The following is a 288,358-nucleotide window of genomic DNA, read 5'->3' as shown; positions in this document are numbered from 1 at the left end:
TTTGTCAAAAAATAAATGATGATAGCAAGGCCTTTTCTGGCCACATGGGTGGGTGCTGAGCCTAAACCCCACCCCCACAATACCTTTTCCAGCCATGTGGGTCTTGAGCCAAAGCCTCCCCCTCCCTTGACAAAGACCTGTTCTTGCTTTTTTTTTTTTTGCTCTCGTGGTTCTGTTTTGCTTTGTTGTTGTTGTTTTATTTTTTCTAATATATTTTTTAATTTTATTTTTTAAAATTCTTTGTTATTGTTCTACTCATTTTTGTTTGTTGCCTTTTTTTTTTCTTTTGCTGTGCCATGTGATTTGCAGGGTCATGATTCCCAGGCCAGGGGTCAGGCCTGAGCTCCTGTGGTGGAAGCACCTAGTCCAAAGTGCTAGACTAACAGAGAACCTCAGACTTCAGGGAATATTAATCAGTGTGAGCCCTCCTGGAGGTCCTCGTTGTGGCACCGGGACCTGGCTCCACCCAACTGCCTGCAAACTCCAGTGCTGGATGCCTCAGGCCAAACAACCAGCAAGACAGGAACACAGGCCCACACACTGAAAAAAATGAGATAACAAAATAATACGGTACAGACAAAGGAGCAAGATAAAAACCTACAAGACCAAATAAATGAACAGGAAACAGGCAACTTACCTGAAAAAGAATTCAGAGTAATGATAGTAAAGATGATCTAAAAATCTCAGAAATAGAATTGAGGCATGGATAGAGAAAGACACAAGAAATGTTTAACAAGGACATAGAAGAACTAAAGAACAAACAAAGAGTGATGAACAACAAAATGACTGAAAGGAAAAATACACTAGAAGGAATCAATAGCAGAATAACTGAAGCAGAAGAACGAATAAGTGAGCTGCAAGATAGAATGGTGGAAATAACTGCTAAGGAGTAGAATAAAGAAAAAAGAATGAAAAGAAATGAGGACAGTCTCAGAGAATTCTGGAACAAAGTTAAACACGCCAACATTTGAATTATAGGGGTCCCAGAAGAAGAAGAGAAAGATAAAGGCTCTGACAAAATATTTGAAGAGATGATAGTCAAAAACTTCCCTAACATGGGAAAGGAAATAGCCACCAAAGTCCAGGAAGAACAGAGAGTTCCATATAGGATGAACCCAAGGAGAAACATGCTGAGACACATATTAATCAAACTAACAAAAATTAAATTCAAAGAAAAAGTATTAAAGGAAAAAGGGAAAAACAACAAATAACATACAAGGGAATCCCCATAAGGATATCAGGTGCTTTTTCAGCAGAAACTCTGCAGGCCAGAAGGGAGTGGCAGGATATATTTAAAGTGATGAAAGGGAAAAACCTAGAACCAAGGGTAACCAGCAAGGATCTCATTCAGATTTGATGCAGAAATCGAAAGCTTAACAGAGAGCAAAAGCTAAGAGAATTCAACACCACCAAACCAGCTTTACAACAAATGCTAAAGGAACTTATTTAGGTGGGAAACACAAGAGAAGAAAAAAACCCACAAAAACAAACCCAAAACACTTACGAGAGTGGCAATGGGAGCATACTATTATATCGATAATTACCTTGAATGTAAAGGGATTAAATGCTCCAACCAAAAGACAAGACTGGCTGAATGGATATGAGCACAAGACCCATATATATGCTGTGTACAAGAGACCCACTTCAGACCTAGGGACACATACAAACTGAAAGTGAGGGGATGGAAAAAGATTCCATGCAAATAGAAATCAAAATAAAGCCTGAGTAGCAATACTCATATCAGAAAAAAATAGATTTTAAAATAAAGACTGCTACAAGAGATAAGGAAGGACTGTACATTATGATCCAGGGATCAATCCAAGAAGATATGACAATTGTAAATATTTATGCACCAAACATACAAGCACCTTAATACATAAGGCAAATGCTAACAGCCAAAAGAGGGGAAATTGACAGTGACACAATAAAACTAGGGGACTTTAACAACCCACTTATACCAATGGAGAGATCACCCACACAGAAAATAAATAAGGAAACACAAGCTTTAAATGACACAATAGACCAGATTGATTTAATTGATATTTATACAACATTCCACCTGAAAGTGGCAGAATACACTTTCTTCTCAAGTGCACTTGAAACATTCTGCAAGATAGATCACATCTTGAGCCACAAATCAAGCCTTGGAAAATTTAAGAAAATTGAAATCATATCAAGAATCTTTTCTGACCACAATGTCAAGAGATTAGAAATCAATTACAGGAAAAAACTGTAAAAGCAGAAACACATGGAGGCTAAACAGTATGCTACTAAATAACCAAGAGATCACTGAAGAAATCAAAGAGGAAATCAAAAAAATACATAGAAACAAATGACAATGAAAACACGATGATTCAAAACTTATGGGACACAGCAAAAGGAGTTCTAAGAGGGAAGTTTATAGCCATACATTATTACTCAAAAAACAAGAAAAATCTCAAATAAAAAATCTAACCTTACACTTAAAGCAACTAGAGGAAAAAGAACAAAGAAGACCCACAATTAGTAGAGGAAAGAAATCATAAAGATCAGGGAAGAAATAAATGAAATGGAAGTGAAGAATACAAGAGCAAAGAACAATAAAACTAAAACCTGGTTCTTTGAGAAGACAAACAAATTGATAAACCTTTAGGCAGACTCACAAAGAAAAAAAAGGGAGGACTCAAATCAATAAAATTAGGAATGAAAAAGAAGTTACAATGTAACCACTGAAATACACAGGATCATAAAAGACAACTACAAGCAACTATATGCCAATAAAATGGACAACCTGGAAGAAATGGACAAATTCTTAGAAAGGTACGATCTTCCAAGACTGAACCATGAAGAAATAGAAAATATAAAAAGACCAATAGAAAGTACTGAAATTGAAACTGTGATTAAAAATCTTCTAACAAACAAAAGTCCAAGATCAGACAGCTTCACAGATAAATTCTATCAAATATTTAGAGAAGAGCTAACACTTACCCTTTTCAAAGTCTTCCAAAAAATTGCAGGGATGGAACAATCCCAAACTCATTGTATGAGGCCACCATCACCCTGATACAAAAACCAGACGAAGATATCACAAAAAAAGAAACTTACAGGCCAATATCACTGATGAACATAGATGCAAAAATCCTCAACAAAATGCTACCAAACAGAATCCAACAACACCTTAAAAAGATCATACAGCATGATCATGTGGGATTTATCCCAGTGATACAAGGATTTTTCAATATATGCAAATCAACCAATGTGATACACCATATTAACAAAGAATAAAAGCCATATGATCATCTCAATGGATGCAGAAAAGGCTTTGGATAAAATTCAACACTGGTTTATAATAAAAACTCTCTGGAAAATGGGACTAGAGGGAACCTACCTCAACATAATGATGGCCATATACGACAAACCCACAGCAAACATCACACTCAATGGTGAAAAACTGAAAGCATTTCCTCTAAAACCAGGGACAAGACAAGGGTATCCACTCTCACCAATATTATTCAACATAGTTTTGGTAGTCCTAGCCACAGCAATCAGAGAAATAAGAAAAACAAAAGAAAGGAATCCAAATTGTTAATGAAGAAGTAAAATTGTCACTATTTGCAGATGACATGACACTATACATAGAAAATCCTAAAGATACCACCAGAAAACTACTAGAGCTAATCAATGAATTTGGTAAAGTTGCAGGATACAAAATTAATGCATAGAAATCTCTTGCATTCCTATACACTAACAACAAAAGATCAGAAAGAGAAATTAAGAAAACAATCCCATTTACCACTACAACAAAAAGAATAAAATACGTAGGGATTAACCTACCTAAAGAGACAAAAGATCTGTATGCAGAAAACTATAAAACACTGATGAAAGAAATTAAAGATGACACAAAATAGATGGAGAGATATACCATGTTCTTGGATTGGAAGAATCAACATTGTGAAAATGACTATACTACCCAAAGCAACCTACAGATTCTATGCAATCCCTATCAAATTACCAATGACACTTTTCACTGAATTAGAACCAAAAATTTTACATTATGTGGGGAAACACAAAAGACCCCGAATAGCCAAAGCAATCTTGAGAAAGAAAACGGAGCTGGAGGATTCAAGCTCCCTGACTTCAGACTACACTACAAAGCTACAGTAATCAAGATAATATGGTACAGGCACCAAGATAGAAATATAGATCAATGGAACAGGATAGAAAGCCCAGAGATAAATCCACACACATATGGTCACCTTATCTTTGATAAAGGAGGCAAGAATATACAATGGAGAAAAGACAGCCTCTTCAATAAGTGGTGCTGGGAAAACTGGACAGCTACATGTAAAAGAATGAAATTAGAACACTCCCTAACACCATGCACAAAAATAAGCTCAAAATGGATTAAAGACCTAAGTGTAAGGCCAGACGCTACAAAATCTTTAGAGGAAAACATAGGCAGAGCACTCTTTGACATAAATCACAGCAAGATCCTTTTTGACCCACCTCCTAGAGAAATGGAAATAGAAACAAAAATAAACAAATGGGACTTAATGAAACTTAAAAGCTTTTGCACAGCAAAGGAAACCATAAACAAGATGAAAAGACAACCCTCAGAATGGGAGAAAATATTTCCAAATGAAGCAACTGACAAAGGACTAATCTCCAAGATTTATAAGCAGTGCATGCAGCTCAATATCAAGAAAACAAACAACCCAAATGAAAAATGGGCAGAAGACCTAAATAGACATTTCTCCAAAGAAGATGTACAGATTGCCAACAAACACATGAAAGAATGCTCAACATCACTAATCATTAAAGAAATGTAAATCAAAACTACAATGAGGTATCACCTCACACTAGTCAGAATGGCCATCACCAAAAAATCTAGAAACAATAAATGCTAGAGAGGGTGTGGAGAAAAGGGAACCCTCTTGCACTGTTGGTGGGAATGTAAATTGATACAGCCACTATGGAGAACAGTATGGATGTTCCTTAAAACACTAAAAATAGAAGTACCGTATGACCCAGCAATCCCACTACTTGGCATATACCCAGAGAAAACCATAATTCAAAAAGAGAGAAGTACCACAATATTTATTGGAGCACTATTTACAATAGCTGGGACATGGAAGCAACCTAAATGTCCATTGACAGATGAATGGATAAAGAAGATGTGACACATATATACAATGAAATACTAGCCATAAAAACAAACAAAACTGAGTTAATTGTAGTGAGGTGGATAGACCTAGAGTCTGTCATACAGAGTGAAGTAAGTCAGAAAGAGAAAAACAAATACCGTATAGTAACACATATATATGGAATCTAAAAAAAAAAAAAAAGGTTCTGATGAACATAGGGCAACAACAGGAATAAAAACGCAGACGTAGAGAATAGGCTTGAGCATACAGGGAGGGGGAAGTATAAGATGGGACGAAGAGAGAGAGTTGCATTGACATATGTACACTACCAGATGTAAAATAGATAGCTAGTGGTTAGCAGCTGCATAGTATGGGGAGATCAGCTTGGTGTTTTGTGACCACTTAGAGAGGTGCGATAGGGAGGGTGGAAGGGAGATGCAAGAGGGAGGGGATATGGGAGTATACCTATACGTATATTTGATTCACCTTGTTATACAGCAGAAACTAACACAACATTTTAAAGCAATTATACTCCAATAAAGATGTTAAAAAAAAAAAAAAGACAGTATGGTCCTGGCAGAAAAACAGAAATATAGATCAATGGTACAGGATAGAAAGCTCAGAAATAAACCCACACATCTATGATCACCTAATCTATGACAAAGGAGGCCAGAATATACAATGGAGAAAAAACTGTCTCTTCAATAAATGGTGCCTGGAAAACTGGACAGCTACGTGTAAAAGAATGAAATTAGAACGCTCCCTAACACCATATGCAAAAATAAACTCAGAATGGATTAAAGACATAAATGTAAGGCTGGATACTATGAATCTCTTAGAGGAAAACATAAGAAAAACAGTCTTTGACATAAATCACAGCAAGATCTTTCATGACACACCTCCTAAAGTAATGAGAATAAAAATAAACCAATGCAACGTAATTAAACTTAAAATCTTTTGTACAGCAAAGGAAACCATAAACAAGACAAAAAGACAACACCCAGAATGGGAGAAAATATTTGTAAATGGAGCAACTGACAAAGGATTAATCTCCAAAATATACGAACAGCTCATGCAGCTCAATATCAAAACAACAAAAAACCCAATCAAAAAATGGGCAGTGGCTTCCCTGGTGTCTCAGTGGTTAAGAATCCACCTGCCATTGCAGGGGACATGGGTTGTCCCATGCACTGGTCTGGGAAGATCCCACATGCCACGGACCAACTAAGCCTGTTTACCAGAACTACTGAGCCTGCGCTCCAGAGACAGTGAGCCACAAATACTGAAGCCCACATGCCTAGAGCCTGTGCTCTGCAACAAGAGAAGCCACTGCAATGAGAAGCCTGCACACTGCAACAAAGAATAGTCCCAGCTCCCTGCAACTAGTGGAAGCCTGCACACAGCAGCGAAAACCCAATGCAGCCCAAAGTAAATAAATAAAGTATATAAACTTATTTTTAAAAATGGGTGGAAGATCTAAATAGACATTTCTCCAAAGAAGACATACAGATGGCCAAGAGACACATGAAAAGATGCTCAAAATTACTAATTATTAGAGAAATGCAAATCAAAACTACAATGAGGTATCACCTCACACAGGTCAGAATGGCCATCATCACAAAATCTACAAACAATAAATGTTAGAGAGGGTGTGGAGAAAAGGGAACCCTCTTGCACTGTTGGTGGGGATGTAAATTGATACAGCCACTATGGAGAACAGTATGGAGGTTCCTTAAATAACTGAAAATAGAACTACCATGTGATGCAGCAATCCCACTACTGGGCATATACCCAGAGGAAACCATAAGTCAAAAAGAAACATATACCACAATGTTCATTGCAGCAGCACTATTTGCAGTAGCCAGGACATAGAAACAACCTAAATGTCCACTGACAGATGAATGGATAAAGAAGACGTGTTACATATATACAATGGAATATTACTCAGCCATAAAAAGGAATGAAATGGGTCATTTGTAGAGACGTGGATGGACCTAGAGACTCATACAGAGTGAAGTAAATCAGAAAGAGAAAAATAAATCCTATATTAATTCATATATGTGGAATCTGAAAAAATCGGTATAGACGATATTATTTACAAAGCAGAAATAGAGACATAGACATAGAGAATAAATGTATGGATACCAAGGGAGAAAGAGGGAGTGGGATGAATTGGGAAATTGGGATTGACATATAAACACCATTGATACTATGTATAAAATAGACAACAAAAGAGAACACACAGTCATGAAGAACCTAGGGGTAAGACAGGAATAAAGACGCAGACCTACTGGAGAACGGACTTGAGGATATGGGGAGGGGGAAGGGTGAGCTTTGACAGGGCGAGAGAGAGTCATGGACATATACACACTAACAAACGTAGTAAGGTAGATAGCTAGGGGGAAGCAGCCGCAAGGCACAGGGATATTAGCTCGGTGCTTTGTGACAGCCTGGAGGGGTGGGATAGGGAGAGTGGGAGGGAGGGAGATGCAAGAGGGAAGACATATGGGAACATATGTATATGTATAACTGATTCACTTTGTTATAAAGCAGAAACTAACACACCATTGTAAAACAATTATACCCCAATAAAGATGTTTAAAAAAAAAAAAAAAAAAAGAGAACACACTGTATAGCACAGGGAACTCTACTCAGTGCTCTGTGGTGACCTAAATATGAAGGAAATCCAAATAAGAGAGGATACATTTATCTGTATAGCTGATTCACTTTGCTGTACACTAGAAACTAACACAACATTGTAAAGTAACTATACTCCAATAAAAATTTAAAGAAACTTAGTGACTCAAAAAAAAAAAAAAAAAAAAAAAAAAGAAGGAAAGAAAGCCTGAAACCTTTCCAAACCAGGGGAAGGAAGCAGACATCCAGACCCAGGAAGCCCCAAAACAACCAAAAATGATGCTCCAAAGAGACCCATGTCAAGACACGTTACAATTAAATTGTCTAAAGTTAAAGGTAAAGAGAGAATCTTAAAAGCAGTAGAGAAAAGCAAATTGTTACATGCAAGCCAACTCCCATAAAACTATCAGTGGATTTTCCAGCTAATATCTTGAAGGCCAGAGTGAGTGAGCTAATATACTCAGAGTGCAAAAAGAAATACACACACACACACACACACACAAAACAGACAAAAGGTATAAAAGTTTCCCAGACAAACAAAAGCTGAAACAGTTCATCACCACTAGAAATCCCTTATAAAAAGTGTTAAAGGGAGTTCTTCAAGTTGAAATGGAAGAATACTAATTAGTAACATGACAACATATGAAAGTATAAAACTCACTGGTAAAGGTAAATATAGAGTTAAATTCATATCTCTAATATTATGATGTTGATATGTAAATCATTTCTAACTCTAGTATAAAAGTTAAAAGACAAAAGTATTAAAAATAACCATAGCTATAACAATGTTATAATAATGTTTGTTAATGAACATACAATATTAAAAATGTAAATTATGACATCCAAACATAAAATGAGGGAGGATAAAAATGTAAAGCTTTTGTATGCATTCAACTTTTAGTTTTTAACAAATTAGACTATAGGAACTTTTATGTAAGCCTCAAGGTAACCACAAATCAAAAACCTATAGAAAATACAGAAATGATAAATGGAAAGGAATCTAAGCATAACACTACAGAAAATTATCAAACCAAAAAGGAGTAGCACACGAGAAGAAAGGAACAAAGGAATTACAAAACACCATGAAAACAATTAAGAAAATGGAAACAGTATATCCATACCTATAAATAATTACATAAATGTAAATGGACAAAATTCTCCAAGCAAAAAACATAGAATATCTAAATAGATTTAAAAGCAAGCAAACAAAAAATAAGACCCAAACTTACGCTGCTTAAAGGGATTCACTTCAGCTTTAAGGACATGTGTAAACTGACAGCAAAGGGAGGTAAAAAAATATTTCATGTAAATAGAAACAAAAAGAGAGCAGGTGTAGTTATATTTGTATCAGATAAAATAAACTTTAAGCCAACAACTGTAACAAGAGACCAAATGGTCACTATATGATGAGAAAGATGTCAATTCATCAAGAGGATGTAACAATTAAAAATATTTATTCACCCAATATCAGAACACCTAAATATATAAAGCAAAGCAAATATTATCAGATCTGGAGGGAGAAATAGACAACAATAGAAACTAGAGAAATAAACAAAAATGCAGTAATACTAAGGGACTTCAATACCCCCACTTTCAACTATGGATATATCATTCAGGCAGAAAATCATTAAAGAACTGGACTTGAACTATACCTTAAACTAAAAGAACTTAACAGACATATACAGAACATTTCATCCAACAGAAGCTGAATACACATTCTTCCCAAGTGCATTCAGAACATTTTCAAGGATAGAGCAAATGATAAGCTATAAGACAAGTATCAACATATTTAAGAAGATTGAGATGACAACAATAATCTTTTCTAACCACAATGGTATGGAACTAGAAATCAGTAACAAGGGGAAAATGGGAAAATTCTCAAATATGTGAAGATTAAGCAACATGCTCCAGAACAAGCAATGGGTCAAAAAAGGAATCAAAAAATATCTTGAAACAAATGAAAATGAAAACACAACATATCAAAGCTTATGAGATGCATCAAAAACAGCTCTAAGAGGGAAATTAGAAAACAATATGGAAACAGTGTGGAAAACAGTATGGGGTTTCCTCAATAAACTAAAAATAGAACTACAGGATAACCCAGGAATCTCACTCCTGGGCATATACCCAGAGAAAATAATAATTTAAGAAGACACATGCACCCCAATGTTCATTGCAGCACTATTTACGATAGCCAGGACATGGAAGCAAACTAAATGTCCATCAACAGAGGAATGGATAAAGAAGATGTGATACATATATACAATGGAATATTACTTAGCCATAAAAAGGAACAAAACTGTGCCATTTGCAGAGACGTGGATGGACCTAGAGACTGTCATACAGAGTGAAGTAAGTCAGAAAGGGAAAAACAAATATCGTATATTAATACATATATGTGGAATCTAGGAAAATGGTATAGATGAACTTATTTGCAAAGTAGAAATAGGGACACAGAAGTAGAGAACAAATGTATGGATACTAAGGGGGGAAGTGCGAGGTGAGATGGATTGGGAGAGTGGGATTGACATATATACACTACTATGTATAAAATAGATAGCTAATGAGAACCGACTGTATAGCACATGTGGTGACCTAAATGGGAAGGAAATCCAAAAAAGAGGGGATATATGTATACATATAGCTGATTCACTATGCTGTACAGTGGAAACTAACACAACATTGTAAAGCAACTATACTCCAATAAAAAAAGAGATAAAAACAAACAAACAAACAAAATAGGCACAACACTCTTTGACAAAAATCATAACAATATCTTTTTGGATCTATCTCCTACAGCAAAGGAAGTAAAAACAAAAATAAACAAATGGAACCTAATTAAACTTAAAAGCTTTTGCATAACAAAGGAAACCATTGAAAAAACAAAAAGACAACCTATTGAAGGGGAAAAATATTTGAAGGGGAAAAATAAAGATGTGGTATTGGCCTGAAATGACACATTAGACCGAATGGACTTAATTAATACATATAGAGTGTTCCATCTGAAAGCAGCAGAATTCACATTATTTTCCAGTGCACATGGAACATTCTCCAGGATAGATCACATTCTAGGCCACAAATAAAAGCCTCAGTAAATTTTAAAAATTAAATTCATATCAAGCATCTTTTCTGACCACAACACTATGAGACTAGAAATCAGCTATAAGAAAAAAACTGCAAAAAACACAAACATGTGGAGTCTAAACAATATGCTACTAAACAACAAGTGGATCACTGAAAAACTCTAGTAGGAAACAAAAATACCTAGAGACAAATGAAAACAAAACCACAATGATCCAAAACCTATGGGATTCAGCTACAGCAGTTCTAAGAGTGAAGTTTATAGCAATACAACCTTATCTCAGGAAACAAGAAAAATCTCAAATACACAACCTAACCTTACACCTAAAGGAACTAGAGAAAGAAGAACAGATAAAACCCAAAGTTATTAGAAGGAAAGAAATCATAAAGATCAGAGTAGAAATACATGAAATAGAGACAAAAGCCCAAACCAAACCAAACAAACAAACAAACAAATAGAAAATATCAATGAAACTAAAATCTGCTTCTTTGAAAAGATAAACAAACTTGACAACTTTTACCCAGACTCATCAAGAAAAAAAGGGAGGGCTTCCCTGGTGGTATAGTTGTTGAGAGTCCACCTGCCGATGCAGGTGCCCCTGTCTGGGAAGATCCCACATGCCACGGAGTGGCTAGGCCCGTGAGCCATGGCTGCTGAGCCTGAGGGTCCGGAGCCTGTGCTCCGCGACGGGAGAGGCCACAACAGTGAGAGGCCCACCTACCACAAAAAAAAAAAAAAAAAGGGAGTCAGCTGAAATAAATAAAATCAGAAATGTAAAAGGAGAATTTACAACCAACACCACAGAAATACAAAAGATCATAAGAGACTACTATGAGCAACTATAAGCCAATAAAATGGACAACCTAGAAAAAATGGACAAATGACTGAAAATATACAATCTCCCAAGGCTGAACCAGGAAGAAATAGAGAATATGAACAGAAAAATTACCAGTAATAAGTTTGAATCAGTAATTTAAAACTCCCAACAAACAAAAGCCTAAGACCAGATGGCTTCACAGGTGAATTCTACCAAACATTTAGAGAAGAATTAACACCTATACTTCTGAAACTATTCCAAGAAATAGTAGAGGAAGGAACACTTCCAAACTCATTCTATGAGGTTATTATCACCCTGATATCAAAACCAGACAACAATATCACACAAAAAATTACAGGCCAATATCACTGATGAACATACATGCAAAATCCTCAACAAAATACTAACAAACTAACTCCAACAGTACGTTAAAAGGATCATACACCATGATCAAGTGGGATTTATCCCAGGGATGCAAGGATTTTTCAATATATTCAAATCAATCAATGTGATACACCACATTAAAAAATTGAAGACTGAAAACCATGTGATCATCTCAATAGATGTAGAAAAAGCTTTTGATGAAATTCAACATCTATTTATGATAAAACACAGTGGGCATAGAGGGAACATACCTCAACATAATAAAGGTTATATATGACAAACCCACAGCTAACATCATACTCAATGGTGAAAAGCTGAAAGCATTTCTTCTAAGATCAGGAACAAGACAAGGATGTCCACTCATCATTTTTATTCAAAAGAATTTTGGAAGTCCTAGCCACAGCAATCAGAGGAGCAAAAGAAATAAAAGGAACTCACGTTGGAAAGGAAGAGATAAAACTGTCACTGTTTGCAGAGGACATGATACTATACATAGAAAGTCTTAAAGACACCACCAGAAAACTGCTAGAACTCATCAACAAATTCAGTAAAGTTTCAGGATACAAAATTAATACACAAAAATCTGTGCATTATTTCTATTCCTCAAAAAATCTGTGTGAATTTCTATTCACTAACAACGAAATATCAGAAAGATAAGTTAAAGAAACGATCCTGTTTATCATCACCTCAAAAAAGAATAAATACCTAGGAATAAACCTACCTATGGATGCTAAAGACCTCTACTTGGAAAACTTGAGGCAGTGATGAAAGAAAATGAATTGACACAAACAGATGGAAAGATATACCATGTTCTTGGATTGGATGAATCAATATAGTTAAAATGACATACTATCCAAGGTAATCTACAGATTCAATGCAATCCTTATCAAAATACCAATAGCATTTTTCACACACTAAAACAAATAGTTTTAAAATTTATATGGAAACAGAAAGGACCCCGAATAGCCAAAAAAATCTTGAGAAAGAAGAACAGAACTGGAGGAATCATGCTCCCTGACTTCAGACTACACTACAAAGCTACAGTCATCAAAGTTGTATGGTACTGGCACAAGAACAAACACATAGATCAATGGAACAGGAGACAGAGACCAGAAATTAACACATGCACTTATGGTCAATTAATCTATGACAAAAGAGGCAAGAATATACAGTGGAGAAAAGACAGTCTCTTCAATAAGTGGTGCTAGGAAAACTGGACAGCTACATATAAAAGAATGAAATTAGAACATTCTCTAACACTATATGCAAAAATAAACTCAAAATGGTTTAAAGACCTAATACTATATAACTCCTAGAGGAAAACTTAGGCAGAACATTTTGACATAAATAGCAGCAATATTTTTTTATCCATCTCCTGAAGCAAAGGAAATAAAAATAAAAATAAACAAATGGGACCTAATTAAATTTATAAGGTTTTGCACAGCAAAGGAAACCATCAAGAAATGAAAGGACAACCTTCTGAATGAGAAGATTTTGCATGATATGACTGATAAGAGGTTAATATCTGACATATATAAACAGCTCACACAACTCAACATCAAAAAAACAAAGTTCCCAATCTAAAAATAGGCAGAAGAACTGAATAGATATTTTCTCAAAGAAAAAATGCATATGGCTAATAGGTACATGAAAAGATGCTCAATGTCTCTAATTATCATGGAAATGCAAACCAAAACCACAATGAGATATCATCTCACACCTGTCAGAATGGCTATCATCAAAAAGACCACAAATAACAAATGCTGGCAAGCATGTGGAGAACGGGGAAACTTAACACAGTTGGTGGGAATGTAAATTGTAACCATCATGGAAAACAGTATGGAGGTTCCTCAAAAAAATAATAATAGAAATACCATATGACCCAGCAATTCCACCCCTGGGTATAGATCTAAAAAAAAATGAAAATACTAATTTGAAAAGATGTGCCCCAATGTTCATAGCAGCATTATTTACAACAGCCAAGATATGGAAGCAACCTAAGTGTCCATCAACAGATGAATGGATAGGATAAAGAAGATGTGGTATTTATATGCAATGGTATACTACTCAGCCATAAAAAAGAATGAAATTTTGCCATTTGCAGCAACATGGATGAACTTGGAGGGCATTATACTAGTGAAATAAGTCAGAGAAAGGTAAATACTGTATGCTCTCACTTATATGTGGAATCTAAAAAATACATCAAACTAGTGAATAAAACAAGAAAGAAGCAGACTCACAGATATAGAGAACAAACTAGTGGTTACAAATAGAGAGAGAGAAGGGGGGGAGATAGGAGTAGGGAATAAGAGGTACAAACTATTATGTATAAAATAAGCTACAAGAATATATCGTACAACATGAGGAATATAGCCATCATTTTATAACTATAAATGGAGTATAACTTTTAAAAATTGTGAATCACTATATTGTGCACCTATAACATATAATATTGCACAGCAACTACAATTTCAAATTTTTGTAAAAAAGGCATGGTATATACACATATAATGGAATACAACATAGCCATAAAAATAATGAAATTTTGCCATTTGCAATAACATGGGTGGACTTGGAGGGTATTATGCTAAATGAAATAAGTCTAACAGAGAATGACAAATACTATATGATATCACTTATACATGGAATCTAAATACAAGAAACTAGTGGATATAACAAAAAAGAAACAGACTCATAGATACAGAGAACAAACTAGTGGTTATCAGTGGGCAGAGGGAAGGGGAAGTGACAAGAGAGGGGTAGAGTATTAAGAGGTACAAAATACTATGTATAAAATAAGCTACAAGTTTATATTGTACAACACAGGGAATATAGCCAATATTTTATAATAACTATAAACTTTAAAAGTTGTGAATCATTATGTTGTACACCAAAAACCTATATAATATTGTACACCCAACTATACTTCAATAAGAAAAAAAGGAATAAGCTGGCAGGGACACGGCTGCTTGCCTTGCAGAACTCCTGAGTATTATCAAAACCGAGACATCAAATTATTTAGAGCACTGGTGCTAAAACAAGGTGACTTGTTGGAAGTCTATATGCTGAGAGTTTGTTGCTCTGATCTGTTCCCCTCTCATAAGCAGTCATGTGATTACCACTTCTCTTGCCCCAGAGGCTTTCCAGTGAACAGTATCTATGTGATACAAATAATAATTTAAATATAAAAACTGTGGTATAATTATACTGAGGGCATAAAGAAGGGAAAGCAAAAGTGCACATGAGCCACCTCTACATCTATCAAAACAGGAACACAGAAGATAATGTCTAAAATAAGTAAATTAGGAAATAACTGCACATGAGCATTATTTAGGAACATGAAGGTAAATGGTAGAAGAAATAGCTTAAAGTTGAATGTAGCTTCTTCTGATGACTTCTTATGTCTACATAAGAGCAGGGAACAATAGGGAGGGAGGGGCAGGGAATATTATTTTTGTTTCTATTACTATTTCATTTTTTAACACTAAAATGATAAATATTAAAACTGGTTTTTAAACAAAGAACAAAAACAAAAGGAAATGCAAAACAACAAGCAAAAGGCCCTATTGGACACCCACTATGTTGACAGTACTATGTGAAGCCCTCTGGGGGATAAAAAAAATTAAGTGAATAGCCAACAAGCTTATAAATAATGTAGTGAGTTTGAAAGGTATCACCTAGAGTATAATAATAATGTATATAGCTCCAGTAAAGTGTGCTTTTGTTCTTAGTACTTCAGTTGCCTTACAATAAGCCACCAAGCTTTCAAGAAGGAAGTAGAGGGTCTATCGGATTCTAAAATTAGCAGTTTACCACATGCATTTCTTGTAAAACTGCATTTGTTAAGCCATTGAGTACCATATGTGCCCACAAAGACATTTTTGAGAGGGGTGTCCTCTGACGGGTTCTGGGCTGGGATGTTTACTGATTGGCCATGTGATTCAGGACTGGCTCACCCCTGATGCTTTAGATTCATCATCTGTCAAATGCGGGGGTCCAAAGGGTATCTAAGACCTTTTTTTGTCATTTTCTCCCAAGTCAACATTTCTCTAGTATCATTCATCTTTCTGATTATTTAATTGTCTAGAGTCAGATATTTCCTTACTTTTCTGATTTTAAGGCAATGTATTGTCACTGCCAAATTTCTGTAAAATGAAGAAAGATATAGTAAAGGAAATTTGCATGCATAGCCCTACTCTCTGATGGTAACATTGTTAATACTTTGAGGTACAGATTTCACACTATGAGTATTTGGCAAATACTAGGTAGAATATGCAGTAGATATTAAAATCATGTTTTCAACAAATATTTCCAGTGTGGATATCATTCATGCTTTCATGTTGAATATTGTACATATTTTGTTATCTGTGTGTTATGGCTGCAGAGTGTTCTGCTCAATGAATGTGCTATACTGTATCCTATGAATGGACCAAACTGGCTTTTTTTTTTGTATATTTTTGTTTGTTTCCTGTCTGTTGTTATTTTAAATAACATTGTAACAAACATTACCAAACATAGATATATTTATTTCTACTCATTTTCTAATGATAAATTACAGAAATAGAATTACAAGAGCAAGTAGTATAACCATTAGTCTTTTGATGACCAATGACCAACGACCCTCCACAAAGATTGTATCACGTACCACTCTACTGCCGTAGAAAAATGTGTGTTTTCCTGCCCCCAACCTACTCCAAAAATTATCATTTTCAAAGATTTGCAATTTTCTGATAGGTACAAAAGTGTACTTCTTGTTTTTACTGAGATTGACCTTTTAAAATATTTTTTGGCCACTTACTTGTATTTTAAAATAACTTTCCCATTCATGTCTATTGATACTTTTTATATTGAGATGTTATTGTCTTGTCTTTCATGCTAAATGTAATAACACTTTGCCAGGTATATTGTAATTATTTTTCCCAGTTTGTTTTCGAAGATTAGCTTCTTCGAACTTTTTTCAATGTAGAGACTTCCTTAATTTTTACATAGATCAATCGATCTTTTCCTTTACTGTTCTTTCTTTGCTTTTATGCTTAAAAAGTATGTTCCATACCAAACTTGAGATCAGACATTAACTATATTTTCCTTTGTTTCTTCCCCAGTTTCATTCATATTTAATTCTTTAATAAATTTGGAATTTTCTTCAGTTTCTTGTGTGAGGTATCATCTAATAAATTTTCCATCTAGTCAATGTACTAATCCCCTTTACTTATTTATTTTTAATTTTTTTTAATTAATTTTTAATGGATTATAGTTGATTTACAAAGCTGTGTTAGTTTCTGCTATACAGCGAAATGAATCAGTTAAATTCTTTTCCCATAGAGGTCATTACAGAGAATTGAGTAGATTTCCCTGTGCTATACAGTAGGTTCTTATTAGTTATCTATTTTATATAGAGTAGTGTGTGTATGTCAATCCCAATCTCCCAATTTATCCCTCCTCTCCCTTTCCCCCTTGGTAAGCATAAGTTTGTTTTCCACATCTGTGACTATATTTCTTTTTGGTAAATAGGTTCATTTGTACCCGTTTTTTAGATTTCACATATAAGCAATATCATATGACATTTGTCTTTCTCTGTCTGACTTACTTCTCTCAGTATAACAATCTCTAGGTCCATCCATGTTGCTGCAAATGGCATTATTTCATTCCTTTTTAATGGCTGAGTAATATTCCATTGTTATATATATATCACATCTTCTTTATCTATTCATCCGTTGATGGATATTTAGGTTGCTTCTATGTCGTGGCTATTGTAAATAGTGATGCAATGAACATTGAGGTGCATGTATCTTTTCAAATTATGGTTTACTCCAGATATATGCCCAGGAGTGGGATTGCAGGATCATATGGCAGCTCTATTTTTAGTTTTTTAAGGAACCTCCATACTGTTCTTCATAGTGGCTGTACCAATTTTCTTTCCCACTAAGAGTGTAGGAGGTTTTGCTTTTCTCCGCACCCTCTCCAGCATTTATTGTTTGTAGATTTTCTGATGATAGCCATTCTGAATGGTGTGAAGTGATACCTCATTGTAGTTTTGATTTGCATTTCTCTAATAATTAGTGATGTTGAGCATCTTTCCATGTGCTTTTTAGCCATCTGTATGTCTTCTCTGGAGAAATGTCTATTTAGATCTTCTGCTCATTTGTTGATTGAGTTGTTTGTTTTTTGATATTGAGCTGCATGAGCTGCTTGTATATTTTGGAGATTAATCCTTGTCAGTTACTTTGGCTGCAAAGATTTCTCCAATTCTGTGTGTTGTCTTTTCATTTTGTTTATGGTTTTCTTTCCTTAAAAGCTGTGCAGGGGCTTCCCTGGTGGTGCAGTGCTTGAGAGTCCGCCTGCCGATGCAGGGGACACGGGTTCGTGCCCCGGTCCGGGAAGATCCCACATGCCGTGGAGCGGCTAGGCCCATGAGCCATGGCCGTTGAGCCTGCGCATCCGGAGCCTGTGCTCCACAACGGGAGAGGCCACAACAGTGAGAGGCTCGCGTACCACAAAAAAAAAAAAAAAAAAAAATGCTGTGCAGAAGCTTTTAAGTTTAATTAGGTCCCATTTATTTATTTTTATTTTCACACTAGGAGGTGGATCCAAAAAGATATTGCATTGATTGATGCCTAAGAGTGTTCTGCCTATGTTTGCCTCTAAGTTTTGTAGTATCCAGCCTTACATGTAACTGTTTAATGCATTTTGAGTTTATTTTTGTGTATGGTATTAGGGAGTGCTCAAATTTCATTCATTTATATGTAGCTGTCCAGTTGTCCCAGCACCACTTATTGAAGAGACAGTCTTTTCTCCATTGTATATTCTTGCCGCCTTTGTCATAGATTAGGTGACCATACTTGTGTGGGTTTATTTCTGGGCTTTCTATCCTGTACCATTGATCGATATTTCTATCTTGGTGCCAGTACTATAATGTTTTGATGACTGTAGCTTTGTAATATAGTCTGAAGTCAGGGAGCCTGATTCCCCCAGCTCCGTATTTTTTTCTCAATATTACTTTGGCTATTCATGGTCTTTTGTGTTTCCATACAAATTGTAAAATTTTTTTCTTCTAGTTCTGTGAAAAATGCCATTGGTAATTTGAAAGGGATTGCTTTGAATCTATAGATTGCTTTGGGTAGTATACAATTTTCACAATATTGATTCTCGCAATCCAAGAACATGGTATATCTCTCCATCTGTTTGTGTCATCTTTGATTTCTTTCATCAGTATCTTATAGTTTTCTGGTACAGGTCTTTTGCCTCCTCAGGGAGGTTTTTTCCTAGGTATTTTATTCTTTTTGATGCGATAGTAAATGGCATTGTTTCCTTGATTTCTCTTTCTGATCTTTCATTGTTAGTGTACAGGTATACAAGAAATATCTGTGTATTAATTATGTATCCTGCAACTTTACCAAATTCATTAATGAGCTCTAGCTGTTTTCCGGTACCCTCTTTAGGATTTTCTATATATAGTAACATGTCATCTGCAAACAGTGACAGTTTTACTTCTTTTCTAATTTGGATTCCTTTTATTTTTTTTATTTTCTGATTGCTGTGGCTAGGACTTCCAAAACTATGTTGAATAATAATGTCAAGAGTGAAAATTCTTGTCTTGTTCCTGATTTTAGAGGAAATGCTTTCAGTTTTTCACCACTGAGAATGATATTTGCTGTGGGTTTGTTATATATGGCCTTTATTATGTGGAGGTATGTTCCCTCTATGCCCACTTTCTGGAGAGTTTTTATTATAAATTGGTGCTGAATTTTGTCCAAAGTTTTTTTCTGCACCTATTGAGAGGATCATATCATTTGTATTTTTCAATTCGTTAATATGGTATTTCAACTGATTGATTTTTTTGGATCAATACTTACATGTTTATTGCTATTATTTTTATTTTCATCATTCTTTTTTTAACATCTCTATTGGAGTATAATTGCTTTACAATGGTGTGTTAGTTATGCTTTATAACAAAGTGAATCAATTATACATATACATATGTCCCCACAACTCTTCCGTCTTGCGTCTCTCTCCCTCCCACCCTCCCTATACCACCCCTCTAGGTGGTCACAAAACACCAAGCTGATCTCCCTGTGCTATGCGGCTGCTTCCCACTAGCTCTCTACTTTACGTTTGGTAGTGTATATATGTCCATGACACTCTCTCAGTTTGTCCCAGCTTACCCTTCCCCCTCCTCATTTCCTCAAGTCTCTTCTCTAGTAGGTCTGTGTCTTTATTGCTGTCTTGCCCCTAGGTTCTTCAGAACTGTTTTTTTTTAATATTCCATATATGTGTGTTAGCATATGGTATTTGTTTCCCTCTTTCTGACTTACTTCACTCTGAATGACAGGCTCTAGATCCATCCACCTGACTAGAAATAACTCAATTTCGTTTCTTTTTATGGGTGAGTAATATTCCTTTGTATATATGCGCCACATCTTCTTTATCCATTCATCTGTCGATGGACACTTACGTTGCTTCCATGCTCTCACTATTGTAAATAGGGCTGCAATGAACATTTTGGTACATGACTTTTTTTTTTTTAACATCTTTACTGGGGTATAATTGCTTTACAATGGTGTGTTAGTTTCTGCTTTATAACAAAGTGAATCAGTTATACATACACATATGTTCCCATATCTCCTCCCTCTTGTGTCTCCCTCCCTCCCACCCTCCCCATCCCACCCCTCCAGGCGGTCACAAAGCACCGAGCCGATATTCCTGTGCCATGCGGCTGCTTCCCACTAGATCTCTAACTTACGTTTGTTAGTGTATATATGTCCATGACTCCCTCTCTCCCTGTCACAGCTCACCCCTCCCCATCCCCATATCCTCAAGTCCGTTCTCCAGTAGGTCTGTGTCTTTATTCCTGTCTTACCCCTAGGTTCTTCATGACATTTTTTTTTCTTAAATTCCATATATATGTGTTAGCATACGGTATTTGTCTTTTTTTTTTCTGACTTACTTCACTCTGTATGACAGACTCTAGGTCTATCCACCTCATTACAAATAGCTCAATTTCATTTCTTTCTATGGCTGAGTAATATTCCATTGTATATATGTGCCACATCTTCTTTATCCATTCATCCGATGATGGGCACTTAGGTTGTTTCCATCTCCTGGTTATTGCAAATAGAGCTGCAATGAACATTTTGGTACATGACTATTTTTGAAATTTTGGATTTCTCAGGGTATATGCCCAGGAGTGGGATTGCTGGGTCATATGGTACTTCTATTTATAGTTTTTTAAGGAACCTCCAAACTGTTCTCCATAGTGGCTGTATCAATTTACATTCCCACCAACAGTGCAAGAGGGTTCCCTTTTCTCCACACCCTCTCCAGCATTTATTGTTTGTAAATTTTTTGATGATGGCCATTCTGACTGGTTTGAGACAATATTACATTGTAGTTTTCATTTGCATTTCTCTAATGATTAATGATGTTGAGCATTCGTTCATGTGTTTGTTGGCAATCTGTATATCTTCTTTGGAGAATTGTGTATTTAGGTCTTCTGTCCATTTTTGGATTGGGTTTTTTGTTTTTTTGATTTTGAGCTGCATGTGCTGCTTGTAAATTTTGGAGATTAATGCTTTGTCAGTTGCTTCATTTGGAAATATTTTCTCCCATTCTGAGGGTTGTCTTTTCGTCTTGTTTATGGCTGCTTTGCTGTGCAAAAGCTTTTAAGTTCCATTAGGTCCCATTTGTTTATTTTTGTTTTTATTTCCATTTCTCTAAGAGGTGGGTCAAAAAGGATCTTGCTGTGATTTATGTCACAGAGTGTTCTGCCTATGTTTTCCTCTAAGAGTTTGATAGTGTCTGGCCTTACATTTAGGTCTCTAATCCATTTTGAGTTTATTTTTGTGTATGGTGTTAGGGAGTGTTCTCATCTCATGCTTTTACATGTAGCTGTCCAGTTTTCCCAGCACCACTTATTGAAGAGGCTGTCTTTTCTCCACTGTATATTCTTGTCTCCTTTATCAAAGATAAGGTGACCATATGTGTATGGGTTTATCTCTGAGATTTCTATCCTGTTCCATTGATCTATATTTCTGTTTTTGGGCCAATACCATCCTGTCTTGATTGCTGTAGCTTTGTAGTATAGTCTGAAGTCAGGGCGCTTGATTCCTCCAGCTCAGTTTTTCTCTCAAGATTGCTTTGGCTCTACGGGGTCTTTTCTGTTTCCATACAGATTGTGAATTTTTTGGTTCTAGTTCTGTGTAAAATGCCAGTGGTAGTTTGATAGGGATTTCATGAAATCTGTAGATTGGTTTGGGGAGTATAGTCATTTTCACAATGTTGATTCTTCCAATCCAAGAACATGGTATATCTCTCCATCTATTTGTGTCATCTTTAATTTCTTTCATCAGTGTCTTATAGTTTTCTGCATACAGATCTTTTGTCACCTTAGGTAGGTTTATTCCTAGATATTTTATTCTTTTTGTTGCAATGGTAAATGAGAGTGTTTTATTAAATTCATTTTCAGATGTTTCATCATTTGTGTATAGGAATGCAACAGATTTCTGTGCATTAATTTTGTATCCTGCTAATTTACCAAATTCATTGATTAGCTCTAATAGTTTTCTGGTAACATCTTTAGGATTCTCTGTGTATAGTATCATGTCATCTGCAAACAGTGACAGCTTTACTTCTTCTTGTCTGATTTGGATTCCTTTTCTTTTCTTTTCTTCTCTGATTGCTGTGGCTAAAACTCCCAGATCTATGTTGAATAATAGTGGTGTGAGTGGGCAACCTTGTCTTATTCCTCATCTTAGTGGAAATGGTTTATGCTTTTCACCATTGAGGACGATGTTGGCTGTGGGTTTGTCATATATGGCCTTTATGACAAAAGTTCCCTCCATGCTGATTTTCTGCAGGGTTTTTATCATGAATGGTTGTTGAATTTTGTCAAAAGCTTTTTCTGCATCTATTGAGATGATTCATAAAGTTTTTCTCCTTCTATTTGTTAATATGGTATATCATATTGATTGATTTGCGTATATTGAAGAATCCTTGCATTCCTGGGATAAACCCCAGTCGATCATGGTGTATGATCATTTTGATGTGCTGTTGGATTCTGTTTGTTAGTATTTTGTTGAGGATTTTTGCATCTATGTTCATCAGTGATATTGGCCTGTAGTTTTCTTTCCTTGTGACATCCTTGTCTGGTTTTGGTATCAGGGTGATGGTGGCCTCGTAGAATGAGTTTGGGAGTGTTCTTATCTCTGCTACATTTGGAAGAGTTTGAGAAGGATAAGTGTTAGCTCTTCTCTAAATGTTTGATAGAATTCACCTGTGAATCCATCTGGTCCTGGGCTTTTGTTTGTTGGAAGATTTTAAATCACATTTTCAACTTCAGTGCTTGTGATTGGTCTGTTCATATTTTCTATTTCTTCCTGATTCAGTCTTGGCAGGATGTACATTTCTATGAATTTGTCCATTTCTTCCAGGTTGTCCATTTTATTGGCTTACAGTTGCTTGTAGTAATCTCTCATGATCTTTTGCATTTCTGCAGTGTCAGTTGTTAATTCTCCTTTTTCATTTCTAATTCTATTGATTTGAGTCTTCTCCCTTTTTTTCTTGATGAGTCTGGCTAATGGTTTATCAATTTTGTTTATCTTCTCAAAGAGCCAGCTTTTAGTTTTATTGATCTTTGCTATCGTTTCCTTCATTTCTTTTTCATTTATTTCTGATCTGATCTTTATGATTTCTTTCCTTCTGCTAAATTTGGGTACTTTTTTGTTCTTCTTTCTCTAATTGCTTTAGGTGCAAAGTTAGGTTGTTTATTCGAGATGTTTCCTGTTTCTTAAGGTAGGATTGTATTGCTATAAACTTCCGTCTTCGAAGTACTTTTGCTGCATCCCATAGGTTTTGGTTCGTCTTGTCTCCACTGTCATTTGTTTCTAGGTATTTTTTTGATTTCCTCTTTGATTTCTTCAGTGATCACTTGGTTATTAAGTAGTATATTGTTTAGCCTCCATGTGTTTGTATTTTTTACAGATATTTTCCTGTAATTGATATCTAGTCTCATAGCGTTGTGATTGGAAAAGATACTTGATACAATTTCAATTTTCTTAAATTTACCAAGGGCTCATTTGTGACCCAAGATATGATCTATCCTGGAGAATGTTCCATGAACACTTGAGAAAGATGTGTATTCTGTTGTTTTTGGATGGAATGTCCTATAAATATCAATTAAGTCCATCTTGTTTAATGTATCATTTAAAGCTTGTGTTTCTTTATTTATTTTCATTTTGGATGATCTGTCCATTGGTGAAAGCTGGGTGTTAAAGTCCCCTACTATGAATGTGTTACTGTCGAATTCCCCTCTTATTACTGTTAGTATTTGCCTTATGTATTGAGGTGCTCCTATGTCGGGTGCATAAATAATTACAACTGTTATATCTTCTTTTTGGATCGATCCCTTGATCATTATGTAGTGTCCTTCTTTGTCTCTTGTAATAGTCTTTATTTTAAAGTCTATATTGTCTGATATGAGAATTGCTACTCCAGCTTTCTTTTGGTTTCCATTTGCATGGAATATCTTTTTCCATCCCCTTACTTTCAGTCTGTATGTGTCTCTAGGTCTGAAGTGGGTCTCTTGTAGACAGCATATATAGGGGTCTTGTTTTTGTGTCCATTCAGCCAGTCTGTGTCTTTTGGTGGGAGCATTTAATCCATTTACATTTAAGGTAATTATCGATATGTATGTTCCTATTCCCATTTTCTTAATTGTTTTGGGTTCGTTATTGTAGGTGTTTTCCTTCTCTTGTGTTTCTTGCCTAGAGAAGTTCCCTTAGCATTTGTTGTAAAGCTGGTTTGGTGGTGCTGAACTCTCTCAGCTTTTGCTTGTCTGTAAATGTTTCAATTTCTCCATCAAATCTGAATGAGATCCTTGCTGGGTAGAGTAATCTTGGTTGTAGGTTTTTCTCTTTCATCACTTTAAATATGTCCTGCCACTCCCTTCTGGCTTGCAGAGTTTCTGCTGAAAGATCAGCTGTTAACCTTATGGGGATTCCCTTGCGTGTTATTTGTTGTTTTTCCCTTGCTGCTTTTAATATGTTTTCTTTGTATTTAAGTTTTGACAGTTTGATTAATATGTGTCTTGGCGTGTTTCTCCTTGGACTTATCCTGTATGGGACTCTCTGTGATTTCTGGACTTGATTAACTATTTCCTTTCCCATATTAGGGACGTTTTCAACTATAATCTCTTCCAATATTTTCTCAGTCCCTTTCTTTTTCTCTTCTTCTTCTGGAACCCCTATAATTCGAATGTTGGTGTGTTTAATGTTGTCCCAAAGGTCTCTGAGACTGTCCTCAGTTCTTTTCATTCTTTTTTCTTTATTCTGCTCTGCAGTAGTTATTTCCACTATTTTATCTTCCAGGTCACTTATCCGTTCTTCTGCCTCAGTTATTCTGCTATTGAACCCATCTAGAGTATTTTTAATTTCATTTATTGTGTTGTTCATCATTGCTTGTTTCATCTTTAGTTCTTCTGGGTCCTTGTTAAATGTTTCTTGCATTTTCTCTATTCTATTTCCAAGATTTTGGATCATCTTTACTATCATTATTCTGAATTCTTTTTCAGGTAGACTGCCTATTTCCTCTTCATTTGTTAGGTCTGGTGGGTTTTTATCTTGCTCCTTCATCTGCTGTGTGTTTTTCTTTCTTCTCATTTTGCTTATCTTACTGTGTTTTAGGTCTCCTTTTTGCAGGCTGCAGGTTCGTAGTTCCCGTTGTTTTTGGTGTCTGTCCCCAGTGGCTAAAGTTGGTTCAGTGGGTTGTGTAAGCTTCCTGGTGGAGGGGACTAGTGCCTGTGTTCTGGTGGATAAGGCTGGATCTTGTCTCTCTAGTGGGCAGGTCCATGTCTGGTGGTGTGTTTTGGGGTGTCTGTGACCTTATGATTTTAGGCAGCCTCTCTTAATGGGTGGGGTTGTGTTCCTGTCTTGCTAGTTGTTTGGCATAGGGTGTCCAGCACTGTAGCTTGCTGGTCGTTGAGTGAAGCTGGGTGCTGGTGTTGAGATGGAGATCTCTGGGAGATTTTCGCCGTTTGATATTATGTGGAGCTGTGAGGTCTCTTGTGGACCAGTGTCCTGAAGTTGGCTCTCCCACCTCAGAGGCACAGCACGGACTCCTGTCTGCAGCACCAAGAGCTTTTCATCCGCACGGTTCAGATTAAAAGGAGAAAGAGTGAGTGAAAGAAAGAAAGAGAGAGAGAGAGAGAGAGAGAAAGGAAGGAAGGAAGGAAGGAAGGAAGGAAGGAAGGAGATAAAATAAAATAAAGATAAAATAAAATAAAGTTATTAAAATAAAAAACGGAACGATAGAACCCTAGGACAAATGGTGAAAGTAAAGCTATACAGACAAAATCTCACCCAGAAGCATACACATACACACTCACAAAAAGAGGAAAAGGGGAAAAAATAATAAATCTTGCTGTCAAAGTCCACCTCCTCAATTTGGGATAATTCGTTGTCTGTTCATGTATTCCACAGATGCAGGGTACATTAAGTTGATTGTGGAGCTTTAATTCGCTGCTTCTGAGGCTGCTGGGAGAGATTTCCCTTTCTCTTCTTTGTTCTCACAGCTCCTGGGGCTCAGCTTTGGATTTGGCCCTGCCTCTGCGTGTAGACAGGACGGGGTTTAAGGAGCAGCTGCTTCGGGGACTCTGACTCACTCAGGCCGGGGGAAAAGGAGGGGTATGGATGCGGGGCGAGCCTGCTGCGGCAGAGGCCGGCGGGACGTTGCACCAGCCTGAGGCGTGCCGTGCATTCTCCCGGGGAAGTTGTCCCTGGATCCCGGGACCCTGGCAGTGGCGGGCGCACAGGCTCCCCTGAAGGGAGGTGTGGATAGTGACCTGTGCTCGCACACAGGCTTCTTGGTGGCTGCCAGCAGCAGCCTTAGCGTCTCAGGCCAGTCTTTAGGGTCCGCGCTGATAGCCGCAGCTCGCGCCCATCTCTGGAGCTCCTTTAAGCAGCGCTCTTAATCCCCTCTCCTCGCGCACCAGGAAACAAAGAGGGGAAAAAAAGGCTCTTGCCTCTTCCGCAGGTCCTGACTTTTCCTGGACTCCCTCCCGGCTAGCTGTGGCCCACTAACCCCTTCAGGCTGTGTTCACTCCGCCAACCCCAGTCCTCTCCCTGCACTCCGACGGAAGCCCGAGCCTCATCTCCCAGCCCCGCCCACCCCGGCGAGTGAGCAGAGAAGCCTCTCGGCCTGGTGAGTGCCGGCCGGCACCGATCCTGTGTGCGGGAATCTCTCCACACTCCTGTTGCTGTGCTCTTCTCTGCGGCTCCGAAGATTCCCCCCTCCGCCACCCGCAGTCTCTGCCCGCGAAGGGGCTTCCTAGTGTGTAGAAACTTTCCTCCTTCACAGCTCCCTCCCACTGGTGCAGGTCCCATCCCTATTCTTTTGTCTCTGTTTATTCTTTTTTCTTTTGCCCTACCCAGGTACGTGGGGAGTTTCTTGCCTTTTGGGAGGTCTGAGGTCTTCTGCCAGCATTCAGTAAGTGTTCTGTAGGAGTTGTTCCACGTGTAGATGTATTTCTGGTGTATCTGTGGGGAGGAAGGTGATCTCCGCGTCTTACTCTTCTGCCATCTTCCCGATTCCCCCCTTTCCTTATTTTTGATCTTAGAGAAAGAGCTTTCAATCATTCACCATTGAATATTATGCTTGCTATGAGTTTTTCATATGTGGGTTTTATTATGTGGATATAGTTTCCTTCTATTCTTATATTTTGAATGTTTTTATGATGAAAGAGTGTTGAATTTTGTCAAATGCTTTTTCTACATCAATTGAGATGATCGTGTGGTTTTTTCCCCTTAATTTTGCTAATATTTCATTTTACATTGATCAGTTTTCATATGCTGAATCATCCTTGCATTCCAGGAATAAATCCCACATGGTCATGTTGTATAATCCTTTTAATATGCTGCTGAATTTTTTGTTAGTATTTTGTTGAGGAATTTTTATCAGTGTTCATAGGGATATTGGTATATAGTTTTCTTGGAGTGTCTGGTTTTAGTATAAGGATATACTGGCCTCAAAGAATGAGTTAGGAAGTGTTCTTTCCTCTTCGGTTTTTGGAAAGGTTTGAGAAGGTTTGGTATTAGTTTTTAAATGTTCAGTAGAATTCACCAGTGAAGCCATCAGTACCAGTGGTTTTCTTTGTTTGTATATTTTTATTACTGATTAAATCTCCTTACTAAATTATAGGTCTATTCAGATTTTTCTATTCATGATTTAGTCTTGGTAGGTTTTAGGTTTGTAGGAATTTGTCCATTTCATTAGGTTATCCAATTTTTTGGCATACAATTGTTCATAGTATTCTCTAATCCTTTCTATCTCTGCAGAATAAGTAGTAATCTCCCCACTTTCTTTATGATTTTACTAATTTTGCTTTACTTTCTTTTCTTTCTCAGTTGCTAAAGTTTTGTCAGTTTTGTTGATTCTTTCAATGAACCAACTTCTGTTTTCCATTTTGTGAATTTTCCAGTTTTCTTTAAATTATTTATTTATAACTTCATCCTTTTGTGGTCAGAGGAAATACTTTGTTACCTATTTCTTAAATCTATTGAGACTTAATTTGTGGCCCAACATATGGTCTATTCTAGAAAATGTCCCATGTGTGCTTGAGAAGAATGTGTATGCTGTTGTTTTTGGATGGAGTATTCTGTATATGTGTGTAGATCTAGTTGGTTTATTTTGTTAAGTCATCAATTTCCTTACTTATCTTCTCTCCAGTTGTTCTATGCATTATGTGAGTGGGGTATTGAATTCACCATCTGTTACTGTAGAACTGTCTATTTCTCCCTTCAATTCTGTCAGTTTTTGCTTCATATATTTTAATGATCTGTCGTTAAGTACATGAATGTTTATAGTTGTTATATCCTTTTGCAGAATTGACCCCTTTATCATAATATAATAACTTTCTTTGTCTCTTCTAAACTTTTTTGATTTAAAGTCTACTGACTCTGATATTAGTATAGCCAGTCTTGCTCTCTTTTGTTTACTATTTGCATGAAATATGTTTTTCCATCCTTTCTCTTTCAATCTATTTATTCATTTGGATCTGAAGTGAGTCTCTTGCAGACAGCATGTAATCTATTACAGACAGCATACATCATGTGTTTTTGTCTATTCTGCCAATCTCCGTATTTTATTGGAGAGATTAATCCATTTTTATTTAAAGTAATTACTGATAAGGAGGGACCTACTTCTGTCATGCTGTTTTTCTATATACCCTACAGCTTTTCTTTGTCCTTTCTTCCCTGTATTCCTGTCTTCTTTTGTGTTCAGTTGATTTTTTATAGTAAAATGTTTCTATTCCTTCCTAATTTTCTTTTGTGTATATTCTATAGTTTTCTTTGTAATTACCATGGAGATTACATTTAACATCCTAAAGTTATAACATTCTAATTTGAATTTACAGCAGCTTAACTTCAAAAACATATAAACCTCTGCTCTTCCCAGCTCCATTCCCACTCCTTTCAGTTGCTGATGTCACAAAATTATATCTTTACACATTGTGTGCCTTAAAACATAAGCTAGTAATTCTTTTAAATGCATTAGGCTTATAAATTATGTGGAAAATAATATTTGGTGTTACAAACCCAAATTAAAATAATACCAGCTTTTACATTAATAATTTTTTACAACTAATTTTTGTATGTTGATTCTGCATCCTGCAACTTTACCAAATTTGTTTATTAGTCCAAATAGATATTTTGCAGTCTTTAAGGTTTTCTACATACAAGATCACACAAACTCATGAAACATTTCTTTGTATTATATTCCTTCTTAATTTCCCTTTTTGTAAATTCTATAGCTATTTTCTTTGTGGTTACCATGGAGATTAAATTTAACATCATAGTGTTATAACATTCCACTTTGAATATATAGCAGCTTAACTTCAAAAACATACAAAAACTCTCCTCATTTACACCTGCATCACCACCCCTTTCTGTTGTTGATGTCACAAAATTAGATCTTTATACATTGTGTACCTAAAAACAAACAATTAATTATTTTAAATACATTAGGCTTCTATATTATGTAGAACACAAGACTTGGAGTTACAAACCCAGGTTATAGTAATAGTAGTTTTAAACTAATAATTGTGCTTTGCAGCTAATTCTTGTGCATTGATTTTGTATCATGAAACTTTACTTAATTTTTTTATTAGTTCAAGTAGGGGGGTTTGTGGAGTTGAGGGTTTTCTATGTAAAAGATCATACTATATATGAACAGAGACCATTTTACATCTCAATTAGAATATTTTTATATCTTTTTTGTGCCTAACTGAGCTGTCTTGGATGCCAGTATTACTAAGTAGACGTGATGAGAGTGAGCATCCTTGAATTTCCTGATCACAGAAGAAAATCTTTCAGTTTTCACCAATGATTATTATGTTAACTGTGGGCTTTTCATATATAGCCTTTATTATATTGAGGTAATTTCCTCTGTTCTGAGCTTGTTCAGAGGTTTTATCTTGAAATGTGTTGAATTTTGTCCAGTGCTTGTTCTGCCTCTATCAGAATAATCATGTGATTTTTATCCTTCATTCTGTTAAAGAGGTGTATCACATTAATTGATTTTTATATATTGAACCATCCTTGCATCACAGGGATAAATCCCCCTTGGCCATGGTGTATGATAATTTAATGTGCTATTGAATTCCATTTGCTAGTATTTTGTTGAGAATTTTCCATCTATGTTCATTTGGAATATTGGCCCATAGTTTTTTTCTGTTTGTTTTTTTCATATACTGCCTTTGTCTAGTTTTGGTGTCTAGGTATTGCTGGCCTCATAAAATACTTTAGAAGTGTGCTTTCCTCTTCAGTTTTTTGGAAGACTTAAGAAGGATTGGTATTAATTCTTTCTTTTCTTTTTTTCTTCAAATATTTATTAGAGTATAATTGCTTTACAATGGTGTGTTAGTTTCTGCTGTATAACAAAGTGAATCAGCTATTTGTATACATGTATCCCCATGTCCCCATCCTCTTACATCTCCCTCCCAACCTCCCTATCGCACTCTCTAGGTGGTCACAGAGAACGGAGCTGATCTCCCTGTGCTATGTGGCTGCTTCCCACTAGCTTTCTATTTTACATTTGGTAGTATATATAAGTCCATGCCACTCTCTCAAGTCATCCCAGCTTACCCTCCCCCTCCCCGTGTCCACAAGTCCATTCTCTACGTCTGCGTCTTTATTACTGTCCTGCCCCTAGGTTCTTCAGAACCTTTTGTTGTTGTTGTTGTTCCACATATATGTGTTAGCATACGGTATTTGTTTTCCTCTTTCAGACTTACTTCACTCTGTATGACAGACTCTAGGTCCATCCACCTCAGAAAAAATAACTCAATTTCATTTCTTTTTATGGATGAGGAATATTCCATTGTATATATGTGCCACATCTTCTTTATCCATTCAACTGTCGATGTACACTTAGGTTGCTTCCATGTCCCGGCTATTGTAAATAGAGCTGCAATGAACATTGTGGTATATGACTCTTTTATTATGGTTTTCTCAGGGTATATGAGCAGTAGTGAGATTGCTGCGTCATATGGTAGTTCTATTTTTAGTTTTTGAAGGAAGATCCATTCTGTTCTCCCTAGTGGCTGTACCAATTTACATTACCACCAACAGTGCAAGAGTGTTCCCTTTTCTCCACACTCTCTCCAGCATTTATTGTTTCTAGATTTTTTGATGATGGCCATTCTGACTGGTGTGAGGAGATACCTCATTGTAGTTTTGATGTGCATTTCTCTAATGATTAGTGATGTTGAGCATTCATTCATGTGTTTGTTAGCAATCTGTATATCTTCTTTGGAGAAAGGTCTATTTAGGTCTTCTGCCCATTTTTGGATTGGGTTGTTTAGTTTTTTAATATTGAGCTGCATGAGCTGCTTGCAAATTTTGGAGATTAATCCTTTGTCTGTTGCTTCAGTTGCAAATATTTTCTCCCATTCTGAGGGTTGTCTTTTCGTCTTGTTTATGGTTTCCTTTGCTGTGCAAAAGCTTTTAAGTTTCATTAGGTCCCATTTGTTTATTTTTGTTTTTATTTCCATTTCTCTAGGAGGTGGGTCAAAAAGGATCATGCTGTGATTTATGTCATAGAGTGTTCTGCCTATGTTTTCCTCTAAGAGTTTGATAGTGTCTGGCCTTACATTTAGGTCTTTAATCTATTTTGAGTTTGTTTTTGTGTATGGTGTTAGGGAGTGTTCTAATTTCATTCTTTTACATGTAGCTGTCCAGTTTTCCCAGCACCACTTATAGAAGAGGCTCTCTTTTCTCCATTGTATATTCTTGCCTCCTTTATAAAAAATAAGGTGACCATATGTGTGTGCACTTATCTCTGGGCTTTCTATCTTGTTCCATTGATATATATTTCTGTTTTTGTGCCAGTACCATACTGTCTTGATTACTGTAGCTTTGTAATATAGTCTGAAGTCAGGGAGCCTGATTCTCCAGCTCCATTTTTCTTTCTCAAGATTGCTTTGGCTATTCGGGGTCTTTTGTGTTTCCATACAAATAGTGAAATATGTTGTTCTGCTGCTGTGAAAAATGTCATTGGTAGTTTGATAGGGATTACATTGAATCTCTAGATTGCATTGGGTAGTATAGTCATTTACACAATGTTGATTCTTCCAATCCAAGAACATGGCATATCTCTCCATCTGTTTGTATCATCTTTAATATCTTTCATCAGTGTCTTAATGTTTTCTGCATACAGGTCTTTGTCTACTTAGGTAGGTTTATTCCTAGCTATTTTACTCTTTGTTGCAATGGTAAATGGGAGTGTTTCCTTAATTTCTCTTTCAGATGTTTCTTCATTAGTGTATAGGAATGCAAGAGATTTCTGTGCATTAATTTTGTATCCTGCTACTTTACCAATTTCATTGATTAGTTCTAGTAGTTTTCTGGTAGCATCTTGGGGATTCTCTATGTATAGTATCATGTCATCTGCAAACAGTGACAGCTTTACTTCTTTTCTGATTTGGATTCCTTTTATTTCTTTTTCTTCTATGATTGTTGTGGCTAAAACTTCCAAAACTATGTTGAATAATAGGGGTGAGAGTAGGCAACCTTGTCTTGTTCCTGATTTTAGGGGAAGGTTTCAGTTTTTCACCACGGAGAACGATGTTGGCTGTGGGTTTGTCATATATGGCCTTTATTATGTTGAGGGAAGTTCCCTCTATCCCTACATTATGGAGAGTGTTTATCATAAATGGGCATTGAATTTTGTTGAAAGTTTTTTCTGCATGTATTAAGATGATCATATGGTTTTTCTCCTTCAATTTTTTAATATGGTGTATCATATTGATTGATTTGCATATACTGAAAATTCCTTGCATTGCTGGGATAAACCCCAGTTGATCATGGTGTATGATCCTTTTAATGTGCTGTTGGGTTCTGTTTGCTAGTATTTTGTTGAGGATTTTTGTATCTATGTTCATCAGTGATACTGCCCTGTAGTTTTCTTTCTTTGTGACATCTTTGTCTGGTTTTGGTATCAGGGTGATCATGGCCTCATAGAATGAGTTAGGGAGTGTTCTTTCCTCTGCTATACTTTGGAAGAGTTTGAGAAGGATAAGTGTTAGCTCTTCTCTAAATGTTTGATCGAATTCGCCTGTGAAGCCATCTGGTATTGGGCTTCTGTTTGTTGGAAGATTTTAAATCACAGTTTCAATTTCACTGCTTGTGATTGGTCCTTTAATTTTTCTATTTCTTCCTGGTTCAGTCTCAGAAGGTTGTGCTTTTGTAAGAATTTGTGCATTGCTTCCAGTTTGTCCATTTTATTGGCATGTAGTTTCTTGTAGTAATTTCTCATGATCCTTTGTATTTCTGCAGTGTCAGTTGTTACTTCTCTTTTTTCTTTCTAATTTTATTGATTTGAGTCTCCTCCCTTTTTTCTTGATGAGTCTGGCTAATGGTTTGTCAATTTTGTTTATCTTCTCAAAGAACCAGCTTTTAGTTTTATTGATCTTTGCTATTGTTTTCTTTTCTTTTTCATTTATTTCTGAATTGATCTCTATGCTTTCTTTCCTTCTGCTAACTTTGGGTTTTTTCTGTTCTTCTTTCTCTTATTGCTTTAGGTATAATATTAGGTTGTTTATGTGAGATGTTTCTTGTTTCTTAAGGTAGCATTGTATTGCTATAAACTTCCCTCTTAGAACTGCTTTTGCTGCATTCCATGGGTTTTGGGTCGTCGTGTTTCCACTGTCTTTTTTTTCTAGATTTTTTTTTGATTTACTCTTTGATTTCCTCAGTGATCGCTTGGTTATTAAGTAGTGTATTGTTTAGCCTCCATGTGTTTGTATCTTTTACAGATTTTTTATGTAATTGGTATTGAATATCATAGTATTTTGGCCAGAAAAGATACTTGAAATATTTCAATTTTCTTAAATTTATCAAACTTTGATTTGTGACCCAAGATGTGATCTATCATGGAGAATGTTCCATGAGCACTTGAGAAGAAAGTGTATTCTGTTGTTTTTGGATGGAATGTCCTATAAATATCAGTAAATCCATCTTGTTTAATGTATCATTTAAAGCTTGTGTTTCCTTATTTATTTTCATTTTGGTTGATCTGTGTATTGGTGATACTGGAGTGTTAAAGTCCCCTACTCTGATTGTGTTACTGTTGATTTCCCCTGTTATGGCTGTTAATATTTGCCTTATATATTGAGGTGCTCCTGTGTTGGGTGCATAAATATTTACCATTGTTATATATTCTTCTTAGATTAATCCCTTGAGCATTATGTAGCGTCCTTCTTTGTCACTTGTAATAGTCTTTATTTTAAAGTCTATTTTGTCTGATATGAGAATTGCTACTCCAGCTATCTTTTGATTTGCATTTCCATGGAATATCTTTTTCTACCCCCTCACTTTCAGTCTGTATGTGTCCCTAGATCTGAAATGGGTCTCTTGTAGAGAGCACATATACGGGTCTTGTTTTTGTATCCATTCAGGCAGTCTATGTCTTTTGGTGGGAGCATTTAATCCATTTACATTTAAGGTAATTCTCGATATGTATGTTCCTATTACCATTTTCTTAATTGTTTTGGGTTTGTTATTATAGGTCTTTTCCTTCTCTTGTGTTTCCTTCCTAGAGAAGTTCCTTTAGCATTTGTTGTAAAGCTGGTTTGGTGGTGCTGAATTCTCTTAGCTTTTGTTTGTCTGTAAGGTTTTAATTTCTCCGTTGAATCTGAATTAGGTCCCTGCTGGGTAATCTTGGTTGTGTGTTTTTCCCTTTCATGACTTTAAATATGTCCTGCCACTCCCTTCTGGCTTGCAGAGTTTCTGCTGAAAGATCAGCTGTTATCCTTATGGGGATTCCCTTGTGTGTTATTTGTTGTTTTTCCCTTGCTGCTTTTAATATTTTTTCTTTGTGTTTAATTTTTGACAGTTTGGTTAATAAGTGTCTTGGTCTGTTTCTCCTTAGATTTATCCTGTACGAGACTCTCTGAGCTTCCTGGACTTGATTGACTCTTTCCTTTCCCATATTAGGGAAGTTTTCAACTATAATCTCTTCAAGTATTTTCTCAGTCCCTTTCTTTTTCTCTTCTTCTTCTAGGACCCCTATAATTCGAATGTTGGTGCATTTAATGTTGTCCCAGAATTCTCTGAGACTGTCCTCAATTTTTTTCATTCTTTTTTCTTTATTCTGCTCTGTGGTAGTTATTTCCACTATTTTATCTTCCAGGTCACTTACCCATTCTTCTGCCTCAGTTATTCTGCTATTGATTCCTTCTAGAGAATTTTTAATTTCATTTATTGTGTTGTTCGTCATTGTTTGTTTGTTCTTCAGTTCTTTTAGGTCCTTGTTAAATATTTCTTTCATTTTCTCCATTCTATTTCCAAGATTTGGGATCATCTTTACTATCATTACTCTGAATTCTTTTTCAGGTAGACTGCCTGTTTCCTCTTCATTTATTTGGTCTGGTGGATTTTTACCTTGTTCCTTCATCTGCTGTGTGTTTTTCTGTCTTCTCATTTTGCTTAACTTACTGTGTTTGGGGTCTCCTTTTTGCAGGCTGCAAGTTCGTAGTTCCCATTGTTTTTGGTGTCTGCCACTGTTGCTAAGGTTGGTTCAGTGGGTTGTGTAGGCTTCCTGGTGGAGGGGACTAGTGCCTGTTTTCTGGTGGTTGAGGCTGTATATTGTCTTTCTGGTGGGTAGGACTACGTCTGTTCATGTGCTTTTTGGTGTCTGTGACCTTATTATGATTTTAGGCAGCCTCTCTGCTAATGGCTGGGGTTGTGTTCCTGTCTTGCTAGTTGTTTGGCATAGGTTGTCCAGCACTGTATCTTGCTGGACGTTGAGTGGAGCTGGGTCTTAGCATTGAGATGGAGATCTCTGGGAGAGCTTTCGCCATTTGTTTTTATGTGGGGCTGGGAGGTTTCTGTTGGAGCAATGTCCTGAACTCACCTCTCCCACCTCAGAGGCATAGGCCTGAAACCCGGCCAGAGCACCAAGATGCTGTCAGCCTCATGGCTCAGAAGAAAAAGTGGAAAAAGTAGGAAAAAAAGAAAGAAAGGTAAAGAAGAGAAAGTTATTAAAATAAAATAATTGTTAAATATAAGAAAATAAAAAGTAATAAGATAAAGAAAGAAAGAAAGAAGAGAGCAACCAAACCAAAACCCAAACCCACCAATGATAACAAGTCCTAAAAACTATACTAAAAAACAAAACAGGGGCTTCCCTGGTGGCGCAGTGGTTGAGAGTCTGCCTGCCGATGCAGGGGACACGGGTTCGTGCCCCGGTCTGGGAAGATCCCACAAGCCGTGGAGCGGCTGGGCCCGTGAGCCATGGCTGCTGAGCTTGTGCGTCCACAGCCTGTGCTCTGCAACGGGAGAGGCTGTAACAGTGAGAGGCCCGTGTACCACAAAAAAAAAAAAAAAAACCCTAAGAACCCTAAGACAAATGGTAAAAGCAAAGTTATTGAGACAAAATCACACAAAGAAACAGACACATACACACTCACAAAAAGAGATAAAGGAAAAAATAATATATATATCTATATATTTTTTTAAAAAGGAGGAAGAGAGCAACCAAATCCATAAACAAATCTACCAATGATAATAAATACTAAACTAAGATAAACATAAAACCAGAAACAAATTAGATGCAGAAAGCAAACCCCAAGTCTACAGTTGCTCCCAAAGTCCACCGCCTCAATTTTGGGATGATTCGTTGTCTATTCAGGTATTCCACAGTTGCAGCATACATCAAGTTGATTGTGGAGATTTAATCTGCTGCTCCTGAGGCTGCTGGGAGAGATTTCCCTTTCTCTTCTTTGTTCGCACAGCTCCTGGGGCTCAGCTTTGGTTCTGGCCCCACCTCTGTGTGTAGGTCACCTGAGGGCGTCTGTTCTTTGCTCAGACAAGATAGGGTTAAAGGTGCAGCTGATTTGGGGGCTCTGGCTCTCTCAGGCCGGGGGGAGAGAGGGGTAAGGAGTGCGGGGCGAGCCTGTGGCGGCAGAGGTCAGTGTGACATTGCAACAGCCTGAGGCGTGCCATGTGTTCTCCTGAGGAAGTTTTCCCTGGATCAAGGACACCCTGGCAGTGGCGGGCTGCACAGGCTCCTGGGAGGGAAGGTGTGGATAGTGACCTGTGCTTGCACGCAGGCTTCTTGTTGGCTGAAGCAGCTGCCTTAGCATTTCATGCCTGTCCCTGGTGTCTGCACTGATAGCAGTGGCTCACGCCCTTCTCTGGAGCTCATTTAGGTGGTGCTTTGAATCTCCTCTCCTCGCACACCCTGAAACAGTGGTCTCTTGCCTCTTAAGCAGTTCCAGACTTTCCCAGACTCCCTCCCAGCTAGCTGTGGCACACTAGCCCCCTTCAGGCTGTGTTCACGCAGCCAACCCCACTCCTCTCCCTGGGATCTGACCTCCAAAGCCGGAGCCTCAGTTCCCAGCCCCCATCCGTCCCGGCGGGTGAGCAGACAAGCCTCTCGGCCTGGTAAGTGCTGGTCAGCACCGAACTTCTGTGCAGGAATCTCTCCACTTTGCCATTTGCATCCCTGTTGCTGCGCTCTCCTCCATGACTCTGAAGCTTCCCCCCTGCCACCTCCCATCTCCGCCAGTGAAAGGGCTTCCTAGTGTTTGGAAACTTTTCCTCCTTCACAGCTTCCTCCCAGAGAGGCAGGTCCCATCCTTATTCTTTTGTCTCTGGTTTTTGTTTTCTCTTTTGCCCTATCCAGGTACGTGGGGAGTTTCTAGCCTTTTGGGAAATCTGAGGTCTTCTGCCAGCGTTCAGTAGGTGTTCTGTAGGGGCTCTTTCACATGTATATGTATTTTTGATGTATTTGTGGGGAGGAAGGTAGTCTCCACGTCTTACTCCTCTGCCATCTTGAAGTTCTCCACCCTGGTATTAATTCTTCTTTAAATATTTGGTGGAATTTACCAAAAAAGCCATCTGGACATAGGCTTTTCTTTGTTCAGAGGTTATTGATAACTGATTCAATTTTGTTACTCATTATAGATGTGTTCTAATTTTCTATTTTCATGCTTCCTTTTTCTTAAGTTGTATGTTTCTAGGAATTTATCCATTTTTCTAGGTTATTCAATTTGTCAGTGTTTAGTTGTTCGCAGTAGTCTCCTACGATTCTTTTTATTTCTGTGTCATCATTTGTAGTCTCTGTCTTCCATTTCTGATTTTATTTATTTGGGTCTTTTCTTTTTTCTTAGTCTAGCTAGATGGCTGTCATTTTTATTGATCTTTCAAAAAACCAAGTCTTCATTTCATTTATTTTTTCTTTTCTCTATTTTGTGTATTTCTGCTCTAGTTATCATCATTTTCTTCCTTTCCTAAATTTGAGCTTACTTTGTTCTTCTATTTGTATTTCCTTGAGGTATAAATTTACATTGTTTATTTGAGATCTTTATTCTTTTTAAATGTATGTATTTATCACTATAAAATTCCTTCCTAAAACTGATTTTTGTATATCAGAAGTTTTGGTATATTGTGTTTTCATTTGTCTTAAGATATTTTCCATTTTCTCATTTAATTTCCCATTTAATTTCTTCTTTGACCCACTATATTTTCAAGGTAATTTGTTTAATTTCCTCCTATTTTTGAACTCTCCAGCTTTTCTTCTGCTATTGATTTCTATTATTCCACTGTGGTCAGAAAATATACATGGTTAGATTTTAATCTTCTTAATTTTCTTTTATGACCTAACATCTGATCTATCCTGGAGAATGTTTTGTGTGCACTTGAGAAAAATATGTATCCTGCTGGTGTTTAGTGCATGTCATGCATGTGTCCATTAGGTTCATGTGATATGTATTGTTCAGTTCCTCTGTTTCCTCATTGATCTGTCTAGGTGTTCTTTTCATTATTGAAAGTGGGTTATTGAAATCCTCTATTTTATTGTTTTGGTCAATATTTCTCCCTCCACCCTGTCAATGTTTGTTTCATATATTTGGATGCTCTGGTATTGGTACAAATGTAAGTACAAATTGGTAGAAATAAGTACAAATATATTTGTTACTGTTACATATATATATAGGCAAATTAATTCTTTTATTGTTGTATAGTGTCCTTCTTTTTCTCTTTGGATACTTTTTAAATTTAGAGACTATTTTGTCTGATATAAGTATAACCATTTTTGCTCTTTTGGGTTACCATTTGCCTAGAATATCTGTTTTCCATTCTATGACTTTCATTTTTGTGTGTGTCATTAAATCTAAGTGAGTCTCTTATAGACAGTACAAACTTGAGTCTTGATTTTATTTAGTTCTGTATTTTGTTATTGTTGTTTACACAATTGACCACTATGTCTTTTGATTAGGGAGTTTAGTCTATTTAAATTTAAATAATTAAGATAGGAATGGAGTGCGGGGATGCTCTAGACCGAGTACTGCCCCCAGTGTCTTTCCAAATTTTCCTCCTGCAGTGGCGGCAGCAGTGCTTGGCAGTGGCAATGTGAGACTGCGCCGGGGGCAAGCCCCCCCCCGGGGTGGTGCTCAACTGAGAGGGGGCTCAGTGCCCAAAAGGGTGTGTGTACGGTGGGGGTGGCCAGCTGGGACCAGCTGGTGGCCCTGGAAAACATCCCACACACCCACACCCACACACCCCTTTTGTGTTGCAGGCTGCCCCTCCAAGAGCAGAGGCAGTGAGAGGATGTGTGTGCACAGGTCTGCATGGGGAAGCAGTAGGGATGGAGCCTGGCACCAACTCCTGGTTCTCCCTCCAGGGAAACCAGGAAAACGAGAACTAGCAAGAGCTTGACAAATGCCTGGCTTTGAATTGGAGACCATTCACCTGCTTACTGCTTCATTCCTAGAAATTTCACTTCAACTAAGTAAGGGAAAAAAAATACCTGAAAGAAAGAAAACAAAGAACAATATACCCCAGAATTCCTAAAGAACACCGTGTGGATGAAAGGCTCTTGGGGCTCTAGCCAGGAGTCAGTGCTGTGCTTCTGAGGTGGGAGAGCCCACTTCAAACACTGGTCCAAAAGAGACCTCCCAACTCCACGTAATATCAAATGGCAAAAATCTCCCAGAGATCTCCATCTAAATGCCAAGACCCAGCTGCACTCAACGACCAGCAAGATACAGTGCTGGACACCCTATGCCAAACAACTAGCAAGACAGGAACACAGACCCATCCATGAGCAGAGAGGCTGTGTAAAATCATAATAAGGCTACAGATACACCAAAACACACCACCAGATGCGGAACTGCCCACGAAAAAGATAAGATCCAGACACATCCACCAGAACACAGGCACTAGTCCCCTCCACCGGGAAACCTACACAACCCACTGAACCAACATTAGCCACTGGGGACAGACACCAAAAACAACAGGAACTATGAACCTGCAACCTGCGAAAAGGAGACCCCAAACACAGTAAGTTAAGCAAAATGAGAAGACAGAAAAACACAGCAGATGAAGGAGCAAGGTAAAAACCCACCAGACCTAACAAATGAAGAGGAAATAGGCAGTCTACCTGAAAAAGAATTCAGAATAATGATAGAAAAGATGATCCAAAATCTTGGAAATAGAATAGAGAAAATGCAAGAAATATTTACCAAGGACCTAGAAGAAATAAAGAGGAAACAAGCAATGATGAACAACAATAAATGAAATAAAAAATACTCTAGGGCTTCCCTGGTGGTGCAGTGGTTGAGAGTCCACCAGCCGATGCAGGGTACACAAGCCCCGGTCTGGGAGGACCCCACATGCTGCAGAGCAGCTGGGCCCGTGAGCCATGGCCACTGGGCCTGCGTGACCACAGCCTGTGTTCTGCAACGAGAGAAGCCACAAAAGTGAGAGGACTGCGTATTGCAAAACAAAACAAAACAAAAAAAACCTCTAGAACAGATCAATAGGAGAATAACTGAGGCAGAAGAACGGATAAGTGACCTGGAAGATAAAATAGTGGAAATAACTACTGCAGAGCAGAATAAAGAAAAAAGAATGAAAACACCTGAGGACAGTCTCAGAGACCTCTGGGACAACATTAAATGCACCAACATTCAAATTACAGAGGTCGCAGAAGAAGAAGAGAAAAAGAAAGGGACTGAGAAAATATTTGAAGAGATTATAGTTGAAAACGTCCCTAATATGAGAAAGGAAATAGTTAATCAAGTCCAGGAAGCACAGAGAGTCCTATACAGGATAAATCCCAGGAGAAACACACCAAGACACATATTAATCAAACTATCAAAAATTAAATACAAAGAAAGCACATTAAAAGCAGCAAGGGAAAAACAACAAATAACACGCAAGGGAATCCCCATAAGGTTAACAGCTGATCTTTCAGCAGAAACTCTGCAAGCCAGAAGGGACTGGCAGGACATATTTAAAGTGATGAAGGAGAAAAACCTGCAACCAAGATTACTCTACCCAGCAAGGATCTCATTCAGATTTGATGGAGAAATTAAAACCTTTACAGATAAGCAAAAGCTGAGAGAGTTCAGCACCACCAAACCAGCTTTACAACACATGGTAAAGGAACTTCTCTAGGCAAGAAACACAAGAGAAGGAAAACACCTACAGTAACGAACCCAAAACAATTAAGTAAATGGGAATAGGAACATACATATCGATAATTACCTTAAATGTAAATGGATTAAATGCTCCCACCAAAAGACACAGGCTGGCTGAATGGATACAAAAACAAGACCCTTATATGTGCTTTCTACAGGAGACCCACTTCAGACCTAGGGACACATACAGACTAAAAGTAAGGGGATGGAAAAAGATATTCCACACAAATGGAAATCAGAAGAAAGCTGGAGTAGCAATTCTCATATCAGACAAAATAGACTTTAAAATAAAGACTATTGCAAGAGACAAAGAAGGACACTACATAATGATCAAGGGATCGATCAAAGAAGAAGATAAAACAATTGTAAATATTTATGCACCCAACATAGGAGCACCTCAATACGTAAGGCAAATATTAACAGCCATAAAAGGGGAAATTGACAGTAGCACAATCATACTAGGGGACTTTAACACCCCACTTTAACCAATGGACAGATCATCCAAAATGAAAATAAATAAGGAAACACAAGCTTTAAATGATACATTAAACAAGATGGACTTAATTGATATTTATAGGACATTCCATGCAAAAACAACAGAATACACATTTTTCTCAAGTGCTCATGGAACATTCTCCAGGATAGATCATATCTTGGGTCACAAATCAAGCCTTGGTAAATTTAAGAAAACTGAAATCATATCAAGTATCTTCTCCAACCACAACACTATGAGATTAGATATCAATTACAGGAAAAGATCTGTAAAAAATACAAACACATGGAGGCTAAACAATACACTATTAGATAACCAGGAGACAAAATTCAATACCCATTTATGATAAAAACCCTGCAGAAAGTAGGCATAGAGGGAAATTTCCTCAACATAATAAAGGCCATATATGACAAACCCACAGCCAACATTGTCCTCAATGGTGAAAAACTGAAACCATTTCTACTAAGATCAGGAACAAGACAAGGTTGCCTACTCTCAACACTCTTATTCAACATAGTTTTGGAAGTTCTAGCCACAGCAATCAGAGAAGAAAAAGAAATAAAAGGAATCCAAATCAGAAAAGAAGAAGTAAAGCTGTCATTGTTTGCAGATGACATGATACTGTACATAGAGAACCCTAAAGATACTACCAGAAAACTACTAGAGCTAATCAATGAATTTGGTAAAGTAGCAGGATACAAAATTAATGCACAGAAATCTCTGGCATTCTTATACACTAATGATGAAAAATCTGAAAGTGAAATTAAGAAAACATGCCCATTTACCATTATAACAAAAAGAATAAAATATCTAGGAATAAACCTACCTAAGGAGACAAAAGACCTGTATGAAGAAAATTATGAGACACTTATGAAAGAAATGAAAGATGATACAAATACATGGAGAGATATACTATGTTCTTGGATTAGAAGAATAAACATTGTGAAAATGACTCTACTACCCAAAGCAATCTACAGATTCAATGCAATTTCTATCAAACTACCACTGGCATTTTTTACAGAACTAGAACAAAAAATTTCACAGTTTGTATGGAAACACAAAAGACCCTGAATAGCCAAAGCAATCTTGAGAACGAAAAATGGAGCTGGAGGAATCAGGCTCCCTGACTTCAGACTATACTACAAAGCTACAGTAATCAAGACAGTATGGTACTGGCACAAAAACAGAAATATAGATCAATGGAACAGGATAGAAAGCCCAGAGATAAACCCACGTACATATGGTCACCTTATCTTTGATAAAGGAGGCAAGAATATAAGTGGAGAAAAGACAGCCTCTTCAATAAGTGGTGCTGAGAAAACTGGAGAGGTACATGTAAAAGTATGAAATTAGAACACTTCCTAGAACCACACACAAAAATAAACTCAAAATGGATTAAAGACCTAAATGTAAGGCCAGACACTATCAAACTCTTAGAGGAAAACATAGGCAGAACACTCTATGACATATATCACAGCAAGATCCTTTTTGACCCACCTCTTAGAGAAATGGAAATAAAAACAAAAATAAACAAATGGGACCTAATGAAACTTAAAAGCTTTTGCACAGCAAAGGAAACCATAAAAAAGACCAAAAGACAACCCTCAGAATGAGAGAAAATATTTGCAAATGAAGCTACTGACAAAGGATTAATTTCCATATTTTATAAGCAGCTCATGCAGCTCAATAACAAAAAAACAAAGAACCCAATCCTTAATTGTGCAGAAGACCTAAATAGACATTTCTCCAAAGAAGATATACATATATACATGCCAACAAACACATGATATATACAGATATACATGCCAACAAACACATGAAAGAATGCTCAACATCATTAATCATTAGAGAAATGCAAATCAAAAGTAAAATGAGATATCATCTCACACCACTCAGAATGGCCATCATCAAAAAAATCTAGTAACAATAAATGCTGGATAGGGTGGGGTGAAAAGGGAACACTCTTGCACTGTTGGTGGGAATGTAAATTGATACAGCCTCTATGGAGAACTGTATGGAGGTTCTTTAAAACACCAAAAATAGGGCTTCCCTTGTGGCGCAGCGGTTGAGAGTCTGTCTGCCGAGGCAGGGGACACGGGTTCATGCCCTGGTCGGGGAAGATCCCACATACCGCGGCGCATCTGGGCCCGTGAGCCATGGCCGCTGAGCCAGCGCGTCCGGAGCTTGTGCTCCGCAACGCGAGAAGCCACAACAGTGAGAGGCCTGTGTACCGCAAAAAAAAAAAAAAAAACTAAACTAAAAACTAAAAATAGAACTACCATACGACCCAGCAATCCCACTACTGGGCATATACCCTGAGAAAACCATATTTCAAAAAGAGTCATGTACCACAATGTTCATTGCAGCTCTGTTTACAATAGCCAGGACATGGAAGCAACCTAAGTGTCCATCAACAGATGAATGGATAAAGAAGACGTGGCACATATATACAATGGAATATTATTCAGCCATAAAAAGAAATGAAATTGGGTTATTTGTAGTGAAGTGGATGGACCTTGAGTCTGTCATACAGGGTGAAGTAAGTCAGAAGGAGAAAAACAAATACCGTATGCTAACACATATATATGGAATCTAAGGGGAAAAAATGTCATGAAGAGCCTAGGGGTAGGATGGGAATAAAGACACAGACCTACTAGAGCATGGACTTAAGGATATAGGGAGGAGGAAGGGTAAGCTGTGACAAAGTGAGAGAGTGGCATGGACATATATACACTACCAAAGTAGGGTGGATAGCTAGTGGGAAGCAGCCGCATGGCACAGGGAGATCAGCTAGGTGCTTTGTGACCACCTAGAAAGGTGGGATATGGGGGGTAGGAGGGAGGGAGATGTAAGAGGGAAGAGATATGGGAACATATGTATATGTATAACTGTTTCACTTTGTTGTAAAGCAGAAATTAACACACCATTGTAAAGCAATTATACTCCAATAAAGATGTTTTTAAAAAGTTAGGAAATGATTTAATATTGCCATTTTGTTCATGGTTTCTCTCTGTCCTGTACCTTTTTTAAATTGACTTCATGTTGTCAGAGCAATTTGGGGTTCACAGCAAAATTTATGAGAAGAGAAAGAGATTTCCATATACCTATTGCCACTGCACATGCAGAGCTTCCCCCAATATCAATGTCCTCCACAGAGTGGTACTTTTGTTAAAATTGATTAACCTACATCAACATTCATTATTGACCAAAGTCAGTAGTTTACCTTAGCGTTCTCTCTTGATGTACATTTCACAGATTTAGACAAATGCATAATGACATGTATCCATCATTAAGGTATCACACAGTTGTTTTCAATGCTATAAAAATTCTGTGTGCTCCACCTATTCATCCTTCTCCTTCACCCATTCCTGCATACTGTATGTCATATAATTGGAATTATACATTATGTAGCCTCTTCAAATTAGTTTCTTTCATTGAGCAATATGAACTTAGCTTTCCTCCATCTCTTTTCATAGCATGATATCTCATTTCTTTTAGTGTTAAATTATATTACATTGCCTGGATGTACCACAGTTTATTTAACCATTCACCTCCTGAAGGCCACCTTATTTGCTTCCAAGTTTTACAAGTTATGAATAAAACTACTGTAAACATCCTTGTGCTGGTTTCTGTGTGGATGTAAGTTTTCTACGCATTTGGGGAAATACCAAGGAGTTCCATTGCTGAATGGTATAATAAGAGTATGTTTAGTATTGTAACAAATCACCATGTTGTCTTCAAAAGTGGCTGAATCATTTTGCTTTCCCACCAGGCATGAATGAGGATTTATGTTGCTCCACATCCTCACCAACATTTGGTGCTCTCTCAATTCTAATTGGTGCATAGTTGTTTCTCACTATTGTTTTAATTTATGTTTCCTTGAGGACAGGTGATGTGGATCATCTTTTAATATGTTTATTTGCCGCTGAATAGGTGCTTTTGTGAGATGCATGTTAAGGTCTTTGGACCATTTTTTAATAGGGTTATGTTTTTACCTCGAGTTTTAAGAGGTCGTTTTATATTTTGGATATCAATCCTATAACAAATGTGTCTTTTGCAAATAATTTCCCCCAGGCTATGGCTTGTCTTCTCATTCTCTTGCCTTTGTCTTTCACGAGGCAGAATTTTTTCATTATAATGAAGTTTGTCATATCAGTTATTTCTTTCATAGATTGTACCTTTGGTGTTCTATCTAAAAATTTATCACCAAATCCATGTTCGCCTAGGTTTTTTACTGTATTATCTTTTAGGAGTAATATAGCTTTGAGTTTTACACTTTGCACTTTGTGAATCATTTTGAGTGAAAGGTGTAAATTCTGTCTAGATTCATATTTTTGCATGTGGATGTCCAGTTTTACCAGCAACACTTGTTGAAAGAGTACCTTTCCTCCATTGTATTGCTATTTCTCTTTTGTCAATGGTCACTTGACTATATTTATGTGGGTCTTATAGCTTTTCTGGACTCATTATCCTCTTTTGAAGTCTTCTTTTGTGTTTTGTTAACTTTTTGTAATAAATAACATGTTTTGATTCCTTTCTCATTTTCTGTGTGTTTATCATGATGCTTACATAAAATACCTAGTAGTTATAGCAAAATATTTTAAGCTAATAACTTAAATCCAATCACATGTAAAAACTTTACTTTTATTTCTTTCTCCCTACACTTTGTTATTGATGTCACAAATTATCATTTTATATTGTTGTCTATTTAACTGTTTTAGTTATAGATATTATTTATACTTTTGTCTAACTTTTATACAGAATCAACACTTATTTGTGCACTAAAATTACAGAATTACCATATTCTGTATGTCTCTACATATCTAACTTTACCACTGAGCTTTATATTATCATATGTTTTGTGCTGTGGTTTAGCATTTTTTTAAAATAAACATTTTATTTTGGGATAATTTTAGAAAAGTTGTAAAGCTAGTACAGAGTTCCCATATGCCCTTCATCCAGTTTCCCTTAATATTGACATCTTAAATTACCATGATGCATTTATCAAAACTAAGAAATTAACATTGGTACATTAGCATCTTTTCATATCAACTTGAATAACTCCCTCTAGTTTTTCTTGTAAGGCGAGTCTACTCATATTGACCTCCCTCAGCTTTATCTTATTTTTTTTCTCCTTCATTTTTGAAGGATACATTTTCTAGATACAATATTCTTTTTTGGCAGTTTTCCTTTCAGCACTCTGATATATCATCTCACTCTCTTCTGGCCTGTAAAGTTTCTCCTGAGAAATATGCTGATAGTCTTAAGAGAATTCCCTAATATATGACAATCACTTTTCTCTTTTTGTTTCCAAACTCTCTTTTTCTTTGCCTTTTGACACACTGATTATGAGGTGTCTAATTGTGACTTCTTTGGCTCATTCACATTAGAGACATTTGGGCTTCTAGAATCTGAATGTCCATTTCTTTCCTCAGACTGGGAGGGTTTGAAGCCATTATTTCTTTAAATGAGTTTTCTGCCCCATTCTTTCTCTTTTCTCCTTCTGGAACTCCCATCATGCATATAATGTAGGCTTGATGGTGTTTCATAAATGCCTCGATTTTTTTCACTTTTAAATTCCCTTTTCTCTTCTCTGATTGGATAATTTCAAATGACCTCTCTTTGAGCTCACTTATTCTTCCTTCTGCTTAATCAAGTATCTTGTTGGACCCCTCTAGTGAATTTTTTTAGTTTATGATATTTTTTCAGCTAAAATTATTTTCAATGTCTTCTTTTTTTTTTTTTTTGGTAGTACGTGGGCCTCTCACTGCTGTGGCCTCTCCCGCCACGGAGCACGGGCTCCAGACGCGCAGGCTCAGCGGCCATGGCTCACGGGCCCAGCCGCTCCGCGGCATGTGGGATCCTCCCGGACTGGGGCACGAACCCGCGTCGCCTGCACCGGCAGGCGGACTCTCAACCACTGCGCCACCAGGGAAGCCCTCTTCTTTTTTTTAATACTTGATTTTTTTTCATGCACAGTTTCCCTGAACTTGTTGAGCATTTTTATGATGGTTATTGTGATTTTTTTTTTGTCAAGAAATACATGTACCTCATTTCTTTAGTATCAGTTATTGGAGATTAATTCTGTAATTTTGTTTGGACCATGTTGCCCCATTTCTTTATGTTTCTTGACACTCTGTGTTATTGTCAGTGTATTAAACAATCACCTGTCCCAGTCCCTATACTGGCTTCATATTGGAAAGACCTTCACCAGTCAGCCAGGGTAGAGATTTGTCAGTTTCTTTTTTCAGAAGATCATACTCTTTTGTTTCCTCTGGTGTTTTCTCCCTGAACTGCAGGTGGTCTGGAGCATTAGTAAACTGTCCAAATCTGTTGTTGTTTTCTCGTCAGTCCTCAGACATCTAGGTTACACCTGGTCCCTTTAGCACTCTGAGATATATAAGATAGAAACCAAGCCTTAAACAACCCTTAAAAATTCTAAACATAGGACAAGTGTCTTCTCTTTTTCTCCCCAGGGAAAAGTCAGTGGCTGTGAGTTTTCCCAGTCATGTTGTGCTGAGCCAGAGGAGGGACAATGGCCATTGAGTGAATAAAAGTCCAAACCACTGCCTTTGGTCTCAGAGGATCCTAACCTTGATTTTCTATAGTTTGAATATATCATATCCAGGAGAAATTTTCTTTTTAAATTTGTTTATTTATTTAGGCATTTATTTTTCTTAGTATTCTCTGAACTCCCTGGTCTGAGCTTGGGTGTCTGACACTAATTTGGGGATAATCTCAGTTATTATTTCTTCAAATAATTCTTCTGTTCCTTTTTTCTGTTTTTTCTCCTTCTGGTACTAAAATCACACATATATTACAATTTTTATAATAGTCCAACAGTACTCACCTATGCTTTTCCATTTTTTTCAGTCTTTTTTCTGTTTGATATTTAGTTCTAAAAGTTTCTATTGACATATCTTGCAGCACAGAGAAAACTTCCCCAGCTATTTCCAGTTTACAATGAGCCCATCAAAAGGAAGAATTCTTCATTTCTGTTAAAGTCTTTTTAATCTCTAGCATTTCTTATTTCTTAGAATTTTCATCTTTTGTTTACATTGCCAATCTGGTTTTGCATGTTGCTTCTTTTTTCCATCAAATCCCTTAATGTGTTAATCATAGTTATCTTGCATTACATCAACACCTTCACAGAATAATTGAAAAGTATGTTACTTTGTGCAGATATGACATTCTTGCTTTTATCTTATCAGACAGTTTCATTTCTGGAAAAGACCATGGTACCCATTCGTATTTTGGATATTTCCATAGGGTACCTCTAATTATCAGTACACTACTATAATGAGTTTATTTCCTTGGGAAGATGATTGTTAAATATTAAGTAAGTTTACCTTCTCAATCCACTATTGAAATAAATGTCAAGTATGACACAAATGGTCAAGGAACAAGATGATGCTAGAAATAGGTTACTTTGAGGTAGCATATAACCCTAGGGATGCTTACAAACATGTGGGTAGAAGGGAATTGCAATGCATAAGGCTGTGTGTGGTAAAGAGAATAATGCACCCCCAAATATGTCCACATTATGATCCTCAGAATCTCTGAATATTTCATTTTACATGGCAAAAGAGATTTGCAGACATGATTAAGTTAAAGAAAGAACTTTGCAATGAGGATATTATCCTGGGTTATCTGTGTGAGCTCAAAGTGATCACAAATATATTTATGAGGTAGGCAGGAAGATCAGGGAAGGAGATGTGATGAAAGAAGCAGAGAGAAGAGAAGTTGCTGTGTTTCTGGCCTTGATGATGGATGAAGGGGCTCCAGACAGGGAATACAGGCAGCCTCTAGGAGCTGGAAAAGCTGGAAGGAACCCCAGAAGGGAACAGCTTTGCTGACACCTAAACTTTACCCAGTGAGACTGAGTTTAGATTTCTGTCCTCCAGAACTGTAAATAATCAACTTGTGTTGTTTTACGCTAACAGGTTTTGTTGGTTTATTTTATAGCATAAATAAGAACTAACACAAGAATTAACCTGGGGCTAGGAGCATTTTAGCCTTTTACACCACCATGCCTGAAGGAACAGGGGAACCCCAGTGACACACAATATAGACTTAGCCTTGAAAAGGAGCATGTGCTTAATCCCACAGAGTCAGCTCAAAGTGACATTGTCAGGAAGGAGCCAGGAGATTGTATGCCTTGGGTCACCCTTCTTTTCTCCAGTCTCCTCTGGCTTGCCCAGGGGTCAACCTAAGGAAAGCTGGAAGGACAGGAACTTCTTGGTAGTCAAAGCCCCATAGATGCTACTCTTCTGCCCTCCCACCTTAGTCCCGGGCTTTAGATGATAATTACACAAATTAACCACTGCCCACCCCTGACCACGTTGTTTGTGATCTTGTGTCTTTGGCTATGCTGTGACTTCTGCCAGAAATATCCCTGCCTTCTTTATTTTCACCCCACTCCTACACCATAATCATCTAAAAATCCTGGGTAGTCTAGATCTGGTCTCAGAATAGGAATTCCCTGGGGCAATGCAAGGTCTCAGACCCATGCTAGACCTGATAAATCTGCATCTGATTGTAACAAGGTTTCCAAGTCATTGTCATGTCCCCAAGGTTGGAAGAGCATTGTAGATGACTCACTCTCATCCTTAAGTTCAAATCAGGGCCATCTCCTCCAGGGAGACTTCCCTGAACCTCCCCCCACCTCACATCCAGCAGGGACAGTTAGAGAGACAGACACAGTCCCAGATATGAGTGTAGCTCCCATATTCATGAGCATTTCTAGTTCACAAGACTTTTTCCTTCACTGGCTGTGAGCTCTGTGGGCTAAACTTCTAATTCACTTTGGTATGCCTAAGAGTACAATCATAGAGATTCAACACAGGCTGTAAATGCCTCACACTGGGAATTCTCACTGCACTTGGGCTTTCCCATCTTGCACATGGAACCTCTGTTGTAGGAGCCCCTCAGAGGAGAACTGAGTGGTCATGAAGCCACATGGCCATGAGGGCTTCAGCTATAGTGGAAACCAGTGCATACCCACATGGACATTCCTTACACCACCAGCTAGTCCATATCCACAGGAGGTGGCATGTCTTGGTGACTTTCCAAGGTTCCTGTGGAGAATTTACTAAGGCTTATTTAAAGGAGTGCCTAACAATAAATATACAAGGTTCCTAGAATCTGCTGAGCCCTACTTCATTCCTCTTCTCTGCACCCACAACCACCCAAACTCTCCTGAATCTGTCTCTTCTCCATCTTCATGACAACTACACCAGGTGTAACCCCCAGGGCTCCCATACATACCCCTGTAAGGCCCCTCACCCAATCCTGCCCCTCATATTCCATTCCTTCCACAGACAAAGGGATTATATGAACATATATCATCTGTCCCCCTCCCACCTCCTCACCTCTCCGGGCAGCTGCCCAGTGCTCCAGCAGTAGATGGGAGGGTAGGAGGAGAGAGGGTAAGGTAGGGTTTCTGGGACCCTGGACAGCTTCTCAATGGTATCAGATGACATCTCCTCCTCCCCCTCCCTCCAGTCAAGGTGGGAACAACTTCCCCATTGCTAGTGTCTGGGCGCCTCAGTATCCCTTGTCCATTTCCTTATCCCTGTCGACAGTGGGGAACCTGTGTCTCCATCACTGTCTCTTTTTCTGCATCATTTGAATGAAGTGCTTTTGTTGGAATCCTGTTTAATACATCTGACAATTCTCCTTTGGTGTGTATATATTTAGGGATCTTTTTGGTATATATGAATAGCATGTATGCAATTATTTCTTTCTCTATTATATACTTATCTAAAATTTTTTCAAAGTTTAGCTGTCTTTAATTTTACATTTTCCTCATATACAGACATAAACAACTAAAGTGCTTGCATCTGCATTGTGCATGTGTGTGTGTGTGTGTGTGCGTGTGCGTGCGTGTGCGTGTGTGTCTGAAATTGTCATCTATGGAAAACTGTTTTTCTGACTGGGTAATATTTACAAATACACAAATAATACCTTAAATAAATAACAAAAATAAAACAAATATAAGGTAAGAAACAAATGATTGTAAAATACCAAATCTTACAAATTAATCTATGAATAAGTGTTAATATAATAACAACATTGTGCAGATTTATGGGGTGTTTTGTTACATTTCTCTTTTGTTTTGTTTTGTTTTGGCCGTGCCATTTGGTTTTTGGAATCTTCTCAGTTCCCCCACTGGGGATAAACCTGTGGCCCAGCTGTGAAAGGGCAGAGTCCTAACCACTGGACCGCCAGGGAATTCCCCATTTCTCTTTTGACTTTCTTTTTAAAATAAATATTTTATAAGGTAAATGTATATAGAGAGAATTCTAAAGATAGCTTATAACATAATAAAATAAAATGTATTGTTTTAAATTTCTCTATCCATGTCAAACGTTGCTGAAGATTGCAATATTAGGGAATCTGTACTAAAATTTAAAAGCAATGCATATACTATGTAATTCTACAGTATCTCATGACCTGGAATAATAAGAATTATATTAAACAAATCTTTATGTAAAAAATACTATCTTACAATGCTCTATCAAAGTTCAATAAGAATTATGTAGCATCAATTATGTAATAAGTACTAAACTCAAAATAGAGAAATGGAAATGACCTTAGGGGAGAAAACACAGGCAGACGCTCTGCTGTGGCTGTAGGTGTCCTCCTAGCTGCTGTGAAGCTGAGTCAAACCTGCAGGTGACCCCAGGCCGCAGAGCCCTCCCAGCATGAGCCCCCTGTCTCCTGGGAAACTTCAGGACGCAGTGGAGCCCCTGGTATAATATTTCTGGGCCTCTGAAGGCTGCAGTTTGAGCACAAGGCCCACTTGGGACAGGATGGAACTTAGACTTGACTTTAGCCAGTGTTTGCCTGTGGTGAACATTTTCTTCCCCCAGCCACTGGACCTTTCTCTCCATTGACAGAGCTGCCATCCAGCTTTCCTGAACTTCCTTCTCTTACAAGAGGATCTCCTTTTGACAGAAGGACGTGGTTCTCTCCAATTTTCTGTCCATGTCTTCAGCCATCTTCTTGTACAGGTTGCAGGTCTGACAGGTGGAGTTCAGGCTCCTGGACACTTTGAGAAGTTTCTTCCCAATTTCTAAATAGTGTGTTTCCTTTCAGATGCTTCTTTTCTCCATTTGTATGTCATGTTCTTCATGTAATTCAGGCCTTATTTGAAGTTTCAGCTGGAGCTTCTGAATCTCACTTTCAAGTCGTGAATTTTCAAAATGCAATTATGCTTCCTCGGTTTGGGGGCTTGTTATTTCTCCTGTCAGATCTTTAATCCTCTGAATTTCTTCCAACAATTCTCAGGAGAGTTTGTTTTCCCCATGTGGACATTCAAAGGGGGCATTTAGATTACCATCTTCATGGATGGACTTCAAGTTCTGATGGACTTCTGACAGACAGACGGGATGATCATCATTTTCTGCTTCCCTCCTCTCTCTTTTCCAAGTTACCATCATCCATGTGATCTCTAACCAGGTCAAGCAAAGTGACCATCTTTAGCATATTCTGGCCCAGGGACTTTGGCTCAAATCATCTCTCATGGCCTGTTGCATTTGGGCATTTGAGAGCTCCAGCCTTTCTTTCTACTCTCTTCTCCAGCACTCTCTGATTCCATCTTGAAATTTCTTGGGTGAGTAGTTCTGGGCCTTTCTGAAGATCAGCATTGTCATTCAAACTGTCTGTTATTTTCTTCCCAGGTTGCTCTCCATTGTCCTGTGGTGCTTCTAATCAGGATTTTCTTCAGTCACCTGGGAAAGTTTAGGAGTCTGGCCTTTCCGCCCTTCTTTAAGAAATTCTACAGTGTGCAAAAGTGAAGACCAGCTCAGATTTTCATTCAGTGCAGCCAGAGAGAGGGTTTATAATGTGGAAGTACTGCCCCCCACCACAAGGGACATGAGAGCATCAGTGGCTTATGTCACTGGTCCAATCTTCTCCATGCCTTTCCCATAGGCTTCACCCTGGACAGATCCCCTTCTGGGAAGCTCTTTTCCTTTTTTTTAAAACCATTTCAAAGCTTTATTATAAAAACCACCACAGCAGTACATTCCAGGAACTCCCAGGGAAACCCACAGACACCTGGCCCATGTCTCAAGCTTTCAAACATCACAAGCAGGGCAGCCCACATCTGCTTCAGGACCAGCTAGGGAGACACGTCGGTGGCCATGACCAGCCCACCTTGTCTCTGAAGGGCTTGGCAGCTCTTCCTCCAATTGCCAGTGTCCTGTGGGCAATAAATAACCAAATGGAAGACACTTTTGGAGAGCTCTTTTCCTCTCCTTATCTGTGTCTACTTTTCACTGTAAAAACCCACCACAGCAGTACATACCAGGGTCTCTCAGGAAAACACAAAATCTCCTGACATATATCTCAGGTTTTTAAACATTACCAGCAGAGCAGCTTACCATTGTTCCAGAAACTACTGAGGAGGCATTTTCATTCCAATAAACCAGTCTCCTTATCTCCAAAGAGCCTCGCTTCTCAGCTTCTGATTGTCAGTCCTCTGGACCACAACTGACCACATGGAACCCCGTAGAGTAGAATTCTGTCCCCAATGCAAACAAGTGCCCAGTAACCAAGGCTGACCACTGTTGGCTGGGTGAGGGGAGACCAGCCAGGTTCCCGGAAACCATGCCACTTACCTTTGCTCTGCTCACTGCACAGGTAGAAAGTGATATTATTATACAGTGCATGGGGGAAGTGGGACAGTCTGACTACAGACTGCAGCTTGGGCATTTCTCAGCCTACTTGGTCCCACAGCACCCCTAGAGGGTCATGGCAGTGCCAGGTCACTTCCCTTCTCGGCACCAGTGTATCATGGCACAGGAGGACCCCTAGCTGAGGGGCTCAAGTTGTCCCAGAGTTGATGTTGGCCTGCTGGTGAGCAGGGCCAGGTCCCAGGTGTTCCCAGCTGGTGCTAACCTGCTGGTGGGTGGGCTGGATCTTGATACAGCAGGCTGTGAGGCTGGGCTGGGTTGTCCTGGAGCTGGTGCCCATTTGCTGATTGGCAGGTCTGGGACCCAGGGGATTCCAAACTAGTGACAGCCCAGTGGTGTGTACGTCTGGTCATAGGGCTACTGCCCATTGATTGGTGGGCAGAGCCATGTCCCATGGTGTCTGGCTATAAGGCTCTGGTTGTCCAGGGCTAGTGTGGTGACACTGGTGTTGGGGTCAAGTATTGGACCCTCTGGTGGACAAGGTCCTGGGGTGGTGACGAGCCCAGTGTGTTTAAAGCAGCAGGCTTACTGGTGGGTGGGGCTGTGTTTCCTCCTGGCTAGTTGCTTGGCCTGAGGCATCCCATTACTGGTGTCAATAGGCACTAATAAGCTAGAGGTAGAATTCCAAAATGGTGCTTTCCAGCACCAGTGTTCTCATGGTAGAAGGAGCTCCCAACATTGGCTGCTGCTGGTGTCTATGTCCCCAGGGTGAGCTCTAGTTACCTCCTGCCTCTCAGGGAGGCTCTCCAAGATAAGCAGGTTGATCTGACCCAGGCTCCTTTCAAATTGCTGCCTCTGCTCTGGGTCCCAGAGCATGTGAGATTGTGTACGCTTTATTTAAGAGTGGAGTCTCAAGACTGGTTCAAGACGGTAGAGTAGAAGGACATGAGCACTGGAATCACAACTAACTGCTGAACAACCATCAACAGGAAGATGCTGGAACCCACCAAAAAAATACCCCACATCCAAAGACAAAGGAGAAGCCTCAATGAGACCATAGGAGGGGCACAAAGGTAATAAAATCAAATCCCATAATATAATTGTTCTCCATTTTGCAACCAAAAACTGGAGAACAATTATACCACAGAAGTTCTCCCACTGGAGTGGAGATCCTGAGCCCCACGTCAGGCTTCCCAGCCTGGAGGTCCGGCAGCAGGAGGAGAAATCCCCAGAGAATCTGACTTTGAAGGCCAGCGGGATTTGATTGCAGGACTTCCATAGGACTGGGGAAAACAGAGGCTTCACTCTTGGAGGGCACACACAAAGTCTTATGCACACCAGGACTCAAGGGAAAGGAGTAGTGACCCCATAGGGGACTGAACCAGACCAACTTGCTAGTGTTGGTGTGTCTCCTGTAGAGGCAGGGGATGGCTGTGGCTCACTGTGGGGACAAAGACACTGGCAACAGCAGTTGTGGGAAATACTCACTGGCGTGAGCCCTCCCGAAAGCTGCCATTAGCCCCACCAATCAGCCTGTAGGCTCCACTGCTGGGTCACCTCAGGCCAAACAACCAGCAAGAAGGGAACACAGATCCACCCATCAGCAGACAAGCAGATTTACTGAGCCCAGCCCTGCCCACCAGAGCAAAAAGACCCAGCTCTACCTACCACCAGTCCCTCCCATCAGGAAGCATGCACAAGCCTCTTAGATAGCCTTATCTGCCAGACAGCAGAAGCAAGAAGAGCTACAATCCTGCAGCCTATGGAATGAAAACAACAATCACAGAAAGATAACCAAAATGAAAAGGCAGAGGATTTTGTTCCAGATGAAGGAACAAGATAAAACGCCAGAAAAACAACTAAATGGAGATAGGCAACCTTTCAGAAAAAGAATTCAGAATAATGATAGTGAAGATGATCCAAGATCTCAGAAAAAGAATGTAGGCAAGGGTCAAGAAGATGCAAGAAATGTTTAACAAAGACCTATAAGAACTAAAGAACAAACAAACAGAGATGAAAAATACAATAAGTGAAATGAAAAATACACTAAAAGAAATCAATAACAGAATAACCAAGGTAGAAGAACAGGCAAGTGACCTAGAAGACAGAATGGTGGAAATCACTGCCATGGAAAAGAATAAAGAAAAAAGAATGAAAAGAAATGAAGACAGCCTAACAGACCTCTGGGACAACGTTAAACACACCAACATTCACATTATTGGGGTCCCAGAAGCAGAAGACAGAGAAAGGACATGAGAAAATATTTGAAGAGATAATAGCTGAAAACTTCCCTAACATGGGAAAGAAAACAGTCACCCAAGTCCAGGAAGTGCAGAGAGTCCAGTACAGGATAAGCCCAAGGAGGGACATGCTGAGACACATAGCAATCAAACTGACAAAAATTAAAGACAAAGAAAAAATATTAAAAGCAACAAGGGAAAAATGACAAATAACATACAAGGGAACTCCCATAAAGTTATTAGCTGATTTCTTAGCTGAAACTCTGCAAGCCAGTAGTGAGTGGCATGATATATTTAAAGTGATGAAAGGGAAGAACCTACAACCGAGAATACTCTACCCAGCAAGGCTCTCATTCAGATTTGATGGAGAAATCAAAAACTTTACAGACAAGCAAAAGCTAAGAGAATTCAACACCACCAGACCAGCTTTGCAACAAATGCTAAAGGAACTCCTCTAGGTGGGAAGAGACTAACAACTTAAAACCACCTTGTACATATATAGACTGCTATATCAAAACTTCATGGGACGTATGGTAGTTCTATTATTAATTTTGTAAGGAACCTTCATTCTGTTCTCCATAGTGGCTGTATCAATTTACATTCCCACCAACAGTGCAAGAGTGTTCCCTTTTCACCACACCCTCTCCAGCATTTATTGTTTCTAGATATTTTGATGATGGCCATTCTGACTGGTGTGAGATGATATCTCATTGTAGTTTTGATTTGCATTTCTCTAATGATTAATGATGTTGAGTATTCTTTCATGTGTTTGTTGGCAGTCTGTATATCTTCTTTGGAGAAATGTCTATTTAGGTCTTATGCCCATTTTTGGATTGGGTTGTTTGTTTTTTGTTATCAAGATGCATGAGCTGCTTATAAATCTTGTAGATTAATCCTTTGTCAGCTGCTTCATTAGCAAATATTCTCTCCCATTCTGAGGGTTGTCGTTTGGTCTTGTTTATGGTTTCCTTTGCTGTGCAAAAGCTTTGAAGTTTCATTAGGTCCCATTTGTTTATTTTTGTTTTTATTTCCATTTCTCTAGGAGGTGGGTCAAAAAGGATCTTGCTGTGATTCTGCCTGTGTTTTCCTCTAAGAGTTTGATAGTTTCTGGCCTTACATTTAGGTCTTTAATCCATTTTGAGCTTATTTTTGTGTATGGTGTTAGGGAGTGATCTAATCTCATACTTTTACATGTACCTGTCCAGTTTTCCCAGCACCACTTATTGAAGAGGCTGTCTTTTCTCCACTTATAATCTTGCCTCCTTTATCAAAGATAAGGTGACCATATGTACGTGGGTTTATCTCTGGGCTTTCTATCCTGTTCCATTGATCTATATTTCTGTATTTGTGCCACTACCATACTGTCTTGCTTACTGTAGCTTTGTAGTATAGTCTGAAGTCAGGGAGCCTGATTCCTCCAGCTCCATTTTTCATTCTCAAGATTGCTTTGGCTATTCGGGGTCTTTTGTGTTTCCATACAAACTGTGAAATTTTTTGTTCTAGTTCTGGGAAAAATGCCATTGGTAGTTTGATAGAGATTGCATTGAATCTGTAGATTGCTTTGGGTAGTAGAGTCATTTTCACAATGTTGATTCTTCTAATCCAAAAACATGGTATATCTCTCCATCTATTTGTATCATCTTTCATTTCTTTCATAAGTGTCTTATAATTTTCTGCATACAGGTCTTTTGTCTCCTTAGGTAGGTTTATTCCTAGATATTTTATTCTTTTTGTTGCAATGGTAAATGGGAGTGTTTTCTTGATTTCACTTTCAGATTTTTCATCATTAGTGTATAGGAATGTCAGAGATTTCTGTGCATTAATTTTGTATCCTGCAACTTTACCAAATTCATTGATTAGCTCTAGTAGTTGTCTGGTAGCATCTTTAGGATTCTCTATGTATTTTATCATGTCATTTGCAAACAGTGACAGCTTTACTTCTTCCTTTCTGATTTGTATTCATTTTATTTCCTTTTCTTCTCTGACTGCTGTGGCTAAAACATCCAAAACTATATTGAATAAGAGTGGTGAGAGTGAGCAACCTTGTCTTGTTCCTGATCTTAGTGGAAATGGTTTCAGTTTTTCACCATTGAGGATGATGTTGGCTGTGGGTTTGTCATATATGGCCTTTATTATGTTGAGGAAATGTCCCTCTATGCCTACTTTCTGCAGGGTTTTTATCATAAATGGGTGTTGAATTTTGTCGAAAGCTTTCTCTGCATCTGTTGAGATGATCATATGTTTTTTCTCCTTCAATTTGTTAATATGGTTTATCACATTGATTGATTTGTGTATATTGAAGAATCCTTGCATTCCTGGAATAAACCCCACTTGATCATGGTGTATGATCCTGTAAAACAATTTTACTCCAATGAAGATGCTAAAAAATATTTTAAAATGAAAATAAATAAAAACTCAAAAAAAAAAAACCTCAAGGGAACTGAAGACCCAAAAACTAAAATAGATACACACAAAAAAGGAAAAGCAACCCAAGCACAAGACTAAAAATAGTCATCAAACCACAAGAGAAGAGAATAAAAGAGGAAGGGGGAAGAAAAGACCTACCAAAACAAACCCAGAACAATTAAGAAAATGATAATAGGAACATACATATCAATAATTACCTTAAATGTAAATGGATTAAATACACCCACCAAAAGACATAGACTGGCCAAATGGATACAAAAACAAGACCCACATATATGCTGTCTACAAGAGACCCACTTCAGACCTAGGGACACATACAGACTGAAAGTGAGGGGATGGATAAAGATATTCCATGCAAATGGAAATCAAAAGAAAGCTGGAGTAACAATACTTATATGAGAAAAAGTAAACTTTAACAGAAAGAGTGTTACAAGAGACAAGGAAGGACACTACATAATGATCAAGGGATCAATCCAAGAAGAAGATATAACAAGTGTAAGTACATATGCACCCAACATAGGAGCAGCTCAATATATAAGGCAAATGCTAACATCTATAAAATGGGAAATTGACAGTGACACAATAATAGTGGGGGACTTTAACACCCCACTTACACCAATGGACAGATTTTCCAGCTAGAAAATTAATAAGGAAACACAAGCCTTAAATGACACATTAGACCAGATAGACTTAATTAATATTTATAAGACATTCCATCTGAAAGCAGCAGAATACTCTTTCTTCTCAAGTGCACACAGAACATTCTCCAGGATTGATCATATCCTGGGTATGATCAAACCTCAGTAAACTTAAGAAAACTGAAATCACATCAAGCATCTTTTCTGACCACAACACTATGAGATTAGAAATCAATGACAGGAAAAATAATCTGTAAAAAACACAAACACATGGAGGCTAAACAATGTGTTACTAAATGACCAATGGATCACTGAAGAAGCAAAGAGGAAATAAAAAAATACCTAGAGTTAAATGAAAACAAAAACATGATGATCCAAAACCTATGGGATGTGGCAAAAGCAGTTTTAAGAGGGAAGCTTATAGCAATACAATCCTACCTCAAGAAACAAGAAAAACCTCAAATAAAATACCTAACCTTATACCTAAAGGAACTAGAGAAAGAAGAAAAAACAAAACCCAAAGTTAGTAGAAGGAAAGAAATCATAACGATCAAAACAGAAATAAATAGAGACAAAGAAAACAATAGAAAAGATCAATGAAACTAAAAGCATGTTCTTTGATAAGATAAACAAAATTGATAAACCCTTAGCCAGACTCATCAAGAAAATAGGGAGAGGACTCAAATTAACAAAATTAGAAATAAAAAGGAGAAGTTACAATGGACACCACAGAAATACAATGGATCATAAGAGATCTACATCAAGAGATTTTTGTAGGCAACGATACACCAATAAAATGGACAACCTAGAAGAAATGGACAAATTCTTAGAAAGGTACAACCTTCCAAGACTCAACCAGGGAGAAATAGAAAATATGAACAGACCAATCAAAAATATTGAAATTGAAACTGTGATTAAAAATCTTCCAACAGGTATTTCCCTGGTGGTGCAGTAGTTAAGAATCCACCTGCCAATGCAGGGGACACGGGTTCAAGCCCTGGTCCAGGAAGATCCCCGGTGCCACAGAGCAACTAAGCCTCTGTGCCACAACTACTGAGCCTGCACTCTAGAGCTTGCGAGCCACAGCTACTGAGCCCACGTGCTGCAACTACTGAAGCCCATGTGCCTAGAGCTCATGCTCCACAACAAGAGAAGCCACCACAATGAAGAGTAGCCCCCTCTCACCACAACTAGAGAAAGCCTGCACACAGCAAAGAAGACCCAATGCAGCCAAAAATAAATAAATAAAAATAATTTTAAAAAAATCTTCCAACAAACAAAAGTCCAGGACCAGATGGCTTCACAGGCAAATTCCATCATACATTTAGAGAAGAGTTGATACCTATACTTCTGAAATTATTCCCAAAAATTGCAGAGGAAGGAACACTCGCAAGCTCATTCTACAAGGCCACCATCACCCTGATATCAAAACCAGACAAAGATACCACAAAAAAAGAAAATTACAGGCCAATATCACTGACCAACATAGATGCAAAAATCCTCAACAAAATACTAGCAAGCCAAATCCAGCAACACATTAAAAGGATCATACACCATGATCAAGTGGGATTTATCCCAAGGATGCAAGGATTTTTCAATATCCACAAATCAATCAGTGTGATACACCACATCAACAAATTGAAGAAAACCATATGATCATTTTAACAGATGCAGAAAATGCTGCATCAAAATTCAACACTGATTTATGATGAAAACACTGGAGAAAGTGGGCATAGAGGGAACCTACCTCAACATAATAAGAGCCATATGTGACAAACCCACAGCCAACATCAGTGTCAATGGTAAAAAGTGGAAAGCATTTCCCCTAAGATCAGGAACAAGATAAGGATGTCCACTCTTGCCGCTTATAAAAAAACATAGTTTTGGGAGCCCTAGCCTTGGTAATCAGAGATGAAAAGAAATAAAAGGAATCCAAACTGGCAAAGAAGTAAAACTGTCACTGTTTGCATATGACGTGATACTATACATAGAAAACCCTAAAGTTGCTACCAGAAAACTATTAGAGCTCATCAATGAATTTGGTAAAGTTGCAGGATACAAAATTAATGCACAGAAATCTCTTGCATTCCTATACATTAACAATGAAAGATCAGAAAGAGAAATTAAGGAAACAATCCCATTTACCATTGCATCAAAAAGAATAAAATACCTAGGAATAAACCTAACCATGGAGGCAAAAGACCTATACTCATAAATCTATAAGATACTGATGAAAGAAATAAAAGATGGCACAAATGGAGAGATATACCATATTCTTAGATTGGAAGAATCAATACTGTGAAAATGACTATGCTGTCCATAGCAGTCTACAGATTCAATGCAATCCCTATCAAATTACCAATGGCATTTTTCACAGATAAGAACAAAAAATTTTGCAATTTGAATGGAAACACAAACGACCATGAATAGCCAAAGCAATCTTGAGAAATAAAATGGAGCTGGAATCAGGCTCTCTGACTTTAGACTATACTACAAAGCCACAGTCATTAAACCAGTATGGCACTGGCACAAAAAAAGAAATATAGATCAATGGAACAGGATAGAAAATCCAGAGATAAATCCATGCAACTATGGTCAATTACTCTACAACAAAGGAGGCAAGACTATATTATGGTGGAAAGACAGCCTCTTCAACAAATGGTGCTGGGAAAACTGGACAGCTACATGTAAAAAAAATGAAATTAGATCATTCTTTAACACCATACATAAAAATAAGCTCAAAATAGATTAAAGACCTAACCCATTTTGAGGAGGATGAATTAGGAGGTTGGGATTAACATATACACACTATTATGAATAAAATAATCAACAAGCACCTACTGTATAGCACAGCAAACTCTATTCAATATTCTCTAATAACCTATATGGGAAAAGAATCTGAAAAAAAGTGGATATATGTATATGTATAACTGAACCACTTTCCTGTACACCTGAAAATAACACAATATTGTTAATCAATCCCAATTGTTATACCCCAATATAAAATAATAATTAAATTTAAAATTAAATTAAATTTAAAAATAGAAATAGCAACATACTACTACAAATTGGTTTCATTGACCATTTCTTTATACCAGTATTCTTCAACAGTATCATTTCAATGACTACATCTCATCGGATTGTATGGATGTGCCATTATTTATATAGATTGCCTTTTTAAAATAGTTTTTATTTTGAAACAGCCAGAAACTTACAGAAAAATTAGAAGCAGAATATAAATGTTTTTCCTGAACCATTTAAGAATAAGTTGCCAACCTGATACCTCATTAACACTGAATACTTTAATGCATGTTTCCTACAAATAAAGATATTTTCTTACATTATGCAAAACAACAATCTGAGTCAGTAAATTCACATTGTTATACCACGACCATCTAATCATCTGACTCCATTCAAGTTTTTCCAATTGTTCCATAATGCCCCTTACAGCAAAAGGATCAGTGTCAGAATCACATTTTGTATTTTGTTGCCACATCGTTTTGGTCTCCTTCCATCTGGAACAGGTCTCTGTCTGTGCCTTTCATGCCCTTGACACCTCTGAAGAATACAGTCAGTTATTTGTCAGCTGTTTCTTGATTTGGTTTGTCCACTGTTTCTCCATGATTCAATTCAGGTTGTGGACCTTTACAGAAATTCACAGAAGTGAAGCACATTTGGAGTATGTGTTCTCTTCACTGCTTCCTCTTAGGTGGCACATTATTTTTGCTTGTCCAATTACTGAGGATGATTGCTTGATTAAGGAAATGTCTTCCAGGCCTCTCCTTTTCACCTTTGTAATAATAAGTACTTTGTGGAGGAGGTAACTTGAAACTGTATAAATATCTAATTCCTCATTCCACTTTATTCATCTTGGTCAAATTTGTTTTAGCAATTCTAGGGCTTATGCTTTTATATATGTTTTTTAAAAAGATTATACTCCATTTATAGTTACTATAAAATATTGGCCATGTTCCCTGTGCTATATAATATATCCTTGTAGCCTATTTATTTTATACACATTAGTTTTTACCTCTTAATCCACTATCCCTGTCTTGCTCCTCCTCTATTCTCTCTCCCCACTGGTAACCATTAGTTTGTTCTCTATATCTATGAATCTGTTTCTGTTTTGTTATATTCATTCATTTGTTTTCTTTTTTAGATTCCACATTTAAAGTGATAACATACAGTATTTGTCTTTCCCTCTCTGACTAAATTCACTAAGCATAATACCCTCTAGGTCAGTCCATGTTGTTGCAAATGGCAAAATTTCATTCTCTTTATGGCTGAGTAATATTCCATTGTATATATATACCACATCTTCTTTATCCATTAATCTATTGATGGACACTTATGTTGCTTCTATGTCTTGGCTATTGTAAATAATGCTGCTATGTACATTGAGGTGCATGTATATTTTCAAATCAGTGTTTTTATTTTGTTTGGATATGTATCCAGAAGTGGAATTGCTGGATCATATGATAGTTCCATTTTTAGGTTTTTTTGAAGAAAGTTTATATAAGTGTTAGAATAAGCTTATCTTTGTCTCCAAAAACTTAGCAGAGCTCTTGATAGGAAGTTGCATGACACGTGTCAATCAATTTGTGGAGAATGAACATGTATCTTCAGACTCACAGTCCATAAACACAGTATGTCTCTGTATTTATTTATTTAGTAAACTTGTTGTGTTTACAAAATAAACAAATACACTTGTATTCTTAGTTTAAGCCTAAGTGCTTAATTTTCTTTGGAGTGATTTTAAAGGGTATTGTGCTTACTATTTCAGTTTCTACATATTCATTGTTAGTATATAGAAATTTTTATTATTTTTTTGTATTGCTCTGTGTCCATGACCTTGCTGAACTCAATTATTAGTTCTCAAAGTTTCTTTTGTAGATTCCTTGAAATTTTCTACATAGTCAATCATGCCATCTTCAAACAGGAAGAGTTTTATTCCTTCCTTTCCAATCCATAAGCCTTTTATTTATTTTTCTTGCCTTACTGTAGTCAGTACAACTTCCAGTGCTATGTGGAATGAGTGATGAGAGTGGACAGACTTGCCTTGTCCCCATTCTTAAGGGGAAGACATTTTTTCTTTTATCCGTAAGAGTAATGTTAGCTGTAGGCTTTTTATAGATACTTATCAGATTGAGGGAGTTCCCCTCTACTCCCAACTAGCTGAGGGTTTTTATCATGAATGGGTGATGGGTTTTGTCAAATGCTTTTTCTGCATCTATTGATATGATCATATACATTTTCTTCTTTAACCTGTTGATGTGCTGGATTCCAACAACTGATTTTCAACTGTTGAACTAGCCTTGCATAACTGGAATAAACCCTACTTTGTCATGGTATATAATGCTTTCTTTACATTGTCAGATTTAGGATTTATATCTAAGTTCATTACAGATATTGGTCTGTAGTTTTTTGAGTTTTTGTACTGTCTTCAGTTTCATTATCAAGATGATATTGGCCTCATAAAATGAGTTGAGAAGTGTTTCCTCCTTTCTTTTATTTTCTAAAAGAAATGTGTGAAATTGGTGTTAATCCTTCTTTAAGTGCTTGCTAAATTCTCCATGAAGCCATATAAGCCTGTGGATTTCCTTTTAGGAAACAATTTTTTTTAATGGTTATAAGATCATTCTGGTTAACTTTTTCATCTTGGTTGAGTTTTGGTAGTTTGTGGTTAAATTGGTCCATTTCTTTAAAGTTGTCCAGTTCATTAGCACAAAGTTGTTTGTAGTATTTCTTTATTATCTTTTCACTTGTTGCAAGATCTATAGTGATATCCCTTTTTTCATTTCTGATATTGCTAATTAGTGCCTTCTCTCTCTTTTATTTATTTATTTTTTAAACATCTTTATTGGAGTATAATTGCTTTACAATGGTGTGTTAGTTTCTGCTTAACAACAAAGTGAATCAGCTATACATACACATATATCCCATATCTCCTCCCTCTTGCGTCTCCCTCCCACCCTCCCTATCCCACCCCTCTAGGTGGTCACAAAGACCGAGCTGACCTCCCTGTGCTATGTGGCTGCTCCCCACTAGCTATCTATTTTATATTTGGTAGTGTATATATGTCCATGCCATTCTCTCACTTTGTCCCAGATTACCCATCCCCCTGCCTGTGTCTTCAAGTCCATTCTCTATGTCTGCATCTTTATTCCTGTCCTGCCCCTAGGTTTTTCAGAACCTTTTTTTTTTTTAGATTCCATATATATATGTGTTAGCATATGGTATTTGTTTTTCTCTTTCTGACTTACTTCACTCTGTATGACAGACTCTAGGTCCATCCATCTCACTACAAATAACTCAATTTCGTTTCTTTTTAAGGCTGAGTAATATTCCATTGTATATATATGTGCCACATCTTCTTTATCCATTCATCTGTCATTGGACACTTAGGTTGCTTCCATGTCCCGGCTATTGTAAATAGTGCTGTAATGAACATTGTGGCACATGACTCTTTTTCACTTATGGTTTTCTCAGGGTATATGCCCAGTAGTGGGATTGTTGGGTCGTATGGTAGTTCTATTTTTAGTTTTTTAAGGAACCTCCATATTGTTCTCCATAGTGGCTGTATCAATTTACATTCCCAAAAACAGTGCAAGAGGGTTCCCTTTTCTCCACACCCTCTCCAGCATTTTTTTTTGTAGATTTTTTGATGATGGGCATTCTGACCGGTGTGAGGTGATACCTCATTGCAGTTTTTTTTTAACATCTTTATTGGAGTATAATTGCTTTACAAGGGTGTGTTAGTTTCTGCTTTATAACAAAGTGAATCAGTTCATATGTTCCCATATCTCTTCCCTCTTGCGTCTCCCTCCCTCCCACCCTCCCTATCCCACCCCTCTAATTGGTCACAAACCACCTAGCTGATCTCCCTGTGCTATGTGGCTGCTTCCCACTAGCTATTTATTTTACGTTTGGTAGAGAAAAGGGAACACTCTTGCACTGTTGGTGGGCATATATACCTCATTGTAGTTTTGATTTGCATTTCTCTAATGATTAGTGATGTTGAGCATCCTTTCATTTGTTTGTTGGTAATCTGTATATCTTCTTTGGAAAAATGTCTATTTAGGTCTTCTGCCCATTTTTGGATTGGGTTGTTTGTTTTTTTGATATTGAGCTGCATGAGCTGCTTGTAAATTTTGGAGATTAATCCCTTGTCAGTTGCTTCATTTGCAAATATTTTCTCCCATTCTGAGAATTGTCTTTCTGTCTTGTTTATGGTTTCCTTTGTTGTGCAAAAGCTTTTAAGTTTCATTAGGTCCCATTTATTTATTTTTGTTTTTATTTCCATTTCTCTAGGAGGTGGGTCATAAAGGATCTTGCTATGATTTATGTCATAGAGTGTTCTGCCTGTGTTTTCCTCTAAGAGTTTGATAGTGTCTGGCCTTACATTTAGGTCTTTAATCCATTTTTTAGTTTATTTTTGTGTATGGTGTTAGGGAGTGTTCTAATTTTATTCTTTTACATGTAGCTGTCCAATTTTCCCAGCAACACTTATTGAAGAGGCTGCCTTTTCTCCATTGTATATTCTTGTATCAAAGATAAGGTGACCATATGTGCATGGGTTTATCTCTGAGCTTTCTATCCTGTTCCATTCATCTATATTTCTGTTTTTGTGCCAGTACCATATTATCTTGATTACTGTAACTTTGTAGTAGAGTCTGAAGTCCGGGAGCCTGATTCCTCCAGTTCAGTTTTTCTTTCTCAATATTGCTTTGGCTATTCAGGGTCTTTTGTGTTTCCATACAAATTGTGAAGCTTTTTGTTCTAGTTCTGTGAAAAATACCATTGGTAGTTTGATAGGGATTGCATTGAATATGTAGGTTGCTTTGGGTAGTATAGTCATTTTCACAATGTTGATTCTTCCAATCCAAGAACATGATTTATCTCTCCATCTGTTTGTATCATCTTTAATTTCTTTCATCGGTGTCTTATAGTTTTCTGCATACAAGTCTTTTGTCTCCTTAGGTAGGTTTATTCCTAGGTATTTTATTCTTTTTGTTACAGTGGTAAATGAGAATGTTTCCTTAATTTTTCTTACAGATTTTTCATCATTAGTGTATAGGAATGCAAGAGATTTCTGTGCATTAATTTTGTATCCTGCTACTTTACCAAATTCATTGATTAGCTCTAGTAGTGCTCTGGTAGCATCTTTAGGATTCTTTATGTATAGTATCATGTCATCTGCAAACAGTGGCAGTTTCACTTCTTCTTTTCCAATTTGGATTCCTTTTATTTCTTTTTCTTCTCTGATTGCTGTGGCTAAAATTTCCAAAACTATGTTGAATAATGTTGGTGAGAGTGTACAACCTTGTCTTGTTCCTGATCTTAGAGGAAATGGTTTCAGTTTTTCACCATTGAGAACAATGCTGGCTGTGGGTTTGTCATATATAGTGCCTTCTCTCTTTTATCTTTGTCAGTCTTGCTAGAAGTTTGGCAATTTTTATGATTTTTTTCAAAGAATCAGCTTTTAAACCAAAAATTTATTTTCTCTATTGTTTTCCTGTTTTCAACTTCATTGATTTCTGCTTAATCTTATTATTTCCTTCCTTCTACTTGCTTTGGGTTCATTTTGTTCTTCCCTTTTTAGTCTAGTTTTCTGGAATATTAATCTGAGACTTTTCCTCTTTTCTAGTATCAAACTTTAGTGCTATAAATTTCCCTCTCAGAAATGCTGCCACTGCATCCCACATATTTTGATATGTTTTATGTTCATTTTTATTTAGTTCTATGTTTTGTTCTGCGTTTTTTTTTTTTTGGAGTTTTTGAAACTTCTTTGAAGACTTCCTTTTTAACACATGGATTATTTTGGAGTATAGTTTTGTAAACTTCCAGGAATTGAAGATATTCCTATTGTGTTTTGTTTTGTTTTTGTTTTTATTGATTTATAGTTTTATCCCATTATGGCTGGAAAACATATGCTGTATGATTTCAGTTCTTTTAAATTTGTTGAGGTATTTTTAATGGCCTTGGATATGGTCTATTTTGGCGAGTGTTCCATGGGCACTTGACAGTGTGCATTCTGCTGTTGTTAGGTGGAGTATTCCATAGTTGTCCTGTAGGCCTTGTTGAGCACATTATTCACGTCTTCGGTATCTTTGCTAATTTTCTGTCTAGTACTCCTTTAGCCGGGTGTTGAAATTACCAGTATTTTTGTGGATTTGTGTTCTTCTCCTTTCAGTTCTATCAGTTTTTGCATCATGTATTTGAAGCTCTATTGTTTGGTTCATACACATTAAGAATCTCAGTGTCTTATTAGTGATTGATACTTTTATCATTATGTACTATCGTTCTTTTTTTCCTAGAAATTTTCTTTCTCCTCAAGCCTACTTTAGCTGATATAGTAATAGAGCAGGACTGTATGGGGCTTGTGCAGGACAGATCCCACCCCGCATGTCCTCCATCTGCCTTTTGTCTATAGAAAAACTTTAGCCAAAGAACAAACTTAATCAGATAAATGAAAAAATACAGAAGCATAGAAAAGCAGTCAAACAGGACAAAATGATAATAGTTCAGCCATTAAACAACGTCAAGGACATTTAGTCCCCCCTCAATAGCTATAGCTAATATTCTGAGCCATATCCTTTGAGCTGTTTTGCAGATACTGAAATCCCCATCGGGTGGAAGAAGTTAACTACATGGTGACCAGGCTGTAGCCATGACATAAGCTGCTCCATCTTACACAATTCCAAGAACTGACCTCAAAGAAATGGAAACAAAGCAAACCTGGAGTTGAAGATTAACTGTACTTAAGACAATCAAGATGACGCTGATCAGACCACTGCATGACCAATTTCAAGACGACTGTCAGAGCTGACTGCTGTTCTGCACAAAGTCCCCTCCCTCCACCTATACACCCCTGAAACCCGTTTAAAATCTCTTGCCCCCTGATTGGCAGTGGGAAATTGGTCCTTTGGAACATGAGCCCACCTTTTCCCCAGGATTGCTGGCCTCCTCAATAAAGCTATCTTTCCTTTTACCCAACATTTCTCTCTCAGTATCGGATTCTTGAGTGACGAGCAGCTAAACCTGAGTTCAGTAACAATATTAATATTGTCACTCCTGCTTTTTGAAAATTAATGTTAGCATGATATATCTTTTTCTATTTGTTCATTTTTTACCTTCCCATGTCATTGTGTTTGAAGTGACAGTATAGATCTTGTAGACAGTATAGATCTGGGTCTTGTTTCAAAATTCACTCTGCCAGTCTCTGTCATTTAATTGATTTATTTAAACCATTTACATTCAAAGTAATTACTGATATGTTAGGACTTTAGTATACCGCTCTATTATTTGTTTTCTATTTGTTTCTTCTTTTTCTCATTCTTCCATTTGTTTTTTCTTGGCTTCCTGTGGGTTTCCTAAACATATTATTAGAATTCCATATTGTTTTATTTATACTCTTCTTAGTATAGAGCTTTGTGTAGTTTTCTAGATACTATAATATATCGTGTTAGCAAAAAGTTTCATTTGGTTTTTTCCATAAGATGACTCTAGTAGTGCTTAGTTGTCTTTAACTTCATTTGAAACAATTTTGTTAGATTGTATTGTGACAGCTGTCATATCAGTGTGCATTAAAAAAAAAAGAAACATCAGGGCTCCCCTGGCGGCGCAGTGGTTGACAGTCCGCCTGCCGATGCAGGGGACACAGGTTCGCGCCCCGGCACGGGAGGATCCTGCGTGCCACGGAGCAGCTGGGCCCGTGAGCCATGGTCGCTGAGCCTGCGCGTCTGGAGCCTGTGCTCCGCAACAGGAGGGGCCACAACAGTGAGAGGCCCACGTACCGGAAAAAAAAAAAAAAAAAAAGAAACATCAAAATTGGTGAATTTTTGTGTAGCTATTTTAATATTCAAGATGGAAGAAAAAAAGCAACATTTTTAGCATATTATGCTGTATTATTTCAAGAAAGGTAAAAACACAACTGAAACGCAAAAAAAGATTTATGCAGTGTATGGAGAAAGTGCTGTGACTGATTGAATGTGTCAAAAGTGGTTTGCGAAGTTTCATGCTGGAGATTTCTCACTGGATGATGCTCCATGGTCAGGTAGACCAGTTGAAGTTGATAGCCATCAAATCGAGAACAATCAAGGTTATACCACACGGGAGATAGCTGACATACTCAAAATATCCAAATCAAGCATTGAAAATCATTTGCACGAGATTGGTTGTGTGAATTGCTTTGATGTTTGGGTTCCACATAAATTCAGAAAAAAAAAAACCCTTCTTGACCATATTTCCTCATGTGATTCTCTACTTAAGCATAATGAAAACGTTATGTTTGTAAAACAAATTGTGACGGGCCATGAAAAGTGGATACTGTACCATAATGTGGAATGGAAGGCATCGTGGGGCAAGTGAAATGAACCACAACCAACCACAACAAAGGCTGGTCTTCATCCAAAAAAGGTGATGTGTATATGGTGGGATTGAAAGGAAGTCTTCTATTATTAGCTCCTTCTGGAAAATCAAACGATTAATTCCAACAAGTACTGCTCCCAACTAGACCAACTGAAAGCAGCACTCCACAAAAAGTGTCCGGAATTACTCAAAAGAAAATGCATCATCTTCCATCAGGATAACGCAAGATCTCATGTTTCTTTGATGACCAGGCAAAAAGTGTTACAGCTTGGCTGGGAAGTTCTGATTGCTCCAGACATTGCACCTTCAGATTTCTATTTATTTCGGTCTTTACAAAATTCTCTTAATGGAAAAAATTTCAATTCCCTGGAAGACTGTAAAAGGCACCTGGAAAAGTTCTTTGCTCAAGAAGATAAAAAGTTTTGGGAAGATAGAGTTATGAAGTTGCCTGAAAAATGGCAGAAAGTAGTGGAACAAAATGGTGAATACGTTGTTCAATAAAATTGTTGGTGAAAAAGAAAAATGTGTCGTTTATTTTTACTTAAAAATCGAAGGAACTTTTTGGCCAACCCAATACATAAGCAATTTATCATAGCCTACAGATATCAGACTCTTACCATTTCACATATTGAAATTTTACTTTCACTTAGGTTTTTTCACCTTCTCTACTTTTTGAATATAATTGCTTCCAGTTCCACAATTGCTGTTGTTATTATCTTTGCATCAACCATCAGATATGATCTTAAAATTCATAGGGACAAGTATATTAATATTTTATAAATATATTTATAAATATGGATAAAATATATTTATCCATATTTTTACCCTCTCCATTGTTCTTTCCTTTCTAAATCCTTCATTTGTTATCATTTACTTTATGTTTGGAGATCTTCCGTTATCATTCTTTTGGGGTGGATCTGCTAGCAACAAATTCTCTAAACTTTTCTACAACTGAGGATGTATTTACCCTTCATTCCTGTAAAATTACAGGAAGTCACATTTTCACCAAGTGTAGGGTCCCCATCACCCAGATCTGCATGTATATGAGATTAAAAATAAGATCTAGGGATCATGTTGTTCTTCAAGTGCTAAAGTTCCTAACCAGTGTACCCTCCTCTTTCTACTATTCTGAGTCCTTTTATGATTGTCTGTTGAGTTATTTTCAGGTTATTTAGTTGTAGTTAGAGGGTAGGGACAGGGAAAAGTGGGTCTATGGTATCTCTTCCTGGAATGGCAGGTCTAGAGTGCTTTCTGAGGACAAGCTTCACCATAAGCATGTCAGAGCAATCTCTGTGTACAATTGGGCTGTTGAAATTTCTTCCATCCTCCCATGCCTGGAAGCTCCCCATCCTTCTATCTTTTTTACATTCCAATCCAGGGCATTCTCTGACTCCTCCATTCATACCCAACTAAGAGATACAGCAAAACACTAGTGGTATAAAATTTAGAAAACTTGGGCTCCAACCAATGCAGCTGCTGTGTGAACTTTGTTAAGTCAGACACCTAATTCCTCTGTGTCTGTTTTGTTATCTTTAGAATAAAAGGTTTGGATTGAATCAGTACCTTCCAAACGCATACCGGGTTCATGCAGGTCATAGAAATAAATGAAGCCTAACCAGGTCTAAGACAATACAGAGTGGTGGGGTCTGTGGCAAACGGGAGAGTCCTGTCTGGTGTAAAGACATTCAGGTCAAATCTTTAAAATGCCCAGTGAGGGCCAAATCAGTACACAACTACTCCTCCCCATTTCAGAATCTAGAGAGATGAGAATAGTCCTGGTGCTGACCACATTGTTCAGTCCAGTCCCCAGCAACTCTCAGGAAGCTCTTGATTTCTTTATTGTTTTAACACAGCAGTATAACCCCGGGTATATTCAGTCACCAGGAGTGGTGTGTACCTTTCAGAAGATGTGTCTGTGTACCTTTCAGAAGTTGTGTGTACCTTTCAGAAGAAGAAGGAGTAGCTGTATGCATTTGGCGTACATTTCTACCCCATGCTCCACATTGGTCTCTGTCTCAGGGACTCAGTGGCAACTCACTGAGTCCTGGCCCCTAAATGGAACAGAGAAGGTATATGGCATATTAACTGGTGCAGCACATCGTGGGAGAAGCAGGAATAGACTGAGCCTGGGGAATACCTGCCTGCTGCACGTCTTGCCATCCTTGAATACAGCAGCTGTTAGAGAAGGGCCTGCACGAGGGGCCCAAGAGCTGGTGAAGGGCCCTGCTCTCTGAGGGTTGATTTATGAACTCCAGGCTCTGTAGCTTTACTTGCAAACAGGCAAGATCTAGAAAGAGCCCATCAACAGGTAAATGCATAAACAAATTGTAGTCCACCTATATGATGGAACTCAACTCAAAAATAAAAAGAGACGAAGTACTTATACACAAAACAGTATGGATGACTCTCAAAATAATTGTGTTGAGTGAGAGAAGCTAGACAAAAAAGAGTTATATTGTATCATTGGTTCCCTGTATAGAAAACTCTGGAAAGTGCAAATGTAACAAATCTTTGATGACGAAAAGCAGATCAGTGGCTGCTAGGGAGAGGAATGAAAGATTAAAAAGAAGCACAAGGGAACTTTTGGAAATGACTAATAAGTTCACTCTCTTGATTGTGGTGATGTTTTCACAGGTGTATACATACTTCAAACTTATTAAATTGTACACTTTAAATATGTGTATAATTGCGTGTCAATTATATGCCAGTAAAACTTATACTTTTTTAAATTAAAAAAAAAAAGACGTAAGAAGGACACTCTTTGTTCTTGTCAGTTTTGTTGTTTTTGTTGTTTTTTTTAAATCATGAAAACGAGGTGGTATCTTTGCTCCTGTGGCTCAGTGCATACCCATCACAAGGCAAAACAGCTGATTTTCTCTTCCTCCAGATTGTGTGTCTGATTAGTTGGTCAGATAACATCTCTTCCTTCAATCAACATTTGGTTTGCAGGGAGCTCCAGGACAATCCAAAAGTCTGTTAATAACCCTGAGAAGAAGAGCCCCACATGATCTTGGGAGCCATGGCTGCCTTCTTGAGGGAGAGGCAACTGCTGGCTGCCCAGGGCTCTGAGGGCCCTGGAGAGAAGCTTGTCTGAGGAGCCCAGAGGAGACAGAGCCCAGACCCCACAGTGACCTGGCCAGCATGCCGGGCAGTGCACTCAGGTAAACTGGTCTTCCTTTCCCTTGCTCTGTGTTTCAGGTCTCCTGGGGGAATGTGACGGTCTCTTGGCCCAGCAAGTAAAATGTGTCCCCCACCCTCAGGAGGACTGTCACCCCTCCTGTGGCTCAGATCTTGGGCTAAATTTCAAGTTATATCATCTGGGTCTGGGGCCCCATGTGGCGTATTCCTTGAGGTCACTGCAAGCTGCAGTTGGCTACAAGTGTCTGAGCCTGCCTCCACCAGGCCTGAGAGCAAGGACTCCACCTCAGCACACAGGACTAGACCCTGCCTGGATATAGTAGAGGGCATTTTGTGGCTGAGAATTGGAAATGCAGGGAGCCAAGTCATGGGTCAGTCTCACAGCGTGAGTGGGAGGAAGGGCCTGGAACATAATGCTCTTGCCTTCCTGGTCAGTCTCTCTCACTGGTCAGGCTTTCTCACTAGTCACTGCTCCCTCATTGGTCAATCTCTCTAATCAGAGCCTTGCTCTTTTCATTTATCCCAGAAATGGTTTTTGAGTGCTTACCATGTGCTGGGAGCTGGGGATTTGATGGAGATATAATGGCGACCCACGTGGCCTTCCCATCCAGTGCACATCTTTGTAACATGCTTGAACACAGATAACATGGGTCTTGCACCGGGAAGGTCTAAAGCTGAGAACGTCCTGCCATGCCGTGAGGGTTTGTCAGTAGAGCTCCTTGAGACATTTGTTGTGAACAGACCCAGAACTGATCCCTGACAACTATCTTTTTCCTCACAAACCCACCAAAATATCCAGGCTTATATTCTCCTTTCGATTCTGACATTTTGAATGTGTGGATGCGTGTGTGGAGCAGGAGGTATGGGAAGACAGGAAGTCAACTTTGCACTGAAACAAAATAAATCCAACATTCAGCTTCTCAGATAAAGTAAGAAGCTAAATCATTCCACATAGTCAGCCCCATGCAAAGTTGGGACATTTCCAAACTGAGCACGTGATTAACATTGAGGCAACCAGAGACGTGTAACATCGCAGCCCAACACCATCAGTCTGCCAACAGCCAGGGTCTAGTGAGGGCTGGACACTCAGGCAAGCATGTCTACGTGCTTCTAGGCCAGGGACACCCAAGTCCCACCCGCTGTTTATGACCTGGGATGGGTTCCTAAACCTCCAAGCTTCTGTGTTTTCATATGGGAATGAGAATCAGGCATTCCAGGATTAGGAAAGTTTCTACACATGAGAGTTTTACAGCCTGGCCAGGAGCACTTGCTAGATGTGAGCATCCTGATAAAGTAGGGCCCACACATTCAGCCCCGGAGTACATAATACTCAGAGCACAAGTTATCCATCAGAAGTCATTCTAACCAAGGCAAACTTTTCACTTATGTTTCTCTGAAAACATAATCCAGGGCATACCAGAGTGTGTTACAGGGACCCCCGGTAGTCCAAATATGCTAATAAAACCACATTTCACTACCAAAAAAGTGGACATATCTATTTTAATAGCTGTGTTTATTTTAATACAAATTAGACAAACAACAATTAAAACAAAAAATTATGTTCTATACTGTATCCTACTAATACCACTCAGAACAAGGTTATGTTGAGAAAAATGAGCTGGTTTAGAGAAAATAGGAATTCATATCTCTTAGACACAACAAAACATTGTGAGAGAAGTACTGAACAACTAATGTTTGGGAAATTCGACTTAATCCATGCATGATTTAAAACATTTCCCTTTATTCCCCTGTTCCCTCCTCCAACTGGTGCCCCTTCAAACCTGCACACAACCCCACACAGGAGGGCTGGAGCCAGAATTCTCCTCAAACTGTCAGGGAGGGCTGATTAGACAAAGTCTGAATTCCGTTCAAGGGGTGGGGGAAAGGAGGTGAACACACTTAAGATGAAACCTAATAAGTTGTGTTCTCAGATAAATAACAATAATTTGTTTTAAGACTCCTATAGAACCGCAAGTTCCAATAGAATGTCCAGTGATGATATAAATGCCCTGGGTTGTCCCAGATGGTGGCCACCAGTCACATGTGGCTTTTGAGCCCTTAAGTGTGGCTAGTGTGATGAGGATCTGAATTTTTAATATTATTGCATTTCAATTAATTTAAATGCAAATAGCCACGTGTGGCTCCTGACTTCCATTTTAGAGAGGGAGCTCTCGGTGGCCTGCTGGTTGCTCTGGGATACTGAAAGCAAATACTCCTCAGTGGCAGGGGCCTTATAGTGTTAGTTAGGCAGTGGTAGGGAAGCAATGGGTTTAAACCAAAGTGTGCTTTGTTTTGTAGAAACTAACTATTAAATGGCAGAATGTTCCAAACACCTGATGATCCGAAAAGGTTACAGTACATTCCAAGTCAACAAGATACCATAGTGTGAGCAAACAACCAACCACCTGCTTGCTTGCAGTTTTTGGCAACCTAGAGTAACCTTTGCCTCATTACAATACTTAGGGATGATCAGTCTGCCCTTTCATGAATATGCATACCCCCAGGCTTAACCCTGCCCCACCCTCCGCCCCGTCCAACCACACGGGGAGACAGTGCTTTGAGAGCTATCTCCCTGCCTCCCTACTTGTCACAATTAATAAATGCTTCTGCTTTAATCAAAAGCACTTGTGTGTTCATTGGCCATGCACCCCAAGCAATGGACACATTGCGTCTGCTAACAACAGCTAGGTCAGATCTAACTATTTGTGTGTTTTATAGCAACAAAATGATCCGTCATTGATTAATAGATACACACTACTATACATAAAATAAACAACAAGGATTTACTGTATAGCACAGGGAACTATATTAAATATCTTGTAATAATCTATAATGGAAAAGAATCTGAAAAAAATATATACATATATAACTGACTCACTTTGCTGTGCACCTGAAACTAACACAATATTGTAAATCAACTGTACTTAATACAAAAAATAATAAAAAATTTAAAAAATGACCCATCGTTTATTGGGGGTAAAACACTGGTCTTGGAGCCAGGAGTCCCTGAGTTTTTTGTTCTCCATCATCCAATAACTTTATATCTATTCCAGGAAGTAACACTCTCTCTCTCCTTCCTCTGCCTCTGTCTCCCTCTCTCTCCCCTTCTCTCATAAAAGAAAATTCCCCTCCTCAACATCAGCTCAGCCCCGTTTCCTGACTATACTCTGCTTTGTGCCTCTCTTAGGACTATTTTTATTCTCATTTATTTCTTTGTGGTTACGTTGGTTTATTATTCACTAAAATAATTAATGATTAAAGGGTCAGAGTTTATTTTTGAAAGACTTACTCTCTCAAGGCAGAAATTTAGATCTGTGCCCTTTCTGTGAAATTTTTGGAATTAGTTTTTCTAAGTCTAGAGAATATTTGATGACACCCAGTGTTCTCTTTCTTGGTCACATAAATACACACATATCCTCTGGCAGTTTTCGTTACTTATAATTAACCAGCAATTTTTTTCTTGTTAGGTCAGAATTAGGTCTAAGGTCATAGAAAGATATATTATGCTGTTAACTATAAAAGCTTACAAAATAATAGATGTATTTATACATAGAATCCTAATATTTTGGTTAGTGTGTGTGTATGTCTGGAAGAAAATTCACCAATATGATGAAGTGTGTGTCTTTTGGAATAGAATCGTGAATAATTTTTTCTTCACTTTCTTCTTTTATTTAAATTTATGAAGTTATTTTAATATTCCAAGTTATATATTTCGATTTTTATTTCTAAAAGCTTCTAACTTTAGAAATGATTTGTTCTCAAATCTACAGTTTTTATTTTTCATCTCTTTGTATTTCACAAATGAACACACTTCTCTATCTCTTAGCTATACATATCTTTTTAAAATCTTCATCTTCCTCTAGTAACTCAATTTCCTCTGATGTAAGTTCTTGTGATGTTTCTCCCTCTCTCTCTTTCTCTCTCTCCCTGCCTCTCTCTCTCTTTCCCCAATGCTGACTAAGGTAGGCATTCCTTGCTTCACCCTTAGGAAACAGGAGGTGGGAAGGGGGTCATCCTGCTGGGTGGCTCCTCTTGTCCCTCTATGCTACCTGAGCCCCAGGCCCCTCTGCTTCAAAGCACTGGTGACTTTGGTATTGATCCCACCTTTTGCAGTGTCCTTCAGAGGCTCCGAGTCTCCTCCCCATCTTTCAGTGGCTCCTCACAACCTACTGTCTCCATGCTTGCTTCTCTTCTGAATTTGACCTTCATTATTACACTGTATACTTTTGCATGAATTTGGCGGTGGGTGGGGGAACTGCAGCATGTGCTCAGCCTGCTATCTTGAAACAATTTTGTAATGAACAAAGTTAATACTTTTTACAGAAAAAGTTTCTTGACTACGTTCCTTTTGTTGGCCTTCTGAGGGATGGAAGCCAGGTAGGTCAGAATTATTCAGGTGTTGGCATTTGGCCCAAGGGGATTCCACAGAAGCCCTTGGTCACTGCATGCTGTCTGTATAGGACTTAGAAAGGCACACCCATGCCTGGCCATCCTCCACGGCACTGTCCCTGCTGGCCCGGACCTGTTGGTGAGTAGCTGACCTTGCTGTGCTCCACAGCCAAGTCTGTGAGAACCCAAAGGGAACGCCTTTCCCTTTGAAAGCTAGGTTCTAAAAGGGAGTGTCATGGGGTCGGGAGGCCACAGTGCTTGCCAAGCAGTCTTTGCAAGCTCGGTCGGTGGCTGCCATGCTGCTGTCCCTGCCATCTCTCTGGACTCAACAACAGAAGCAGAACCCATCAGCTAGCCACCTGGATTCCCAGTTCCACTCTCTGGGATTCTGGTTACCTTCTGGACCTCAGGGCTCGTCAGTGTCTTAATTGATGTTTATGGATCACTTGGGAAATCTTTAATGAAAAGCTTTGAGAAGTAAACAGCGTTCTCAGTTTAACGTAATACAGCAGACTATTGTGGAGAAAGCTTATTTAAATTCGTCACCCAGGATTTAATATCTCAAATGCAGTCATTTGGAGATGCAAAGAACTGGCCCCAGAAGCCCAGTTAGCCCAGCACCTAAGGGGCCAAGCAGGGCTGAGGAGCCGGGAGCCCATCTGCCCACCCACCTAGAGGGTTGGCTTGCCTGCACACCTGAGCACTCTTGCCCAGTCATGCTGACCAGCTGGGGTGGGGGCAGCTCACTTCACCCCTGACCAGGCCATTGGACAACTCCATCCCAGCCCTTCAGCCCTGTCTGCAAGGCTTGAACCTGGCAAAAACAAAAAACAAAAAAACCCAGCAAGTGAACGGGGTGTTGTTATTCAAGCTGTTGCAGTAGCAAGGGGAGGAGATAGGTTACGGGTGGTTGACTACAGGTGATTGGTTTACATGTAGGTGATGGGCACGTGGCTAACTTACAGGGGGTGATTTACAGGTGAGTGATTTAATGATTGACTCACGGGTGATTTATGTACAGGTGGGTGATTTACAAGTGAATGGTTTGCACTCTGCAGAAGTCTCAGTCAGCCCAAATCACAGGAAATGGTTTTCTCGGCATCTAGCTGGTTTCACGGGACAAAGCACTCAAATCTCTGCTAATCAACCATGAGAGGAGGAAGGTGTTGCAGGAGGGGTGGGGGGGTGGGGAGGCGGGGCTGTGTCTGTTCTGAGAAGAGAAAGGAACCTCCTTGTCAGCAGCTTCAGCCAGAAAGGGAATGGCTTTGTCCCAGGGGCACAGGTGTCACCATGAGTCTCATGGTCACAGACAGCAAGCCTCACCTGTCACGTGGAGGAGTGTGGGACATAGTAAGGGACAGGATTTATAAAGATCACTGTTTTCTGGTAGCACAGGGCTCAGATAAGTTTCCACACAGTCAAACCTAAAAATTGTAGACTGGAGGCTCCGGGGCCTCATCTTTTGCTCTGCTTTTTGGCCTTGTTGGTTTGGATGAGTCCGCATATTTACAAATCAGATTTTGTATCAAAATCCATGGCCTGTTTAATTTTGGCCCTGGGCCCACCCATGGGTACTCAGTGCCAGGCCTCCCTTGGCCCAGCTGCCCCAGCCACCTGGTGCTGGTCCTGGAGGCAGGGCAGCCACTTCCTGCCTCAGTCTCCTTCAAGATAAAGCTCCAGCTTCGCGCCCATGTACAAAGTGCAGCTAGGTGCTGAGACCCAACAGGTGCCCCCGTCCACATGCAACACGAGGGCCCCCAGGCCTGAGGTCAGAAGCCTCATTGCAGAATCACATGAGCCCATCTTGGGTGGTTCCAGGTGCACCTCCCGGGGCCAGCGCTGAGAATGCTGGGGGGCAGGCAGAGCTCCGCACCCACAGTCCTCTCCTGACCATGGCAGCAACCCCACTCAGCCCAGGTGGCTCCCACTTCCAGTAAAGACAAAACGCAAAAGAACCTCTCCAAAGCTGTGTTTTATAGCACATGACACAATAGAACAGGGGCATGGGAGGGAGGGTGCTCCTGACTCATTTTCCCCTCCTATAAAACAAGCAGGTTGGCCAAGAATCCAACCCTTACAAGGTTGGAGGTGCCATCAGCACTGACATTCTGGGTGTTTAAAAGCCAGTCCCAACTCTCAGGTTTTACTAAGACTTCACATTGAGGGTCGGGGCCCGCTTTGAATAAGAGCTCTGTTGCACTGAGCACAAACACATAATTTTCTTCTGATGTCTACTGACCACATAACTGCACAGGAAGAGCAAGGGCCTGTGAGAACAAGACAATTACAGGCCCATTCCTCTTTTTTTTTCTGAGCTCAGCCACTGAGAAGTTTTAAAATACTCTGTTTTAAAAACTCTGCAGTTATTTTCAGAGTCCTCCAAACACTGCTGGAAAGAAATGATGTCAGAAACAGAGAGTATTTTATTTACAGCTCTAGTGAGACCCTAAAAACAGACCCCACTCTCCCTGCACAGGCTCCCCACCCCTCAGGAGAGTTGGGAGCATGGCCTTCCATCTGCCCTCACTCCTAGCCCCACCAAGCTGGGGGACAGGAGAAGTGTGCACACCAGTTATGATATGATAGGTTACGCATCACGTAAAGGGAACGAAGACTTCTTGATTTTCCCATGTGGGGTAAGAGCTGTTTCTCTCAAAGGCCAAGGAAGGCAAGCAAGAGGACTCCATGAATTTCTCTTCTGAAGGTTCATTAGGGGGCAGGCCAGGCTGGCTTCTGCAGTGAGCACAGCACCTTCTCTGTTGAGGCCATACAGTCGGGCCTGTGGTCCAAGGCAGCCTGCAAAACAGGTGTGGTGTGACTTGAACAAAGTCTTGTAATTGTTTGGGGGGAAACATTCAAGTATCAGCTAACTGGAGAGTGTAATATAATGATGAGCCCCTTGGACCCATGGCCAACTCTACAATGACCAGCTAATATCTCATTTTACCATGTGTTATAGGCTGAACTGTGTCCCCCACAAAATTCATATGCTGACACTCTAGGCCCCTCAGAATGTGACGATTTTTAGAGATGGAGTCTTTAATGAGGTGATTAAGGTAAAATGGTGTCTTTTTATGGATGGGCCTTAATCCAATGTGACTGACGTCATTATAAGAAGAGATTAGGTCACAACACACAGAGACAGATGACCATGTGAGGACACAGGGAGAAGATGGCCATCTACAAGCCAAGGAGAGAGGCCTCAGGAGAAACCAGCCTTGCCTACACCTTGATCTCAGACTTCCAGACTCCAGAACCGTGAGGAAATAAGTTTTTGTTCTTCGAGCAAAGAACTGCAGTATTTGTAAGGGCAGCCCAAGCTGACTAGTACAGACTCTACACTCACCCACTGCCCTTGCCCTGGGTGATTTTGAAGCAAATCCCACATATGGTGATCTGTTCTGGCATACAGTTTTGGGTTTTTTTTAAGGAATACAATTTATTTCCAATTATATCAATATAAAAACTGAGGTTTTTGGCTCCACTTAGAAAAGCAGTCCTGGCCACACAAAGGATTCTGGTGGAGTGCTGGTTGCAGCTGGAGCCCTGCATGTTCATGGACTCAAGAGGAGGTGCCTGCGGAGGACAGGATGGCTGCCTCCCTTCTCCCCTCTGGGTGATTGTGGCATCCCAGGATTTGTCACTTCCCTTCACCAAGCTGACCAGATGAGTAGGAAAAGAACGTTGGATACAGAGGCTCCAGGCCAGCCCTTACTTCACATTTGCCCCATTCAAACCACGTGCCCTGCATGGCCAGCACAGTTTCTCTTGCCAATAGCACTGACCTGCTGGGGAATGGTGTGCCCCTACTAGAACCTGGGGAGATACCAGAGTACTGAAACCAGAGGCAATGCAGTCTTACTCTGACCTGCTATGACCCAGGCCAGTGGTCCAGATGGTGGGCAAAATGGTGCAATTTGCTGGAAGATGTATGTGAGATAGAAGCTTCAAAAACTTGACTCTGACATAGCCCAAGAAATGGGGAAGGCCACGCAGCAGGGTGTCAGTGTTTAAATCTCTATCCCATCATTTACCAGTCGGGTGTTGAGGCGTCTGAGGTGCCATGCCTGAGTCTGCCCCGTGTAATGGAGACTGAGAGAGGTAATCCGAGCACAGGCCGGGAAAAGCCATCTCCCAGCACGTGGCAGTCTCTATCACCCCCACCCCTCTGCCTACCACAACCAGGCCACAATACCCTTCCTGGCCTCTGACCTCTGAACAGCACAGGAGCAGCCCCTGCCCAGGACTAGAGCTATGCAAGCTGCATTCCCGAGGCCCCAGCAGCCTCCCCAACCTCAACCCTGCTGGCCAGCTCCAGGTTGGCTTCTCCTTGCGGCAGCCCGTGGGGCCTGTCCTTGCTCCAGCTCCACGTGGACCATGCTCGTTCCCCAACCACCAACACGTTCATTCACCAGCTAAGAGCCACTGAGAACTCCTGAGGGCCCAAGAAGTAAACAGAGCAGGCCCGTTGTGGTGGAACATGCATTCTACTCTGGAAAGACAGGAAATCAGGAAAGAAACAAAACAATGCAGAGTAACTGATGATCAGAATAACTAATGCTCAAGGTGACAACAGAGGCACAAGCCAGTTGGGACTCAAGCCAGAGTAAGGATCTGGGCTGCATGGGAAGGTGTAGGTGGGCACTGAAGGGTAGCAGCTTGCTGAGGTATAAATGACTACAACACACCATACACATTGAAAACGTAGAGTGTGATAAATTTTGACATGCATATACATTGGTGATATCTCCGCTAATAGAGCAGAGTCATCGTTCACCTCCAGAAGTTTCCCTCTGCCTCTCTGCCATCTCCCAGCCCCTCCCTAGGCAGCTACTGGTGGTCTTCCCATCACTATAAGTCAGCTTGCATTTTCTACGATTGTATATGAATAGAATCACATGGCAGTCTCCTCTTTTGTTGAGCTTCTTCACTCAGCATAACTTGTGATTTATCTGTGTTGCTGGCCATCTTGGTGATTGATTCCTCCCTGTTGCTGAGCATCAAATGTAAAGATGGAGCACACACGTACTCCAGGCTGCAGAGGGACAGTCGGGTGTTCCAGTTCTTGGCTAGGCTAGAGAAAGCCGCTGTGAACATTTGTCGGTAAGTCTCTGTGAGGACTGCTTTCATTTCTCTTAGGTGAACACCCAGAAGCGGAATGGCTGGGTCATAGGGTAAATATACATTTAACTCTGTAAGAAGCTGCCAAAATGTTTCCCAAAGTACTCACACCATTTTGTATTCCCACCAGCAGTGTGAGAGTTCCAGTTCCTCCACATCCTCACCCGCACTTGGTGTGGTTGGTGTTTTAGCCATTTCACTGTGTGTAGTGGCATCTCACTGAGGTTTTAATCTATATTTTTGTAATGACTAATGATATTGAGAGTTTTTCATGTGCTTGTTTGCCATCCATATCTTTTCTTTGGTGACGTATCTCTTTAGATCCCTTGCTCGTTTAAAAAAATTGGCTCATGTTGTTACTATCGCATTTTTAGAATTCTTTATGTCTGGATACAAGTTCTTTATCAGGTATCAGTTATGGCTTGTCTTCTCATTCTCTTAAGAGTGGCTTTTGAAGTTTTTAATTTTAGTGAATTCCAATTCATCAGTTTTTAAAATTGTATTGTGCTTTTGGTGTTATATTTAATAAATCTTTGCATAGCTCAAGGTCACAAAGATCTTTTTTAATTTTTTCCAAAAAGTTTTACACTTATAGGTTTTATATTCAGGACTATAATCCATTTTAATTTGATTTTTGTATATGGTGAATATGGATGAAAGTTTTATTTTATTTTTATTTATTTCTTTATTTATTTATTGCGGTACGTGGGCCTCTCACTGTTGTGGCCTCTCCCGTTGCGGAGTACAGGCTCCGGACGCGCAGGCTCAGCGGCCATGGCTCACGGGCCCAGCCGCTCCGTGGCATGTGGGATCTTCCCGGACCGGGGCACGAACCCATTTACCCTGCATTGGCAGGCGGACTCTCAACCACTGCACCACCAGGGAAGCCCCCGAAAGTTTTATTTTTTTACACATGAATATCCAACTGTTCCAGCACCACTTGTTGAAAAGATTATCCTTTCTTCACTGATTTGCCCTTGTGATTTTGTTGAAAATCAGGTGCTCATATATGTGTAGGTCTGTTTCTGAGCTCCTTATTTTTGTTCCATTTATTTATTATTCTATCTTGATGCCATTAGCACACAATCTTGGTCACTGTTGCTTCATATGTTTTAAAATCAGGTAGTGTTAACCTTCCAACTTTGTTCTTTTTCACAGTTGCTTTGGCTGTTCTAGGTCCTTTGTGTGTGTTCCCACATGAATTTTAGAACCAGTTTTTCATATCTACCCCCAAAAAACCTCCTGGGAGTTTGGTTGGAATTGCATTGAATCTGTAGATCAATTTGGAGAACTGACATTTTAACAACATTGGGTCTTTCAACCCATGTCTCTCCATTTATTAGTCTTCTTTGATTTCTCTCAGCTTAATACAGGTTATATAGGTCTTTCACACCTTTTATCAGATTTATTCCTAAGTATTTCATAGTTTTTGGTAGTATCATAACTGTTAATGTTGTATTCATTGTTGAAAGTTGAACCATCCAAGAATTCTTGAGACAAATCCTACTTACTTAGTCAAAAAAGATTATCCTTTTCATATCTTGTTGCATTCCATTTGCTAATATTTTGTTTAGAATTTTTGTATTTTTGTTCATGAGGGATATTTGTCTCTAGGTTTTGTGGGGTTTTTTAATATCTTTGGCATAGGATAAGGGCATCAGAATTATCTGGAACAGTTTGTATAGAACTGGCATTATTTCTCTCTTATCTAGAGGAATTCACCAGTGAAGCCATCTGCACCTGGAGTTTTGTTTCTGTGGGAAGGTTTTTAACTACAAAATAAATTTTTTCATATATACAGGGCTATTCAGCTTATCTATTTCTTCTTAAGTAAGCTTTGGTGAGAAGCTTTGGTGGTTTGTGTCTTTCAAGTAATTTGTCCATTTCATCTAAGTTATCAAATTTATTGGTGTAAAGATGTTTGTAATAGCCCTTTAAATCCTTTTAATATCTATGGAAACAGAATTGATGTCATCTCTCTCATTTGTGATACTGGTAATTGCGTCTTCTTTTTTCAATCTAGCTAGTGCTTTTTCAGGGTTTTAAAAAAATTTTTATTGGGGTATAATTGATTTACAATATTATGTTAGTTTCAGGTGTACAGAAAAGCTAGTCTGTTATACAGATACATATATCCACTATTTTTTAGATTCTTTCCCCATATAGGCCATTACAGAGTATTGAGTAGAGTTCCCTGTGCTATGCAGTAGGTCCTTATTAGTTATCTATTTTATATATAGTAGTGTGTATGTGTCAATCCCAATCTTCCAATTTATCCCTATCCCCCTTACCCCCTGGTAAACATAAGTTTATTTTCTACATCTGTAACTCTATTTTGGTTTTGTAGATAAGTTCGTTTGTACCCTTTTTTAGATTCCATGTATAAGCAATATCATATGACATTTGTCTTTCTATGTCTGACTTACTTTACTCAATATGACAATCTGTAGGTGTATCCATGTTGCTGCAAATGGCATTATTTTGTTCTTTTTTATGGCTGGGTAATATTCCATTGTATATGTGTACCACATCTTCTATTTTCGGTTTCTAAGGAAACTCCATTCTATTCTCCACAGTGGCTGTACCAGTTTGCGTTCCCACCAACAGTGTAGGATGGTTCCCTTTTCCCCACACTCTCTACAGCATTTATTGTTTGTAGACTTTTTAATGATGGCCATTCTGACCAGTGTGAGGTGATACCTCATTGTAATTTTAATTTGCATTTCTCTAATAAGTAGTGATGTTGAGCATCTTTTCATGTTTTTTTAACCACCTGTATGTCTTCTCTGGAGAAATGTCTATTTAGATCTTCCACCCTTTTTTGTTTTGTTTTGTTTTGTTTTTGTGGTACGCAGGCCTCTCACTGTCGTGGCCTCTCCTGCTGCAGAGCACAGGCTCTGGATGCGCAGGCTCAGCGGCCATGGCTCATGGGCCTAGCCGCTCCACGGCATGTGGGATCTTCCCGGACCGGGGCACGAACCCGTGTCCCCTGCATCAGCAGGCGGACTCTCAACCACTGCGCCACCAGGGAAGCCCTCTCGTTTTATTTATGGTTTCCTTTGCTGTGCAAAAGCTTTTAAGTCCCATTTGTTTATTTTTCTTATTCTAGGAGGTGGATCAAAGTAGATCTTGCTGTGATTTATGTCAGTGTTCTCCCTATGTTTTCCTCTAAAAGTTTTATATTATCCGGCCTTATATTTAGGTCTTTAATCCATTTTGAGTTTATTTTTGTGTATGGTGTTAGGGTGTGTTCTAATTTCATTTCTTTACATGTGCCTGTCCAGTTTTCCCAGCACTACTTATTGAAGAAACTGTCTTTTCTCTTGTATATTCTTGCCTCCTTTGTTGTAGATTAGCTGACCATAAGTACATGGGTTTATCTCTGGACTTTCTATCCTGTTCCATTGATCTATATTTCTGTTTTTGTGCCAGTACCATACTGTTTTGATGACTGTAGCTTTGTAGTATAGTCTGAAGTCAGGGAGCCTGATTCCTCCAGCTCCGTTTTTCTTTCTCAGGATTGCTTTGGCTATTCGGGGTCTTTTGTGTTTCCGTACAAATTGTAAATTTTTTTGTTCCAATTCTGTGAAAAATGCCATTGGTAGTTTGACGGGGATTGCATTGAACCTGTAGATTGCTTTGGGTAGTAGAGTCATTTTCACAATGTTGATTCTTCCAATCCAAGAACATGGTATATCTCTCCATCTGTTTGTGTCATCTTTTCTTTCTTTCATCAGTATCTTTTAGCTTTCCAAGTACAGGTCTTTTGCCTCCTTAGGTAGGTTTATTCCTAGGTATTTCATTATTTTTGATGCAATGGTGAATGGGATTGTTTCCTTAATCTCTTTCTGATCTTTTGTTGTTGGTGTATAGAAATGCAAGAGATTTCTGTGTAGGTTTTTCAGCTTTATTGAGTTTCTCATGTATTGGCTTCTGGTTACATTGATATTCTCTATTGTTTTCCTGTTTTACTGATTTTTATTATTCATTTTCTTATGCTTACTTTGGATTTAATTTCTTTCTTTGCTAGTTTCTTAAGGTGGAAGATGAAGTTATTAATTTGGTCTTCTTTTCTAATGTAGGCTTAGTGCTATCAATTTCCTCCTAAGTATTGTTTTAGCAATATCCCACCAATTTTGACATGTTGTATTTTCATTTTTATTCAGTTTGTTTTCTAATTTCTCATTTGATTTCCTTTTTAATCCATAGGTTATTTAAAAGTGTGTTACCTCATTTGCAAATATTTGGGTGTTTTCCAGAGATCTGTGTTTGACTTCTAATTTAATTCCATTGTGGTTGGAGAATGTCATCTGTATGACTTGAATCCTTTAGAATTTATTATCACTCATCTTAAGGGCCCAGAATCTGCCTTATTATGGACCACGTACACATAAAAAGAACGTGTGCTCTGCTGTGGGTGGAGTCTTAGAAATGTTAAGCCAAGCTGGTTGAGAGTGGTGCTCAAGTCTTATGTGTTCTTAGTGATTGTTGTGGTCATGTCATGGAAACAAGAGGGACCTTAACCCCAAATTTGGTTTGGATATTGAGGCTGATGATGTGTGCGCGCACACACATACGTGCACGCACACACACACGTTGCGAGAGGATAAAAGGGTTTGTTTCTCACATAGGAGGCTTTAAGATCCAAAACAGATTGAGTGAGTGGGGAAAGGAGACTGGCTGGGAAGGGAGACTGGCTTAGGGTTTTTATGGTGGTTAGGGAGTAGGGTCAGGATTCCACTTATAGCATGAATTTCCCATGATGCCAAGGGATGGAGCACTAGGGCTTCTTATCAGCATGACGAGATATGCAGAGAAGAAGAAGAGGGAGGGTGAGACTTAAAAGCTGTCGGCACTCAGACATCAAAAATGGAGTCAGGGGCTTCCCTGGTGGCGCAGCGGTTGAGAGTCCGCCTGCCGATGCAGGGGACATGGGTTTGTGCCCCGGTCCGGGAAGATCCCACATGCCTCGGAGTGGCTAGGCCCGTGAGCCATGGCCGCTGAGCCTGTGCGTCTGGAGCCTGTGCTCCACAATGGGAGAGGCCACAACAGTGAGAGGCTCGCGTAACGCAAAAAAAGAAAAAAAAAAAAATGGAGTCAGGCTCTATTACAATGGCTTTCTGTCTACGTGCTCTGCCATTTATTCAAATAGCTGACTGTGATTGTGAATTTGTCTATTTCTCTTCTGTTTTCCTCCGCATTTCCAAGTTGTTATTAGGGGTAGAAACATTTAGAATTGTATCTTTTCTTGGTGAGTTGACCTGTTTTCATTATGAAATTATATCTTTGCCCTCATAATAAGCTTTGCTCTGAAACCTGCAGTGTTTGATATTAATAGTCACCGTAGCTTCCTTTTGATTGATGTTAGGATGGTATATTTTGGTCCATCCTTTTACCCAGACCTATTTGTCTTTATATGTAAGGCATGTTTATTGTACACAACATAAAATTGGATTTTTTAATCAAATGTGACAATTTCTTTTACTCAAAGTGACCAGACCATTTACATACCATTACAAAACGTGGCTACTGATATAGTTAGGGTTAAGTCTATCATCTTGTAATTTGATTTTTATTTATATTATCAGTCCTTTGTTCCCCTTTTTCTCTTTTCTGCAGTTCTGTCCATTTGAGTTCTAAACCAAGAGCTCTGTGGCCCTCAGCATTGGTGTGCTGACCAGCATCGTGCAGCTGGCCTGGTGTGTTCACCACTGGACATTGTCCCTCCAGTCCACGATGCTGATGTTTTAGGGTTGGGGAGGGGTTCCCTATCTCCCCCATGAGCTCATGTGGGGCTCAGCAAAAGGAGCAGTGGGTGTTTCCTTTCAGTTTTCTGCCACAAATATGTCTTGACCTCCTCTCCCTCCTTCTTTCTCTCCCTGTATATATACATTTGGTATTCACTTAATTTTAGTTTTAAAATGTGTGTGTGTGCAAGAGACAAGTATAGTTTCCATCTTACAAACAGATTGTGTACTAAAATTATTTAGTAAGCCATGTGTTATGGACTGAATGTTTGTGTCCCCCTCAAAGTTCATGTTGAAGCTCTAACCTCCAACGTGACTATATCTGGAGACAGGGCCTTTATGGAAGTAATTAAGATTAAATAGGTCATAAGGGTGGGGCCCTGGTATGATAGAATTTGTGTCCTTATAAGAAGAGGGAGAGAAAATAGAGCTCATTTGCTCTCTCTCCACATGCACACAAAGAAAAGATCATGTGGGCACACACCGAGATGACGGTGCCTACACACCAAGAAAAGAGGCCTCAGAATGAAACCTACTTGCCAGCACCTTGATCTTGGACTTCTGGCCTCCAGAACTGTGATAAATAAATATCTGTTGTTTAAGTCACCCAGCCTGTGGTATTCTGTTATTGCAGCCCAAGACACCATGTGTTTTATTTCCCAAAGAAAGGACATAACATCAAGGCTGAGCTCCCTGGCTAGAGTATGAAATTGTTTATGACTTGGAAATATAGTGCTAGAATAGCATAATCTGTTACTCAGAACCCTTGGGGATGCTTACTTTTGTTTCTCCAAGTTCTCCCAGGTCATGGAGAATCAACCAGCCCTTTAATAAAAGGCACATTTCAGATTTGAAGCTGTTCAACCTGAGTGGAGGCTCACATACCACAGCAGACACCAGAGAGTGGGCTGCGGGGAGCCCTCCAGGACAGAATGAGAATGAAAAGCAGAGCCTGCAGCTCACCACCATGGCCCTGCAGGGGGAACTCAGGGCAAACCTGGATGATGCTGCTGTCCCTGTCCTGGGAAGCCTGTGCTGGGCCTGGAAGCTGCTGTGCGGGAGGCACTAGGCACAAGGTGGGTCTTTTCCATTCCAGTAATCCTATAAGTAGCAACAAGCTACTGCAGACTTCTACTCACAGGGAGACTTTTACTTTTGGCAACAATTCATTGTGCAGCAGCTGTGTTCATCGACAGCTGTTCTGGAAGGTGTGGGATACAGAAGACGCCCTTAAGGTCTGTCCTCAGGAGGCTTAAACCGAAGTATGACACATGAGACAGACACCCAAGATCTCCTATGGGGGTCTGGTGAGATGTTCCCGCCAGCCGCATGACAGAGCTCAGTGGAGGAGAGACTCCAAGTGTGTTGCAGGACTGTGAGCAGCTGGGGGCAGAGTTAGGGTGGGCGAATCATGTCCTAGCAGCCAAGTCTGAAGCTGAGGGACATGTCTGGCAGGTGTGGCCAACCACCGAAAGCCTCAGACTTCAACACAGGGGATTAAGGTTTACCTGGGGGCTCCAGAGAGCCACTGGGCATTTCTGAGCAGTGGATGAGGCTGGGCGTACAGGGCCCCAGAAGACCAATGTGCAGGATCCCCCCTGGGGTTGTAGCTTGACCATCAACATCACTGGCCTGTCCCTCTGCCTCAATACAGCAACAGAGCTGCTTCCAGAGGGCCATCCCCACTTGTAGGGAGGACCTGGCTGCTCCTGGAATCGGGGTGAGGCAGACTCTGCTACTTGGGGTCCCAGGCGGTAAGGTACCCACCAGCTCCTCCTCCAAAGATGTGCTGGGGGAAGTGGGTAAGTGCTCAGTGATGCTGTGGTGTGAACAGGTATTCAATCTGTCCAGGTGTTCCAACCCAATCTCTCTCTCCCCCTTGCCCCACCAGAAACACACCCCCTAGTAAAGGAATCTGACTGTTGCCTACTCAGAAATTCTGGAGGAAGCTTGGGCCCTCACAGGTGTTTGCATCCAGGGGCTGTTACGACTACCTGTGAGCCCCTGCTGGGTTTCCAAACTTCAGCCATCTGCCTTCGCAATTTTTACCATTTGCTCGTGTGCTTTTACCTTTAGTTACTACCATCTTACCACCAATTTTTACCATTAGCACCTGTACTCTTACTTGCTTAAAATGATTTAAACAAATTTGCTGTCTGAAAAGGTAAGCTGTGCATTACTTCCATCAATAGAAAACCAGTAACAGGAGCCACAAAGACAATGACAAAATGAACACAATGAAAATACACGATGTCATTACATCTGTAATGACAGACGTAACAATGGCCTGCTCTACTTTATCACAGAGGAGAGCACACACCAGGGCATGTCCACTTGGCCCGGGCAGCAGCACCAAGAGCTGGCAAGGGATGAGGTGGGCAGCCCCCATATGCATCCCCAAACCTCACCCGCACACCCTCTGGGAAGCTGTGGGGAGGCAGGGAGGCTGCTCTGCTTTTATCAGCCAACTGGACAGGAGTTGAGTCTCAGGGGTTGGCATTTTGTGTGATGACCATAAATGACGTTTGGGGACGCCTGCGGCAACTGCAATGTTATACACAGCATCTGTGGGCTCCAGTGGTGACATAACCCCTACACCACATTCTTCTCTGAAGGAAACACTAAACTGAAGTCAGAGATTAATTAACACAAAGATACAATTTCCTCATCTCAAGGAGTGGGACCCCCTCAATTCTACCCAAACCCCAGGCCCCAGTGTGAGCCCCCATTCCTGCTGGCCAAGCTGCAACTTTACTACTGCATGTTACCCTGTGAGGCCACTAGCAGGTTTCCTGTCTTTCACACTGTGCTTCAGACACCCTACCACGGTGGTGGTGCAGCCCTGCAAGGGCCAGTGGGCCTATCCTGCCATCCACCGAAGCCAGGGGTCTGAGACCCGAGGCGGGCCCCTCCCAATGGTGCATGTGGATTCTGGAGGAAGGGCCATTTCAAGCCACTGTGGATGCCTGTCCTGTGCCTGGTGGATTGATGTGACAGAGTAAGGAAGCCCAAAGGGCAGCATAATGAATGGAGCTGTGTGCGCAAGGGTCCAAGTCTGTGCGAGCCAGGGAGCCGTCACCAGTGATGGGCATCACTGTTCAGCCTCCAAGGGTCTGATGCCTCCAGGGCTCTGCAATAGAATGGGGGCTGCCCTGGGTATGAAGGAGGAGAATGCCTGAAAACTGGGGCCAGGCCGCCTGAGATCCACAGCCTCAGCTGCTTCTCTAAGAGGTGGGACCTTATCACACGTCTGACCCATCCCAGCTGCTGTCTGGACACAAGGACCATGAGCTACCCAGTGTACTGTAAAGCACCATCTAAAGTGTTCATCACCACACTCAGGAACCCCTCAGCCAAGGACAGTTACCCCCAGACCTGTCCCGCTGTGTGGCCCCAGGAGTTTCTCCAACACTCTCATTCACTTACCAACCATCTCAGGCCACCTGCCGGTCTGGGGACCACAAGAAAGGAGTTTGAAAAACCAACGTCCTGTTTCCCCCAAAATATTTTTTATTCTTGCTTACATTTGTGTTTCCAATTGTGAATAAAAAATGCTTAGAAAGTGGTTACAAAACATCGTGAACCGGACACGAGGTGTGGGCTCGCCTTCTCTGCATGAGATGACACGGGGCCTGGCGTCTGGGTCTGGGTCGGCCTGCCTGGGCTCAGTCGGGCTTCTCACTTTCAGAATCTAGAAAACAAAACCGCCACAGCTCATTACAGGCCTGACGCGGTCACACGAGGCCCTGGAAGTTGGAATGGCGACACCAGAGTGGTCACGCTCCTTGGAGGGCTGGGCTGCCGGACCATGACCCAGGCACTATGCATACATACCCCGGGCTGCCTCTGCCATCTGGCCACCTTCCACACTGAGCAACCGCCCAAACCAGGCAGGGTCTTGCAGGGCCCACTGCCCTGGAGAGCAAGGTACCTCTGGCTCCACAGGCACAGCAAGCAGAGTCGGCTTGCCGACCTGCCCGGCCTCTGCTCAGAGCTAGCGCTGAGGCGGAGCACTGCAGGTGGCCAGGGGCACAAAGCCTGACTGCATCTCGGTGGAAATGCAGGACGAACAGACCAGGGCTGCCACCCCAGCCGCGGGGAGCCGGAGGCACCACGACCCCCAGCTTGAGTACACGCAGAACACACGCAGGGGCACCAGCTGCTGACCATAAGGCCATCAGGGCCGGCGAGCCAGGAAAACATGCTGAATTCCACGGGGCCCTCCCCAAATCCGCACCAAGGCCCTGCACCTACAGGACAGCAGAGCCCCTCAGGTGACCCCAGGGCAGGTGGCCCAGCCCCCCACCCAGCTCTGTCCAAAGTGAGTCACACAAACCTGGCTTTCTGTGAGACAGCCAACATGGACAGGGGGCAGAGACACCATTTAGTTGGCCGTGAGACTCATGCCCTCCATGGGGCAGAGTCCACTGTACATCTAAATGCGGTTCAAACTCAGAGTTTGAAAGCCGAGTGAACAAGCCAACCTAGGCCCGAAGCCACAGAGCTGGCATGGGGTTCCCGCCCAACAGCCCACTCTCGTCCTCTGAGCCATGTCGGCTCAGCGTCAATCACACCCGGCTCCTGCCAGGAAGAAAGTACCTGCCACTCAGCCCCCAGGCCCCTCACGGCCACCCCGGCCTCCTGGGCAAGGTGTTGACAGCAGGCATGGGGCTGAGAGTGAAGCTGTCAGGACAGGGCAGTGCTGCCTGCCAGGGCTGCCCACCCCATGCTCCCTTTGAGACTGGCTGTTCAGCTTTTACGTGGACAGAAGATAAGAAAAAGATGTTGTTCCACACTGTTTTCAAGCAAAAATGTTTATTTTTCTCCTTCAAATATACAATCTCTTGGGGAGTCTGTGCCGCTGACCGTTCACATACAAGGCCAGGACTCCAAACCACATGTCTGGTACAGCAAGGGGAGCGGGAAGAGGGCGGCTTCCACCACCCTCAGGAACCAGGCGCACATAATTCTCAACCCAAGGACCAAGGGGCACATTACAGAGAACAGAAATCTCTTACTATAGTGTCATGGCCTGGCAGAAGAGTCTGTATAATCACCTAGAAAATTCAATTCTAACTGAATTGATGGAATAATATATTTAAATCAAAATAATTCAGCCAGTCCTAGTAAAGTCCCAAAGTACAGCAGAACTATACAATTCACAGCTGGGCAGCCCAACCAGTGGCCTCCCAGTGGGAAATGGGAAATATCTTGGTCAGTGAGAAGCAGGGCCTTCAGCTCCCACCCTGGGCTGTTTGGTGCCTGTCTGGGATGAGCCCCACTGAAATTTCCAGGAGAGGAACACTCCCACCCCTAGCAGGGCAACCTCAGTGCCTGGAGAAGTGTGGAGGCCAGAGGTGGGGTGGAACAGCCTGTGAACACATGGCAAAGCTAGGCCCAAGTGGCCACAGGCCTCAGTGCAAATGACAGAAAAGGAAGGCAGGTCAGTAGGAGAGTTGGCAGGCCCCCAGAGCAGAAGGGGTCCACTGTCTCTGCAAAGCAGGCGGCCTGCCTGTGCTCCTGCACCAGACACACACTTGTACCTCCCCCACACTCACAGCAGCCCTGCAGGCTTTGGGTCATGAGGGCGTGTCTGCTTACCTAGCGCTTTACAGCAGGTTCCACAGAGCCAAACACAGATGCTAACATTCCTGACTAAGAGACCAACTACCAGTAGCAATGCACTGCCCCAATAACCATGCATCCCTGGGCAGTTTGCTGGCAGTGCCCGTGGCACTGCAGTTGAGGGAGTGTGTCCATCTGTTTGCTATCTATGACCATACAGCTGGAGAGACCTCGTTTTATGAGTACAAAGCAGAACTCTTCTAGCATTTGCAACTCTTCAATATTCAAGGTCACTAGTTCAATTTCTTTTAAAGCACGTACAACAGAAAAGTCAAGATCGGACTTTAGCTTCAGATTTTCAAATCATTCATGTCTCTGCAACTTAACAAGGGAAATAGAGATATCAATACACAAGCCAACTGTTAATGAAATACATCTTTTCTGATACATGATCTTTTAAAACATCTCTTCCCATCAGGGAATGGAAAAGCTGGAATTCAAGGCACTGTACTTCTGCAGGGTGATTACAATGTTCTAACCATCAACTCAAGTACAGGAAGTGAGTGCAAAGACAGCAAGTGTGGACCACGGGAAACTAAGAGGGAACAAGGTCTGCAGCAATAAAGAAAGCAAGGACTGCCGCCCTGGCTGGGCACCCATGGGCAGGCGGGGCAGGACTTGGAGGCCAAACCACAACCTGACTCCTCTGGGCTATTCAGTTCAGTATGTTCCACCTGGCAAGTGGTGAGACAGAGGAGCTATGTGATCCGCAGCCTGGGGCCAGGCATGCTGACCATAGGTGGCCACAAGAACATGGGGAGTGCTGGCGTGCCTGTTGCACCCAAGCCTGGCCCCTCATCGAGGCTCCAGCTGCCTGCTTGGGCTGCCCAGGGCCCCCAGGACACTGGAGCTGGGATCAGGCTTCCATACTGGCCCAAAGGCAGTGCGTAGGGCGGGGCTGGAAGGCAGGAGAGAGCAGTACCTGGCATGGGCACAGGCTGGGCTGAAGCAGCTCCAGGAATGACCGCGGTGGGTAGAGGGCTGGGTGCCGGGGCCAGACATGGCATCCCCACTGCTGTTCGAGACGTGTTCATCTACAAGACAAGAAACGTGGCTTCAATCAGCTAGCCTCCCTCAGTGGCCTTGGGGGTCCCCACAGTTTCTCCATCCTCAGGAGAGGGTGGTCTCAGGACCTGACATGGGGCACCTTTAATGGCTGATGCCAGAGTGGAAGTACGCAGCTGGGAGGCAGCCGCCGTCCCTCCCTCCTTCCACAGAGCTGCAGCCTACCCACCTCTGGGCCACATGCCCCGACTGTCCACAGGCCAGAGTGGGCTTCAAAGCAGACCCCTCAGGACATGAACCCTGAAGTCGCACTAAGGGGACCACACACTCCAACCCAAGGCCTCCTGCTTGATTGGTCAGTGCCATTATGGCAGGACCAGAACAGCTGGGAGCTGTGCAGGGTTGTGTGCCCAGAGATCCGGAGTCAGTGGCAGGGCAGCCCTTCTGCTCTCTGCGCCTCAGGTATAACCCCACAGGAGAAGCAGCACAAGGACTGGGAAATGAGCTGTGATGGCTGGTGAGGCCAGCATGGCCGTGATGCAGAAACCTGATGAGGCTACTGCAAGAAAACAGAGTAGGGCCCAACAGCCTTCAAACTGTCTAGACAAAATGTTGGCAGATCTAACCAAGCAACTATAAAAAAAGATAAAACATCAGAGCCAAGTGAGGTTTGCCCCAGGAATGCAATGATGTCCCAGTAGAAATCACTGCATCTCACCACAGTTACATCCCAAGGGAGAATTCCATGTGATGCTCCCCACAGATGCAGGGAGAGTGTCTGAGGAGTTCCACCCTGCTTCATGGAAAGCACAGCTGCTGAAGCTGGAGGGCGCCTCCTCCATCTGGAAGGGCCTCTGCAGAACCCACAGCCAACCCTGTGCCGATGGTGCAACGCCAAATGTACTTCACCCAAGGATCCCCCTGTCCCTGGCCAACACTGTGTGGAAAGTTCCAGCCAATAAAAGAAAAGGAATAAGGGGCACAGGCTAGAAAAGAAAAAGGAAAACCATCCTTATTTGCAGATGACAAGATCGTGTATGGAGAAAACCCAAAAGAGCAGACAAACCAATTTCTAGAACTAAAAAGCACATTTAGCAAGATTGCAGGCTACAAGGAACAGAAAACAACCATATTTCTATATACTACCAACATATAACTGTAAAGGGAAATTTTAAAGCAATAAAATTTACAACCACGTTCCAAAATGTCAACTATCTCAGGGTAAATTTAATGAAAGCTGTGTAACACCTTTACACTGAAAACTATAAAACTTTGCTGAGAGAAAATTAAAAAGACATAAACAAAGCAATGCCATGTTTATAGAAAGACTCACTACTGTTAATGTGTCAAATCTTACCCAGATGCTTAACAGATGCGATACAGTTGGAATCAAAGTCCCATAAGGCTATTTTGTAGGAATATACAAGCTGTTTCTAAAATGTAGGTGGAACTATTAAAGACCTAGAAAAATCAAGAAATTCTTGGGAAGGGACAAATTAGAAGTATTAACAAACTATACATAAAACAGATAAGCAACAAGGATTTACTGTATAACACAGGGAATTACACCCAATATTTTGTAATAACCTATAATGGAATATAATTTGAAAAAAGAAAGTAACCACTAGCTAAGGCTTCAGCAAACAAAACCAGCAAATGCTGGGGAAGGAGAGAATCTGTTTTCCAGAGTTATCACTTATAATATTCAGATGTCCAGTTTTCAACAAGAAATCACAAAATCTTTACAAAGAAAATGAAAAGTATGATCCATACAGAGGGAAAATTCATTAATAGAAAATGTCCCTGAAGAAGTCTAAACATTGCACTTACAAAATAAAGACTTTAAATCAACTGCTTTAAATATGTTCAAAGAGTTAAAGGAAACCATGGACAAAAAGAAAACCAGGAAAATGATTCATCAACAACATGAGAATATCAATAAAGTGAAAGAAGTTATAAAAGGAACCAAATATTAGAGCTGAAATATTAGAGCTAAAAGGTATAATAACTGAAATTTAAATTCCACTAGAGAAGCTCAAAAGCAGATTTGAGCAGGAAGAATAAAGAATCAGCAAACTTGAGACCACAGAATTGAAATTATCAAGTCTGAGAAACAGAAAGAATAAAAAAAAAAGAATGAAGAAAAGAAAAGTATACAGAGCCTATCAGGGAGAAGAGAAAGTGAAGGACAGGAAAAAATACTTGAAGTAGAGACAGAAAAGACTGTCAACCAAGATTCTACAACCAGCAAAACGAACCTTCACGATGAAGGAGAAGTTAAGACTTCTGGATAAACAAAAACTAAGGCAGGTTGTTACTAAAAGATATGCCCCACAAGAAATGCTAAAAGAAGAACTTTCATTTCAGGCTGAAATGAAAGGATAATAGACAGTAACTCAAAGCCATGAGACGAAATAAAGAAAGCAACTACACAGCTAAATACGTAAGCCAACACTATTGTACTTTTGGTTTTAATTCCTTTTTTCCCCTATATGATTTAAAAGAATGCATTAGATAATAATTATAAATCTATGTGAATGGGCACACAATGTATAAAGATGCAATCTGTGCAAAAACAACACAAAGGAGGAGGGATGGAGACATATATGAGGAGAGAGTTGAAACAAAGTTGGTATTACTCAAACTAGGTTGTTATAAGGTTAAGATTTCAATTGTAATCCCTAAGGTAACCAATAAGAAAATAACAAAAACGTATGCAGAAAAGTAAAAAAAAGCGGGGGGGAGGGGATAAAAACCTGTAGGACATACAGAAAAAAAAATAGTTAAACCAGCAGAAGTCCTTTATTAACCATAATTACTTTAAATGTAAATGGATTGAACTCTCCAATTAATAGGCAACGATTGGCAGAGTGGATAAAAAAGCATAATTAATCTATATGCTATCTACAAAACACACACTTTAGATACAAACACACAAAGAGGTTGAAAGTAAAAGGATGGAGGAGGGGAGATCAAGATGGCAGAGTAGGGGCTTCCCTGGTGGCGCAGTGGTTGAGAGTCCGCCTGCCGATGCAGGGGACGCGGGTTCGTGCCCCAGTCCGGGAAGATCCCACATGCCGCAGAGCGGCTGGGCCTGTGAGCCATGGCCGCTGAGCCTGCGCGTCCGGAGCCTGTGCTCTGCAATGGGAGAGGCCACAACAGTGAGAGGCCTGTGTACCGTAAAAAAAAAAAAAAAAGATGGCAGAGCAGGAAGGTGCTGAGCTCACTTCCCCCCAAGAACACGTCAAAAATACATCCATAAAGTGGAGCAATTCTCTCTGAAAACAAACTGGAAATGGACAGAAATATTCTTCTAAAACAAACGCTGTAAAAGAAAGATCCACACGAGTCAGATAAGAAGGGAAAAGAGCTATCAGGTTGGGACCCAGGCCCACAGAAGAGGAGGGGGATATCACCACTAGGAGATCCTCCCTGGGGACTGAGTGGTTTGAACCACATATTGGGTACCCCAGCCCTGGCGTCCAACATGCTGACATTCACATTACAGGGGTTCCAGAAGGAGACAAGTCTTCTTACTGGTTTGAAAACTAATAGGACTTCGAGGAGGGCTGTGAGAAACCTAGACCTGGCTCGTGACACAAGCTTGCTTACTCCCAGGAATGAGGTGTAGAATGGAGATTAAAACTGCCCCAGAATTCCGGATGGTTTCATGAAACCACCTAGCATGCATCCAGCTCATCTACCTCTGAAGAGCTTCCCACTAGGTTGAAGGCTGCCATTGCTGAGGAAAGTGTGCAGTTGGGGATGGAACTGACTCAGACCCAACGCTGCATATAAACGGGGCAAGGGCAGCCTTTGCTGGCACTCACAGAGGCAGCAGATCAGGAGCCGTATGGAGCTGACTAGCATTCTGGGACTGTCCCAGTGTACACCCTGGCCCACACCAGGTGCCCACTGCAGCCCTTTTGCTCCAGCACTGTGCCCCCTGGAGCAAAAGTGTCATTGCTGGGAGAAGGGAGAGAGCACACTTAGAGGGAAAGGAGCCAGCTCGGACCCCACCCCTGCTTCAGCACCTTGGGATGAGACCCCACCCCTGATAGGGCAGTGATGACGACTCAGCATAGAAGAAGCTTCAGCTCACACATGGCTCTGGCTCTAGCCCCTCCATCCCCAGCCCCACCACCCACCAAGTTGATACCAGACAGCATATCCTGGAGGAAGACATGACCCATGCTCGCTTCAGATCCAGCTCTTGCACCGAAACTACTGAACACATGCAGACTGCATAGAGATGCTCCCACACAAGTACAACCCTTCAAGACCGAGATAGGTAACTGTTTCACCTAATTTTATAGAGATAAAAAACATTAAGCGAAATGAGAAAACAAAGGAATGTCTTTAAAACGAAAAAACAAAGAAAAAACTCTGAAAAAACAACTAATGAAAGAGAGAAAATTTACCAGATAAAGAGTTCAAAGCATTAGTAATAAGAATACTAACTGAACTAGGGAAAAGAATAGATGAGGACAGAGAGAATTTTAACACGGAACTAGAAAATATAAAAACCAGTCAGAACTGAAGAGTGAAATAACTAAAATGAAAAACACACTAGAAGGAATTAACAGACGGTAATATGTAACAGAGAAGGATGCATAAGTGATCTGGAAGATAGAATAATGGAAATCACCCAATCAAAACAGTAAAAAGAGAAACAAATTTTTAAAATATGAGAACAGTTTAAGGGACCTCTGAGACAACATCAACCATGCTAACCTTCACATTATAAGGGTTCCAGAAGGAGAAGAGAGTTGAAAATGTATTTGATGAAATTATGGCTGAAAACTTCCTGAACCTGGAGAAGGAAACAGATACCCAGGTACACAGAGTATCCCAAACAAGATGAACTGAAAGAGACACAGACCAAGATGTATCATAACTAAAATGGTAAAAATTAGAGATAAGGAGAGAATTTAAAGGTAGCAAGAGAAAAGCAAAGAGTCACGTACAAAGGAACACCCATAAGTCTATCAGCTGATTTTTCTGCACAAACTTTGAAGGCCAGAAGGGAATGGCATGACATATTTATAGTGCTCAAAGGGAAGAATCTACAACCTAGGACAATCTACCCAGCAAGATTATCATTCAGAATTAGAAGTGAGATAAAGAACTTCTCAAATAAGAAATAACTAAAAAAGTCATCAGTACTTAAACTAACCCTAAAAGAAGTCTTAAATGGTCTTCTCCAAGTGGGAAAAAAAAGGCTACAACAAGATGTAAGGATTTATAGGAAAGGAAAAACCCCACAAGTAAAGGCAAATATATAGCAAAGGCTGTGGATCAATCACTTAACATAAGCTAGTACAAAGATTAAAAGACAAAAATTGGAAAATAAACTATAACTACACTCAACAGTTAAGGGATAAACATGAAGATGTAAAATATGACATCAAATACACAAAATGTATGGGAGGGGAGTAAAAAAATGTAGATCCTTTAGAATGTGTTTGAACTTAAATAACTACCAGTTTAAAACAAGCAGATACATAGGTCAACATATATGAACCCCAAGGTAACCACAAATCAAAATCCTACAATAGATACACAAAAATAGGGAGAAAGTAACACAAGCATGCCATGATTTGATAAAGAAAATAATCAAACCACAAGGGAAGAAACTAAAAGAAGAAGAAAATAATATAGAATGACAAAAACAACCAGAAAACAAGTAACAAATGGCAGTTAAGTACATACCTATATAGAATTACTTTAAATGTCAATGGACTAAATGTTCCAATCAAATGACACAGAGTGGATGACTGGATAAAAAACAAGACCCATCTATGTGCAAGAGACTCTCTTTAGAATTAAAGACACACAGACTAAAAGTGAAGGGATGGAAGGAGCTATTTCATGGAAATGAAAACGACAAGAGAGCTGGTAGCAATACTAATATCTTGCAAATTAGACTTTAAAAAAAAGTCTACAAAAAAGGATATTATATAATGATATAGTGATCAATACAAGAAGAGAATATACATTTATTAATATGTATGCACTTCATATAGGTGCAACTAAATATGGAAAGCAAATATTAACAGACATAAAAAGGAGACACTGACAATAATAGAATAATAGTTGGAGACTATAATGAAATATTGGTCTTAAATGACACATTAGACAAATTGGACTTAATAAATATATATAGGACATTCCATCCAAAAACAGCAGAATACACATTCTTTTCAAGTGCACGTGGAATGTTCTCTAGGATAGATCACATGCCAGGCCAAAAAACAAGTCTCAATAAATAGAAGAGAATTGAAATTACATCAAGCTTTTTTTTTCAACCACAACAGTATGAAACTAGAAACCAAGTACTGGAAGAAAAATGGGAAAAACACAAACACATGGAGACTAAACGACATGTTAATAAAAGAAACAATGGATGAATGAAAAAATCAAAGAGGAAATCAGAAAAAAACGAGACAAATGAAAAAAACCGCAACTTTGCACAATCTACAGGATGCAGCAGAAGCAAATATAAGAGGGAAGATTATAATAATACATGCATACCTGAGCATACAAGAAAAATCTCAGATAAACAACCTATCCTCCATCTAAATGAATTAGAAAAAGAACAAAGCCCAAGTTAGCACAAGTAATACCTAGTGAAGAGCTAATACCTAGTGTAACAACCTATTGTTACAGAAGAGCTAATACCTAGTGTAACAAACTATTCCAACAAAATGAAGAGGAGGGAACACCCCCAAATTCATTCTATGAGCCCACCATTACACTGATACCAAATCTAGAAAAAGACATTACAGAGAAAAGAAAATTACTAGTCAATATCTGTGATGAATATAGATGCAAAAATCCTCAAAAAATATTGGCAAACCAAATTCAATAATATATAAAAAGGATAATACACCATGATCAAGTGGCATTTATTCCACAGATTCAAGGACAGTTCAATATCCACAAGTCAATCAGTGTGATACACCACATTAACAAAAGGAAGGATAAAAATCACATTATCATTTCAATAGACACAGAAAAAGCATTTGACAAAATTCAACTTCCATTCATGATAAAGACTTGCATCAAAGTTGGTATAGAGGAAACATATTTCAACATAATAAAGGCCGTTTATGACAAACCCACAGCTAACATCACACTCAACAGTGAAAAGCCAAAACTTTTCCTCTAAAATCAGGAACAAAACAAGGATGCCCACTCTCGCCACTGAGAAGTAGTACTGGAAGTCCTAGCCACAGCAGTCAGACAAGAAAAAGAAATAAAAGGCATCCAAATTGGAAAGGAAGAAGTAAAAATGTCACTATTTGCAGATGACATGATGTTATACTCAGAAAATTCTGAAGTTCCATCAAAAAACTATGAGAACTAATAAATGAATTCAGTAAAGTTGCAGGATACAAGATTGACATACAGAAATCTATTGGTTTTCTAAACACTAATAATCGACTATCAGAAAGAGAAAACAATAAAACAGTCGCATTTAAAATTGCATCAAAGAGAATAAAATACCTAGGAATAAACTTAACCAAGGAGGTGAAAGATCTACAACCTGAAGACTCTAAAACATTGATGAAGGATATTTAAGATGATACAAACAAATAGAAAAGATATCCCATGTTCCTGAATTGGAAGAATTAATACTGTTAAAATGGCCATACTACCCAAAGCAATCTACAGATTTAATTCAATCCCTATCAAATTACCCATGACATTTTCCACAAAACTAGAACAAATAATCCTAAAATTTATATGGAACCAAAAAGGCTCCCAATTACCAAACCAATCTTGAGAAAAAAGAACAAAGCTGGAGGTATCACACTCCCCAACTTCACATTATACTACATAGGTACAGTAATCAAAAGAGCATGGTACTGACACAAAAACAGAAACATACATAATGGAACAGAATGAACAGCCCCTCCCAAAACCCATAAACTTACGGTCAATTAATCTACAACAAAGGAGGCAAGAATATACAATGGGGAAAAGGCAGTCTCTTCAGTAAGTGGTGCTGGGAAAACTGGACAACTACATGTAAAAGAATAAAATTAGAACATTCTCTAACACCATACAAAAAAATCAACTCGAAATGAATTAATATCTTAAATAAGACTGAAACCCATAAAACTACTTGAGGAAAATTTAGGCAGAACACTCTTTGACATAAATCAAAGGAATATTTTTTTGGCTCTGTCTCCTAAGGCAAATGAAACAAAAGCAAAAACAAACATGGGACCTAATTAAACTTAAAAGCTTTTGCACAGCTAAAGAAACCTTTGACAAAAAGAAAAGACAACCTATTATCGAAAGTGAGAAAATATTTGCAAGTGTTATGACTGATAAGGGGTTAATATCCAAAATACATAAACAGCTCCTATAATTCAATATCAAAAAAACAAACAACCTGATTAAAAAATGGGCAGAAGACTTGAATAGATATTTCTCAAAGAAGACATACACATGGCCAAAGGGCACATGAAAAGATTCTCAACATTGGTAATCAGAGAAATGTAAATCAAAACCACAATGAAGTATCACCTCACACCTGTCAGAATAGCTATCATCAAAAAGACCACCAATAACAAACGTTGGCAAGGATATGGAGAAAAGGTTACCCTAGTACACTGTGGATGGGAATGCAAATTGGTGCAGCCACTATGGAAAACATTATGGAGGTTCTTCAAAAAACTGAAAATAGAACCACCACATGATCCAGCAATTACTTTCCTGGGTATATATCCATAGAAAATGAAAACACTAATTTGAAAAGATACAGTGATCACAGTGATCACAGGAGCTTCATGTACAATAGCCAAGATATGGAAACAACCTAAGCAACAGATGAATGGATAAAGAAAATGTGGGTTACATATATAATGGAATATTACTCAGCCATAAAAAATGAAATTTTGCCATTTGCATCAACATTGATGGACCTGGAGAGTATTATGCTAGGTGAAATAAATCAGAGAAAGAAAAATATTGTATATGATCAGTTATATGTGGAATCTAAAAAATAAAATAAACTAATATAACAAAACATATAGATTCACAGATATATAGAAAACAAACTAGTGGTTACCAGTGGGAAGCTGGAGGGAGGGAGGGGCAAGATAGTGGTAGGGGATTAAGAGGTAGAAACTAATAGGTATAAAATAAATAAGCTACGAGGATATATTATACAGCACAGGGAATACAGCCAACATTTTATAATAACTTTAATGATGTACATCTATAAAAATACTGAATAACTATGTTGTACACGTGAAACTAATAAAATAGTTTAAATCAACTGTATTTCAAGTAAAAATTCTTTAAAAAAAGAAAAAGAAAGTGAAATGATGGGAAAATAAACTCCTGAGAGCTGATCCAAGATGGTACAGTGGAAGGAGCTTGGGCTTACCTCACAACAAAACCGCAACTAACTGCTGAACAGCCATCGATAAAAAAGACTGGAAGCTGCCAAAAGAGATATTCTACATCCAAAGATATAAAGAAGGAACCACAACAAGATGGTAGGAGGGGCACACTCACAATATAATCAAATCCCATTACCCTGGGTGGGCGATCCACAAACTGGAGAACTATTATATTGCAGAAGTTCTCCCACAGGAGTTAGAGTTCTGAGCTCCATGTTAGGTTCCCCAGCTGGGGGTCTGACATCAGAGGGAGGAGCCCCAGAGACATTTGGCTTTGAAGGCCAGGAAGGCTTGATTGCAGGAGCTCCACAGGACTAGGGGAAGCAGAGACTCCACTCTTGGAGGGTGCACACAAGGTCTCGCATGTACTGGGACCCAGGGCAAAGGCAGTGACTTCACAGGAGCCTAGGCTAGACCTACCTGCTGGTCTTGGAGGATCTCCTGGGGAGGGGGTTGTGGCTGTGGCTCTCCCTTGGGATGTGGACATGGGTGGTGGAGATTTCAGGGAGTGTGCAGCTACGTGAACTCTCAAGGAGGCAGACATCTTGCTTGGGTCATCAGCACCAAGACTTGGCCCCACCCAAAAGCCTGTAGTCTCCAGTACTGGGATGCCTCAGGCCAAACAACAGCCCTACCCATCAGCAGACAGGCTGCCTAAAGACTTCTTGAGCCCACAGCCACCTCTAGACACATCCCTTGACACGGTTCTGCCCATCGGCCCACCAAAGGGCCAAGATCCAGCTCCACCCACCAGTAGGCAGGCACCAGACCCTCCCACTAGGAGACCTGCACAAGCGTCTATACCAGCCTCACCCACCGGGGCAGACACCAGAAACAAGACTACTACAATCAGGCAGCCTGCAGAACTGAGTCTGCAAATACAGGAATTTGTTCCAGACAAACAAACAAGATAAAACCCCAAAGAACAACTAAGCAAAGTAGAGACAGGCAATCTACCAGAGAAAGAATTCAGCATAATGATAGTAAAGATGATCCAAGATCTCAGAAAAAGAATGGATGCACAGTGTAAGAAAATACAAGAAATTTTTAATGAAGAATTAGAAAATATAGAGAACAACCAGAGTTGAAGAATACAATAATTGAAATGAAAAATATACCAGAAGGAATCAATAGCAGAATAAATGATGCAGAAGAACGAATAAGTGAGCTGGAAGACAGAAAGGGGGAAATCAGTGCTGCATAACAGAATAAAGAAAGAAGAATGAAAAGAAATGAAGACAGTTTAAGAGACCTCTGGGACAAAATTAAATTCACTAACATTCACATTATAGGGGTCCCAAAAGGAGAGGAGAGAGAGAAAGGGCCTGAGAAAATATTTGAAGAGATAATAGCTGAAAACTTCCCTAACATGAGAAAGAAAACGCTCACTTAAGTCCAGGAAATGCAGAGAGTCCCAGGCAGGATTAACCAAAGCAGGAACACGCCAAGACACAGTAATCAAATTGACAAACATTAAAGACAAAGAGAAAATATTAAAAGCAACAAGGAATAAGCAACAAATAATGTACAAGGGAATCCCCTTATGGTTATCAGTTGATTTTTTTTTTTTTTTTATCAGTTGATTTTTTCAGCAGAAACTCTGCAGGCCAAAAGGGAGTGGCACGATACATTTAAATGAAGAAAGGGAAAGAATATTCGACCCAGCAAGGTGCTCATTCAGATTCAACGGAGAAATAAAAAGCTTTACAGACAAGCAACAGGTAAAAGAATTCAGCACCACCAAACCAGTTTCACAACAAATACTAAAGGAACTTCTCTAGGTGGAAAAGAAAAGGCCACAACTGGAAACAAGAAAATTACAAAATGGGAAAGCTCACCAGGAAAGGCAAACATACAGTAAAGGTAAGAAATCATCCACACACAAATAGGATATCTAAACCCATAATTGTGAGAGGAAGAGAGTACAAATGCAGGATATTTGAAATACATTTGAAATTAAGAGCTCAGCAACTGAAAACAATTGTGTGTGTGTACATATATGTGTGTGTGTGTGTGTATACTGCTGTATCAAAACCTCATGGTAACCACAAACCAAAAATGTATAATAGATATACACACACATAAGAAAAAGGAATCCAAATACAACAGTACACAGAGTCATCAAATCACAAGAGAAGAGAAAAACGGAGGAAAGGAAGAAAAAGACCTACAAAAACAAACCCAAAACAATTAATAAAAGGGCAATAAGAACATATGTATTGATAATTACCTTAAATGTAAAAGGATTAAATGCTCCAACCGAAAGATACAGACTGGCTGAATGGATACAAAAATAAGACCTGTATATATGCTGTTTATAAGAGACCCACTTAAGCTATAGAGACACATACAGACTAAAAGTGAGGGGATGGAAAAAAGTATTCCATGCAAACGTAAATGAAAAGAAAGCTGGAGTATCAATACTCATATGAGACAAAATAGACTTTAAAATAAAGACTGTTACAAAAGACAAGGAAGGACAATACATAATGATCAAGGGATCAAGCCAAGAAGATATAACAGTTGTTAACATATATGCACCTAACATAGGAGCACTTCAGTATATAAGGGAAATGCTAAGATCCATAAAAGAAAAAATTGACAGTAACACAATAATAGCTGGTGACTTTAACACCCCACTTTCATCAATGGGCAGATCATCCGGACAGAAAATCAATAAGGAAACACAGGCCTTAAATGACACATTAGACCAAATGGACTTAATTGATATTTACAGAACATTCCATCCAAAAGCAGCAGAATACACATTCTTCTCAAGTGCACATGGAACATTCTCCAGGATAGATGACATCCTGGGCCACAAAACAACCCTTGATAAATTTAAGAAAACTGAAATCATTTCAAGCATCTTTTCCAACCACAACGCTATGAGATTAGAAATCAACTACAAGAAAAAAAAACTGCAAAAAATACAAACACATGGAGGCTAAACAGTATGTTACTAAATAACCAACGGACTACTGAAGAAAGCAAAGGGGAAATCAAAAAATACCTAGAGCTAAATGAAAACAGAATCATGATGATCTGAAACCTATGGGACACAGCAAAAGCAGTTCTAAGAGGGAAGTTTATAGAGATACAAGCTTACCTCAGGAAATAAGAAAAATCTAAAATAAACAACGTAAAGTTACACCTAAAGCAACTAGAGAAAAAAGAACAAAACCCAAAGTTAGTAGAAGGAAAGAAATCATAAAGATCAGAGCAGAAATAAATGAAACAGAGACAAAGAAAACAATAGAAAAGATCAATGAAACTAAAGCCTGGTTCTTTGAAAAGATAAAGAAAATTGATAAAACTTTAGCAAGACTCATCAAGAATAAAAGGGAGAAAGCCCAAATCAATAAAATTAGAAATGAAATTAGAAATGAAAAAGGAGAAGTTACAACCAATACCACAGAAATAAAAAGGACCATAACAGACTACTACTACTACTACAACCTAAAAGAAATGGACAAATTCTTAGAAAGGTACAATCTCCCAAGACTGAACCTGGAAGCAACTGAACATACGAACAGACCAATTACAAGTACTGAAATTGAATCTGTGATTTAAAAAACTCCAAACAAACAAAAGTCCAGGACCAGAGGGCTTCATAGGTGAATTCTTTCAAACATTTAGAGAAGAGTGAACACCTATCCTGAAACTATTCCAAAAAGTCACAGAGTAAGGAACACTTCTAAACTCATTCTCTGAGGCCACCATCACCCTGATACCAAAACCAGACAAAGATATTACAAAAAAAGAAAATTATAGAACAGTATCACTGATGAATACAGATGCAAAAACCCTCAACAAAATACCAGCAAACCAAATCCAACAACACATTAAAAGGATCATACACCATGATCAAGTAGCATTTATCCCAGGGATGCAAGAACTTTTCAATATCTGCAAATCAATCAGTGTGATACACCACATTAACATATTAAAGAATAAAAACCATATGATCATCTCAATAGATGCAGAAAAAGCTTTTGACAAAATTCAACACCCACTTATATGATAAAACCTCTCCAGAAAGTGGGAATAGAGGGCACCTACCTCAACATAATAAAGGCCATATATGACAAACCCACAGCCAACATCATTCTCAATGGTGAAAAACTGAAAGCATTTCCTCAAAGATGAAGAACAAGACAAGGATGTCCACTCTCGCCACTTTTATTCAACATAGTTTTGGAAGTCCTAGCCACAGCAATCAGAGAAGAAAAAGAAATCAAAGGTCTCCGTATTGGAAAAGAGGAAGTAAAAATGTCACTGTTTGGAGATGACATGACACTATACATAGAAAATCCTAAAGGTGCTACCAGAAAACTACTAGAGCTTGTCAATGATTCTGGTAAATTTGTAGGATACAAAATGAATACAAAGAAATCTGTTGCATTTCTACACACTAACAATGAAAGATCAGAAAGAGAAATTAAGGAAACAATCCCATTTGCCACCACATCAAAAAGAATAAAATACCTAGGAATAAACCTATGTAAGGAGACAAAAGACCTGTACTCCGAAAACTATAAGACACTGATGAAAGAAATCGAAGATGACACAAACAGATAGAAAGATATACCATGTTCTTGGATGGGAAGAATCAATATTGTCAAAATGACTATACTATACCCAAGGCAATCTACAGATTCAGTGCAATCCCTACCAAACTACCAGTGGCATTTTTCACAGAGCTAGAACAAAAAATTTAAAAATGTGCATGGAAACACAAAAGACCCTGATTAGCTGAAGCAATCTTGAGAAAGAAAAATGGAGCTGGAGGAATCAGGCTCCCTGACTTCAGACTATACTACAAAACTACAGTCATCAAAACAGTATGGTACTGGCACAAAAACAGAAATATAGATCGATGGAATAGGATAGGACATCCACAAATAAACCTACACACCTATAGTCAATTAATCTAGCAGAAAGGAGGCAAAAACATATAATGGAGAAAAGATAGTCTCTTCAATAAGTGGTTCTGGGCAAACTGGACAGCTACCTGTAAAAGAATAAAATTAGAACATTCTCTAACACCATATATAAAAATAAACTCAAAATGAATTAATGACTTAAATAAGACTGAAAACCATAAATCTCCTAGAGGAAAACACAGGCAGAACACTCTTTGACATAAATCATAGCAATATAGTTGCAGACTTTAATACTTCACTTTCAATGAAGGATAGGACAACCAGATACAAGATAAGTAAGGAGAGGACCTGAACATCACAAGCCCATTAGGCTTAACAAACATTTACAAAACATTTCACCCAATGAGAGCAGAATTCTGCAGTGTAAGCCCTGACAAGTAGCTTTTCTTTCTTTTTTTTTTTGTAATGTAAGTGCCTGACTTAAGCTTTGATTTCCTGAGGCACCCACTCAAATAATAACACTGCCAGCCACACAACTAGATAAAGACCTACCATCCCCTTCACCCACCCCCATCCGAGCTCCTCTAATTTAGAGATCTCTGATTGATTTTAAATAACTGACCATTTGGCTATTTGCCTTTTTCTTTTCTTCTTGCACTGTAATTCCCACTCTTACATTTTAAGTTCACAAATAAGGAATGAACTAGTGAAACTCCAATAAAAGCAGAACCCCAGGCCTGCCTGTCTGTTTCTCTCACCCTCTCTCTTTCTCTCTCCCTCCTTGCCACCTCACTATAAAGCCCCAGGTGTGTCATGTAACCCTCCCCTCCAGACCTGTAAGTAATAAACCTTGTCCTTTCCACAGTTTACTGATGGTTATTGCTGAAGAATCTTGCAATCATATTAAGAACCACAAGGGTTGGTCCAGCCATATGACTGGTTCTGAAAGGGGAACCCAGGCCCAGGTGAGTGCTCCCAGGCATTTCTAGCTGATAGCATCACTACTGATAGGCTGAGGGTGGCACAAAACAAAGACACATTCTTTTAAAGTGCACAGGGAACATTCTCCAAAACAGGCCATATGTTAGTCCACAAAACAATTTTAAAAGATTAAAATGATACAAAGTATCTTTTCTAACACAATGAATGAAATTTAAAAAAAATTTAAGCTAGAAAACTGGCATATATGTAGAAAGTAAACAAGGCACTCAAACAACCAAATAGCCAAAGACGTAGTCACAGGGAAATCAGAGAACACCTTAGAGAAAATGAAAAGGAAAACACAACATATTAAAATTTATTACATATAGCAAAAGAAGTGTCCAGAGGGAAATTTATAACTGCAGATGTCTACATTAAAAAAGAAGAAAGATCTTAAGCCAATAATTTAACTGTATACCATAATAAACTGAGATAAACAAAATACAAAATAGAAAAACAATAAAGGAAAATCAACAAAACCAAAAGTTGGTGTTTTAAAAAGATCAAAAATTGGCAAAGTCTTTAGCTACCAAACTGGATAACTCAGATGAAATAGACAAATTCCTAGAAACACACAAACTTCCAAAACTGACTCAAGAGGAAATAGAAAATCTGAATAGACCTGTAACAAGTAGTGAGATTGAATTATTAATAAAAAACCTCTCAACAAAGAAAAGCCCAGGACCAGACAGCTTCCACGGTGAATTGTACCATTTAAAGAAGAATTAACACCAATATTTCTCAAACTCTTCCAAAAAGTTGAAGAGGTGGGAACACTTCCTAACTCATTCTATGTAGCGAGCATCACTCTGGTATCAAAGCCAGATAAAGACATCATAAGAAAAAAAAATTACAAATACCTGTGATAAATACTGATGTAGAAATCTTCACTAAAACATTAGCAAACTGGATTCAATAGCATATTAGAAGGAGTATACACCATGACCAGGTGCAACCCTGCAAGGATGGTTTAATATATGAAAATCAATCAATTTAACACACCATTAATGGAATGAAGAGTTAGGAAAACCATAATTCAAAAAGAGTCATGTACCAAAATGTTCATTGCAGCTCTATTTACAATAGCCAGGAGATGGAAACAACCTAAGTGTCCATCATTGGATGAATGGATAAAGAAGATGTGGCACATATATACAATGGAATATTACTCAGCCATAAAAAGAAACGAAATTGAGCTATTTGTAATGAGGTGGATAGACCTAGAGTCTGTCATACAGAGTGAAGTAAGTCAGAAAGAGAAAGACAAATACCGTATGCTAACACATATATATGGAATCTAAGAAAACAAAATGTCATGAAGAACCTAGGGGTAAGACGGGAATAAAGACACAGACCTACTAGAGAATGGACTTGAGGATATGGGGAGGGGGAACGGTAAGCTGTGACAAAGTGAGAGAGTGGCATGGACATATATACACTACCAAACGTAAAATAGATAGCTAGTGGGAAGCAGCCGCATAGCACAGGGAGATCAACTCAGTGCTTTGTGACCACCTAGAGGGGTGGGATAGGGAGGGTGGGACGGAGAGAGACGCAAGAGGGAAGAGATATGGGAACATATGTATATGTATAACTGATTCACTTTGTTATAAAGCAGAAACTAACACACCATTGTAAAGCAATTATACTCCAATAAAGATGTAAAAAAAAATAGAATGAAGAGTTAAAAAATATAATCATCTTAATTAATGCAGAAAAACCATTTGACAAAATCCAACACTCTTTCATGACAACACCACTCAACATGCTAGAAATAAAATAGAATTTTCTCAGTATGGTAAAGGCCATATGTGAAAAAACCCTTGTTAACATCACACCCAATGGTGAAAGACTGAACATTTTTCCTTTAAGATCAAGACAGAGATGCCCACTTTTTCCATTTCTATTCAATATAGTACTTGAAGTTCTACCCAGAGAAATTAGGCAAGAAAAGGAAATAAAAGGCACCCAAATTGGAAAGGAAGAAGTAAAAGTATCTCTGTTCAGAATAACATTTCTTATATGCAGATAACCCTAAAGAACACACACACACACACACACACACACACACACGCACACACACATACAAACTGCTAGAACTAATTTATGAATTCAGCAAAGTTGCAGGGTAGAAAATCAACACATCAAAATCAGTGGCATTTTTTTTTTTTTTTGGCTGCTCCACGTGGCATGTGGGATCCTAGTTCCCCAACCAGGGATCAAACCTGCATCCTCTGCATTGGAAGCATGGAGTTTTAACCACTGGACTGCCAGGGAAGTCCCAGTTGTATTTTTATACACTAGCAATGAACAATCTGAAAAGAAAATTAAGAAAACAATTACATTTAAGCACAAAAAAGAATAAAATACTTAGGAATAATTAAACTAAGGAGTTGAAAGACCTACACACTGAAAACTGCAAAACATTGCCAAAAGAAATTAAAGAAGACATAAGTAAATGGGAAGACATCCCATGTTTGTGGATTTGAAGACTTAATATTGTTAATATGTCAATACCACCCAAAGCCAATCTATAGAGATTTGATGCATCACTATCAAAGTCTCAATGGCATTTTTTCAAAAAATAGAAAAACTCATCCTAAAACTCATTTGGATTCTCAAGGGATCCCAATAAGCAAAACGGTCCTAAAAAAGAACAAAGTTGGAAGACTCATACTTCTTGACTTCAGAGCTTACTGCAAAGCTACAGAAATCAAAACAGTGTAATATTAGCAACATGACAGACTGTACACCAACGAAATAGAACAGAAAATCCAGAAATAAACCTTTGCATATATGACCAACTGATTTTCAAAAAGGGTGCCGAGACCATTCAATGGGAAAAGGACAGTTTTTTTCAACAAATACTGCTGGGACAACTAGATATCAACATGCAAAAGAATAAACATGGTCCCTTACCAAACACCATATATAAAAATTAACTCAAAATGGATAAAAGGCCTAAACATAAGAGCTACAATCATTAAACTCTTAGCATCTTTAGAGAGCACTTAGAAGGAAACATGGGGGGAAAGCTTTATAACATTGGATTTGGCAATAAATCATTGCCAAATCCAATGACATAGGCAACAAAAGAAAAAATAAACTGGAATTCATAAAAATGAAAAAGCTTTATGCATCAAAAGACATTATCAACCGAGTAAAAAGGTAACTCACAGAATGGGAATTATTTTTGGAAATCACATATCTGAAAAGCGATTAATATCCAGAATATAGAGAGAATCCCTCCAACTCAACAACAAAAAAAGAAACAACTCAATGAAAAAATGGGTAAAAACCCCTTCCACCATGTGAGGATACAATGAGAAGTCTGCAACCTGGAAGAGGCCCTCACCCTTGCATGCTGACATCCTCATGTCAGACGTCCAGCCTCCAGGACTGTGAGAAATAAATTTCTGTTGTTTATATTTAAAAAATAGGCAAAAGGCTTGAATTATTTTTCCAAAGAAGACATACAAATGGCCAATAAGCTCATGAAAAGATGCTCAACATCACTGATCATTAGGGAAATGCAAACCACCTCACACCTATCAAGATGGCTACCATGAAAAAAATCAGAAAATAGAAAGTATTAGAGAGGATGTGGAGAAACTGGAGCCCTTGTGTACTGTTGGTGGGGATGTAAAATGGTGCAGCTGCTCTGGAAAGTAGTTTGGTGATTCCTCAAAAAATTAAAACTAGAATTACCATATGATCTAGTGATTCCACTTCTGGGTATATACCCTAAAGAACTGAAAGCAAAGACTCAAAGAGATATCTATATACCCATGTTCATAGTAGCATTATGCACAACAGTTAAAAGGTAGAAGCAACCCAGGTGTCATCAATGGATGAACGGATATAACAAAATGTGGTATGTACGTACAACGGACTATGACTCAGCATTTAAAAGGAAGGAAAGTCTTTCAAGACACTGATGAAAGAAATCAAAGATGATACTAACAGTCCACCTAGAGGGGTGGGATGGGGGGCTGGGAGGGAAATGCAAGAGGGAGGAGAAATGGGGATATATGTATATCTATAGCTGATTCACTTTGTTATAAAGCAGAAACTAACACACCATTGTAAAGCAATTATACTCCAATAAACATGTTAAAAAATTAATTAATTAATTTTTAAAAAAGATGATACAAACAGATGCAGAGATATACCATGTTCTTGGATTGGAAGAATCAACATTGTGAAAATGACTCTACTACCCAAAGCAATCTACAGACTCAATGCAACCCCTATGAAATTACCAGTGGCATTTTTCACAGAAGTAGAACAAGAAATTTTACAATTTGTATGGAAACACGAAAGACCCCGAATAGCCAAAGCAATCTTGAGAAAGAAAGACAGAGCTGGAGGAATCCAGGCTCCCTGACTTCACACTATACTACAAAGCTACACTAATCAAGACAGTATGGTACTGGAACAAAAACAGAAATATAGATCAATGGAACAGGATAGAAAGCCCAGAGATAAACCCACACACATATGGTCACTTTATCTTTGACAAAGGAGGGAAGAATATACAATGGAGAAAAGACAGCCTCTTCAGTAAGTGGCGCTGGGAAAACTGGACAGCTACATGTAAAAGAATGACATTAGAACACTTCCTAACACCATACACAAAAATAAACTCAAGATGGATTAAAGACCTAAATGTAAGGCCAGACACCATCAAACTCTTAGAGGAAAACAGGCAGAACACTCTATGACATAAATCACAGCAAGATCCTCTTTGACCCACCGCCTAGAGAAATGGAAATAAAAACAAAAATAAACAAATGGGGCTTCCCTGGTGGCGCAGTGGTTGAGAGTCCACCTGCCGATGCAGGGGACACGGGTTCGTGCCCCAGTCTGGGAAGATCCCACATGCCGTGGAGCGGCTGGGACCGTGAGCCATGGCCGCTGAGCCTGCGCGTCCGGAGCCTGTGCTCCGCAATGGGAGAGGCCACAACACTGAGAGGCCTGCGTACCACAAAAAAAACAAAAACAACAACAACCAAAACAAATGGGACCTAATGAAACTTAAAAGCTTTTGCACAGCAAAGGAAACCATAAACAAGACCAAAAGACAACCCTCAGAATGGGAGAAGATATTTGCAAATGAAGCAACTGACAAAGGATTAATCTCCAAAATTTACAAGCATCTCATGCAGCTCAATATCAAAAAAACAAACAACCCAATCCAAAAATGGGCAGAAGACCTAAATAGTCATTTCTCCAAAGAAGATACACAGATTGCCAACAAACATATGAAAAGATGCTCAGCATCACTAATCATTAGAGAAATGCAAATCAAAATCATGGTGTCACCTCACACCGGTCAGAATGGCCATCATCAAAAAATCTACAAACTATAAATGCTGGAGAGGGTGTGGAGAAAAGGGAACCCTCTTCCACTGTTGGTGGGAACGTAAATTGATACAGCTACTATGGAGAACAGTACGGAGGGTCCTTAAAAAGCTAAAAATAGAACTACCATATGACCCAGCAATCCCACTATTGGGGCATATACCCTGAGAATACCATAATTCCAAAGGACACATGTACCACAGTGTTCATTGCAGCACTATTTACAATAGCCAGGACATGGAAGCAACCTAAGTGTCCATCGACAGATGAATGGATAAAGAAGATGTGTCACATACATACAATGGAATATTACTCAGCCATAAAAGGAATGAAACTGAGTTATTTGTAATGAGGTGGATGGACCTAGAGTCTGTCACAGAGTGAAGTAAGTCAGAAAGAGAAAAACAAATACCGTATGCTAACACATATATATGGAATCTAAAAAACCGGTACTGATGAACGTAGTGGCAGGGCAGGAATAAAGACACAGATGTAGAGAACAGACTTGAGGACACAGTGGGGGAAGGAGAATCTGGGACAAAGTGAGAGAGTAGCACTGACTTACATACACTACCAACTATAAAATGGATGACTAGTGGGAAGCTGCTGCAGAGCACAGGGAGATCAGCTCGATGCTTTGTGACGACCTACAGGGGTGGGATAGGGAAGGTGGGAGGGAGGCTCAAGAGGGAGGGGATATGGGGATACATGTACACATATAGCTGATTCGCTTTGCTGTACAGTATTAACTAACACAACATTGTAAAGCAATTATACTTCAATAAAGATAAAAAAAATAGTAATAAAAAATAAGTAAATAAAAAGGAAGGAAATTCTGACATACACTATAACATGGATGAAACTTAAAGACATTATGCTAAGTGACATAAACCAGTTATAGACACACACTGTATGATTCCACTTATATGAGGTACCAAGAGAAGTCAAATTCATAGTAGAATAGAGGTTACCAGAGTTACCAGAAAGAGGGACTGGAGAGTTATTTCTTATTGAGTAGTTTCTGTTTGGGATAATAAAAAAGTTCTAGAAATGGATAGTGGTGAATAGTTTAAAAAAAAAAAACACCTTATTAAGAATCCCAGGGCTTCCCTGGCGGCGCAGTGGTTGAGAGTCCGCCTGCCGATGCAGGCGACACGGGTTCATGCCCCAGTGTGGGAAGATACCACATGCCGCGGAGTGGCTGGCCCCGTGAGCCATGGCCGCTGAGCCTGCGCGTCCGGAGCCTGTCCTCCGCAACAGGAGAGGTCACAACAGTGAGAGGCCCGCGTACCGCAAAAAAAAAAAAAAAAAAAAAAGAATTCTAGACATCTGAACAACAGAATTAGCAGAGCTGACCGACAGGGCCTGGCCCAGCACAGATACTGAGAGCTGATGTGGTGGAGTCTGGACAGAAGAGTAGAGACTCAGGTGCAGAACCTGCAGGGCCTCGGGGCTGTGTTATGAATTCTCAGTTCTGTCCCAGAATAATGGAGAATAGGTTTGAAGAGTTAAACTCATGGAGGTGCAGTGTCAGGAGGTTACTACAGAAGAGGAACAAAAGTTCAGACTGGGAGTGTGGACGTGAGAGGGAATGAAAGAGGATGACCTCAAGCACCTGTGGAGCAGTGGCTGACAGCTTGGGTCAAAAATCCAGTCCCAGCAAGTTTTAAAGAACTGGAAACACACAAAATCTGTTCTCTTATCACAGTGCAATTAGGCTTAAAAAATCCCCAGAAAACCACTATCAAAAAGCTCATGAGGAAATTAATAACTATATTACCTCAAATCACCATGGAAATTTTAAAATATTTTGATCAGAGGTTAAAGAAAATGCTACATATCAAAACTTTTGGAATGCAGCTAATACCACTAGAAGGAATTTTATAGCCTGAATGTCTGTATTATAAAAGAAGAAAGGCTCAAAATCAATGCACTACACATCTCAAGAAACTTTCTAGAACAAAAAAGTAACCCAAAGATAGAAGAGAAGAAATAATAAAAGGAAGAAGCTAATCAAATATACAATAAAGAATTACCATCAAAGTGATAAGTTCTTTGAAAAGGCGAATAAAATATATAAATTCAGAGAAATCCCCAATATCAGAATGAAAAACAAGACATCACTGCAAATCCTGCAAACTGTGAAGAGAAAATATTATAAACAACTTTATACCAATTAATTGGAAAACTTAGATAAATTTACAGGTGTATCAAATCGTTAGAAAAGCAGTACTTAACAGAAAGAAGAAATAGAAAACCCAAATGGTACTAAAACTGTAAAAGAGATTAAATCCATAATGGAAACCTTACCCTCAAGGGATGTAGACATGGGTGATAAATATGTAACAGCAAAATGTCAATCATAGCTCATAGGTAGAAGGTACCTGAGAGTTCACTGAAGAATTTTCAATCTTTTGTATGTTTGAAACTTTTTGAAGTAAAAGATCATAGGGGAACCTTCCCACACTCAAAAAAAAAAAAAAAATGGCCATCATCAAAAAATCTACAAACAATAAATGCTGGAGAGGGTATGGAGAGAAGGGAACCCTCCTTCACTGTTGGTGGGAATGTAAATTGGTACAGCCACTATGGAGAACAGTATGGAGGTTCCTTAAAAAACTAAAAATAGAACTACCATACGACACAGCAATCCCACTCCTCGGCATATATCTGGAGAAAAATATGGTCCAAAAGGATACATGCACCCCAATGTTCACTGCAGCACTTTTTACAATAGCCAAGACATGGAAGCAATCTACATGTCCATCAACAGAGGAATGGATAAAGAAAGTGTGGTACATATATACAACGGAATATTACCCAGCCACTAAGAAGAATGAAATAATGCCATTTGCAGCAACATGGATGGACCTAGAGATTGTCATACTGAGTGAAGTAAGTTAGACAGAGACAGACAAATATCATACAATACCACTTATATGTGGAATCTAAAATAAAAAATGATACAAATGAACTTATTTACAAAAGAGAAACAGATTCACAGACTTAGAGAACTGAACTTATGGTTACCAGGGAGAAGGGTCCAGGAGGAATAGGGAGTTTGGGATTGACATGTACACACTGCTATATTTAAAATGGATAATCAACAAGGACCCACTATATAGCACAGGGAACTCTGCTCAACATTATGTGACAACCTAAATGGGAAAAGAATTTGAAAAAGAATAGATACATGTATATGTATAACTGAATCACTTTGATGTACACCTGAAACTAAGACAACATTGTTAATCAACTATACTCCAATAAAAAATTAAATGTTAAAAAGAAAAACAAAACCCTCCTGGCCCGGATGGCTTCACCAGTGAACTCTGCTAAACATTTCAGGAAAAAATAACATAATCTTGCACAAACTCCTCCAGGAGACTGAAAAAGAGGGAATACTCCTTCAAGTAGGCTTTGAAGTAAGCAGTCCTAATACAGGAACAATTCACACAACAAAACCTAAGACAGCAGCTCCTCACTTCTGTCCCACGTGGTCTGGGGCACCTGAGCTAAAACTCAATAAGGGGTGTCCCCTGGGTATGTCGTACAGACCCCACCCACTTTGCCAGCTTGGGCTCTGGTGGAAGACAGGTTGAGGTGGGCTCACCAGGATGAGGCCACACCTGCAAGCTGCTGGCCAGTCCCACCTAGACACTGCCCAACACTGGGCTAAGGCCTGCTGCTCAGAGGTTCTGCTGAGATCTGGAGTCACAGCTTCATTCCCATTCTGTGTCTTCGGCTCTGGGCAAGCCCGGCCCGCCCCCCCACCCCACCGTGCCCCACTTACAGCCCGTGCCTCGCCAGAGGCCGGGGGCCAGCCTGCCATGGCCTCCATGTCATGCAACTTCTGCGTCTGCTTCAACTGGTTGAGTGACGGCTTCAGCTGTGTGGGCCCAACCGTCTTGCTTGTCCAATCATCCACCAACTTGTGCAGGTCGTCCGTGAAGGTGCCTTTCTTGTTGTTGCTGTTGTTCACCTGCGCCTGGATGTGCAGGGCAGGTTGGGGGCCCGGCTCAGGGCCCGGGACCAGGCTGCTGGTGGAGGACCCTAGAGAGCACACACAGGCCAGGGTTGGTGACACCACACGCCAGCACCACTGGCTGGCTGCAGTCATTCATACAGTGGTCTCGCTTAAGCCAGGCAACACCTTGCTTCAGGAGATGGTCTGCATTGGGGGGGGGGGGTCCATGCAGTTTTAGACACAGTGGAGCGACCTCAGGGGACTGGGCATTGCCAGGCAGCCATCACCCAATCTCATCAGCCAGGGGACAGGACCCCAGCTGCTGGCAGCCTCACTCAGCATCCTCTGTGCCCACACTGCCCAGGACCACCAGACCTCCATGTGAGAGAGTTTAGAAAACTCCTGGTGCAGCTGGACACAGACTGGGGGCAAATTCCTCACGCTTCTACACTCTCAGCTCTAATATGAGGATTCAGAGGCGATCCAACAATACTTCAGGCAGAATGCTTAGCAGCTGTTGCCATCCTTCCAGCAAAGGGAGAATGCTTGCAATAGGCTGGACTGCTGATGTTTCCGTGAATGGTAATGACTCGGTGACTTGGAATTTGAGACACAGAAATCACGCCTCTCCTCACCAGAGTGTGTAATAATAATAAAGGATACAAATACCCAGAGCCTTCCGACATGGGTCTACAAGCTTGGTGCCAACTGAGGGGCTGATGCCTATCGCAGGAGGAACTGGGAGGCCCGGCTGCCCGGGAAGGCCTGGGGCTGTGGCTTAGGTGGAGCTGGACAAAGGTGAGCACACTTGGCCACTTCAGTCAAAGATCTTTCTTTAATGACCAAAACAGGACTTTTAAATTTTTTTGAATTGTGTCCCTTTCCTTCCTCAGCACGTAATTTCTTATTGGCAATTTTGGAAAAACCAATTTTTAAATTTTCTGCATTAAATAAATAACCTAATGACCATCTCTTCAAACAAGCCATTGCAATATGTAGTTTACTTTAGAGGCTAGCAATGAAACAGCACAGACACAAACAGTTAAACATTAGTGATGAGATTTTACACACGCTGCTATTTCTACATGAACATTTCAGCCAGAAAAGAAAAACAGAGAAATTAAAAAAAAAAAAAAAAGGCATGAGATGAGAGCAGTGGGCGGCCCAGGTAAACTGATACCCATTTTGTCCTGGCATCTCTCCTCTGTGAGGGGCACTCATCTTTAGCACTTCAAGGAAATACTCATTCCTACGGTTTTGGAAAAGGAGCCAATTAATGATTGGTAATATGTGGATGTTCCGGAGAAGGACAGCCTGTTAGATGTGAACTGGCAAGAATGCACAAACTCTAGGAGCCATGGAGACTCAAAAGGGCGCCCGAGGGCAGCTATCTCGCCAGGCGGAGGCCAAGCAGCACCCGTGAAGGGTGGGCGCAGAGCAGGCCCACGCCCGGCCACCCGCTGGGCCCTTGGCTCCCGGTCTAGTCGCAGAAACCCTGATGCACACTAGCGACAATAAAGCCCATGCGATGGAAGCGGACAAGGGGTAAAAAACCCGATAATTACGACTGCTGTGCTCTTTGCCTAGACAGAGACGCTTCAAGGCAGACCCTGCAAGGGAAGAAGAAATGACACAAGACCACAGGGTTAGGCAGGACAGCACACATGGGGGACAAGCCACCACACTCTAAGCAAAAGTCATCAGTGTGTGAGGAGGAGCAAAGGCCAGCAGTTCAGAGAGAAGGGACCAGCCTCCTGGGCTAGCTGGGCGGCCCCCAAGTCAGTGTGGAGGTTCACACGAGCTTCGCCGAGGGGCGGAGGTGCAGGGCCAAGCCCCAAGCTTCAGGTAGAAGTGTGTGTGTCTCTAGAAGCATATTCAAAAAACAAAAGAGAGAGAGAGAGAAAGGAGAAAAAAAAAAAAAGCAAAGCACACTGCTTGGCTTTCAAATGTAAGGTTTCTGGGAGCCCCGCTGGTTGAGGCAGGAAACCCACTAAGAGTCAGCCAGGAGAGCTCTCAATGGAGCAGAGCCTAGCTCTGCCCAGAGGGAGGCCCATGGGCAGTTTTCCAAGTGCAAAAAGATACATTGTTTTGCAGGTTTGAGGCCAATCCCAGATCCTGGACAGCTGCCCAGAACAGGCCAGTGGCAAGTGTGGTGGGGAAATCTGAGGGACCCTATCTAGAGAGGTGGGAGGCAGGGCCGACCCTGATTCTCTGTACCGCTGCTGCCTCATCTGGTATTCCAGGTCCACTGGGGCAGGGCGAGGCCTCCTTATTGCACCATGACTAAATGCTACGAGGCCCTGTGCTCCCCAGAGGCTGTCTGTGCTAAGACAGATGGGCAGTGACTTTAGTGTCTGGCACTGACAGTCAGTGCCCACCTGGAGGGCAGATGAGCTGCCCGGGAGGGGCTGCCACACCCGGCTTACCCAGTGGCATCCCAGGGAGCCAAGCAGGCAAACGTGGGATGGGCAAGGACGGCTCAGGTGTCCCCAAGGTCACTCAGCAAGGCCACACTAGCACGGAGGGTGTCTGTGCTCCGGCCCACGGCCCCCTCGCCTGGAGCACAATTCCCTGCACACCCCATACTCCCTGGAGGGTGCCCGCCACACAGCCATTCCCAGCACTCTCGTTGTGGAAGGCAAGATGCTGCCTCCTGCATTTGGGGACGGGGACAAAGGCTTCCTTGGGGAAGAGCTGTGCCCACTGGGCTCAGAAACCTAGCTCAAATTGAGTTGCACTTATTTTTGTTCATTCTGCTGTGTTCTATGAGGCTGACTTGATAAAAAGGGAGGTGATATTCTGTTGGGGTCTCTAATGTGCTAATAAAACCAAAAAGGCCAGCAATCCAGACTGACTGATTCTCAGTGGGAACTTTGAAGGGTTTCTGCTGGTCTGTGTCCTGTGATGGACCCCAACTGAGAGCACAAGGCCCTCTGGGGGCTCTGAGGCACGAAGGGAGGAGGGTCCTGGGCTCTGTGAGCATGCAGGGCACCAGATGAGTGCACGTTTCCTAGTCAGATTCCTGTGGTTGTAGCGTCCTCTGGGCCATAGCAGTCCCCTAGAGATGACCCTGGGACATGGGACTAATCACTCTGCCAGGTCCCTGCAGCCTCACAGTAGCAGGTTCGTTCAAAAGGCTTCTCTGTGCCTGCCTGGCACCTCCTAGTGCGGCTAGAGCTCTGCATTCAGAGCTGCCTCCCGTCACCCTCACAGGAAAGAGAACACGCCAGCCAGCTCCAGGAGCTGCCTGGTCAGGAGCGCTAGACAGAGCCTGGGCCTGCGATCAAGGCCCCAGACCGACCTTCCCGGGATCCCAGGGTCAAAGCCATCGGCCACCAGGACACGGTGCTCAGAGCCAGAGAGTGATACCAGCCCACTGAGACCTCCACACCCTCACAGGACACAGCCCAAGGAGATGGAGCACGGAGAGCCCCCAGCCTTCCATGCCCTCGCTGAACACAGGCCCTGAGATGACCAGAATACAGACGGCTCCCAGCCCTTAGGGTGGACCTTTAAACACAAACAAACCAGATTCGGGTCCCTCCACACTGAGGCCACACTGTCCGGCCCAGTGCAGAACCACTGCTGAGCAGGCATCGTGTGGCTAACCAGTCCATACTCACACCAGAGCCCTTGTCCATCCTCAGGTGGCCACTTGAATCTCCTCCCCCGTGTCTGTGCCCTGGCCTGGGCCCTGCCCTCAACACCCACCATGCAGACAGATTCTGATGAACAAGCCTCCACCCAGCCCTGCTCAACCCGTACTGTGCTAGTGTATACGTCGAGTTCCTGCCTACAGAGCCAGCAGGCTACAAGGCAGCAACACAAGGGCACCAGGGCCACACAGGACCCACAGATGGGCCCACATGGGACCCACAAGGGGCCCACTTACGGCCCACAGGAGGCCTACAGGGGACCCACGTGGGCCCACAGGAAGCCCACATCAGGCCCACATGGGGCATAATGGTTTTAACCAGCCCCACCCCTGGTTTCCCATGAAGAGTGAGTCTTGCCCTGTAGGACTTCCGTCCTTAGCCAAGGCTTGGCAAGAGCTGGCTTAGAGGCCCCAGAACGACTCAGAGAAGCTTCCACAAGGGCAGATGCTAGGGACGCAGGGCTTGGCAGCCTCTCCCAGCTGTTGGGAAAACTGTTCTTCCCAGACTGCAAAGGAGCAACACACTGGATGACCTAAAGCCTTGTCCTGGTGCAGCACATGTCTGCAGGAGTCGCCCACAGAGCCACCAGCCACCTGCCCTCACAGCCAGGCCAGGGGTCTCAGGCAGCACCCAGGCCTGTGTGCAGTGAGGCCCCCACACCACTTGCCCCCACATTCACTTTGGCATGGAAACAGAGGCTGCTCCTGGTGTGGACGGTCAGCACTGTCGGGCACCCAGTGCCGTCTAGACCCTTGGACCGCTCAAGGGACACCTCAAGTCCCAGAGTATCCAATGCGGGCAGACTGCTTAAGAAGTGGGCCAGGCCCTGTAGCCACGACCACACCTGCTGTTTGTCAGTGTTCAAATACTAACGAAGCTCACAGGAACTGGGGCCAGCAGCCTCAGTGCGGACCAGCCAGGGGCCTCCCCACCTTCCCCATGACAAGAGGGGTACCTCCAACGGTCAGCCTTTCACCCGCCACTGGCATTAGACACTCTGTTCTGGCACCAGAAGCAAATGGCATATAGAGCCAAAACATCATTCCGGGCGTCTCTGTATCCAGCCACCTAGTCTCAAGCCAAGACAAGTGCTGAAACTTCTGTGCAGCATGAACAGGGAAGCAGGATGTGTCTCGGCTCTGCCCTAGGGTGACTCCACCCTGAGCTTCATTCCCCAGCTGGCACAGGGCCTGCCCTTCGGACAGCTCAACCTGAGTGGTCGTAGGGTGGGGTGGGGCTTTGTGAGGGGGTGTCTCCTCCCTTCCTGAGTCCCCACAGGGAGAGATGAGAACACTCTCAGGTGAGGGAAGGACCTGGGGGCTGCACAGCAGCCCCTGGGGGTCCCAGAGACAAACTTGCTACAGCATGGGCACCTGGCCTGCTGCTGATGGACATGTGCGAAAAACACAAAGCAAACCCCATCGTTCTACATGCACAGAGAAAGTCCTGGAAGGGTACCCGCACCTGCCTCTGTTCTGATGAGGAGGAGCCAGAGGCAGGGAGGATCAATGGGTCTGACAAAAGCTTCTGACCAACAGCACACAACCACTTCTGAACACGACCACGCACCCCCACCCCGCACCGACTCCAAGCTTCCCTGAACCCTCCACTGGCCGCAAGGAGGGTTCTGTGCCCAGAGCCTCACCCCCACATCTGCCCTTCCCTGCGGGCCAGCTCGCCTACTGCTCCGATGGCTGGCCTGTCCCGGCACCCGCCCCGCGGAGGCGTCCAGGCTTTACCCTCCCTCCCCCGGCTCTCCATCCTGTGCGTGGTTGCCTCACCCACCCCAAGTTACCTCCTCACCTCCTGAAGCTGCCTGCAGCTCCACCCCAGTTGCCCCCACCCATCTCCAACCTCTCTCATCTTCTCTGAGCTTCAATGAAGCTGGGACCTTCTTTCTGTACTTCAAAGCTTAACACAGGTTTTATTTTCCTAGAGTCTTGTCTCCTGTTCAGTTCAAGGCAGCAAACTGAAAACCCTCTTTTGGCTTTAGCTCTGGGCTGGGCTAGCTGCCCCCACACCCCCAAAGCCATGGCCCTCAGCACCCAAGCTCAAGCTCCCTCCAGCCCTCGCAGCCAACCCAGATCCCACCGAGTGGGCACACTTCAGGGTCTTCCAACTGCTCTGCATGCCCTCCTCTCTACAATCTTTGCCCAAAGTCCCCCTGCCTCTCAGCCCTCAGGGGCTGCAACCAGCTTTGAATTTCCCTCCAGTCTCTCACAGGCATGTACTCAGTCTCCTCTCGGACCACAAAGCTCCTTGGTCACCCAGAAACCAGCAGACTGAGGACCCCTAGAGGGCTTGGCAAATGCCAGAGCACGTGGAACAGGAGGGGTTGTCCTGGGGCATCCCACCCCGTTAGAGCAGCAGGAGCTCAGGCTGAGCCTGCACATGCCCCCAGTTGGAGGCCTGTGGGTGAGAGGGCCCAGGGCAGGAACCCACAGCACAGTCTCGGACCAGCAACCTCAGACCACGTGGGGGCCAAGCTGTGGCCCGAAGACTAGGAACTCAGCCAAGGTGTGCCTAAAAGGGCCAGGGTGTGAAAACAAGCAGTACCATCAGATTCACAGCATCAGAGGAAACAAGGCCTTACAGGCCAGCAGGTACCACTACCTAAAAATCAACCTGCCTAGGCCTGGTCCCTGTCTCCACCAAGCCGTGCCTCACACATTCCTCTCCTCCTGGCCACAGAGACAGAAGTAAAACATAAACCCTTTGTCCCTACTGTGCCTCAGAAAATATTTTTTTTTTTATCCTGGAACAATAATTAACGATGCAAATGAAAACCCTTAGAAAAAAAAAGAACCACGTGGGTAGAAAGGTAGCATGGCAATGACCTCAGGGGCGAACATGGTGCTGATCACTCACACACTTTTATTCTAAGTGCCCTGCTCTAATCTGCTTCCCATGCCTGGCCAGCCACCCTCCCGGCAGTGACACACATACTTGTCCGACCGTGAGACACCTGGAGACCCAGGTGCCCTCACCACAGCTTCTCAGGCAAGAACCAGGCACACACGGGCAGAAGAGGACCAGTGAGTGATGCCGTGAGGTAAGCAGGGAGCCAGGATGCATGCAGGCCTCCCAGCCCCCCACCCAACTTAGCAACTAACCAGTAGCCCCATGACACTCGAGCTGAAATAGGGCCCCTGTTAGTGGACAAGAAGCACTGGGCAGTCCCTGAGCATTTCTATGTGGTCCTATGCCTCCAACCTGTCCCTCCCACAGGAGGGTGCCAGAGTCCCTCTGATGGGGATGGACACTGAACTCTGATGGACGGCTGCCATGGACGTGGCCTCAGATCACAACAAGCACAATGTATCTTTATTGTACCAGCAAAAGCCACATGCCCTAAACCAGCATGTACAATCCAACTGGTTAAAAGCTTAACTTTTCTGTTGAAAAACAAAAACCTAAAAACCTCACAGCTTTTGAATCATTTGCCAATTGATCTGAGGAATGAAAACGATTTTGGACAGCCTGAGCAGATGTGCCATTCCTGGACATGGAGTCCTTGGGTACTAGGAGGGTGTTCCAGGGAGGGTGTTCCAGGGAGTCTGACTGGGACTTGAGTTTTGGTTTAGCAGAGCTTTGAGGAACTGAATAATTGACTTCATCTCTGAGGTCGGTGAGATGAGAAGGAAATACACCAAGTAAAGTGCTTCAGCTAGAGACAAGACCAGGAGGGGCCGGGCCCAGAAAGGGAGGCACAGCAGGAGGCTGGGAATCACATCTCTCAGGGTTAGAGATTCCTGACGTGACCAGAATGGAGAGGGGGGCTGGGACATCCTAGCTGGAGCACGTTCTCTCAGCATTTCCACATGCAGGGAGTGGGGCAGTGGGTTAACAGTACTGGATGTTGTGATACGGCCCTTGTACAGAAGTTACACCCTCCAGTGACCTTCTAGAACTGTCTCAGCTTGCTACATGCATGTCTTCAGAGTCCAGACACGTGTGAAACACACCATGCGTCTAGAGAAGGCCGGGGTTGTCTTTTTGTTGTCGCTGGAGCTGGGGACAGCGGACGTGTAAATTTGCCACAATCGCAACAGAAATAAAACTACGTCCAACATAAAAAAAGAAAAAAACACTAAACAAACGAGTGACGAGAGAAATGCAGAGCACCTGGGGGCCTGGCGGCAGAGCGCTCAAGGCCAGGAGTGGGTGAGCCACTGCACATGCTTTTGGTGTCCGGGCATGAGCCAGCCAAGAGCATGCACTGGCGCTTTCTGGGGCCAGAAGGGTGGGCATGGACGGGGTTCCGTTTCTTATATTAAATAGGTGATTTCAATGGGGTGGGGTAGGCGTCCTACAGAATGTATGGAAGGTAATGAAGACAGGGAGGGGCAGGGGAGAAACCAAGGGCCAGGAGGTGATAAAATACAAAAGAACAAATACAGACAGATGGACACAGACACGGGTCCACTGAGGAATCGAGCGCGAGGTTTGCTACTAGACTTATAGGTCACTCTCTCAGACGTTGGGTGGTAAACCGTCCAGCCTGCAAATGAATATAGAGGGAAGAAAACAAAGAGACAGGCATCAAGTACAGTCTCTGGGATCCCTCCTACACACCACAAGCCGTATCAGCCTCTTCACTTAGCATCCACGGCTCCACCTAGCCCAGCCCAGAGGACCACAGCCACTGACCATGTAACGCAAAGGAGGCAGTGTTGGAGCGGAAGAGAAGCGGACCCCAGGAGAGCGTGCGGGGCAGGGTGGGGGGTGGGCACCGGCAGCGGTCACCACGACTTCTCTGGACAGAGATGGTGGGGGGTGGAGCACCTCATCGCGTAGCTGCTACGTCCACGGCAGCGGTGACGAGCATTTCCTCCTCAAGGCCAATCTCCCAGCTCGAGAGCTGTGCCCTCGTCCCCCCAGCTGGCCCTCCTGACGGAAGGACCCATGTTTAGTGGGGAATGGGGTGGGACGGGGTGGGCTAGTGCCTGGGAACCGGCGCAGAGCACGCAGCAGACGCCACATCTGACCTCTCACTGGTCCTGGCGCCTTCCCCAGGCCGGCTCTTGCAAAGCGCACCTCCCCCTGAGCTGCTTACAGCAAGGCTCGACGATGGGAAGGCCATCCACTTTTTTCATTCAAAAGCTACGTCTATTATTTTTTTCCTTAAGAAGCTGTCGGCAGCCTTGGCCGCAGCTCACGTCCCCTCTATGCCACACGGGCCCTATGAGGCTAGCACATGCTCGGAGACGGGCGAGCTGGGAATCACCTGGGCCATGCGCTCCGCCTCCATCACTGGCCAAGCCGGAGCAGATGTCTGCAGTCAGGGAGGCCCGCACGGAGCAAGGCTGCTGGGTCTGAACTGCCTTCCCACATGGGTCTGAAGCTGCTGCGGGCCCTGCCCCAGCTTGGGCAGGGTCCTTAGCAGGAGGGGCTCTGCTGCAGTCTGACAAGTGACCTGGGTTGGGGGGAGAAGGGGTGACAGGCACGATGAGGCACCACAGGACAGACCAGCCAGCTCAGGCCATGTCTATCCTCCCTGCTCTTTGCTGGGTGACCTTGGGGAAGCTGAGTCCCTGCAGGCAATGGGGGCATGGCTGGGTCGCCCATGTGGGGGTGTCAGGAAGATCAAAGAAAACGACCACTCTTTCTACTAATCACCAACACTGTGCCAGCCTGTGTGGTGCCAGTGCAGTGAAAAGGCCACAGCACACCCGGAGATGCACACCTAGGCTCAAAGGGGACCTGTGGATTTCCTCACTCTCATAAGTCTCATGTTAGCTTTAGGAACTGGCATGGAATTCATGTAGTTTTGTGTAATCCTTGGATGTGTGTGCCCTGCAGGTTATCTGTAACATGGAGAGGGAGGGCTTAAGGTTAACTCACTGCTGGCTTCCTACCTGGCGCATTTGGGGAGTTCAGCTCACTGGGTCCCCACCCCAGAGTGTGGGGGCTTGGGGTCAGGGTGCACTCTCGGTGCCTGGGCACTGCGGTTAAGGGCTAGGGGTGGGGGAGCCTTACCATCCTCTCCCCCCACCAAGCCCCTCTGTCAGGGGCTGACATATGCCTGAGAAACGGGGTCAGAGGAAGCAGCCTCCATCCCAGGCAGCATTCTGCAAGGAGGAGCACACTGCAACCACAGGTGGCTGAGGACTCCACGAAAGCCTGCCCCTCGGTCCTTCCTTCCTGGCAGGAGGGGCAGAGGCCCGAACTCTCCCAGGCCTGAAACGGCTTCCCTGCTCCAGTGGAAGGAGATTCAAGAAGCGCTTTTTCAGGACCTCGTGCCTGCCTCCCGCCTGCCCGGCTCCCACGCATGAGGGCGGCCAGGAGGGCCCTGGGCCAACCTGTGCTGGAGGCCACGACCTTGAGCTGCTGCACCAGGGGGTTTAGCAACTTCCCCGCCTTCAGCTTGCTCTTGCTGGACTTTCTCCGGCGGCCGACTGGAGGTGCCGTGTGGAAGAGACCCAGGTTGGGGGGCAGCGGCTTGCCTAGGCGGCGGTACAGTGCCTCGATCTCCTGCTTCTGCTGACTCTGTAGCTCCGAGATCTCCTTCAGATGCCTGCAGGAGGGAAGGGAAGAGGGAAGCCAGGTGGGCATTCTGCTTGATTCCAACACGAGGCCCCTGCAGGAGAGCCCGGGGCTGGCAGGACAGGTGTGAGGAGTGCGGCGGGGAGCCCACAGGATAGCCTGGGCAGATGGGCCACGCACAGGGGACACAGGGGCATTTAAACATCACTTTCTGTTTACATCTAAGCCAAGTGGGAGTATCACTGGGGGCCTCTGGCATCAACACACCCAGCAATAGAGAACTGAATGAAGCCCAGCCTAAGGAGATTCAAGTTTTCTGATATCCAGACTTGTAACATTGCTGTGTTTTTTAGTGGTAGGGGGAGCGGTATGAACAACTTCACACATTTATGCTTACAACACAAACCCTAATCGTGAACATGGGTGAAGCAACAAATAATCAGTGCTCAGAACTGGAGGACTGCCTCAGCTTATCAGGCAAATAAGTGTTACTTCCTCCATGTGCGGGAACAGGGCCCAAGAGGCCTCTCAGAGGAGAGAAAGGCTGCACAAGCAAGTCTACAGAAAACATGTTATTATCCAGGGACCCAGGGCTCCAGCCCTGGCCAGTGGAGCTTCCAGCTCAGGTTGACCCCACAAGCAACATCATCCCTGGGAATAGAGTCGAGATGACAGGTCACATGGGTAGGAAGCTGCCATGACGACTCGGGTAGAATCACTGGTGTGGGCAAGGGCAGTTTCTAGAACAGTCCAGGAAAGGGCCCGGTGGTCCCTGCTGGCCTTCCCCAGGGAGCATGCAGCTAGGACCAGTGTTGGGGCAGGGGAACGGGAGAGCGGGGCTGAGGTGAGGGCGGGGCTGGGGCTCTCCGCGCAGAGCCAATAGTGGGAGAGAGGCACGGGCTCCTCCTGCCCATGTCTCCCATCTCTGGGCCCACTCCAAGAGCCCATGGCCACTCCTTCCCAAGGACTCCAGCCTCTCCCCACCTTAGTAACTGTACAGTGGGGCGCTCTTGCCCTTGAAGGAGACTTCACGGTGTAGCTGTACCTCAGTGACCCTGACCACAGCAGGGGCAGGTAGAACTTGCAGGGGGAGAAAGCGAGTGTGAGCAAGGCCTGTGTGTGAGGTCAAAGGATGAGGGGAGGTGTGGCCCTCAGAGACCAGGGACCAGGTCTGACGGCAGGGACATCACCTGTACCCTGTCACCCGGCCCAGACAGCTCAAAGTGCACATGGCAGGACCTGGACTTCAGCTGCCGGACACTTCCCTGACACCATGGCCCGGACCCGACCTGGTCCGCAGGACCTACTTCTCTCGAAGGCTCTGCAACTCCTTCCTGATATCAGCATCCTCGATCTCTGAGTCATTGTCACTGCTGATGTAGGAGGACTGGGAGTGGAAGGAGGTCACGCTGATGGTGGGGACCTTCACGCCCATCCTGCTGGGTGTCTCCAGGCCTGGGGAGCCAGCCCGAGAGGACCTGTGCAGGAAGGCAGTGGCCTTCTTCACAAAGTCACTGGCCACACCACCACCGCTGCCAGGCAGGGAGGTGTGCTTCTGCATGGAGGGCCTCCTTCGAGGGCACTCGTCCCCAGAGTCACTGGACATGGGCTCGCCCATGCCGACCTCAATGGAGGAGGCTGTCTGTGCCCGCCGCACAGCCAGCTTCATGTCTGGGCTGTGGGGGGCCTCGTCCAGGTACACGTCAGGTGGGGCTGAGTACCGCAGGCTACTGGGGGAGGCCAGAGTCCACTCATCCTGGGTGCTGACCACTGAGAACCGGCCCACAGTTTTGGCTGGCGAGCTGCCATCCTGCTGCCCTGGCCACTTCTGAGGGGATCCCGAGATCAGAGTGCTGTGTGTCTGGGGGTGGCTCTCCAGGCCACGCTGAGTCAATGTCCCCGGGCAGCTCTGCGTGGACTCGGCCAAGGTTTCCCCAGGGACCCTGCTGGTCCAATCTGTGGGCTCCAGACGTGCAGGGATGGCAGAAGCAGGGGCATCCTTGGGAAACAGTGGAAAGGAAAAGATTCCACACAAACACCATCAGAGAGCAAGCCCGCCAACCCACTGAGCGTCTCACTGGAGAAAACTCCTTACCTGGGGGACACTGGGTACTACGGGCGAATCTGAGGCCACCTGTCCTCCTTCACAGCCCAGCATGCTGCTCAAAGGTGATTCTGCTGTAGGAACATCAAAATCATTACTCAGGCTGGTACAGAGAACAAGGGCAGGAATGGCCCAAAAGCAGCCAGTCAGAAGAGAAAGGGAGTGGCACTGAGAAGATGTGTGTGCAGCTAGGAAAACGAAAACTACTGACATCCTAACCCTGTCACTTCACAGGAGATTCCCTAGAACCCAGAAAAGCAGGGAGACATCAGCCCAACACCACTCAGGTCCCTGAAGACCCCTGCTCCAGACCCTCAGGCACAGCCAGGCCCTCTACATACCTGATGACTATCACCTGTCTCACCTGTCCTCTCTAGACCCCTGATGATGTCACCCTGTCTCACCTGATATCTCTATCACCTGATGGCATCACCTTCTCTCTCCCTGACATGTTCCGATGATAAAAGGGTCTTATGAGGTCCCGGAAAATCAGATCAATAAGGCTAATTCCTAACCCTGCTGCCCCAATGTCTAGGGAAGGTCCCCGTCATCTGAGGCTGTCTCAGTTCCCCATCTACAGGTGATATTTCTGATCAGCCTTCCCAGGTTGCTGTGAAGAGTAAACAACAGAAGCAGAAGGACCTCATGTGTGGGAGTCTGGCCTGAGCTGAGACCTGCACACAGCAAGAGAAAGCTGAGGCTGTGCGTTAACCCGAGCTGGACTGACATGCTGTGGGGGGTTGGGGGTGGTGACAGGGGCTGACAGAGCCTCCAGCCAGGCTGGGGGGCTGCCCCCCTCACAGATTCCTGGGAAGACCTAGACCCGTCTGTCATGCAACCCCAACCCTAGGCAACACATGACACTCCTCCCCACGTGCCTGTGGCGGGGATCCTCCAACCTTGCTTTGCACACTTCCAGGGACAGGAGGCTCATTACCAACAGCTCTGACTGCCAGAAAAGTTCACCTCTTCCAAACTAGAATCTGTCTCCTTAGAACTCTCCTATGAGTTTTGTACTCTGGAAGGTCCCAGCACTTGAAGCCACTGATGCTGCAGAAGGAGGCCCATGGTACACATCTCACGGACAGAAGTCAGGAGATGGAGCAGGCACTCAGGTACCACCTCTCGCCTTCTCCCTTCCCCAGCACACTCCTGCTTCACCCCATGACCCTCATCTTCCCCAGGTAAACATCATATGCTACAGCTTCTGACCCCAATTACAGCTGCCTCACCCCTCTCAAGTGTGGCATCTATAAGAGAATGCCCTGTCTACGGGTCTAGCCAGAATCCAACGGTCCACTCCCCTTGCTCTGTGAACTGGGGGGCTGTGCCTGCCACTGACACACACCCAGGGTCCCGTTACAAGGTCAGCTGGCTCCTTATCTTGCTAATCTCCCAAGAAATTCCAGGCCAAGAAGGAACCAACACCTTAGAAGGTCAGACCAACTCCCTTGGGCTGAAACACAGGTGCTCAGATAATGAAATGAGAACTACAGCGAGAGTTCCTGCAGAGATGCATAATACCCAGGAGCCACGGAGGAAATCCTGTTTCAGAACTTCACAGATGGCTCCAGCCTGGCAGCTCCCGTGGACCTGCTGGAACTCCCCAGCCCCAGCCCTGTACTCTGTCCAAAATATAAACAATCATCTTGTAACCTTCTAAAGAAATGGAAGCTAGGGGTGTCCACCAGAATATACTGAGAGCACTGGGGGGCCAGAGAGGCCCTGATAACATCCCAACACGTAGTCAACAGGGCTTTCACCCATTTCCACAGACAGAGGACTTTCTCTCCCTGGAGTGTGAATACATGGTTTGTGCTAGAACTCAGTGGGTTTTAACTAAGGCTTTATCATGATGAGCTCCTGCCACATCTGGGTCCCATCCAAGATGCTGTGGGGATGAAGGGTAAAGAGGCAGAATGTTTCAGAGTAAGGAAGGCTGGTAGCGCCTATGGCTTGTTACCTGTCACTGGCAAGGACGTGGCCTGCTCCAACGTGACATCTAACCCAAGGGCTGTTTCTGACTTTTCCAACTGAAGAAAGAAACAAAAAGGAAAGAGCTGTGAGCCTCACTTGCTAACACCTCTGCAGCAAAACTGCAAATCCTCTCCCCCAGTCCAAAGGCTGGGCTCCTCCTCCCTAGGCCACTCGAGCAAAACACGCACGGGTGGGTCAGGCAGGGGTCCCTGAGAACAGGACGGCCTGGGCTGGGGTAAGGCGGCTCTATATGGCCAGGATGCCTACTGGCCTGGGTTAGAGTCAGTCCCTGCCCCTGTCCAGACCCCCACCTGGGGACAGTGCCTCTGGGTGAGGTGGTACTCACCGCAGGCTGGGGCAGCAGGGCCAGGTCACCCCCAGAGGCCTCTGTGCGGGGTTCGTCCCCTCTTGGGGGCTCCGGGGTGAAGTCTCGGTCACCTGCCTCCACAGGGGTCCCGGCCAAGGCTGAAGAGGTGGGCACATGCTCCTGGTAGAGCAGAGTCCGCAGCTTCTCATCCAGGCTCTTGATGGTGCTGTCCACGAAGCCCACCCTTGGGGGTGGCCCTTCCCCATCTGACTCCAAGGCTGAGGGCGGCTGAGGGGGGGCGGTAGGTGCCAGCGGGGGGCTGGGAAGTTGGGGAGTGGCCAGGCTGATGGCCCCCACCACAGAGGGGAGTGGAGGAAGGGGCTGGCCCAGGGTGGGCTGAGGGGCCCCGCCAGGGGCACCAGACACAGGGGCCAAAGCCAACAGGGGCTCCCCCCTGGTGCTGGGCTCTCTGGCTGAGCCAGGATCCCCCAGACCCGTGGAGTGGGATGGGGCCTCCAGAGATGGGGCACAAGGCCCTCGGCCTGTGCCAGGGGCCTGTGCAGGAAGCTGGGCATCATGAGTCTCCACCAGTAGCCAGGGGGTCTTATGCTCACTGGCCGGCCCCTGAGGGGTCCCTGGGACCCCTGCCTGCATGGCAGCCCCTGTTGCTGGCTCTGGCTTAGGACTGGCAGCTGGTGGGGCCATGTCTTGGGGCACAGCAGTCACAGGAGGGGATGATGGCACCAAAGGGGATGGTGCACCACCAGGAGGGTCCTTGGGGCCTGCTTGGCTCAAAAGCTGCAGACTAGCCGAGAAGCTGGGTTTTTCCTTCGAAGACAGCTGGTCTTTAGAGAACACTGGATCTAGAAGAAATAGGAAAAATGCCTCTATACTAACCTATTCTGGTCCTATTTACCTGGCACTTCACTAGCCAAAAAGATGTTTGCTATGAGCTGGCGGTGCCCTACACACCAGTCCTCTCTCCTTTTCTCAGACATGCCAACGTCATGCAGGTGCTGGCCTCTGCCTGAGACATCTTGCACAGGTCTTCCCGCAGCCCCACTTCCCACCTCAGGCTATGCACCAGCAGTGTCCCATCCAGCTGCACTAGCACACCCACACCTTCCTTCTGATTTTTCTGTAGCACTAGGCCATCAGGCATAACCCATCACCTGTCTGTCGACTGTCATTCCAGCTCCATAAAAATATGGCTCTGGTCACCCTTGCACTGGTCCATTCCACAAAATTGTAAAATGAAATTATAAAATCTAAGTAGTGAGCTGTACACACTCCCCTGCCCTGGAGTGAGCAGGAACTTCTGATGAACCCGACACTGTGCTTTGGTAAGATCAGAAGCTCAGACCAGAGAGAGGAGATCAAGATGGAGGAATAGAAGGACACCTTCTACTAGTTCACCTCCTTCTATGAACACTTCAAAAATATATCAAATGTGGAGCAATTCTCACTAAAATCAAACCAAAGACTGGCAGGAAGACTCTTATACAACCAAGGCAGTAAAGATCCACATGGAGTTGGGTAAGAAGCGATCAGGTCAGAACTGGCACCCCTAGGAGGGGACACAGAGTAGAGAGGGATTACAAGGGCTTGGAGATCCTCCCTGGGGAGTGAGCCGTTTGAACACATATTGGGCTACAACAATCCTAGAATTCACTTGTGAAGAGTGTGAACACTCTTGCTTACTCCTAGGAACAAGACAGAGGAAGCAGATTGAAACTGCCTGGGACTCTGGTCAACTGTTCCAACACGTGCCCTAGCCCACACTGAACACCCACTCTGGCACCTCTAGCTCCAGCACAGCTTCCCACTAGGTCAAAGGCTGCTGTCACGGAGTAAAGTGTGCATTTGTGGGAGACAGAGCTGGCTCTGACCCAGTCCTGCATCTGAATGGGGTGGAAGCAGCCATTACTGTGTTCACAGAGGTGGCAAATCAGTCTAGACTGGAGCTCTGACTGGTGGGCAGGGACAGCACCAGCACACACACTGGCCTACATCAGGCACCACTCAGACACTCTTGCTCCAGCATGGATCTCCACTGGTGCAAAGGTGCCATTGTCGGGAGGGTGAAGAGCACACACTTAGAGGGAAAGGAGGTAGCTCAGACCCCACCCTCAGGGATTCGGCTCCAGACCTCGGGACCAGACACCGCTCCTAAAAGGGCAGTGATGACCACTGAGCTTAGAAGCAGCCCCAGATCATATCTGGCTCTGCCTCCACCCTCTCCATCTCCATGCCCACCTACCACCAAGGTGATACCAGTCAGCGCACTCTGGGGGAAGACATGACCAATGCTCACTTCAGATCCAGCTCTCCCGCCAAAGCCACTGGGCAGACAGACTGCATAGAGATGCTCCCACACAAGTACAACCCTCCAAGACCAAGACAGGTAACTGTTTCACCTAATTTCATAGAGACAATGTTAAGCAAAATGCAAATACAGGGGAATCTGTTTGAAATGAAAAAATGATGAAAATAAAGAAACCTGAAAAATCAACTAATGAAACAGAGATAAATAATTTACCAGAAAGAGTTCAAGGCATTAGTAAAAAGAATGCTAAATGAACTAAGGAAAAGAATAGATGAACACAGTAAGAATTTTAACAAAGAAGTAGAAAATATAAAAAATAAACAGAGATGAAGAACACAACAACTGAAATGAAAAACACACTACAAAGATTTAATAGCAGATTAAGTGATACAGAAGAATGCATAAGAGATCTGGAAGAGAGAATAATGGAAATCATCCAATCAGAACAGAAAAAGAATATAAAAAACTGAGAACACTTTAAGGGACCTCTAGGACAACATCAAGCATACTAGCATTTGCATTATAGGGGCTCCAGAAGAAAAGAGAGAGAAAAGAGAGAGAAAAGTGTCAAAAATGTATTTGATGAAATTATGGCTGAAAACTTCCTAAACCTGCAGAAAGAAACGTATCCAGGTACAGTAAGCAGAGAATGCCCCAAACAAGATTAACTGAAAGAGACACACACCAAAATGTACCATAATTAAAATGGTAAAAGTTAAAGACAAAGAGACAATTTAAAGGCAGCAAGAAAAAAACAGTCATATACAAAGGAACACCCATAAATGTATCAGCTGATTTTTCTGCAGAAACTTTGCAGGCCAGAAGGGAATGGCATGACATATTTAAAGTGCTGAAAGGGCAAAATCTACAACCTAGGATACTCTACCCAGCAAGATTATCATTCAGAATTAAAAGAGCAACAAAGAACTTCTCAGATAAGGAAAAACTAAAAGAGTTCATCAATACTTAAACCACCCTAAAAGAAGTCTTAAAAGGTCTTCTCCAAGTGGAAAAAAAAAGGCTACAACAAGATGTAAAAATTTATAGGAAAGGAAAAATCCCACTAGTAAAGGCAAATATATAGTAAAGGCTGTGGATCAGCTGTTTACATAAGTTAGTACAAGATTAAAAGACAAAAATTAGAAAGTCAACCATAACTACAATAAACAGCTAAGGGATAAACATGAAGATGTAAATATGACATCAAAAACACAAAATGTGGCGACTTCCCTGGCAGTCCAGTGGTTAACACTCCACGCTTCCACTGCAGGGGGCACAGGTTTGATCCCTGGTCCTGGAACTACGATCCCGCATGTCGCTCAGCACGGCCAAAAAAAAAAAAACACCACAAAATGTGGGGGAGAGGAGTAAAAAAATGTAGATTTTTTAGAATGTGTTTGAACTTATATGACTACCAGTTTAAAACAAGTAGATATATAGGTCAACATATATGAACCCCAAGGTAACCACAAATCAAAATCCTACAATAGATACACAAAAAATAGGAAGAAAGTAAGACAAGCGTACCACTAAGGAAAATCATCAAACCACAAGGGAAGAAACTAAAAGAAGAAGAAAATAATATAGAATGACAAAAACAACCAGAAAACAAGCAACAAAATGGCAGTTAAGTACACATCTATATGTAATTACTTTAAATGTCAATGGACTAAATGTTCCAATCAAAATACATAAAGTGGATGACTGGATAAAAAACAAGACCCACCTATGGGCAAGAGACTCTCTTTAGAGTGAAAGACACACAGACTAAAAGTGAGGAGATGGAAAGAGATATTTCATGGAAATGAAAATGATAAGAAAGCTGGTAGTGATACTCATATCTTACAAATTAGATTTTAGAAGAAAGTGTAGAAAAGACAGAGAAGGGCATTATATAATGATATAGTGATCAATACAAGAAGACAATATAACCCAATATAGGTGCACCTAAATATGGAAAGCAAATATTAACAGGAGAAATTGACAATAGAATAATATTAGGAGACTATAACACCCTACTTACATCAAGGGACATATCATATAGAAAGAAAATCAATAAGGAAATAGTGGTCTTAAATGACACATTCGACCAGATGGCCTTAATAGATACATACAGGACGTTCCATCCAAAAACAGCACAATATACATTCTGTTCAAGTGCATGTGAAACATTCTCCAGGACAGATCACAGGCTAGGCCACAAAACAAGTCTTAACAAATTTAGAAAACAGAAATTACATCAAGCATTTTTTCTGACAACAAGAGTATGAAACTAGGATTCAATTACAGGAATAAAAATGGAAAAAACAAAACATATGGAGATTAAACAATATCCTATTATAAAAACAATGGGTCAACGAAAAAATCAAAGAGGAAATCAGAAAACATCTGGAGAAATGAAAATAAAAACACAACTTTCAAAAATCTATGCGACACTGAAAAGTGGTTCTAAGAGGGGAGTTTATAGCAATATAGGCCTACCTCAAAAAGAAAGAAAAATCTCAAATAAATAACTGAATTTACTGTCCAAAGGAATTAAAGAACAAACAAAGCCAGCAGAAAAAAGAAATAATAAAGATCAGAGAAGAAATGAATAAAACAGAGACCAAAAAACAACATAATAATCAATGAAAACAAGAGCTTGTTTTTTTTTCGTTTTTTTTTTAAAGACAAACCAAATTGATAAGACTTTATCAAGGCTCATTAAGAAAAAAAGAGAGAGGACTCAAACAAAATAAGAAATAAAGAGGAGAAATTACAACTGATATCACAGAGGTATGAAAAATCATAAGAACAGTTATACAGCAACAAACTGGACAACCTAAAAGTGGATAAAAAATCCTAGAGCCACAAAATCTTCTAAGACTGAATCAGAAAGAAATAGACAATCTGAATAGACTGGTCACTAGTAGTGAAATTGAATTCATAATCAAAAAACGCCCAGCAAACAAAGGTCCAGGACAAGATAGATGGCTTCACAGGGAAATTCTATCAAATATATAAAGAAGAGCAAATACCTAGCCTTCTCAAACTATCCCAAAAACTGACGAGGAGAGAACATTCCCAAATTCATTCTACGAGGCCACCATTACCCTGATACCAAACCTAGAAAAATATACTACAAAAGAATTACAGGCCAATAACAAGCATATAAAAAGATGTTCAACATTGCTAACTATTACAGAAACGCAAATCAAAACTACAATGAGGTACCACCTCAAACCAGTCAGAATGGCCATCATTAAAAAGTCTAAAAATAATAAATGCTGGAGAGGATGTAGAGAAAAGAGAACCCTCCTACACTGTTGTTGAGAATGTAAGTTGGTGCAGCCACTATGAAAAACAGTATGGAGGTTCCTCAAAAAGCTAAAAATAGACTTACCATATGATCCAGCAATCCCACTACAGGGCATATATCCAGACAAAACTATAATTCAAAAAGATACATGCACCCCCTACGTTAATAGCAGCACTATTCACAATAGCTAATACATGGAAACAACCTAAATGTCCATTGACACATAAATGGACAAAGAAGATGTGGTACAAAGAAAAGGAAGAAGTGGTACAGATATACAATGGAATACTACAGCCATAAAAAAAAGAACAAAGTAAGATAGCAGAAGCAAGAACTACAATACTACAGCCTGTGGAACAAAAACCACACTAACAGAAAGACAGACAAGATGAAAAGGCAGAGAGCTATGTATCAGATGAAGGAACAAGATAAAACCCCAGAACAACATCTAAGTGAAGTGGAGACAGGCAACCTTCCAGAAAAACAATTCAGAATAATGATAGTGAAGATGATCCAGGACCTCGAAAAGGAATGGAGGCAAAGATTGAGAAGATGCAAGAAATGTTTAACAAAGATCTAGAAGAATTAAAAAACAAACAGAGATGAACAACACAATAACTGAAATGAAAAATACACTAGAAGGAATCAATAGCAGAATAACTGAGGCAGAAGAACGGATAAGCGACCTGGAAGACAGAATGGTGGAATTCACTGCCACGGAACAGAATAAAGAAAAAAGAATGAAAAGAAATGAAGACAGCCTAAGAGGCCTCTGGGACAACATTAAAAACAACAATATTCACATTACAGGGGTCCCAGAAGGAGGGGAGAGAGAGAAAGGACCAGAGGAAATATTTGAAGAGATTATAGTCAAAAACTTCCCTAACATGGGAAAGGAAATGGCCACCCAAGTCCAGGAAGTGCAGAGAGTCCCATACAGGATAAAAGCAAGGAGAAACATGCCGAGACACACAGTAATCAAATTGGCAAAAATCACAAAGAAAAATTATTGAAAGCAGCAAGTGAAAAATGACAAGTAACATACAAGGGAACTCCCATAAGGTTAACAGCAGATTTCTCTGCAGAAACTCTACAAGCCAGAAGGGAGTGGCATGATATACTCAAAGTGATGAAAGGGAAGAAACTACAACCAAGATTACTCTACCCAGCAAAGATCTCATTCAGATTTGACGGAGAAATCAAAAGCTTTACAGACAAGCAAAAGCTAAGAGAATTCAGCACCACCAAACCAGCTCTACAACAAATGCTAAAGGAACTTCTCTAAGTGGGAAACACAGAGAAGAAAAGGACCTACAAAAACAAACCCAAAACAATTAAGAAAATGGTCATAGGAACATACATATCAATAACTACCTTAAATGTGAATGGAATAAATGCTCCAACCAAAAGACGCAGGCTTGCTGAATGGATACAAAAACAAGACCCATATATATGCTGTCTACAAAAGACCCAAATCAGACCCATGGACACATTCAGACTGAAAGTGAGGGGATGGAAAAAGATATTCCATGCAAATGGAAATCAAAAGAAAGCTGGAGTAGCAATACTCATATCAGATAAAATAGACTTTAAAATAAAGAATGTTACAAGAGACAAGGAAGGACACTACATAATAATGAAAGTATCAATCCAAGAAGAAGATATAACAATTATAAATATATATACACCGAACATAGGAGCACCTCAATATGTAAGGCAACTGCTAGCAGCTATAAAAGAGGAAATCGACAGTAACACAATAATAGTGGGGGAACTTAACACCTCACTTACACCAATGGACAGATCATCCAAACAGAAAATTAATGAGGAAAAACAAGCTTTAAATGACACAACAGACCAGATAGATTTAATTGATATTTATAGGACATTCCATCCAAAACCAGCAGATTACACTTTCTTCTCAAGTGTGCACGGAATATTCTCCAGGATAGATCACATAATGGGTCACAAATCAAGCCTTACTAAATTTAAGAAAACTGAAATCATATCAAGCATCTTTTCTGACCACAATGCTGTGAGATTAGAAATCAATTATAGGGAAAAAGAACAAAAACCACAAACACATGGAGGCTAAACAATATGTTACTAAATAACCAAGAGATCACTGAAGAAATCAAAGAGGAAATCAAAAAATACCTAGAGACAACGAAAACACAATGATCCAAAATCTATGGGATGCAGCAAAAGCAGTTCTAAGAGGGAAATTTATAGCTATACAAGCCTACCTCAAGAAACAAGAAAAATCTCAAACAATGTAACATTAAACCTAAAGGAACTAGAGAAAGAAGATCAAACAAAACCCAAAGGTAGCAGAAAGAAAGAAACCATAAAGATCAGAGCAGAAATAAATGAAATAGAAACAAGGAAAACAATAGCAAAGATCAATAAAACTAAAAGCTAGTTCTTTGAGAAGATTAACAGCATTGATAAACCATTAGCCAGGCTCATCAAGAAAAAGAGGAAGCAGACTGAAATCTATAAAATTAGAAATGAAAAAGGAGAAGTTACAACAGACACCACAGAAATACAAAGCATCCTAAGGGACTACTACAAGCAACTCTATGCCAATAAAATGGACAACCTGGAAGAAATGGACACATTCTTAGAAAGGTAAAATCTTCCAAGACTGAACCAGGAAGAAACAGAAAATATGAACAGACCAATCACAAGTAATGAAATTGAAACTGTGATTAAAAATCTTCCAACAAACAAAAGTCCAGGACCAGATGGCTTCACAGGTGAATTCTACCAAAGATTTATAGAAGAGCTAACACCCATCCTTCTCAAACTCTTCCAAAAAGTTGCAGAGGAAGGAACACTCCCAAACTCATTCTACGAGGCCACCATCACCCTGATACCAAAACCAGACAAAGATACTACAAGAAAAGAAAACTACAGGCCATTATCACTGATGAATATAGATGCAAAAATCCTCAACAAAATACTAGGAAACAGAATCCAACAACACATTAAAAGGATCATACCCCATGATCAAGTGGGATTTATCCAAGGGATGCAGGGATTCTTCAATATATGCAAATCAATGTGATACACCATATCAACAAATTGAAAAATAAAAACCATAGGATCATCTCAATAGATGCAGAAAAAGCTTTTGACAAAATTCAACACACATTTATGATAAAAACTCTCCAGAAAGTGGGCATAGAGGGAACCTACCTCAGCATAATAAAGCCATATATGACAAACGGACAGCAAACATCATTCTCATTGGTGAAAAACTGAAAGCATTTCCTCTAAGATCAGGAACAAGACAAAGATGTCCACTCTCACCACTATTATTCAACATAGTTTTGGAAGTCCTACACACGGCAATCAGAGAAGAAAAAGAAATAAAAGGAATACAAATTGGAAAAGAAGAAGTAAAACTGTCACACTTTGCAGGTGACATGATACTATACACAGAGAATCCTAAAGATGCCACCAGAAAACTACTAGAGCTAATCAATGAATTTGGTAAAGCTGCAGGATACAAAATTAATGCACAGAAATCGCTTGCATTCCTATACACTAATGATGAAAAATATGAAAGAGAAATTAAGGAAACACTCCCATTTACCATTGCAACAAAAAGAATAAAAAACCTAGGAATAAACCTACCTAGGGAGACAAAAGACCTGTATGCAGAAAACTATAAGATACTGCTGAAAGAAATTAAAGATGATACCAACAGATGGAGAGATATACCATGTTCTTGGATTGGAAGAATCAATATTGTGAAAATGACTATACTACCCAAAGTAATCTACAGATTCAATGCAATCCTTATCAAATTACCAATGGCATTGTTTACAGAACTAGAACAAAAAATCTTAAAATTTGTATGGAAACACAAAAGACCCTGAATAGCCAAAGCAGTCTTGAGGGAAAAAAACGGAGCTGGAGGATTCAGACACCCTGACTTCAGACTATCTTACAAAGCTACAGTAATCAAGACAATATGGTACTTGCACAAAAACAGAAATATAGATCAATGGAACAGGATAGAAAGCCCAGAGATAAACCCACGCACCTATGGTCAACTAATCTATGACAAAGGAGGCAAAGATATACAATGGAGAAAAGACAGTCTCTTCAATAAGTGGTGCTGGGAAAACTGGACAGCTACATGTAAAAGAAATTAGAACACTCCCTAACACCAAACACAAAAATAAACTCAAAATGGATTAGAGACCTAAATGTAAGACCGGACACTGTACAACTCCTAGAGGAAGACACAGGAAGAACACTCTTTGACATAAATCACAGCAAGATCTTTTTTGATCCACCTCCTAGAGTAATGAAATAAAAACAAAAATAAACAAATTGGACTGAATGAAACTTAAAAGCTTTTGCAAAGCAAAGGAAACTACAAACAAGACGAAAAGACAACCCTCAGAATGGGAAAAAATATTTCCAAAGTAATCAATGGACAAAGGATTAATCTCCCAAATATATAAACAGCTCATGCAGCTCAATATTAAAAAAAAACACAACCCAATCCAAAATGGGCAGAAGACCTAAATAGACATTTCTCCAAAGACGACAAACAGATGGCCAAGAAGCACATGAAAAGCTGCTCAACATCACTGATCATTAGAGAAATGCAAATCAAAACTACAAGGAGGTATCCCCTCACACCAGTTAGAATGGGCATCATCAGAAAATCTACAAACAAAAAATGCTGGAGAGGGTGTGTTGAAAAGGGAACCCTCTTGCACTGTTGGTGGGAATGTAAACTGATACAGCCACTATGGAGAACAGTATGGAGGTTCCTTAAAAAACTAAAAATAGAATTACCATATGACCCAGCAATCCCACTACTGGGCAAATACCCAGAGAAAACCATAATTCAAAAAGGCACATGCAGCCCAATGTTCATTGCTGAGCTATTTACAATAGCCAGGACATGGAAGCAACCTAAGTGTCCATCAACAGATGAATGGATAAAGAAGACGTGGCACATATATACAATGGAATATTACTCAGCCATAAAAAGAAACGAAATTGAGTTATTTGTAGTGAGGTGGATGGACCTAGAGTCTGTCATACAGAGTGAAATAAGTCAGAAAGAGAAAAACAAATAATGTATGCTAACACATATATATGGAATCTAATTTAAAAAAAAAAAGGTCATGAAGAACCTAGGGTTAAGACAGGAATAAAGACACAGACCTACTAGAGAATGGACTTGAGGATATGGGGAGGGGAAAGGGTAAGTTGTGACAAAGTGAGAGAGTGGCATGGACATATATACACTACCAAACGTAAAATAGATAGTGAGTGGGAAGCAGCCACATCGCACAGGGAGATCAGCTCGGTGGTTTGTGACCACCTAGAGGGGTGGGATAGGGAGGGCGGGAGGGAGGGAGACGCAAGTGGGAAGAGATATGGGAATATATGTATATGTATAACTGATTCGCTTTGCTATAAAGCAAAAACCAACACACCATTATAAAGCAATTATACTCCAATAAGGATGCTAAAAAAAAAAGATGTGGTACATATATACAATGGAATATTACTTAGCCATAAAGAAGAACAAAATTGGGTCATTTGTAGAGACGTGGTTGAATCTAGAGACTGTCATACAGAGTGAAGTCAGAAAGAGAAAAACAAATACCGTATATTAACGCATATATATGGAACGTAGAAAAATGGTACAGATGAACCAGTTTGCAGGGCAGAAATGACACACAGATGTAGAGAACAAACGTATGGACACCAAGGGGGAAAAGCAGCGGGGGGTGGGGTGTGTGTGATGAATTGGGAGATTGGGATTGACATGTATACACTGATGTGTATAAAATGGATTACTAATAAGAACCTGCTGTATAAAAATAAATAAATAAAATTAAACTAAAAAAAAGAAAAGCAAGATGCAGAAAAGTGTGAATAATATGACCCTGTTTTTGTAAAACTAACAACAATAAAAATATTTCATGTACATCTATATATGTGTCTATACAATTATATGAGCATTTTTTAAAAATGAAAAAAGAAAAAAAGAACAAAATAATACCATTTGTATCCACATGGATGGAACTAGAGATTATCATACTAAGTGAAGTAAGTCAGACAAAGACAAATACCATATGGTATCACTTACATGTGGAATCTAAAATATAATACAGGGCTTCCCTGGTGGCACAGTGGTTGAGAGTCCGCCTGCCGATGCAGGGGACACAGGTTCATGCCCCAGTCCGGGAAGATCCCACATGCCGCGGAGCGGCTGGGCCTGTGAGCCATGGCCGCTGAGCCTGCACGTCCGGAGCCTGTGCTCCGCAACGAGAGAGGCCACAACAGTGAGAGGCCCGCGTAACCGCAAAGAAAAAAAAAAAAATATATATATATATATATATGTATATAAAACACAAATGAACTTATCTTCAAGACAGAAATGGACTCACAGACATAGACAACAGACTTATGGTTGCCAAGGGGGAAGTGGGGTGAGAGAGGGATGGATTGGGAGTTTGGGATTAGCAGATGCAAACTATTATATATAGAATGGATAAACAACAAGGTCCTACTGTATAGCACAGGGAGGGAACTATATTCAATATCCTATGATAAACCATAATGGAAAAGAATATTTTTAAAAATGAATGTTTATATAACTGAATCACTTAGCTGTAGAGCAGAAATTAACACAACATTGTAAAACAACATACTTCAATTAAATTTTTTTTTTAAAAAGAAAATTACAGGCCAATATCTATGATGAATACTGATACAAAATGTTCAAAAAATATTAGCAAGCCAAATATCAACATAATACATAAAGGATCATACACCATGATAAAGTGGGATTTATTCCATGGATGAAAGAATCCACAAGTCAATCAGTGTGTTACACCACATTAACAAAAGGAAGGATAAAAATCACATGATCATCTCAATATACTCAGAAAAAACATTTAACAAAATTCAACATCCATTCATGAAAAAAACTCTTCTCCAAGTTGGTACACAGGGAACATATCTCAACATAATGAAGGCCATTTATGACAAACCCACATCTAACATCATACTCAACAGTGAAGAGCTAAAAGCTTTTCCTCTAAAATCAGTAACAAGACAAGGATGCCCTCACCGCTTCTATTTAACAGAGTACTGGAAGTTCTAGCCACAGCGACCAGACAAGAAAAAGAAATAAGAGGCATCCAAATTCGAAGGGTGGAAGTAAAATTATCATCATTTGCAGGTGACATACTATATATAGAAAATTCTAAAGTCTCTACCAAAAAACTATAAGAACTAATAAATGAATTCAGTAAAGCTGCAGAATACAAAATTGATGTACAGAAATCTATTGCTTTTCTATACACTAAAAATCAAGTATCAGAAAGCAAGAAAACAATTGCATTTAATATTGCACCAAAAAGATTTAAATACCTAGGAATAAATTTAACCACGGAGATGAAAGATTTGTAATCTGACAACTATAAAACATTGATGAAGGGGAGAGACCTTCAAGATGGTGGAGGAGTAAGACATAGAGATCACCTTCCTCCCCACAAATACATCAGAAATACATCTACATGTTGAACAACTCCTACAGAATCTAATGAACGCTGGCAGACCTCAGACTTCCCAAAAGGCAAGAAACGTCCCACGCACCTGGGTAGGGCAAAAGAAAAAAGAAAAAACAGAGACAAAAGAATAGGGATGGGGCCTGCACTTCTGGGAGGGAGCGGTGAAGGAGGAAAAGTTTCCACACACTAGGAAGCCCCTTCACTGGTGGGGATGGGGGGTGCCGGGGGGGAAGCTGTGGAGTCACAGAGGAGAGCACAGCAACAGGGTTGCAGAGGCAAAGCGGAGAGATTCCCGCACAGAGGACCGGTGCCGCCCAGCACTCACCAGCATGAGAGGCTTGTCTGCTCACCCACTGGGGCAGGTGGGGGCTGGGAGCTGAGGTTCCAGCTTTGGAGGTGAGATCCCAGGGAGAGAACGGGGGTTGGCTGCGTGAACACAGCCTGAAGGGGGATAGTGTGCCACAGATAGCCGGGAGGGAGTTCGGGAAAAAGTCTGGAACTGCCTAAGAGGCAAGAGAGACCATTGTTTCCAGGTGCGCCAGGAGAGGGGATTCAGAGCACGGCCTAAACGAGCTCCAGAGATGGGTGGGCTATCAGTGCAGACACCAAAGTAGGGCATGAAATGCTAAGGCTGCTGCTGCATCCACCAAGAAGCCTGTCAAGCGCAGGTCACTATCCACACCTCCCCTCCCAGGAGTCTAAGCAGAGCGCCACTGCCAGGATCCTGTGATCCAGGGACAACTTCCCTGGGAGAATACACGGCGCACCTCAGGCTGTTGCAGCGTCACACCAGCCTCTGCTGCTGCAGGCTTGCCCCGCATTCCATAACCCTCCCTCCCCCCGGCCTGAACGAGCCAGAGCCCCCGAATCAGCTGCTCTTTTAACCTCATCCTGTCTGAGCGAAGAACAGATGCCCTCAGGCGACCTACACGCAGCGGCGGGTCCAAATCCAAAGCTGAAACCCGGGAGCTGTGCAGACAAAGAAGAGAAAAGGAAATCTCTCCCAGCAGCCTCAGGAGCAGCGGATTAAATCTCCACAATCAACTTGATGTACCCTGCACCTCTGGAATACCTGAATAGACAACGAATCATCCCAAAATTGAGGCCATGGACTTTGGGAGCAACTGTAGACTTGGGGTTTGCTTTCTGCATCTAATTTGTTTCTGGTTTAATGTTCATCTTATTTCACTATTTAGAGTTTATTATCATTGGTAGATTTGTTTATTGATTAGGTGGCACTCTTCCCTTTTTTAAAATATATATATATTTTTCTCTTTTTGTGAGTGTGTATGCTCATGCTTCGTGTGATTTTGTCTGTATACCTTTGCTTTTACTATTTGTCCTAGGGTTCTATCTGTCCTTTTTTTTTTTCTTTTTTATTATTACTTTTTATTTTTTTTACTTTTAGTAATTTATTTTTTATTTTTCATTTTAATAACTATTTCGATTATTTATTTATTTTTCTTTGATTCTTTCTTTTTCTCTCCCATTTCTTCTGAGCCATGTGACTGGCAGGGTTTGGTACTCTGGCTGGGTGTCAGGCCTGTGCCTCTGAGGTGGGAGAGACAACTTAAGGACATTGGTCCACCAGAGACCTCCGGGATCCATGTAATATCAGACAACGAAAGCTCTCCCAGAGATGTCCATCTCAATGCTAAGACCCAGCTCCACTCAATGACCAGCAAGCTACAGTGCTGGACACCCTATGCCAAACAACTAGCAAGACAGGAACACAAACCCACCGACCAGCAGAGAGGCTGCCTAAAATCATAAGGTCATAGGCACCCCAAAACACACCACAGGACACAGTCCTGCTCACCAGAAAGACAAGATCCAGCCTCATACACCAGAACACACACCCCAGTCCCCTCCACCAGGAAGCCTACACAACCCACTGAACCAGCTTTAGCCACTGGGGACAGACACCAAAAAAACCCCAGAAACTACGAACCTGCAGCCTGTGAAAAGGGGACCCCAAACACAGTAAGTTAAGCAAAATGAGAAGACAGAGAAACACACAGCAGATGAAGGAGCAAGGTAAAAATCCACCAGACCAAACAAATGAAGAGGAAATAGGCAGTCTACCTGAAAAAGAATTCAGAGTAATGATAGTAAAGATGATCCAGAATCTTGGAAATAGAATGGAGAAAATACAAGAAACCTTTATAACAAGGACCTAGAAGAACTAAAGAGCAAACAAACAATGATGAATAGCATGATAAATGAAATTAAAAATTCTCTAGAAGGAATCAATAGCAGAATAACTGAGGCAGAAGAAAGGAAAAGTGACCTGGAAGATAAAATAGTGGAAATAACTACCGCAGAGCAGAATAAAGAAAAAAGAATGAAAAGAATTGAGGACAGTCTCAGAGAATTCTGGGACAATATTAAACACACTAACATTCGAATTATAGGGGTCCCAGAAGAAGAAGAGAAAAAGAAACGGACTGAGAAAATATTTGAAGAGATTATAGTTGAAAACTTCCCTAATATGGGAAAGGAAATAGTCAGTCAAGTCCAGGAAGCACGAAAGGCCCATAAAGGATAAATCCAAGGAGAAACATGCCAAGACACGTATTAACCAAGCTGTCAAAAATTAAACACAAAGAAAAAATATTAAAAGCAGCAAGGGAACAACAACAAATTACACACAAGGGAATCGCCATAAGGTTAACAGCTGATCTTTCAGCAGAAAGGCTGCAAGCCAGAAGGGAGTGGCAGGACATATTTAAAGTGATGAAAGGGAAAAACCTACAACCAAGATTACTCTACCTAGCAAGGACCTCATTCAGATTCAATGAAGATTTTAAAAACTTTACAGAAAAGCAAAAGCTAGAGAATTCAGCACCACCAAACCAGCTTTACCATAAATGCTAAAGGAACTTCTCTAGGCAGGAAACACAAGAGAAGGAAAAGACCTACAATAACAAACCCAACATAATTAAGAAAATGGTAATAGGAACATACATATCGATAATTACCTTAAATGTAAATGGATTAAATGTTCCAACCAAAAGACATAGACTGGCTGAATGGATAAAAAAGCAATACCCATATATATGCTGTCTACAAGAGTTCCACTTCAGACCTAGGGACACATACAGACTGAAAGTGAGGGGATGGAAAAAGATATTCCATGCAAATGGAAATCAAAAGAAAGCTGGAGTAGCAATTCCCATATCAGACAAAATAGACTTTAAAATAAAGACTCTTACAAGAGACAAAGAAGGACACTACATAATGATCAAGGGATCGATCCAAGAAGAAGCTATAACAATTGTAAATATTTATACACCCAACATAGGAGCACCTCGATACATAAGGCAAATGCTAACAGCCATAAAAGGGGAAATCGACAGTAACACAATCATACTAGGGGACTTTAACACCCCACATTCACCAATGGACAGATCATCCAAAATGAAAATAAATAAGGAAACACAAGCTTTAAATGACACATTAAACAAGATGGACTTAATTGATATTTATAGGACATTCCATCCAAAAACAACAGAATACACGTTCTTCTCAAGCCCTCATGGAACATTCTCCAAAACAGATCATATCTTGAGTCACAAAATCAGTCTTGGTAAATTTAAGAAAATTGAAATCGTATCAAGTATCTTTTCCGACCACAACGCTATGAGACTAGATATCAATTACAGGAAAAATATCTGTAAAAGATACAAACACATGGAGGCTAAACAATACATTACTAAATAACCAAGACATCACTGAGGAAATCTAAAAATATCTAGAAACAAATGACAATGAAAACACAACAATCCAAAACCTATGGGATGAAGCAAAAGCAGTTCTAAGGGGGAAGTTTATAGAAATACGATCCTACCTCAAGAAACAAGAAACATCTCAAACAAGCAACCTAAACTTACACCTAAAGCAATTAAGAGAAAAAAGAGCAAAAAAAACGCCAAAGTTCACAGAAGGAAAGAAATCATAAAGATCAGATCAGAAATAAATGAAGAAAATGATAGCAAAGATCAATAAAATTAAAAGCTGGTTCTTTGAGAAGATAAACAAAATTGATAAACCATTAGCCAGACTCATCAAGAAAAAAAGGGAGAAGACTCAAATCAATAGACTTAGAAATGAGAAAGGAGAAGTAACAACTGACACTACAGAAATACAAAGGATCATAAGAGATTACTACAAGCAACTGTATGCCAATAAAATGGACAACCTGGAAGAAATGGATAAATTCTTAGAAAAGCACAACATTCTGAGACTGAACCAGGAAGAAATAGAAAGTATGAGCAGTCCGATCACAAGCACTGAAATTGAGACTGTGATTAAAAATCTTCCAATAAACAAAAGCTGAGGACCAGACTGCTTCACAGGCAAATTCTATCACACATTTACAGAACAGCTAACGCCTATTCTTCTCAAACTCTTCCAAAATACAGCAGAGGGAGGAACACTCCCAAACTCATTCTACGAGGCCACCATCACCCTGATACCAAAACCAGACAGAGGTCACAAAGAAAGAAAACTATAGGCCAGTATCACTGATGAACACAGATGCAAAAATCCTCAACAAAGTACAAGAAAACAGAATCCAACAGCACATTAAAAGCATCATACACCATGATCAAGTGGGGTTTGTCCCAGGAATGCAAGGATTCTTCAATATACGTAAATCAATGGGATTAAACCATACTAACAAATTGAAGGAGAAAAACCATATGATCATCTCAGTAGATGCAGAAAAAGCTTCTGACAAAATTCAACACCGATCTATGACAAAAACCCTCCAGAAAGCAGGCATAGAGGGAACTTACCTCAACATAATAAAGGCCATATATGACAAACCCACAGCCAACATCGTTGTCAATGATGAAAAACTGAAACCATTTCCTCTAAGATCAGGAAAAAGACAAGGTTGTCCACTCTCACCACTATTATTCAACATAGTTATGGAAGTTTTATCCACAGCAATCAGAGAAGCAAAAGAAATAAAAGGAATCCAATTCAGAAAAGAAAAAGTAAAGCTGTCACTGTTTTGGAGATGACATGATACTGTATATAGAGAATCCTAAAGATGCTACCAGAAAACTACTAGAGCTAATCAATGAATTTGGTAAAGTAGCAGGATACAAAATTAATGCACAGAAATCACTTGCATTCCTATGCACTAATGATGAAAAATATGAAAGAGAAATTAAGGAAACACTCCCATTTACCACTGCAACAAAAAGAATAAAATACCTAGGAACAAACCTACCTAAGGAGACAAAAGACCTGTATGCATAAAACTATAAGACACTGATGAAAGAAATTTAAGATGACACAAACAGCTGGAGAGATATACCACGTTCTTGGACTGGAAGATTCAACATTGTGAAAATGACTATACTACCCAAAGCAATCTACAGATTGAACGCAATCCCTATCAATCTGCCAATGGCATTTTTCACAGAACTAGAACAAAAAATTTCACAATTTGTGTGGAAACACAAAAGAGTCTGAATAGCCAAAGTAATTTTGAGAAAGAAAAACGGAGGTGGAGGAATCAGGCTCCCTGACTTCAGACTATACAACAAAGCTAAAGTAATCAAAACAGTATGGTACTGGCACAGAAACAGAAATATAGATCAATGGAACAGGATAGAAATCCCAGAGATAAACCCACATATATGGTCACCTTATTTTTGATAAAGGAGGCAAGAACATACAGTGGAGAAAAGGCAGCCTCTTCAACAAGTGGTGCTGGGAAAACCGGACAGCTACATGTAAAATAATGAAATTAGAACACTCCCTAACACCATACACAAAAATAAACTCAAGATGGATTAAAGACTTAAATGTAAGGCCAGACACTATCAAACTCTTAGAGGAAAACATAGGGAGAACACTCTATGACATAAAACACAGCAAGATCCTTTTTGACCCACCTCCTAGAAAAATGGAAATAAAAACAAAAATAAACAAATGGGACCTAATGAAATTTAAAAGCTTTTGCACAAGAAAACCATAAACAAGACAAAAAGACAACCCTCAGAATCGGAGAAAATATTTGAAAATGAAGCAACTGACAAAGGATTAATCTCCAAAATTTACAAGCAGCTCATGCAGCTCAATATTAAAAAAACAGTCAACCCAATCCAAAAATGGGCAGAAGACCTAAAGAGATATTTCCCCAAAGAAGATATGCAGATTGCCAACAAACACATGAAAGGATGCTCAACATCACTAATCTAGAGAAATGCACATCAAAACTACAATTGGGGCTTCCTTGGTGGCACAGTGGTTGATGATCTGCCTGCCAATGCAGGGGACACGGGTTCAAGCCCTGGTCTGGGAAGAACCCACATGCCGCGGAGCACCTAGGCCCATGAGCCAAAACTACTGAGCCTGCGCGTCTGGAGCTTGTGCTCCACAACAAGAGAGGCTGCAACAGTGAGAGGCCCACGCACCGCGATGAAGAATGGCCCCCGCTCGCCGCAACTAGAGAAAGCCCTCGCACAGAAACGAAGACCCAACACAGCCAAAAATAAATAAATTAATTAAATTTAAAAAAAAAGAAAACTACAATGAGGTATCACCTCATACCATTCAGAATGGCCATCATCAAAAAATCTACAAACAATAAATGCTGGAGAGGGTGTGGAGAAAAGGGAGCCCTCTTGCACTGTTGGTGGGCATGTAAATTGATACAGCCACTATGGAGAACAGTATGGAGGTTCCTTAAAAAAATAAAAATAGAATTACCATACGACCTAGCAATCCCACTACTGGCATATATGCTGAGAAAACCATTATTCAAGAAGATTTATGTACCACAATGTTCACTGCAGCTGTATTTACAATAGCCAGGATATGGAAGCAACCTAAGTGTCCCTTGACAGATGAATGGATAAAGAAGACGTGGCACATATATAATGGAATATTACTCAGCCATAAAAAGAAACGAAATTGAGTTATTTGTAGTGAGGTGGATGAACCTAGGGTCTGTCATACAGAGTGAAGTAAGTCAGAAAGAGGAAAACAAATACCATATGCTAACACATATATATGGAATCTAAAAAACAAACCAAAGAATGGTCATGAAGAACCTAGGGGTAAGACGGGAATAAAGATGCAGGCCTACTAGAGAATGCACTTGAGGACACAGGGAGGGGGAAGGGTAAGCTGGGATGAAGTGAGAGAGTGGCATGGACATATATACACTACCAAATGTAAAACAGACAGCTAGTGGGAAGCAGCCGCATAGCACAGGGAGATCAGCTCGGTGCTTTGTGACCACCTAGAGGGGTGGGATAGGGAGGGTGGGAGGGAGAGAGACGCAAGAGGGAAGAGATATGGGAACATATGTATATGTATAGCTGATTCACTTTGTTATAAAGCAGAAACTAAAACACCATTGTAATGCAGTTATACTCCAATAAAGATGTTAAAAAAAATTGATGAAGGATTTTAAGTTGATACAAAGAAACAGAAAGATATTGAATGTTCCTGGATTGGAAGAATTAAGTGTTAAAATGGCCATACTGCCCAAAGCAATCTACAGATTTAATTCAATCCCTATCAAAATACCCAGGACATTTTTCACAAAACTAGAACAAATAATCCTAAAATTTATCTGGAACCACAAATGATCCCGAATTGCCAAACCAATCTTGAGGAAAAAGGATGAAGCTGGAGGCATCACACTCCCTGCCTTCACACTATACTACAAAGCTACAGTAATCAAAACAGGATGGTACTGGCACAAAAACAGACACATATATCAGTGGAACAGAACAGAGAGCCCAGACACTTATGGACAATTAATCTGCGACAAAGGAGGCAAGAAAATACAATGGAGAAAAGATAGTCTCCAACAAGTGGTGCTGGTAAAACAGGACAGCTATGTGTAAAAGAATGAAATTAGACCATTTTCTCACACTATATACAAAAATAAACCCTAAATTGATTAACAACTGGAAACCATAAAACTCCTAGATGAAAACATAAGCAGAATACTCTTTGACATAAATCTAAGCAATATTTTTTTTGATCTGTCTCCTAAGGCAAAGGAAACAAAAACAAAAATAAACAAATGGGACCTAATTAAATGTAAAAGCTTTTGCACAGCAAAGGAAACCACTAACAAAATGAAAAAACGACCTTCTGAATAGAAGAAAATATTTGCAAATGATATAACAGGTAAGGGATTAAATCCAAACTATATAAATAGCTCATACAACTCAATATGAAAAAAACAAACCACCCAATTTAAAAATGGGCTGAAGACCTAAATAGACTTTTTTTCAAAGATGTACAGATGGCCAGTAGGCATATGAAAAGATGCTCAAAATCACTAGTCATCAGAGAAATGCAAATCAAAACTACAATGAGATATCACCTCATACCTATCAGAATGGCTATCAAAAAAATGACCACAAATAACAAATGTTGGCAAGGAAGTGGAGAAAAGGGAACCATCATACACAGTTGGTAGGAATGTAAATTGGTGTAGCCACCGTGGAAAACAGTATGGAGGTTCCTCAAAAAACTAAAAATAGAACTACCATGTGATCCAGCAATTCCTCTCCTAGGTACATATCTGGAAAAAATGAAAACACTAATTTGATGTAAAAGATACATGCACCCGCAATGTTCATAGCAGCATTACTTACAATAACCAAGATATGGAAGCGACCTAAGCGTCCATCAACAGATGAATGGATAAAGATGCATTATACATATATACAATGGAATACTACTCAGCCATTAAAAAGAATGAAATTTTGCCACCTGCAACAACATGGAGGGATCTGGAGGGTATTATGATTAGTGAAATAAGTCAGAGAAAGACAAATACTGTATATTATCACTTATATGTGGAATCCAAAAAATAAAACAAAACAAATAGACTCACAGATATAGAGAATAAACTAGCGGTTACCACTGGAGAGAGGGGAAGGATAGGGGAGGGGGAGGGGCAAGGTAGGGTTAGGGGATTAAGAGCAACAAAATACTATGTATAAAATAAGTTACAAGGATATATTGTATGGCACAGGGAATATATCCAATATTTTATAACAACTTTAAATCAACTATAATCTATAAAAATATTGAATCAGTATGTTTTACACTTGAAACTAATGTAATATTGTATATCAACTACACTTCAATATAGATAGGTAGATAGATAAAGTGGAGATAATAATTTAAAAAAAAAAAAAGAAGCTCAGACCAACAGCATCCTGTCAGGGGCTGGAAAGGGATCCTGGTAGGAAGGTACCCTGGGAACCAATTGGTAGAACATAGCTCAACAGTATCCCACCTAGGACCTCTCAGAGCCTCTGTGTGCTCACAGGAGTGGGAAAGTTGAGAGGAGAATACAGGATGCAGAGTTTCCAATACTTACTTGGTCTTCGAGCCTACTTGTCTTTTTTAAAAAAACAAACTTTCTCCTTTTAATAACACAAACAAAATTTACAAAACGAAAGGTTTTAAAAGCTTACCAAAAAAAATGATAGTGGGGGAGAGTGCCAGGTTCCTAAGCCCCCAGACTCACATTGCCCCTCCCCAGCATATGTAACATAACTTTCACATTTGTTTTTCTTTAAAGCACTGCCATGCAAGTATGTGCTCTAAAACACCACAGTTGAGTTTTGCCTGATTTAGAATATTGTATCAGTGAACTCACACTGCATTTATCCTTTCCTGTCTGGCTTCTCTCTCACCATTATATCTGGGAGATTCATCCATTTGGGTGTCTGTAGACTGTTTCACTCTAGGACTCTCCCACGACTCACTAGTAATTGTGTGGCTGATGTGCTTTGGCTTGCTGCAAGCTGGAGCGTGACTAATACTAACACACAACAGTGAGTGTGCCTGTGCACACTGCAAAGCTGTGCAAAGCTGCTGGGTCAAAGAAGCTTCAGCCTTCAGGAGAGGACACTAACCGGCTTCCCAAAGTAAGTGTGCCAGTTCCCCCTCCCACAGCAGCCTCTGAGCACTCCTGGGGCTTCCTACCCTCCATAGGTCATCCTGGAGAGTGTAATAGGATCTTAATATGATTTTGTCATTTGCTTTATTGTGGTAAAGTAAATACACTCAACAGGAGATCTACTCCCTTAACATTTCAAGTACACAATACAGTATTGTTTTCTATAGGTGCAATGTTGTATGGCAGATCTCTAAAACGCATTCATCTTGCCTAATTGAAACTTTATACCCATTGAACAGCAACTTCCCATTTCTGCCCCCCACCCAGGATCTGCCAACCACCCTTGTACTCCGGGCTTCAATGAGTTTGACTACTCTACATACCTCATAATAAGTGGACTCGTACAGTGTTCGTCTTTTGTGATTGGCTTAGTTTGCTTAGCATAATGTCCTCCAGGTTCACCCATGTAGTCACAAATGGCAGGATCTCCTTTTTTAATGCTTAATAATATTCCATTGTAAGTAAATACCATTTTCTTTATCCATTTGTATGGTCAGGCCACTAAAGATGGCTGTTCTCTTGCTCTCTGTACATCCCCTGCCAGAACAGTGCCTGCTTCACCTACACCCTACTCATATGACTGACCTTCCAACATACTTGCCCCAGGCCCCAGCTAGTGATAGCTTATCAAAGAGTGGTGAGGGGCGTGCCCCTCTGTTGGTTTCCCTAGTAACTAATAAGCCAACCTGATATAATTTCCCCTTTAACTGGCAATCTCCCCTTCCCCCTAGGAGCAAAGGCTGCCACCATGTCCTGCCCACCATGTGCCACACACGGTAGGGTGTTGCTCCAGGACCTTGCTTCAGACATGTAAGCTCCCCCATCAATTAAATCACTGATGTCTCTGTTACTGACTCTGGGCTCTTTCTCTGGTCTTAAAGCTGGGCAAGTGCAGGCCTTGTAGCCCTCCAGGGTGCAACCCAACACCATTCATCTACTGATTGACATTTAGGTTGTTTCCATATCTTGGCTATTGTGAATAATACTGGGATGAACATGGGGGTTGTGCAGATTTCTCTTCAAGATAGTGATTTTACTTGATTTGGATAAATACCCAGAAGTGGGACTGCTGAATCATACGGTAGTTCTGTTTTTTCTTTTTAAGAAACCTCCATATTGTTTTCCACAGTGGCCACACCATTTTACATTCCCACCAATAGTGCACAGGGTTCCCATTTATCCACGTCATTGCCAATGCTTGTCTTTCTGTTTTTATTTTATTTTTTATGATAGCCATCCTGACAGGTGGTGAGGTGGTACGTCATTGTGATTTTTATTTGCATTTTCCTGATAACTAATTAAATTAGCACCTTTTCTTATCTTTATCTGGTTATCCTCTATAACAACATACCTGTCCTCCTAGCCCCTTGCCTATTCTATTGAGTTATCATTTTTTTCCTTTTGATTGTAATAGTTCCTTATGTATGCTGGATGAGAACCAGCTTTTGTTGGTTATAAACATTGTAAATATCTTCTCTCACTCTGTAATTTGCCTATTTGCTCAATTCGTGGTGTCTTTTGATGAACAATAGTTCTTAATTTTAATGTAGTCAAATTTAACCAAATTTTTGCCAGTCTTTCCTTTAGAGTTTTTTTGTGAACTTTATTATGTCTACACTGGAGTCATAAAGATACTATATTCTCTTATATTACTTTGACATTCACAATCTACTTATAATGAGTTTGGTTTATGGTATAAGTTTAGAAACAAGGATGGTTTTCCCCCATATGGACAGCCTATTGTCCTCTATTTTTAAGAACATCCTGTCCCCATCGTTTAGCAGTTAAGACTTTTCTTGTCAACAGAGATATGGGCTTGCATCTGGGCTTTTACTCCATTGTTCAATTTGTCTATCCTTGTACCAGTATCATTTCACGGCTGTACGTTTACGTAATTGGTCATGGCATTCAATAGAACAGTGTCCTTCCCCTAGAGAGTGTTTTGGTTTTTTCCGGCCTGTGCATTTCCACAAATACTGTATATTCAGCTTATCGATGCCCATTAGACTATTGTTAGAACTTTTAACATGGAGATTGGGGAGAGTGGTGAGCCTGGAAAGGGCATGAAAGCTCCATGCCCTTTCCCAATGCCTTGCCTTATATATCTCTTCGTCTGGCTGTTGATTCATATACTTTAGTATCCTTTTATAATAAATTGATGATCTAGTAAATAACATGTTTCTCTGAGTTCTGTGAGCAATTCTAGCAAATTAATCCAACCCAAGGAAGGGGTCACAGGAACCTCTGATTTATAGCCAGTCAGTCAGAAGTACGGGAAACAACCTTGACTTATGATTGGCATCCTGACTTAAGAGGGCATCATAGGAAACTCCAGTTTGTAGCCAGTTGGTCAGATGCACAGATAACAACCTGGGCTTATGACCGGCATCTGAAGTGGCGGGTGGTCTAGTGGGACTGAGCCCCTTACCTGTGGAATCTGATTCTATCTCCAGGTAGAAACTGTCAGAATTCAGTTGAATTCTCAGACACCTTGCTGGCATCTGAGAACTACTTGTTGGTGTAGGGAAGCCCACACACACACACACACACACAAAGTTGGAATTGGGTCAAGGAACCCATTTACAATGCCCTACTCTACACTGTACTATCGAAGACCTCCAGTAGGATACTAAAAATCAGTGGTGATAACGGGTATCTTTATATTGCTCTGCATCTCAAAAAGAAAGCAACATATCACCATTAAGAATATTTGCTGTGGGGCTTCCCTGGTGGCGCAGTGGTTGAGAGTCCGCCTGCCGATGCAGGGGATATGGGTTCGTGCCCCGGTCCGGGAAGATCCCACATGCCGCGGAGCGGCTGGGCCCGTGAGCCATGGCCACTGAGCCTGCGCGTCCGGAGCCTGTGCTCCGCGACGGGAGGGGCCACAACAGTGAGAGGCCCACGTACCGTAAAAAAAAAAAAAATAAATAATAATAATATTTGCTGTTGTTTTTTAAATAGATATCCTTTGTCAGATTAAACAAATTCACTTTTATACCTATGTTCCTATTATTTAAAGTCATTAATAGATGTTGACTTTTACCAAATGCTTTCCTCCATCTATTGAGATGATCACTTGCTTCTTTAACCTGCCTCTGGCAACCACCATTCCACTCACTGGTTCTATGAGCTCAACTTTTTTTTTCCCCCCAAATTCCACATACAACTGAGATCAAGAGTATTTGTCTTTCTCTGCTTGGCTTATTTTACTTAGCATAATGACCTTCATTTCATCCATGTTGTCACAAATAGCAGGATTTCCTTCTTTTCGTGGCTGAATATTCCATTGTGTGTATTTACCATGTTTTCTTTATCCATTCAACTAGTGACACTTAAATTGTTTCCATATCTTGGCTACTATGAATAATGCCGCAGTGAACATGGAGGTGCAGATATCTCTTCGAGACAGTGATTTCAGTTCCTCTGGATAAATACCCAGAAGTGGGATTGCTGGAACATATGGCAGCTCTATTTTTAAGGTATCAGGTCTTAAGTTTAAGTTTTTAATCCATTTTAAGTTGATTTTTGTGAGTGGTGTGAAATAGGGGTCCAATTTCATTTTTCTGTGTTTGGATACCCAGTTTTCTCAGAATGATTTATTGAAGAGACTATCCTTTAACCCACTGTGTATACGTGGTGCCCTTATCATAGATTAGTTGACCATATATGCTTGGGTATACTTCTGGGCTCTCTATTCTGTTCTACTGGTCTATGTCTATTTTTTATGCTAATACCATATACTGTTTTGATTACTACAGCTTTGTAATATAGTTTGAAATCAGGGAATGATATACTTTGTTCTTTCTCAAAGTTGCTTTGGCTATTTGGCTTCTTTTGTGATTCCATATGAATTCCAGAATTTTTTTTTCTATTTCTGTGAAAAATGCCATTGGAATTTTGATGGGGATTGCACTGAATCTGCAGATGGCTTTGGGTAGTATAGACATTTAATTCTTCCAATTAAAGAACATGAGATATGGTTCCATTTATTTCAGTCTCTTTCATCAATGTCTCATAGTTTTCAGTGCACAGGGCTTTTATCTCCTGGTAAAATTTAATCCTGGGTATGATGTTATTATAAATGGGACTGCTTTCTTAATTTATCTTTCAGTTAGTTTGTTATTAGTTTATAGAAATGAAACTGATTTTTGCATATTGATTTTATATTCTGCAACTTCACTGAGTTTATTAGTTCTAACAGTTTTGTTTTGGTTTTGGTTTTTTTTGTGGTACACGGGCCTCTCTCATTGTTGTGGCCTCTCCCGTTGCAGAGCACAGGCTCTGGACACACAGGCTCAGCGGCCATGGCTCACGGGCCTAGCCGCTCCGCGGCATGTGGGATCTTCCCGGACCGGGGCACGAACCCATGTCCCCTGCATCGGCAGGCGGACTCTCAACCACTGCGCCACCAGGGAAGCCCTCTAATAGTTTTTTGATGGAGTCTGTAAGGTTTTCTATATATTAGATTATGTCATCTGCAAACAGATACAATTTTACTTCTCCCTTTCTGATTGGGATGCCTTTTATTTTTTTTTCTTGCCTAACTGCTCTGGCTAGGGCTTCCAGGATGATGCTGAATAGAAGTAATGAGAGTGTGCATCCTTGTCTTGTCCCTAAACTAAGAGCAAAAGCTTTAGCTTTTCACCATTGAGTATGATGTTAGATGTGAGCTGGTTGTATATGGCCTTTATTATGTTGATGTACATTCCTTTTACACCTTATTTGTTGAGATCTTTTTAATCATGAAAGGATGCTGAATTTTTTCAAATGCTTTTTACTGCATCTATTGAGATGATCACAAGATTTCATTTTTCATTCTGTTAATGTGTTGTATCACATTTATTGATTTGCTTATGTTGAACCATCCTTGCATCTCAGGAATAAACCCCACATGATTGTGGTGTATGATTCTTTTAATGTGCTGTTGATTCAATTTGGTAGTATTTTGTTGAGAGTTTTGGCATATAGATGCAATATAGATTCATCAAGGATACTGGCCTATAATTTTCTTTTCTTGTAGTAGCCTTGTCTGGCTTTGATATCAGGGTAATGCTGGCCTAGTAAAATTAGTTTGGAAGTGTTATCTCCTCTTCAATTTTTTTGGAAGAGTTTACAAAGGAATGGTGTTAATTCTTCTTTAAATATTTGGTAGAATTCACCATTGAAGTTATCTGGTCCTGGACTTTTTCTTTGTTGGGAGATTTCTGATTACTGATTTACTCTCCCACTAGTTATAAGTCCATTCAGATTTTCTATTTCTTCATGATTCAGTCTTGGTAGGCTGTATGTTTCCAGGAATTTATCCATTTTTCTAGGTTATCCAATATTTTGGTGTGTAGTTGTTCATGTTATTCTCTCATGATTCTTTGTATTTCTGTGGCATCAGTTGTAATGTCTCCTCTTTCAATTCTGATTTTATTTTCTTGGCCTAGCTGAAAGTTTGCTGATTTTGTTTAACTTTTCAAAAAACTATCTCTTAGTTTTGTTGATCTTTTCTATATTTTTTCTAATCTCTATTTCTGCTCTGAATTTTGTTGTTTCCTTCCTTCTGCTAACTTTGGACTAATTTTGTCCTTCTTCTAGTTCCTTGAGGTGTGAACTTAAATTGTTTATTTGACATCTTCGTTGTTTCTTAATACAGGTTTTTATCACTATAAATTTCCTCTGAAAATTGCTTGTGCTGAATTACGTAAGTTTTGGTATGCTCTGTTTCCATCTTCATTTGTATCAAGATATTTTTATTCCTTTTTCTATTTCTTTCACCCATTTGTTATTCAGAAACGGGTTGCTTAATTTCCACATATTTGTGCATTTTCCAGCTTTCCTCCTGTTATTGATTTCCAGTTTCATACCACTGTGGTTGGAAAAGATAAACTGATGTGATTTCAATCTTCTTAAATTTGTTAAGACTTGTTTTGTAATCCAACAAATGATCTATCCTTGAGAATGTTCCACGTGCACTTGAGAAGAATGTGTATTCTGCTGCTGTTGGGTAGAATGTTCTGTTTACGTCTGTTACGGTCCATTTGTTCTGAAGTGCCACTGAAGTCCAATATTTCCTTATGGATTTTTTGTCTGGAAAGTCTCTCCATTATTGTAAGTGAAGTACTTAAGTCCCCTACTATCAGTGCACTGCTGTCTATTTCTGCCTGAAGAGCTGTTAATATTTGTTTAATATATGTAGTTGCTCTGATGTTGGGTACATATATTTACAATTGCTATATCCTCTTGATAAACTAACTGATTTCTTTATCATTATATAATGACTTTCATTGTCTCTTGTCATAGATCTTGACTTACAGCCATTTTGTCTGATATAAATGTAACTGCCCTGCTCTCTTTTGGTTTCCATCAGCCTGGAATATATGTTACCATCCTTCAGTTTCAGCATATGTATGCCATTAAAGTTGAAGTGAGTCTCTTGTAGGCAGCATATAGTTTTGTCTTTTTTTTTTAATTCATACCACCACTCTATATTTTGATTAGAGAATTTAATCCATTTACATTTAAAGTAATTATTGATAAGCAAGGACTTACTATTCCATCTTCTTGTTATCTTACTGTTTTGTAGTTCCTTTCTTCCTTTCTTTCCAGCTTCCTTTGTGATTTGATCATTTTCTGCAATGGTACACTTTGTTTCTTTTATCTTTTATGTGTAGGTATTTACTTTGTGATTACCATGAAGCTTACAATAAAAACATAGTTAAAACAGCCTATATACTTACCTTTACCAGTGAATTTTTTACTTTCTTGTGTTTTCATGAGGCAGGTACAGTGGTGATGAACTCCCTCAACTTTTGTTTGTTTGGGAAAGTATTTATTTCTCCTTTATTGCCAGTTAAAGTAGTATTCTCGGTCACCAGGGTTTTTCTTCAGCACTTGGAATATATCACTCCACTCTCTCCTGCCCCACAAGGTTTCTTCTGAGAAACCTGCTAAAAGCCTTTTTTCATATAAAATGAGGTTTTTTTTTCCCTCCTGCTGCTTTCAAAATTCTGTCTTTGATTTTTATAGCTTTATTATAACGTATCTTGGTAAAGCCTTCTTTAAGTTAAATCTATATGGGGACTTAAGATATTCATGTACCTGGACGTACATGATCTCTTCCTAAATTTGGGAATTTCTTAAAATAAGCTATCTGCACTTTCTTTCTCTCTCCTCTCCTGGGACTCCCACAATGCAAATATTACTTACTTGATGGAGCACCATAATTCACACAGGCTTTCTTTACTTTTTTTCATTCCTCTTTCTTTTTTCTTCTATGACTGGGTAGTTTCAAATGACCCATTTTCAAGTTCACAGATTCTGTCTTCTGCTTGATCAAGTCTGCTGTTGATGCTCTCTACTGCATTTTTTTTTTTTTTAATCTCATTCACTGTATTTCTTCAGCTCCAGAATTTCTGTTTTGGTCTTCTTATGATTTCTATTTCTCTGCTGAACTTCTCATTTTGTTTGTGTATTGTTTTCCTAATTTTGTTGTGTTGTCTACATGTGTTTTCTTGTAGCACACCAAGTTTCCTTAAAACAAGTTTGAATTCTATGACAATTCATAGATCTTCAATTCTTTGGGGTCAGTTACTAGAAAATTATTCTGTGCCTTTTGGTGGTGTCATATTTCCTTGCTTTTTCATGTTTCTTGTAACCTCGTGTTGATATCTGTGTATCTGAAGGAGCAGTCATCTCTTCTAGACCTTACAAACTAATTTTGGTGGGGAAGACCTTCACATGCCAGTGGGTGCAGGGACACTGGCTGGGTGGGGTATAGTGATTACAGGTACAGGGCAGGCCCAGCAGTGTAGTCTCTGTGTGGTTCCATCCAGCTGAGGTGAGCACTAGCAAAGATGGCAGGGGTCCTCAACTGCAGGTGGCTGCAGTGGTTGTGGAGGCTGTTGGGATCTACAGTGGTAAAAGTTTCTGGACACCTCCTGATCTCTTTTTCTCCCATGGGGATTTTGTTGTTGAGGGGATACCTCTTGGCACTGGGCCCAGCTTGTAGGCACCCTCCTGGCAGTGGTAGCACTGGTGTTTGATGTATAGGTGCCGATGGCACAGAGACAAAGCAGAGGTCTGGAGTGCAGGCACTCACAGAGCAATGATGGCTCCAGGTTCTGGGGTGCTGGCTAGCACACAATGGTGGTGGCTCTAGTGTCTCAGGTGCAGAAGTGTGGTAGCTTATGTTAGCTACCATGGAGCTGGTATCGGAAGCATGGGTGCAACAGCAATAGCCAGGCTTCTGGGGTCTGGGGTATGCACAGGGTTGGGGGAGGCAGCTGGCAGCCCTGGTCCCAGGGCAGCAAGAGAGAAGCTCCTTCCAGGGGAGGGGGAAATAAGGTGCAGCAGCATCTCCCTCCCTGGGCTGTTTTGTGGTGGTGATGGCTGTTGGTTACCTCGATGGTGAAAGCTCCCAATGGCCTCTGTGGAGTACACAACTGGGGCCCATGCCAGCTAACACTACAGGATCCTCTGCTGTGAAAGCTGTGGGGAGCCCACAGCTGCTATGGGGGCTGTTGAGGTCCTTAGCAGCAAAGGCTAATGGGGCCTCCATAGAGCAGGCCACTGGGGACCACAATGGCACTGGCAATGTGGCTGATACAGATACCTCAGCCTTCTTTGGTCCTTGCCATCTCCTGACATCTCATCTAAGCTCATCTCCCACAATCCTTTCTGTGCAGTTATTCTCCATTTTTGCTCCACTGTGTCCTTAACTGGACTCCTGAGCCATCCCACAGCTGCTTCCATTTATGGATCAATGTCCAATTGTTTTTATGGGAGGATGAATGCTGATATCTCCTACTTTGCAATCTTGCTGATGTCACTCCTCCCCCATTATCTTCTGAGGGAGGGTCTATTTCAATCTGTTTTTTTAAATCTGGGCAGAATTCTCCACTCCTCACATGAACCTTTTGTTCTCTTCCTTTTTTCTCAACAATTATCACCTCTTTTCCAACATTTGAGCAAGTCCACCGTTCTCACTATCATAAACATGTTTCAGGTTTGACTATGTAGCATTCATCCCCTCCCTCATGCAGCAGCACTCTGAATTTCCTCTAGGGAACCACTGTCCAGGGATGTGCATGTAACTTGGGCACAGGTCAGTCTGTGCATTCCAGCCACCTGTCACATGACTGCTTTTGACACAGATATTATTCCTAGTTCTGCATTGTGGAGTTAGGCCCAGAATTTTGAATCCTTCTGAAAAGGGAGAACTCTCTTTCCTGACTATACTTGAATCTGGAAGTCTATACACTGAGCTGTTCCAGCAATCTTGCCACCACAAAGCATAAATGTGAGACGGTTTTTAATTACTGATTCAACTTTTTAATGTTTATAGCACTCTTCAGATTTTCTCTTTCTTCTTATATTTCTCCAGGACAACATCCATACCAGTTTTCATATTTATTGGCATGGAGTTATACAGAATGTACACTTATCTTTTTCTTAATGATTGTCAGATTGTAGCAATGTCCCTCTTTTTCATTCCTGATATTGATTGTGCCTTCTCTCTTTCCTGCAGTCAGTATCACCAGGGGCTCACCAATTTTATTTGCCACTTCAAAGAACCAGCTTTAAGCTTTGTTGACACTCTATTGTATATTTATTGTATATTTCATTAATTCAGGCATTTATCTGTTTTATTTCTTCCTTTTAATTGCATTCAATTTTCTCTTCGCTTTCTAACTTTTTACAGTGGATATACTTTGAGTGTCGATTTTTAGCCTTGTTGCTTTTCTAGTATGGACATTTGAGGCAGCAAAGTTTCTGCAAAATATAGATTTAGCTGCAACCCACATGTTTTGATAAGTAATATTTTCATTTGCATGATTTCGTATCATTATAATTCAGCATATTTTCTCAATTTCCACTATAATTTCTTCTTTGCTTCATGAGATATTATAGATGCAATTCTTAACTGTCATACATGTGGAGACTTTAGGTATCTTCTTGTTTTCAAATTCTAGCTTACTGCCAACTGTAGTTAGAGAACATGCATTGAATAATTTTGATCCTTTTTAATTTGAGATTTGCTTTGTGCCCTGCATATGGCTAATTTTAAAATATTCTTTGTGGACTTGAAAAAATGTGCATTCTTCAGCTGTTGGGTGTCCTACATATAGAACAAGACTGCTAATTCTATTGCTGAAATCCTTTATATCCTTATTGGTTTTTGTCTTCCCATTCTAAAAGTTAAAACTCCCATGATGACTATAGATTACTCTATTTTTTCATTTAGTTGTGTTAATTTTTGCTTTATATATTTTGAGGATGTGTTATTAAAAGACATGCAAATACAGAGTTACTTGATCTTCCTGGAAAGCTGAATCTTTCACCATTACTTTTTTGTCTTAAAATCTATTTGTCTGATATAAAAAGATCTACTTTATGGGACTTCCCTGGTGGTCCAGTGGTTAAGACTCTGCACTTCCACTGCAAGGGGCACGGGTTCAATCTCTGGTTGGGGAACTAAGATCCCACATGCCACACAGTGCAGCAAAAAAAAAAAAAGAAGAAGAAGAAGAAGAAAAAGAAAAGAAAAGATCTATTCTAGCTTTCTTTAGGTTAGTATTAGCATGCTCTTTACTCTTCACCTTTTGTAGTCTTACGCCTTAGTTTGTTATTGGTTTGTTCTCTTTCACATTTTGACAACCTTTGATATTTATTTCATTTACATTTAATTTAATTACTCATTTGTTGGGGTTAAAACTACCATCTTACTAATGACTTTCTATATTTTCATCATGTTCAATGTTGCTTTTTCTCTCCTTCTTTGCCTTTTGTTTTGTAAAAATTCTCCCCCATCCACCCATTCCCCATGAGTGTGAAAGTTATCTACTATTTTACAACTCTTACAAGGGTATTCTATAGACTACAATATACATTCTTGATTTCGACCCTCTTCCCCTACAGTGCAAGAACCCAGGAGTCCTATGAGTACAATTCCCTCCCCCTGATAAATATGCCCTTATTTTCATGTATTTTAACAAAACAAATATATTTCAAATCTCATAAGACATTATGTTTTTATACAGTCGACATTCCTTTAGACCTGCCAATGTGTTTATAATTCCATTACTTTTATTCCTTCCTGTATTTCTGACCTTCCATCTGGGGTCACTGTTGTTTTGCCTAAAAATATCCCCCCTGGTATATCTTTGTTTGAAATATGCAGGTGATAAATCCCTTTAGTCTTCATTTCATATTATGTAGGACGATACCACCAGGTAGAGATTCAAGGTTTATGCTTAATTCTCTAGCACTTTGAGGATAGCAGTATTCCTTGGTCTACTGGCAAACACTGTATCTAGTGAGATGGGAGCTGTCCAAACAAGTGCCTCCTCTTTCCTCTAGTATCCTTTAAATTCTTTGGTCTGCCTTTGGTATTCAGTACTTTAACTATAATATATTTAAGTGTAGTTTTTCTCTCAGAGTTTGGAGGGCTTCTTGAATTTGTGTCTTAATGCCTTTCAATTCTCTGCATTACCTCCTAAAACTTGATTTTGTCTCATTCTTCTACTTTCTGGGACTCCAATTATATATGTTTAACTATCTCATAGTAACCCCTACATTCCTTAGCTCCTCTTTTGTTTTTCATCAGTTTTGATATCATTATTCTACTTTAAGTATTTTCTTTTAAGTTACCTTTCAGTTTGCAAATTCTCTCTCCAGCAGTGTACAAACTATCCAGTGAGGTCTTAATCTTAACTACTGTAACTTTCAGCTCCAGAATTTCCATTTGAGTTTGTTTTTGAAGGGTGAATTTTTTGGTTTGGTTTTTTTGGTATACCTTCCAATTCTCTCCCAAAAGTTTCACTCTAGTCATTTATTTATTTTAACACTAAGTAAGCACTTACCTGTCTGGTAACTCCACTATCTGGAGTCCCTGAGAGTTAGCTTTCTTTGTAACTGTTGTTTGGTTTTTAACCACTATGTTGAAGTATAATTGACATGCAATGAATTGTACATATTTATAGTGTAGAGTTTGTAAGTATTGATACAGGCATATAAGCAAAACTTTCACCACCATCAATATAATGTATATGTCCATCATTCTCCCAACTATTTCTTCATGAACCTTGTAATCTATACCTCCCTTCCTTTCCTACCACAACCTCATTCCCAGACAACCACTCGTCTGTTTTCCATCCCTATAAATTAGTCTGCATTTTCTAGCCTTTTACATAAATGCAATCATGTAGCATGCATTATTTTTTTGTTTGGCATCTTTCACTGACGTATTCTGAGAATCACCCATACTATAATGAATATCAGTTGTTCATTCCTTTTTATTGCAGAGTAGTGTTATACGGTATGGATAAATCACAATATGTTTTTCTGTTCATGTGGGCTATTGCTACGTTCCGGCTATTATAAATAAAGCTGCTATGAACATGCTATGTAAGTGTTTGTATGGACATCTGCTTTCATTTCTCTTGGATACGTACCAAGGAGCAGAATAACTAGATCCTATGGCACTTATATGTTTATTTTTAAAAGACATTACCAAGTTGTTTTCCAAGGTTCTCCAGCTGTTTTCCATTTTATACAGTGTATAAGAGTTTCAATTCCCCCACATCCTCAGCAACACTTGGTCTTTTAAATTTTAGCTATTTTAATAGGTGTGTAGTGGTATCCTCTTGCGATTTTAATTTGCAGCTTCTTACTGAATAATTACCTTTTCATATACTTATTTGGCACCCACAAATCTTAGGTGAAGTGTCTGTTCAAATATTTTTGTTAGCTTGTTTATTTTCTTCTCACTGCATTTTGAGAGTTCCTCATATTATCTGGACACAAGTCCTTTATTGCATATATGGTTAACAAATATTTTCACCTAGTCTCTGGTTTCTCTTTTCATTCCCTTGCTGTTTCTCAAAGAGTAGACATTTTGAATTTGATTAATTTACCAATTTTTTTCTTTTGCAGATCATGCTTTGGTGCTATATCTAAGAAATCTCTATCTAACCCAAGGTCACACAAACATTCTCCTGTGTATCCTACTATAAGTTTCATTGTTTTCAGTTTTACATTTAGGTTTACATTCCATTTTGAGTTGATTTTTGTATATAGTGTTAAGTATGGATATTCATTTTTCACATATGAATGATCAATAGTCCTAAGACTGAAAAGATTGTCCTCTCTTCACTGAATGTCCTTTGAATGTTTATAAAAAATTAGGTGTCTCTATGTGTTTGGGTCTATTTCTGGACTCTATTTTATTCCATTGATCTATTTTTCTGTATTTATACCAATACCACACAGTCTTGATCACTATGGTTTTATAATAATTCCTGAAATCAGCTAGTGTTAGCATTCCAATCTACTTCTCTTATTTCCAAATTCCAATGGCTTTTACATTTTCATAGGGTTGGCTTTTCAACTGCTAGAAAAAAAACTTCTGGGATTCTTGTGGCAGCTGCATAAAATTTACTGATTAACTGAGAAAGAATTAACTCTGTAACAATACTGTGTCTTCTGACCCACGAATAGGGTACTTCTTTAGGTCTTCTTTGGTTTCCACCCACATTGTTTTGTAGTTCTCACTGCACAGGTCTTACATATACCTTATCAGGTTTAACCCTATATAGTTCATATAGAGTTTGCTAACGATGTTTATAGCTGTTGAATTTTGTGAAATTCCTTTTGTGCATTTATTGAGATAATCTTATGAATTGTCTTTCCTAATTTATCAATATGGTAAATTACATTTCTTTCCTATTTCCTATAGTTTTTTGGACATATGGAATACAGTTGTAGTAACTGTATTAATGTGCTTGTCTGCTAATCCTTACAACTGTGTCAGCTATGGGTTCATTAGAGTGAGGAATTTTTCTCATATTGTCCTGCCTGGTAATTTTGATTGGATACCAGACAATGTAAAATTTGCCTTCTTGGGTGCTGTATGAATTTGTATTCCTAGAAACATTCTTTGTTGTGGGATGCAGTTAAGCTACTGTGGCTTGATATTTTCAGATCCTGTTCTTAAGTCTAGGGCTAATTATTCCCCACAACTGAGGCAAGGCCCTTTTCAGTACTCTACCCAATGTCCCTTGAATTATAAGTCCTTCCAGCTAACTGGTAGGAACAGACATTCTGGTCCATATGAGCTTTAGTACCATTCCCTCTAATCCTTTGGGGTGCTTCATTTCCTGGCATTGGCTAGTTTCCTCACGTATATTACTCTGCAAAATAATCAAGGGGAATCCTCTGTCAATCCGCAGACTTTTCTCTTTGTGCTGCTCTCTCCTCTCCAGAACTCTACCCAGCCAACTCTTGCCCTCGGGCTTTCTCAGGCTCTCAGGTCAGTCTCCTCACCACAGGTAGTCCGCTGAGCTCTACCTGGGTCCTTCCCTCCATGCTCTGGGATGTGAAAACTTCTCTCAGTGCAGTCAGCTGAAATGATCATAGATTTTTTCAGGGATCAATGTCCTTCACTGTCTTATGTTAAAAGTCTTAAAAAACATTCTTTCATCTCATTTGCATGCTTTTTTAGTTGTTTTGAGGGAAAATAAATCCAGTGCCTATTATCCATCTTGGCCTAAAGTAGAAGTCTGAGGGTCTCTTTTATTGTCTGTTGTTGCTGCTGCTTTCCTTTCATGCTATCTTGCCTCATTATCAACATATATATTCAACATATATATTTTTTTTTCACTTTTTAAATTATCATACAGTAAAATGGAGTTTTTCTTTAGGTGTAGAGTTCTGAGAACTTTAGCACCATATATCCATAGAATTATTACCATAATCAATACAAAACAATTCAGTCACCTCAAAACAATGTCATTGGTTTATCCCTTCATACTCACATTCTCCCCCTACCTCTGACTCCTTGCAAACACTGATCTGTTCTCTATCTATAGTTTTTTTGAGAATGTCATTATAAATGGGATTATACAGTATGTAGCCTTTTCAGACGGGCTTCTTTCACTCAGTAAGCCTTTGGGGTTCACTCATACTGTTGCATGTGTCAATAGCTGTTTCTTTTTCAAAGCACCATAGTTTGTTTTTCCATTCACCCACTGCAGGATATTTGGGTTGTTTCCAGTTTGGGCAATTAGGCAACTGAACTGCTATAAACACTTATATATGTGTTTACTGAACATGATTTTTTATTTCTCCTGGATAAATACTGAGGATTGAAATTGTTGTCATATACTAAGTATATCTTTTATTTTTAAAATGCCCAACTATTTTCCAGAATAGCTATACCATTTTGCATTCCCACTAACATGAGAGATCCAGTTGCTCCATATCCACACCAAAACTTAGTATTGTTAGCTTAGCCATTCTCACAAGTGCGTGGTGATCCTTCACTATGGCTTTTATTTGCATTTCCCTGGTAGTCAATGACATTAATTTTTTTTAATGTGCCTAACTGCTATCCTTATGTTCTCTTTAAGGAAGTGTCTATTCAAGTCCATTGTCCATTTTTTAGTTGAGTTCTTTGTTTCCTTACTGATGAGTTTTGAGAATTCTTTATATATTTCAGGAACAAATACTATGCTGAATATGTAATTTGCAATTATTTTCTCACAGTCTGCAGATTGTCTTTTCATTCTCTTAACAGTGGTTTTCACAGAGCAAAAGAGTTTTATTTTGATGATGTCTGATTTATCCATTTTCTTCTTTTATGGGTTATGCTTTTGGTGTTAGATCTAACGACTCCCTGGCTCAGGTCACAAAAGTTTTTCTCCAATGTTTTTTTCTAAAAGTTATAGTTTTACATTTTATATTTGGATATACAATGAAATTTGAGTTAATTATTATATAAGATGTCAGGCATAGGTCAAGGTTCAATTATTGCATATGTATAAGCAACTAGTCCAACACCATTTATTGAAAAAACTATCCTTTCTACATAGAATTGCTTTCGCATCTTTGTCAAAAAATCAAATGGCCGTATTTCTATGGATCTATTTCTGGGCTTTTTATTCTTTTCCACTTATCTATGTGCCAATCCCTTTGCCAATACTGAGCTTTCTGGATTACTGTAACATTAAAATAAGCCTTAATACTGAGTCGTGTGATGCCTCCAACTTCATTCTCCTTTTTCAAAACTGCTTTAGCTATTTAAATTACCTTTGTACTTCCATATAAATTTTAGAGTCAGACTGCCTATATCTGCAAAAATTATCCTGTTTGAATTTTTATTGGTATTGCATTAAATCTATATATCACTTTGGGAAGAACTGACATTTTTACTATGTTGAGTCTTCCAATCCATAAACATAGAATGTTTCTCCATTTATTTAGGTCATCTCTAATCCATTTCATCAATATTTTGTAGTTTTCACCATACAGATTCTGTATATGTTTTGTTACATTTATAGCTATTATCTTTTTTCTTGAGCCACTGTAAATAGTATTCTTTCAACATTTTAGTTTTTAATTGTTCACTGTCAGCATAGAAAGCTAGTTATGTTTGTTGTTGATTATATATCCTGTGATCTTGCTAAACTCTCTTACTTGTTCTGAGAGTTGTCTGTTGTTAAGAATGCTTGTGATTTTTTCCACATAAAATCATATTAGCTGCAGAGACAGTTTTATTTCTTCCTTTTCAATCCACATGCCTTTTATTTCTGTTTCTTGCCCATCTGGAATCTAAGATTTCTAGTGTGATGTTGAATGGGAATAGAGAGAGTGGACATCTATGCCTTGATCCCAATCTCTGGGAAAACACATTTAGCTTTTCACCACTAAATATGATGCTAGCTGTCAGTTTTCTGTAGATGCCCTTTATCAGGTTGAGGATGTTCCCTTTTATCGCTAGTTTGCTGAGCATTTTTATCATAAATGGATGTTGTATTTTGTCACATTTTCTGTATCAACTGATATGATCATGTATCTTTCCCTTTGTAGAGAAAGGAAATTCCCATTGACATTATATGGTGAATTAATTGATTTTTGAATATTGCCTTCCCAGGATATACTCCACTTTGTTATGGCATATTACTTTTTTTATAAATTTCTAGATTTGACTTTTTGATATGTTATTGAGTGTTTTTTTCCCCCTCTATATCCTTGAAAGATTAGCATCTGTCACTCTTTTTATGTACTGCCTTTGTGTGGTTTTGATATAAGGGTGACGCTCGCTTCATAAAATTATTTGAGAAGTGTTCCTTCCTCTTCCATTTTCTGGATGAGACTGTATAGAATTGGTGTTATTTCCTTTATTAAATGTTTGACAGAATTTACCAGTGAAACTATCTGGGCCTAGAAAATTCCTTTGGGAGATTTTTTGATGCAAATTCAATCTTGTTAATAGGAGTATTCAGGTTATCTATTCCACCTTGGATGAGTTTCAGTAGTTTGTGGCTTTCAGAATTAGTCTGTTTCATCTAAGTTGTCAAATTTATGTGTGCAGGTTTGTTCATAGTATTCCATGACTAGTATCCTTTTACGCAAGATCTGTAGTGGTCTCCTTTTTTATTCCTGATATTGGTATTTTGTGTCTTTTTCTTTGTCAGTCTTACAAGAAGTTAATCATTTTATTAATTCTTTTCAAAGAATCAGTTTTTGGTTTCATTGTTTTTATTATTGTTTTTGTCTCAAATTTCATTGATTTCTGCTCTTATCTTTATTTCCTTCCTTCTGCTTGCTTTCGATTTTGTTCTAGTTTTCCTAATTTCTCAAAATGAAAGCTTGGGATACTGATTTGAGATCTCTTTCTTCCTCTAACCATTTAGTGCTATAAATTTCCCTTTAATTACTGTTTTAGCTGCATCCCACATATTTTAATATGTTGTATTTTCATTCTTGTCCATATCAAAATGTTTTCTGATTTTCCTTGAGACTTCTTCCCACAACAATACTGGTAAGAAAGGGCAAGCGCAGAGCCCTTTCAGCACACACCTGTGCAGCCCATGTGCCTCACCTGCACTGTGAAGGTAACTGGCAGGCCCAAGCCTAAGTGCCACCTTGACTTGGCTCATTTGGTGGAAAACTAGGACAGGGATACAGACAAGGACACAGCCCCACAGACTGCTCTGCATTTTGGGGCAACAGTGCAGGGTGAGGCCCTTGCACTTTGCTGGGCACACAGCACCTGCTGGCAAAACATGAGCACAGGTAAAGCCAGGCTGAGGACAATGAGGTGATGTGGAGCAATACACAGGAGGCACACCTAATTATCAAGGAGGAAGGTTTGAGGGGTTCTGGCTGCTCATACCTTGGCTGGTGTCTGGCTGCAGGGAGCTCAGAGGAAGTGGGGGTGAAGATTCGGGGGCCTCTGCTGCTGGATGCTCAGCCACTGGACAGATGATAAACCACCTCTTCCCAGTGTGAAGGACTAAGAGGCAGGGCAAAAACAGCTGGTGAGAGTGAGCAGCTTTCTCCCAAGGCTGGCGTGACCCCTCCCCACCAGCACCAGGCCTGCCGTATGGGGATTTGGGGAACTCCTCTCACACCAGTGGGGAGGATGTGCAACCCACTCAGGGGGTCCTCACTGGCAGAGGCTCTCACAAGTCCCCCCCAGCACAGGCTTATGTCCCAGGACACCTGTGGTGCATCACTGAAGGGGTAATGCTGGCTGGGGGACCAGCAGACAGCGGTGAGTACACACAATGCTCCATCCCAACCCAGGCCAGATATGGCTTCTCAGACAGGGCAGCTGTCCCCCGATGGGGGCACGCTCACCACACACTCCAGAACCCCCCCGCCGTGTGGTAGTCAAAACCCCTTACAATATGCTCATTGTGGGGCTCTTATCAAATGCCTGCTGGAAGGCAGAGAAGGGACAATGACAGATATGCCTCCACCAAATGCATGTCTGATTGGCAGGTGTAGGCTTGAAAGGAGACATACCATTTTGCTGATACACCGGGGCATTCGCTTGGGGTTGGCGACTCTCCTGAAGGAGGTAAAGGATCAGAACTCAGCAGACTGCGTGGAACAAGAACTTCCTTCAGAGCACAGCACTGCCTCAAATCATCTGAGGGGCCTCAGGAGCTCGGACATTTCTAACTGAACTGAAGGCGCCCACGCTCCCAGCCACCTCACCCAATACTGCATGGCCTACAGGCTCCTCCAGCAGGCGACATCACAGTGTTGTACTCACAGAGCCTGGAGCTGGGGGATAAGCAGGCCCAGACCCTCCTGGGACCTCTTACCCGGGACTTACCTCCCCAGAACCCAGGCCACAGGTGCTGAGGTGCGGCGGGCTCACCCCAGGGTCAGAGCCACGGTCCACGTCCGTGTCCTCACTGAGCATGTCCTCTGCCTTATCCATGACGTCCTTCATCTGCTCAATGAATGTCTCCCGCTCAGCCTGCAGGATGAAGTCGTGATCTACCTGCAACAGCACATGCAACCCTGCTGGTGGGGATGTACCTCGGGCCACTGGCCACACTGGGTCTTCACTGATTGATTTGCTTGACTTCTACTCTGGACTAAGCCCAAGAGGGGAGACACAGCCAGGGAGCCCAGTTCCCAACATCAGGGATGCACGGTTCAGCAAGAGAAGCCACAGCTTGAGAAGCAGGCCCTCCAGGTGATGGGCCAGTGCTGCCCACAAGAGGCAGCCACCTGCAGAGGCGGGAGGACAGGTAAGGCTGGCAACCAATATTCTCTTCAGTGGGGTTGGCAGGCATGCGCCCATAGGACACAGGGAGACAGCCTCACAGTCCCAGGGGAAGGGCCACTGACTCATCTGACCAGGCAGGACACCTAGCCTCACCATGTAGGTAGCAATCTCGTCAGGTGCATCCCCATCCAGGTCGAACTTGAACGTCACCATCTTGTGGTTGTGTGTCTCCAGCTGGCACTCCACCATCTTGTCACCCGTGTTGCACACCTACAGGACACTCAGGCAGTGAGACCAGGGAGGAGACCGTGCCTAGCCAGCCCTGTCTTGCCGGCCCGTTCTGCCTGGCTACTCACATTCAGGATGGTCAGCCGGGGCCGGCTGGCTCTCTCCTGGCGGGAGCGTGCACGCGTGGACCTGCGGTGATGTTTCCGAGCGGCCTTGCCTTCCAGCTTCCCCCCACCAAATGCACCTTCACAGCTGTCACTCATCTCTCTTCCAGAAGTGACGTCAGAACCTCCGTAGCTACGCAAAAAACAAGAATGTTACAGTACCCAAGGGAAGGGCCTGCAAGCCTGCCTCACGTGGAAACTTGGCTTTTCGGGAAACAGCCAGAAGCTTTACTGTCTGGGGGTGCTCACCTGGAAAACCTAGAGAGTCTAAAGCTGGCCATGCCCAGGAGAGAGACCCCTGAGCCTGCTGCCCTTCTCCCCCTGTAACATCTGTCCTAGGCAGTGTTGGAGTCGTAGAGAACACATGGCCTTTCTGACCCAGGACCTAGGTCCTCTCAGCTCCTGGCCTGTGAATCAGGCTTATTCGGCTTACAGTAAATGTCAGGATTAAGACACAATCCTCCCCCGTGCCTCGGTTCCCCCATCTGTTCAACAGCAAGGGGAACACGCCAACCAGATGGAGCTGTTGTAGGATTTGAGGAGACTTTGCGGAACACCAAGTTTGGTGCTGGCATTACCAGGAGGGTGGGACACATGGTCACTTCCTGTAACCAGTTCCCTCCCCAAATGCAACATTCTCCGTGCTTGAGGTGCTGGGAGACCCAGGATGTGGGCTGGACTCTGCCCTGCCCTCCAGACCTCCCCACGGTCCCCAGACCTGCTGACTCTCTGTCCGCAGCCTCTCCCTTCTAGAAGGTCCTCGGCATTGCAGACCAGCACAAGGACCCAGAACACAACTGGGAGTATCTGACTACCAAATTTCAACAAGCACTGACAAAGACCCCAGAGGAGCTACCTGAAGCTCCACCACGTCAGACTTGGAAATGAGCGACATTGTTAGAAGCCCTGACACATGAGGGCAAAGTGTGCCATTACCTCTCACAGCTCTGAGGGAGGCTTGGCTGCTTGTCCTGCGAGGCCTGCTCCTGAAATAAAACCACAGAAAGGAGGACAGGTCACATCCATTCCCCCGCGACACACACGCATCAGTCTGCTGTCTCCCCACCTCCACAGCCCAGCCCGCCACCCGCTTCCTTCTGACTGCAGCAAGCAAACCACGCAGGGTGGCAGGAGTGAGGGGTTTTATGTTAACGCTTGGAGCCAAGCAGATTTCTAAAAGCTGGGGCCACCCCCTTTCCAAACACGCTAACCCACTTTGATCATCCCCATGAGGGAGCACATGGCCCAGGAAGAATTGTCACAGGCCTTCCCATTGCCTCCAAAGAAAGGCACTCTGAATCCATGTGTAAAAATCACGGTCTCCAGCTGGATGTGTGATTAAAGAAAGTGTGACATCCAGGGACAGCAGAGGAAGATAAGAACAGCACCCATGGTGTCCCTGAGCACATGCTTCCACCTTCCCAAGGGCACCCCCGACTTCTAGGGCTGAGACCCAAGGTCATGGCACAGGAGGGCTGCCGTGGTGCTGGGATCAGGGTGACGGAATGGGGGCTGAGCCCCAAGGGGAGGGCCACACACCTCCGGGGGCAGCTCCACTGTCAGCTGAACGGCTGGGCAGGGACCAGTGACCCCAGGCCCGCTGGGCAGTGGCAGGTTAACAGGTGGCAGGAGCGCAGTGGTCTGGACAGGCAAGCTCTGAGCAGCCACCATCACTGTGGGGGCCAGGGAGCCGGGGAGCTGAGGCAGGAGCTCAGGGGCAGTAGGCGGCAGCACTTCTGGCAGAGGTGGGGAGAGAACGGCAGCAGGCGCGGGCACTGTGGGGACCTGGGCGGTGACATCCACAGCATATGGAGGCGGGTGGCCAAGCAGGATCTGGGGGCAAAGAGGACAGGGATGCAAATTGGGGTGCGGGCCATTGCATTTCCTGAGGCTCCCGGACCAAAGCAGGCACTTCCACCATCCAGGCAGGTGAGCAGGAAATGCAGACATCCCTCTCCATCCACCCACACCCCACAGACAAATCCAGGAATGTTTGTATGCAGATTTAATGAAACAAACAAGAACAGACACTCTCATGTCCCCATCTGTATAAAATCAAACCTAAAACTGCACTTCATCTCTGAACTTCTAGCTGAGTCAGGCTGAGAAGCTGTAAGTATGGCATACACTTAGCACCTGTCTGGGCTCCGTGCCACCACCCTACAGGGCCAGGCCACCACGCTACTCCATCCAAGCCTCCTGTCAGGTCAAAACCCACATTCCGGGGCTTCCCTGGTGGCGCAGTGGTTGAGAATCCGCCTGCCGATGCAGGGGACATGGGTTCGTGCCCCGGTGCGGGAAGACCCCACATGCCGCGGAGCGGCTGGGCCTGTGAGCTATGGCCGCTAAGCCTGCGCATCCGGAGCCTGTGCTCCGCAACGGGAGAGGCCACAACAGTGAGAGGCTCGCGTACCGCAAAAAACAAACAAACAAACAAATCCTGCATTTCAATCCCAGCCATGGCAAGAGAGACTGTGGACCTATGCCTTCCATGGGGTGACTCAGGAGCTGGACCAGATTCCCTACTGTTCCCTCTTGAAAAGCTCTCATGGGGGAAAGCTAAGACAGGCTAAGGGCTCCAGTTCGGGGTTGAGGTTGGGAATGGGAATGACCCGCCACTGGGCCTGCTGGTATGAGACCAATAAGACACGTGGTATGTGGGGTAAGATGCGAAAGCCACAGCCTAGCCGAGGAGCCCTCTCTCCTGGAAAGACACCCCAGCTGGTGCATTCAGGGGAGTCTCTTCCCTCAGCACAGGGAAGTCTCTGGGCGGCCAGACAAGCTCATCAATAAACTCCAGACCCTCTGCCAGCCGGACCACAGAGAGGCCACCAGGCCTGGCCAGTGACTTCTAAGCACCCAGCACCTTCTCCAGCCACTGGCTGAGCCAACAACCCAGTGCCAACAGTGTGCCAGGCCAGCATGTGGCGTAAGGCACGGGCCCAGCAATGACACCACAGACCCCCAGGCCTCCACTCGGCCCTTGGCTTTCCCCAAATGGCCCTGACCCGAGTCAGTGTTACTCCAAGTAACAGACCAGGGAGGTGCCTGCTCAGTCAAGGCACTGGACTGATGCACCTCCTCACACTGGTTTTCAAACAAACACCAGCCTACTGGTCAATGAAAATCGTCCCTTCCTTCTCCGAGTACAAATCCCTTCTTCCGCACCATCTGCGGAAAGGCCGCCGGGTACACAGGCTGGGCAGGGAGCTGGGCCACAGTGGGGTGAATGGACAGGGCAGCCACACCCTGTGGACAGAAACATCCAGGAGAATCTGTGCATACTTATGACATAGTGCCTTACTCTAGAATGGATTCAGTACAAAATGAGCTAGGGGGACACCTGGCCCCTTAACACACTTCCAGGATGACTCTTCACGACCAAATCAAAAGGGCAGGAGCCTGAGCTCAAACGGCAAAGGACACGCCCAACAGGCACAAAGCTGTTGAGGCTTGGAGCCAGGGTGGGGCCAGGTGGGAGGGCGCCCAAGTAAGAGGCTCCCTTACTTGGTGCCTTACAGGTGGGGGGATGCCCAGATGAGAGCCTCCCCAAGGTGAGAGCCCCCCACAAGGTGAGAGCCCCATGCCAGCTCCTCTCCTCATGTGAGGGTGGATAACTGCCCTGGAACTCCAAAACACGCGTGGGCTGCGCAGGTGTGTGGAGCCACGGGGAGGTCCACCCAGCCAGCAGGGTACGTGTCCCTGTATCCCTTCACTGTCAGCCCAACAAGCTGCCCATGGTCCCCACCTGACTCTGAGACATCATCCTTGTCTGCCATGACTGCCTTGGAACCAATAACCCATGGACACCCAGCACTGCCCAGTCCACAACCAACAGATCCCGTCAGAAGCCCATCTGCCTCAGTTCCCAGTTGCTGAGATGGGGGTTACCCGCCTACTTTACTTTGACAGGCAACAAGACAGGCAGCGTGAGCCTCTCCAGCGTCCACGGAGCGGCTGACACAGCTGCACTGAGACTGCCAACCCTATCCAGGTGAAGGCAGGGGCCACAATGCCCGGTGGCCAGGGGCCGGGAGCCCCCCACCACAAGCAGCTGCTACGGACACTTGGGAAGGAACCAAGAGTGGAGCTTCTAGCCACCCCAATCCCCAAGGCTCCTAACACGTGCTGGGAGGCGAGAGGAGGCAGCAGCACCCCCCATGCTGGATGAGACGCCGCAGCCATGGGACAGAGCTGCCTGCTTGTCCATTCCCACTCTGCTGCCGGGGTCAAGGTGCTGAGAAGGAGCAGAGGTCCATGAACTCCTCATGTGCTAAGGGGTCTCCCAGTGCCTAGAGCGTGGGCCCTGGCCAGCAGGTGGGTTACCTGACTCCCAGCACTGGCGGCCGGAGCAGCCTGCTCGGCAAGGCGGGCAACACTTGGCTTGTGGGGTTGTGGCAGCATGGGGGGTGCCGGGTGGGGAGGGGCAGCCCGCACATTCTGTGCTGCATGGAGGGGAGAAGGCGGGACGTCGCTGGGCACCATCTGCGGAAAGGCCGCCGGGTACACAGGCTGGGCAGGGAGCTGGGCCACAGTGGGGTGAATGGACAGGGCAGCCACACCCTGTGGAGCCACAGCCAGCAGAGGGATGCCAGTAGCAGTGGCCGCCACGTTTGGCACGATGGTCTGGCATGGCACGGCCAGTGGTGCCCCTGCAGGGTGGGGCAGCTTGACTGTCTGCAGAGGCAGGGCCGGTGACGTGGGCAGGGGAGCAGTGGTGGCACTGAGTGGGAGGCTTGGCAAGATGACAGCCGGAGAGAAATACTGAGAGGGGGGAGGCACGGCGGGCCCACTGGTGGCTGGCAGGTCAGGAAGGGCTGCAGGGAGGCTGTCGACTGTGGCCAGTGGAGCGATGGGGGGGACAACAGGAAGTGGAGGCATCTGAAAGAGAACAAGCATGTCAGCCCCACCAAGACTTGGCCGTGCCTGCAGCACATCTGTACTGGGTGAGAGGATCCACGTCACCCACAGCTTCTGCCCCTAACACACTTTTGTGTAGCTTCTATGGAAGGGAACAAAAACAAACCCAATTTAAATGGAACCAAGTGTATGATACCATCAAACAGAAAGAAAGGCAGGAGGCCTCAAAAGGGTGTGGGGTGCAGACATGACCTTCAAGACAGCCCCGCCTTCAGCACCACCTCAAAGGGGCTCAGGCTGGGCCACTCTGAGGCTACTGCTAGGCGACTGCAAGGACATCAGGGGTTATAACAGTGACCATCAGATTCACAGCTTTGGCATGTTCTCATTCAGAAAGACCAGGACTGCCAGAGCTACCGGACTGGCCCCAAACATCTGAAATTACTTTGCCTGATTCCCTCCAATCTGTATAAATTCACACTGAGACCAAATTCTTCAACAGGTTATCTCAAGAAAAGCATATCTTCCAGCCCCTCCTTGCTGGCCGAATGCCCCTGTGCCATGCATCCTGGGAGAGAGCAGCATCTCACAACAGCCGAGCTCTGGAACCTTCAGTGTCTGCTCTTCCATCCTGGAGACATCTCGTGGATCTAGCACTTCAAACATTTCAGCAGATTCTCTGACAGTTCTCTCTAAAATAAAGCTTTTCTGGTTGCAGGCACATGAGCATTGCATAACATGTGCCCTTGTGTAATTATAAGACAGCGAAAATATGCAAACTGACCTCTGTGTATTTGAAAAGCAACTAAATGCCCCGACCACCGGGAGCAAGGTGGTGGGTTAACTAGATGATGAAAGTGACTCCAATGCAGGAGTAATGAGGACAAGGCTGGTGACAGGCAACTGCTGACGTGAAAGAACCTTCTGGGTGGTGCCTATAAACCGCAGGAACACTCACAGCTTCACTTCCCATCCTAGCTCTGCCAACACACTGTAATGGGATCCATGAAACGAAAGCCGTCCCGTGATCAAGGTTCACTGGAAACATGCGTGACCACTGACAGCATTAGCCTGAGTGACAGCACCCAAGCATCAACCACGTGCTATCAAGTGATATTGGTCACGTGATGCTCCCCCGAAGACGGGCATCAGAAGTCACTTTTACAGTCAACTCTTCTTTGTAGTTGGCAAGCTGCTCGGCTGTCCCCTGGACTCCCAAGAATCCATGGTCAGCACAGCCTCGAGTAGCTCCGTGGAGGACGGTGACTATAGCTACGTGCTTACAGCCCCATCCTGGCTTCTCCGGTCTGACTCTGGACTAAACCTCTCCCCATCCTAGATGCATCTGGGCCAGAAGTCAAAGGCAGGAGAGCACGGCAGCCCAGCCGCCCTGTCATCAGGGAGTGTCTCTCTCGAGGGACCCGTGTGCCCTGAGGACAAGGAACAGCCAACCAGACTGGGTGAGAAGGTGAGGCTGTAGAGCAAGGGACAGAGAGGTACCTGTGGAGGGACTTGAGCAAGTGGCTGCAGGGGCGCCGGAGGCATCTGGAGGGGCTTCAGCTGAGCAGGGGCCACCACCTGGGAGGCTGGAGCCAGGTATGGAGGCAGGTTGGGGGGCACCGGCTGGAGAGGGCCCACAGGCTGTGGGGCCAGGACCTGTGGCAGGGGTACCGGCTGGGTCAGGTGAGGAGGCTGGGGTACCGGCTGCGTCAGGTGAGGAGGCTAGAAAGAGAGAGGGGCTTCTCTTAGACCCGTGCCCTCCTGAGATACACCTATGTACTTAGAAACAACAGAAAAAATCAACTCACACACATGCACACATACACATACCCACACACATGTTCAAACACCCAGGCTGGAGCCCGGGACACACAGATCTGGGAGGACCATTGTGTGCAACGGGGGCCTTCTGAGTGCTGCGGAACCCTGAACTCCACAGACACAAGAGACCCACCCCCACTCCCATCTACACCGTGGGCCCTGGGGAACTGCAGAGAAGGCGTATAGGGGGCCTGGACCTGCCAGGAGGCTCACAGACACTGGGCTCAGGCCAGCCAATACGGATGGGCAGGGCCTGGGGAGACCAAGGCACCCATGGTACCCATAAAGAGGGGCAGCCAGCACTCACCTGGTGGGCGGGGGGTGTGGGCTGGCCTGGGCCTGTCGGCACAGGGGCACTGGGCGGCGGCAGCCCAGGGGCGAAGCTCATGGCCGGCTCCGGGAAAGGCTGCTGTGGGAGCAGAGGGTGGGCGGGGGGCGGGATGGAGGCCACCGACAGGCCAGGCTGCAAAAAGCACCCAGAGCCACACTCAGGAGCTGTCCTAAGGAGCCCTGCCAAGCACACACTCACCATCTTCAGGGACCCATCTCTCACTCCCCGTGCCTGCCATCCTGCCAGGGACCCTTTCCGAGGAACACGATGCAGCAGAAGCAAGGTGTGGAGGTCCCTAAACCAAGAACAGCCACACCTCCCAACCAGGGAATGTCCTAGAACTTCAGCTCCACAGAATATCATGCTGTGAGAAAAGATCATTAAAAGAGATTTGTGGAACCTTGGAAAACACTTGTTATGACATTAAATGAGGGAAAGGTAAAAAGGCATACGTGTCTTCTTTATAGGACAATATAAAATGTGTACATGTGGATATATTCACAAACAGAATATGGAAACGTGGGAATAAAACGTGGGACAGAGCTGGAGAGAGGGGTGCCCTGAAGAGCTGCGAGTCTCCCATGACTCACCCATCAGGAAAGAAACAAGGCCACAGACGTGAGCCCTCACCGCCAAGCACAGCATAGACATGGACTAGGAAAGAGTCTGAAATCTGAGTATTGGAATGTTTGATGCTACTAAGAACAGCTCCTAACTTGTTCATTTTTAGGTGCAATAATGGTACTGGGTTTTGTTTTCAGAGTCTTGATCCTGAAGAGATATAGACCGAAATATCTTGGGGCAAAACATCTTTCTGTCTAGGATTTACTTCAAAATAGTGGGGATGTGAGAAGCAGGTGAGAGCTATGGAAAAAAACACAGAGATGACTTCTGAAGGTGAGAGCACACCGACATCAGAAAGTTCTCTCACTTGTTTTCTAGATGAAACACGTGATTTCCAAAACCATTACCACTCATTTCACCTTCTGCAGTAAACGCTTTATGAAAAGCAGCATGGGGTAGAATGGAACCTCTCCTTTGCGTTCACTTGAAGCCACAGGGCGGAATGAGTCACCTGTGCACATGTTCCTAGAGCCGCAATCCCTAGCCCAGCAGGAGTCAGGAGCTCAGGCAGCCTGGAGGCCTCAGAGGAGCGGCTTGTACTCCTGACTCCACCATCTGTGCCACTTCTTCCCTGGGTCCCAGGGGCAAATCACCATGGCAACCCTCCCCAGGAGCCCTCAGTGCACCCTGGGGACCCCTTCTGTCCAAGGTGTTTTTGCATAAATAGGCAAAAGATGGGAGAGAACACTCCAGCCAATTTTGGGTGCATCCTGGCCAGGCCCTCGACCTAACTGTGCACGGGCATCCCAGCCTGTGAGCCAAAACTAGGACAGGGGCAGTGCTGCAGGGACCTGGGTGGAGAGCACACTGTGGGGCGAGGGAAAGTATGACCCTGCCCTAGAGGGGATGAGGGCCGGTGGAAGGTTCTGGCTCAGCCCTAGCATGGGTGACCTAAAGCCGAGAACCACTGCTCTGAGAAGCAGGTGGCCTTCTCATAAATGAACTCTTCCTGCTCTAAAATCATATTTCACTTAATTTTGTGAAACGAGTCAAACTGCAGATGAATACTGGGTTCCAGTCAGCAGAGGCAAATGCTTCAACTGCTTTTCCAAAGGGACTTTCTGAGCCTGAGGAGTCAGGAGGGGAGGGAAGAGAGACAGAGGTGGCCAGAAAGGCTGGGGCCCGGCACTCAGCAGCCCCAAAAGGCAGCCACAGTGTGAGAGTGCGTGATTGAAAGCACACGTGAGAGTGTGGAGTGAGAGCACATGTGAGAGCATGTTGGGAGCCACTGTAACGCGAGGCAGGAGACGCTCTTCGGGCAGGGGCACTGGCCCTGACCACTTCTGGGCCTGAGGGGCATCTAAATCTCTCTCTGGACCCCTCTCCACAGCCTGGCTCAAGGGCAGCTTCCCTGGGACTGACCATTTGGGACTGGGAAGCAAGCAATTGTTTTGCTTTCTTTAACATTAAAAAAAATCAAAATAAAAAAACAAATGCTAAATGTGACTCCCTCATCTAGCAATTTCCATCTCATCTAACAAATTATTCCACAGGCATAAAGAAGCATGAGGCCCTTTCAATCCTACTTCTCAAACATCACTGAAAATGCTTCCCGTGATTTGGTCGTTTCCATACCTCTAACTTTTAATGGCTGCATAATATGTGGTGGAGAAATGCCAGGAGATACTTAACAGTCCCTCAGTGAAGCTAGACACTGAGGCAAAATCAAAGGTTTCATTACTATAAATGATGCTTTTCTGTCACCTTTGCAACAGTCAGAAGTAACTTTTCAGGCCCAGTGTCAGTCACAGGGCGGGACCTTGCCAGGTTTATCACAGCTTTGCAAGCACTGGGTGTCACTGGGCTCTGTTTCCAGTATTTTCTCATCTGGCAGGTCTTCCAGGGTACACCATAGGCTGCTCCAGCCTGCAGCCCTGCAGTTACTGGCAAGGATGGACCTCCCACGGGCCTGCTTTTGCATGGCTGGGAACTGACAACAGGCCAGCACCGACTAGATGGACCATCACAGGCTCTAGTCCATGTGGACAGGAACTCTGGCCAGAAGGGGTGGGCTGACTCACCACGGCAGGCTGCTGGTAGGCCCCCAGTGAGGGCAGGCTATGTGGCAGGACAGGCCCGTCACTCACGCTCACAGGGGGGCTGCACACACACTGGGCGGGGGGCTGCACTCCATCCGCCAGCGAGCCCAGCACAACGCTCTGCTGGCTGCTCTGCGAGTCCGAATACACCGTGGAGCCCTGGCCACTGTCAAACGTGCTGTCCGCTGGGGAAGGAGGACAAAAGCACAGCTCAAAGCGGGCACCCCCAAACATCACCCCCACAGCACTCCAGCAAGTCTCAGGGAACGCAAACATGGGATAGCTTGTCCTTGTGTTTTCTTCTGTAAAACAAAGACTTGGTTACATTTCCAGATCACATACATAATAAATGTGTGTCATTAAAAAAAATCAACTAAAGAACAGTACAGGGGGCTGTAACTGTACCACCCAGCAATGGCCCTGGCAGCCTGCCCACACACTGCCTGACATCTGTTGGTGCTCACCATGGGCCACCATGGATCCCAGGTGGGTACCTTGCACCACCCTCTGTAGGCAAGACAACTTCCACCAGCTTACAGATAGGGGCCTCATCTGGCACCTGCCCTGGCCTTGAAAGTGAGCACTTTCAGCTCTTCAAAGGCACCAGATGGAACGTCCAAGTTAGGAAAAGCTACAGTCATGCGGAGGAAAGAACTACCACCTGAGTTTTATAGCGGGGGAGGGAGGTCTCAGGACCCTGACCACCTCCACTCACCACAGCAAAGAGCCTGAAGTAGGAAGACCTGGGTCCAAATCTAGCCCCTCGCTTCACAGGCCCAGGTGTAACGTGGTTGGAAAATGGGGCGGACGAGGTGCCTGCCCCACAGAGAGGCCATAAAACGGGGACCCAGAGATTCCACGGCCCAAGGCAGCCCCCCAAGAGGCCAGCCTCACCCAAGATCAGCCCAGATTGGCCATCAAACCCAGCCTGGGTGGAAGGAGCTGCCTGCACATGGGGGCACAGACAAGACTGCCACGGCCCACAGGCTGGTCTCACCAAGCCTGGGAAGACACCTGGGAAGACAGGGCACCTGCATGGTCATGCCAGGCAAGAGTGAAAAGCAAAAACCTGTTTGAAGTGGCACTTTTGTTTTACTGCCTCCAGATTCCAAAAGCTACATAAACATTAGGATTTGTCACCTGTGAACACCAAGCTATTTCTATGGGGCACCTTTTAGTGTTGGCCTCGTGTCCATTTGTAATTTAAACAAATAAAGTAAAAGAGGGGACTCTTGTTGGCTTTGCAACAAAATAATTTTTCCCAAGAGCTGATCAGAACTTATTTTGACCCAGGAAGACTTAAGAATGGTGAGGTTTGATTGTGCAAAACCAATTTAACAAGTGGCTCTGAGTTTTGATGAGGTGGCTGATAGTCATTGCTACTTAGAGACAGAGACAGAGAGCATGTGCACGTGAGAGACAGAGTGTGGGCACACGAGACAGAGACAGAGAGGTGAGTGCATGAGAGAGAGTGTACAGACCAATTTCAAGTAGAGTGACTCTAACCATATATGTGACATTTTAAATTTCTAAAGTGAATGTGTTTATTTGTATAATAAAAATTATTTTTAAACGTCACTTTTAACCTATTGACAAACTGTGTTCTCACAGTCACAGATGCTGGCCCAGGCTTGAGGCTGATCTGGTTAGCTGGTGGGCAGCTAACAGAAAACAGAGTGGGGAGTCAAAACATATGATATTTGCTGCACCTTCCAATATATGAAAGTGTGTGTGTGCCCATCTTGTTATCTAAGACCAGGTCCCCTCCAGTGATGTGTGTGCTGCCTGCATCTACATTAGTTCATCTTTATGAAGCACAGTGTGGTCCAGCCGGCCCCAGGCACTGCGGCCAGAGGGATGGCTTTCTGTTCTGACCCACTGCAAGGTGCAGAAAAGCATGTGCAGGGTGCTGTGGGTTACAGATTAGAGGGAGACACAGGGGTGTCCACGTGTGTGCACGTGTGCCCATGCGCCTGTGCACATGCACTTGTGTGGGTATATTCTACGTGCACACGTGTATGTATGTATACATATGCGTGTTGGGCGTGTGTGTGGTAGACTGCAGGTATAGGTTACGTCTGGAAGTTATTATCTCTGGAAGTTAAAGTTAAAAGACTTAAAACATCAGTGACCTCCAGGGAGGACAATTAACTGGCTTCTGCTGTATACCCTCTTGGATTTTCTGAATTTTATAAAATGTGACTAAATATAGTCTACTTTAGAGAAATTATGGTAAATAGGTAAAACTGTTTTTGAGAAGTATGGCCACTACGTGAAGCACACTCATTCTTCGTCAGTCAGGAAGGGGATCTGTTTGCAGACAGAACGCCCACCCTAAACTCATCTGTTGATTCACATCTATGCAACGGGTCGAGCCCGTGTCACAACATCTTACCACAGCAGAGCATTTTCTAGGTCACAGACTGTATCTGTTCAAAGTTCAACAAAAGGAGATTTCTTAATTCCTGTCCTAGAAATTTTTCAACTAAAAGTTATGTTTTCAGAGTGTGTAGTGGTATGTCAGGCGTGGAAAGCCTTTTCCTGCAAAAACTTTATGCTCTTGAACTAATTTTTCGGTTTATCAGAAAATGGAGTGATGATGTAGCGATTCTGTTCTCCAAAGCAAACTTGAGCAGGTAGGAGAGAAGTAAACAGTAGGCAACCTATCTCAAAGTGATGGCCAGCCAGCCGATGGTTTGAATTCAAACAGCCTGCTTTGAAGAATGTTTAGCTATTTTACTGATAAAGAAAGGATGTAACTATTAAATAGATTACACAGACTATTTTGGTCTTTCCACACAAACAATCTGAAATAGTGGCTTGGGCAGGTGGCTCAGCTCTCCATGCTTATTCACAGAACAGACAGAAAAGGCTACATCCCCCATCCTCAGCTCACGGCTAAATTTTTAGGATACTGAGGACTTCCACTTAGACATGGAGAAGACACAGGATTCTTCATTCCAGTGGTCTGAGACGAAGCCAGCTACAAAGAGACTCCCACCAATCCATCAGTGACACTCTCTGGGAAACACACTAAAGGTCTCAAAGGTTCAGTACCAGAAGGGAGATAACCTTGCGGACGGATAATCCGAGCAGCAAAAGTCACAACCAAGACCATGGCATGACTAGAGGCTGCAGCCACTGGCAGCCCCAGGACCACAGCATGTGGCACAGACGCCTCCACTGGTCAGTGACTCCAGGCCTGAGGTCCAGCCCTCAGGTTCCTTGTGAGGCTGGGACTGATATATTCCAGACGGGATAAGTAGCTGAACTTAAACAAGCTCTATCCCTGCTGGCTCGGGGGGCACAGGAGGTTCTGGGTCTCCCTGGATATTTGTCCCCCACCTGTCCTGAGAAGCTGGACTTCAGGGAGACTTAAACCCCTCTGGGAACAGATCTCTTTGCAACGTGGGGATGCTTCCAGTGCCCTCCCTGGAAGAATGTTTGCCCACACCAATCATTCATACCCGCGGGGTGGGCTAAGGGGAGGGCGGCAGGGCAGGGGGGCCCTGGGGAGGGCAGCACTCACAGGCCAGGGAGGTGGCGCTGGCCGGCAGCGCCGGGGTGAGGAGGTGCTGGTCGGCCTCGGGCTCCTCCAGCTCTGGCGGCCCAGCCTGAGAGTGGTAGGTCACCTGGACCTGCAGGGGTGTGGGTGGGCCCCTGGCCTTGTCAGGGCTGCCGGGGTCCCGCTGCTCCTGGGGCTGCAGCGCTGGCCAGATCCTCTTCCGCCGCCACTGGATCAATGCCACGCGGTCACGGATGGACTTGGCCACGATCTTCACATCGCTCTCATGGAAAAATCCCGACTCAATCTGCAAAGGAAATCACCGTGTCATTACTGGGATCGGCCCCACCCACATGCCCCACTACCAGGCAACCCTGCCGTATGCACCGCCGCCTCCTGCTTGTGGGGTCTCTGCCCAAAGTCCCCTCCTCGGGTCCCTCACCCCCATCACCAAGCCCGCTCCTCTCGTGGACACTCTCGTCATCCCATAAGTAAATATCCTCCTGCCATCGACTGTATATCCACAGGGAGAGTGACCATCTAAACCTGCACTGACCCGGCTCCTGGCGGCGACAACACAGCAGATGCTCGTAACCACGGGCTGGATGTGTGAGGGGGAAGGGAAGATCCTAACCTGCCTCTGGCAGGGCCAAAACTCAGAGTAGCCCCTCACTGGCTGCGCCCCAGGGCTTCCATGGAGCCCCTTGCTCAGGCTGGCCGAGGGTGGGAAAGTGGTCCTGGCTGCATCTGTGTGCTCAGGGACAGGGACAAGTAGCCTCAACCAGTCCTCAGTGCTGTCCTGGACATTCTCTGAGAAGTCACAGAGGCTGGGGGAAGGAGACACATTTAATAACAAGAGACCAGAAAGGTGTGTACCCATGCCTAGCAAAATTCTGAACCCACCTTTCCCAACGGAGCATTTGAGAGCATTTGTAAATGAATCAAGGATCTCCAGGAAACATCAGAGTGCTCTCTGAGAATATTTATGGCAAAACCACAAAACAGCGGAAGCCAGGCTCCTCACCGTCACTGTGGGATTCCCCATGTGAAACAGGAGAAAACCAGAGAACAAACCTTGTGGCGCTGGAATCACGTGAACTCATGGTTTTCAAAGTACAACACACGTAAATATGCCAGATGTAGACGTGAGTGTGTACATTTATGGTGTAGCATGTGCTTCTGAACTGAGTGGGCCCAGGCCAACGGCCGGAGCTTGGCCGCTGTGAGAGTGGGTTCAGGCTTGCAGGGAAAGGGCGAGGGGAGCTGGACATCTCACTGTGCCTGAAATCAAGGACATGCTCAGAAAATGACAGGCATGCAGGACAACATGGAAGCTAGCACCCAGGGCCTCCCACTGGTTGAATCTGGGGCATTCTGAGCACCAAAATAAACAGTGATGTATGATGGTTTGAAGGACGTGTCTACAAATGCACACGGGAGAAATGAAAGTGATCTGTGGTGGCAGAAGTGATGGGTTTGCTGCCAGCGTGAGGGTACACAAAGGGGGGCCGCATACATGCAGTCTCTGTCTCTCTGTCTCTCAATCTATCTCTCAGCCTCTGTCTCGCTGTGTGTCTCCCTCTGTCTCTGTCTCTATCTCTCTGTCTCTCCCTCTGTGTCTCTGTCTCTCTCCCTCCTGTGGATCACCCGCTCCCATGAAGCCATGTCATGAGCTGCCCTTTGAATGTCCCACCTGGCTGGGAACTGAGTGTCCCGCCACCAGTCAGGTGAGCAAGCAGACACAAACCCTCGGCCCCAGTCAGCCCTGGCAGACACACTGGCTACACCTCATGAGGAGCCCTGAGCCAGAAGCACCTGCTGAGCTACTCCCGGATACCTGACCTCGGAGACTGCGCAAGACCGTAAGTGTGTACAGGCCTGTGTTTGGGGTAATTTGTTGGCAGCGATAGGTAACTCACCAATGGGGCATACAACCTACTGAATAAAAGAGAAACTGTGAGTGCACACAGGTATAAATAAACGGCAAGCCTGGTGAAAATGGAATATTTACGTAGTTTCAAGGTACCTCCCCACAAAATAGTTATTAATTATAACTGCACATGGACACCCCTGGCAGAAACCCTCAACCACGTGATCTCAGGGAGTGTCCTCAGTGGGCTGACCGTGGTGAGCGACCCTGATCTGCGCTCTTGCCATGAAGGCATCACTGGACAACTCGGACCCTGGATGGGGCTGGGTTGCTCTCCCAGTTCTGACAGCCGAGGTGGCTGTTAGGAAAGTCCCTGTCTGTGGGAAACAGGCACGGGTCTGGCCAAAAGAAGTCACCTTGAACAGTTCTGTTCCACATTTGCAACTTTTCTATAAGTTTGTGATTATTTCAAAAGACTCATTTCAGAAGACAACTCCATTTGACAGAATGAACTGTGCTGAAATCCTGCAGACATCCACCCTGAGGCCCCCGCCAGGCTCAGACCAGGACGGGGAGGTGTGAGCAGGGCTGGGCACGTGGCCAGGACTTGCTGAAGAGGCTGAGCCAGGGTTCAGCACCCACCCTCAGTGCCACCCCCACGTGGCTGACCTGACCAGAGGCCGCTGGAAAGAAAGCAGCCCACAGACACGCTTGCCTGCCATTTCTATTTTCTGCCCATGACCCATTTTCCCTTCCATCTCCATTTTCACAGTCACCCCCCAGTGATCCTCTCCAAGGTGTTTCTTCTATTTTTTCCCAAACAGCAGAGAATTTGGCCACACTGGAACATCCTATTATCTGGAGGCTGTGTAGGAGAAGGGCTGGCACCACAAACACGAGAATCCCTGGGCTAGGCTACAAGTTCCCTCCCCTCCCACCCTGGGGGTCTACACGAGGGGTCACTTCCAGATCAGAGCCAGCCCAGGTCCCCAAAGAGCCCACCCTTCTCTGAGCCCTGGGGGCATCTTTGTTCTGATCCACATTCACACAGGCCTCCCCAATGCATCCCCCACCCACCACCGGTACCCTCCCCACGCCCCCTGCTGGGGGGAGCTTGTAGAGGGAGAAGAGAAAGCTATCCCATCGGCTTGCCTCCCACCCCCAGGTAGCCTCAGGAAGACAGCGTCATCATCTTTACCACTCAACAGTCAATAAGCTCAGGTGTTAACAACAGGGCAGCCCAGACCAGGTGCCAAGTCCTAGAACTGGCAGTGCAGTGACACCCCTATGCTTTCAAAGCACTTCCTTTGTAAGGTTACCATCTGTTTATGATAACCAACACTGGTGTTTCATTCGTAGTCATCTCCTCTTTAAATTACTTTAAGTTTTGAAGAAGTGTGTGTGTTGAGTTAAAGCTATCAGCAAGTGAACACCCAGCTGAGCAACCTGGGAGCTGCGAGCTCTGAAACTCTGCCCAGCTGGGGCTTCCTCAGGGTCCTAACATCTGGCCCAGGGACAGCCCAGGAGAGGCCCAGGCAGCTGCCATCAGGACCCCAGGGAGAAGGAGAGCCCCAGACCCCAGGGTTGGCTCTGGTATTTACGGATGGGTGGGAAGGGGAGGGGAGTAGAGGGAAAGTTAGACCCTGGCCAACGGCTGCAGGACCAGCACTGACCTGCAAGGACCAGCCAGGAGCCAGGTCTCGCCAGGGTTCAGGAGCAGCAGCCAGTAACAACCGGGGCACTCACACAGGTGGAAGGCCCCGCTGTGTGAATGCGGCCACTTTCATCACAGGCACTCCAGGGCTCTGGGCTCATTCTGTTTCTTAAGCAGAGTGTCGGGTATGTGTTGTTTTTCTATTATTCCTTGACTGAACACAGTGATGTACCTTCTTCTGCAAGGATGCCATACAGCACAGAGGATGCTCCCCATAAGAAGGCGCTTTTAAAGGAGACAGAGGAGAGGGAAGGGGGAGGCGCCAGGCCCAGGGCTTGCACTGTGAGCTCTTGGAGACACCTCCCACCCGTGAGTCCAGTCAGGTGCCGGGGACTTGGTGAGGACCAGGCCGTGGCTACAGGCACAGGCATGTACGCAAGGACCTGGGGGCTGGGCAGCATCTGTGCTGTGGCCAGGGGCCAAGGTATTTTCTATGTTGAGGCAGAGAAGGGATGAGTCCTCTCAGGAGGGTGGGCAGGTCCTGGGAAGGGGCCCAGGCCACGTTTGGGCACCACTGTCTTATAACTGACGAGTGCCTGGAACAGAACCAAGAACAGAGCTGGAGCTGAAGGAGGTACCTGGTCCAGCTGAGACCCATATGGCACCGGCTGTCTGGGTCCCAGGTGCCTCCAGGACAGGTCACCATGTGGAAACTGTGTGCCCTGTCATTCTCATGCCAACACTATGCAATGCTCATGGTGGAACGAGAACACTGCTCTCCACCTGTGCTTCCTGAGGTGGCTGCACCTCGACAGACACACCCCCTCAAGGCTGTCCAGGGACCCACCTCATCTCCATGCAGGCCTAGCCAACCCCCCGAGGCCTCCCTCTGCTCCTCCTGCCCCCGGGACACCTGGAGCTGCTAGCCAGGTACCCCCAGTCCCCGCGGTCCCTCCAGGACACTTTCCATATGCAACCCACCTTCCTGAACCTCAGCTCACAGGATACCAGCCTGCACACCACCTTGATCGTTACTTATGTTTTTGCTTTAAACTTCAGCAGAAAGCATGGAGAGACCACAGTGTCGCAGTATGGAAAAACAGAGATCCTGAATTATAGGACTGATGGGCTGGTAATTCTCTTTTTTTTTTCTTTTTTAATTTTTTTAATGTGGAATCTAAAAAAATAATACAAATGAATCTATATACAAAACAGAAATAGACTCACAGACATAGGTTACCAAAGGGGAAAGGGAGGGGGAGGGACAAATTAGGACGATAGGATTAACAGATACAAACTACTATACTAAAATAGATAAGCTGGTAATCATCTTAATGCAACTCTCAACAAATATGTAGCAATTCAACAGTGCGCACTATGCAAGGTCATAGAAAGATCCTCCCAGAAGCACAGAGCTAAATGATACTGTTAAATCCGATTACAGCAGAGGTGTCTGTTTCTAGGCCCAGGAATGTGACCAACAGCTGAGAAGGAGTCCTGACACGGGCTCCGTGCCATTAGCAGGGCGTCACACCTACCACACATGCCATCAGGGGCACAGGCTGCTGTTCAGTGGAAGGCAGGGTCCTGACTGGCCGTGCACCTCCCACTCCTGTCCTTGCCCTAACTTGCTGCAACCACCTAAACCAAGTTCCATGAACCCCTCACCTGACACATGCCCAGTCCCCTGAATTCCCCTTGGTCCGTGGCTCCCACACCTTACATGGCATGGCCAGCCTCAATTTCCTTATCTGAGCAGAGCCTCACTGAGCAGTGGTCAGCACAGCCTGGCCCCACAGATACGCTCCCCACAGGAGCCTGTGCAGGCAACCTCCCCTCCACTTCTTGTAGCCCACCTTCCAGGGCCATGCTGGGGTCTTTCCCTATCAAATTACCAGTGGCATTTTTCACAGAACTAGAACAACATAATTTAAAAAATTTTATGTAACCACGAAAGACCCCAAATAGCCAAAATAATCTTGAGAAAGGAGAACAGAGCGGGACGAATCATGCTCCCTGACTTCAGACTATACTACAAAGCCACAGTAATCAAAACAGTATGGTACTGGCACAAAAACAGACACATAGATCAATGGAACTGGAAAGAAAGCCCAGAAATAGACCCATACACTTATGGTCAATTAATCTACCACAAAGGAGGCAAGTGTATACATTTGAGAAAAGACAGTTTCTTCAGTAATTGGTGCTGGGAAAACTGGACAGCTACATGTAAAAGAATGAAATTAGAACATTCTCTAACATCATATACAAAAATAAACTCAAAATGGATTAAAGACCTCAATGCAAGACTAGATATTATCAAACTCCTAGAGGAAAACATAGGCAGAACACTCTTTGACATAAATCGCGGCAATATTTTTTTGGATTGGTCTCCTAGAGTAATGGAAATAAAAGCAAAAATAAACAAATGGAACCTAATTAAACTTAAAAGCTTCTGCACAGAGTGACGGAAACTATAAACAAAACAACAAGACAACCTACAGAATGGGAGAAAATATTTGCAAATGATGCAACCAAAAAGGGATTAACTTCCCAAATATACAAACAGCTCATATAGCTCAATACCAAAAAAAAAAACAAACAACCCAATCAAAAAAATGGGCAGAAGACCTAAGCAGACATTTCTCCAAAGAAGACATACAGATGGCCAACAGGTACATGAAAAGATGTCCAACATGGCTAATTATTTGAGAAATGCAAATCAAAACTACAATGCGGTATGACCTCACACTTGCCAGAATGGCAATCATCAAAAAGTCTACAAATAATAAATGTTGGCAAGGGTGTGGAGAAAAGGGAACCCTCCTACACTGTTGGGGGGAATGTAAATTGGTGCAGCCACTGTGGAGAACAGTATGGAGGTTCCTTAAAAGACAGAGTTACCATATGATCCAGCAATCCCACTTCTAGGCATTACCCAGAAAAGACAAAAGCTCTATTTCGAAAAAAAACAAAAAACATGCACCCTAATGTTCATAGCAGCACTATTTACAACAGCCAAGGCATGGAAACAACCTAAATGTCCACTGACAATTGAATGTATAAAAACGATGTGATACTGTATATACATAAAGGAATATTACTTAAATAAAATAAAGGAATATTAGCCATAAAAAAGAATGAAATGATGTCATTTGCAGCAACCTGGTTGGACCTAGAGATTATCATACTAAGTGAAGTAAAGTCAGAGAAAGACAAATATCATACAATATCACTTATATGTGAGATCTTAAAAAATGATACAAATGAACTATTCACAAAACAAAAATAGACTCACAGACATAGAAAACAAACTTATGGTTACCAAAGAGGAAAGAGTTGGGAGGAGGATAAATTAGGAGTTTGGGATTAACAGATACACACTACTATATATAAAATAGATAAACAATAGGACCTACTGTATAGCACAGGGAACTATATTCAATATACTGTAATAACCTATATTAGAAAAGAACCTAAAAAAGAACACACACACACACACACACACACACACACGTATACATGTATATACACATATACATAACTGAATCACTTTGCTGTACACCTGAACATTGTAAATCAACCATACCTCAATTTGTAAAAATATATTTTATTGTATTAATTTTTAAAAAAACCTACTGGGGTCCAGGGAATCCACTTGTAAAGACTCCATCAGCCATACCCTTGTGACTTACTACATTTTTGATAGATGTGCTATTTTCAGTGACACATTTATTTTAAAAAAGAGAAAAAAAGGGCATGCATTTCTGTGGTTATGACAGGCACAGCCAAGCACTTACTCTCCTGCAACAAGCATGCATATTTTTACTCTTGCTCAGATTTTCCAGTCAAAATCAGTGTCTTATTTCTCACGGATACTTCTTTCCCTCTGTGATACAAAACATCTCTATTCTCCTGCTCTCACCAGGCCCTCCAGACCACAATGCTCCACAGAAACAAAGTGAAATAAAGATCAAACCCAAAGGCCCACACCTGCACAAAGTTAGCAAGAATCTGGTCAAAACAGGGCTCTTCCTGATATGCTAAAGTCCCCAGGGATCTCTCCGACCAGTCCAAGATATCCTTTCACTGCACCATTTCCAAGGTGATGTCCTACATCTGTGCAGCAGGGTGATTCAGACCTACGTCCTTCACAGCTGCCCTCGACCAACAGGGATCCTTGTTCCCAGAACTGCCCACCCACTGCAGGACCACACTCCCTTTCTGACTTCATTCTAATCTTTGGAAACCACACGCTTTCAAGGAACGCACCCAGATTTGCCAAGGAACAAGCACACATTACCATTTCCTGCGCCACGTCATCCGGCGTCTCCCTCTCCAGGTCAAAGGTGAATTCTATGGCCCCATTGTCCTTGGGCTTGCCCTTCAGTTTCTTGGGGTCCTCAACCCAGAGCCGCAGGGCGATGGTGGACTTCCTGCCATGGTCCTCCTCGGCCAGCTCCACCCTCACACCTGTGTCCTCCGCGAAGAAGGCGTGGCTGAGCAGGTCCTTGATCTCGTACCTGGGGAGGGGATGGCTGTCAGGCAGGACAAAGGCACACTTGCTGAGGGGGTCCTGGACATGAGGTGCAGGGGCCACGACCAGCCCAGCTCCCTCTAGGAAGTCCTCTGACTGTACTACCCACTGGGCAGTCTCTGCCCTCGAGGGCAGCACCAAACAGTACATCTCCATTCCTTAACTCCCAGGGGAAGAGGAAAAACCTACTACTGAAGACATCTAACTGCATAACACGTAAGCCTTCTTTTTTTCTCTCATTATAAAAATTAAACATCCCCACTTTTAAGAGACTTGGGTAATTCAGAAGAGAATGTTTAAATCAGGCTCTGCACTGTGTAGTCAAAGCCTGCTGAGGTGCTAGGGAGCTCTCAGTTGTCACAGGATACCTGGCTCCAGGTAAAACTGAACTGGACCCAGAAGAGGCAGGCCCCCACCTCCCCAGCTCACCACCTGAGGGACCCTGGCCTCAAGGAAGCAGGGACATTTTCAGAGGCTCCTCAGCACGGTAATGGGGGGTGGGTGTTGCCATGCTAACCACTCTGCCGCCCAAATCCACATCCCTAGATGCTCGTCTAGTTCCCGTCTCTGGCACAAACAGATCCCTGTTTTGTCCTGGGACCGGCTTCCTCCCAGCATCCTGTCTGTGGTCACCGTGGCCTTCGAGTTCCAGTGGCTCATCCCTGATTGCTGCTGAAGACAACACATCCCACATGCCGCCCAGACAGCCACCATGAATGAAAGGGGGAGAGTAGGGTGAGCAACCCTCAGGGAGGGTGACAAATGCCTGTGGGGACGCTGGGGAAGGTCAGGAGTTAGGGCCCCTGGGGGTGCAGAGGTCACAGCCCTGGGGGCTCTGTCTGTCCTGGTTTGGCAGGTGGTCTCTGTACTTTTCTGATGTGATATACTTTTCACAGTCGTTTAGTATTTTTGTTTAAAAAACAAAACACAATAACCTGCAGGGGGCAAGAGAGAAGGCCTGGGGATCAGGACAGGGCCCCAACATGAGAGATGACAGAAAAGGACAGTGATCAATGCTAGGCACAGAAATGGGGGAGAGGGCATGAGCTGGGTGTGCAGGGGCAGGCAGGGCACATGAGGAAGTGAGGAAGAGGTATGTGGGGAGAGGAGGGGGAGGAATGGGGAGGGTGGCGAATGGGCAGGAGAAGAAGGGCAGGAGGGAGAAGGAAGAGAGAGGGAGGAGGGAGGGAGATGGGAGAAAGGAGGAGATAGGGAAAGAAGGGCCAGAAGAGAGGAAGGAAGGAGAGAAAAGGGAGGGATGGAGGGATGGGGAAGGAGGGAGGGAAGGAAGGAAGGAAGGTAGGACGGAGTGGGGAAGAGAGAGAGGAGGGAGGGAAGAAAGGAAGGAGAGAGAGAGAGGGAGGAAGGAAGGATTGGGGAGGAGAGAAGAGGGAGGAAGGAAGGATTGGGGAGGAGAGAAGAGGGAGGAAGGGGGGAGGGAGGGAAAAAGGGAAAGAGGGAGGAGGGATGGGGGAGGGAAGAAGGAAGGAGGAAGGCTCCGAACACACACCTAGCATCCTGGCTGACCAGCTGAGGAAGGAAGGGCCCTGACCTGAGGTGGGAGCTGGTCTGCGGGGCATCTCAAGGGCTCTGACTTGAATGTGGGACTTTGAGATGGGTCAGACAAACAGGTGCATGAAAGACGCAGCCTGGAGCTGAGAGAGAGGGCAAGATGAGACTCACTGGGGAGCCTGGCATGAGGGTGTCCTCCAGGCTGGGGGGATGGATAGGCTTGCTGGGGACAACACAGAAAAAAAGCAACAAGGGAAGAATGAGGCCCCAGTAGCACCCACACTCCAGGCTGGGTGGGCGAGAAGCAGCCAGCAAAGGGGTTGGGGGCTCTAGGACAGTCCCCAAAGCCAGGGAGCATGTTCCAGGCAGCAGAGCTCAGGCAGGGACTGCCCACCAACCGCCCAGCAGGCTTCTTGGGACCCGGTATGCCTGTGGCCTAAAGTGGCCTATCTCCAACGCTCTTCTTCTCTTGGGAAGCGATTTCAGCCAGAGCCACAGCCCAGATCCAATGCTGCCTGGGAACTCACCTTTCCTCCTTGTTTTTGCAGATACACTCCCCAATAATCTCCTTGATTTCAGGATCATGCACTTTCTCAAAGCTGGCCGGCTTGATGCCCTGAAGATGACATGAGCAGAGTCACCTAATACCAAATTGGGGTCTGTTTCTTGTGCACCTCACACTCACCCCAGCAGAAGAGAAGGCAGGAAGTGCATAAGCCTTGTTTGGGGTTGGGGTTGGGGTCGGGGGGGCTGTTTCAGTCTAAGTCACCACTGAAAGGCTGTCGGGAGTAGTGAGGTCCGGGGAAGAGAAAGATTCAGGGGACACTCAGAGCAGACATCAACGATGCTCACTCTGCCCAACCCAGCTCCCCACAAGGGAGCATGTGCACTCTTACTGCACAGCAGAGGGGGCGGGAGAGGCGCACCTGCCCAAGGCCACCCACCAGCCAGCCAGGGCCTCCCATGCCAGCTGCCCAGAGGGTCTTGGAGGCTGGACAAGGAACCCTAAAGAGCTGGCCTTTCTCGCCACAGCCCCCTGGAGGGTGCAGAGGTCACTATGTGGTCGCCGTTGCTGGCCCCACTGTCGTCACCGGTGGGGCTGACTTCCAAGGCCTGGTGGCTTGAGGGGGCTGCAAGCAAGCATCTGTGCCACGGAATTCCACAGCCAGCAGCCACATCAGATGACTTTCAGGCAGCGGGAGCAGGAGGTGGCTGAGCATTCATGCTGACCAGAGACCCAGCGGGTGCTAGGGGTGTGCAGCCAGAGGCATGGGGGCAGCAGTGTCAATCCCACAAGCAGATAGGATTCCAGGAGAAACGGGCTGGACTGCCGGGCTTACTTGCAATCTGTTCAGGATGGGGTTTGGGGGGAGGGGATCCTGGTTTTTAAACATTTTGAACACAGTGAGGGCTCAACCGTCATGTTCTTCCTCCTTCAAAACGACTTTGCCTTCAAAGGTCTTGTCCTGGCTTGTTTTTTTGTTTTTTTAAAGCATACATTTTCCCACAGAAAGGGATGGGGGAGAGGGGAGGCGCACCCCCAGCCGAGGGGCAGACCTGGGAGTGCAGTATCCCCAGCAGCTCCCACCACCTGGCTGGGGCCCCATGGTGCCCACCAAACCCCTGCCCACGACGCCTAGCCATAACCAATGGGGGTCAGGTTATGCCTGGCACACAGGGGAGTCTGTGCAGCAACAGACACAGCACCCTGGGTTTCAGAAGCAGATAAGGGGTCCCCCTAAGATGAGAACCCCGTGCCACACCACTGAAGCCAACAGAAAAAGTTTACCTATGCCAGAAAGAAAGGCCACAGTCCTACGGGGGTGGGGGCAGGTGGTCTGAGAAAGTATAAATACAGGTAAGTGTGTACATACACTGTCATTTAAATCTCTGGAGCTGAGGCCCCCAAAGCAGGTGAAGAATGTGCCAGAAGAACAAGTGGCTGTTTTGAAGGGGCTCGCGTCTCTGGGCTCAGAAGCACAGAGTTGGGGCAGCTGAGAACTGTGGGCACCAAGACCCCAAGAGACCCCCAAGGACAGGAGCAGATGCCGGAGGCTGGACCAGTGTGTGGGTGTAGCGTGAGGGCCCAGGGGACCCAGAGCACAAGGGTGTTATTGCAAACAGAGGAAACACCAAGGATCAGGGGATGCACCTTTCATCTGATTTCCTCAAGGAGGCAAGGTGGGGCCGAGCCTAGCTTTACCCAAACCAACATGGGTCCACGTAGGAGCCGTGCAACCCTGACTAGTGTCCTGTCTCCCAGGGCCTAAATGGGAGGCAGCAGGGCTGGTGGAAGAACCAGAGTGGCCGAGGAGCATGTGCCCAGGGGACTCAGTCCCTGTCTCCCCAAGCCCAGCAGAAGGACCACCACCCCATCCACATGTGCAACCCGAACCAAGGTCAGCAGCTGCTCCACCTGCACCCTGGGCACCAGCACCCCTTCAAGGCCTGGCAATGCAGCTCTAACCTCTCTTGGGTCCCTCCCCTGTCCTCCTGGAGGACCACTGCCCACAGCGGATGGGCCCACCTCTCCAGTCAGCACCACTGGGGAGCTGCACGCCTATCTGTGGGTCTCTGACCCATGCCCACAAGTGCTGCCAACCAAGGATTCTCTCTTCCCACCTTGCACCCTCAGCGGCACACAGGAGGGGCTCAAAGCAAATAAATGACCAATAGATAACTTAGAATTAAGAACCAAAGGACAAAAGCAAGCTGCAACCTGAGGGAAGGGCTCAAGGTGGAGGGCGGGATAAGGGCGGGCGCTCTGGAGTGGTGAGAACCATGGCTCCTCATGCTTCTGCAGAAGTGAGGAGGCTGCATCGGGGGCGGGGGCGAGGCAACCAGCACTCGGGTGGTGGCGCCTTGGGGCCGCAGGTGCAAATGGACAGTGAGCTACCAGGGCCCAGAAAAGCCACAGCCCCAGCTGCCCTGCCCTGGATGCTCCCCTTGCATTCCCCACCCAGCGGGACAGCCACAGGGAGAAGAACAGGATGCTGTTTTCACAACTGAAACCATCCAGTTAAAGCCTAGGGACATGCCAGAAGATGGGAAAGCCAGCAGCCCCCAGGTGGCACAGAGGAGGGGTTCTATGGACAGGCGGCCTGGGCACCTCCTGGAGAGACCCCTTGAGTGCTCCAGCCCCGCAGCGCTGCGTGAGGCCCCAGTGACAGCCTCCAGGATCCGCCCACGGCCCACATTACAACTGCTGCTACTCCATCACAGCTCAGAGACCTGAGTTACCCCCTAAGCCTCTATTTCCCCATCTGTAAAATGGCTTCCTTCCCGTCCTCACACAGCTTCTGTGAGGATTTTACAAAGCACACAGAGCCCAGCGCGGGACACACAGCCCGTCACAGTGGCCGGTGGACTCACACAGGTGACCTTCCTGTAGATCTGGGCAGCGTTCTGGCACTCTGAGTAGGGGTACTCCGAGGTGGCCATCTCCAGCATACACATCCCGAAGGCGTAAACATCCACGGACTCATCGTAATGCTCCTCGTACATCTCTGGCGCCATGAACTCGGGGGTACCTGCGCCCAGGAGCAAAAGATGCAGGGTCAGTGGTCACTGAGCCCAGGAGACCCTTGGGCCTCTCAGAGCCCCACGCCTCCTCCCCCATCCACAAGCCAAGGCTGGCCCTACCCCCATGCTCCTTGTCATTGGTCCTGGAATGCAGGATTCAAACAGGATTCTGCTTTACTGACAGAAGTTCCCCAAAATTCCCCCTGGACCCTCCTGACTCCAGGTTGGATCAGTTCACAGCGCCATCCCCTGACCACAGAGCTGGGAGACCATTACTTCCCAGGAGACAGGGTTTGTGCCAGAAATGGCAGAGGTGCCTCTTTGAGGAGGCAGAAGCCTGAGCACACCCGTCCTGGCCACAGGCCCAGATAACCCCAAGCAGACGAAAACGTGTGGCCACCACAGAGCTCCTTAAACTGCGAAACCCCAGAAAGCCTCCCATGTCCCTAGACAAGCAGAGCACCCAGCAGCCCAGACGGTGATCATCTTCGCTGAAGATGGCTGCCTGGGGGACAGCTGGGCAGGCGCCATTCACCTGGCAGGTACCAGCTAGGTGTTATGGTGAGAACTGCCCATCCTTTCTAAGCACAAGAGATTTTAAAATAACGCCTACTCTGAATTTTTAAGGCCATGAGAGACTCACATCGGCTGAGTCAAATAAGCCATATATACGACTGCACAGGCAGGCTGACCGTCCCATGTAAAACGATAAGCACAGACCAAAATGACTCATCTAGGAGGTGGGGTTATGGCTGATTTTTCCTTTAGTTACACTAGTCTGGTGTTTTTAATTTTCCTGTAACAAACATTTGCTTTAAAAATCACAAACTCCTTTTATTAAAATAGGTCCAGTTGAGCACCTGTCAAGCTGAATGCAAAGAAAAGGGGCCATCGATTTCAATAAGGCTGCTTTTAATTTTCACTTCTCCATCTTTGTGGACTTTGGAAGATTCTCAAAATGTTCCAGTTTTCTTGAAAAGCAGATGCAAAACAGCACAGACTATTGGGTTAAAAAGCATGGGGGGTTGTGGGAGGGCCTGGGATGCAGAGAGATTAAGGGTGATTTTAATTTTTTCTCCTTTACCTATAATTTCAAATTTAAGATGTACTATATGTTTAGTATAAAAAGTTAACAGTTTGGGTAAAAAAATGGGAAAAACAAGAATCTATGTTATGATTTACATACACTCATAAAGAATTCTGGAAGATTCCATCAGAAATAATGATGAGTAGAGAGAAAACAGGAGTTCAAGGGACCTTGCACAAGGAATTTTTCATCCTTTTGGGCTTTTGAACCATATGACTGTACTGAAAATGTTTTGCACTTGGCTATATCCATCTATAGGGGAAGAGGGAGAAAGGAGCCTCAGGGCTGCTGGCAAGAAGCTGGGAGCTGAGCTGGCCTGGGGGGACCCCACTCACCTGGTCAGGACTCCCAATCACCCAGCTCAGTCTCTTCTGAGACCCTTGGGAACCAGGAATGCTGCTTTACAAGAAATACCCCAAGGCCCCCAGATGTCCTGGCTTTGGGGGGGTGGGTAGGGTGGGCAGTGGGTGTGTGTGGGCCCCAGCTCCAATCCAGGATGGTGGGGGATGCCAATTCTGCACATGCTCTTGGGCCACAGACACTGAACCTTTTTCTCTTTCCTTACAATGTAGCCCTTTAAATTTAAATGTTAAGAAGAGAGACACCTGTCTCTCCAGGGACCTCTGGGCACACCTCCTCAGCCCCATGGCCCTGCATCCCCCGCATCCTAGCCTCCATGGCTGTGAACACCTGCAGGAAGGACTGCGCCCACTTCACCTCCACCTACTCAGGACCCAGCACAAACGCAGTGAGAGCACACCATGACAGCATCAGATCCAAGTGGCCCTCAGGGACAAACCCCACAAGGGTCATGGATAGCATCTGGGAGGCTGCCACCCAGATGTCTCAAGTGGGCTATGTCTTATCTGCACAAAACCTCTCTGACGGCTGCACCCAGAATGGGTCCACAGCATCAACCACCCCTCAGGTACCCTGGACACAGCATGGAGGGGAAAGCGTCATCCTGGGGGATCCCCCACCTGACCACAGACCCCCCCCCACACTCAGCTGAGGCCCCTTGCTGAGGCCAGGGCCTTGCTGTCCAGGGCCTATTTGGATGCGTTAATCAGCCCCCACTTACGATGAGTGTGGAGTCTCGTGGGCTCCGGCTGAGCAAAAGGTGGGGTGATCAGGGAGCCCAATGAAATCAGGCACCCTTTGTGGGGCTCACTGTGCCTCCTGGAAACACCCAGGCTTCATCTCACCCCAACAACTGGAAAGTCCATTTCCAAGAGGGAAAAGAGGCACCAAGGAAACCCCCACTTCCAAGGCCAAATCTGCAAAACCTGCCTGGAAACCTCCAGCAGCTCACAGGCCTGGGGGTGTGCCCCACAGCTAGACCCTCAACTGCTCCACTTATTTCACGGATAGGGAACTGAGGCCTGGGTCAACCCTTGCCCTACCACTCAGCTTCCCTGTTCAGCCGGAGGCCCCATGTTCACAGGGCACCCCCAGTGGCCACCCTGCCCCAGATGTCACATTCCAAACCCACTACCCTGCCAGAGAAGTTTCCAAATTCCCACCGGTTTCATTTTCCACAAACAGGTCAAGTTCTGTCTCCAACCATACAGCAAAACCATGAACTCGCAAAGCCCTGAATCGCCCTCTCATTCTGCTTATGTGGGAAGAAGCCCTCGCATCATGGCACGCAGGAGAGCCTCTCCCAATCCCACCTGATCCAAGCTTCCAGAGCCACATCCTGGAGCCACCTGACCCTGCAGCACACTGGCATTTTCCAGACATCTTGAACCCCGTGAATGGCTGCCCCACAGTCCCTCCAAGCACTCTCTTTGCAAAGCCTGGAGGGGCTCCCACCGGGCCTGGTGGACACATAGTGCCCACTGTGTATCAGGACCACACCAGGACCCCACAAGGGGCTGGCATGAGCTGCAGACCATCTCCTCATGGCAACTACAGCAACAGAGCGGCTTCTCAGAGGAGGACAAGAAATGCAGAGACAGGAACAGCCAGCAAACTGCCATCCACATGGAATCCCTCAGCCCCCATGCCCCACATGCTCACTCCGTGCCCCAAAGTACCCCAAGGGCTCCTTTCTGTGGGCCTCAGGGCCTGGGGCACCCTACCCACCCCTCAGCCCACTGAAGCCAGCTCCAGCCTCACTGACCACAAAGTCCCCACATCCCTCTGTCCTCCGGACCTCCTTCCCACTCCCAAGTACCCACAGTACTAACAGCCCCTTGGTGCCAGTCAGCCTCACCACCCAAGGGACAGAACCAAGGGACTCACAGGGCATCCAGGGCTGCAGCCCGGCAGAGGGGCACAGGAAGGGAGCAGAGCTAGTGCACCTCACTCTTGAGGGACGGTGACCCCGAGGGGTGGGGAGGTGCCCTGGAGACGGGCTTACCTATCACACTCTTGGCAAAGGATGCTCTCTTGAGGGTGGCCAGGCCCAAGTCGCCAATCTTCACAGACCCTGTGGGTCCAGTGATAAAGATGTTGTCGCACTTGAGGTCCCGATGGATGATGGGGGGCGTCCTGGTGTGCAGGAACAGCAGGCCCTTCAGGATCTGCCGGCACCAGCTGCGCAGGACCTTGGGCTTCATCACCTTGAACCGCTTCAGGTACCTGCGGGTGGGGGTGCGGCTCACCGACGGCTCGTGTGGGGAAGGGGCTTCCAATTGCTGGGGGCTGTGTATTTATCACCCAAACAGGGGCACTTCTGAGAGACGGGTGCTGGCCACACCAGCCAGGACCACCCCAAGCAGATAGGACGTCTGGGGCCTCAGCCATCGCGACTCTTGAGCCCTGGGTCAAGCCCACCCCGAGGCCCCGGCTGGCTGGGCAGGTGGCATGCTCACGTCTTCAGCGTCCCCGAGGTCATCAGTTCAGTCACCAGCACGATGCACCGCTTCCCCCTGGCACTGGACTCCCAGAAGTCATAGAAGCGCACAATGTTGGGGTGCTGCAGGCCCTTCAGCATCTCAGCCTCCTCCTTAAACCGCTGCCTCTCCAGTTTGGTGAGCTTCCGGTCCTAGGGAGAAACACACACAGGCTGAGAGGGACGCCCCGCGCAGCCTCAGGCAGAGGCCTTCCAGGGAGCCAGGGCCAGGAATCTGCCAGGCCACTCGCTCGTCTCCTTCCACACAGAGCACAGCAGATGGAAAGGACTAGACATCTAGGGTCGAGGGAAGTCTGACCCAAGTCCTTCCCCTCTTTATCCACAGAGAGCAGAGCAGGCCTCTGACTTAGAAAGCCGGCACAAGCTGCTCCTGGCTCTCCAACATCTGCAACATAGGACCCTGAAGCCTCATTGACCCTGAATGAGCTCCTCCTTGCTCAAGAAGGGCTGAGGCAACATGGTCTCGGGAACCAGAGACACCTCCGAAACCCACACTGCAATACTCATGAGCTTCTCCCCTAACAACAGCTCTGAAACCTTGCTCCCTCCACACCTACTTACTGAGTATTATTAAAAGAAAGAAGCATCCATTTACTTCTAATTTACACGTAACTTTGAGAATACGTTCACAACCACAGCAGATGACAACTGGAAAATCAGGAGATGCTGACAAGAGACAAGAACAGAGAAGAAGAGCAGAGTCCCAGCCATGCCCGCATCAGTCCCAGAGGACATGGCAGACACACCTCCTGGGGCCTGGGAATGCCTGCACCTTGAGCACTAAGCTGGACCTTAAGTTTAAGTGGGGAACTATAACACCACCATCAAAGTACTACGAGTCACCTCTGGGGTGTCGCCCATAAGTGTGCTCCAGCCACAACTCTGGAGGAAGACCACTGACACCCGCAGCACATTCCAATACCGCAAGCACCTTGTTTGTCCCCACCCCATCTGCTCCAGCATTTCCCTGACCCCCATCCATCACCAACCCTGCCCCCTGCCTCATCCCACCCCTGCAGCCTAGATCCTGGCCCTTCCCTTCCTAAAACCTTCCAAAGGATTCCCACCTCAGAGCACTCAGAGCTCTGTTGTTTCCAACTTCAGCTCATGGATGAATCTTACCTCTAGGGACCCCAGCATGGCCTTCTCCCCAAGCCTGAGTGTGTACCCCCAGTGTCACCTCCATCACGGCCCAATCAGCCCACAAAGCCCATGCCTTCACCCTCCCACCAGGAGGACTCTCAGAAAGAAACATAAATACAAATGAACACAAAACGTCAAGTTTTGAGGAGTTCTAGGAAAACAGAAATGGATAAATCTGGACAAATGGAGGAAGAAATCAGAGCTGAAAAATATCACAGGCCAAAACCCCTCGGGTCCTTTGAAAGACCTCAGAGGACATCAAGCCAGACTCCAACCAATTCAAAGAGAAGAGGAGGGCCCTGGAATCATGACGAGATCAGCTGGTTAAGGAATTCTATCCCAAGTGGCACTGTACCCATTAGGCATTCTCCCTCCCACCAGGCCCACCCCAACAAACCCTCATCAGACACTCCACGCACAAGTGGAACTGGACAGCATAATCACCAACACAGCAAAGATATACCAAGACTGATCCCAGAAAAACAAATAATTCAGGGACAAAAGTGACTTCAAAAAAAAAATCTAGTTCATGTCCTCAAAGATCTAAGAGGCTGACACACATAGATAAGAGCAGCTTCTACTTAAAAAGAAACAATCAAGGAAGAGCTTTTGCAAATTAAAGCTCCATATTTTAAGAATAAGATATTCTGTAATCTAATGAAACACTAAATACAAAAAAGTAACCATTTAACCAAGACAATAACATGGAAACGTGTTCTACTCATCAAGGGTGATGCTTTGTTTCAGAAAATAAGTCAAGCCACCAACGTACCCTCAATACGTGTATTTGACATGGGAGTTACATCTAGAATACAGATGGAACTCCCATACCTCAACACTAAAGACATGAACAGCAAAGTCACAAAAGAAGATGCAGAAATGGTCAATGAGCACATGAAAACGTGCTCAGCATCATGAATCACCAGGAAAATGCCAATTACAAGCACAAGATACCACTTCACACCCATCAGAAGGGCTAAAATAAAAAGATGGATCATTCCAACCACTGGGCATCTGAGAGCAGCTGATCCCTCTGGGCACACAGCTGTTGGAAGTGCAAGCTGGCACAAGCCTCAGTGAGCCCTTGGCAGGTTCACCCCTGCTCTAGATCCAGCCACTCCCCTCCAAGGTAACCACCCCAAAACAAAGGATTGAGAGCAGCTCCATTCATAATATCTCCCAAACTCCAGAAAAGGCAGAACTCACAGGTGGGGTTGAAACCAGAACAAGGGCTTGCCTCTTTGGTGGGGGAAGATGCAGGAGCTGAGAACCTGGGGGGGTGTGGGGGGCGACGGGAACACTCGACATTGTAACAGAGGACAAGGGTTACACCTTCGCATGCATCTGTCAAAGCTCATCAGCTATGCACTTAAGATCTGTGTTTCATTATGTGTAAGTTATACCTCCATTTTTCAAATGTAAAAAATAAAGTGAAAGCATCTGAAAACCAAATGAGAGAAATAGAAGAAAAACATCAAGAGGCATGAAAGAACCAGCTGGAAGTCCTAACAACAAGGAACAGGAGTTATACGAGCAGAAAACAGATATCAGCAAGGAGGAAGATAGCAGAATAGCATTTCCCTGAGCTAAAAGAAGAACTATTTAGAATAAAAGCATGTGCCGAGGCCAGGTCAGAGTAAATGAAAAGTGACCCACCTCCAGTCTCATTCCAGCAAAAGTGAGATTCCCAAAGACTGAGATCAAGTTCTACCTGCTGAGGAACACCCAGACAGGCATCCAGTCTCACCGGCAACACTGGCAACAAACCTGGAATTTGGTGCCGGCTCAAACCTGGAATTCTATCACCAGCCAAAGGGACATCAAACCACGAGGCCCAAAGACTTATTCTCAGACACTCAAGAACCCAAAGGTTACTTCCCAGCACCCTAGGTGAAACAGCTACTGGAAGTGTTTCTGCAAAACATAGAACAACACAGAAAGGAACTTGGTGAGGCCAACTCCACTGGCCCACAATGGACGACTGAACTTGGCTGCACCAGGTGAAGGAAATCAGAAAGGACGTGGGGTTGCCCCACTGTGCCACTCCCTGCCCCAACAGATAGCTTTGGGCGATGACATTTCAGTTATATTTCAGTTACTAGACCTTCCAATGGTCTAGTCACTGTTTCTAGAGGGAACTCACAGGATTATTTATAGTTATAATAAAAATTGTTTCTGCCAATATTTCAGCATCAACCAACAGCAAAGTTAAAGATTTCATTATATTATAGTTCGGAGCAAAAGGTTCATGTTATAAATAACATAACTAACAAAGCTAACATATGTGCCCTGCATATGCTATAGTTTTCATTTTTAGATGCCAGCTAAACAGGATAAATCCAAGACCTGAGTATAACACAAAAGTCAGCTCTTTAATGACAGCGCCTCTTGGAGCTGGACTGGGTGTGGAGGTGGGAGGGAGCAGACCTTATTTTATGTTCTAAGCCACTGCGCTATTTTTAACTAGGTGACACACCGCTTGATAATTTAAAAGGTCAGTTGGTAAGTCCTCAGAGAACTGCCCAGAGCCGCCGCAGTGTGCTGCCCAGCGTCCCCCTCTCAGAGCTGGCCGGGGTCCTTTTCACTGTTTGTTGATTGCTGGCTGGCCCCATTAGCTCAGTGACTCCATGGAGGCAGGACCACCCCAGTGACTGACGATGTATCATCACTCTTTATGGGGTGAATTCAGTAATTGAGGTGCTGGGGGCTCAAGTCATGAATCAGGATAGGAAGAGGGCACCTGAGCCCTTTGAGAACCCCAAATCCTGCCAAAGTCAGGTTGCTCTTGAGGTCTGGTGTTGAGTGGTGGGCTCTGGCTGCTCACATAGTACCGCTATGGGACAGTTCACCCCCACCACACAGGGAGGTGAGTTCTCTTAGACCAGCCTCCCTCCCGCCAGGACCCTGGTGGTGGATTAATTATTGGTAAATTATTTATTGGGTAAAGATGGCGAGAGTCAATCAGATTATAAAGGATAAAAGCATTCTGGGACAATGCTGGCTCTTGTCTCCTATAGGGAAAAGGTCCAGCCAGTCACAGATGGCGCCCTCGGAGTGGGGACAGGGAGGACGGGTGGTCAAGGTGCTTAGAGCAAGAAAGCCCTGGGTCCGACAGGCCCTCCCAGGCCACCCAGGGGACCAGCTCTGCCCAACACCACCACCAGTGAGGGCTGAAGCCATTAGATGCAAATGGCCATACCGTCTGCTCGCAGGGGATTCTGTGACCATCTCCTTTCGCCAGGCAAAGCCCAACCAACCCCATGATGAGCAGAGCTGCCCGGCGGCCCTGAGTCCTGCCAGGGAAAGGCAGGATCCACACACACAGTACAGAGACGGGACATGAGTAGCAGGGAGAGAATGCCCAGAACAGCCAAAGTCCTGGGGGTGGCAACCTGGACCTTGCTCCAACCCCATTTGGTCATAAAACAAAAGAAAGCCTCAAGGGTCTTTGTTGAGAACAGTCCCATGTACAGGGAATCACTCCAGGACAGGGGCTCTGGGGACAGAATGGGCCCAAGGGTGGGCGGTCACTGGCCCTGCCTAGTATCTCTGCACACTCTAGGCCCCGGATCCCATTGGTGGGAAGAGCCTTCCCAAGTCTAGAGGATTTGACCCAGGCTCAACCCGCTGCAGAGCTGGCCCATTCCTCACCACTCTTTCACCATGAAGCAGAGAGAAGGCGCAGAGTCTGGGGTCCAGGTAGGTGCACAGGGAGCGGAGATGTCAGTGGAGAAGAAGAGGATGCTTGGTCCCCCAAGTCCTGCTTCTGGCGAGGGTCATGTACCTCTCTCAGTCACCAGATGGTCACTGAGGCTCTGGGCATGCAGGAAAGGGCTGTGGACAATCTCAGGGGGGAAGGGAGTGGCAGGCAACAGATAAATATACAATTACACTGCACCAAAAAACAGAGGAAAGGGATAGGAGGGTGGGGCAGCTAGGGGCACCCCTGAACCAGAGAACACCCCCATGGCTTGGGGAGAAGGGCAGCCCCACCTACCTAGGGCACTGGCAGGGTAGGGATCCCAGGAAGAAGCATCCTGTATGAGGGAGTGAGGTCCCAGAAAGAGTGGGCTGACTGTAGTTTACATCAGCACAGGGGCTGGCGGCTGCAGGGACAGCAGGCAGGTGGCTCACTGGGGGTATCCTGACCTCTCAAGAGCTGAGCTCCACCAGGTAAGCAAAGGAGAGCTCTGGACAGAGGGTAATATCTCATGCTTTGGGTTGTGACCTGTTCCCTCTAATATTTAGTGTGGTTTTCTGGAAGATAAAGGTTATTTTATTTTTTTAATTTAACATCTTTATTGGAGTATAATTGCTTGACAATGTTGTGTTAATTCCTGCTGTACAACAAAGTGAATCAGCTATATGTATACATATACCCCCATATCCCCACCCTCTTACATCTCCCTCCCACCCTCCCTATCCCACTCCTCTAGGTGGTCACAAAGCACCAGGCTGATCTCCCTGTGCTATGCGGACGCTTTCCACTAGCTACCTATTTTAAATTTGGTAGTGTATATAGGTCAATGCTCTTCTCTCACTTCGTTCCAGCTTACCCTTCCCCCTCCCCGTGTCCTCAAGTTCATTCTCTACGTCTACGTCTTTATTCCTGTCCTGCCCCTAGGTTCATCAGAATAATTTTTTTTATAATTCCATATATATGTGTTAGCATATGGTATTTATTTTTCTCTTGCTGACTTACTTCACTCTGTATGACAGACTCTAGGTCCAGCCACCTCACTACAAATAATGCAACTTTGTTTCTTTTTATGGCTGAGTAATATTCCATTGTATGTATGTGCCACATCTTCTTTATCCATTCATCTGCCGAGGGACACTTAGGTTGCTCTCATGTCCTGGCTATTGTAAATAGAGCTGCAATGAACATTGTGGTACATGACTCTTTTTGAATTACGGTTTTCTCAGGGTATATGCCCAGTAGTGGGATTGCTGGGTCATATGGTAGTTCTGTTTTAGTATTTTAAGGAACCTCCATACTGTTCTCCATAGTGGCTGTATCAATTTACATTGCCACGAACATGCAAGAGGGTTTCCTTTTCTCCACACCGTCTCCAGCATTTATTGTTTGTACATTTTTTTTTTGGTAGATTTTTTGATGATGGCCATTCTGACCAGTGTGAGGTGATACCTCATTGCGGTTTTGACTTGCACTTCTCTAATGATTAGTGATGTTGAGCATCCTTTCATGTGTTTGTTGGCAATCTGTATATCTTCTTAGGAGAAATGTCTATTAGGTCTTCTGACTATTTTTGCATTGGGTTGTTTGTTTTTTTGATATTGAGCTGCATGAGCTGTTTGTATATTTTGGAGATTAATCCTTTGTCAGTTGTTTCGTTTGCAAATATTTTCTCCCATTCTGAGGGTTGTCTTTTCGTCTTTTTTATGGTTTCCTTTGCTGTGCAAAAGCATTTAAGTTTCATTCAGTCCAATTTGTTTATTTTTGTTTTTATTTCCATTTCTCTAGGAGGTGGGTCAAAAAGGATCTCACTGTGATTTATGTCAAAGAGGGTTCTTCCTATTATTTCCTCTAGGAGTTTTAAAGTGTCTGGCCTTACATTTATGTCTTTAATCCATTTTGAGTTTATTTTTGTGTATGGTGTTAGGGAGTGTTCTAATTCCATTCTTTTACATGTAGCTGTCCAGTTTTCCCAGCACCGCTTATTGAAGAGGCTGTCTTTTCTCCATTGTATATTCTTGCCTCCTTTATCAAAAATAAGGTGACCGTATGTGAGTGGGTTTATCTCTGGGCTTTCTATCCTGTTCCACTGATATATATTCCTGTTTTTGTGCTAGTACCATACTGTCTTGATTACTGTAGTTTTGTATGTAGTCTGAAGTCAGGGAGCCTGATTCCTCCAGCTCCGTTTTTCTTTCTCAAGATTGTTTTGGCTATTCGGGGTCTTTTGTGTTTCCATACAAATTGTGAAATTTTTTGTTCTAGTTCTGTGAAAAATGCCATTGGCAGATTGATAGGGATTGCATTGAATCTGTAGATTGCTTTGGGTAGTATAGTCATTTACACAATGTTGAATCTTCCAATCCAAGAACATGGTATATCTCTCCATCTGTTTGTAACATCTTTAATTTCTTTCATCAGTGTCTTATAGTTTTATGCATACAGGTTTTTCGTCTCCTTAGGTAGGTTTATTCCTAGGTATTTTATTCTTTTTATTGCAATGGTAAATGGGAGTGTTTCCTTAATTTCTCTTTCACATTTTTCATCATTAGTGTATAGGAATGCAAGAGATTTCTGTGCATTAATTTTGTAACCTGCTACTTTACCAAACTCACTGATTAGCTCTAGTAGTTTTCTGGTAGCACCTTTAGTATTCTCTATGTATAGTATCATGTCATCTGCAAACAGTGACAGCTTTACTTCTTCTTCTCCAATTTGGATTCCTTTTATTTCTTTTTCTTCTCTGATTGCTGTGGCTAAAACTGCCAAAATTATGTTGAATAATAGTGGTGAGAGTGGACAACCTTGTCTTTCTCCTGATCTTAAGAGGAAATGCTTTCAGTTTTTCACCACTGAGCAAGACGTTGGCTGTGGGTTTGTCATATATGCCCTTTATTATATTGAGGTAAATTCCCTCTATGCCTACTTTCTGGAGAGTTTTTAACATAAATGGGTGTTGAATTTTGTCGAAAGCTTTTCCTGTGTCTATTGAGATTATCATATGGTGTTTATCCTTCAATTTGTTAATATGGTGTATCACATTGATAGATTTGCGTATATTGAAGAATCCTTGCATTCCTGGGATAAAACGCACTTGATCATGGTGTATGATCCTTTTTCTTTTTTTAATTTATTTATTTATTTATTTTTGGCTGTGTTGGGTCTTCATTGCTGTGTGTGGGCTTTCTCTAGTTGCGGTGAGCGGGGGCTACTCTTCGTTGTGGTATGAGGGCTTCTCATTGTCGTGGCTTCTCTTGTTGCAGAGCTCGGGCTCTAGGCGCACAGACTTCAGTGGTGTGGCACACGGGCTTAGCTGCTCCATGTCATGGGGGATCTTCCAGGGCCAGGGCTTGAACCCGTGTCCCTTGCATTGGCAGGCAGATTCTTAACCACTGCGCCACCAGGGAAGCCATGTGTATTATCCTTTTAATGTGCTGTTGGATTCTGTTTGCTACTATTTTGTTGACGATTTTTGTACGTATGTTCATCAGTGATACTGGCCTGTAGTTTTCTTTTTTGGTGACGTCTTTGTCTGGTTTTGGTATCAGGGTGATGGTGGCCTTCTAGAATGAGTTTGGGAGTGTTTCTCCCTCTGCTATATTTTGGAAGAGTTTGAGAAGGACAGGCAATTAGCTCTTCTCTAAATGTTTGATAGAATTCACCTGTGAAGCCATCTGGTCCTGGGCTTTTGTTTGTTGGAAGATTTTTAATCAGTTTCAATTTCAGTGCTTGTGATTGATCTGTTTATGTTTTCTATTTCTTCCTGGTTCAGTCTCAGAAGGTTGTGCTTTTCTAAGAATTTGTTCATTTCTTCCAGGTTATCCATTTTATTGGCATATGGTTGCTTGCAGTAATCTCTCATGATTCTTTGTATTTCTGCAATGTCAGTTGTTACTTCTTTTTCATTTCTACTTCTGTTGATTTGAGTCTTCTCCCTTTTTTTCCTGATGAGTCTGGCTAAAGGTTTATAAATTTTGTTTATCTTCTCAAAGAACCAGCTTTTAGTTTTACTGATCTTTGCTATTGTTTCCTTCATTTGTTTTTCATTTATTCCTTTTCTGATCTTTATGATTTCTTTCATTCTGCTAACTTTGGGGGTTTTTGTTCTTCTTTCTCTAATTGCTTTAGGTGTAAGGTTAGTTTATTTATTTGAGATGTTTCTTGTTTGTTGAGGTACAATTGTATTGCTATAAACTTCCCTCTTAGAACTGCTTTTGCTGCATCCCACAGGTTTTGGGTCATAGTGTTTTCATTGTCATTTGTTTCTCGGTATTTTTTAATTTCCTCTTTGATTTCTTCAGTGATCGCTTGGTTATTTAGCAGCATATTGTTTAGCCTCCATGTGTTTGTTTTTACAGTTTCTTTTTCCTGTAATTGATTTCTAGTCTCACAGCGTTGTGGTCGGAAAAGATACTTGATATGATTTCAATTTTCATAAATTTACCAAGGGTTAATTTGTAACCCAAGATATGATCTATCCTGGAGAATGTTCCATGAGCACTTGAGAAGAAAGTGTATTCTGTTGTTTTTGGATGGAAAGTCCTATAAATATCAATTAAGTCAATCTTGTTTAATGTGTCATTTAAAGCTTGTGTTTCCTTATTTATTTTCATTTTGGATGCTCTGTCCATTGGTGAAAGTGGGGTGTTAAAGTCCCCTACTATGAATGTGTTACTGTCGATTTCCCCTTTTATGGCTGTTAGTATTTGCCTTATGTATTGAGGTGCTCCTATGTTGGGTGCAGAAACACTTACAATTGTTATATCTTCTTCTTGGATCGATCCCTTGATCATTATGTAGTGTCCTTCTTTGTCTCTTGTAATACTCTTTATTTTAAAGTCTATTTTGTCTGATATGAGAATTGCTACTCCAGCTTTCTTTTGATTTCCGTTTGTGTGGAATATCTTTTTCCATCCCCTCACTTTCAGTCTGTATGTGTCCCTAGGTCCAAAGTGGGTCTCCTGTAGACAGCCTATATACGGGTCTTGTTTTTGTATCCATTCAGCCAGTCTATGTCTTTTGGTTGGAGCATTTAATCCATTTACATTTAAGGTAATTATCGATATGCATGCTCCTATTACCAGTTTCTTAATTGTTTTCGGTTTGTTTTTGTAGGTCTTTTCCTTCTCTTGTGTTTCCTGCCTAGGGAAGTTCCTTTAGCATTTGTTGTAAAGCTGGTTTGGTGGTGCTGAATTCTCATAGTGTTTGCTTGTCTCTAAAGGTTTTAATTTCTCTGACAAAATGGAATGATATCCTTGCTGGGTAGAATAATCTTGCTTGTAGGTTTTTCCCTTTCACCACTTTAAATATGTCCTGCCACTCTCTTCTGGCTTGAGAGTTTCTGCTGAAAGATTGGCTGTTAACCTTATGGGGATTCCCTTGTATGTTATTTGTTGCTTTTCCCTTGCTGCTTTTAGTATCTTTTCTTTGTATTTAATTTTTGATAGTTTGATTAATATGTGTCTTAGCATGTTTCTCCTTGAATTTATCCTATATGGGACTCTCTGTGCTTCCTGGACTTGATTGACTATTTCCTTTCCCATGTTAGGGAAGTTTTCCACTATAATGTCTTCAAATATTTTCTCAGACCCTTTCTTTTTCTCTTCATCTTCTGGGACCCCTATAATTTGAATGTTGGTGCGTTTAATGTTGTCCTAGAGGTCTCTGAGACTGTCCCCAATTCTTTTCATTCTTTTTTCTTTATTCTGCTCTGCGGTAGTTATTTCCATTATTTTATCTTCCAGTTCAGTTATCCGTTCTTCTGCCTCAGTTATTCTGCTATTGATTCCTTCTAGAGAATTTTTAATTTCATTTATTGTGTTGTTCATCATTGCTCTTTAGTTCTTCTAGGTCCTTGTTAAACGTTTCTTGTATTTTCTGCATTCTACATCCAAGATTTTGGATCATCTTTACTATCATTACTCTGAATTCTCTTCCAGGTAGACTGCCTATTTCCTCTTCATTTGTTTGATCTGGTGGGCTTTTACCTTGCTCCTTCATATGCTGGGTATTTCTCTGTCTTCTCATTTTGCTTAACATACAGTGTTTGGGGGTCTCCTTTTTGCAGGCTGCAGGTTCATAGTTCCCATTGTTTTTTGGTGTCTGCCCCCCGTGGGTAAGGTTGGTTCAGTGGCTTGTGTAGGCTTTCTGGTGGAGGGCAGGGGTGCCTGTGTTCTGGTGGGTGGTGCTGGATCTTGTCTTTCTGGTGGGCAGGGCCACGTCCAGTGGTGTGTTTTGGGGTGTCTGTGACCTTACGATGATTTTAGGCAGCCTCTCTGCTAATGGGTGGGGCTGTGTTCCTGTCTTGCTAGTTGTTTGGCATGGGGCGTCCAGCACTGGAGCTTGCTGGCTGTTAGGCAGAGCTAGGTCTTAGTGTTGAGACAGAGGTCTCTGAGAGAGCTCTCGCCAATTGATATTATGTGGAGCCGGGAGGTCTCTGGTGGTCCAATGTCCTGAACTCAGCTCTGCCACCTCAGAGGCTCAGGCCTGACACCAGGCCAGAGCACCAAGACCCTGTCAGCCACACAGCTCAGGAGAAAAGGGAGAAAAAAGGAAAGAAAAAGAAATAATAAATTAAAAAATAAAAATAAGACTATAAAAATTTTTTTAATTATTAAAATAAAAATAAAATTCAGGTATTCCACAGATGCAGGATACATCAAGTTGACTGTGGAGATTTAATCCACCGCTCCTGAGCCTGCGCGTTGAAACTTCCATTTCTCTTCTTTGTTCGCACAGCTCCTGAGGTTCAGCTTTGGTTTCGGCCCCACCTCTGCATGTAGGTCGCCCTCAGGCACCTGTTCCCACCCAGACAGCAGGGGGTTAAAGCAGCGGCTGATTCGGGGGCTCTGGCTCACTCAGGCCGGGGGAGGAAGGGGTACAGTAGTTATAATTGGAATGCGGGCGAGTCTGCGGCAGCAGAGGCCAGCATGACGTTGCAACAGCCTGAGGCGCGCCATGTGTCCTCCCAGGGAAGTTGTCCCTGGATCATGGAAGCCTGGCAGTGGCGGGCTGCACAGGTTCCCGGGAGGGGAGGTGTGGATAGTGACCTGTGCTTGCACACAGGATTCTTAGTGGCTGCAGCAGCAGCGTTAGCATTTCATGCCCGTCTCTGGGTCCCAGCTGATAGCCACAGCTTGCGCCCATCTCTGGAGCTCGTTTAGGTGGTGCTCTGAATCCCCTCTCCTGGCACACCCTGAAACAATGGTGTCTTGCCTCTTAGGCAGGTCCAGACTTTTTCCCGGACTCCCTCCTGGCTAGCTGTTGCACACTAGCCCGCTTCAGGCTGTGTTCACGCAGTCAACCCCAGTCCTCTCCCTGGGATCTGACCTCCGAAGCCCAAGCCTCAGCTCCCAGCCCCCTCCCACTATGGCAGGTGAGCAGACAAGCCTCTCAGGCTGGTGAGTGCTGGTCAGCACTGATGCTCTGTGCGGGAATCTCTCCGCTTTGCCCTCTGCACCCCTACTGCTGTGCTCTCCTCCCTGGCTCCAAAGCTTCCCCACCCCCACCCCCACCCCCGCCCCCACCAGTGGAAGGGTTTCCTAGTGTGTGGAAACTTTTCCTCCTTCACAGCTCCCTCCCAGAGGTGCAGGTCCCGTCCCTATTCTTTTGTCTCTGTTTTTTCTTTTTTCTTTTGCCCTGCCCAGGTACATGGGGAGTTTCTTTCCTTTCGGGAAGTCTGAGGTCTTGTTCAGTAGGTGTTCTGTAGGAGTTGTAGAAGTTGTTCCACATGTATATGTATTTTTGATGTATTTGTTGGGAGGAAGGTGATCTCCCCATCTTACTCCTCTGCCATGTTGAAGGCCCCCCCCTTACTGTAGTTTTAAAAATAAATTCACTTCTTTTAAACTCAAGTGCTCTCCTTAGCCACATCTAAGCAATAAAATATGTGAACTCACAGAAGAGGGAAGTATGCTTTTTCTAATTCATTTTAAAACAAAGGCATCAGAGAGCGTGTACTCTAGAGCACGAGCTCGCACCTCTCCATTCTCTGATCAAAGAATACAGTTCTCCTTTGCTTCTGAAAACATAAAATAAAAGATAAACTAAAATAAAATAAAATAAAGGCATCGTCATTAAAGTATAAAGTCCTCCTACCGCTGCCTTAAGATGGTTTCCCACTTCTGAGGAAGCGTAGACCCAACATGAAGGGTCTATGGAGTCACAGAAAAAGGAAGATCCCACTGGGCACGGACTGAGAGTAAAATCTCAGGGGACACACAGGTCAGGGAGGGTCGGGCACTCCAACACTCACACCTTCTTTGTCATGGGTGCCAACAAGCTTGTAATTCCCTGAGGAGGAAACATGAACATCACCATCCAGCCCCTCACTGCTATCATAAATAATACCATCTTCTTTGGTGTGGGGCAGTAGATTTAGGTGCACAGATGACTCAAAATTAAGGGCCTTTGCTCTTCTAAGGCCACCCAGGTGGCCACTGCCCTTCCCACAAAAGGCAGAGCCACCAGCAGCAGCAAGGGCCCCACTGGGCCCCGCCCCTTCTGCCACCTACAGAAGGACTATGTAAAATTAGGTGCCTTCACCACGTGTGAGCTGGGATCCAACTATGTCATAAGTTTAAGTAGCTATAAAGGACGTCATCTCCAGCATACTGTAAATACCGTTATTATTTTAATGCTCTATGAAATGGTCCCATGGAACTTCATGGTCTTCCAGCTGTATTATAAAAGTACACAAGTGCAGATTCTTATTTCCACTCCAGAAACCTAATGTAATACAGTTTTTCCTGAAAGTCTTTATTGATCACCTGGCCACGCTCATCTGTCATAAAATGATGCACATTGGAATTTAGGGTTTTTATTTCCTATGGTCATACTGCTTTGAGGGCCAAACATTTTTCTTCTGTGCTGCGTTATTATTACAAAAGAGTAGTGCATAGTTGATCAAACAGATAACAAACTTTTCTGAACACGCAGATCTTACTGAGCCAGGTGGAGCCTTTTCCCTATCACTTCACACATTCTCCATTGGTGAACCTTAATTATCACTCGACTGAGGCTGAGCCAGCATCAGTTCTGTTCATCTCTGGTTCACATCAGCCAGCAGATGGGGTGAGGGAGCAGTTATGGTTCCAGCACAGAGAAGTTCTTCAGGACCGGCCGGCAGCCCCATCAGGGCCTCCTCCATTTCTATGGACATAGAGTGTGTCACCCCGTCTGTGGGAGCCCCATCCCCAGACCCTCATTAGGGTCTAGAATTACTTTCTACTCTGGGCAGGGTCAGAGGTGAGGTCCAGGGTGGGTGGGGGGTGACCCCTGCCTACCCTTTAGGAAGTCCCTATCCCTGGCATGAACACAGTGGGTCAGTTTTGGGACAGGCTCTTTGTGCTGGGCACCCCTGGGGTGGAGGCCTCTGCCCCATGCCCCATCCCAGGCTCTGGGTCATGGGCAAGCTACAGGACCCCACCCACCCCAGGCCCGCCCACCCTCCTCATCACAGGACACAGACCAGGCCATGGTGAGAAGCCAGCGGGAGCTGCCATACTTGGTAGGGACAGGTGGAGGAAAGGAGCCCAAGAGAGGAAGAGGACCAGATGGGGGATGGGGGATATCTCTGAGCGAGCAGACAGGCTGCTGGGGGGGGGGAGGGGGCAGGGGGAAGAGGCAGCACCTGATCAGGGACACAGCCACAGCCCACCAGCATCCCCAAGAGCAGGAACTCGCTGGGCAGGCCCGAGCCTTCCTGCAGTACCCACCCCCAAGCCCTCCACCCCACAAAACCTTTTATGGGACCTCAGGCCTCACACGGGCCACAGACAGACCTGAACCAGCCCGCAAATAGTCCCAGGTAATGACAGATGGCCACGGCCAAGACACACTTCCTCCTGTCACAGCGGCCTTGAACAGGCCTCCCTGGCAAGGCCTGGGGAGTCAGCCCTCCACAGTCCATCTAGTCCCTCCTGGCCTGGCCATGGGGTCTTGACTTTACAGCTGTGGTCTCATCGCACTTATTCCCCCTCCATACAATGAGAAAGGATGGAGATCTAGTGGGGGTGGTACCAAACTCAGGTCCGTTCTCTCCTAGAAGCAGGCGGACAAGGGAGAACAGGGCAGTGGTGCAAGGGAAACTAGGAGGCCAGGGCAGCAGACCCATGCAGGACGATGACAGCCAAGGGAGAGGAGGGAAGGCTTTGCTTTTCTCAGGGGAACATCTGCTCTAACCCTGGGACCCTGGGCCACAGCAGTGGGTCATCATGGTATGAAATGCAAACAGGAGGCTGGTGAGCATGGGAGTTGGCGAGAGAAATCCCACTGGCCACTCCCTGCGTCAGCCCTGGCTCCCCTACAACCTCCCAACCAGGAGCACTAGCCTGAGGTGGCCCCAAGGCCCAGCAGGCAGAGGCTGGGCGGCAGCCACCCCTACATCTGACCACACCACGAGTCTGGTTTCTAGGAAGGGCTGGCCCCACCCCAGGCCACTTCTCCACAGGGACACCTAAAGATAGATATGGACGCACCACGGACATGGGTCAGCCGAGATGAACACCTCAACCAAGGACAGCACCTGTGGGGAGGAGCAGGCAGGACAGCAAACACTGCCCAACACCAGGGCTGGGCTGTTGACCGGTCACTCCTCTGGGGCCTCCTCATTGGCCCCACTTCCTGTACAGGGTTCCCCTGTGGCTGGGGCACCCTAGGGTAGCAGTGGGGTGCGGGTCCTTGTAACCATCCGCTGAATGCTGTGGACACTCCACCAGAAAGTAAAAAGTATTTACCCTCCCCCACACACCTCCAAGCCTGGGAACATGCAGACCTGCAGCGCTGGCTGCTCAGGAGCAGAGAGGAGGGAGAACCCAATGCCTCCTACTGCAGAAGGCCCCATCCAGCCAAGTCCTCTAAGCCCCACCCCAGAAAAAAGTGGCCCAGACTCACTCCTCTCCTGTCCAGAGGCCCTGGGCAGCCCAAGTAATCTGACCAACAGAGGTAAGATGACCTCACGGGCCAGGCTGCAGACCGATGGCCTCAGGCTAGTGTCTGCTGAGTGAACATGCTCCCAGGACTGAAACACCCATGGTGTCCCTCTGGGCCAGGCACTGCTCCAGGGTACAGGGCAGGGGGATGCCCCTCTGGGCCAGACGCTGTACCAGGGATGCAGGACAAGAAGCTGGGCCTGTCCCTCTGGGCCAGGTGCTGCACCAGAACACAAGGTGGGGGGAGGCACTGACAGATGGACAATACATGCGATCAAGGCCACAGAGGACCACAGAGGCTCAGCGTCGTCTGGAATGAAGGAAAGCCCAGTGGCTCCCATCTGCTCCAATCCTGTGAACCAACTCCTTGGTTCCTCCCCAAGATGGCAGTAAAAGCCCTGGGGCCACAATCAAAACAAGACAGCAGGCACATGGGGCGCATGCATGTGAAATGAGCAATAAGGTCTGGGTCTGACTCCTCTGAAGAGAAGGGAGCCCCACATTCAGCACATTCTCCCCTAGAGTCGTGTGGCCTAAGACAATAGCTACAAGCCACATGTGGCTATGAGCACTTGACATGCAGCTGGTCCAAACTGAGATGTAATCGAAGTGTAAGATATACACTAGATTTCTAAGACATAGCATTTTTAAAAGGAATTTTTAAAGTCTCGTTAATAATCTTACATTAATTAGGGCTGCTCCTTGAACAATATGGGGGCTGCGGGCACTGACCCTCCACACAGCTGAAAATCTACATACAAATTTACAGTTGGCCCTCCGTATTCATGGTTCTACATCCATGGATTCAACCAACCACGGATCGTGTAATACTGTGGCATGTATTTAGTGGCGGAAAAAAATCCATGTATTAAGTGGACCCATGCAGTTCAAACCCGTGTTGTTCAAAGGTCAACTGTACATGTTAAAAAGATATTTTTGGTATATTGAGTTAAGGAAAATATATTATTAAAATTAACCCTACATGCTCTTTTTACACTTTTTTTTTTTTTTTGCGGTACGCGGGCCTCTCACTGTTGTGGCCTCTCCTGTTGTGGAGCACAGGCTCCAGATGCGCAGGCTCAGCGGCCATGGCTCACGGGTCCAGCTGCTCCGCGGCATGTGGGATCTTCCCGGACCGGGGCATGAACCCGTGTCCCCTGCATCAGCAGGCAGACTCTCAACCACTGCGCCACCAGGGAAGCCCTCTTTTTACACTTTTAATGTGTCTATTAAACTATGTATTACACATATGGCTCACAATACATTTCTGTAGGACCAGTGTTGCTCTGCCTTAGAGCATCGGCACTATGCAGTAGACTAGACACTGAAAGGCTGGGCAGAGCTTCAGTAGTCTGACAGGGATTGCTGAGGAAGAGAGGCCTCAGAGAATACCCAGGCTTTAGTCTAGTCCCCCCAGGAGGGCAAAGTGCTAGGAAAATGGATAAAATGGAACAGAGCAGCCCTCACAAAGGCTGAAGCTCAGCTTTGAATCAGCTCAATTTCAGACTGGATTAACATGATCTCCTCTAATTCTAACTGCCTCTGGGAACAAAAGTAAATCTTCTCTAGAGAAAGACAAAATCACCCACAACCTCCCTCAAATACCTCCATAAGTTTTAAACACATAAATCTGAAATGGCCAGGCAGACTAGGAGACTAAGCCAAATGAGAGAAAACCGAGAGAGAAAAAAAGACAATGGCAATAAACTACAAGAGGACCCAAATATTATAGTTATTAGACACAGACTATAAAATCCTGATTAGTGTGGTCAAGAAAATAGATAGTGAGATAGATAATTTCACCAGAACTAAAATCTATGGAACAGGAATCAAATGGAAGCTAAAACCAAGAAATGAACCTGGGAACTCAATATATGGGTTTAACAGCAGGTTAGACACAGCTAAAGACAGGATCAGCAAACTGGAAAATAGGTGTGTACAAAGTATACAGAGTGTAACATGGAGGCAAATGGATGGACAATACAGGAACGAGGATTTTGAAAAACTCATAGAACACAGTGAAAAGGTCCAACCTATGCATAAATGGGGTTCTGGAACAAGAGGGCATAAAGAATGGAACAAAAGGAATATGTATAAAATAACAGCCCAAAGTTTTCCAAAACTGAAACAAGACATCCAGACATTGATTCAGTAAGTACTATAAACCCTAACCAGGTTAAATACAAGGAAAATCACACCAGGGCACATTGCAGCAAAACAAACCTCCTGCAAATTCAAACACACAGGAAAATCTTAGACACAATATCACAAAAGGCAGGCAGGGGTGGGTAGATGAAATTCCACGTTCCAAGACCCCTGCCTTGCCCAGGATGTGGTAGAAGTTCTAGTTCATACCAGGCTTTAATAACCAAGGATACATTGTTGTAGTCTCTAGCTGGACTACTAAAAAACTTAGACAAGAATGCATAACAAACTTTCTAAGTACAAACTCTAAACTGCCCAAAGCCCAGAGCTCTACGATTGGTTCGTCCAATAACAAGGCAGACACACCTGAAACCACACCTCAGTTGTTAAAATTACCACTATGTGGATACACAAGTATGCAATGAAATAATGACCAAAAATTACAAATACACAGTGAAATGAAGTAACATGAAATGACAGGTGAAATAAGCACACCACCCCAATTATCCTGCTCTCTGTCACCCTCCATCCTGCCCTCCTGGGTTATCCAGCCCTATAGCCCAGGTCTCCCCAGGGCATACCTGCAAAAGACAACCATCTTTGTGGCCCCAGTAACCTATGGGACGATGGTATGGTCTTCCCAAGATCAGAACAGAATCCCAAATCCAATGCAGAGCTAGTGCTCAGTGGGGCACTAGCTCCTTTCTGTAGGAGGGTTTGCTCCCCGGGGGATGGTAAAGCCACCTCCCCACTTCACGACCAAGACGTACAGATGCCATGTCTGGCATCCCACAGGGGCTTCTCTGCCTCCACCTGTAACGTCTCACCTCCAACAGCTGGAAAGGCTCCTGAGGCCCAGGAGCGAAACTCTGAGGTCTGACACCCTGTGAACTCAGGGTTGGGAAAGCTGGTGTCAGTGAGTCTCTCTCCTTGTCACTTACACCCTGATGGGTGAAGAAATGCCTCCAGCTCCTCCACACCTGTATCTACCTCTCCCTCAGGCAAACATTTACCAACAGCCATGACCTGCTGTGCAGCCACACGCTGGGCTCACTAAGGTGACCTTAAGACAAGACCCCTGCCTTTGGTGCTCAACCCTATGAGCTATGCAAGTCGGTGCTGCCCCCATTTTACAGAAGAGGAAGCTGAGGCTCAGAGAAGCTCAACACCTCCACAAGCAGCAGGTCAGAACGCGACACCCAGCCAACCTGGCTCCCATTGCCTCCAGGTGTGTGCGGGCTCCTGGGAACATGGTTGACATGGGTGAAGCATGGCTGCAGAAGACGGGCAGATCTCAGAGTAGGATGCACACATCGCTCCAGGTGGGGAGGCCTGAAAGAACCCAGGACGCATGCACAAGCAGAGTGCAGGGCGAGTTCCCGAAGTTCACCCTCCAGCTCACCCTTCCCAGGGCTGCTCTGCAGATAACCAAGTCCTGCTCATACCCCTTCCCAGACAGTCTGCCGCAGTCAGCACCCAGGCTGTGGCAGGCGTCATAGCCACCAGCACAGGATCATGTGGCACCTGGCCTCCCCCACACCCATCCCAGCTGCACTCACTCCAGAGTCTCTTTACCCGGCCCCGGGAGCACAAACAGCTCCACCTCCCCCAGACCCCTGGTTCTCCCCAAATACACAGGCAGGAACATCACAGTGTGGAGAGATGGCAGGGAGAGGTGGGGATGCCACTCCCCATGAGGGACAGTGCCCGGAGCAGTCAGCACGTCAGCCACCTGGCCACGGGGCCTGCCCACCCAGGTACGTGGGTCAGAGCCCTGACTCTACCCAACTCCACCATCCTCACAGCACAAGCACAACCCCCCTCCCCACCAGAGCCCAGAGCCTTGAGAAAGTGACAGAGCTCTTCAGTGACCTTCAGCACCCTTCACTCCTCAGACCACACGTGGGCTCCTCCCTTGCTGTGCCGCAAGGCACCCACAACTCCCTAGGTCAGGGCCAGGGCTTAGGTATCACATGACCCACATGAACCAGCCCCATCAGCTTCCTTGCCACTGACATGGGGAACCTCCTTGTGTGGTTTGGCAGCACAGGAAATGCCTAAGACCGGTGTAGATACTCAGCCAGTGTAAACCACAGGATACAGCCAACTCATTCGCTCACGGCCTTCTCTGCCGGGGTCACCATCATCTCGTAACTCTTTGCAACCATCCTCCCTCTGACCCCTGACCCAGGAAGAAGCCTGGCGGAGGGTACCCTGCAAGGCCACTGGGCAGTGGTGACCCCAATGCTCCTAGCACCCTCACTAGACTACCAGAGGCAGGTGCTTGCCCGAGGCCACACAGCCGGACGCTCAGCTCCCTGCAACGCAGGATTTGTTGCCTCTTGCCGGGCACAGCTGTCTCCTCTGAGCTGCTCCTCCTCAGCAACGCACCCCAAACCCTACGTCTGAGCAGCCAGGCAAGTGCTGAGCACAGCCCGACTGCACGCGTGTGAAGGCGCACACGCAAAAGGACATGGGTAGGAGCGGCAGACACATGCAGGAGCAAGCGCTTACGCTTGGACCAGTGACAGGAGTCGGGTGTTTCTCCCCCGTAAAAAGCTATTTCCTCTACTGTATTTAAAATATTTCTCAGAGAATACAGCATAAGAGAGTGGCAGATAATGTTAACACAAAAACTCCATTTTCAGTTGCTCATGCCAGCAGGCACCGCAATCCAGGAAGCGCACCCACAGCCTGTCTCGAGCCCTGCAGCTCCCACCTGGGACTCTCACTCTTGTGCTCCCCCCCCCCCCGACCCAGGGAAGTCATCCAAAACCACGATGCCTGTGTGTGTGTGTCTGGAATTCTTCACTGGATGGTTATTTATAATTTCGAGAAATAACCAGACATCCCAGGACAGGCGTGGCAGCGGTGATGTGGGTCATGTGGTCCACAGAGCAGTTACAAACCCCGATTACTGAGGAAAGTGGTGAGGCAGGTAAGGGTGAAAAGCACCAGGCTGGGATTTAATAAAATTCACACAGTGAGAACAAAACAGCCAATGAGAATGGGGGCTGCATTCAGGGAGGAGGGCATAGGGACTTTTTTCTTCCTTCCCTCTGTTTCCCCCATTCTCTGCGATCTGCTGAACTTCATGAAACTAAAAACAAAAAGCACTCACCGGCTACACCCCTCGACCATGTTCTGGGCAGCAGCAATGCTTACTTTCACTGCAAGGCTATTTTCCTCCCTAGAGTGAGGTTACCATGGCGTTTACTTCAAATGCTCCCTTTGGCATCTGTTCTATAAACGGCTTTGGGTTTGCACCGAACGCACTCACTGGAGACAGAATTCCTAATTCTGTAAAACCCACAAATGCTGAATGCTTCTTCCTGTTGAGCTCCATCTCCTCCAGGGGGCAAAGAAGAGGGACCAGTCCAATCCCCCTGAGTGTGCACTGAGCACTTACTGTGTGTTGCTTAATGGGAGACGAGACCGTCTGCGGAAGCTGGGGGGAACTAGGGTCCTGCCTGTCAGGGATGGCAACTGAGGTCCCCCCAGAGATCTGGGCAGGTCTGACCTTGGGCAGGTCTGCACTTGGGAGTTTATTTGAGAAGATAAAGTACAGGAGACTCCTGATAATAATTCAGGGTGGGATGAGGTTTGTTAGTCTACTTTTCCTATTTGGAATTTCCATGATGATAAGTCAGCAATAACAGTTGGGATGTTCTGGCCCTCAGTCAGTACCAGTGGCCTTGCCTCTGATTTGGACGCCCTGGGCATGACCTTTCCAGGGAGACCTGGCCAGGCATGGGCATCATGGGCAACGCCATGGCCCCCTGCAAGCTGTCATCACCCCCACTTGGAAGATGAAGAGATGATGGGTCAGCGAGCAGCTCTTAGTCACCCTGGGGTGCAGCACACCCAAGCCACCTCCCCAACAAGGAAACCAGGAGAGGGGGCTGGACTCCCTCCCCGAGGGGCCACAGCTCCCCACCAATGGCAGCAGATGCACTGTGGACCATCCTCAGTGACTGTTCGTCAAGGGCAGGCCCGGCACACGTCAACCCCAGCACTGGCTCACGGGAAGACCTGTCCACCCCATCAGCCATGTGGCCACCAGCCTCCCTGGCGTCCCAATCAAGGACACCTGGGAACCCACAGCCCCCAGCCACAATGCCAGGGTGTGCCTGGGCCAGACAGGGCAGATCCCATGCCCCTGGGGTCTCCTGGGCATCCCAGTAGCAACCCCGGCAAGGGGTGAATTTGTGTCAGGGCAGGTGCCACACGTTGGGGTCACCTATAATCGCAGCTGCCAAGACCAGGGTAAGGGAGGGGTACAGTCCAAGCCCCCAAAGAAACGATGGAAGAAGCTGACCCCAGATATCATGCCATCCATGGGCTTGGGGGGACAGGAAGACGTCTCAGAAGGAGATGTCTAGCAGAAGTGCCCAAAACCACCCTGGTGGGATCAGTATCCTCACCTGTAAAATGGGCCCTGGGCAGCATCACAGGAACTTGCTGCATTAGGCTCCACACAGGGCCAGGGCTGGGTTGGTGCCCAAAAAGCAAATGCCCCGGGTACTCCCAGTGAACTCTTATTATGACCACTGGCTCAGGCCCAAGGCTGAGGGGCTTCAGTCAAACCACTTCACATGGCCAGGCTCACCCCCTGGGTTTCTCCCGTTGTCCAGAGTCACTGCCTAAAGCCCCCAGTACAATCTGTGGACCCCATGATCTACGGCCCCAGAGGCTGCTCAAAGGAGCCAGCATCTCTGAGTGAGTCTACAGGATCCCACGGGGAAGGGCCTGCATCTACACAGGGTGGCTCTCAGGCCCAGTGCCCCCCAGTGCAAAGGCCTCCTTGAATGCTGCCCCCAGCTCTGTCTGTGTAGTGCTCACTCAGAGAGTAAAAGTCAAAACCAAAGATAAAATAAAAATCTCTCTGCAGTGCCAAAAATACCTCCCCATGGGATGAGGAGGCAGGCACCGGTTTCCACAGCAGCAACTGTTGCTATGGATACAGGGCTCCTGCCAGAAAGGGGTGGGGACAGAGATGGGGCAGGGGGACTAGTGGGGGAAGGGAATACAGCAATGGGATATGGGGGGACGGAGATGGGGTGGAAGAACAGAGAGGTACCAGCAGGGGGCAGGAGAGACAGGCTGGTCAGCTGGAGGGACGGACCTGGCCAACCCTGGCCCTCATGCCCCCCATCACTGGTAAAGCGGATGTGCAAATACAGACTTTGGGGAGGGAGGTCGCTAAACAGTAATACTTGTACCAGAATGGAAGGAGGAAAACAGGATCTCCCACAAATGTGAACGCTTTTCTGATTTGAGCGCAACAAGTCCAACATATTCCCCCAGAGAGCCTTGATTCCTACTATTCACTGACTTCTCTCACCTAAAACTGTTACCTCCTATGGGCTGAGTTTACTCTCGGCCTGTAGTGAGCAGCAGGACGGCCCTCCAGGAGGGAGCCCGAGGGAATGGCCATAGGACAGCTGGCCGTGGCCTCTCCTGCACTCCCTCTCTCCCTGCCATGGAGACCCCAGCCCTGGGAGATCCCACCTGGCAGGTAAGTTCCCCTCAGCTCTGTGACGGGCAGATGGGGGCACATGTGCCACCAGCCCCAGAGCCAGGTCCTGGGCAGGAGCTTTTAGAATAGAACCCTAAGGGCCCATGGGCTGGCTGCTCAGCCACCCCTGCCCAGAGGTTCCCCACTGTGCACAGGCTTCCGTTCACAACTCTCCCCAGAGGCCTCCCTACCCCTCCGTGGGGCCACAGGCTGTTCATCACATGTCACAGTTGGAGGCTTCATTACTTTCTGCCTCCCCCAGCAGTGATGTGAGCCAGGAGGCTGCCTGCATGGACAGGTCCCCAGGAAGGGGCCACGGCCACTCTCTGTCTCTACTGCTCCCACCACCTCACATGCAGCTGTCAGGCCCGTGTCCCTGAACCCTGTTTTCACATCAGCCCCCAAGAGCCTGCAACAGCCCCTCATACCCATTGACCAGGTTATGACACCACCGGCGGCTCCAGCACTCAGGCCAGACACATCTCTCCCCAAGCCAGCTGTCCCCCTACACCCAACTGGGGGAGCACGGTCCAGAGGCACCACCAGTGGCTCCACCCACAGCCCATAAACCCCCTGACACTCCTCCCACAGGCAGCCTCTCCTGGCCTGCTGGGTGTCCAGCCCCGAGCTGTGCTCTGTCCACCAGGAGGCAGGCTGGCTAGCTTCCTGTCACTGCTGTACAAGCTGCCACCACTACAGCCCAAACAGCACACATTCTCTCAAAGTTCTGGGGGGCCAGAAGCGAGAAGGCAGACTCATGGGCAGAGTCAAGGTGTCACACATCTCCCTGCTTCCTTCTGGGGTTCCATGGAGAATCCATCCCCTTGTCCAGCCGGTAGAGGTCACCATGTTCCTCAGCTCATGGCTCCATCCTCCGTCTTCTGTAGTCACGTCTCCGTAGGACCCTCCTGCCCCCTCTTATAAAGGACCCAAGTGATGACCCTGGGCCCACCTGGATAATCCAGGATAATCTCCCACCTCAGGGTCCTCAATCCAACTGCATCTGCAAAGTCCCCCTAACCACACAGGTGGCATATTCAGAGGTTAGGGTATAAGGCCGTGGACGCCTCCACCATCTAGCTTCCCACACCCCTTCCTGGCCCACCTGACCCTGGGCCTGGACCCAGCAGCCGTCTACTTCAGGCTGCCTTCCAACCTTCCTTGGGGCCGGCTGTCACCCAGCTTCACACCTGATGTTGAGGCGGCAATGCCATCTTTTTTAATTCATCTTTCCCCTCTCAAAATGAAGAAGGAAGCCCCACGTGGGCCCTCTTTCATCTACATCCCGACTATCACTGCCCACACAGGCGCCATCTGTCCACGTTGCCATGCCTGTGTCCCCTCCTGGCCACCCACCTTCCTCTGGGCCACATCCCGCCCACCAGGCCCAGTGCCCTCACTCCAGCTTCATGTCACAAGCCAGGTTCAGCAATGCGTGCTCAAGGCCCCCGAAAGTGCCCCCCACCTGAGTCAGACTGGCTGGCCCCCTTCCCACAACCCACAGGAAAGGTCCTTCCAGGTCCGGCAGCGGTGCCTCCAGCCTCGCCCCGCCCCAGCAAGACTGTGGGTACTCTGAGTGGCCGACAGGAATCCCAAGCAAAGGCAGCCCAGGGCAGTGGAGGACATCTCCAGCAAGCACAGCCTTCATGGGCCTCAGAGAAGAGCCAGCCTCCTGGGGCAGCAGCCCAGGACTCAATGAGAAACGCAAGCACACACGTTAGCACGGGGCCTCAGTGAGCTTTCAGGAAATTGCTGTAGCTGTTATCACGACCATTAATAATTATACTCAGAGGCAAGGCCCTTTGAAACCTTCATAATTCAACCTCCACCAAACTACACCTACCCTCCTCTCCGCCCACAGTAGTTTCCTTCCTCCAAAGAGAAAACCCAGCAGAAACCCTTTGTTGAAAGGCCATCGGCCATGGAACACCTGCCTGGAACACCCACCCCCTCCCCGGGAGCACAAAGGCCCACTGGCAGTTCCTGCCCCGCCCAAGGAGAAAGGCTTCACCGCCTGGTAGGGCGGTGGCCCTGACTCCAGAGCCCTGGAGGCCTGCTCCCCGTCGGCAAGGCTGCCTCAAGGGGCCTGTCTTTCCCACAGAGGCGCCCACGGGGCAGGCAGGCCTCTTCTCTGGCACACAAACCCAAGATGACAGACACAAATGCACACCAAGGCCAGCAAGGCCTGATGGGGCTTCTTCACCGCACACGCAACCTGCATGAGCCACAGCCAGTGGTGGGGAAGCCAGAGTCAGGTGCCACTGCTGCCACATGCAGGCCACAAGGGAAGGACTATGGAAGCAGGACCACAAGGGCAGGGCCACGGGGGCAGGCATGCAATGACAGCCATGACAGCCCAGCTAAGCCCACCAGGGCCTGACAGTACTGGCCAGCCACAGACCCCTCTGCTATAAGTCTGGCACCTGTGCAAAACCCTAGTCCCCCAGCTCTTCTGCGCTCCTCCCCAGGACCTGTGGCCAGGGGTTTGTCCCAAGTCACATCTGAAGGGCAAGATCCCACTGTGACCTCTGCCCTGGCCAGCCCCACTCACAGAGGCCCAGCCTGGCTCCAGGTGGAAAGCTGGCTACGCTGCCTCCGCTCTGCCTTGCCAGATCAAGGACACAAAGGGCCTGCCTCAAAAATGCATCTATAAAGCTCTCCAGGAAGCAGCCAGCAGGGCCAGAACGTTCCAGAGTCACCATCTTGCTCCCCTCCAGGAACAGAGCAGGGCTTTGTCTTTTATTATCACCGTCATCAAATATTTACAGAGGCTGACAGACATCTCAGGCAGGGCAGCCGTGAGCCAAACACCACACTTCCCAGGACAGGCGGAGGTGTAGGCGAGTAGGCAGGGCAGCCAGAGGGGTGAGGTTTCCTGCAGGGCAGCCGCTGCTCTCTCCGACTGGAGCAAACATGCCCACCATGGGTCTGGGTCCTTGTTGTCTGGACACAGAACCCAGAGCAGGCTGCCTCTATGCTGTCCCCACTGCAAGAAGTACACAGGAACAGGCTGAAGGGCTCTCCACACTCAGGACTCAAGAGCAAGGGAGTGAGCGGGCACCCACTCCAGCCCAGGCAAGCAGGGGCCTAGAGCTGCCAAGGACAGGGAGAGAGCAGCCCCGGACCCCCACGCCCACCTTAGCCTCCTCCCTCCAATCCGTTACAGTCCAGACTGGAAACCACCCAAGTCTGTCCATGGATCGACAGGCAGACTGTGAACACCTACACAGTAGAAAAGGGACCGACTGCTGATCGGTGCAGCCAGGGCTGAGTCCCAAAGGGCATACTGACATGTGTGGGCAGCAGACACAAAAGGCTGAACACACACTGTGTGATCTCCGTGCAGGAAATTCTAGGGCAGGCAGGCAATCTACAGGACGGTAGGCTGGCAACAGGACCTGGGGCCGGGGTTACAGGGAAACATCTGCCTCTGCCAGGTAGGGCTCACAATGCACTGACCTGCTCTGTAGGCTCCAGCAGTTTGACTTCCACAATAATAAGGCAACACCCCTCTACTGTTCAGCATTTTATTTTCCTTTACTTTCAAAGAATACCATCTATCCCTTTCTTCTTAAAAACTCTTTCACTGTTTATTTTCATCTGCTTTTGCTTCATTTTATTTCTAACTGATAGCTTTTAATGTGTTTTGCCACTTTCCCTAAACTCATCCTGTCCTCTTCCTCTGAAGTATGCCTAGCTGAGTTTATTCACTTCCAGTGTCCTTTTTAACCTTCTTTTCACAAACAGCAAACGCAGTCATCTGTGCAGACCTCCTCTCAGGCTGAGCCGGGTCTGCGGCCACAGCAACCAGACCCCCAGCACGGGCAGACCACCTGAGGGCCCCAAAACCCACACCAGTCCTGTATGTATCCCGGGGTGCTGTCCAGGGGATGTTAACCTCCAACTTGCAAAAGCAGCTAAGCAAGATGGGAGGGGGCAGGCAAGCCCTTCTGAGGCTGGGCCCCAAACACCAGGAGACAGTATAGGTGGGGAAGGTGGGTCCACTGGCATCTAAAGGCCAAGAATCCCACAGTCAGGGCCACCAATGCCTGGGAACACCCTTGCCTCTACCACCCCCAGGAACCAGCCCCCCCTGTGTGACTCCAAATCACTCACAGCACCACACGTGTGCTAACAGAGAAGCCTCAGTGTTCTCCATCAACCCCTGGTAAAACCTGAACCCCCAGCTGCCCACCCTGGCCACCCAAGACACCAAGAGCCAGCCACCCTCCCCACACAACACAGCCCCTACCCCTCTCCATGAAATGGCTCCTCCCCAACTGATAACCTTCTCCCCACGTCGTGGCTCCAAGTTCAGGACCACTCAGCACACACACAAGGCCCACAGTCCAGGCCCCAGGCTCTCAACCCAGAGTCCTCACCCAGAACGCTCAGAGGCCACTATCATGGGGCAGAACCACCCCAATCAAATGTCCCTAGGGAAATGTCTGGAAGCTTGTCAAAGCACAGACAGCCACCACTGAGGGCAGCTTTTGTCCCCCTAGGAGCCCAACAGTCCAGGTGACCAGGCCAAGACCTACGTCATGCAGGGTGGGGGCAACCATCCCAAGCAAAAGCTAGAGCAGATCATTCGCATATGTCATAGGTCTAGTGCATAGCCAGGGAGAGGCGGGGGTGCTGCTTGGGTCCCCAGGGCCCGAGAATGTGCAGACATCGAGACTGTTCCATAGGGTCCCCTAGAACCAGCCCACTCTGCCTGTGGCTGTGGCCATCCAGACCCAGACCTTTGGGAACATGCTTCCAACTGGGAACACAGGATGGCCCCAAAGACCTGAGAGGATGCAGGGGGTCTTTCAACAGTGGCAGGGGACCCTCGCGATGCTGATAACCAACGACCCTGCAGTCCCCTTAAGTCAATTACTGCTATTGCCCAAAAACACTTGAGGGTGGAGTATTTCCAAAATCCAAGCACACGTGGGCCCCCACCGCACCCAGGAAGGCACCTGGTGACTGCACCCCTGCCCTGCTCCCCATCCAGTCTCCTCCACCCTTCAAGCTTTCAGTGTTCTTCCAAAAAAGCCAAATTTACTCTCCTGCTTGAAACTCTTAATTAGAGAGAAGAAATGCCACAGAACCTGTCAAGGTAGGTGTCAGTGGATTACTGCCGGCCAATGCAGCAAAAGGACTTCCTGGCTTGAAGACACAGCCCAACAGCCAGCTCCTTCTGGAGGACCACAGCAGCACCCAGGCTGAGAAGCTGCATCCCACAGGGTGCAGGGGGAAGCACCCTGACGTGTCTGGCCCCAGTCTGGAGATGACAGGAACATGCAAAAACCTGGGCCCAGCTGTGGGCAGGGCTGGGTGTGAGCCCACCCTGAACTCACCCCCCAGGGGAAAGGGGAGGCTCGTGGATCCACTCATCCCAGTGGTGGGCTCTCACCACAGCTCAGGGAGCTGGGAGCTGCAGGCCACGTGGTGACTCACCATCACTGCACACGTTAGCACAAATGCTACAATTATGACTTTGCAAAATACCCAGAACATAAAAAAGAGACAAGAAGAGCATGTACCAAAGTGAAAACAGCTACGTCAGAGGAAAGAGATTTAGGGCAGTTTTTTCTTTTTCAGGTTTCAGCATCTGTCATGTCCGTCACCCTAACCGTAACTCAGGTAGCTTGAAACGTCCCCCCAAAACCCCACAGTGGCCTCCCCATCCATCGTCCGCCACCCCCTCCATCCTCACAACCCCCACTCATTGGAGGGGGTCCAGGGCTAGCACGTTGGGGGGAGGGATTGTTCTAGATTAAAACTGACACGACAACCAAATGCAATGCATGACTCTTGACTGGATCCTGGATCCAAACAGGAAAACCATCAGGAAGGCGCAGTCCACGTCAGACGTGTGGCTGACAGCACCCAAGTTAGATTTGAGTGTGACACTGAGCTATGGTTTTGTAGGAAAACGTCCTCACTCCTATATGAGATGCTGAAGTTTTCAGGGCAAGGTGGAAATGGACCAGAATAAAACATATGCAGAGGTACAGAGATAAAGCAAATGTGGCAAAATGTTTACAGCTGGTAACTCCAACTTTCCCATCCATGTTTTTCAAAATAAAAAGTTTGTGGAGAAGTGTAAACTGGATTGCTGGCAGAGAGGAGAAAGCTCAGAGAAAGAGGAAAGAGGAGAGGGTAGGGCCAGTGGGTAGACAGCTAGGAGGCCATGTCACAGGGTCCCAGCCACAGACTCCTGGAGGTGAGAGGTGGAAGGAGCAGGGCATGGCAGCCCCTGGAGGCACCTAGAAGCAGTAGGGTATGTGGGTTGTTCTGTTCGGAAGACAGGCCCAGGTGGAAGAGGGCCTCATCAAACATGGGCACCAATCAGATCTTGGAGGGATGAGGTAATGAGCACCAATAAGACCTTGGGGGGATAAAGTAACCAAGACAGACACGGGCAGGCACCCCTCGCACTCGCCCACTGCCTGCCACCCCTGTCTACCAACAAAACCCACTGTGCCCAGCCCCAGGGAATAGATCATAACCCATCTATGCCATCAAGCCTTTCCCAGATGCCCTTGCAGCTAAGGGAGACCACACAATCTCACTGTAACCAGAAAAACCAAAGAGGCTTACTGGTAAACGTTTTCCTTTACGGATTAAAATATGGACACCTTACCTAACCTCCACCTACCCACCTGCTTGCTTCCTGTCTTCAAATATGGTTGTGATGCCTGGAACTATGGCAGCCTTTCTGCCACCATGAGGCGACAAGACTGGGGACAAATCCAACAAGGCTGAGGAAAGCAGAAGAGAAAGAGGGACAGCACCTTTCTCCCTGCCAACATTGCTGAGTCACTAGGGCCCTGGACAGGCATCCCCAGATTTCAGATTCTGGGGATGATCAAAAGTCTGCACTGCTTAGCCACACTTGGTTTGCAGCTAAGAATTTTCCCAGCTTATCCACTCCTGAGAAAGCACACAGACAGCCAGGAAAGCAGGAGGCCTGGGGGGAAAAGTGGACATCAGGAGGACAGGTCCTTCCAGGCAGCTTCTGGCCTGAGACAGGTAGGGAGTCTTCTCAAGGGCAAGGCCAGCTTTCCATGCCTAGATCCAAGTGCTGACAACAGCACCACCAATAAGTGAGGTGGGAACCCCCATGTCTGCAAGGTCTGCAACGCAGCCAAGACATGCCATGGGAACATTGGAACTCTATGTTCCAATGTTGGAACTGTTGGAACTCTACCAACAGTCAGCCAACACTCCTCGGAGCCCATCCTGGTCCCATGAGATCTTCGCAAAACTAAAGAAAAGGGGGAAGGGGTGCAAGGCCTCCCACACCCTGTCAAGAGCTTCACAACACAGCGAGTATTTTAAAGGCTCTGAGAAGTCCCACAACAGCAATTCATGCTTGACCCAGCACTCTTCAAGCCTATTTAGTAACACCCCTTTCCAAAGCAACCCTCTGAACACACATGCAAAATGACAATGCAGGGGAGAAGCAGGAAGCGTGCCACCAGCTGCTGTCTCTCTGTGTGAGCTTGGATGTGAGCCACCTTCCCTGAGTCTCCTTCTCATCTATGAAAACAGAGTCCCAAAACTTCTCAAAGTGGTTCTGAGGACCTGATAAACTCACACATGGGTCCAGACATCCAAGAAAGCCCTCACCATACCACAGCTTCTTTCCTGCCCTCCTGCCCATGGCCAGCTGACAGCCTCCTGCCAAGGAGGTCCCCGAAGCCAAGCCAGGACAGCCCTGTGCAAACCACCAGGACTTGGGGGCACCAAGCCTCGTCCAGCACCGCCCTCTACTCCACTGGCTCCTCTGCCCATGTGCCTGGGCAGGGCTCATGCCATGCCATCTTTAATTTCTGAAGCCACCATAGAGAGACCCCACTCCTGAACACCTGAGAAATACGCCCAGCTCAAGGGCTGACCAGCCTTGGTCCTCAGGGAGGTGGCGCATGAGGGGGACCACTGTCCAGTCCTCCTGACTTGTGCCATGAAGGCATGAAGACCGCTTGGCACAGAAGCCCCTGGAAGCAGATGCTCAGGGAGCCCACAATCCAGGGCCACCTCTCTATGGCCAAGGACGCTCTGCCCAGACTGCAGCCTCCCCCCAGAGCACGGCTGGGCAGGGCTTTCTGGAAAACCCCTCCAAGAGGACCGGAACACAAAGCACAAAGACAGGAATGGACCCCAAACCAGATCCTCTCCTTGCAAACCAATAAATTGCATTAAGAGACACTCTAGAAACAAATAAAAAGATAAATTTTAAAAGCAGTGATGGGACTTCCCTGGTGACGCAGTGGTTAACAATCTACCTGCCAGTGCAGGGGACACAGGTTCAATCCCTGGTCCGGGAAGATCCCACGTGCCGCAGAGCAACTAAGCCCGTGCGCAACAACTACTGAGCCTGCTCTCTAGAGCCCATGAGCCACAACTACTGAGCCCATGTGACACAACTACTGAAGCCCACGTGCCTAGAGCCCGTGCTCTGCAACAAGAGAAGCCACCACAATGAGAAGCCCACGCACCGCAACAAAGAGTAGCCCCTGCTCGCCGCAACTAGAGAAAGCCTGCACGCAGCAAGGAAGACCCAACACAGCCAAACATACATACATACATAAATAACTTTATTTTTTAAATATATAAATAAATAAAAATAAAAGCTGTGACACTTCGTAGCTATAGCTGTATTTATAAAATACATGGGGAAACAAGAACTTGAAGGTAATGTGCAAAAATAGTAAGTAGTTATATTCACTTGAATTATGAGTAGTTTTTTCATTTCTGCATACTTCTTTAATGTAGCTGTTATGCTGCTTTGTTTTGCTTTTTAATTAATGAACTATTTTTTTAAAAGAAGTTCTCGGCTTACAGAAAGATTGAGCAGAAAGTACAGAGTTCCCTTGTACTCCCTCACACCTGCACACAGTTTTCCCTATTATTAATATCTTGAATTGGTGTGGTACTTTGTTATAACTGGCATGCCAATATTGATATTATTATTAACTAAAGTCATTGTTTATATTATGGTTCTCTCTTGGTGCTGCACATTCTATGGGTTTGGACAAATTTATAATGACATGTATCCATCATTATAGTATCACACAGAATAGTTTCACTGCCCTAAAAATCCTCTGTGCTCTACATATTCATCAGTCCCTCCCCACTAACCCCTGGCAACCACTGATCTTTTAACTGTCTCCACAGTTTTGCCTTTTCCAGAATGTCATATCGTTGGAATCATACAGTATGCAGTCTTTTCAGATTGGCGTCTTTCACTTACTAATGTGCATTTAAGGTTCTTCCGTATCTTTACATTGTTTGAAAGTTCATTTCTTTTTAGCGCTGAATAATATTCCACTGTCTGGATGGACTACAGTTTATCTGTTCAACTACTGAAGGATATCTTGGTTGCTTCCAAGTTTTGGCAATTATGAATAAAGCTGCTATAAACATCTGTGTGCGGGTTTTTGTGCGGACATAAATTTTCAACTTATTTGGGTAAATACCAAGGAGCATGATTGCTGAATGATATGGTAAGAGTGTAAAGTTTTGTAAGATGTCGTCATACTGTCTTCCAAAGTGGCTGTACCATTTTGCATTCCCACAAGCAATGAATGAGAGCTCCTGTTGCTCCACATACTTGTCAGCATTTGGTGATGCCAGTATTCTGAATTTTGGCCATTCTAATAGGTGTGTAGTGATATCTCATTGTTTTAATTTGCACTTCCCCAATGAAACATGATGTGGAGTGTCTGTTCATATGCTTATCTGCCATCTGTGTATCTTCTTTGATGAGATGTTTGTTAAGGTCTTTAGCCCACTTCCCCCCACCCCCAGCCCCGAGCTTTCCTCTGTTCAAGAAGCCAAGGTCAGAGGCAAGGAGGGGACCATGGTTCTGTGTTCCTCTTCCGTGACCCACAAAAAAGGTCTTGGCCTATTTTTTTTTTTATATAATGACGAATTTTTTCTCTGAACTTTATTAATTTATTTTTGCTGTGTTGGGTCTTCGTTTCTGTGCGAGGGCTTTCTCTAGTTGTGGCAAGCGGGGGCCACTCTTCATCGCAGTGCGCGGGCCTCTCACTATCACAGCCTCTCTTGTTGTGGAGCACAGGCTCCAGAGCGCAGGCTCAGTAGTTGTGGCTCACGGGCCTAGTTGCTCTGCGGCATGTGGGATCCTCCCAGACCAGGGCTCGAACCCATGTCCGCTGCACTGGCAGGCAGATTCTCAACCACTGCGCCACCAGGGAAGCCCCTATTTTTTAATCTGGTTGTCTGGTTTCTTATTGTTAAGTTTTAAGAGTTCTTGGTATATTCTGGGTAACAGCCCTTTATCAGATAGACGTTTGACGAAGATTTCCTCCCAGACTGCATCTTGTCTTCTCATTTGCTTATAGGCCTTTGCAGAACAGAAGTTTTTCATTTTAATGAAGCTGAACTTAGAAAGTTTTTCTTTCATCGATCATATCTGTGGTGTTGTATCTAAAAAGTAACTGCCAAACCCAAGGTCACCTACATTTTCTCCTATGTTATCTTCCAGGAAATTTACAGTTTTGCATTTTACATTTAGGTCTATGATCCATTTTGAGTTAACTTTTGTGAAAGGTATAAGGTCTGTGTCCATATTCATTTTTTTGCATGTGGATGTACAGTTTCAACAGTACCATCTGTTGAAATGACCGTCTTTCTCCATTGTGTTGCCTTTGCCCCTTTGTCAAAGGTCAGGTCATATATTTATGTGTATCTGTTTCTGGGCTCTCTATTCTGTTTCATTGATCTATTTCTCTATACCACACTGCCTTGATCATTTTTCTTTTATTCTCTTCCAAAACTTTAACACTTATTTAAAGAACACTGACATAAATTGGAGGTAATGATCAAGTATTCCAGGAAATCTTAGAATTCAAGTCTCTCAGGAACAGAACTGGATATGAAAAATACTTGAAGCGGGAAAACCTACAGCTGACTCAGGTTGCCAACCTCAGACAGGCTGGGCTTCTGCATCCTCACCAGGGGGCCTCTCCACCCAAAACACAGCTCCTGGATTGTCTGTGGCCAGAAGCAGATCCTAATATGCTTCTTAGAGATTCCACCTGCTTCATTCACACCCTTTCCTTATCGGCAGCTCACCAGCCGGGTGCTCAGGTAGAGCTGCAGGGGCACAGGCCCTCAGCCTGCCTGCACCTGGAGGCCCCTGGGCCACCCCAGGGGCCCACCTCCAGCCTCAGGCAGGCCTTCCTGCTCCTCCAGGTTGAGCTTGCTCCCCACTTCAATCTCAGCTTCTTAAACTGTTTATCTGCGGGTGAGAAGAGGCTTAACCCTGAGTGCCCACTCTCAGCAGTGCTGCACGCTCGGTGCTGAATGCACCTCTCCACAGTCCCCATGGCCCTGTGAGGGTTGGCTAGCACCATCCCCATTGCACAAGCAGGTAAACCGGGGTTCAGAAAGGCAGGTGCCCTCTCTATGGCCTCCCCACTGCGAAGCTGTGGGGCTGGGGTCCGAATGCAGCAGGACACGCTCCCAGAGTGTTTGTATGCACTGCACAGTGTGCCCTGCCTGGCTGCGAGGCTCCTAAGCACCCCTTCCCACCACCTCAGGCAGAGGCTGGCACCGTTCAGCCAAGGCAGACCACAAAGGAGACCCGAGCCTGTGGCCTGAACCCCTGCAGGACTGAGTCAAGCTCTTCTCCATCGAAGTGATGACCTACAGCTCCGTGTTCTCACCTTCGGCATCATCCAGCTCCAGCCTGAAGCCAGCCCAAGCTACTGGCCCCAAGAGATGCCTAGAGCCAGGCAGAGGGCTGCTAGAGTCAGCCATTCTGGAAGGTGAGTGGCAGACACCCGACAAGTCCAGCCAGCCCAGGACCGCAGGACAGTCTCTCCACAGACTGACTCCCTTGCTTCCTGCAGGCTTCTCGCAAACACCCCTCCTCTGTGAGCACCTGGCTCTCCCACCATGACTCTCCTGCTGACTGTGGTACACCAGGGCTGGAACCAGGACACATGCTCAAAAAATGCCTGCTGAGGGCTTCCTTGGTGGCGCAGTGGTTGAGAGTCCGCCTGCCAATGCAGGGGACACGGGTTCGTGCCCCGGTCTGGGAAGATCCCACATGCCGCGGAGCGGCTGGGCCCGTGAGCCATGGCCGCTGAGCCTGTACGTCTGGAGCCTATGCTCCGCAACGGGAGAGGCCACAACAGTGAGAGGCCCGCGTACCGCAAAAAAAAAAAAAAAATGCCTGCTGAGCCAATAAACCACACCAGCCTGCGCTGCTGAGCCCGGGCACGAGACCCAGCATTGGGAACCCTAGGGAACGTCCAGTCTCTACGCTCCTCTTATCAATTCTTACCCTTGCCACCATAATGTTCCAGCTAACAGTCCAGCAGCAAAGCTTCACCCACCTCAGAGTTACCCAGTCACCACCTGGAAATGGCACGAGAGGTGGGGAGATGCTCACCAGCCCTCCACCCAAGTTAGACAGTCTGGGGATCCCCCTCTCTGGGGTCCAAGTCACTGGGCAATTCAGGCCTGAGACGCTCAGCCTGGTACCCTCACACGCCAGGGCCCTGAGGATACCTTGAGAGGCACACACTCGGCCACAGGAGCACCTGCTTCCAACAGGGAATAAGCTGCAATGCCCAATGTGCCCACAGTGGTGACCCACAGCTCGGGCTGCTTGTTCATCATTGCTGACCACACTCACCTCCCCAACAAAGCTTGGGGATAGGGGAGGGGCCTCTGGGTTCTGGATGCCCACACTTCTGCACTGATGGGCCCCTCCCCAGTGCATTTCACAGGCCTCTCAGGAAGTTGGCACCAGCCTTTCTCACCAACCAAACCAGAACTGCGGTCAAGATGACACATGAGGGGCCTCCCTGGTGGCGCAGAGGTTGAGAGTCAGCCTGCCGATGCAGGGGACACGGGTTCGTGCCCTGGTCCGGGAAGATCCCACATGCCGCGGAGCGGCTGGGCCCGTGAGCCATGGCCGCTGAGCCTGTGCGTCCGGAGCCTGTGCTCCGCAACGGGAGAGGCCACAACGGTAAGAGGCCCACGTACCGCAAAAAAAAAAAGATGACACATGAAACATCATTTGGGAAAGCAAGCTCAGTGTTGACACCCAACTGCTTTCAAATTACACCTCTTCCAACAAATTTGTGCCCTTAGAAGATTTTTTAAAAATAAAAATATAAAAGCAGGGTGACCGCCAGCCAAATTGAGTTGAGCCCTTTCTAAGCATCTTGCTCCAGCAAGTGAGCACCATCTCCTCTGCACATCCCCTCATCTCCCCATGTCAGCCAGATCGGGCTGCTTGTGGCTCCTCTGAAAGCAACACCTGACCCTCCCACATGAGGCCACAGGGGAGACCTCTCAATCCTGGGCCTGCGGCTGCCCAGCACTACAGGGCACATGCCTGGTCTATGAAAGGCGATGATGCACCTATACGGTCAGGTGTGTGAGCTCAGCACCCAGTACAGGTGGGGCACCCACAGCCAGGGGAGCGGTGCCAGACCACACCAATAGCAGGCAGACCTGGCCACCCTCTGAGGACAGCAAGGGGACCCGGCATGCTCAGCACGGCTGCACACGACAGGCACCTACAGGCATTATCTACTGCCAGGGTGCAGGAAGGTGACACAGAGGTCTGGCTGTGGTGGGTGAGTTGGGAAAAAACGAGTCCTCCATGGCCACACGAAGGAGACATCAGCAGATCCTGTGGTCCCCACATCCACAGTCTCTCCCTGGCCTGGAGTCCAGGCCATCACCACCCCACAGGAACCCAGGGACCTCTGGGCAGTGCAGAGCAGCAACAGGACAGCTTCATGATGACACCTGAGGGGTCCAGACACCTGTCCCTGGCTGATGGGGGCTCAGGCCCCATGGTACCTCTTCAGGACTCTCATGGCCCTCAAAGTCCCTGCAAGTACTCCAGGCAGAGGGTCAATGACTGACACCTCCATGAGGCTAAATGACTCCCACACTGGGCACAGGCCAGGACACAAGCGAGGGAAACATGAGTTGCGGGTGGAGTCCCCCAAGAGGCCGTGCCCAACCCTGTAACTGCAGCTCAAAGCAGCCTTCTGTGAGCAGGAGGCAGCGCAGAGGACCCTTGGAGACAGGGGCCTGCTGATGGGAGGGGGCAGCACTGACCAAGGGGGCTGAAAACCAAGGCTCTCTCCAAGTTCTCGAGGAAGACACTTAAGCAGGTGGTCCAGGAAAGGCCAACAGGCCGCCTCCAATGAGGCTTCTGGACACTGGCTGGGATCTGGGTTGGCTGCATTTTCTCTGCTCGGAGGCCCCACCCCTGGCTCAGAGGCATCAGCAGGTGAGAGAGGGTGCCTGAGTCACCTGAGACCATGTCAGTGGTCTACACCTACCCCCACCCCAGGCAACCCAGAGTCAACCAGAAGCCTCCAGCTATCCCGTGCACTGTCTGACAGGATGGGGTCTGTGAGGGGCCAGAGCTGGCCACAGGGACGTGGGAAATGTGAGCCAGAGTAAAGGCAGTGCTCTGGGTGCATTTGTACTTTCCCTGTTGCTATTATGTGTCCTGGTGCCAGAAATGAACATTCATTCAAAAGAAAACAGAAGGGGAGGTAATATTTTAAAATGGCTTCCCCCCAAAAATCAATGTCAGCTTCAAACGTCTGGAGAATTCAGGAGACGAAAACACCTCGCTGCCCTTCACTGTGATATGAACACATATTGCCCTTTCTGCAAAGCTCTTTCGACACTAAATTATAGAAGGAAACTTGAAGTCGTGGGGATCTTTACATCCTCCAGGCCAGACTTATTAGGTCCAAAAATGCGGCCTTTCCTCCCCTTGGCAGGGAACCCTGGAAAAAGCAAGCGGGTGACACTGTCTCAGTTCTGGGGGAGGCAGGCAGGTGCCAACATCCCCCATGGTCCCAAGGTTGAGAGGAGGAAACAGACTTTTGAGGGTCGATTTCCAGGGCATTCCAAAGATGCCAGCTGAGGAGCTTATGGGGCTTGGGGAAGGGAGGGTTGGAGGGCAGGAGGAATACTGCAAAGCTCCCTGTACTGAAGGGCAATGCTCCTGGCAGCCCACCCTCCAGTGGGAGCCCTGATGCTTGGGAATTCTGGGGGCTGAGTGGAGGATGAACATCTCCACCCTGTGCACTAGGAAACCCCCTCCCCAGGCGCAAAGCCAGCACGCCACCTGTCGCCCACCCTGGTGCTTGGTGGTCCGAGAGGACTAACCTGGCGCCCTGCCCTCCACCCTTATCTCCTCTCCTAAGGACGGCCATGCCAGGTGGCCTCTTCCCATGATGCTGCAATCCCCCTCTACCATCTGTATCCTCACAGGTGACCTTGGTGGGCTCTCAACAATAAAATGGGGGAAACAACAGCCTCCTGTTTGGTGAAAAAGGAGAGTGCACACACAGCAGGCTCTCAGCTGCTGTCCTAAGCTGGTTCCCAGCCCCCTCTGGCGTAAAACCCTCTCAGACCTACCCATCAGAAGGCAGCTGACCCTAACTGCTGCATATCAGCCCTCTTGTTGGGGGAGATACAGGAACAGCTTCCCGGCTGGCATGGGGCCCCCAGTAACTACTGTATAAGAAGCAAAACCAGACAGATTAGAAGCCATCTCCCACTTTCCTACTCCCACCCAGAGTACAGGAGTAAAAGCCCCCTGGACAGCAGCCAGGCTCCACTCCGGTGCCGCTCTGCTTAGGGACCCAGAGGCAGAACAGCTTGCCTTGCCTTAAAGGGAATGGGAATTAACAACCTCCTCCAAGGGTCACATGCGCCTGCAATGCCTCAACCAGATCAGCTGGGCTCTGCTGCTGAGGTCTAACTCAGCTCCTGCCTGCTGCAGCACCCCCACTCCTGTCCTCCACCCGCAGAGGCATTCCGCAGCAGAGCACCAGTGGGTGCTTGGAGTGCCACACCAGGTCACTTGCAAGAGCGAGAAGGCGAGGAGGGAAGGCACACAGCCACACTCTGGAATCAGGAATCCTCTTTTCCCTCTCCGGTCTTCCCTTTCCGGGTCCTCTCTCCCCTGTGCGTTCACACACAGCAGTGATGCCCAGCTCACTCCTGTGCCATCCCAGCACACCATCCCCAGGGCCCCAGACCACAGACCACTGAGGCCACCCCTCAGCAGGTCCCCGAACCTGCAACCGCGAGGGAGGGGAGTTCTCAGTCCCTCTCAGTGAGGGACTCGATAGGCCACCCCTGGCTCCACCATGAAAAGTCCCTATTTCCACAACAACCAAGGAGCTGTGAGGAGGAGCGGTCTCCGAAGCTCTTTGTCTCAGGAGAAAGGCTGAGGACAGGTGGACACTGGACAAATTCGCCAGCTCACATATACACACACACACACACACAGGCCACCCTGCAGGGGCCCAGAGGACAAAGCAACCAAATCCCACTTCTGAGCCAAAAAGGCAGGCTGCCTGCAGAGTGGCAGGCGGCCTGCATCAGGACTGGCAGGCCCAGCTAACTTTCCAGGGCGCTGGGGTAGGCTTACATCCGCATGGCCAGCTCTCACACAGTCCAGCCCCATGCCTGACAGCTGTTCACCCAAACAAGGGAGGGCCAATAAACACCCACTGTGACAGGTGCTGCCCCAGCTTCCACGGCCGGCCCAGGACAGCCTGAGTTACCATTTATATAATCTTCCAGGGCTGGGGCTGACATAGCCAACATGAGGGCAAGGTTATGAAAAATGCAAGTCCAGAGCCTTTGCATCCACAAAAACCAAACCAAACCAAAACAAAACCCCACCTGCATTTTACATGACTGGGTTTTAAGACTTCTCACATATCCATTTTGTGAACTAACGGGACATAGTGACAACACTTCCAGGCTTTGCCCCAGAGGCCCCAGGGCCCACCATCCCTCACCATAAACAGACCCCAGGTGAAAAGCCCCTCAGACATCCCCAACTGGGGCATCCACACTCTGCAAGACACAGTAAGGTGCTCATTTAAGAGCAGCTGAGAGTCCCCCAAACCACCCTGTGACCACTTGGACACAGGGCCCTGCAGCCCACACACTGCTTCTGCACAGATACAGACGATCCAGACAGCCTGGGTCAGTACAGCCCAGAAGAAGGAGCGGCACTGATCGGCACTGAAAGACACGCCCTCCAAGTGCCCAGACTCCATCATGGGCCCACATCGTGCCACACTTAGACACCACACACTGGGAGGTCCAACCTCCGTCACCCAACCGTCACCACGCAGACCACCAGCGCAACCAACCACCCACCCAGAGGGTGACACACAGAGGGCCGCTGCCAGGGGTGGCTAAGGCCAGGCATGGCCCGATGCCAGAACGCACTCGCCCACCACCACCTGCGTCCATCTCGCCCCTCACCTGCAACTCGCACCAGGCTACCTCCACCCAGGTCTCCGTGTCCAGCCCCTTGTAGACCGTCTTGAAGGAGCCGCGGCCAAGCTCAATGTCGAACTTGAGGAAGCGGCCGTCCAGGGAGGTGGCCACAGCCTTGAGGTCGTCCTCGTCGTCCTCCTCCTCCTCGGGCTCCTCCCGGCGTGCGCGCCCGAGCTCTGGCCTCGCCTCGAGAGCCCCCACGTCCTCCTTCCTCGCGGCCGCCGCCGCCTCCTCCTCTCGGGGACCTCCCTCGGGGGCAGGCGCGGGCGAGGGCGCGGGGTCCGGGCCAGGCTCCTGCGTGCCCGCGGGCTCAGGGCCGGGGTCGGCAAGGTCGCCCAGCGGCGCGGCAGGCGCGGCAGGCGCGGGGACGGCCGGGCGACCGCGGGCGCGCTCGGCGATGAGGCGGCGCGTCTTGCAGAATAGCAGCACCCTTCGCTGCAGCGGCTCCGGGGGCTGCGCGCCCGGCGACTCGGCCCCCTCCAGGCCCAGCGGCTCCTCCTGATCAGAATCCACCACGCTGCGTCGCAGGAAGCGCTGGGGCCCGGGCCGCGCCGCCCGCGCCCGCGGCACCGCCGCCGGCTCCGCCATGCCCGCGGGCCCCGCACCGCGCCCCGCCTCCATCAGTGCGCCGGGGGCGTCTCGGCGGCCGCCATCGTCGTCCATCTCTGCGAGCAAGGACACACAGGCCCGTGTGAGCGCGGGCCTCGCCGCACCTGCCCGGGACGTGGGATGAGACAGCGCCGCCCCAGGGCCCACGGCCTGCCCGCCCCGGCCGCGGAGGGGCCTGCTGGGCTGTCCCTGGGGCGGGCGGGGGAAGGGGGGCTGCAGACCGGACCAGGAGGCCGGGCTGGATGGGAGGGAGCCGTGCCCTGCTCAGGCCTGGGCCGGAGAGGAGCCCTGCTGGGCTGTCCCGGGGGACACGAGGGAGGCTGCAGAAGGGGCCGGAAGGCCGGGGAGAGGGGCACCTGCGCCCTGCCCAGCCCCGGGGAAGGGGGCCTACTGGGATGTCCCTGGGAGGTGGCGGTGGTTAAGACGGGGCCGGGAGGCCCGGGCTGGGGGAGTGCCCTGGGCCGCGGAGGGGTGAAGGAGGTTGGGGAAGAAGGAGGTACTGGCCAGGCGGCGGCTCCACAAAGGACGCTGCCCGGGGCGCAGGAGGGGCGCGCGGGGAGGGGGATGCGGCGGCGCGGCGCCCACACAAAGGCGGCGGGCGGGGGGCTCGGCACTCACAGGGCGAACGGGCGCCGTCCATGCCCGCGGCTCGGCGGCCCGGGCGGGCGAGGCCGCGCTCAGGGCCAGGATCCGCGCTCGGGGCTGGGGTCTCCGCTCGGTCCGGGGTCGCTCTCAGGGCCGGGGTCTGCGCTCCAGACCCGGGTCACGCTCGGTGCCGTATCGCGGCGCTACTTCCTCCAGCCAGCCCGCTGCGGGGCCGCGCTCCCGGGTGCTGCTTCAGCTCCGCGCGGCTGCGCTCCCGCACCGGCTCAGACCCTGCGCGCGAGGAGGGCGGGGCATTCGGCTGCCCGCCCCCGGCCGGAGCGGCGGGGCGGGGCCTGGCACGCCCACCTGTCCTCCGGCGCGCGCGGCCACCTGCAGGCCAGCCCCCGGGGCCGCGCAGGCCCACTGCGGCCCTCATGTTCCCCCTCCGGCGGGTACTGCTGGACCCTGAGGATCTTTGGAATGCCCCATGCGGCTGCTGGCCGCGAATGGTCTGTTATCCCCCCCTGCAAACCTGGCTTGGCCATCCTAGTTTGTCCACCTGGAAAGGCTGCCAGTTCCAAGACTCGGTCAGTCCAGGAAGACACCCTGAGTTGCAAGCCTATCTGTTTCAAGCCTGTCCATGATGACGTGCCTAGGCCTATCAAAGGGAAAACTGAGAAGGGATGGAGCTAAGCATGTTCCAGACAGACGCATGCAAGCCAGTCTGGCTTCCACCGTGCTCCCTGGGACATACTCGTGGCAAGTGGGCATCATGCCTGCCTGGTAATGGAGGAGATGACTGGCAATTCACGTCATCCCCGGCAGACTGCTGCCCACCGACAGCTGGCAGATGTACATAATACGGCAGCAGTATCCCCACACATTGCAGCGGCAACCTAGGTGCTGGGGGACTACAGAGGACCTGTCCTTGACTCAGCGCTATGTGCTCTCTGAGCCCACAGAGGTAGTTTTGGGCAGCCCTGTTTGCATACCTCTCATGACAGGGAGCTCACTCTCTCTGCCGGCCCATGACCCATGAGAACACAGCTAAGCAGTTAGGTCACAGTTTGCTCATCCATGAGATGGACATAATGGTCAGTGCACAGCTGGTGTTCAACAAATGCTTACAGAGGCAGGGAGGAAAGGAGACAGGGCCTACCCTCTGCCTCTGCTCCAGTCAGTCCCCAGCAAAGCCCACTGGTAGGAAGGTCAGGGTCTGGCCTTGCCCCAGGGAGCCCCAGTCAAGAGGTACTTTTGAGGATGGGTGTGCCTTTGAGTGGCCTCAGGGGTCAGTCTAGTGGTCAGACCCAGTGCAGCCGGGCCACCTCCCTGAGTGCCCCCCACAGGCTACTACATGGGGAGGTGGCTCCTCACTTGACTATGTGGGGCCCACCCCAGGGCAGGTGAAACAGTGGAGAACCCAGGTCCCATAAGGAGACAGGGGCAAATGGGGGGACTGTGCCAGGAGAGCAGAGTTGGAGGCAACAGGGGTATCTGGGGGTGATGGGGGCATCAGGGGTGTCCTGGGGTGATGGGGGCAGGGTAGGCTTCTCAGGGAACTGAAGGAAGGGTGCTGGGGCAGACAGATGGAGTGCGGTTATATGGACCTCGCAAGCTTGGGCTCTTAGGCCCTGGAAGCTCCTGCAACTGGGTGGGCAAATAATGGTGCCCCTGGGGCTCTGGCCCCTTGAGGAAGTCTCCCCATCCAGTGGGGGCCGAGAAGTTCTATAACACAGTTTTTTTCCTCTCTTATAATAAGATGATGTAACATTTCTTTTACTCTGTTCTCTGTAAAAATTTGAAAACGTGTTGATTTTTTAAATAACATCTTCATTGGGATATAATTTAGATACCATAAAATTCACTCTGTACAATTCTGTATAATTCTATATAATTATAATTTAGATACCATAAAATTCACTCTGTGTACAATTCAGTGGTTTTTAGTATATTCATAGAGTTGTGTGACCATCACCACTGTCTAATTCCAGAACATTTTTTATCACCCTCAAAAGAAACCCATGCCCATTAGCAGTCACTCCACATTACCCCTCTCTCAGCCCCAGGCTAGCAGTAATCTACTTTCCGACTCTATAGATTTGCTTATTCCTAGCATCACGCATAAATGGAATCATACAACAGTCCTCTGTGACTGGCTTCTTTCATTCAGCATAATGTTTCACTTAGTCCACATTATAGCATATATCAGTACTTCACTTCTTTTTGTGGCCATATTGATTTTTTAAGAGCAAGTACTCATTAAAGAAAGTTAAGATAGAAAAAGTAGAAATAAAAACTTTTTTAAGTTGTTACCCAAGTGTGATCCCATGGCACCTCCTGTGGCAGGCACATGTCTTTCCATGTGCAGCTGTCCACTCAGGAGACACTCAGAAGGCTTGCATCAAATAACCAAATAATGGGGACTTCCCTGGTGGCGCAGTGGTTAAGAATCCTCCTGCCAGATGGAAACAACCTAAGCGCCCATCATCGGATGAATGGATAAAGAAGATGTGGCACATATATACAATGGAATATTACTCAGCCTTAAAAAGAAATGAAATTGAGCTATTTGTAATGAGACGGATAGACCTAGAGTCTGTCATACAGAGTGAAGTAAGTCAGAAAGAAAAAGACAAATACCGTATGCTAACACATATATATGGAATTTAAGGGGAAAAAAAAAATGTCATGAAGAACCTAGGGGTAAGACAGGAATAAAGACGCAGACCTACTGGAGAACGGACTTGAGGATATGGGGAGGGGGAAGGGTGAGCTTTGACAGGGCGAGAGAGAGTCATGGACATATACACACTAACAAACGTAGTAAGGTAGATAGCTAGGGGGAAGCAGCCGCAAGGCACAGGGATATTAGCTCGGTGCTTTGTGACAGCCTGGAGGGGTGGGATAGGGAGAGTGGGAGGGAGGGAGACGCAAGAGGGAAGACATATGGGAACATATGTATATGTATAACTGATTCACTTTGTTATAAAGCAGAAACTAACACACCACTGTAAAGCAATTATACCCCAATAAAGATGTTTAAAAAAAAAAAAAAAAAGAATCCTCCTGCCAAGGCAAGGGACACGGTTTCAAGCCCTGGTCCAGGAAGATCCCACATGCCGTGGAGTAACTAAGCCCGTGCGCCACAACTACTGAGGCTGAGCTCTAGAGCCCGTGAGACACAACTACGGAGCCGATGTGACACAGCTACTACTGAAGCCCACATGCCTAGAGCCCATGCTCTGCAACAAGAGAAGCCACTGCAATGAGAAGCCCGCACACCGCAATGAAGAGTCGCCCCCACTCGCCACAACTAGAGAAAGCCTGTGCGCAGCAACGAAGACACACGCAGCCAAAAAATTAATTAATTAAATAAATTTATTTTAAAAAATAATAATAACCAAATAATGATTCAAACCTTTTCTTTCCTATGCAGCAAGTTACCATTTAATTTTACACAGTTAGGCTCGCACCAGATGCTAGGTTCATATCCTAGCTGGTTCAGTCCAGAGAATGTGGCTTTAGCCCTCAGATGTCCTGGAATGTGCAGGTGTTTGAAATCCTCTACCCATCACCCTGCTGAAGTGAGCCTGCTGCCGGGTGTGGGGGATGCTATCAACACTCAGGCTCCCCTCAGGAACCACTCCCAAACTGCACCACTCAGTTCCTGGCCCCCAGGAATTTTGTTTTAATGAACACAACTTTTAGAAACAACTTTTAAACTTTTCTGGTTAAAAGTCTGAAGAAGAACAGCTAAGACCACTCAGTGGTCATTCCTACCCATTCGATCAGTCTCAGTGGGGAACTGCTAGGTGGGCACAGAGGGCACCTGCACACCTTCAGACCAGCCTTCGACCTCTGCAGGAGTTGCGGTAAATTCGGGAGCTGGAGCACTGCGTTCGCCCTGACTGTCATCCTTGGTCACAGCCTGCCCTTCATTCTCAGCCTCTTCAGCACTTGGTAGAAGTAGACGGGGTGTGACTTCCTCTGGTTGCTCACAAGAGGTGATGTCAGTGTCCACCACCCGAGACCCACTGAGTGAGCCTTCTTTTAGTGTCTCAGAGCAGGATTGAAGTTGATCTGCAAAAAGAAGGGCCAAGTGGCCCTAGAGACCTGCATGGATCACGAAATATGGAGACAGGCAGAAGAAAACACAGGTCATTTTCCACGTTTTCATCTCTCCTAAAGCCCCAGGAATTTGACCTAGGGATCTTGAGTAACTGATAGCCATCCAAAATGGGGGTGGGTCACTGAGCCCAGCGGGTGGTGGGGCCTCAAGTAAGTCATGCTGCTGAAATAATAATAATGATGATGATCCCCAGTGCTGAGCTAAGTCTTTGCAGGGATTCTCTTGTCTTGCCCTACACTGTCCTAGAGGGCCCTGTTATCAGATGGGAAGCAGCAAAGAGGCAAAGAGACTTGCCTGAGTTAGTCGACTGCAGGCAGTGGGCCCAGAGGTGAACGAGGCCAACTTACCCACACCCCACAGTGAGCTGCCTCTCAGCCTGCAACGGCTGCCATCCAGCCTTTTCAGGACTTTGTGGCCAGTCCTTGCCCATCGACTTTCGCTAACTCCAGGGGCCGGTCTTCGGCAAGCTGGCACATCCTCCATCGTGCCAGCTCTCTCTCATCCTCTCTTAGCACCTCTGTCCACATAGCCCCTGGAGCTCTAGTTCTGCTGGCTCTGCTGTCACATGCCCATGACCCAATCCACCTTCAGCTCCACCCCATATAGCACTGGGGCTGGGAGTCTGTGCTCCACCTCTCCCAGCCCCCAGCGGCTTCAGGGAGGCATTGCCAGAGGAGGTGCTGGTGGCAGCAGATTGGAAGGGGCTCCCATCCACATCCACTGGGGAAGGAGTAGAAAGAGCTCTCCATCAGGCTTCTTTTAGTCCCCAGAGCCAGTCACACGGCTCTGCTCCCCTTTGAGGAAGCAGCCAGAGCACAGCAGCTTCCCCCTCTACACTCCCAATCCCCGGGGACTGAGCATCCCCTGGGGTGGCTTTCCTTCCAAGCTTCCTTCTGTCCATACCCAGAGTGTGCGCTGCAGTCTGGGTTTCAATGGGAGCAGAGCCCCCATTGTGCTCACTCAGCCCTCCCAGCACCTGGCATCTAACCCCTGGTATTGAATGGATTTCCACCCAGTCTCAGCCTCAGCTCTCTCCTCAACTCTAAACTCCTTCCTCTTAGGGGGTCCGTCTTAATGGGCAGGCCGAGGAGTCAGGACCCTCCTTCAATTCTAGCTTGACCTCAGGCCCAACCACATCTATCCACTGCCCTCCAGAGCAGCCACATCCCGGTGAGGCCCCAAATTCTGGGCTATGTTCTCCTCTTGGTCCTGATGGTGCATGCCAGCCCTTGCTCACCGTGGATCCACTGCCTCTGTCTCACCCTGCTGCCCAAATGGATTCACTGAGCAGATTGGCACAGGCTTCCCGGAAAGCAGTTCACAGTTGGAGCAAGAATCTAAAAAATGTTTATACCCTTGAAGTCAGTAATTCCCTTTCGGGGAATTTGTACAAGTGAAGTGACCAGCTATGCAGGTAGTGGTGCATAAAGATGTTCACTGAAGGGTTGTTTATAATAAGCATTAGGAATAACGTAAATTTTCAGCAATTGGAATATGGCTCAGTAAACTGTGCTATTCCTATGTAGTCAAATATGATGAAGCCATTTAAATGCGCTTCATGGAGTTTTATAATGAGGCAGGAGGTAATTTGAAGTGACAGTGCACAGGAGAAAAACCGGAAGGGAACTCACCAAAATGTTATCAGTGGATGCTTCTGCTTTTGTGCATTTTTCTTGCACTTTGGACAAGAGGCAACTCCACCTAATGTCTGGCCTGTGTCTTTGGGAAAGAGGGGCACACTGATCCAGCAAGGGTCTAGAGGCATGGATCCGATTCAAATCCTGGCACCACGCGTTGGCCATGACCTTCAATTCATTAATTAAGTTCTCTGAACTCCAGTTTCCTCAGTCACCAGGTGGCAGTGGCACCCAGTTCCCGGGGTTGTGAAAGAATTGCTAAAGGAATCCCCAGGCGTCCAGCAGCCCAGTAGGACTGAAACATGATAGCCATCCTGGACTCTGGCCACCTCCTGCCTTGCCACCTGTCTCCTTGCTGGTGGGACCTGCCATGGAGAGAGGAATGGCCCCGATTCAAGAGAGCCATTCAATCCCCATTTCCACGGGGGGACATGGAGGTTTGAGGTCTTAGTGATTTGCTCAGGACCACAGAGCTAGCCAGTGGAGGGGCAGACATGTGGGCTCGTACAGACAGAGCAGAGAGAAGGAGCATGGAGAGCCAGGTGCCACAGTGGCTTGGCAGGGATCCTCAGACCAGAGCCACGCCACTGTCCAGGGCAGGTTCTGACTGGTGGCTGAGTCAGGTTGTCCTGCCAGCTGGGGTAGCTGACTACCCCAGGGGTTCCCAGGGGTCTCTCCCACCCAGAGTTTCCACTTTACACTCAGTGGGCCCCATCAGCTCCCAGGGGAGCCACACAATTTTCCATGTGATGCAGAAGAGGCATTTTCCTCTGGCTGGAGACTCAGCCTGCTTGACTTGGGGTTTTCCAGCAGACCCGGCTCGAATTGCAATGCCTGCCCCTGGGGATGCCTGTTCATTCAGAATGAAGAGGTGCCCAGGTGACATAATATGTCATCAAACACCTGTCGAGCCTACTGGGGGCCAGGCCCAGTGCACACAGTGGAAAATGGCCACATCACGTGAGGAAGCACTGCCTGTCTTTCAGCTATGCTTCCTTCTGCGGTGGCTTCATGCACAGTCTGACCCTTCCTGGAGAAGGCACGCATGTCCACCAGCAGCACCACGTCAAAATTCCCAGCTTTTCCCTCCATAGCCCTAGAGAAAGCCCAAGAACGGAATGTCTTTAGCTGACAGGTCACGTGGTCATCCCTGAACCACCCCTGTAGACAGGGCTGGGATGTTCTGATGTGCCAGACTGGGGACGTGTCTCCCATGGATCCAAGGACTGCATGTGGGAGGAGGGCTTGTTCCAGAATAAGGGGAAGCATCCCACCTACACCCAGGCATTGACCTTGGGGAAGCAGGCTTGGTTCCCCTTTGAAGAACTGCACCAACCTCCAGGGAGCCCCACGCACGCTCCCTACCCTCGTGGCCTCAGTTTTCTCATCTGCTAAATGGCTCACCTCGTCACGCCACGCAAGGGAGAATGCGAGGCTCCAAGACAACCTGGCACACAGTAGGTGCTCCTTAAACACTAATGCCGCCCTCCTGGGCTCAGTGCTCCATACACACCTGCCAAAGAAGCAGGTCAGAGCCGCTGGGGCCATCAGGCTGCAACATGTTTTTCTAGAAGGTTTTATGTGAACTACACATCCAGGAATGAAGTCACTGATCAATAACCCACAGCAGTGACCCCTCAATTAACAAATACTTAACCGTCTTAGAGACAGAATTGCCATTTTGCAAGATAATTGAGCACCAATGACCAGAAGCATACTCTGCTTTGAATAAGGACCTGAAACATGACTGGCATCCACGGGGCATCCGTGGGGCACTACAGGCAGCCTCAGGGCCTGGGGTGATCTCTGCATCGTTATCACAGGGACAGCCAGGCAGGAGCTGAGCCCTAGAGCCCACAGGATAAGGATGTGGGGCATAATGTGCTGTGTTGGGGCTTGACATGTTTCTGGTCTGTGTCTCTGAGGATGTGAGTGGTGGGGGGGGGGGGGGGGGCAGGGTGCCTTGGTTCTGAAGCTGAGGGGCGGAGGCCAGTGCAGACACCAGCAAGAGCAAAGTAGGTCTTTTAACAGGAGGAGAAACCGAGGCTCAGAGATGAAAAGGGCAAGAGCATACAGTGAGCAGGCTACAGAACCAGGGCTCCAGGTTCAAAAGAGGCTTCATCTCAGCTAGAGGGAGCTTTCCATGAACATTCGCCAGATGTGTGCGTGTGTTGGGGGGAACTTCCAGACACAAGAGCAACAGGGGACTGGGCAGGTAAGAGAGAGGGGGGATTTAAAAAGGAAAGGTAAAAAATAAAATTAAAAACAAAAAGGAAAGGTAAGGGATTTCCCTGGTGGCACAGTGGTTAAGACTCTGTGCTCCCGATGCAGGGGGCCCGGATTTGATCCCTGGTCAGGGAACTAGATCCCACATGCATGCTGCAACTAAAAGTTCATATGCCACAACTAAGGAGGCCACGTGCCACAACTAAGGAGCCCACCTGCCACAACTAAAACTCGGCATTACCAAATAAATAAATAACTTTTTTTTTTAAGAAAAGGAAAAGTAAAACTGACCAAATGTTAAAATATTAAGAAATAAGATCAAAAGGCAGGCATTTCCTTGAGGAAAAAGATTCACAGGAGATACAAAAGGTAAGGGGAGTTATCATTAATATGCAAAAACTCATATGAGTCAATATGGGTTCAGTATGAGTGGAAAAATCCAAATTCCCAAAAGAAAAGAGAGTGGAAGTCACGCTCAGACAAGCACAGAAAGTCATGGAATGTGTAGAACCACAGTTTCATCTCACCAGGAACTGTCATAAGGCAAGACAAACAGGCATCTTCACGTGGAGATTAGCAGTCCTGGTTTAATAATAAGGCCCGATGCAGACAGGCAAGCTGTGAGCAAGTCAGTCGGTCCAACCTTTCAGGAAAGCAGCTTGGAAAAGCCTCACACTTATTCTTACTTTGACTCACTTTTGGGATCTACCCTGAGGAAAGCAAAGATTTAGACCTAGAGTGGTTTACCTTAGAGTTACTATAAATGCCAAAAGATTGGAAATGACAAAATTCCAGGGGGAGGCCTGGGTGACCCTTCATTATCCTAGGCCAAAGGGTTTATGATCACTTGTTACTGCAGTGTGGACTGATACACTCCACACTGGATTCCTGGCACAAGAAAGCTTGGTGGATCCTGGAAGCTCAAGGAACAATTGTTAAAAGAGCAAATAAAGGAATGATCTCAGAGAAAATACACCAGATATCAGCAGTGGTTATTTCTATTTGGGTGAATTCCATTTTTTGCTTTTATGCCTTTCTGGCAGCCACAGCTGTACCATGCACTCACCTGCTTGGCCAACCCTGAACCAGCTGCTGAGTCGGAAGTTTATGCATTTGTAATTGTGTCAGATTTTGTCAAATCGCTCTCAGGAGATGTCGTACCAATTTACACTCCCACCAGTGATGTAGACATGCCCACAAAGCACGTTAATTGACTTTTGCCTTAGGAGAAACGCCATATCCCAGCAAGGCTTTAATTTCCATGTCTCCCGTCATGCGTGAGCTCAGCCTCTGCCCATGGGTCCAGACCAGTTTTCTTTTCTTTGAGCTGTCCTCATAGGGGCTGACGTCTCCCTGCCCTGCCGACCCCCAGAACACCTTCGCTCAGCTTCTGAGTGGCTGGCTCTGTCTCTTCCGTCAGCCTTAGGGTCAGAAGTCACCTCCGCAGAGAGGTGAGGTCCCTGAGGGGCCCACAGCCCTGCCTGAACTCATCCTGATTGAAGCATCTGCCTCTCCGTAACAGACACTCAGGTCCCAGCCCAGGGACCCTGCCTGTCTGGTGCTGGTACCTCCATCTTCCCAGCAGGCCCTGAGCCAGTTGGAGATGAATCTGTGCTAACTGACCCATCTCATTCTTCTGAGCTCCCCACTGAGCAAGGCCTTTAGCCTCAAGACAGAGGCTATCTGTCCATCAGGAGTGTGGCCTGGACTCAAGTCCAGCCCCTGGGCCACTGTAGACCACACCACCCTGAGGGAGAGATGCCTAGGCTGGGTGCCCTGCAATAAGTTCACCTCTTGTGCCTCAGTTTCCTATCTGCCAACCCCCAATGTCACCATAAATATGACAGAGCAGACATCTGCAGTGCTTCCAGTAGGCAGCCTAGGCCAGAACATAGGAGGATCGGTCACTGCAGGTCTAGGCAGCTAAGGACCATGCCCCTGAGCTCTCCATCCTCCCCCAGATTATGCTGGGGCTGGGTCAGCGTCTCCCCTCCCAGGGCCCACTGTCAGCCTGTGCCATGGTTGGGGTGAGGGGCTGCTGGATTGATCAATTAGTCCATGCCTGGTCCCTGCCAGCCAGACCCCCCACTCCGTGGTCCCCATGGCTGCCTGCAGCCCATGCCCGGCTCCGGTGGTAGAGGCCAGCATCCGCCACACCACATGGACCGATGACTGTGGGCAGTGCTGACTGGAGTCCAGGGTGTTCTCAGGGTGGCACCTGGAGAGGGGCTAGCATGGTCCAGGGGTGCACAGGGACCAGCCATTCACAAAGCACCAGCACCAGCATTCACTCACGGGGTCCCAAGGTAGCCTGGCCCAAAGGAGGTGATCTCCGCAAGGGCAGGGACATCCATCAAGTCACCTCAGCTGGGTCTCCATGAGGCTGCATCCTGCTCTCTTCAGAGTGACCCAACCCCCCTCAGTCCCTCCCTCCCTGCAGCCCGGGCAAGCCAGGGCATGAACACCTGCTTTGAGAGCAACAGCTTGGGACTCCATTCACAGCAGCATTTTAATCCCACCTTTTCCAACAAGAATACAGCATAGGACTCAGCATTCCAGGAGCCCAGCAGGTCTCTCACACTCCACCCGCTGCCTGTTTCCCTCCACATGGAGGTGCCGGCTTCTGTGTCCTCAGAGGCATTTTCTACACATGGACCCTTTCCCTCCTGGGTTTGCCCAAGTGGGGGTAGGCCAGGCACACTGCTGCCTCACTTTCCTCAAAATTCTGGTCGTTGGTTTGTCTATTTATATTGTAAACGCTTTCTATTGCAAAATGCAAAACAAACCCAAAAAAGGTGCATTAAACAGACTGAAGAATCACTACAAAGTACACACACATGTGACACCTGTGGTGATGCCAGAACTCTGTCCTCCTGGGTCCTGACACCCCAGAGGTGGCCCCAACCCTGCTTTCACAGTAATCACAGCCTGGATGCTGTTTTGTTGTCTGTCATTTTGCTACCAAATGAACACCTGCAAACCTTGCATATGACTTTGCCAGGGCAAGGGCAGGGCAGGAGAGGCACCGGGTGAGCCTTTCCGACCTCAAAACCACAAGGGCCCAGGGAGCCTAGCTCGAGTCTGAACGCCCTGTCTGCAATGTCATGGAGCAGGGCATCACGCCCGGAAGTCCTGCTGCTGCTTCCACTGAGAGCGTCCACAAGGCCTGTGGTCTGTGTGTAGGTGCCTGCAGCACGGAGGACCATGGCCCTATACTCCGTCACTCAGGTGACACTGATGGGCTGTTTGGGGAAGGTTGCTCAGAACATCCTAGTGAGGGTTCCCACACTTCCCTTGGGCCTGTGCCAGCAGGGGAGCTGCTCTCATGGTGGGCAGTCCTGGGGGGCCATCCCACTCCCCCCAGCCCTCCCCGGGGAACCTAGCCCAGCCAATGGGTGAGCGGACCTTGCTGTATTCACGCTCATTGAAGACCATCACTTCCAGTTCACCTCCCTTTGTTGACGGCCACGTGGCGTTTTGTTGCACTATGTGCCATGTTTATCTTCCCAAGCCCTGTTGCGGGCATTTTGGTGACTCCACCCTTTTGCTTCTTCAAAAACAGAATAACCTGTGGAAATGCAGCTCATGGGGTAAATACCTAGACGTGGAGTCAGCTAGCCCCAGCACCCCTATCCACACCAAGGTCCCATCCAGGTCCCCAAACTCAGCTGAAACTAACAAAGCCTGTTGGCCTTGGCTTTCACCAGCCCGCCCTGCTGAAACGGGAGGCCACACCTCAGCTCTTCAGGGTCTGCACATGGTCCTCCTACTGGCAGTGGAGGCCAGAGCCAGCCCTGTGAACTCTCTCACAGATGGGGCCTCTCTCCCTCACTCCCACCTCGGGAATCACCTCGCACCCACCTTTTCTAGTATTTAAGGCATTTTCTTTGAGCTAAGTGCTTGCATCCCCGTAAACATTTGCTACTTCTTCTCTTACGTCTTGACTGAAGCAGTGTGCTATCAGAGAAGGTTCTGAGAAGGGGACTTCACCTGTAACCCCAGCTCCCAACATGACAGCCACCATGCTGTGCTGTGTCCCCTCTAGACTATTCATGGGCACACGTGTTTCAAAGTGTGTTCATTCATTCCTTCAGCAAACACTCACTAGGTCTTTCCTAGTGGGTCCAGGACCCAGCCCAGAACAGTCCAGTCACTGATGAGGTTCAAAGACCAATTCCCACCTGATCCAAGCAGTGTCTATGTTCATCGCCGACTCTGCAGGTTCCCTGTGGAGGGGGGCTGGGAGGTGAATGGTTTCCCTGGGAGCACCGAGCCTGCAGCCTTGCACCCTCATCTTCTTCCACGAGAATTTAACACAAATGGCGCGAGGCCCTGCAGCCACAGGTGGAGGCAGCCAGGAGGCGCAGCGGTCTTGAGCGGGTGGTGGCACCCTTCTCCAGCCTCGGTTTCCCCACTTGCAAGGTGAGGACGGGCAGATGAGTGAATGAATGTGGTAGTCTCTGCTCAAAGGATTAGAGGACGGAAAGAAGGGAAGGAGGGAGGGAGGGAGGGACACAGAGAAGGAGGGAAGGGAGAAGGTGGAAGGAAGGAGGGAGGGAAGGGAGGAAAGATGAATAGGCAAAAAGACAGGATCACGATCTGTTAAGGATAAACTAGGAAGTTGCCCCCGTATGGTCAGCTGTGAAACCCTGGACAGGTTCACTGACCTCTCTGAGCTCTCCTTGTTGACCTGCAGGATGGAAACTATAATAATAGAGGGGAAGATAGCTTATCCTGGATTCCCAGCACCTGGAGCTCCCAGACCCGGCACTGTTCTGGCATTTTTCTTGTCTGGGCACTTTAAGAAGCACATCGTGGTGCTCAGTGCCCAGTCATGGTCAGCTCGTGATATACACCCCGCTGTGCTGGGCTCCTCGGGGTGGGGAGGTGCTGCTTCTATCTGACTTCACCCTAACCTCACTGCGGATCAGCAGTTCAGTCACAGGGCCAATTATAAAACAGTGTTTATTTGTTATTTAGTTGAATAAATTAATCTACTCTGAGGTACTGTGTGTACCTCTGGAGATATTTTTTGAATGCACGCATGTTGTGCATGACAGAGAAAATCAACATCATCTGGTCCAGCCCCCAGCTGATACAGGAAGCCCCTCCCCAGGACCTGAGGGGTGACAGCCAGCCCTGCTGGCATCTCTCCAGGATGGGAGCACACGGCCTTCAAGATGCCCAGGCTTACTGCAGACCTGATGTTCCTGTGCTGTAACTGCCCTGGGACCGCCAAGCAGGGTCCCAGAAACAGTGAATATCCCCACCCCACCTACATAGCCAGGCCCCCAGCTGTGCTCCTGTTTGCCACATTGCAGTTTTCCATCACATCCCCCCACCTAGCCCCAGAGAAAGAATCACAGTGTGAAATGAATGAGGACATGAATTTGACAGAAAGCTGGAAATATGTGGAAACTGGGCAGAAATGTTTAAGAATGCCCTGGGTTGGGGGGCCAGAGTTGCAAGGACATGACCAACCCTCAGCCACCACATATCACACTGAGCAAGAAAGTCTTTTTTTAATTGAGACATCACTTATATACCATAAAATTCCCCTTTTAAAGTGTACAATTCAGTGGTTGTTAGCACATTCACGGACTTATGCAACCATCACCACTAATCCAGAATGTTCTCGTCACCCCCAAAGGATACCCGCCCTCCCGACTGAAGCAGGGAGCACGATGGCCTTCAACTACCACCACCTACCTCTTCTACTGAAGAGATGAAACAAAACTTAGAAACGATGTTTGCACTGAAGACCAGAAAAGGAGATACTACGAGACTGAAGACAGAGGTAAGCTAAGAAACATCCACAGCGGTGACCAGCCCAAGTTCTTTGAAAAGTATCTCAGAGACGTCAACTGTTCTTTCAAGATTCAAGATGGACAAGAAGCAATTGACTGGCTTCTTGGTTTAGCTGTTAGTCTTGAATATGGCGATAACGCTGAAAAATACAAGGATTGGGTACCTGATAATGCAAAAAAATGCTGACAATGCAACTAAAAACGCAGAGCCCGTGATCAATTTGGATGTAAATAATCCTAATTTTAGGGCTGGTGTCATGGTCCAGGCTAACTTTCAGAGTCAGCTCATGGTGGTTACCTGGCAGTGCTTCAGGCAATTCGCATTTTGGTCCAGGAGCCCTGACACAGGATGTAGCTGCTAGCACAAACCCAGCAGCAGAGGGCTTGCCTGTTGGTTTAGACAAGTATATTCTTGGTTTTGACACAAGAGACGTGGTCCTTAATGAAGCTGGTCAAATTCTGCACTTGCTGCATATAGAAGAGCTCAGAGAGCTGCAGACAAAAATTAATGCAGCCAGAGTGGCTGTTCAGGTGATTACTGCTGATCCAAAGACAGACCACTGACTGGAGAAAGTTGGAAGGCGAACATTTTAGAATTTTAGCTTCCCATTTACCTAGTGTTCTCTGGCATATATTTGGAAATCAAATACCACATTTTCAATGGAAGAATCCCAGAAATCTGACTATGTTCTAGAGAGCTACCATCATTGCCTTTTCTTTAATAAAGTTTAGGAAAGCGGAAAACAAAAAATAGACCCTGTACCCATCAGGCAATCACTCACCACTCAAGGTCCCCCAGACCTTGACAAACACGAATCTACTTTCTGTCTCTGGATCTGCCTATTCAGGACATTTTATATAAAGAGAATCATACCATACGTGACCTTTTGTGCCTGGCTTCCTGCACTCAGCATGTTTTCCAGATTCATCCACATTGTAGCAAGTACTGGCACTTCACCCCTTCTATGGCTGATTAATATTCCATTGTTTGGATACACCACATTTTGTTTAATCCATCATCCAATGGTGTATGTTTGGGTTGTTTCTGTTTTTTGGCTATTATGAACGTTCGTGTACACGTTTTTGTATATATCTAAGTGGAGTTGCTGGGTCGTAAGGTAATTCTGTGTTAACTGTTTGAGGAACCACCAAACTGTTCTCCACAGTGGCTGCACCATTTTACTTTCCCACCAGCAGTGTATGAGGGCTCCAATTTCCCCACATCCTTACCAACACTTATTTTCCATTTTTTCTATTCTAACCATCCCAATGGGTGTGAGGTGGTATCTCACTGTGATTTTGATTAACATTTGTGATGTTGAGCATACTTTTATGTGCTTACTGACCATTTGCATATCTTCTTGGGAGAAATGTCTATTCAAGTCCTTTGCCCATTTTTGAATCGGGTTGTTTGTCTTTTTGTGGTTGAGTTTTAGGAGGTCTCTGCATATTCTGGACACTAGACCCTTGTCAGATCTGTGAATTGCCAATATTTTCTCCCATTCTGTGGGTGATCTTTTCACTCCCATAATAGTGTCCTTTGTTTCCAAAAGTGTTTAATTTTGATGAAGTGTATCTGTTTTTCCCTTGGTTGCCTGTGCCCAACAAAACCTTTTTTTTTTTTTTTTTTTTTTTTGCGGTACGTGGGCCTCTCACTGCTGTGGCCTGTCCCGTTGTGGAGCACAGGCTCCGGACGCGTAGGCTCAGCGGCCATGGCCCACGGGCCCAGCCGCTCCGCGGCACGCGGGATCTTCCCGGACCGGGGCACGAACCCGTGTCCCCTGCATCGGCAGGCGGACTCCCAACCAATGCGCCACCAGGGGAGCCCGCCCCCAACAAAACCCCCCAACAAAACCTTTGACAAAATTCTCCACACTCCTCAGACAAAGTCCTGTGCCCTCTCCCTGCTCAGTCTCCTGGACAGCAGGTCCGTTCTCAGACCCTGGTGCGCTGCGCCCCCTGGTGGCGCCTAGCCATTCAGGACACGTGGGCGATCCAGGCAGCAAGGCACAATCAGGCTCTGAGGGCATCAATGTTAGATGTGACAAAGCAACATCTGTGCTCAAGGCTACTTTCTTCCTCTGGGAAGAGAGAAAGAGGAAAACATTGCCGCTTCCCAGTCCCAGACACAGCTGACCACTGGCCATCTCTCTTTGTATCCTGCCCACTATACTGTGAGGTGAAGATTCCAGTCCCCACTCTACAGAGGAGGAAGCTGAGGTTTGGGGAAGTGCAGTAAGTGCCCAAGGTCCAGAGTTACTGATGGAGCTTCAGGGACAAGCTGACTCTTTCATTTATTCTTTCAACAAACATTTGTGAGGATGTATCCCCACAAAGACCCCAGCTGAGCCCTGACCAACTCAGTCAGGGACAGACTTAACAGGATTGATGCCATTGGGAACTTCAGGCCAGGACCCCAAGGATCCTGGCCCGGGGTCTGGGGTCAGCGTTTGGTGGGGAGCGTGGAAGAAGGAATGTCATTGTTCCGGGGCTGGCAGCCCAGAGCTGAATGCTGACTGAAGAAAGCCTGGGAGGGAGATGTCAGAGGCCTCATTGGTCCTGCTCCTGCTGTGAGTGGAACCCATTGCCCATGGAGCTCCCGAGTGCCCCAAGAGCCAGCCAGGTGGGCCCCATCACCCGACAGAAAAGTCAAGAAAAAGTGCAAAGTGCAGGATGGTGAGAACGCGGCCCTGCCCTCATCTGTGTGTATGGACAAAGAACCTTGGTCTGTGTCTGCTTCACTCCTTCCCAACAAGAGATTCCAGAAGGAAACCCAAGACCCAAAGGCAGTGGTTTCCTGGGTGTGGGTACACTGAGCAGGTGGAGGCAGGCGTGAGGGGAGGCCTTCTTAAAGTGCCTGAGTCACCTGAATATGACTTTTCAAAAAATAAATTAAAAATAAAAAAAATGATCAAAGTGTCCTAGAATTGATTGAGGTGGTAGATACACAATTCTGAATATACTAAAACCAGTTTAAGTGGATAAAATATATGGGGTGTGGATTCTTTCTCAAGCAAGCTGTTAAAAAAGGGGAAATTTTCTGTGGTCCTGAATGTTCTCCGTGAAATGGTGGGAAGGACAGCACAAGTAGTGGGCTTCCACTGGCACAGACGGGCTGGGACACCTCCACGCATAGATGTATTTGCAGGCTCAGGACCGCCAAGGAGTGGCTGAAACACAGATTCCTGGCTCTCTCCCAGACCATCCAACTCAGCAAATCTGGAACAGGGGCCTAAGAATCTGCATTTCTGAAGTTTCCTGATGATGCTGGGCTGGTCCTGGGACCCACTTTGAGAATTGTTGGCCCAGACAACCTCTGGTAGCACTGGTTACTTCTGGGGGCAGGTGTGAGAGGGAGAGGTTTCACCACACGCCGTTTTGAATTTCATAATGTGGGATCAGGCTACTTAACAAAAAATACATAAATAAGATTTAAACTTAAACAATAGTTAGAACTTATCAGAATTAGGTGTGTGTTGGGCTTCTCTAGTGGTGCTGTGGTTGAATCCACCTGCCAGTGCTGGGGACACAGGTTTCAGCCCTGGTCCAGGAAGATCCCACATGTCGCGGAGCAACTAAGCCCATGCGCCACAACTACTGAGCGTGCGCTCTAGGGCCCGTGAGCCACAACTACTGAGCCTGTGTGCCACAACTGTGAAGCCTCTGCGCCTTGAGCCCGTACTCCGAAACAAAGAGAAGCCACCGCAATGAGAAGCCCGCGCACCGTAACGAAGAGTAGCCCCCGCTCGCCACAACTAGAGAAAGCCCGCGGGCAGCAACAAAAACCCAACACAGCCAAAAATAAAATAAATAAATGTATCAAAAAAAAAACCCATTCTAACTTTAAAAAAAAAAACAATGAATTAGGTGTGTATAGCAGAGATGGCTAAGTGCACTCCACTATCCTTTCTCTTCCTCCATCATAGAAACTTTAGTTGGGAGCATGGATGGATACCTGGAACAGAAAGTACATCTCCCTGATTCCCTTCCATCTAGGTATAGCCACGTGGCTAAGTTCTGACCATAGATGTGAGTGGAAGTATCCAGAAACTTCTAAGAAGTGTCTTAGAGAGTTCCCTCGTGGTCTAGTGGTTAGGCCTCAGCACTTTCACTGCCGTGGCCCTGGGTTCAGTCCCTGGTCAGGGAACTAAGATCCCACAAGACGCACAGTGTGGCCAAGAAAAAAAAGGAAGTGTTTTAGAGTGTAGGATGCACACTTCTTTCTCTCTTCCTCCTTCCTGCTGGATAGATGCAAGCATGATGGCTGGAATTCAAGCAGCTATTTCGGCCACAAGGTGGAGACTACGTATTGAGAACAGCAGAACAGGAAGTTAGGAGGAAACCGGGTTTCTCACAGCATGGAACTGCCACACCAGGCTCATCCTACTTGCCTTGGGACATCCTCTACATGATAAGAAAGAACATCTTTCTTGCTTAAGCAACTGGTATGTTGGGGTTTGTGTTACTCATAGTCACACTTGCTCCGAGCATATAAAGTAACTGGTACAGCATCTGGCCCATCACAAACATCCCAGCTGAGGATCCTACCCAGTCACACATGTATGACGGGAGTGGAGTAGAAATGAACCCAGGCCTGTAAGCCTGGGAGGGAAGCTGACACAAAGAAGACCACGAAATTCCACTGCCCCACCCCAGCCCTGGCCCAGCTATTGGCCATTGGTCCTTGGTCTCTGAAGGCCAACACCTAACAAAATGACATGTGTTAAGCCACATGTTTTTCTGACTGTACGTTTTGCCAATTCAATTAGATTTTCCTCTTGTTGATATTGGAGTGAGTCTTCATTTCCTGACCATCTGCTGTTTGGGTGGCAGGAAAGTCCTCTGAGTGCTAGAGGAGAAGCCCAGATCGAACGTGCTCCACGGACGCCCCAGGAGCAGAGGGACTGATGGCGGTGTTCCCGGGGAGGTCCCGACAGCCGCACCACACACAGGGAAGCTCAGGCGCTGCAGCCCCCGGTCCGAGCCTGCGTGGAGTTCTTCCCACTCCAGACGCTCGTAATATTATTCAGTTTAAAAAGGAAGGAAATTCTGATACATGATGCAGCATGGTTGAACCTTGAGGACATTATGCTAAGTGAAGTAAGCCAGTCATAAAAAGGACAGATACTGTATGATTCCATGTGTATGAAGCATCTACGGTCATCAAATTATAAAAACAAGAAGTAGAATGTGGGGTGCCAGGGGCTGGGGGAAAGGGAATGGAGAGTTAGTGTTTAATGGGGACACTTTCTGTTTGGAATGATGAAAAAGGTCTAGAGATCTTTTGTACAGCAATGTGAATACACTTTAACACTACTGAACTGCACACTTAAAAATGATTAAGTGGTAAAAAAAAGATTACCTACCTGTATCTATATTGATAGATCTCTTGTATCTCATTGGTCACAGACCTTCTTGGAGAGTATCTCTGTGACTGTGTCAACCTGTGTCTAGTCAGAGGGTAGGGACCACACAGTGACCTGAACAGGATGTCTAATAGGCCCAGTTAGTAAGCACTGATGAGACATAAAAGAAAGCTCCAGGGAACCCAGGGCTGAGGGACGGCACTGGCAGAGGCCAGCTTGGAAGGAGCTAGGCCTCAATGGAGAAGGCATGCCTGAGCCCACTAGATGTCAGGGAAATCTGCTGGTTTGTGTGGGCCAGGCTGGTCTGCAGCCACCATGGCGCAGGTGCTGTGCCTGGTGGCCAGGTACATAGCAAGCTCAGGGCATCAGGATGCAGGTGGGGGCTGAGAGGGGGAAAGCTGAATCTAGAGGCCTTGGAAAGGTAATCACCAGGGTGGGGCTACAAGGTCACAAGGGAACGTCATTTGGGGTGCATGGCTGGGCACCAAATGTGCTGACCCCCACACCTCAGACCCCCAGGCATCAGAGCCTCCTCTCCCTTCCACGCCTCCAGTGTCCTGAACTGGGGGAGCCTGACATTTTGCTCACCAGGAAGGAGAAATGTCCAAGGGTATTTGGAGCTCAGAGGCGATGAACTGGTACACTGACCTTGGGAGAATAAGAGGCCTCCAGTACAGGATGCCAAAAGAAATAATTGGTAAAATAATATAAAATTATTATTTTATCTGAATTTATCTGAATAAAATCTGATAAATTGGACTACATAAAATTGAAAACTTCTGCTTATCGAGGAATGGGCTGCTGATACACAAACAGCACTGGTGAATCTCAGAAATATTTGGTGAGTGAAAGAAGCCAGACATATAATAAATGAATCCATTTATTTGTGCTTCCAGAACAGGCAAAGTGAATTAGAACAGTGGTGGCCTCTTGTAGTGGGGGGAGAGGGCTTGACTGCACAGGGGCCAGAGGAAACTTTCTCGGGGACAGCAATGTTCTAAGACTTGATATTCGTGATGGACCATCTAAACAGTTCTCAAAACACATCAGTCTGGACCTCCAAGATGAGTGCTTTCTTGGTGTATGTGAGTTATAATTCACTGCTAACATCTAAAGCATATCTCACCCTGTCTAGCCCTGGCTGGGGAAGTAGCTCCAACACGGGCTCTCCCTGCAAAGTTCAGAGAAGACCGCACGGCCAGAGGGCAGAGGCCAGCCTTTAGACGAGTGCGTCCCTCGGGTTCCCTCTGCCCTCCCCAGCCCACACCCTGGTGACCAACTTCTGCATCCAGGAGCTACCTGCACACCTCTGGCCACCCCAGCTGACACAGGGCGTTCCCTAAGGAGTGTGTGATGGACAGTGCACTCAGTGGGTGGTGGGCTGGGGGCAGAGGCCACCTTCGGTGGGTGGGTGGGGGGGTTCCTCGGTATCACTGGGGGGCTATGGGCATCATGGAGGCCTTGGACATCATGAAGGTCATGAACATCACAGGGGCCATGAGCATCACTGGGGACATGTACATCACAGGGGGTCATGGGCATAACGGGGACCATGGGGCCTGTGGGGGTCATGGACATCATAGGAGCCATAGGCATTTGGGACCATGGGCATCATGTGGGCCATAGATATTATGGGAGATATGGGCACCAAGGGGGCCAAGGACATCATGGGGTGTCATGGACATAATGGGAGGACATGGGCATCACAGGGACTGTGGGCATCATGGAGGAAACGGATATCATAGGGGGATATGAGCATCATGGGGGCCATCAGCCTCTGGGGCCAGTGAGGTGGGAGATGTCCCCAGCCTTAGGCTGGGCTCTCACTTTGGCCTGAGTGGGTGGTGCCCAGGAGCCCAGGGTTATCCCCGCCCCATCCCTGGGGATGCAGAACCAGGACCCTGGCACTCTCTGAAGCATCCCTGATCCTACCTGGCCTGCGCCCTCTCCTGCATCCACTCCTGGGGAAGCATAGGGAATGCTGGGAAGCTGTCATCTGAGAGGGGACAGTGAAGCCAATAGACATGCCTTTGACTAGGGATCAAAAAGACCAGCAACACTTTTTAAGTTGTTTCTTTTAACGCTTCTGTCTGGTTATAAAATAATGTAGGAAGTATACACACAGAACTGTAACTGACAGAGGCAAGTCCTCTAAAAACAAAAGGCATTTTTGTTATGCCATTTTTGTTATGGATGAAGAAAGAAGCCAGCGGGCTTACAAGGTGTCACATGCCCACTGGAGAAATCTTGGTAAGTCAGCAAAGGTGACTAGGAGGAAGACCTCATCCTACCACCCAGGGAAAACCATGGTTAACATTTCAGTGGTTTTTTTCTAAGGAAGTGTGTTTGTATCATTGAAATCACTTAATTTTGCAACCTCTCCCCATAACAGCATAGTGTCAGCCGTAACAAGCTGCCCTGTAAGCATCTCTTGCAATGGTTACATGATATTCTATCACGGAGGGGCCACAGCTTATCCTTTCCCTGGCAAACATTTAAGTTGCCTACAATTTTTCATTACTTCACATAATGCTATGGTGAATTATTCATACTGCTTTTATCCTATTAAACAATATCTCTTTAGAATAGATTCCCAGCAGCAAAGTTATTTGGGTCAGAGGATATAAATATTCTGAAGGCCCTTGATATACATTGCCAAACTGTTGTGTGGAAGAGTCAGTCACTGGGTTTGCAGATGCTCCTCGTGTAGCAACTGTGGAAATTTGTGTACATTCAGGGTTTGTTGTTCATTGTGAATCATGGTTTCAACATATAGGTCTTTAGCTCTGGGGCTATTTTTTAAAATATGTGGTAGCCATTTATATTTCTTTTGATTCACTGGCAGAGACAATGCTCAGAGTTTGTCCAATTATTTTCTTGGCCCCATACATCTGGGTGTGATCACATGACTAATTCTCAGGTGTGAGAGGAAGTGACCTGCTACTAGATTGAAACATGCTGGGTCCCTGGGCACCACTTGGTTGAAAAGCAGGAGAGCTCCCTTACCCACATCAGGTGTGTGAGAGTGAGAAATAAACCACTCTGTATTAGCCACTAAGATGCTGGGGTTTATCTGATACCACAGTAGAGTTTGGCCTCTCGACCAAAATACTCACACTATTAGTTATCTATCACTTTGAAACAAATAAGTGGCTTTAAAAAATAATCATTTAGTGTCTCTAATAGTTTCTGTGGGTCAAAAATTCAGAAGTGTCTCTGCACAGTGGCTCTGGCTCAGGGCCTCTTATGAGGCTGCAGTCAGATGTCAACTGGGGCTATAGTCTCTCCTGAAGATTTGAGTGGAGCTGGGGATGCACTTCCAAGGTGATTCACTCCCTCATGGCCAGCTGGTACCGGTGGCCATTGCTTGGAGGCTTCAGCTCCTCCCCACACTGGGCTCTCCTCAGTGCTGCTTGAGCATCCTCACAGTATGGCAGCTGGCTCCCACAGAAAGAGTGATCCAGGAGAGAAAGGCAGAAGCCACAGTGCCCTCTATGACCAAGCCACAGAAGTCACACACCATCACCTCTGCTGTAATTTATTGGCCATATACACTAGCTCTGATTTACTGTAAGAAGAGACTACAGAAGGGTGTGAAAATGAAAGCAAAGATTATTGTGGCCATCTTTTTTTTTTTTTAATTTTTGGCTGCATTGGGTCTTCATTTTTGCACGCTGGCTTTCTCTAGTTGCAGGGAGAGGGGGCTACTCTTCATTGCAGTGCACAGGCTTCTTATTGTGGGGGCTTCTCTTATTGTGGAGCACGGGCTCTAGGAGCACGGGCTTCAGTAGTTGTGGCTCACAAGCTCTAGAATGCAGGCTCAGTAGTTGTGGCACACGGGCTGAGCTGCTCTGCAGCATGTGGGATCTTCCTGGACCAGGGCTCGAACACATGTCCCCTGCATTGGCAGGCGGATTCTTAACCACTGTGCTACGAGAGAAGTCCCTTGTGCCCATCTTGAGGCCAGCTATCTCACTCCCTAAATCTGCTTTAGAAAGTTATTCTTTAAAAAAGTCATGCGTATGTGCAAAGGTTTAGGTACCAGGAGAGGATGATCATTGCAGTATTGCTTTTAGAAGCAGAAGAAAAAGGTAGGGGGACATAAATTCCATAAAGTTGAATAAGGCATAATATGACATTAAAATAGAATTGTATGCAGTCATATGTTGCAGAAGAATTTTTATGACATGGAAAGTTGTGTTTGTAACATAATTAAGCAACAAAATAACATAAGTAGAATGATTCTGTTGTGTAAAGAACATGTCTTTATAAAAAAAGCATAGAAAAGGTATGAAAGGCTATAGGTCTGGGGTAATTTGGATTATAAATGGGCATGTATCCACACACCTCCCCTTCAAATGTGAGTGGAGGACACTTTCCCACCATGTTGATCTTGGGCTTGGCCAAATGGCTTGCTCTGGCAGCAGCATCAGTAGCCGATTCCAATCCTAAACCTTCCGAGGACTTGCATGCTCTTCTTGCCAATCTGGGAGCTCCGGACTCCCAACAGGAGAGGAGCACGCCGAGGAGCATGTCCCAGGAGAATGGGAGACATGTGGAGCACACCTGGACCACACCTGAAGCTGAGGCTGAGCCCCATCCAACCCACAGGTGCAAGAGCAAGACGTACACCCTCACCCTCCTACACCTCCTAGTATTCCCGATGGCTGTGACTGATGATACAACATCAAACTAGGAAAAGCTGCTATTCCTGCATGATAGAATCATTTTCTATTTTTCTCTTACCTTCATTTTCTAAATTTTCTGAAATGAACATGATATTATATTAACTAATTATATATTTTATTCAATATATTCATTACATAATACATTACATTTTATTATTTAATTATATTATATAAATTTTTATTGTTTATTTAAATGTTTTTATTATTTTATATAAAGAATGTGTGCATGTGTGTGTATGTGTAAAACAAGGTTTGGGGAAGTTTAAAAAGAAAACCTTGCCCTTAAGGCCACCCTGTCTCTGTTCCCTGTCTCCTGCAAATGCACGGTAACCAGTGATAATCACAATGCACATTTTGATATCCTGTCTTTTCTCTGAAGTTACATTGTAAACACTCTTTTTGTTACTATATGTCCTTCATGAGTAACATTTACAGTGATGACAGAATATCCCACCAAGTGAATATAACAGCATTCTCATGTGTTTTACCTGCTGGAAATTTAGGTTACAGGCATAACTTGTTTTTACAGTGCTTTGCTTTATTGCACTTTGTAGATACTGCATTTTTCACAAATTGAAGGTTTGTGGCAACCCTGCATCAGATGATAATTCGCATTTTTTAGCAATAAAGTGTTTTAAAATTAACGTATGCACATTGTTTTTTTAGACATAATGCTATTGCACACTTAATAGACTACAGTATAGTATAAACATAGCTTGAATTTGCTCTGGGAAACCAAAAAATTTGTGTGACTCACTCATTGAGATGTTCATTTTATTGCAGTGGTCTGGAACCAAAGCTGCAATATCTCCAAGGAGGTATTTCAGAATTGTCGTTTAGTGAATGTGTGACCATGAATATATTCGTGCACATGCATTGTGTTTTTCCCTTTGCTTCCCAAAGATAAAATCACAGACTTGAGACACACGGGACGGGATGAATATTTTACTCCCTCTTGATATGTATTTAAAAGTTTGCCTTCCAGAAGAAATCAGCCAATGTACCTCTCCACCAGCTGTACTTACAGGTGTGCCGGCCTGCAGAAGACACCATAGATCACCCACTGCATGTCCCTCAGGAAATAAGACCTGATTTGATTCTAGAGTGTGGGGGGCAATTTGCCCATCCCACCCTGTATCTATGGGTAGCTAATGAGACGTAAGCAGAATTACTGAGTGAGTCATCTGGAAAGCTCCTTAAGAGGGGATAACTGGAAATGAGCCCTTTTTGCCCCCATGCCTGCTTTTTATTGTGGTGGTTGGATCTCCAGCAGCCATCTTGGGCCATGAGGCTATTTTGAGGATGGAAGCTCCACACTATGCAAGGCAGAAAAGAAAGATCCCCCCGACTCCCTCCTGCTGAGCCGACACTGCACTGTTGCATATCCCAGCTACTCTGGGTTTTGTGAAACTGTGTGAAGTCTCTATCTCCTTGTATTATATGCAGGCAAGACTGAACTCTCCTACAGATGTCTGGAGTAAGCTATGGTGTAGTTTTTTGGGGGGGCACATAATAAGCACGTTACAGCAGAAAAAAAAATAATAATAATACTGTGGAGGAGCCATGCCAGCCTTAGATTTCCTGTCTCCAGGCTTGTTTCAAGGTGCGAGTAAAATAAATCCAGTATTAGTTAAGTCTTTGAATTTTAGACCTCTATTACTAGTAACTGAGCTACTTCTTAACCTCTCCAGAACATTACTAGCATTGGCTTTAGCACATTACATTTTTTAAAATTATGTATAGGTGTCAAATAAGACTTAATTGTTGCTTAATTGTGCATTTTTGGAGGAACGTTACAGGCAGAAGGAGTAGCACAAGCAAAGCTGTGCAAATTGGGAATGACAGCCGTTTTCAAAAACACAACAGTCACTTCCTGGGGCACGACACCGTCTGATTTCATCTTACTGAGAGGGTTTCAGGTAAGACATAAATGCACGTCACTCCCATCATGGAGAACCATTGAGGCAGAGCATCCCTACGGAAACTCAACCTGTGTTTTCACGTTTCCAGTCTCTCTCTCCTCTCTTGCTCCCTCTCCCCCTTTTTCCCTCTCTCTCTAACAGTTTTAGCAGGAGAGGGATCAGCGAGTCCCCTGCCCAGGACAGGGTGAGTAACTCACATAAAAAGGGACAGGTTGCACAGCTTGGAGAAAGAGCTGGAAAACTGACACCCTCAGAGCAGGACAGCCCAGCCCTGCTGGCACTCTGTGAAAGGCTATTTCTCTCCTCCCTGCATTCAGACAGAGACACACCATCCAGCCCAATAAATGCCCCTTTGTGCTGGATGGGTTTCCATCAACTTATGAGATGTCTTTAATGAGAGCTGGTTGTACTCTGCCCGGCCTCTGCCCAGCAACAGGACTGCCAGCCTGGACACCATAAGAGCCAGCAACAGGAGATGGACGCGGGGAGACACCCCGGAGTTTTTAGCATCTGCACAGTGCAGACAACATCCACGGGCTAGACAGGCAGCTGGCCCCATGGAGAGGCCAGTGGGTCACATGCAGGGCCTGGCTCTTGGACCTGCCTTGAATATTCAGCTGGAGGCCCCAGTGGTCTGGTGGTTCGGCCCCCAAGCAGCGGTGGCCCCAGAACCAGCCCCTGGGGTCAGCCAGCTCCCATCCCACTCCATGTCAGACCAGGAGGACACACCTGCTTCCTACCAGCTCCTGAAGGGACAAGGGTCCTTTCCTTGGGCAAGCCAATTCACTCCTCAAACCTCCACACCCTCTCCCTTAGATGGGAGGTAGCAGTTGTGGAATTGAAGTGGAATATCTCAGCTTCCAAATTCTTCTCATCAGCCTTAGCTGAAAGCAAGGAAAGAACCAGGGGTTAGCCAACCAAACAGGATTCAAGAGAGACTTGAAAGAAGAGGCTGTGGGGACCAACATTTTCAGACTGAGAAGCACAGCCCAGGCATTACAGCAGGCAAGCAGCGGCCAGAGGGTAACGGGCAAGTTAAAGTGAAACCATCCTGCTCCCTCACCTCGTTGCCCTACAGTTGTTCTTAGCAAACAAGGTCCTCTGGGAACCCCTGCTTTTTGACAACATAGGCTTTACCAGGATGAAGGCAGCCTTGCTATCTGTTGGACCAAATCTGCTCATCAGCTGTGAGAAATGACCGATGACAGGACATCACCTGGTCATCGGGAACCCAGCCAGCATGAAAACTGTGTCGGCTGACCCTGGAACCTATACAGGATCCCTCTTTAGGACTTTTTTCTTCACGGATTTATGCAAGTAAAATAACTAAAAATGGTGCCTTTGCAGTATAGTCATTTCTAACATGCTACACTGAGGAGTCAATTTTTCCACAGCAGAAGACACATGCCCCGTGCTGAGGGGCAATTAGTGAGTGCATCTGTGCAAAGGTGCCAGGACCATGGCAGGTGCTCAGAAGTGGGGTCTTTTCCCCTCTGCACACCTCAGTCAAATCCACTTGACTCAAATTCCAACGTTGGGGCTCAGAGTGGGGTCCCCAAAGCAGCCACACCAGCCTCCCTGGGACCTGGGTAGAAATGCAGGGGGTGGGCGGCAAGTAATGTCTCTCAGCAGTTCTGATGCTGGCCTAACCAGGATCAGAACAAGGATACCCCTTTGGATGGCACTGCATGATGTCCGGCAGGCACAGGGGCCAACCACTGTCCCCTCCCCACCTCAGAGCAGGAGAGATCTACGCCTGGGCTCAAAGCCCCCACCCTGTTGTGGCTCCTAGGGCATTTGCAGGGGTCTCCCTAAGGAAAGTGAAGCCATGGGTCAGCCTGAGATCTGAGGTGGGCCACGCTTCTCCAGGGTAGACAGGAAAGGGCCTGAGATGGCTGAGTGCTCCTGCAGGACTCACCCCAGCCTCGCGGTAGCTCCCAACACCCATCTGGGGTAGGTGGGGTGGACTCAGGAGACCTGGGTTCAAATCTCAGCTCTTAGAGCCTTAGTTTCCCCACGTGCCGAATGGGTTCATAGTGAGATAGTGCACACCAAAGCCCCATACCAGGGTCCCTTAGCAACGCCTGCTAGTTCTATCCTTGGCTTCTCAGTGGCAGTGTCTCCACTTGTCCACAACCTGTGGGAAGCCGTGGGTGCTAAAGGAGACAGCCCCCAGCCTGAGCCTCAAGAGCCTCAGTGGGGGTGGGGGTCGTGGAAGGTGGTGGGAAAGACCTGGGGATGCAGAAAGCATGCCCTCAGGGGCATCTGGAGGTTTTCTGGAGGAGGCAGCCCCCAGACTTGGATAATGAGGAGACTGACCCTGGGCCGGGAAAGGCAGGAAGGCGGGGGGCTTCGGGCTGGGTATGTGCGGGCCCCACCAGTCCCTCAGCAACTTTTCTCTGAGCACCTGTGTAGAGGTTTCAGACCCAGTTTACTATGGAGGAGCCATCGCCTGTCCACAGGACCTCCTCGTGGCCTGAGTCTGGGCCTTTTGCCCAGCTGGCTCCCTGGACAGGCCAAGGCTAGCAATCCACCTTCGGGAAAGGAAGGGGGGTACTTAGACTAGACCTGACCTGCCAGCAGACACCTCTTTGCCAAACCACAAGCCACCTACCCCAGCAGAGCTCCAGACACCTGTCCTCACTCCCACGCTCACCTGTGGTCCAGTGGCTTCGTGGTCTGAGTCAACGGTCAATGTCAGAGCCAAGAATATGGAGCTCCATCATTAGTGGTTTGCAAAGCACGGGCTTGGCCGAGCCAGCTAGGCTGAGGGACTCCTGGAGACTGGACAAAGCGCACATGGCCAGGGCATGCCCCGGGCAGCCACCAGGTGTGGGCTGAGGGTTAGCAGTACCTGGGGTTTTGCGTCTGTGGTTGTGGGGGAGGGGGCAGTCAACACACAAACAGCAAGCATGGTGCTTTCAGGAGCTGACCCAGGGCACGGGGTAAGGGAGGCCAGGGGCTGCTGCAGACAGGTGGTCTACAATCAGAGGTTATGAAGAAGCTGGCCACATGGAGACCTGGGGGTAGGATCTTCAGGTTGGGAATATGGGGAGTGCAAAAGCCCTGAAGTAGAGATGAGTCCAAGGAACACACAGAAGGGCAATGGGCAGGGTGAGGAGGGGGGAGGATGTAGGGGTTTCAGCTGTACAGGTTCCAGGAGTCAGGATTTTCATCAGAAGACTTCAGAGGGACTTAAGCTGGTCAGTGATATAATCTGATTTACTTTTTCAAAATAGGATTGTGGGGAGGGATGAGTGTTTTAATCTGTTATATGTCCTGTGTTTATAGAAAAAAATACCTATTTATCAATGAAAAATATAACATATAAAAACTAGGACTGAGATCAGCTGTATCAGGAAAAAGAACAAAATTACAGTACCCTAAAACAAGATAGTTTTTTTTTTCCCACATTTAAGAAGTATTGAAAGGACAGCCTCTTCAATAAGTTGTGCTGGGAAAACTGGACAGGTACATGTAAAAGTATGAGATTAGAACACTCCCTAACACCATACACAAAAATAAGCTCAAAATGGATTAAAGACCTAAATGTAAGGCCAGACACTATCAAATTCTTAGAGGAAAACATAGGCAGAACACACTATGACATAAATCACAGCAAGATCCTTTCTGACCCACCTCCTAGAGAAATGGAAATAAAAACAAAAATAAACAAATGGGACCTAATGAAACTTGAAAGCTTTTGCACAGCAAAGGAAACCATAAACAAGACCAAAAGACAACCCTCAGAATGGGAGAAAATATTTGCAACTGAAGCAACTGACAAAGGATTAATCTCCAGAATTTACAAGCAGCTCATGCAGCTCAATAACAAAAAAACAAACAACCCAATCCAAAAATGAGCAGAAGACCTAAATAGACATTTCTCCAAAGAAGATGTACAGACTGCCAACAAACACATGAAAGAATGCTCAGCATCATTAATCATTAGAGAAATGCAAATCAAAGCTACAATGAGATATCATCTCACACCAGTCAGAATGGCCATCATCAAAAAATCTAGAAACAATAAATGCTGGAGAGGGTGTGGAGAAAAGGGAACACTCTTGCACTGCTGGTGGGAATGTGAATTGGTACAGCCACTATGGAGAACAGTATGGAGGTCCCTTAAAAAACTACAAATAGAACTACCATATGACCCAGCAATCCCATTACGGGGCATATACCCTGAGAAAACCATAATTCAAAAACAGTCATGTACCAAAATGTTCATTGCAGCTCTATTTACAATAGGCAGGAGATGGAAACAACCTAAGTGTCCATCATCGGATGAATGGATAAAGAAGATGTGGCACATATATACAATGGAATATTACTCAGCCATAAAAAGAAACGAAATTGAGTTATTTGCAGTGAGGTGGATGGACCTAGAGTCTGTCATACAGAGTGAAATAAGTCAGAAAGAGAAAGACACATACCGTATGCTAACACATATATATGGAATCCAAGAAAAAAAAATGTCATGAAGAACCTAGGGGTAAGACAGGAATAAAGACACAAACCTACTAGAGAATGGACTTGAGGATACGGGGAGGCGGAAGGGTAAGCTGTGACAAAGTGAGAGAGTGGCATGGACATATATACACTTCCAAACGTAAAATAGATAGCTAGTGGGAAGCAGACGTATAGCACAGGGAGATCAACTCGGTGCTTTATGACCACCTAGAGGGGTGGGATAGAGAGGGTGGGAAGGAGGGAGACGCAAGAGGGAAGAGATATGGGAACATATGTATATGTATAATTGATTCACTTTGTTATAAAGCAGAAAGTAACACACCATTGTAAAGCAATTATACTCCAATAAAGATGTAAAAAAAAAAAAAAGAAGTATTGAGGTAGGCAGCCTAGGGAAGGCCTGTGATCCAAGCATTGGGGACACAGGCTCCTTCTGTCTTTGGTTCTGCTGTGTGAGACTACCATGCCCAAAGTCTCATGGTCCAATATAGCTGCTGGAGCTCCAGCCATTACAGCCACATTCCAGCCAATGCAAAGGCAGAAATAATAAAAAATGGCATATGCCCTCTGTTTAAGGTCCTTTCCCTAATGTTACACACCCCTTCCATTGCCAGAATGTAGCCACACGGCCACACTTCGATGCAGGAGAGGCTAAGGAATGCAGGAGAGACCCCTATTCTGGGAAGCCATTTGCTGACCTAAAAATCAGGAGCCTGTGACTAAGAGAGAAGGGAAGAACCAATAGTAGGGATGACCACTGTCCCTGCCACTTTTGCCCTGCTCCTGGGGACAAGGACTTTGCTGGGCATAGATACCCATAGATGGCAAGTGGAGTCAGCCCCTTGGGGACTGGGAAGAGACCAATACACAGACAGGCAGGACAGATGGGTGGATCAGGGCTCCACAGAGGAAGCTGCATCTCACTGTTCTCTCTCCACAGTACTGGGTGGGCACCTCCAAGGCAGCTGACCTGCCTCTCACTCGCTCTGTCGATAGCTACATGACAGTCCAGAACATGATGAGCACAACTCAGGGACAACCTCATGGGAGGAACTCACTTTGTTCTGGGGTTGAGGGCCTTACTGTGTGACTTTGGGCATGTCATGTCTCACTAGAGGATCAAGTGAGGTGGTGCATATGCCTGCCTGGGTGCCTATCTCATGCTACCTAGTCCATTACCATGCTTGACCCAGGCATGTCTGCATGACCTTGGCCAGTGCCTCCCCATCCCCATCTTTAAAACGGGGGTGATGACACAGAACCTCCTCACAGGCCTGGCCTCCTTCCTCTGTCCTTCTGGAAATGAGGTGGCAGCCCTGCCCTGCCTCCCGGCTCTGTGCACTGAACTGGTGGGAGCAGCGGTGCCTGGAAGTGCCTGTAAGAAATGCAGAATCCTAGGCCCACCCCACTGCCATGAGATGGTTCCCCTCAGGTGGGTGGCAGGCAGGCGGGCCACCAGCTCCCAGGGAGTGCCCATTGCCCCAGGCTGTCCTCCTCCTCCTGCTCTCCCTGGTGGTGGGCATGTGTGGGCCAGCCTGGGCCCTGGCAGAGACAGGAGCTATAGCTGCAAAGCCAGCCTCCCGGGGTAGGGTTGAGCACAGGCCTGCTTCACTCAGCCTGGGGCACCTCAGACATGCCACACCACGTTTCCAACCTTGGTCTCTCTCTCTCTCTCTGTAAAGTGGAAATGCCATCTCTGCCTCCTTGCCTCTCATGAATGGAAAAGGGCCAGGGATTCAGCCACTTTCGAAGGTTCCCATTCATGTGGTCTATCTGAATGCACATCTGCCCAGATCCCAGGTGACACAGTCGTGATCTCCCCACAGTAATTCGGGGGCACAGGCAATGTTCATCCCCCTCCTGGTGGTGTGTTGGGTGAAGTGGGGCCCAGGCCCTTCTAGCCATGAGAATCCCATTCCTCCTGATGAGGAGTGAAGTGGGTCAGGCATCCTGGTCTCTGTCTCACCCAGGGCATGAAGCCACCGCCCTAAGAGCCACCAGACTCTGGGGCCTGTTCTGGGTGATGTGGCCCTTGGCTATCACTGGCCAGCAGGATTTCAGCACCTGCTCAAGGTGGCAGCATGAGGAGGGGGCTTAGGTCAAGGCCACCATCACCCTCACTGCCGGGAGCTGGTCTGGGCTTCACCTGGGCTGGGTCAATTCATCTTCACAGCATCCCTATTTTACAGACAGTAAAGGTATCCCCAGTCACACAGCTCAGAAGGGGCAGGTGAACTCAGCATCATGCTGCGTGTGTGTGTCTGCACATGTACGTTGGCTGCACATGCAGCCTCTCTATCACGTGTGTCTCTCTGCTGGAGCATAGCTGCTGGCCCTGTCCCTCCCCAGCCCACCCCGTCTCCTGGGACATTACCCAATGGTCACTTCCCCATGGACCCAAGCCTCGTGGTCAGCATCTGGGAACCGGCCTTGGACAGTCATGCTGGTCTCTCCAGCATTAGAATTTGAAACCAGGTAGATGTGGGGACACACGGTAGGCACTGCCCCTTTCAGTCTGTCCTGGGAACAATCTGGTAAACAGACACAGCATAGGCAAATGAAAATGACAAAGCAGACAAGGGAAGTCCCTCCCTGAGGACAGGCACACCTGGAGAATGAGACCCTGCCCAGGGCTGACGAAGCCCCCCACAGGTCTACCCTGGGAAGGTGAAGTGCCTGCCTGGGTCCCTGGTGGTCAGTACAGAGCACAGTTACAAACCCAGGTCTAAACACCCAATTATTCCACCACGATCTTTCCTGGCTTCCGCCTTTTGGACAGAGGGAATAATGAACCTCTGCACAGAGCTGCCATGTGGCCCACATGAGAGACCCCTATGACACCCACAGAAACCCTCTCACTCAGCAAACAGGCAGGAACAAAGCCCTCTCCTCCCACCTCTCTTCACCTGCCCCACCCCCACACCTGGGGCCTCCCCTGCAACCTCAGAGCCCTCTCTCCTGGCTGCCCTCTCCCTGGCCCCTCCAGAAGCCAGCACTGCCCCTAGGGCAGAGAGGCTAGTGCTTTTGTATGAATAATACCAACTTAAAAACTGGATTTCCAGCTGCTCATGAATAGTTAGCTGTGGGTTATGTGAGAATAACAGTAACTACTACTTGTAATGGCCACCATGCCCAGGCCTGATCAGACCCCCAGGCACTGCTGTGTCCCCACTCATGGTGGCTTTGTGAACTAGGACTGAGGCAGTAGCCACCTCTGTGAGCCTCAGTTTCCTTAGCTATGAAGTGGGCCAGCAGCAGTTCCTCCTTCATGGGACGGCTGTGTGTGGGCAGAACTGATGTCCCATTGGGATGCATTGGGCCCTCAGCGGTGCTGCGACTGGGCAGGCCCTGCTCACACCTGCACAAAAGGGAGGGCTATTGGTCTGAACTGTGGGCTGCAGGACTTCAGGGCTAAGGTCAGGACAAGCTCCCAGGGCAGCCCATACAGACCCTAGACACTAGGCCCCCACCATGGGCAGAGCACTGAGGAACCAAATCCAAACACCTCATTGAACAGAGAAGGAAACCAGCCACATCATACAGCGGGCGAGCGCCCAGCTGGGTTCAGCCAGTGCTGTGGACACCCCACAGCCCCCAGCCTGTCCCCCACCACAAATGGTTTGGACATGCCAGCAGGTCAGGAGGAGGACCTGGTGCAGGGTTTAGCGGAAGATTCCTTTTTCTGATCAATCTCCAGGGTGACTTGCATTTTCCATGCCTTCTATTTCACTTTCAAAACTCCCTCTAGCAGCGGGGGTGAGGCTCTGGGCAGGGGGAAACAAGGAGGGTCCAGTGTGGAGGGCAATCACAGGTTAGAGAGGCACTAGGTTACAACGCCCATGGGTACCCACCTGCTGGCTGGGTAGACTAGCCGGGAGAGCATCCAGTCCACTCTTAGAGGACTGCACAATCTCCCCAGTTCTGAGCGTGGCCCTCCTGGGTCTCTTCCCAGCTGTGCCTCAGTTTCCTCCCATCATGTGAGGGGGTAACACCTGCTTCCCAGGGCTGTAAGACAAAAAGTGATGCACCTGGCCCCACGCAGGGCTGTCCCATGCCACCTCCCATCTGCCCCAGAAGTCCTGTTCCAGCCCACAGCACCTAGAACAGGGCATGGCATACAGCAGGCACTCTGTGGTTACAGGATGAATGAATGAACCTCCAGCTCCAGGTCAATGTAACTCACTGTCTCCTGACCTTGGGCACTGCTGCTTACCCTCTCTGGTCTTTGGTTTATGTGGAGGGAGAAGGTCATGCCCACATGGCCTTGGTCTCCCTCGCAGGCAGGGAAGCTGACGCACAGAGGTCAAGCCACCTGCCTGAGCCACTCTGCTGAAGACATCAGCAGACACCGTGACAGACAGCGGAAAAGGGGCAGGGGTGGGGAGGGGGAGGGCGGCTCGACTAGGAGTGAAAAGCAGGTGGGCCTGGGAGCCGGGTCAGGGTCAGGACAGGAGAACACAGAGGCCTGTACTTTTGCATACCTGCCAGGGGAGATAATGCCTGGCCCCTTCGTACCTGCCTGGCTTCTGGGAGAGGCCCGCGTCCTGGCCGACAGAGCCAAGGGCTGGAGGAACCAACACGCTCAGGCCACCCCCAACGGCTGGCACGGGCACACACAGGGTGCCACCCCAAACAAGGGGGCCCTGCCTGAAGACACAGAGGCTGCTTCATGAGGGGCAACGGCGGGCACTGGCACACAAAGCGGGCCCAACCTGTGGTGATCCGCTCTCTGCCTCCCCCCTCCCTCCCCTCGTGAGTGCGCGGGAGGCCTTCATGCCCCCATTTCCTAGACGAGAAGGCCGAGGCTCAGAGGGTGTGAGACCCACACGACTCGTTGACTCAGGTTCCGGGTGCGGGGCGGACGATGTGTTGGCGAGACCTGCAGTGGGGCCCCTGGGGTGAGCATCACCCCGTTAAAAAAAAACAAAACAAAACCCACACCCGCGGGAGCGCCCTTTCGCCTTCACAGCGCGTTCGGCAGTTAGCGAAGCGGCCGGGGAAAGGCCGGTTCTTGTCCTCGTTTTATGGATTAAAAGTGTCCACGACAGGAGCACAGAGGGCGACGTACTTTACCACGAACACGCGAGGTCCGGGGCCTAAGAGTGCCGAAACGCAGCGCGGGATCCCGCGGCCCTTGCCGCCCACACTGGGAAGGAGAGCGGCAGCCTAGCTCCAGCCAGCCAGGCCTCCAGACCCGGCCTGGGGGCGGAGTCTGAGGGCGGTGGCGTGCGCTGGGCGGGCCGGGGGGCGGGCCGACGGGAGGGGGCGCGGGTGCGCAGCAGGGTCTCAAAGGCTGAGGCGCCGGCCGCCCTGAGGCCCGGAGCAAGGCTGCCCCAGGGCCGCACCATGGACTCGCGACCCGAGGAGTATGAGCTCAATGGCGACGTGCGCCCGGGCTCGCTTGGCTCCCCGGACGCCTCGGTAAGCACCCCTACCCCCGTGGCGCTCTGCGACCTTGGCCGATGCCCGCCCTCTCTGAGCCCGGCGCCAGCGGCCCCTAGGGACCTATGGGCGCCGACCAGCTGCGCGCCGCGTCCTTAATGAGGGTGGCGGTGGTCGCCACGCCCCGTGCGTTCCGCCCCCTACCCGCGCGGTCGGGGGCCCCAGCGGCGGCCCTGGGGCTCCAGCCACCCCGGAAAGTGAGCGGGGGCGGGGGCGGTTGGCAAAATGCCGGACGTGGCCCGGGGCAGGTAGCGCCCACACCGAGCTGCACAGCCGAGGGGCCTGGGCGCCACCTTCCCTCCTCCCCCCGCCACTTCCCGCGGGCCCCTGCGTTCCCGGCTCCCACACCACACTCCAACTTTGCCTCTCCGCCGGCTCGATGCGCGCCCGGACTGGGCGGAGTGGATCTCGGCTTCTGGGCCCCAGGCCAGCAGCGGGCAGACAGTTACGTCACCCACGGTGTCCACGGAGACCGCACAATCTTGTGCGTGCCCTGATGGGGAACTTGGTGCCGCTGTGGCCCCCTCTCCTCTCTCCACCCGCACGACAGGCTCTATTCAGAGCCTGCCCTGCTGGCCTGGAAGCACTGTGGGCATGGGGCAGGCCCTGGCAGGGGTCCCATATTACAGCTGGTACCCTCCCACCCTGGGGTCCTGTCCCACTGGCAGGGCCAGAGTAGCGGTTCCTAACTGGCTTTGCCTTGGACTAGCACTTCCCCAGTGCCTCTGTTTATGGCGCAGTCCTGAGCACCGCCCTCCCAACTTGTTGACTTTGGACATTCTTTCAGTTTCTGACCCCCTGGGGATGGGGGTAGGGACGGTGGCCATGTGCGCCTGACTGAGGCAGAGACCGGCCCTGCTCAGGTGTGGGTGACCAGTCCTAGGCGATGTTGTAGTAACAGGCCACGTTTAGGGGATGGGGGGAGAACATGTGGGGCAAGCAAGGCCTTGGACTGGGGAACGGGCCCTCAGCAGGCAGGATGGGTGTGCTCAGGGATCACTGCGTTCATTGGCTTTGGGACCAGTTGCAGTTGCTGCAGCCCTGTACCACTCAGTCTGAGAGCTGAGACCGGTCCAGACGGAGAAGCCACGGCCAAAGTACTGAACTCCCAGGGGTTGGTTCTGAAGGCAGGTGGGAGTGGGGTCAGGAAGGCTTCCTGAACAGTGGGGACATTGGCACTGGAATGGGGTACAGGTATGCCTGGGAAGGGCATCCCATCCCTGGAGGTCGTATGGGAGGTCAGACCTTGCCAGCTATGGAGGCCATGGAGGGGCTGGAAGCTCATGTGATAGTGAACACATTCTTCCAGGGTGGCTCCAGTCACAGGCAGGGAGGCCCTGGGAGAGATGGTCAGTACTGAAGGCTGCTCTGCTCACCCTGCCTGGGGCCCAGGCCCACCCAACACTGCTCTCCAGCCTCCGCCTTCCCCTTCCCACCCTCAGGACCTGC

The 288,358-nt window shown here is 45.0% G+C and overlaps 2 protein-coding genes and 1 pseudogene across 2 annotated transcripts in view; 2 read left to right on the top strand and 1 right to left on the bottom strand.

Moving 5' to 3' along the window:
* Positions 1-93,722: 93,722 nt before the first annotated feature.
* On the bottom strand, positions 93,723-251,487 carry WNK2 (WNK lysine deficient protein kinase 2). The gene is made up of 30 exons (XM_029203954.1): positions 251,250-251,487; positions 250,008-250,687; positions 209,229-209,401; positions 208,775-208,995; positions 205,173-205,330; positions 202,328-202,416; positions 200,055-200,274; positions 192,252-192,534; positions 188,705-188,907; positions 186,036-186,191; positions 185,408-185,629; positions 183,374-183,928; positions 180,587-180,880; positions 179,984-180,033; positions 179,012-179,180; positions 178,809-178,925; positions 178,254-178,424; positions 177,938-177,983; positions 177,303-177,422; positions 136,038-136,861; positions 135,678-135,747; positions 133,706-133,788; positions 132,918-133,609; positions 131,427-131,641; positions 130,352-130,540; positions 129,527-129,625; positions 123,034-123,078; positions 121,295-121,554; positions 96,769-96,880; positions 93,723-93,912 (listed from the first exon to the last, which is right to left on the bottom strand). Exons 2-30 carry the CDS (start codon positions 250,683-250,685, stop codon positions 93,887-93,889), a joined length of 6,540 nt encoding a protein of 2,179 aa, XP_029059787.1. The 5' UTR covers positions 250,686-250,687; positions 251,250-251,487; the 3' UTR covers positions 93,723-93,886.
* Positions 251,488-256,903: 5,416 nt separating this feature from the next.
* Positions 256,904-265,609, top strand: LOC114884422 (annotated as a pseudogene).
* A 21,120-nt stretch (positions 265,610-286,729) lies between these two features.
* Positions 286,730-288,358, top strand: part of NINJ1 (ninjurin 1) — a 10,876-nt gene continuing 9,247 nt past the window's right edge. Inside the window, exon 1 of the mRNA XM_029201380.1 lies at positions 286,730-286,888. Coding sequence (XP_029057213.1) covers positions 286,814-286,888 — 75 coding nt within the window. The 5' untranslated portion in view covers positions 286,730-286,813. The remainder of the gene's footprint in view (positions 286,889-288,358) is intronic.

Source organism: Monodon monoceros, unplaced genomic scaffold (genome assembly GCF_005190385.1).
Source record: "Monodon monoceros isolate NGI ecotype Baffin Bay Population unplaced genomic scaffold, NGI_Narwhal_1 Super_Scaffold_5, whole genome shotgun sequence".
Classification (NCBI taxonomy): Eukaryota; Metazoa; Chordata; class Mammalia; order Artiodactyla; family Monodontidae; genus Monodon; species Monodon monoceros.
This window is presented reverse-complemented; position numbering and strand designations above follow the sequence as displayed.

Coding starts and splice junctions, on each gene's coding strand:
- WNK2 (XM_029203954.1), bottom strand. CDS start 250,685: ATGGACGACGATGGCGGCCGCCGAGACGCCCCCGGCGCACTGATGGAG. Junction 205,331..208,774: donor CTTTGCCAAGAGTGTGATAG/GTAAGCCCGTCT, acceptor TCCTGGGCGCAG/GTACCCCCGAGTTCATGGCG. Junction 202,417..205,172: donor TCTACAGGAAGGTCACCTGT/GTGAGTCCACCG, acceptor TGTCATCTTCAG/GGCATCAAGCCGGCCAGCTT.